Raw genomic sequence first — 288,358 nt, forward strand, 5'->3', positions numbered from 1 at the left:
CAGCAAGTGTCCCTCTCCCACATGGAATCTCTCTGACCTCCGCCTGTACATCCTCATTCTGACGCTCTGCTTTCCTTTTTGTCATTTAAGGTCTCATGGGATTACACTGGGCCCAAAACCATAATCCGGGATAATCTCCCTATTTTAAGGTTAACTGATAAATTACCTTAACTCCATATGAAAAGTCACTCAGCAGCATCTCAATTAGCATTTGATTGAATAACTGGAGGACAGGAGTCCTGGGGGTATCTTTAGAATTCTGCCAGCCACACCTTGTTGACCCTCAAAGTGTAAACATGAAAATGTTTCCTTGACCACAAGTTAAGAACGCTCATGTGTTTTCATTTTTTTTTTTAATAAATTTATTTATTTATTTATTTTTGGCTGCATTGGGTCTTCATTGCTGCGCGCAGGCTTTCTCTAGTTGCCGTGAGCGGGGGCTACTCTTCGTTGCGGTGCGCAGGCTTCTCATTGCGGTGGCTTCTCTTGTTGTGGCGCACGGGCTCTAGGCATGTGGGCTCAGTAGTTGTGGCTCGCAGGCTCTAGAGCACAGGCTCAGTAGTTGTGGCTCACAGACTTAGTTGCTCCACGGCACGTGGGATCTTCCTGGACCAGGGCTCGAACCCGTGTCTCCTACATTGGCAGGCGGATTCTTAACCACTGCGCCACCAGGGAACTCCCGTGTTTTCATTTTTTTACTCCACATATTTTCCAACTTACTAGCTATGGTATCTGTTAACAACAAATACATTGAAACTAGGAATTTAGTTATAATTCTAATAAAAAGATGCTTTTACCAGTGGGTGGATTACCTTCTATAATATCCCTTTATGATGTGTAAATATACCAATTGAATTGAATGATATGAAATATATGAATATGTGTATTAATATCTGGGATTTTTTACTATCAATAAAACTGTCTATAAAAATAATTTCAACATGATGATTAAATTTTGCTTCAGGTTTTACATACAGCACAGTGATGTTTACAGGGAAAGATCTTGGTGAGTTGATGGCACATAGCCTCTAGGTGTTGTATGCCTAGAGCATTCCAGAAAGACAGTGTCGATCTTTCTCCCCAGTTACCCTACTGCATCAGACTCTCAGTGTTCACGTTTCCTCTCCTCTGACATTTCCACTGCCGCAACCAAAGGCCATTTCCTCTTGGCCTGTCAACAGTGGAAATTGAAAACAGCTGCTCCCCAATCCTTTGGATAATAGGTTCTCTGTGTACACTGGGTTACCAGGTCTTTAAGGTCACCTCCAATACCTGAAGAGGTCACAGAGGTGGAGAGTTTTGAAGTTGAAAGTGGTCTTTGTAATCATCTAATCCAATTTCCACCCAAGGCCGGGGTCCCATCTGTAACTTCCATCCCCCATCCATCCTCTGGCCTCTGCACAAACACTTCCAGAACAGGAAATTCGTGATCCCTAAAGCAACATATTTCTCGTTTAGATGACTTGAATTGTTAGAAACATTATTCTTTTTTTTTTTTTATGGGTATACTATTTTATTATCATTTAAATTTCACCAAGAATGAACTCAAGTACATGCTAGCCACATGTTCAGATTTTTGAAATAAAGATAAAATGGAAAAACAGCTTTAAGGGTGCAATGTACTTAACACTGCGTAATATATTCAACAAGACAATCTAGGGGGTGGCATAACTATACAGTTAGGAACACTTAGGAGCACAAAAAATATGGGGATAAGCCCTGGAATTGGAGGGAAACCATTCGGGACTGAACAGAGGTCCTTGGTTGCTGACAGAATGTTCCCTTGACTTCAGACTTGAGACAAACCCAGGGAGTCTGTCAGAATACAAAAACCACTGATTTCAGAACGGTAATAGGATAGATTGGCCAGAGCCAATTCAGACTGCGGGGTCCAGTCTGAAGCGAGCAGGGTTGGCTGGTGGCTGGAAATGTTGTAGCTGAAGCCCAGCATCAGTAGACGAGCAGCCATCTTCTAAACATCGCTGATTTATACACAAGTTCCGAAGACGCTTTTCTCAAACAGGGTAGAAACGTCATTCTTATATTTAACTGGAATCTGACTGTCATTTCTACAGGACCTTATGAGAATGCATTCATGCATTTTCTTTTACACAGTAGTTCACCTATATGAAGAGGTCTCCTGTTCCCCTACACGGTTTATTTAAACTTTATCATTTCTTCATGTGAAACGGTTTACATTCATCTTATCCATTTTATTAATTTCTGTATGCTCTTTATTTTGTGAATGCCCCTCTTTTAAAAACTTATTCAAATAATGAAATAAGTGACCTACAGTTACAGTCAAAAATATGATTGACATTTAAAAAACAGAATACTCAGTAAAATAAGGAAGGCTCAAAAGAATATAGTATATTTCCATTCTTATAAATTAAAAATCTATCTTGTTTACAGTTGCATATATAGATATTATTATTATAAAGAAAAGCCAGTTAACAATTATTATAAAAGTCACTATAGTGCTTAATTCTTGAGACAGAATGAGGGGTGAATAGGGAAGGCCATGGGGTTGGGTTTAGGGAATGTTTTAGAGTATCAGCAGTATTTTTTTTGTTTGCTTGTTTGTTTTGGTTTTGACCATGTTGTGCAGCTTGTGGGATCTTAGGTCCCCAACCAGGGGTCAAACCTGTGCCCCCAGCAGTGGAATTGGGGAGTCCCTAACCACTGGACTGCCAGGGAATTCCCCTCAACAGTGCTCTATTTCCTGACTCTAGTGGTGATTTCATGATATTCACCTTACAGTTTCATTAATTGTGCATATACTTTTTTTTTTTTTTTAGATTCCATATATATGTGTTAGCACACGGTATTTGTTTTTCTCTTTCTGACTTACTTCACTCTGTATGACAGTCTCTAGGTCCATCCACCTCACTACAAATAACTCAGTTTCATTCCTTTTTATGGCTGAGTAATATTCCATTGTATATATGTGCCACATCTTCTTTATCCATTCATCTGTTGATGGACACTTAGGTTGCTTCCATGTCCTGGCTATTGTAAATAGAGCTGCAATGAACATTTTGGTACATGACTCTTTTTGACCTATGGTTTTCTCAGGGTACATGCCCAGTAGTGGGATTGCTGGGTTGTATGGTAGTTCTATTTTTAGTTTTTTAAGGAACCTCCATACTGTTCTCCATAGTGGCTGTATCAATTTACATTCCCACCAACAGTGCAAGAGGATTCCCTTTTCTCCACACCCTCTCCAGCATTTATTGTTTGTAGATTTTTTGATGATGGCCATTCTGACCGGTGTGAGATGATATATCATTGTAGTTTTGATTTGCATTTCTCTAATGACTAATGATGTTGAGCATTCTTTCATATGTTTGTTGGCAATCTGTATATCTTCTTTGGAGAACTGTCTATTTAGGTCTTCTGCCCATTTTTGGATTGGGTTGTTTGTTTTCTTGATATTGAGCTGCATGAGTTGCTTGTATGTTTTGGAGATTAATCCTTTGTCAGTTGCTTCATTTGCAAATATTTTCTCCCATTCTGAGGGTCAGAAGAACCTAAGGGCAAGACAGGAATAAAGATGCAGACCTACTAGAGAATGGACTTGAGGATATGGGGAGGGGGAAGGGTAAGCTGGGACAAAGTGAGAGAGTTGCATGGACATATATACACTACCAAACGTAAAACAGATAGCTAGTGGGAAGCAGCCGCATAGCACAGGGAGATCAGTTCTGTGCTTTGTGACCACCTAGAGGGGTGGGATAGGGAGGGTGGGAGGGAGGGAGATGCAAGAGGGAAGAGATATGGGGACATATGTATATGTATAACTGATTCACTTTGTTATAAAGCAGAAACTGACACACCATTGTAAAGCAATTATACTCTAATAAAGATGTTAAAAAAAGAAAAAATAATTGTGCATATACGTTGTATGCATTTTTCTGAATGTATATTTCACATTTGTGTCCAGTTATTAGCATTTTTCTCTAAAAATGTGGATGCATATATTTTGACTGAACAATTCACTTTCTAGAAAATTGTCCCAAGCAAATAATTAAGAAGATGCACAAAATCTAGCTCAATGTATGTTTAATGCAGTAATGATTATAATAGGCAAAAAAAAAAAAAAAAAAAAAGGCCCAGAGTAAATTAAATACCCAAAGTTAGATTGAGTTATTTATGACATATGTATGTATTGATAGAAAAACAGTTATGATTTTTTTTTTTGCTAAATATAAAGAAATAAGATACAAACCTGTATAATTACATTTTTAGAAAATCTGAAAAGGACTTCAATGAAATATTAAGATCATCTCTCAGAGGTTTAATATGGTTTATTTTTATTTTCTTCCTCTTTTCCATCTCTGCTTTTAGATTATTCTAAAATGATGTGTGCACAGTACAATTTTGTAATACAAGTATTATGAAAAATAAAAATATAATGGACCTCGTGGACATAACACTCTAAATGTGTTGTGGATCCTGGTGACTTACCTCCTACATAGATTCCATGTGCAGCCAGTTTTGCACAGTGTTTGTAGAAGCAGCTATAGGACACTGTGTGAGAAAAGAAATGGGAATAGTCAAGTGAAATGCAAGATCAGCTGAATTCAAACCACACCTTTTTTAATTTAGGTTTTTAAAATCAAAGTTATTTAACAGCATAAAGAGTCAAGTAGTCTCGTCAAAGCCTTGGTAGGAGAAAAGCAAGCGCCAGGCTCCTCTCTTCCCCTATTTTCCACTTCCCAGATGCAACAATTTCAAACCTTTCTGCTGATTCTTGTAGTACATGCCTCCCTGTTCTAAACAACAGGTGGATATGGCTTCATCTTGTAGCCTGAAGCATTATCTATTGATTTCCCACTACAGGAGGTAAAGATTGATCTCTTTTCACTATTACACACATGCACATTCCTGCCCTCCCAACTTCACAAGATCACAACTTAGCTTATAAATATTTAGTGTTTACATCATCATGACAAGAATGCAACACAGCTGAGTCACAAAGTATTTATCACTGAAAACCTTTTGTTTGCCTTGGCGTTAGTAATTGTCTCCGTTTATTTGCTTGGTTTTCAATGTTCTTATCTTCCTCCGTTGTACAAACCCCAGACTCATCCCCAGTTATATAAACCTCCTCTCAGTTCATTCAATACATTCTCTATTGATCAGGTTAACAATTTTTTTTTTTAAGAAATCTTTCCCAGAGCTCCTGACTGTCTCTCATCAGACCTGGCTCCTCACTCAGACCTCTTTTGTCATCCTGGGTATTCCTTTCACTTCCCTCTTGTGTTGACCTGTGTCCTGCATCCTGTGATGTCCTCCTTCTTGAAATGTTTCCTCCCATATTTTGGTGGAACACGTTCCTTTGTAGCTTCCTAAGCAGAGCTGCATGGAAAGTCATTTCTTTCGCTATTTCAAAAGTCCCAGAAGTCTTTGTGCTACCTTTTCACTTAATTGATGATTTCTGTAAGTACAGAACTCTAAGCTGGAATCATTTTCTCTCAGAATTTGGAAAACGTTGCTCCCTGTCTTCCAGTTTCCAGTGTTGCAAAGTCCGATACCAGTTAGATTCTTGAATTTTTACAGGTAGTCTTGAGTTCTTCAGTTTTGGAAATGTCTTGAATTCTTTCTTTAATAATTTTGTCACCTCCATTTTCATACTTCTTTCCTCCTGAGTCCTCTCTTATCCAGATGTTGAAACTTCTGGAAGAGCCTTAATTTTCTTATCTTTTCTATCCATTTTCCATACTTTGTCTTTTGCTCTGCTTTCTGAGAGCTTTGTTCAAATTTATCTCCCAATCATTCTACTGAGGTTTCCATTTCTGCTATTACATTTTTAATTTCCAAGAGCACTTATTTTGATCTGTGAATGCTTTTTTTTTTTTTTTTTTTTTGGTATTACCCTGTTCCTAGCTCATCAATGAAATAGCTTCCCTTATCTCTCTGATAATAGTTTCTTTTTTATTTTTATTATTACCTTCCTTTTGTATTGTCTCTGTTTCTTCCAAATTGCTTTTCTTTCTCCCCCCTTGTTTTGATCTCTTATTTTCTGTTATTCTTGGCTGGATACCAAAAAGCTGATTGGAAACTCTACAAAAGAGAAAAGGGCTTGTCAATTATGGGTGTCACTGTGAGGTCATCCGGCTGAGCCAATTAGCTGGAGAATCTCCAATGTTCCTACCTTTAGATCTTTTTTCCTGGAGTTATTTGGCTTGACAGAGAAGAATTTTCTAATCTCTGCCTGAAACCAAGCAGGACCCTGTGGGGCTCCTGGGCACGGAAGACTTGCCGTGTTCCCCATTTCTTGTATGTAGGGAATGGACTCCAGCCTCCGTGACCTTCCCTGAATCCCAAAGGGCAGATTTGAACCGCCTCTAATCAGGGAAGGGAGGGGATACAGAGACAAGGGAGGAGCAGCCAAAAACAATGGTGCAGCCTTAGGGCAGAGTCCTGGTTCCCCCTCAAGGGATACACATAACAATATCTTTGAGCGCTTTACAGAATTAAAATCCCCAACAGTGGAAGATGTCAGCATTCTTCATTCCAGAGAAGATCACCTGCGGCCAGATTAAAGGAGCGCAGGCTCTGCACACACCCTAATCTTAGCAGCAAACCTGCCCTTGAACCATTGCTATAAAACTCCTCACCAAATTCTCCTGCACTGGGAAGCACAGTTTTTGAGGGCAAGAGCTCGAGCTCGCTGTGTCCCTCTTTGCCTGGCAGAGCAATAAAGCTATTCTTTTCTACTTCACCCAAAACTCTGTCTCCGAGATTCAATTCGGCACCCGTGCACAGAGTCCCAGTTTTCAGCATCATGCCTAGAGCGAAGAGGCCAGCATCCTAGGTCTAGCGGGGGGAAGAAAGCTTGGTGGTAAGGGGGTCTCAGTGTCAATGTGTGCACACTGTCACATAATCCCCCTGTTTTCAATACAGAACACCAGCTTTCAGCTCTACCAGGAGTCCTCCAGTTCAGCCAGAGACTCACGAGTTTACCCACCCCAGATACTAACATCCAGTCTCTCCCAAAACAGGAGGGGAAACTGGGAGTGCCAATTTCTTAAAAACACTTCCGTGGAGTCTTTCAGTTTCTAGCTCCCCTCTCAGCCATCTTCCAGGGATACTTGGTGCTGTCAATCCTCAGCTTTGGGGATTTTGTCCAACATGAATCAGGTGCTTCCCAGCTTTCCCACAGCCAGCTGAGATTCAGCTTTCTTAAGTCTGCTAGACCAGTAACAATTCATCCATCTACTTTCTAGCTTCCAGTTATCTTCTCTCCCTTTTCTTTGCCCTTGACAGTATACGTGTATTTTTTTTTAATAATCCAATTTATTAGGGATTTGGCAAGGTGCATGGATAAACACGTGTGTCTCATTCACCATCTTAACTGGAAACTACCCATATGCTTTGTCATATGAACTTCTCTCATTACAAGTTTTTCCATATTTCATATGTTCCAATCTATTCCCTGAAAAAAAAAAAAAAGTAGGCATGTATACTTTCAAATTTTAGCCTTGTGTTTTTTTGCTCATTTTTCACCATTTAAAGGTAATTTGGAAACTCAATCATGTGGTAGAAATGACAATAACAATAAAGAGAGCTACTATTTTATGTGTATCCAGCACTCTACTAGATGAAAGTAATATGTATCCCTCATAAATGTGTGTTATCTGCACATCTGAGAGCTATGTTCTTTGTCTTCATTTAAGTCATGGGTTGGGAAACTACAGCCATGGCCCAAACCTGGCCTGCTGCCTGTTTTTGTAAATAGTTTCATGGGAGCTCATTTGTCTACATATTGTTTATGGCAGAGTTGAACAGTTGCAACAGAGAGCATATGATTTGTAAAGCCTAAAATACTTACTCTTTGGCCCTTTAAGATGAAGTTTGCCAACCCCTGCTTTAAGTTATTGATAAAACATATTAAATATGACAAGACTGGATCTAATCCCATTAAGTGAGGCACTAACCTCCCTGTCGGCTGACATTGATTAATTAACCAGGACAATTAGACAACAAGCAATAAGTCTACTTAACTGCATGGTTTTTAGATTATACATATCAATTATATAAGGTAAACACTTAAAATTTAATGCTGACCTTAAACTGAATGTATAGTCTCAAGAGATAAGAAATCCCCTTTCGCTTTGCATTTAAGCAGTGATAACATTCAAACACAAAAGAATCACTGTAGAAACATATTTGGGTACAGGTTTCCCTAACCCTGTGCATTGGATTCTAAGGAACGTGGAATTCTAAGGGATTCTCGGAACTCACAAAATGGGTTCTAAGGAATATTAGACTTGTGGAAGAAAAAAAGGATTAATGCTACAAGTTTGTAAAATATCGTTTACTAAGTTCTCCCTCTTGGAGATTACCAATATGTTAGCACATGAAAGATTTTGAAAATTCCTGCAGTAGAAAAATCTGAATACCTTTGTTTACGCAAATGTTACCCATTGGAAATTATCTCTTCCAATTCCGAGACTCTGTGATTCCATCTTATCTGCATTTATGTCATTAGAAACATTGTCAAATGCTTTGCTGACATCATGGGTACTAACTAAAATGATTAAAAATATTTTTCATGATTTTCAGAAACTCTAACTTTATGGTTCTCTGGGTATTATAGCAGTGTTTTTCATGGAAGCTAGTCTAAAAGAAGCAGATGGCAAACCAAGACAGAGTGTTGGTTAAAACCAAGGTGTTTGTCATTCAGCATCATTAGTCATCAGGATAATCCAAATTAAAGTCACAAAGAGATACCACTACACACCCACTAAAATGGCTAAAATTTAAAAGAGTGACTCTGTCAAGTGTTGACAAAGATGTGGAGCCATTAGGACAGTTGTACATTTCTGTTAGGACTACAGAGTGGTACAAACACTTTGCAAACAGTTTGGAAGTTCCTTAAAAAGTTTGACATATACTCACCATGACTCAGCAACTCAATTCCTAGGTATTTACCCAAAGAAATGAAAATGTATGTTCCCACAAAGATTTGTCCTTGAATGTTCAGCAGCTCATTATAATAACCAAAATTGTTCAATAATACCTAAATGCATAAACAAATTATGGTGTACTTACGCAACAGAATGCTATTTGGCAGTGAAAACAAAGAACAACGGATAAATGCAGCAACATGGATGAAGCTAAAGTAATTAGGCTCAGCAAGAGTAGTCAGACACAAAAGAGTGAATGCTGTATAACCTCATTTTATGAAATGAAATTCTAGAAAGGTGAAAGCAGTGTATAGGAACAGAAAGCAGATCAGTGCATTCCTAAGGTTTGCAGTACAGGTGGGGCAAGATGGAAATGTTCCTAGACCTAATAATGATGGAAATAACACAGTTGAATATACTTGTCAGAACTGTACACCTAGAATGGGTGTATTTTATTGTATGTAAATTATACCTCAGTAAAGCTGATTTCTTAAAAGTGTACATAACAGAAATAGAAAAAAATCCAGAAGTACATACTTAGGTGGTGGAATTATGGGTGATTTTTACTCCCTTTATTTTGCTCTTCTGTGTAATCTAGCATTTACACTATTATATATAATGTTAGTGATAAAAAAAGATTAAAATAAAAATGGTATCTATTCATTAAAAAAGGAAAAGCCATGTATGTGTTTTTCTCATCCCCCAGAGTAATTTTCTTATCTTCTCATGAGAGCAAGGACAGGCTTATTCATCTCTTAATCTCCTTAATCCACCTGTAGAAACTCTAGTTCAGGTGCCTGAGCACAGCAGCCCTTCATATCTGGTGAATTGAATTGAAGTGTTAGATTCACTTTAGATTCATCCATACGTACTGCCTGGCCTGCTGCTTCTTGAGAATCATTTAGAACTTTCTCCATCAATGCTCTCTTTCTTAACTATTGTCCTCCACCTAGTTTTATAGCTCTACAGAGTGTATCAATGAAAAGCTAGAGATGGGTGGGAATTAAAGCGGTAAAAAAAAAAAGATTTTACTCAAGAACTATTGCAATGGGGGAAAAGAAATCTCAGTATAAAACTAGGCTCAACTCCAAAGACAACAAGGAAAAGTGAGGATTTACAGCCAAGAAGCAGGGTGAGAATTACTAAGACAAAACATCAAGAGTGAGGGGGATTCTGGCTAAACTGAGATCACATATCATCTGGGGGACCTGGAGGATGAGGAATTTGATCACATACCGAGGGTAGCGATTCTCGCTAAACGGACTTAGCAGGATTCTTGCTCTTGGTCCCAAGATGACCCAGGGGAAGAAGGGCTCAGAGAAGCCTGATTCAGGTGCGGTCTTTGCCAGGTGTCTTTCCTCTTCCCACTCCAAATTTCAGGTGTCTGCCCTGTGTCGGCAGGCCCTCCTTCCCTGTAAGACCCAGGCAGGGAGCGGTCCCTGGAGGGGGTCCCTGGCTGCCATGACAACCCCCTCCCAGAGCAGGGCTGTTGCCCTTCCCTGGCCCTGAGCCCACTTCCTGCCGGTAACAGGGCTCCCCCCACCCCCAATGCGGGGAGGATCACTTGTGCGGTTCCCTCTTCCTGGTCCCTTCACTCCTTGAAATCTTCTTTTTTTCCCCTTTCATTCCTCAGGCAGGAAGAGCAGCGTGCGTTTACATCACAGCCCTGGGGCTTGTGCCTCCTCCAAGAGAAGATAAAGAAAGTATCTAGCCCGTCCTGTACAGCACAAGAGGCTCCCCTGGGCGGGGGTGACAGACCTGATAAATTGAATCAGGGGACAACGGGTGAATTCCCAGGCAGAGGAAGTAAACCTCTAACACACCAGGAAACCAGCCAGACAGGAGGCAGCAAGCTGGCAAAGGGTCCCGTGTGTCTTACCATCTTGCTCCGCAGTGCTTCCTCTAATGTTGGGTTTTTTTAATCATAGTCTTTTAACCACGATGTCAACAAATCATCTCAAAGAATCGCTGAAAAGGTGCCACTTTCAGAGAATGTAGTCAGGAGACTTGCACCCCTGCCCCGCTGTGCTTCAGCTCTCGGGATGTGCAGGGGGCCCCACGGAGGGCACAGAGTCCTGGCGGCACCCGAGCCACTGGTGCAGACAGGACTGACAGCTATGATGAGCCCTGGGCTGCGGAGACTCTGGTCCAGGGGCCTGAGACGTGACCAGACACGTGCTCAACTGGAGGGCGTGGTTATAAGGATTCCGTGTCTCCTCCAATGTAGTGTTCCGCCTTCCTGACTCTAAATGTTTACTTTTGTGTAGAAGGAAGACAAGGAAATACAGTCATCTCTGTAGGACTCATGGAGTTGCATATAGATCAGTTGCTAAATAATTTTCAGTTACTTTAGTTCTTATAGAAAACGATAAAAACTGATTCAATTCTAATGGGGAAATCTGTGGTGTTGGAAATGCCGCAGACCTAGCAAGGTCACTGTCATATTCAATATTTGATAAGAGCATCTGTGAAGGATGAAGGGGGGTCTTTGGTGGAGAAATAAACCCTTGAGCCCTGCACGGGGTAATCTCCCTGAATGAGTGTTCAGGGCTGAACAGAGGGTTAATGGGAGAGAGATACAAAATAATCCGAAGGTTTGAAAAATACAAACCTTTCCTCTTTCCCTTGTTATGTCCTATTTCACTTAAAGGGCAGGCTTTTTAACATTCCCTGTCTATTATCGGTATAACAGTCAAGAGTAGGAGTCGTTAAGTGAAACAGTTGCGAACTAGAACTCTTTGAGACCTGGGGTGAGTTCTTCCCTTTCAGTTCAGTGCTCTTTTGTCTGCACAGAAGGGACACACGGTCATTAAGTGGGATCAATGAGATTACCCGCCTAAATTCTTAATTAAGTATAAGATTGAAGGAGCTACTCATTCTTCTGAAAACTGCCATTTTGCCTGCAATCTATGGCTTTAGTAACTAAACAAAATATTGTCAAGTCATGATCTTCATTTACTCCAGAACAGGAAATTCATTTATTCTAAAAAGGAGAGAAATACAGACTCATATAAATTTTAAAATTCAAAAACAAATTTTTAATGCATTATTGTTGACCAAAATGTTTTCTTAGTATTTCTGTAAAGCAGGCTCACAATAAGGTTGTTCTCAAGATCGATTACAATGTCATTACATGAAAGTAAAATCAAAATCAAAATATATGTATTACCAACTTTTCTATTTTGGTCAAATCTATTTATGCGGGGTGGAGGTGGGGGTGGGTAAAATACAGTAAGGTGTTCTCCAGCAGTCTTCCCTGAGAAATAAAAATAAAATTGTGCTTTTGAAATACTATAATTTGTGTATTCCTGAAAAAAACTGAAGAATATTTGAATTTGTTCATCAAACTAATGAGACAAATAGGCTTGATAGGTTGACAACTTAAATGCATCATTTTCATTTTCATCAAGTTTATGTCTTCATTCTGAGTGTATAATAAGTAGTTATTGTGGGATTTATTGGCATCCGTTATTAGGAAGGGAAAGGTTAGATATGGTTAAAGAGCCTCAGGACTCTGGTGACAGTCTGTCTCAGGGCCTAACTTTTGGAAACAGCTGGCGACCCTGCTCACTGAGAATTTCTTGGTTCTGCTTTTGTACCAGTCAACCCAGTTGAGCACTTTTGCCAGCAGGAGCCTGGGTGAATTCCGGTGGTACTGAATTTCCCCTGGAACTCTAAGTGCTACATGGAGTAGACACAGAAGGGGGCACTGGCTCATGTGGGACCCACCTTGAGTTCACAGTACCTTCTAGTAGGTCAGAGATGCCTGCTCAGCAAGTACGTGCTTTGGTTCATGGATGCAATTTTTAACACAGGGGAGAAAGCAAACCACTGTCTACCCAGGTTTCCACCTATTTTGGAAATATGAAAACTTTCCAGGCTGGCCGTTTACTGGACTCCTTCCTCCAAACATCTTCTCAAAGTTTGGTCTGTAAAAGTGGAAACTAAGTTATGGCAGGGAGCTTAAATCTGCCCCTTTTTCCTCCTAACTTTCTAAGATTTCCTATTTTCCACCAAGATAGAAGAATTAGTGGAAAAACCCTTACTATAATGTTTTGCACCTCTTTGTATACAATCCAAACTCAAAAGTGGAAGAGAGTTGTTTGTGGAAACTTAAAAACAAAGGAAAACAAAATAAAACCCCACATTCTTAGATCTCCAGTTGATGAATCCCAGACCTTTGCAACTCTCTTGAATCTACCGTTTTTAAAAGTACTTAATTCTGGAAAAACTCATCAAAGAAAGGTTTCATTCCAGTTGAATTTAAGATAAAGGCTGGGGGAGGAGGAGGAAGGTACATAAATTTGAAACTTGATTCAAATTGTTCTCCAGATTCTCTGATTCTCTCCTTCCTTTTTCTTCCTTACTTGAAGTGAAACTTTTTTTGAGAGTCAAATCTTAGTTTATAAGGGCATGAGCTGAAACAGCCATTCAGGGTTTTCTCCTGCATTTCTCTTTCTCTCTCTTTTCCTTCTTCTTGCCCTTTGATTCCTCCTCTGCCCATCTCCATCCCAAGTCTAAATTACAGTAAGTCCCCTACATACAAACGAGTTCCGTCCCAAGAGTGCGTTTGTAAGTCCAATATGTTCCTAAGTCCAACAGTGTTAGCCTAGGTACCCAGCTAACACAATCGGCTATATCGTACTGTACTGTAATAGGTTTATAATATTTTTCACACAAATAATACATAAAGATACAAACACAAAAAATAAAGAAAACATTTTTAATCTTATAGTACAGTACCTTGGAAAGTACAGTAGCACAGTATAACAGCTGGCATCCAGGGGCTGGCATCGAGTGAACAGGCAGGAAGAGTTACTGACTGGAGGAGGGAGAGGAGGTGGGAGAAGGTAGAGCTGAAGGATCGTCAGCAATAGGAGATGGAGGGCAAGCTGCAATTTCACTCACGCCTGACGTCGATGGCACAGGTTCTGGTTCCTTTCTGGAACCAAATGCACGTTCGAATCTTTGAAAGTTGGCATCTTGAAGGTTCGTATGTAGGGGACTTACTGTATTTTGTTCCTACATTATTTAGTCATTATACATTTCCCTCAGTGTTTCGGAGTCTCTTTCTCACAAGTACCCTAAGGAGCTCACCATGCTTCCTCCAGACTCGGCCAGGAGACAAGGACATTGGATTCCTCCCCCTTCCTTTCTCATCCACCCCATGAACAGAGAGATCATGGCTCCAATTTTCTCTCCAGAAACCAAGGCTGCTTCTGAAGCTCATTCTGGTGCAAGGAGCTTTCAGTGAACGTCGAGAGAGACAAACTCAATCTTGTCCCCGAGCAGAACGGGTAGCTTCTGTGCAAGTTTATCTGCACATAGAATCATCCCCCTCTACACACACCCCCTTGGCCAAATCCCTACCCCCCTTGGACTCACGATTTAGGACTTGGAAAGTTCTGAGGGAGTATCATCTATCCTACATCCTCAGGAATGCATCTAGTAATAACTTCCTCACCCCAAGGAAGCAATTCAGGCACAGTGGAACTTGGAAAATTTTCAAGTCAGAGCTCTTATTCTCAGCAGACGTCTCCAAAATTGCGTTGAACCAAATTCATGAATTTTCACTTACAGAAGTGACAAATTCTTTTGTCTCAAATCAGGCCATTTAAAAAAATAATTTGGATTTCTTAATTAGATAGACTAGGTAATACAATAATTTGCTTGCTTACAAAGTTTGTCACTTTGCTTAATGATGCTAATAATTGCTATTCACTAGAAATATCAGTGAGTTAAACATACACTCCTCTTCTGTTTTCATTTCAATCATTTAGTGGAAAAGAAAAATAAGTTGAGATATCTTGAGTTACACTCAAATAACAGAAAAAAAAATATTTTCAAGGGATTTCTTTGTAGAAATGTTGATGTACTGGTTCTTAGCTAAGAAGAATCCACTTATGAAAATATTTTTAGTGGTCTATGACACAACATTAAATTCAGGAGAACACTCTTGGGTAAAAACTGAAGTATCAGATTGCAATGCCTAACTTCATTTATATGATTGTTATTGTGCTGACCTTCAAATCAATATTTCTACATAAAGAAAAAAGAAGTTTCCCTGGGTAATAATGCATTCTCTGGACTTAATCTTGATTTTCATATCTGAATGTCATTTCCAAACCTACCAAAAGTAGATAATGACAAAGTGAGTCATGAGACTTCCTCTTACAAACCAAGCATGTTGTGGTGAGGTTAAAGTTTTAAATTCCTCTCCAGAGTCACTTTTCACAAATCTCAAATTTGATGCATTTAAAGATGATGCAATTTTTTAAATGGATGCCAAAAACACAGCCTGATTAATATCTACCTAGTAATGTTTTTCAACCTGACGAGTCATTTATATAGTCTGGTGAAATTTTGGAATTCAAATATAGGGATATGTCCTAAATCCGATCTCATACGTGGATACTGTACACATACTCTGCAGATGTCAGCTTGAACTTACAAACCTTTCTCAGGAAACTTTGTGTAGCTCAGTGCAATTTTGGAGCTTCTGTGATTCCCTGATCTATAGCTAAAGTTCAGCTTGGGAAGGGTCGTTACAAATTTTTCCATTTCAGAACTGTCCCTAGGAAATGGGGAAATGACGAGTGACCTCCAAGTGGGCTGAATGACCTCCAAGATGGGCCTCGCCATATTCTGAATTCAGACACGGTTGTAGAGAGTTTCCTAAATAGCTTATTATAACTCCACCACCATGCAGATCCAATAGTGGTAGGTTAAATCAAAGAATAACAATAGGCACAAGCATGCACTTGTGAATATCTACTCTCATTTACAACCTGAGAAACAAAAAGTAACTTGCTTTTGTGGGTCATTATTGTTTGATGTCTGTTCTTCAACAGTATATTCAGTGATTCCTTAATACTTTAATAAAGTTACTGCACTTAAGGGCAAGATAGTATAGGCACATGTATATGCTATGTAAATGTGTAGAAACTTCTGGTTAATGAGTCTTAGAGTAGCACACTAATAAGCCCTGTTCTATTCAGTCATGTCTGCTTCAAGGACCTATACTGAAAAGCCTTATTCTTTAAAGTTAAAGACCTTGAGAACTTTGTGTTTAAAACCATATCAGGGACTACAAAAACAAAATAAATAAGCTGTAGGCTGGGACGAATCAGAATGGTGAGCATGGTGACACAGCCTCGCTTCAGTCTGGGGACAATGAAATTCTTTTCCTTCTCTGATAGGTCCCATCGTAATTTTCCCACTTCTATTAGAACTAGTCAACACCCTGTTCATTCACCCAACATGGTATGTGTACGATCTGCTCCTATATTGGTGAGTGGTGCTTCCAAATGCAGGTCTTTCTTGCCCAGCAAGAGTAATAAATTCAGTTTTCTCTTTTAGCTGTTTTGTATTCTTATTAACACTTACTCTACTAAATGCATTTGTCTGATCAGACTTTTATGTTCATGTATAATTGCAATGTAGACAAAAAACTTGATATCTGTTTGCTCTTAAACCTCTGAACCATTTCTCCAATATAAATAGAGGTAAATATTCACAGGATTGTCATTATGACTAAATGGATTAAAAACACAGAAATAGTTTGTAAATTAAAAAGTGTTTACAAATGTTGTTTATTATTATTATAGTATATAAATGCATTTACTGTATTTTTCCTTAGATTATATCATAAGAGAAAGAAAAATTAATACTTCAGTAGTAGACTTTGTGAAAACACTTATGGATTTAAAATACTTACTTCTTACTTTTGAAGCAGATGCTGAAATTCATTAACTTGACAAAAGGATGTAGAAAAAAATTCGTAACTTTTGGAAACTATCAACTTAAAAGCATTATTCACTATTGGCATTACCTGCCCACATCACACTAGATGTTGGTGTGAAGATACAAATATACATAAAAGACAGCTCCTAATCTCAAATAATATACAATTTGTTTAAGCAGATGAAAACTAATGTGTACAAAATAGAGAATAATGTAGTACTAAATGCCATGATCCAGACTAAAATTAATATGAGTTCAAATAAACAAGTATAAATGAAAATTTAGCATTCTTTGCCACTTTTTAAAACAGGAGAATCTCACTAAGGAAAAAAAAAGAAATCCATAAGACTAAAAGAAATAGGTCCTGAATCAGACTAAAGGTATTATGAGAAAAAGCGATTCTGAACCTCAGTTACATGCCATAGGAAATTATACTCTCATGGTTCATTTTATAATTACTTTTGTCTTTAAAAAACTTTAATGTAGTTAATAAAGTACTCTTGAGGAAGAAAATCTTACTGTTTTGATGAATAAAAGAGGTTAATCAAACAAGGAGAAAATATTAGGGGTTAACAGTATTATATAGCCAACTTCCAGTTGACTAGTTTCTATAACCTTGATTCTCAGACCTTAAGAATCATGTTAAAATGCAGATTACTGTCCTAGAATCCTAGACCTATTGAATCAGAATCTCTGGGAGGTAGGTCCCATATATCTGAATATTTAATAAAAACCCTGGAGATTCTGGTGCAGTTAGTCGAGGGAAAACTCATAGAGAAACACAGCTCTAAGAAGTGAAAAGAATTCATAGAGAATATGGCGTCTTATCACTTAAAGGAGTAAGCAGTTTAGTTTACAAGTTAGGAAAAATGTTTTATTTAATGGATATAATTAGAAAGATTTACCCAACTTTTAGAGAATATATATATATATTTCTTTTCCACATGGGGAATTTATAAATATTCACCATGTTCAGTATCATATGAGTTACAGGATATGTCTATGAGAAGAAAATATTAAATAATTAATTTATTATATAGCAGGGGGAATTAGAAAATACCTAGAACTGAACAAAAATACTATATATTGAAACTTGTAGGATATAACTTCAACAGTACTTAAGGAGAAATTTATAGCCATAAATTCTTTTCTTAGGCAAAGAGAAAGGTTGAAATTTAATGAGCTAATTGTCAAAGGTAAGACAGAGGAAAACAAGAAGAATTGATCCAAAGAAAATGAAAGTAATGAGATGATAAAAATAAGAGCAGAAATCAAAGACAGCAATTATATAATGAAGATCAGCATAGCCAAAAATTGGGGTTTTTTTTGAAAAGACTATAATAAAATAGACAAAGATGTCTGCTGAAAAATCGTTCAAGAGAAAAAGTGATGGTGCACACACACACACAGAAATATTTTAACAATGTAAAAAGGGGATACAACATCAAAGATTAAAAAGATAGTAAGAGGATAATATGGATGACTTTGAACCTATTTAATTTAAAACTTGGATAAAATAAATACATTGTGGAAAAGATCACTAAAAAAATTGGCTAAAGGAGAAATACACAACCTAAACAGCCCTGTAATATTTAAAGAAATTGAATAGGTATTTAACTATCTTCCCACAAAGAAAACATCAAACTTGGTTGTTTTCTTAACTATTTCAGTTTTCTACCAAATAGTCTAAACAAGAAAAAAAAAGGGTGTGCTCTGAAGCTCATTTGATAAGACTAAAATTACCTTGATGCTAAAATAAGAAGAGCAAATAAAAATTAAATTATCAGCCAATCCACTCATGTACATAGACACAGAAATATCCATCGGCCAGATGAATCCAAGCAATAGCCGTGAACATCTAATAGATCATATCAAAGTGCTATATTTCAGGAATGGAAGGTTGGTTTAATATTAGAAAATCTATTCAAATATTTCAGCTTATTAGTAGATTAAGAGAATAAGAACAGATAATATTTTCAATAGATTCAGAAAATTTTTGATAGAACTCAAAACCTATCTATGGTAAAAAATTTAAACTTTTAAATTAGAAATAGAAGAGAATATATACTAAAAATTTACAACAAATATTATAGGTCATGATCAAATATTAGCAATCAGGAACAAGACAGTGATGTCTTATGCCATCATTTCCAATAAACATCATTCTGGAGACACTAAAAATCAGATCTGCATACATTTTGCAAGAGACTTCCAAATGTCACTACTCCAATAGGTATAGTTCCAGCCAACAAGTGTCACCTCATGCAGAGCTGATACCTCACACACACCTGTCTTCTGTTGGAGATGTTATTAATTCCACAGCCTCCCAGACCATAACCGGAGTTTATAAGCATTTAATGGTGAGGATCAGTCCTAAATGATCTCTGTGTATTTAAGCTGAACCAAGCCCTTATAGAGTCAAGGACACTTGAGACACATCATGATTCTGCAACAGAATTTAGGAGGCTGCCTGCAGTCACTGATGGAGGTAGGGCTCTATGGAGCTTAGAGCCCAAGGAAGAGGCACGTTGCTTCACCGCTACCCGGCTATTTCTAAACTATCTCAGTCTGAAAAAGAGACCAGATGCCTCCCTTTCTGCCTAATGGGAAGAATATTCTTAAATACTGAAGAAGTGAGAAAACGGAATTCCCTGGCAGTCCAGTGGTTAGGACTCGACACTCTCACTGCTGAGGGCCCGGGTTTGATCCCTGGTTGGTGAACTAAGATCCCTCGAGCTGTACGGCGTGGTCAAAAAAAAAAAAAAAGTGAGAAAAAAAGAGAAATCAGCATAGAGATAAAAATCCCAAACTACACCACACCAAAGATGTCGCCCGGCCAGTTCCTGAGAAATGTGACATTCATTGATTTGAAGATGAACTTGGGGAGGATACTGACTTTCGTTCCCTCAGCATCACATATCGAGCCCTGCTATGAATTCAGAATGGCGGGGTGTACTGAGTCTGTCAGGGCAGTCCCTGGTCTTAAAGAACTTCCTCCAGCAGTTGAAAGAGACATGAACCAGATTGTTGCAATTTTACACCCACGCAGAAAAAGAAGTTTGTGCAGTGGCAGGTTGAGGGATCTGGAAACAGTCTTGGGTATTCAGGAACGGTTTCACCAAGCTGATGTCATGCTTGGTATACAAAGGGTAAGGAAGAATTCCCCGGGCAGGGAAGAGAGAAAAGAGAAGAGAGGAAAGGGACAATCATGGTGCAAAGATAAATATGTACAAAAGAGCCCGTGTACATAAGTACACGGAGGCCTAGTGGTTCAAAAGTGAGGTGGAATTTTAAGGATGTGTGACCAGAAAAGGGGATGGAAATGGGACAAGAAGAGTGGTTTGAAGCCAGGTGGTGAAGGTCCCAGGTAATCAGCAAGAGTCTAGACTGACCTCATAGTCACCAGAAGACACAAGAGAAAGATGAAGAGATTTGGGTTTGGTGAGGCCAGGACATGAGTCAATGAAAACAGGGAAGGGTCCACTGGTGGGAAATCATCTGGGAGCCTTCATATCAATCTGCCCGAGAACACAGGGAGGCCTGAAACAAGTCTTGGTTGTGAGTGGGATCCAGGGGAGAGATTTGAGAGATACTTCAGAGGCAGAATCAACTGGATTTTTCTCACTGGGCAAGAGGAGAAACGTGCCATCTGTTTAACCTGCACTTCTTAGCTTGATTAACAGTGTGCACTATACTATTAACTGAGCAGGAGAAAGAACAGAGTTGGAACAGGTTTGGAGAATTTGGGTTAAAGAAAAGGACTGAGTGGGGTGGTGGGGTAGTGAAAAATCAGGCCAGACAACTCTGTGACTACACTAAACAACATTCATTGAATTATACACTTTAAATTGGTGAATTGTATGGTGTGTGAATTACATCTCAATAAAGCTGTTAAAAAAAAAAACCTATTGAGGCCAGGGAGGAAGAATCCGCAGAAATGATAGAGCAGAGGTAACAGCATTTCAAGGGGTAGGAGGCAAATATCCTCCAGATGCTTCCTTACTTTTCTTGTTTTTTTTTTTTCTTTTAGAAAGACTTTTTTTAAAATTATTTATTTATTTATTTATTTTTGGCTGTGTTGGGTCTTCGTTTCTGTGCGAGGGCTTTCTCTAGTTGCGGCGAGTGGGGGCCACTCTTCATCGCGGTGCGCGGGCCTCTCACTATCGCGGCCTCTCTTGTTGCGGAGCACAGGCTCCAGACGCGCAGGCTCAGTAGTTGTGGCTCACGGGCCTAGTTGCTCCGCGGCATGTGGGATCCTCCCAGACCAGGGCTCGAACCCGTGTCCCCTGCATTGGCAGGCGGATTCTTAACCACTGCACCACCAGGGAAGCCCCACTTTTCCTGTTTTGTTATTCCTATTATTTCTTATTCTATTTCCCATCTCGAGTTTCCTATTTTTTAATTCCCACCAGAAAGGGCTTGAAACTCATTTTTTAATGGACCACAGATTCTGATGACTCTGAGTCAGTAATAAATCGCTCACATTTCTCATAAAGGGAACTTGTGACTGGAGAGAGATGGTCATTTGTGCTTGATTGAGCATATGCAGAATGTCACAGAATGTACTGCACTCTAATAAAGCGAGATGTTGCATTTGCTTTATTTTTGTAAATGATTGTGAACAACCATATCAAGGAATCTTCAGAGCTTGGCGCTCTCACTGCCAGGGACCCGTGTTCGATCCCTGGTCGAGGAACTAAGATCCCACAAGCCTCATGGCACGGCTGAAAAAAATAAAAATAAATAAATAAAAGCCTTTAAAATATATATATATATACACATAAAAGGAATAATAAAAATAAAAATAAAAATAAATAAAAATAAAAATTGTATATTTTTAGGCTGTAAAAAAAGATTTAAAAAACTAACTTATGATCTAGCAATAAATATATAATATATTTCATATATAAAATATTTTAATATTTAATATACATAAAAATAAATATTAAAAAAAAATTTTTAATTAAAAAATGTTTTTAAAGAAAAAAGAAGAAGCCAATCCAGAGTGATTCTATTAAAATGCAGGTCAGATCATCATCGTGTCTCTCTTCTGCTGGAAGCCTTCCCAAGCCTTCCCGTCTCATTCAGAAAAAAAGCCAAGGGTCTTCCCCTGGCCTATGAGGCCCCATGCCTCCTGGGCTGCCTCCCCACCCCACTTACCTTCCTGACCTGGTGTCCAGTTCTCTGCCCCCATGTCTCATGCTCCTGTGGCTCTGCCCTCGATGGACCTTGAACATGGCACTCCTGCCGTTTGGCCCTGACTCTTGCTGTACCCTCTGTCCAGGAAGCTCTTGGGCTGGAAACCACCTGGGCAGCTCCCTCACTTCCTTCAAGTCTTGATGGCCTTGCCCCCGGGCCTTTCTGTCCTCCTCCCCTGCTCTATGCCTCCCCATAGCACCTGCCCCCTCAAATGACCACATTACTGTTTATTTGGTTTCACGTCCCCTTCCCCACGCTTGAATGATGGCCCTACAGAGGCAGAGATGTTTGTTTCGTTCACTCGTGTGTCATCCGCACCCAGAAGAATGTCTGGCACATAATAAGCTGTCTGTAAATACTTTTAAATGAATGAAAGAACCTATTCCTTAAAGTTTGGTCAATACATATTTATCAGTAAGTATTATAGAAGTCAATACATTCTGGAGAACTAAAAAAGATTTTTCTTGTTAACATGTATTAAGACGTGCCACGTATTTCTAATTAAAATTTCACCTCTTTGAAGTGGTGAGAATCCATTATGAATCTTAAGTACTTCAAATGATATGCACTGTATAAAGGAAATAAGTATACACAAACATGTATCGATCCAGCCTGTGGTTCACTGCTATTAACAACTGAATGTATATCAAACATCTATGAGGAGGTAGCTCAAACAGTAGGTAATGCTGAAATTCTGTGTTTATTTCTACATAAAATAATATTTAAATATGAATAATCTTAGTGAAATTTCTTGAATTCTTTTGCATGTGTATATATGCTTTCTTTAAATATATATTATGTTTTTTTCCCATGTGTTGTATTTTTTGTATTGCTCCGTTGTTAACTCTGAGTGCAGAGAATACTTATCCATTTTCCTCTGTATTATTTTCAAAAGTTTTACCAAATAAATTAAAGCCAGCCCATAATATAGGTTGCTGGATGTTTGAAAGTACACAAAGACTGAGGAAGCACATTCTAAGAGTTTGATTTGCTCACAGTTATTTTGTCCAGGGCTAACTCTTCATAGAACTCTGCTCGGATTAAACAAATGATTAAATAAATAATTGAAAATCGTTAGCATCTATACTGTTTGAAAAAATAATCTCTCGAGATATAGCAGAAAACACACACACACACACGTGCACACATTTTCATGAGACATTCTATTTCAGAGTCTAAAGAACATTTGGTTCATTTGGGGACATATTTCATAACCTTAAGAACGTGGAGTGGCCAAAACCCAAGAGAATGAAATATCATGAAAAGTATATTCAGCGTTACTTGAAAAGAATTTTATTGCAAAATGGTAAAGATTTATGACTGAGTCATGAAGATTAACAGTACAGTTTTCTCACTTTCTTTAATAAATAAATCATATTAATAATAGCTTTAAAAAGCATCAGCCAGGTACAATGTATAATGTTTAAGTTACATAATAAATAGTGACTGGAAATATTACTAAACCAATTAAAACTTATATTCAAAATTCCCTAGTAAATTTACCTATAATTATTTTAGAGGTCTGTGAAGGTTTCCGTCTTGCTGACCTGAATTTAATTACCACTTGATGTATTTTATGCACATATGTTCAAAATTTTAAGAAGTTCTACATAGATTATTAATCACTATGTCATATTCTCCCCCTCCAGTTGAAAGGTATATGGAAACAAGGAGAACAAACAAAGAGTAAAAGTTTACTGTGCGTTCTTCCATGTCCTGAATTCGACAGAGTATAAATATTGTTCGTTTAGAAATCTGCTCTTCAAGGATCATCTTTCTGAGCATAAATAAAAGAGATTCCTAATGTTATAAAGACAAAGGGAGCCAGCCAGCAGCAGGGCAATGAACTAAATGTCCATTATGAAAAGCAGATTTTTCTGACAGAATATAATGGGAGAAATATTTCAGCACTTATCACAACTATTCTGACTTCAAATTTTATGACATTGTTTTTTTCTTTATGAGTTTTAAGACCATGGGTGGAATTTTAGCGTGATTCTCAGAGCCCTGTGGTTGGTGTGATGTCAGCAGGTTTTCAGAGGCGGTTTTCACTGTTCACTCTGCCTAGCTGAGCTCTAAGAACACCATCTGTAGGCTCCTTTGCCCATACATAAGTCCATTTGCTCCTTTTAGGGAGGTATATAGGACACTTACAGAAATACGGTGTAAAACATAGACAATGCCCCTCCAACAATTCTAAATTCAGGTAAGAATATTGTCTTACTGGGAGGTTCAATTTATGAAGCCAAGAACTTCTGGGGAGAAAGTATGTTAAGACCCCAAATATAAATATCCCAAGAGCAAGTTACCTCTTCCACGACTTTTCTCCCAGCCTCTTGGCCTCTATCTGACCGTAACTTGCCTCCCCAACTAGCTCTGTCATGGAAGGTCGCTAACTGGCAAAGAGCATCTAAGAAGCAAACATGGAGGGAACCCTCCGAGTCTAGTTTGGGGAAGGTTTCCACAAGCTTTCCGTTGCTGAGGTGTGTGTCCCGACTTCCAGAGTGTCCTCAAATATTATTCCTCTGTACTCTGCTCTCTGACCTTTTGGAAGCAGGGCTAAATCCACAGAGTTAATAGACTGACTATATACTGTCCCTTGGGAGATATTAGGCTGGCTCTTTCTCCAGAAATATCTCTCCTTTATTCCCTTAAGACAACTGACATTTCACCATCAAAGAAAACTTCACTTATTTGGGTTTCCATAAAAAGAAACACCACTTGAAGGCTAATAATGTTTCTAAGACTTGCAAATCCAATAGACAAAGGGAATCACTCATATGTTAAAAGACCAAGTCGTCAGGCTTCCCATTGAACAAGGAAGGGTCTGAGCACCACTTGGCTCACCTTTTCCCAAATTTCCATTAATATCCCAAGACAACATGCAAAAAAAACCATGAAAGCTTATATCTGCATTTTAAACTCAGAATGACAGAACATGATACGCCAAGATTCCAGGGCAAGCTTTTACTCACTAGTATTAGGGCTCAGCTGAGAAAAAGAATAGTGGGTCACCCTACACTCAAACCAGTACAGCATAGTTGGGAGAAGGAAAACATGCTGATTTCTGCTCACTATTCATTTTAAACATCCATCCCTCCTACCCACCAGAAACTGAAACTTCAGGTACAAAATACAGAGGGCATCCCAGAAAGCAAAGAAACTTTAAGGGGGAAAAAAAAAAGAACATTATAGGGAAGAGAAGAGAGAAGATTCCTCAAAGAAACGTATGCTAAGGGATCTTGTCCCTTGTGTACCTAGCCCGGACCAAAAAGAACTGCTTTCTAAGCAATAAGAAGGCAGCGGGTAAAAGAGAATAATACAAATCTCACCTCTCACCTCGGTTTAAAAGATGGTACTGAATAAATATTGGATCAGTCAAGACTCTTTCTGTTAGCAGTGACAGAAACCTGAATCATCGTAAGCCAGAGGGAAGTTTATTGGCTCAGTGTTTATCTACACTCCAGCAGTGGCAGAGGTGAAGCTGGCCTCAGGGGAGGCCTGATACCACATCTAATTACCTCCCTCTCCCTTCCTTCCTTCCATCCTTTCCTTCCTCCCTCCCTCTCTCCCTCCCTCCCTCCTTCCTTCCTTCCCTCCCTCCCTCTCTCCTTCCCTCCCTCCTTCCTTCCCTCTTTCCTTCCTTCCCTCCTTCCTTCTCTCCTTCCTTCCCTCCTTCCTTCCTTCCTCCTTCCTTCCTTCCTTCCCAGTCCCTCCCTCCCTCCCTCTCTTCCTGTCTCCTTTCCTCCCAACCCTCTTCTCTCTGCCCCTTTCTTCATCTTTCCTTTCTTCACCTCAGCTTTATTCTAAGTGCAGACAGGCAACTCCACGAAGTGGGAAAACAGGCTTCCAGCAGCCCTGGGCTCATCCCAAGGGCTCTAACAGCAGAAAGAAAAGGTATCTTCCCTGTTAGCTCCATTTTAATCTTGAAAGACACCGAGAGGCTTGGTTTGGGTTACAGGCCCATCTCCGTGACAGGAGAGACAGTAACATGACCAGCATGGCCAGGATCACATGTCCCCATCACCATGGCTAGACTGGGAGGAAAGAAGTCACCTGAAGGAAAGGGAAATGCTTTAGAAGAAAGGGTGAAAAATTCACATTATGTTTTTACTGCAAATGTCTGCAAAGCATTGGAATTTTTGCTAGGTCAGTGCTAACCTCCTCTCCAGGTATAGATTTTTTTTTTTTCCACAACTTTATTGTAGCATCATTGAAGCACATTAAACTTCACATATTAAAATGTACAATTTGATCAATTTTGACATATGTATACACCCTTGAAATCACCACCACAATCAAGACAATGAACACTTCTATCACCCACAAAAACTCCATCATGCTTCTTGCCAATTTATCCTTCTCTCACCCAGGCAGCAAAAGACCTGCTTGCTATTACGATAGATTAGCTGGCATGTTCTAGCATCGTGCATAAGCAGAATCATACAGTAAAGGCTCTGTTGTGGGCTGACTTCTTTTACTCAAGATAATGTGTTTGAGAATCATCAGCGTTGCTGTGTACATCAGTGGGCTGTTCTTTTTGTGGCTGAGTTGTATTCCATTATATGGGAGTCCAATAATTTGTCTATCCATTCAACTGTTGATAGACCTTTGGGCTGTTTTCAATTGGAGGCTATTACAAATAAAGTCATTATGTATACTTGTGTACAGGTCTTTGTGTGAACATATTTTTTTGTCTTTCTTGCATAATTACCTAAAAATTGAATGACTAGCTCATATAGGTGATGTATGTTTAACTTTTAAAGGAACTTCCAAATTGTTTGCAAAGTGGTTGTGCCTTCTCCCTTTCCCATCAGCAGGATGTGAGCATTCCCGTTGCTCTACATCCTTACCAGCACTTAGTATGATAGGTCTTTTAAATTTTAGCCATTCTATTTGATCTACAGTGGTATCTCATTTTTTATTTCAAGTTGCATTTAAACCTCGTGATTAATGAAGGTGAGCATCTTTTAATGTGTATACTGTCCATTTTTGAACTGTACACTCAAATCTTTTTAAATTGGGCTGTTTCCCTTCTCGTTATTAGCTGTAAGAGTTCTTTTTATGTTCTCCTTATAAGTTCTTTGTCTAATATATATGCTGTAAATATTTTCTCCTAGTCTACGGCTTGCTGAGGTATAATAACAAATAAATATTTGGTGCTTGTACCCTGTTCCTGGCACAGAGCTCCTAAAACCCTTGGGATTTGCTGAGTGATAGGAAAGTCTTTTATTATTCATAACAGGTCCCTTTCAACCACACCTGAGTTTTACTAATAAGGTGGCTTAAGGTGAGGCCAGTAAATAGCCTCAGAATGGGGTCCCCAGAAAGACCAAATAATTAGAGCATTGTTGGAACTTTAAGTCCCACTCACCTATCTTAGTGGAGGGAGTCACCTGGAAATTGAGCTCTACAGAAGCTCTTGAACATGGAGATTTGGGGAGCTTCTGAGGTGAACACATCTACGTGCTGGGAGGTGCCATGCCTCAACTGCATGAGGTGAGAAGCTTCTGAACCAGGATCCTTCCAGACCTTGCCTTATGTATCTCTTTATCTGGCTATTCATTTGTATCCTTCACAATAAACCAGTAAACATAAGTAAAGTGCTTTCCTGAGTTCTGTGAGCCATTCTACAAAATTATCAAACCTTAGGAAGGTGTCATGGGAACCTCCAACTTACAGCCAGGTGGTCAGAAGTGTGGGAGGCCTGGGACCTGAAGCTGCATCTGAGATGGGGGCTGGTCTCATGGGGCTGAGCCCTTCAGCTGTGGGGTCTGTGCTAATCCTGAGTAGGTAGCATCAGAACTGAATTGCATTGAATTGTTGAACAACCAGTAGGGTTGTTGGAGAATGAGTTGGCTATTGGTGTTGAAAAACACCCAAACTTGCCTTTTCATTTGCTTAATGGTGTCTTTCACATGATACAGTCCAATTTCTCAATTTTTCCTTTGTCTTTCATGCTTTTGGTGATCTATGTAACATATTTTTTGCCTAATCTAAGGTCTCAAAGATTTTCTCCCTATGTTTTCTTCTAGAAATTTTTATAGTTTTACATTTTATATTTAACTCTATGATCCATTTCAAGTTAATTTTTGTTTATGATGTGAAGAGTTGAGGTTCTTTTTTTTAATACAAATATCCAGTTAATCGACCACCATTTGTTAAAAAGTCTTACCTTTTCCACATTAAATTTCCTTGGCATCTTTGTCTAAAATTAATTGATATATATGTGTGGGTTTATTCACAGAAAATGGGAGCAATAAGTGCCCCAGCAAATCTCCTGCATTCCAGATACACTGTTTATATATTCTGTTCCACTAATCTGTAGTTAATCTTTTCACTAATTTCAAAATATTTCAATTTACTGTAAGGTAACACTTAAAATCAAATAGAGTAAGCCCTACTTGTGAGAGATTGATTACCTGTCTCAAAATTGTTTCATCTATCATAGGTCCATTGCATTTTAATATATATTTTAATATCAGCTCTTTAAATTTGTATAAGAAATAAATGGAATATATGTTGGGAGTGTATTAAATCTATAGATCAATTTGGGGAAACTTGCATTTTTACAATATTAAGTCTTCCAATCCATGAGCATTGTATATATCATTTCATTTATTTATCTAGGTCATCTTTAATTCCTCTATGCCATATTTTATAGCTTACAGTGTAAGGGGAGGGTGCTTCAACTTCTTTTGTTATGTTTATTCCTGTGTATCTGTATCAGTTACAGTTCAATCAGAGAAGCAGAGACATTATACATTTGTAACAGGAATTTGATCTAATGCAATTGTGGGAATCTCTAAAACTGTTGTCTTTGTGTTTAATGCTGAAACCTGAAGACACAGAGCAGGCAATCCTGAATGCAAGATAGTTGTAAAGTGAGGAACAGCAAAGACAAGCTGGAACCCATGAGTCCGAACTGGAACTTACGAGGATGAGCTGCTTGGAACCCACGAGGACATACTGGATCCCTGTCAGTTCTCACTGCCTTCGCCTTGATGAACTGCATGTCCTGCAGTAGAAGTGATACCCTCAGTCATGGAGATAAACACACACCTGCAGAAGCTGAAGGATGACTCATGGGAAAGTGGAGCATTTGCAGGCCCAGGCGTTGCCCCAGACCAGCGAGCTGAGCCGGCAGATAAACACCAGCATGATTGAGCTACAGAAGGTGTCTGCTCCAGCTTCTCAAGCAAATACACAAAATGGCTCCTTCTTTACTTCTGCATTCCAAATCTCACTTGAAAATATCTCTTGTAGGGACTTCCCTGGTGGCGCAATGGTTAAGAATCTGCCTGCCAATGCAGGGGACACAGGTTCGCGCCCTGGTTTAGAAGATCCCACATGCCGCGGAGCAACTAAGCCTGCGAGCCACAACTACTGAGCCTGCACGCCTAGAGCCCGTGCTCTGCAACAAGAAGCCACCACAATAAGAAGCCCACACACCGCAACAAATAGTAGCCCCCGCTCGCCGCAATTAGAGAAAGCCCGCGCACAGCAATGAAGACCCAACACGGCCAAAAATAAAAAATATAAATTAATTAATTAATTAAAAAAAGAAAAGAAAATCTCTCTTGTGGCCCTCCTGGACTGGAAATATTCAGGGAAGGGAATTCCTGGAAACGATGATCTTGGACGAGTTGACACATTACAAAACCACACCAGTCCACACCTTGTCAACTTGCCACTCATACACGTGTCTTTAAGCCATGCATAATTTCCAAGTGGAAATAATAGCAAAGTCACATTTCTCCAAAACATGAGGCATACAACAAAAACAGGGTAACCCTTTGCCCAAAAATGAATGCAAAAACCCTTCTTTGTCTTAGGTTGATGTTTATTCTTCTTCTAGATGAACTCCTCATTTGCTATCTTGTAACTTAAATACTTAAATACTGAGCCATAAATAAACCACTATTAACATATCTTATGCTAGAAGATTGGGAAAGGGGAAGAAAAAAACATTGGTATTAAAAAACATTCGTATTAAAAAAAAGAAAAATGCTCAACTATTACAATACTCAGTTCCCTAAATGGTACACAGTCATAGGTGGTAATTATAACTAAGTTCTTCTACCACCCATTCAAAATTCCCTTTGCCTTCAGGAAGTGCACAGCTGATGGTGGTTGGGCTCTCGTGGGTGACCCAAACCTTCATTCCTGAATGGTCTGGTCATTAGCAATCCTGCCTGGATTGGGTTTTTGTAGTTTCCATTGACTTGACTCTCAGGACAGAAGAGTACTGAGACATGCCCCCAGGGGACTGTGTGCATGCCAGGCGCACTGCTTCTCACCACCACTGCAGAGTAGAACCCAATGGTTCCTTATGGGCACAATCAATCATCCCAGCCAATAGAGTGACTACCTTCTTTGCCTGTTGGTTCAGTGGCTACAGCATCCCAAAGCGGCCAGGTGATAATCCCTACTTCCAGTTTCACGGAATTACTGTTGTTTTCCCTGATGGAAGCATTCCTCCCACTGGAATTTAGATCTCCAGATAAAGAGTCTAAATTGGAAGAAACAGGAAGTGCCTATTTTTCTCATGGATCACCAAGAGTTAGACATTTCCAATCCCTGATTCCCAGATGCCTGAATCCAGGGTATAAGAGAAACAACTGATTAGGGGTATTACTGTATCCTGGAGGAAGTTTCCCCAGCTCCCAAAGTGCTGCTGTATAAATGATGCTCTACGTGAGTCTCCAAGGTCAGTTTATCAGTTGCTTCAGGATGCTGGGGGACATGGTAACACCAGGGACCAGAGGTGCACTGCATTTGCTATGAAGTGAGTTTCTTATCAGAAGCAATGATATCTGAAATACCATGATGGTGGAAAAGGCATTCTGTAAGTCCACGGACGGTGGTTTTGACAGAAGCGTTGCGGACAGAGAAGGAAAATCCATATCCAGAGTAACTGACTATTGAAGTGAGAACAACGCACTGCCCCTTCCATGATGGAAGTAGTCCAAGTAATCAACCTGCCACCGGGTAACTGGCTGACCACTGCGGGGAACGTGCCATAGCTGGTGCTCCGGGTTAGTCTCCACTGCAGGCTGCACACTCAGAGTGGCTGTAGTCACACCGGTCTTGGTGAGTATAAGTCCATGTTGCTGAGCCCAGGCAGAACTTCCATCCCTGCCACTAGGGCCATTTTGTTCACGAGCCCACCGCGTGATGACACGAGGGGCTGGGGAATGAGGCTGACCGGTATCTACAGAATGGGTCGTCCTCTCTACCTGATTATTCAACTCCTCCTCTGCTGAGCTCACCCTTTAGTAAGCATTCACATGGAGCACAAATAGATTCACATTTATTTTCCCATCCTCAGGCCCATCCATTCTCCCCTTCCCCTTGTGGCTGGCACTTGCACCATGCTGAGAGCAAGAACCTCTCACCGTCATGCTGACCCAGGCTCATATCTCCAAGTCCACGTTACTGAAAGACCAAGCACATTCTATTTTAGAACTTCTAGTGTCCAACTTTTTAGAAATTGAGGAAAATGGAAAAGATGCCAGAAGACTGAAGAGGAAGAATTACTGACCAATCCTGCCCAGAAATTCTGGAAGCTATCGACTCATGCATCTCTTTACATAACCTCTAGAGCATGTCAGGCTGGGCAGTTTGGACTTTATGCTGAAAATAACAGGGAGTTATCGAAGAGATTTAAGCTTATGGAAAATGACGGATGTCATTAGAGTTGTGGTATTCATAGAAGTCTCTCTGATTGCAGTGTGGACCAGATTGGAAACGAGGAGGACACGTGTTTTTCCTGAATAAGCTTAAAAGAAATGGTGGTCATTATACCTCAAAAAAGTTGATAAGAAAAGAAGTAGTGGTCAGTTCTCACGCTAGCCTAGTCTAGGGGTGAGGGTAGGGGTATTATTGGAGTAGGAGAAACAGAGAAGTTGTAAAGATGAGATAACACTTACAGAGTCTTAGAAAAATGTGTAGATAACAAAGAGATGAGAAAAAGGGGAAATCAAATTCTAGGTAAAAAGTGAGCTGATGATAGGGATCTAGTTTAAGAATTATCAGGATATGTACAGAGTTGTTAATATGGCCCCGGACAAGATAATCTCGGGGAACATCAGCCCCTAGGGAAGAAGTAACTTTTTTCATCAAACCCTGAGAAATTCTAGTGCATGCAATGACACGCACATATCTATCTGAGTACTAACTGTCCTATTTCCTGTTGTGGCAATTAATTCATTTAACCTCTCTCACACCCAGGTTTGTCTTATGCACAATACTCTGAAGGTTGTTTGCAGAACTGTGAAAAATTTAACTCCATGCCCTTGTGCATTAATTGCTCACAAATGGTAGTTATTATTATCACAATTATTAATAATGACAACTTGAAGAAATGTGTAGTTATGTAAATTTGTGAATCCTTCCCCAAAACTGATCCATTAATTATGGATGTTATCCTGAAATAGGATTTTGAACTGATTCTGTCTTTGGGTTATTCTTGATTTGGTCCTATTCAAATTATTAGCAATAGCTTCAATGAAAAATAGAATACAAGTTTATTAAATTTACAAACGACATCAAGCTGGGAGAAAAAGTAGGTTTGATAGCAAACTAGAATTCAAGAAGGAAGCAAAAATGGTGGCAGGGCAGATCATTAGATGCAATTAGCAGAGTTTTTTTTAAAAAAAGAATAAACCTGTATCAATTTTCTTTTTATTCTTCAAACACGAAAACATGCTGAGTTAATTCTTGCATTACGGTCTTTGTGCTAGTTTTTTTCTTGCCAGAAATGTTCCACTCACTTGGCTGGCTCCACTGTGTCATTCAGATCGCAGCTCAAAGGATCACCTCTTTGGAGTGGCTTCCTTGACCGCATCTTAGACAGAATATCCTCTTCCTACCGGCAAGTTGTCCTATCATTTTGTATCATTGCTGTCATTTCATTTATCCAAGTCTAACAGGTTTTCATTTCATGAAGCTCATTTGGAATATGGCAGGTTCTTCCCTTTGTCTAATGCCTATTTCTCTGACAAGATTCTTCTTTGAGGCATTTACAAATCCAAGATCCTACACATCCGGGACTCTTCACATCTAGGCTCTGCCTAGAGTCAGAGTGGGCGCTGCTGGTCCCATAGTCAACTGCCTTCCATCGTCTCTTTAGGGAGCTGCAGTCTCCAAGCTAGAAAAAGAGCTACTGGTAACAATGGGGAGAACAAATAGGGAGGCCATTGTCTTCTCTCTGAATAGGGCCAACTCTTGTTTTCTGTTTGGGTTGGCAGGAAGCAAGGGAAGGAATTGCTGGATTCCAACATTTATTCTTGCTCGGAGCTTTGCTCCATTTTATCTGACCACATAGCTTCAGGCTAGTGATAGAAATTCTTAAAACTCCACTGATTTTTTTAAAAATACCTTATAGAAATTCTTAAAACTCCACTGATTTTTTTTTAAAAAATACCTTCTGGAAAATTGTCCCAGAACATTGTCTGATTTTTGCAATAAGATGACTGACATTTTGGTCTTTTCATTCTATTATCAGCATCTTTATTGCTATTTTAGAGAAAGGTTAACAGGGGCTTGGGGGCTACTATCTAAACAACACTCATTCATACTCCTTGGATATCTTTTATATGTTCTGTTGACTGCGTAAGAAGAGGTTATTTGTGGTTCTTTTAAACAGATGAGAATGACTTCATACCTATACCTATTAAGCTCCACCTTGTAGATTTGGTTTATTGTCCCAACCTGTTGCAATCTTTTAAAAATCTCTTTCTGTCAGTTTGTTCCCTTAATTAGATGCAACTTTGTGTTTCTTGAGATATAATAGGTTATGTTCATGGTTAGAAATTTATCAGTGTTATTTTAATTCCTTTCTTTGTACGTTTTTAGTACAATTTTAACTGAAACATAACTGACATGCAGATATTATTTACACATATTTAATTAAAATGTAACAATACAGATTTACATATCTATATATTTAATGAGTATGACTTAGTATACAAATCTTGAATGTAAACTTGCTGAATTATCACAAAATGAATCCCTACATAGCCACAATCCATTAAATAAACATCAAAGTACTATCAACTCTTAAGCCCCTCTTGTGCTGCTTCCAAATTACTAACACCACCCTGTTGCCCAGAAGTAACCTTTATCTTGACTTCTAAAACTATAAATTAGTTTTGCCTAATATGAAAAGATATTCCACATTGTTAATTATTAAAGAAATGCAAATCAAAACTACAGTGAGATACCACTTCACGTCGGTCAGAATGGCCATCATCAAGAAGTCTACAGACAATAAATGCTGGAGAGAGTGTGGAGAAAAGGGAACCCTCTTGCACTGTTGGTAGGAATGTAAATTGATACAGCCACTATGGAGAACAGTATGGAGGTTCCTTAAAAAACTAAAGATATAACTACCATATGACCCAGCAATCCCACTCCTGGGCGTATATCTGGAAAAGATGAAAACTGTAATTTGAAAAGATGCATGCACCCCTATGTTCATAGCAGCACTATTTACAGTAGCCAAGACATGGAAGGAACCTAAATGTCCATCAACAGATGAATGGATAAAGAAGATGTGTCATATATATATATATATATATATATATATATGTCATATATATGTGGAATGGATGACCACTCATCCATAAAAAAAGAATGAAATAATACCATTTGCAGCAACATGGATGGACCTAGAGATTATCATACTAAGTGAGGTAAGTCAGAAAGAGAAAGACAAATATCATATGATATCACTTATATATGGAATCTAAAAAAATAATACAAATGAACTTATTTATAAAACAGAAATAGACTCATAGACATAGAAAACAAACTTATGGTTACCAAAGGGGAAAGGGGGAAGGGATAAATTGATAATTTGGTACTAACAGATACACACTACTATATATAAAATAGGTAGACAACAAGGACCTACTGTATAGCACAGGCAACTATATTCAATACCTTGTAATAACCTATAATGGAAAAGAATCTGAAAAAGGAGATATGTATATAATATACATATATAATCACTTTGCTGTACACCTGAATCATTGCAAATCAACTATACTTCAATTTTTAAAAAATAAAGAAATAATAAATTAGTTTTGCCTAGTATTAAACATTTTATAAATGGAATCATATGGTACTGATTCTCTTGTATCTGGCTCCTTTTATTTAATGATGTGTTTGTGAGTTTCTCCCTTGTGGTTGCATAGATCAGTAGCTAAATTATTTTCGTGCTATGTAGTATACCATTGTATGTGTATACCACAATCAACTTATCCATTCTGTTGAAGTACGTTGGATTTTCCAGCGCTTGGCTCTTGTAAATACTACTACTATGAACATTTTTGTGCATGTCTTTTGGTTCATGTATGTACATATTTCTTTGGGGCATATATCTAAAAGCAGAATTGCTGGGTCTTAGCGTATGAGTATGATCAGCTTTGGTAGACACTAACACAGTGCTTGTACAAACTTACACACCTCTCAGCTATGTATAAAGAGTTGCAGTTTTTCCACAACTAGTCAGTTTTTTGGTTTTTTAATTTTACCCATTCTGATAGTTGTGTAATGATAATTTATTGTGGTTTTAATTTGCATTCCCCTGATTATTAATGAGGCTGAACACACTTTTCTTATATGTTTTCTGGCCATATGGACATCCTTGTTTGTGAATCCTGTTCAAATGTTTTGCCCATTTTTCTTTGTTGTCCGTGAGTTCTTTACATATTTTGTATATGAGCCTTGTGTCAGTCGTGTGTTACAAATGTCTTCTCCTACTTCGTGCTTTGCCTTTGGATGAACTGAACTTTATAATTTTAATGTAGTTCATTTCAATAATCTTTTATTTTATGTTTTAATTACTATAACTTTATAACAAGTCTTGGTATTTAGCAGTAAAATTCCTCCAACTTTGTTCTTTTTCAAGGTAGTCTTGAATAAAATTGTTGAAATGTTATTTAATTATTCTTTTGTGCATTTTTTAATCCGATAGGTTATAAGTTACTAAAAGGCAGATCATCATTTTTCCTAGAAAAATGATTTACAAATTGTGAAAGTTTCACACCTGTGTGATAAAAATCTCTATCTATCCCTCTGTTCTTTTCTGTAAACTAGATTAAAATCCTTGCTGACCCCAAAATGGAATCAACAGTGTTTCTGTTGTACTTTGGCTTATCCTCAATCATATCAAGTAACTGAGAGAGTTTTAATTCACTCAGTAGACACATAACCCGGTTTTGACATTACAGAATCGTATGTTCCTCTGCTTTCAATAGATGGTCTTAATTACCCTGAACTAATTGTTTTCTTAGTCTCCTAGGGGTACAAGACTCAAAAGAATTGTGAAGTATACTTTGTTTCTTAAATCTGCAAAGTTCTTCCTGATCTCAAAATGGAATATTTTCCGTTACTAATTGATGTCACTTTTTCATGCCTAGTCCTTTACAGAATTACGGAATTGCTCAATCTGCTGTCCACCCCACTACTCGAACTCTCATAAATTTTAAGGGTCGTCTCTATCCTCAGTCCACCTATGACCTATTTCTAATTCCCTGAAAAAATTATCTTTGCTATCTTTAAAATGTGATAATAAAAACTAGACAAAACAGAAAGTGAGGGAAAGGCTATTTCTCAGATTTCGAAATTAACATTTTTTTTCCAAATATACATTTCTAGTATCATACTGACTTTTGTAAAACAAACTGTCTCAAAATTGTCTCATATGCAACTTATGATTAGCTGAATGAGGCTAATGAGGCCGTGGTTTCCAGACGGGGTCTCATCACTGGAGTGTTTAAGCAGAAGCTCTGTGACCACCGCCCACAATGAAGTAGGTAGTTGGGGCTTGAGATTGGACTATACATCCCATAAGAGCTAAGGCTAAGATTATTTGACCCCTGAAACTGTTCCTATTAGTACTTCCTTAGCCTGCATTATATTGTATTTTCTTTTTTTTTTAATTTATTTATTGTATTTTTGGCTGCATTGGGTCTTCTTTGCTGTGCATGGGCTTCTCATCGCGGTGCCTTCTCTTGTTGCGGAGCATGGCCTCTAGGCGCGCGGGCTCAGTAGTTGTGGCTCGCGGGCTCTAGAGCGCAGGCTCAGTAGTTGTGGTGCACGGGCTTAGTTGCTCCGCGGCATGTGGGATCTTCCCGGACCAGGGCTCGAACCTGTGTCCCCTGCACTGGCAGGCGGATTCATAACCACTGCGCCACCAGGGAAGCCCTATATTGTATTTTCTATTGTCAGTATTTATCATTAAGGGTTACCATTTTTTTAAATTCTGTATCTATATCTAATTCAATACATTATACAGTCCATCTTCAAGTTCGATTCATTACACGTTCATTACACATTCCTCCGTCTTCATTACGGCCGCCACGTAGCAAGCTGCCTCCATCTGCTTCCCTAGACCCCTGAGAAACTTCCAGACTGGTCTCTCAGCTTCCATTCTTAACACCATCCACCTCCCCTCACCCGCCCCCCACCCCCAACCCCAGGGAATGTGTGACACCTCAGCTGGATTAGTCTTGCAGGAACACAGGCAAGTTATACAGCTTCCAAGGATTCTCCGCATGCAAAATGAAACGCACATTCCTTATCATGACCTTGCCTCTTCCCCAGCCTCACCTCCGATCCCTGCTTGCTCAATAAAAATCCAGCTATACTAGGCTTTCTTTTTCTCAAACACAGCTAGCTCCTTCCTACCGCAGGGCATTTGCAATAGTTATTCCTTCTGCCTGGAATGCACTTTCCCCTTATTTTTGCGTGGCTGGTTCCTTCTATTTCCTTAGCTGTCAGCTCAGATGCCATCTCCCCAGTGAGACCTTCCTGACCACCTGGTCTAACAACTCCACACCTCCATAGCCACTCGCTTTTTATCCTATTTAAACCAAACACACTCACCATCATCTGAACTTATCTTATTCATTTATTATTATTTGATGATTTTTGCTCTTCCACCATGAGCAAATGGTACAAGCACCTTGTCTACTTGCTTCCTGTTGTATTACCAGAGACAGAAACTGAGCAATATATGTTGGTTGAATAAACAAGTGAATTAATGAATAAATGAATGAGTGAACTCTTTTTATGATGTACCCATCCTTTCTGCATTTTCCTTTACTATCTTCCTCCTAATTCTGACTTGCTATTGTAAAAACAACATAATGTAATTTATGTTTATAGTTTGTAGAGTATGTAACTGCTAAGGTCTCATCTTGCTTGGTGAATTCTGTAAGTCTACTTATATACAATCAGACAACCATCATCTTCAGCTTATAAGTGTTCTAGATTCTTTAATCTTTGGTTGGTCAGGTTGTTGTAAATGATTGGAAGGCTTTGCCTGTCATTTGGAGAAGCAACAAAGATACTTCATACTATTGCTGCGGTCCAAGTAACCTTATATGTACCTGGAATTTCTCTTATATAAAATACTAGTCTTAGCTTCTCTTTTAAGAGTTTTGAAGCTTTTCTTATCACTGCAGAGAAAAAGTCCAAGTAAATTAAAAGGAACAGAAGCTGGAAATATGCAGGCATATTTGTGGCTGGAGTTATTCCACTACTTGTACATTACGTGGTTTACCTCAATGTGTGGAAAAATACAGTAAGTGCTTCATTGTATGGGGTGTAGTTACAGTATCATGTAACTTAGAGGGTTTATTCTTTCTTGGAAATATTTTATGATAAACACACAATATGCTGAAGTTTTCTCTGAATAATTAACGTCTACTTACTTAAAGAAACATAATTGTTATCTATAAAGGCTCTTTTTAAAAAGTATGTTTCTGCCTGCTCTACCTTTACTAAAAACCTTCACTAAAAACGTTCCAACCCCACAAATGTGGGAGAAAAAAACGTCTTTAGGTTTACTGAAGTCATTTATGCATGGGAATAGATGGAATAAGTAAGACCTGTCCATCAAGAAAGAAATAAAGGAAGAATTCTGAGTTATAACTATACCAGACTTGCTTACAACAGGAAATTTACAACTTTTCTATTCCAGATAACAACATTTCTCTACTATTGTTTGGGGAGGGTGTGTAAATTAATGTGTATAGTGTTTACAGAGTTTTATGCTCCACGTTTTGCATTCTTCAATATGAACTCTTTAAAAGTAAAATCATTAAAATCATCAAAATATTTGGCTTAGCTCCTGACAAGAAAAAGAAACACTTTTTTCTGTATTTAGTCTTGAAAATTAAGAGAGTCTTCAAGATCTACTACTTTATTTTTCATTGCAATCTTGAGAGTTATGGGGACAATGTTATTTTGCTATATCTGTAATATTCTGATTTAGACATTCTAATCTGAATATAAAATTAAGGTGATTTCAAAAGCATAAACCAAAACTCTTTCTTATTCCAAATGCTCACAGTTGTTTTTTTATGTACAATTTCAAAACATCTGTTTTATATTAAAATTTGTTGAATAGTAAATCATATAATTATAATTCACATTACTGTATATGTCAACTAATCCTGTCTTTATTTGTACATTAGAAAGTCTTATTTTACCAATTAGTCATGCCTATCAATAGAGGTCAAAAATACTCAACAACAATATTCTATATTAAATTAGAGATAAAGGAACAGTGACCCTCTTGTGACTATCTAGAATCTTTGGAAACACTGTTTAGAAGCAATAAATGGCTGGCGTGCTACTGGTCATTCACTGGTGACTCTTACTCTCTCTACTTCCAAACTATCTTCCTTTAATAAATCTTTAACAAATCTATCTACCATAGACTCTTCAGAGTAGATATCAATTTTTTTCTAATTTATGCCTTATTTAATTTATAATTGCAATTTCTCTATAAGAAAAACACTACCCTCCTCTTTTTAACCCTCTCATTACATAAAGTCCTATTAAAACTTCACTTCCTTAAAGAAACTTTTATAATTTTCCTCCATCTGATTTCTCTATAAAGCATCTGTTTGCACTTATTTGAAACTGATCCTGCATTATATTTATTAGACCTTTTTCGTCTGCTCAGTTTTTTTCATGGGTGTATTATGTTACTTAAAGAAACTGAAAATTATTTATGGGTAGAAATCCCATCTTATAATTTGCTATGACTCCTCGCAGCCCTTCTACACCATATGCACAATGGATGTTCTACAATATAGTGAGTGATCATTGTAAAACCTCTTGTTATGACAGAACACAATTATTGATGAGGTGCATCTCCGTAAATTATGTAATCGCTTTATTCTGGTGGGACAGGGCAGAAGATCGCAACCTGTATATACCAATCTATTCCTCATGCAATGGTTTATTAAAATGCCCTTTAAAATACAATAACCTGGGCTTCCCTGGTGGCGCAGTGGTTGAGAATCTGCCTGCCAATGCAGGGGACACGGGTTCGAGCCCTGGTCTGGGAAGATCCCACATGCCGCGGAGCAACTAGGCCCGTGAGCCACAATTACTGAGCCTGCGCATCTGGAGCCTGTGCTCCGCAACAAGAGAGGCCGCGATGGTGAGAGGCCCGCGCACCGCGATGAAGAGTGGTTCCCACTTGCCGCAACTGGAGAAAGCCCTCGCACAGAAACGAAGACCCAGCACAGCCATAAATAAATAAATAAATAAATAAAAGAACGTGAATTTCTTTAAAAAAAGAAAAATACAATAACCTCCAACATTTAAGTAGTTTTGTCCTTGTTTAAAAGATTCTCTCATTAAGAACAGCAAAGACTTTCTTAGTGAAATTATTAGTATGTGTACATATATAGAGATAGGCAGATAGATGGTAGTGTACACATAGAACATTGGAAGCTTATGAATAATACAGTTATTGCCTAATGTCACTGTAAGTCACAAAACACTTTGCAAAATGATTTATAGTACATTTATAGTTACAGCATTGGGTCTGTTGTGCCAGAGCGGAAATCAGAGTCTGTGGGGGGGAAAGACAGAAAAATTTACAAAATAACATTTTCTAGCACCAGAGTTGGTGTGTGCACTTCCTTCGTAGGGCGCTGTCTGGAGTGTGGCCTGTGGAGTTGGGCAGTGGAAGCTGTGTGGTTTTGTGTGGCAGCCCTGCAGAAACAAGAGGGTGTAGAGATGGATGCTGTAAAGTCTGGACTAAACCTGTTGGCTAAACCTAGTGTGGTGATTACTTCACAGTATATACATGTACCCTATCATTATGCTATACACCTTAAATTTATACAATATGTCAATTATACCTCAATGAAATTGGGGGGAAAGGACAGAAAATATTAGCACAGCCATATGCTCCTAGAGGGAGAAAGCAGAGTCAGGTGACAGGCAGGCATGCCCAGAGGATATCCCTGCCTCCAGGTTGCCAACATTCTGAAAAGCCCGTTCTCCTGCAGACCCTCCATCACCCCCATAACCCTGTCCAGATGAGTCTCGTATCTTGTTTGGTACGAGAACTCGCATCACAATTCTATTTTCTCAAATATAATATTTACGTTCAGAGAAAAAGAACACCTTATTCATAGGAGATTAACAAGAATAGTTTGCAATTCATGTTCTTAAACGTGTGAGCTTATGGATCTTTTCAGATCCAAGGAGGAGTTAGATCTTCCTGGAATGCCCTATTCTCATTGTCTCCTGGATTCTGATGGGTGTCGCCAGCTGGGAAAGGTGCCTGCTGGCTCTCGGTAGCTGCACTCAGACTTGGCCCTTCTCCAGGATGACAACACTTCCTGTGCTCAGGACTGTGCAAGAAAAGCTGCAGTGTCCACACTTTGTACCCGTTCCTGGGGACTGGACGCTGTTGACTATAAAGTGACATCATAATTATGCCACTCTTGGAGCATCTATTTACCGCAGTGAGTGTCTGATGGAATTCTGTCAGTTGCCTCTGCTTTTGCTAAGTAGCGTGAGACATTGCACCAGGGGGGTCAGCTCCATCCCCTGTTCTCATGTAGCTCACAGTCTGGAGAGGTTAAGGAGGAGACACTCGAATACCATCAGTTGAGTTGGACAACTTATTAGTGTGTAGTGAGATCTGAGTTCCGCTATGCAATCGAATCCAATGTAACTTAGAAAGACCTTCTAAGAACAGCATGAGTAAGATGTTCACTAAGAGTTTGCGAACCCAGCCAGTCCAAAATTCATAAGGAATTATTCTTCTTTATGATTATGAGAAAATTGTGCTGGTATTTAAATTTTCTACCTACCACTTTGCATAAAACTCTCAGCAAACAAATAATAGGAAGTACAGGCTGTCAGCGGAAGACAAGTGCAAATTGATAAAATGCCATAATTACACATGGACATCTTTGTAGCCGATGCTGATTGTGTGTGTTTCCATACTTCTATCAGAAGCACCAAAATGGCGACCTACGCTGATTTGTTTTCCCAAAAGATTTCAAAACAGACTCTGATTTAGTTCTCCAGCTGAGTTTGGACAGAGCTTTTCCGATTGGGTGGAATGGTGAGCTGGGGAGTAGACACCCCCTCCGTCAGCCCATTTTGTTGTCTCCCAACCGCCCTTCCTCCATTCCTCTACCTCATCCCTCTCCTGCGACAAACTGGCTGGCAATTTGCAAATGTTGATATTCCAAAAGGATATCTACTTAGAAGTCTTGGCTGCTGGTGGTGAAACTAGCAGAAAATTAAGGGTATGTGGAATTTGTGAGTAAATAAAACAAGTTGGAATCACTGAGTGGCTGCTCAAAAGATTGATTTTTACCAATTTCGGAAAGGAAGAATAGTCATAGAAGAGGTAACAAAGAATCCATCTGACTGGTTGTGTGATTACACAATGAACAGGGAAGCTATTGTACTAAGGGCAGGTAAGATGTGAATGATTAGATGCACAAGTGAAAACACTTACAATGAGAGATTCGGTGACAGATGAGTGAGGGAAGAATGAGTGGGTGGATTAGCTAAAATGCACATCCTTCCCCAAAGCATTCTGACATTTTGTTAAAATTTCCCGATAATTTGCAGGTGATTTCTACAAATGTCAGTTATAGCATTGCTCATCCTTACGATTAATACCAGGTGACTGAACAACAGAATGCCTACATGAAATTCTGAATATATCTTTATCAAACATTGAGAAACCAGAACATCCATTTTAAAAAGAGTTCGGGAAAAAGATACACATTGAACCCTAAGACTCAGAAGTCTGTACCTACTCACACGTGTTTTCAAGAGAAGAAACTGGTGATGAAGCATCATTACCATCTGTGGCTCAGAGACCTCATATTCCCTTACTTGTCCTTTTCTCCTTGTTCTCTCCTGCTTATTATCTATTTTGCTCGTTAGCTGCTCTACGATATAATGGTAGAAAGAGGAGAAAAATCCAAATTAGTTCATTTTTCTGGCTACTAATGAACCGGTTTAATATTTGATTAGGAAGAGGTTGGAATGAAATTAGAGATTCCAGCTATTTGTGTCACCTCTGATTTTTGATTCCAGGGAAAATGAGAATTGGTGAGCTCTGCACAAAGTAGATGGATGATATTTCTATGAAGTAGGTGAACATTCTAAGTTCACCTTGTCACACATAGTTTAACTATCCTTAGTACGTTATTTCACCCTGTCTATGAGACTACAGAGGGCACATAATAAACCTAATATTCCATGTACTATGCAAGCAAATTCTGACAATTTAATCCTTTTGAAATAGTTGAAAATCTTGAAGTAAGTGAAAGTTCCGAGCCAAATGAAAATAAGAGTTCATGTATTTATTTCATGGAAGCAGACACAGCATGTCAGTGCTGAAGCCTAGATCAGTTTTAGAGCTGGAAAGGACCTGAGCAGCTTCAAAACTTCTGCATCACTAACTTGTTATATGCAATATTTAGCAATCAAGAGTTCCCCAGGAAATTTGTATATGTGTTCAGTGTCAATAACAGAATAGGAAATTCAATTCAATTTAGTTAAACAGAGAGCATCTGCATGCCCTGTACGGTCTCAGCTCCTGGGGGCAATCCTTGTTATTCCTGGAAACTGATCAGTTCATCAGCTCCAAATCTCAGGGCCCAATGACACCACCTTCTCCTTTATCTGCTCTCTTATGGGAGAGTTTCCTGCTCCTGCTAAAATCTAGGTTGGCTCACCTTCTCTTGTTTGTCTTTTCAGCTTCTCCAGCATTTTTGTAAGTGGTTCCCTGTATTCACTTCCCTGTTTCCTGCTTAGATCCTGACTCATGCTCGGGGGATAATAATAACGTCAGTATTGACAAGTGTAGGTAAAGAGCAGTAGGGGCCCAGGAGACCACCATGTGGAGTCAAGTACAGTGTTTGTTTGTCTGTTTGGTTTAAATTTCCAATCCATGGCGGTCTGTTATTTACATATATACTATAGAATACGACAAATCATGTCCCAGCAGTGTCGGATTGCTAGAAAAGTGTCTAAACACAGGCTTCCACCTTCTAAACCCATCTTGTCCTAGAGCAGTATCAACAATTCACAGACCACTGCTGTGGTCCAGAGACAGCACTCTATGAGTAGCACCAGTCTGGTAAAGGGCTAGAAAAAGAAACTGTTCTGAAGATCAGACACCGAGGTGGGAGTTAGAGACGAAAATTCTGCAGTCACTGGCAAACTGGTGGTAGTTGGAGATACAGAATTGGGAAAAAACCCATAGGAAGTGTGCATGGATAAAAGTAGAAGCAGGCTGAGGGCAGAACATCAGCGAGCACCAGACGTGGCCAAAAGCAAGTAGACAGTCTGAGAAAAACAAGGAGTAAAGGTGGAAAACAGAGGGGCCAGCCGACAGAGAAGCATGGGCTTGGGGTTAGCCATTTGGGTCCACTGAGGTGGGTGCCTTGCCCTGAATGCTGCAAAGAGACATTTTGTTCAGTGTGCTCTGCTGATTAAGGCAAGCTGCAGTGTTTGTGCACCCCCAAATTCATTCATTGAAATCTTGTCCCCCCCCAAAGTGATGATATTCGTAGCTGAGGCCTTTGGAAGTGATTAGGTCATGAGGGTGGGACTCTCAGGAATGGGATTAGTGCCCTCATAAAGGAGACCCCAGAGAGCTCCCTGAGGGCATTTGAGGGCACAAGGAGAAGCTGGGCTCTCAACAGACACCAGATCTGCTGGTGTCTTTATCTTGGACTTCCTGGCCTCCAGAACTGTGAGAAAATAAATTTCTGTGGTTCATAAGTAACCCAGTCTATGGTATTTGTGTTACAGCAGCCCAAACAGACACAGGCACATAAATGCATGACATATTTTAGAAAAAATTCCATCCAAACAGTTAACATAAAGTTGGAATAATTTACTTGAAAACTCCAATCACAGAGAACACTACCTTCATTGATGAAATAGACAAACATGTGATGTGTCAGTGCCGTCTAACAGGGCTTTCTGGGATAATGTTTTTTATCTGCGCCTCCAATGTGTGGCTAGTGGCACTTGAAAAGGGGCTAGTGTGCCTGAGAAACTGAAGTCTTCATCCAATCTAATTTTAAGTTATTTACATTTAAATAGCTCACATGGTCAGGGACTGTCTTATTGGGTTGATGATTTATATGAGTCACAGGCAAGTTTGGTTTAGAGTAAAAGATACACAGGCTTTGGCACCATGTGGACCAGCCTTTAAATCCCCTAATTACTAACTCTATGACCTTGGATGTGTCACTCACCTCCCCTGGGCCTGAATTTCTTCTTTATAAAATGGGGTCAAAATATTTATGTTTAGGGCCATTGTGATGGCTGAAAATGAGGCAGGTATACAGCCTAGCACAGACCAAGTATTCAATAATGAGAGCTATTACTGGTATTAAATGATGTGAGTCTGTATTCATGAACATAACTCAACTGTTCTGACTCCTCTGGTCATTAGCATGAACAGGTAATAAACCGTGAAATATGCAATAAGAGATTCCCCGGGCGACTGTCTCTGGCGGAGTCACCTCTTCCCGAAGCAACTGGCCATGCTTTTCTACTTAGAGATTCTCTTATCTCCGCCTTGCTGTGAGCTGTCCTATTTCAGCGTGATTGCTTCTAGCAAATCCTCCTCCTCCTAAGGAGCATTCCTCTCTGTTTTTTCTATAACCTTGGAGGAACTAAAGGCTGTTCAGGGGAAAAGATAAATTGAGCTTGTTCAATCAACTTTAATTTTACATACAATCCTAAATCAGTGGAGCCTGACCAGAGGCTTTCTCAAGTCTCTTCCCGTGGAATTAAGAGCAGGTATTCGCAGACCTTGTTTACTTTCACCCTGGCTGATCATCACAATCTCTTAGGGGAATGTTTTAAAAAATACATGTCTGTCCCTCCTCCCCCCAACCTGGAGACCTGGAATTCCAGAGCACTCAGGTGATTCTGTTTCAGGGTTTGAAAGCCAGGGGTGTATGCCATGTTCCCGGGGTGGGTTCTGGACAGACAGATGAGGTTGTCGGAGCCCAGGTGAACAGGGAGATTGCTCTTATCACTCTTGGGTAAGGAAATGGCACAGACATTACTTGGATCTGGCACAGGGATGCGGGCAGACTCTGGATATTTGATAGACATTTCCACTGGAGAATCATAGCGAGTCATTTGGATGTGTCATTCAGAGCTGGGCTAGGATTCCAGAACTACTTTTTCTTTACTTTTCCTCCGAGGCTGCCCTGTCATGTTTCTGGAGATGGTTCACCTCCGTGTACTGTTCTTTTCTGGGACTCAGATCTGTTTATGATATATTATTATTCGGCTCATGGCCTTTTATACATGAAATTTCGCTAGTTGTCCACACAACTGGGTACATATCCATGTGAAGAAAGGCTGATGAAAACTCTGAATTGAGATCAGAGTTCCCATAAGAAAAAACTCTTGGAATCAAAGGCTCAAAGCAATGCCTTTGGGTGCATCCAGCCCACTCCCTTGCCATCAACACTCCTAGTGTTCACGGTGACCTGTGAGTAATGGTTAAGCAACACACTGATTAGTGTGTGAATGCTCATTAGGGTACTAGTCAAATATTTTTACATACTTTTAGAGACAAAAGTCTCTGTGAGACAAAAGAATTCCAAGCATAAGCCAATGGCCTACTTCTCCTCAACAGTAAAATTCCAGCACAACAAACCAATCTCACCAGTCCCCAAGAGTCTGTAGCTGACCCTACAATTGTGAGTCCAGAAAAGAAGAAGGGTCTTATATCAGCAAATATTCGGGATTATGAAAGCACCTTTTACTGGAATAATTGATAAAAACATTTACTGGGATGTTCTAGTTTCGATGTGTTTTTCTCTTCTCTCTCATTTTCTGACCACATCTTTTATTAATTTTTGGTTTGGGGAAGGACAATGTGAAAATATGAAATCTACCCTGGGCAACAGTAATTCCCTAAATGAGACCCTTAGTCCTGCCACAAGGTAGGGCTTCCTGGTAAGTGGACTTCTTGGTATCTACTTTATTATGAAGAAGCAATTTAAGTGACAAGGAAGCTACAACTCATTGGTTACATTCCTGATTTTCAGAGCATGGGTCATATGGGAGCTTCCACGGCTTTTTAAGTGAGTATTTTGAAAAGCAACCTAGCTCAAAATAGAATAAGCTAAAGAGACAATTTATTGGTGCATTTCCTCAGACGTCCAGGAGTTTTGACTGGTTTCGGAGATGGCTGCCTGGAGGGGCTTGTTAATATCATCAGGACTCTGCCTGTTTCCGTGGCGCAGGTGGCTTTCTTCTGGTTTGGCTTTCTTCTCTAATAGGCTACCTCCAGCTGCTGTAGGCTTACATGGCATGGTCTCTGAAGCTGCCATATGAGTTCAGAAAAAGGACCTCCCCGCCTTTGAACATGCGCCAGCCCCCTCCCCTTGGAGGGGGGCTATGAGATGCACTCTGGTTAGCAGACCTGGTTCATGAGCCCCTGAAATGGCAGGGGGGAGGGTGTCACACACAACAGCACGGAGCAATTCCCAGAAGGAACTTGTTGGGGCAAAGAAGTTATTATTATTATTTTTTAATAGACTACTTTGGAGTGAGAGAAGTTGGTTCATTTGCTATGGGAATGATGAAAAATAACTTCATTTTACTGTTACAGGACTTTTGGAGTTAATGGAGACCACAACATAATCTGTGATCACATGGAATGCATTAGTATGCCAAAGGAAAGTTCCATTGAAAACCCAGTATCATGTCACTTTCTTAAAACGGTTCTCTTGTAAATGGCCAAAAATTTATTATGGGAGCCTGAGTTTTATTTATTTGATAATTTCTGAACTAGAGTGAAATAAGAGTCATACAATTCAAATATAGATGATCTTTCTGAGAAAATGCGATGAATGCAATTGTATTTCAAATGTACTAAAGATACAAAACACATTTTTGCTACATATTTTAGAGAAGTAATCATGTTGTGAATTCGTGTCCCATTCAAAATCAACCGTTTTGATAAATACAGATTTTGCCTTTTAGAATTCCCAGTAGCAAACACTCAACTGGAATGGGTTTAATCTTCCTAAAACAGTAAACCCCTCAAAACCCCAATCAAGTTATTAAGCAAATCTAAAGAAAAAGCATTACCAAGCCATGCAATATGAAATGAATAAGGATGCACCCCAAAACGCTTACTTGATTTTGAAACATCAGCTGGCCCCTTCTCTAGGGCCAGTACCTTGTGGTCGGAGATTTTTTTTCTACATTCTCTACTGTCTTCTTCAAATCTTTTTTGGAGTCTTACAAGTGCCTTCAGAAGTTTAGTCTACAAATACTAAGGCGGTCCGTCTGAGTATATGGAAGTTAGTCAACAGAGGATGTTGTCAGGCACCGGGATCTGGATGGGCCGACTGTCGGGTCATCACTCTCACAAAACAGGCTCCGGGTCTGGGGTTTCCTGGCGGTGGAGGTCCGGCGGTTCTCCACCGGGGAGGGAGCGGGGATCGAGCGCGGGGGGTTTGGAGGCGGGGCGGGAGTGAGGGGAGGGGGCGGGGCCATGGGGGGGGCGGGGCCTGGGCGGGGCGCTCGGGGGCGTGCCCACTCGGCGGAGCCACGCGCTCGGGGCCGCGGCGACTCGCTCCAAGTTCCCTCCCTCGCGCCCTGGCGAAGCCTGCCCGAGCCCTCCCACTCGGCGCAGACCGAGCCGCCGCGGCCGCCGCCGCCAGCCGGGCTCTCCGCCGCCCCGCGCCCCAGGCCTCCTCGGCCGGCCCCGTCCGCGCTCCGCCCTCCCGCGGCCCCGGCGGCCCGGCCCCCGTCCCTCGCGGGCCCCGACTCCTTGTCTCCGCAGCCCCCGGAGCCCGGAGCCCGGCTCGCGCCGCACCGCCCGCGGCCGGGGAGAGCGGCCGAGGTAAGGCTGGGCCGGGGGCCGGGTCGGGGGGCCGCGCCGCGTCCCGATCGCGGACAATGCGGAAGCCGCGCGCGGCCGCGGAGCCGCCGGGTCCGTCTCTGCCGCTCCGGCCCGGCCTGGGGCTCGGTCTAGCCGGGCCCGGGGGCCGCATGGCCCGGACCGACGCCGGCCGGCGTTCCGGGCAGCGAGCTCGCCGCGCGCCCGGGGTCGGCGGGAGGCCGGGCGGAGGCCGGGGCGGGGGCCGGGCAGGCGGGGTGCGCGGGGCGGGGGGCGGCGAGGGACGGGGACCCCCTCGGCCAGGGCTCCTCGCAGGGCCTCTCGTCTTGGGGGCTGAGTGCTTTGGGAGCATCGGGCTCTCCCCGTCGCGGGCTGGGAATTCCTGCAAGAAATGCAGATTCGGAGGCTCCGAAAGTTTGTTTTTGGTGGCCCCCTCGAGCTCCATCCGTGGTCTCCGTTGTCTCGACTTTATTTGAAAGCGTACAGATTGAAATGGAATGAAGTGACCCCTGGCGCACTCGTGCCCCGTCACGCCGCGGAGCTCGGAACTCGGCCGCCCAGCGCTTGCAGGTTGGGGGAAGCCGCCGAGCCCGTTGCCCAACCCGGGGGCCCCGCTGGTGGTGAGAACCCGTGCGGCAGGGTGTAGACGGTGGTGACAGCTCTCCCTCCGTGCAGGGTGCAGGCCGCGCAGGGAAGCGGAGAGAACTTCGCTGTAAGCTTAAATCACTCTGGAGAGTGGAAAGCAAACGCCAGGTGCCCGGCTTTTTAACCCTTTCGAGTTGGTATTCAGATGTATTGAGCCACAAAAACAAGCAGGCTTTATTTCCCGCAGGAGATGCAAGCTAACTTTGCGCTTTTCCTCCCGGCCACGTCCTGTGCAAAATCTGGCTCACATCTGTGACAACACTGCATGGCTGGCGTGAGGACTACACACGGGTGTGATTCTGAGAAGGGGAATATGATAGTAGACTAAGCATTTTTGCAGTATAAATAGTAAATGACTGTAAATGACTTCCATTTTCTTCATTTCCCCTGTTGGCGGTGAAAATATTTATTTAGCCTTTTCCCCCCAATTTACACTTAGAGTCATTCCATGGAAAATACCTGTATTAACTTGTACTTGTTTTGTGACATCACCACCCCTGGTCGTTCCAATGAGCTATTTATTAAGCATAGTTTTTTTTAACATAAGGGTGAGTTAATGGTAAGCCAGACTTCTTCCTCGGGTTAACATTCCCTTGACTTACCCTATGGTACTTAATCTATGGTATTACTATAGATGGTATTTTGACAACCTGATAATCTGTAAAGACCTTAGAATAGTGCCCTACGGAACACGGTGCTACGTGCCAGCTGGTTTTAGTTTTAATTTGTATTATCGGTTCATGTGCTTTTTTCTCTTTGGAAAATGGTTGTTTTGGTTTTTTAAGTCCCAGATCTTTTAAATCATGGTCTGTTTTAAGTCTGCAGTTTAATTTTAGATCAGAATTGAGGTTGGGTTTTTGTTTTGCTTATGACGGACAAGCTGTTCTGTGTATTCTTATGTATGAAGTATAGCAGATTTGTGAGGACGAGAACACAGTCCTGCACCGGGTCGTATGCCGGTACGTTTCGCGAGACTTCATTATCCTGAAGGGCCTACCTGTCTAAGGAAAAGCCTAGACATTAGGAGAAACCTGGGCTCTGAACCCCTCCCCGAATCCCCTTGTTCTATAGGTTGAAAATCATACTTTCCATTCTGCGTTGCTGCTATAAACAGCGGTTAGGTAACTCCTACCATGTCAAAAGGTAATAAAAGATAAATATATGTACTGTATACACATGCATCAACCAGAACGTATAAATCTTACCCGTGCTTTAAAATCTGCAGAGCAGAGTTTATAGTGTAGCTAGCCAAGAAAAATTAAAACTACTTAATTGTCTGTTAGTAACCAAAAGATTATGTTTGTTGTCTAGATATTTGAAAAGATTGTCAGGAGTTTACCTTCATTCTGAGGTCGCCCCCGCTTTTAACTTTGAAGTGACATCTTTTTCATTCCTAAACAGTTAACTTAGCTAAGCTGAGGCTTGGCGTTAATTCTTGGGGGCCCTGCAGAGCCAGGGCTGCTGTGCGGACAGTTGGGCAGTAGATGGCGCTGTGGATGATGCTGGTGGACAGCCGTGTGTTCAAGGAAAACTGCAGGGATTCCTTTAGCAATTTCATTGCTTGCCCTCTCCCCAAAATATACTCTGTCTGCACTGACACTTCCTAACAATCTTCTTAGGAATAAACTTTTTAAAAAGTTTGTCCTTTGTCTTTTCAACTTTTAAAGAATATTGGCCAGATTTTTCTCTCTGCAAACCAGGGTATTACAGGTGTTAAGAGAAACATTGTCAAAATATTATTTAGTCGACTGTACCCTTTACTCTTATTTTCCCATAATAGAGTAAGATTGACTGTTCTGAGCGTTGGGGATCTCCAACAATCCTGGACTTTTTTTTTTTTTTTCAGTGTTTAACTTCTAGGAGAGAGAAACAAATGATAAGAAACCTACTTGCTTCTTGACTTTATTTAAGACAACAACTTCCTAGGGTGAATTCTCATTTATTCTGGTTTTTACCACCATTCTGCCTCCCAGTATGATGCAGTGAGAATTGCAATTCAGGCTGAAGGCTCTGGAGCTCTGCAAAGCCATGACTCATCACGAAAACATATATTCATTCTACTTAGTACAGCACCGAGGAGAGGAGGTACGCTCGGAACAAGGGTTTTGTGGATTGTGATGGGAGTTATCTCTGCGGCCAGCGCGGGGACCCGTCCAGTCCCAGACAGATGACGGTGCGTTCCCTTAACTCCTCCAGCGCGGGGTCCTTGCTCTTATCTCCTTGCTGCAGGTGAGGCAGGTGACTCGGCTGAGTCAGGGAGCTCAGAAGAAGCAAAGCTGATTTCATGTTGTAATGGTGATCTTGTTTGGTATTGAAAGCATTATAGAAACACACAAAAGTAATGCTTGAGAATTGTTCAGAGGAGAACACAAATTATGCCCAAAAATGTTCATCGAAGAAGCTAAATGTAGCATTGATTCTGAACTTTGTCAGGATAAGTTACGGGGTGATTTGCATGGAAGATTTTGGAGAATAGTAGTTAAGAAATTTAGTTTTTCATTGTTCGTGGATGTCATGGTCCAAATAATTAATTGCAGGTAATTAGTTACTGGCAAGGAAATGTACTGCAGAATACATTTTCATCCTGTTTTTAAACCGGGGTTTGTTTCCGGATGATCTTTTGTAATACAACATTAATGAACTTAGGTCATGCATATTCACTCCTATTCTGAAATGTTTGGTTCCCTCCTACTTGTGAGAAGGGCCTGCATGTGATTTTCACATTTTTAACTTTTTGTGGTTTGAGTCTCACAAGGAGAATCACATAAGAACACAGCATTTGAAGACATCAGTCTTGTTTTTTAAAAAATCTAAAAAAAATTTTTTTAAGGAAATGTTAGTAGGTGAAACAAATTGCTTCCTTTTTCCAGTATGATTAAACAATTCTAAAGTGGAACTGGCGCTAAAGATGGGATTTTTAAAATTGTAAACACTTCACGGAGAAGTTCAGCCCAAGGAAACCATACGTCATTCGGCAGACAGGTTTCTAGAAGAATTATAAGGATTCTGTGCTGTATTTTATACATCAGAGCAATATCAGTGGGTTTTGAAGTTGTCCAGTTCCGGATAAAGCTTTTCAAAATACAATTCGGAAGCATATGGGAAATTTTGGAGTAGTTATGTTGTAACGCAAAGCATTTTACCCCTCAGGGCCCCTTTAGAAGTTAGTTGCATCTTCTTGTCTTTTTCAGGAAGAATCACTGATATCCTTCAAAATGGTCATTCTTGACACCAAGTTTTTTGTCCCATTGACTGGACTGTGATGAAAAGGAAGTAATTATGTGAAATAATGTAATTTAGTAATTTCTTCTATTATGATTGTTATATATATATATATTTTTTAAAGATTTATTGATTGATTGATTGATTGCTATGTTGGGTCTTCGTTGCCGTGCGAGGGCTTTCTCTAGTTGTGGCAAGCCGGGGCCACTCTTCATCGCGGTACGCGGGCCTCTCACTGTCGCGGCCTCTCTTGTAGCGGAGCACAGGCTCCAGACGCGCAGGCTCAGTAGTTGTGGCTCATGGGCCTAGTTGCTCCACGGCATGTGGGATCTTCCCAGACCAGGGCTCGAACCCGTGTCCCCTGCATTAGCAGGCAGATTCTCAACCACTGCGCCACCAGGGAAGCCCTATATATTTTTTCTTAATTGTTATATATTTTTTCTTTATTTATTATTTTTTGGCTGCGTTGGGTCTTCGCTGCTGCGTGTGGGCTTTCTCTAGCTGCGGCGAGCCGGGGCTGCTGTTCGTTGCGGTGCACGGGCTTCTCATTGCGGTGGCCTCTCCCATTGCAGAGCACGGGCTCTAGGCCCGTGGGTCTCAGTAGTTGTGGCTCGCGTGCTCTAGAGCGCAGGCTCAGTAGTTGTGGCGCACGGGTTTAGTTGCTCCGCACCATGTGGGATCTTCCCAGACCAGGGCTCAAACCCGTCTCCCCTGCATTGGCAGGCGGACTCTTAACCGCTGCGTCACCAGGGAAGTCCCGATGATTGTTATGTTAAACAGATATTTATAGATTGATTGTGTGCCAGGTGCTGGGGATAAGCAGTGCCCAGGAAAGACAAGGTCTCTGCCTCTCTAAGGCATCCTAGTGTCAAGTGGGGCAAAATAGATGATAAAGTAAACAAGCAAATGAAAAGCTAACTTGAAGCAGTAATGATTGCAGTCAAGAGTGAGGGTGGTGTTCTCATCTGGGCTGGGTGGTCTGGGAGGGCCTCATGGAGGATGTTTGAGCTGAGACATATGTGAAAAAAAGAGGCAACCTCTGGAAGGCCTCTGGGCAGAGAGGACAGACAGCCTGTGCAAAGGCCCTGTGGCCTTTGTGAGGAACAGGAGACAGTGGCAGAAGAACCAGGTCAGCAGGGCCTTCCTTGTAGCCCACCTCTGGATTGGAAGCTGCAGTGGTAACCTGCATCCTGTGCAAGTGGTCTTACTGATTCTTACAAACCACATGAGAAGGTATTTGCAGATGCCGTTGTTTCCAGGTGCACTGCAGGCTGATGGTGTCAGAGATTAAGGAGACTGGGACAGCCCGGATTTGTCAGGTTCAAGGGGAGTCACAGACACCGTGAGCACATTCAGAATGGGTGGCAGATCCTTTGGGAGTTCTGAGCTTTGTTCATCTCTGTTACCCCATTGGGGGCGGGGCAGGGTGAGGGCTTGAGCACCGCTGTGGGGATTCCAGGCCAAACACTTAGTTGTCCCAGCAAATAGGTAAGTCAGTGCCCAAGGGGCTGGGAGGGGGCGCATTTCTAGTTGAGCCCGTCTGGGTGCAAAGATCGGCTCTGTAGGTTGAACAGGTTACCCAGGCTTCTGGAACCTCAGTATCCCGATCTATAAAATGGGGAAAACTGCAGGACCTACTTCATGGGCTCGTTGTGAGGTTTTAGGAGGAAGATGCTTGCACGGTGCCGGGTACTCCGTGGAGGTTGGTTGCGGTTGGGTGTTACTGTCTCGTGGATGTCATCCGTCCCTCCATCCGTCTTGTATATTCTTATCACACGGGTAACAGGGTGAAAGGCACTTTTTCAGAGACTCACCCTGACTGCTGAAGCTAAGGTTGCCCCTCCTCCAGCCGCTCCGTGTCCCCCAGTCCTATGTTATTTTATTCACAGCCCTCATTCCTAAGGGAAATTGTGTACTTTGTTTAGACGTTGTTATTAGTACATTTCTCCTGGTTGAGAGGGTCCCTGTCGTGTCGGCTGCTGTATCCGCAGGGCCTGGGACGGGGCTTAGTTACCAACCGACTGTGCAGGTGACACTGCTGACTCTGGGGTCCTTCCCACGGGAGCCAAAGGCACAGCAGAAAGGCCTGTCCTCAGGCAGGGTTCTTCTCTGGCTCTGTTTTTTGTGCTGAGATGATGGGCCTTCCAGCCCAGGTGTATAAACCCGGGGTCCAGTGGGCAGGCTCCAAGCCGGCCTTGAGAGAGCATTTTGGGGACGGGGGTCAGAGGAGAGGGAGAATTGGTATCTGGAAACGTGGGTTTCTCGGGGTAGTGGGGCATGCTTATGGCTTTACCCCGGCACTTCAGCGGGCGTCACCTGCTTCGTCTTCTATAAATGTCAGCGGGGGCTTGCCTAATACCTGAGATGCCAGCTTAAAGGCACCCACCTCCTTCTATAAACCACAAGAGGAGACGTGGTGGGGAAGTGCACCCGCTGCGAAAGGGACCATGCTTGTCACGCGGCTCTGCCTCTCCCCTCCCCCCGGAAGCGGGCACTGAAATCAGGGCCAGAGCCGGCAGCCTGGTGGACCTGCCTAGTCAGCGCTCTGGACTGTGGGTTATTACCCCCACCCCGTTTCCAAGTCATATCTTGTCACTAATGATGCTGTGTCCCATTATAATGACGTTTGTTGGTGCACTGATTTTGATTCTGTATTTTTGTATTTTTCAAAAGGAAATCATACCCATTTTAGAAATAAGAATATTTATATGTTCTTCTCCAGGCTTTAATCCTTCCCAGTACTGGCTTGTTGACTGTAATCTTTGGGTGAAGTTTAGTGAATGAAACATAAAGACGTATTTTCAGGTCGTTGTGCAGACACTCCTCCATCCTAGATGTGTGAGCCTATGTACTTGCACACGTGCAAACTATCATCTTCTGATCCCTGGCTACCAGGGGGCCACCGTTTCCACTAGGGGGTCAGAAACGGACAGGTGGAACGGGAAACTCAGTGGTGTCCGGAAATACCAGTGAATCCTGACAGCACTTCTGTGTTTTGACTACATCGTTAGAACAAGGTGAATTGGGAGTTTCCCTGTACACTTAACTTGAGTTGGGGATTTTTCAAATCCTTTTAATCTATCCCTGGCCGGTGCTCATTCAAATGATCACTGATTGGAATGTTGTGATTTTTAAGAATCAGATGTTTTTCTTCCCTGTAAATTTTGTTCTTGTTCAGTGACCATGAAGGAAGAAGAGAAATCATTGTTTAATTTAACAGAGATTTTTTTTCTAATCCTTGTTAGTGAATTTATATTTACCGTTCTTATAGGGGGAGAGTATTATAGAGTCATATAAATCTATATTCTGTGGGAAGTTGGAATATTCTGTTAGGTCGTGCTAGAGGAGATTTGTGGTTTATCTGTAGAGTCTGGAATTTGGTTTTAAGAGAACTTTCCATGTAAGTGATGGGAGCCCCACAAATGTCACATAGTTGGGGGGTGTGTGTGTGTGTGTGTATGTATATGAGAACTTCACTTCTCCAGCTCTAAGCCCTGTGTTCAGTGTGAGCTTCCCACGGTCCACGATTACCCAGTTAGAAGCTGCCCTGCCCTCGCTCCAGCACTGAAGGGTTCCAGCTCACGTGGCCTGATGTGCTTATCGGGTTTCTCCCACAGGTATTTTTCCTTTCAGAATCCACTGGCACAGGACCGAACCGCTTTGGTTCTTAATTCCCCATTGGTATTTCCACATGCTTTTTCCAGAGTAATTTCAGCATGAAGCATTCAGCTGTTGAAAAGCTCTGTCCTTTCTTTGGATCCTTCCCCAAAAGTGTTTAGGTGAGTTCAGTTAATGATAAAGAGACTGCATCCCAAAGCCTTTTAATTCAGCGCGCCAAGATGTTATCAAACATCCTCATACACTTTGTGTCGGAAATACCTAAGGATCTTCATTTTAATTTGGATTTTTCATTTTACCAGATAGTATTTATTATTCACATATACCTGGTGTCAGTCAGGGTTCTCCAGAGAAACAGAACCAATAGGATCTCGGTCTTGATCTCAAGGAAGTTTATTATAAGGAGTTGATTGGCTCGTGCGGTTTTGGAGGCTGAGAAGTCCCAAGATCTGTCATCTGCAGGCGGGAGACCCCAGAGAGACGAGGGCTCAGCTCTGGTGTGAGGGCGGGTGGAGACCCGGGTCTCAGCTCAGCCGGGCAGAGAGATCTCCCTCTCCCTCTCCCCCCTCTTGTTGGGTTCAGTTCCTCCACTGATGAGACGAGGCCGCCCACACCGGGGAGGGCCACCTGCTTTACTCAGTGCACCAATTTGAATGTTAATCGCATCCAGAAACATCCTCACAGACACATCCAGAACCACGTTTAACCAAATGCCTGGGCACCTCGAATCCCAGTCCAGTTGATGCGTAACATTGACCCCGACATGTGGTCAGTATAATCAAAGCATTTCAGGAACTAGATGGGCCGTTGCGAAAACATTTCGTAGAACTACTGTTTCCCAAGCCTGTTTCAGTGAACTGCCCCCCGGAGTGCCAAGGCCAGGGACCCGCCTCCGTGAAGGCTCTCCCAGCAGGACCTGCAACGTTGCACCTGTGCCTTGCCGGCCAGCACTTCCTGCGCTCATTCAGTTGATCGCTGTATCTTCTGATGTGTTCTTGGTTCCTGGTTCCTTTAGTGAGACAGTGAGTTCATCAGGGATGGAGGCACTGTGTGTATTTCTCCGCATGAGTGTCGCCTGCGCGAGGAAAACACGGTCGTGTCACTGACACCCCTTCTTCTCCCTACTCTGTGTGGTCCTGGTGTAGCCCACACCCATGGAGATGACCTTCACAGCCATGAGCACAGAGGCCTGAGTCTCCACCTTATGGTTGATCCCTGACACAATTGACGTTCAAGTTTAAAGCAGTTACCTTGTATAATCATGTCTGATTTCCAGTTTGTTTGTTTTGGGCTGCGGCTTGCGAGATCTCAGGTCCCCAGCCAGGGACTGAACCCAGGCCACAGCAGTGAAAGCCTGGAATCCTAACCACTACGCCACCGGGGAACTGTCTCCCTTTTTTTTTTTTTTTTTTCTGAATGAGAGATAGGTGCCTTTTGTTAAGAGAGTTCCCCTCACTCTAATTTGGTCTTAAGATTTCAGCCTGTTAGGGAAATGTCTCAAAACTTGGTGCTCTGTGATGAGCTCGATTGGTAGGATGGGGGTGGGAGGCTGGGGGGGAAGGAGGTCCGAGATGGGAGGGGACGTATGTACACGTAGAGCTGATTCACTTCGTTGTACAGCAGAAACTAACACCCCATTGTAAAGCAGCTGTACTCCAATTAAAAACAAAATTGAAAGAAGAAACTTGAAAACATACATTTTTCTGGTTTCAACAGAAGGTAGTTATTAGATTTGATGGTAGATACTATTTATTATTGCATAACCTAGTGAATATAGGAAGGAATTGAGTGCAGTATTGGTTTTTTATAGGATTATTCATACCTCTGATTTTTCCCTGCCTTAGCCTGTGTAATCAATGATAATGATAACGATATCATTATCAAGTCAGACCCTTATACAGTGTTTAGTACGTTCCATCACTCTTTTCAGCACTTTACCTGTATTCTTTGTATTTGCATGATGGCTCTGCCATCTTCTAGTTGAATAGTTGATGCATTTATGCTTATTTTTTTCAGTGACATTGAGCTTTAAGAGGCAAATAACTGATCAGTTGCCTATAACTAAAACTTTAATTTCTCCCAGAGGTCACTTTTAGATTGACTTGTTTAGAATGGTCTGGGCTTTCCTGAGGTTCCTTACCTGGCCGTGTTTGGATAATGAGTTGGTTTGAGACTGGAAGCAACCACAGGCAGCAGTTTGGTACAGGGCCTGGTGACCTTGACAACGGTGGGTGGCCTTGGCAGGTTCCAGTAGGCTGACTTTCAGGTCTTTATTAGACCCCAGAGGAGAGTTTTATCTAGAACCCTGATCTCCTTAGATAAAACTGGCTGAGGCCAAGGTACGTAGAGCTAAAATCTTCTCACCTGCCACGTTTCACCATTAGGACATGGACGCCATGCTTCATTGAGCTGTTTTCCAAAACCAGTGTTCAGATTCTGGTCAGCTGATGCAGGGACTAGGGGTGTCGCTAGTCACTGGCACCACTCCCATTTCAACACACGCATGCTTGAGTGCCTGCTGTTTGCCAGGGACCGCGCTGCTACCGGTTTGGGTGGGCGTCGCATCTTCACTCGTCCTGAAGCTCTGGGCGGCTCCGAGCCTACGGGCCACCTCCCTTAGAACTTCCATCTTCATCTCAGCCATCTCTTAGAACTTCATTTCTCCAGTTCTGACCCCAGGTTCCTGCCCGTCATGGAGAATTGACGTGACCTCAGGGTGCTTCCACCCGCGTCCATCCTCTGAAATGTCCTGTTGCTCTTGTTGAAATTGTCAGTGTTCCTTGCGAGTGGGGTCACGTGATTCACGGTGTTGCCCACTTGACGTGGGGAATGCAGCATCACTGAAACGAAGGTTCGTCTTTTTATTCTAGGAGAAAAATAAAGCTTCGTCCCTTTTTCTTTTTACCGTTACTTTTTGGCCCCTCTATCCCCTCTTTGAACAAAAAGTAATACTCAGAGAATATTATGTCAGAAAGTATTTTTTTCTTGCATTTTGAAAAGGAGCAGCAAAGCTCCTGTAAGAAACTTCCTTCTACCGATAAGAGCGTGAATTCCTCAAACCTAAAATAGCAAACCTAGTAGCAAGCAAGACAACTTTGGTCTGTGCTCGTAGATGTTAAATGCTTTGTGGTCTAATGAAGCGACAGCGTAGGAGCCGTGAAAAGCTTGCCTTTGGGAAGGGGTGACTTCTGCACCCGCCCCTGCATCTGCACTGATCTGAACTGACGGCGGAAGGCAGGCCGATGTTCTTCAGCCTGTGCTCCTGCCAGCTGATGCCTAGCTCACCATCACCCCGTCCTGAAATGAGGACCCTCGTCCCCTTTGACATCCTCTCTGGGTTTTCCCCTCCATCTGATTCTGAAATGTCTCTCCTGCCCGGCCCAGCTCTGCGTTCCTGGTGTACCTGCCCCGACCCTCGGTCAACTGTGACCGACCCCCAGGCCTCCATCCTCTCTTCTTTGCTGGCTGATACCCCCACCTTGGCCTTCTTCCCTTTCCTGTGTCTATTGCACTTTCTCCGGAATTAGCTGCATCGCCGGTCTGTCATGTTGCTCAGCCGCTCCAGGCCCCACCCAGGTGCCCAGGACAAAATCTTGTTAACCCACCGTCCAGGCTTCCCTGACTTGGCACCAGGGCCCCTCCAGCCCCTTCCCTGGGTGCCTCCCGTCCACTGCACCTGGTGTTTCCTCTCTCTCTGCTTTGTGAAGTCCTGGTCATCCTAAAAGGCTCTGTCATGCCTCCTCTCTAATTCTTTTCCTTGACTTCATGTGGTCTGAATAAAAAGAACAGAGGAAACAATCACGCCTTTTATGATGCTCAAGTAACGTGAATGCAAAGGCGTAAAAGTATATCTCTGCCTTGTCACTCGATAGAGGGACGGGTATCATATCCAAACCAGTAGCCTCTTGTGAGAATCTGCTTCACTCTTAGCGCACTCTGCTACCCTGAAAGTGGTTTGCATCTCAAGATTGAGGTGAAGGGCCTCTCAGGTGCGGAGGGAGTTTGCAGATGGGATCAAGGTAGCACTATTGATAATATCCTGAGAGATCGTGGAGAAGACAGGGGGTGCCAGAATTAAAATAAATGCCCTGAGTTTTCAGAAAACGCCACGAGATCCTAGCCCTGCACTGTCCAGTGTGCTGGCCGCTGGCTATGTGACTGGCCTGAATTGCTATATCCTCTAAGCGTGAAGTACCAGATATTGAAGATTTGCTTGAAAAAAGAGTGGAAAATAGCTCATGAATGATTTTTTACGTTGCATGTTGACATGATACTATTTTGGATGGATTGGGTAAAATATATTATCAAGTTTATGAGTAAAATACATCATCAAGATAATTTCACCTGTTTTTTTAATTTTTACTACAGCTACAAGAAAACTTAAAAGAACGTACACGGTTCACGTTTGCAGCTTGCATTCTGTTTCCCTGGGAGGGTGCTGTTTTAGACTCTACGATTCATTGCTTTTCCTTCACATCCTTGGCAACATCCTACAGCACAGTGTGGAACTGATGGCTGAGCGCTCGTAGGAAAGGAAGTAGTCAGAGCTAAAAGCAGGATAGTTTCCCGAAGAACAAATCATGCCAAGCCAACGTCATTTGTTTTTCATAAGGTTACGAGGCTAGAAGATCAGAACAGTTCTGTAGATTCATATTCGAAACACCTCCTGTGATGAGCTCGAGGACAACTTAGGGAACGTAGAGTTGTGGTTGATGGCGTGGCCGTGTCTGTGGCTGATTGAACGCAGTTCCCAGATTGTCGTATGTTGATGGTGGTGTCGGGAACAGGCTGGGGGATGCTCTCAGGCTTCCCAAAGAGCTTGTTTCATAAACGAAGGTCATTTATGAAGGTGTCAAGTTTGACCAGGTTTTGGTAGTCTGGGAAAGGTTACCCATGCCAGCTGTGGTCTGGAACTCACTCACGGAGCACGTGTGTTGAGGGCCCGTGTGCCCAGGCACCTCGTTGGTTGGGTGCTGGGCGTGAGGACTAATGATGTGTTGTCCCTGACCTCTAGAGTGACCTTCGAACTGTTGTTTCTGAAAGAACATTCTGGCTTTGCCCGCTAGGTGCCTGTTTGGCTGCATCCGTACAGAAGCGGGTGGTTCTGCATCTGGTCGGGTTTTTGAACTTTAGGTGAAAGTTATGGACCTTCTGAGCTCTTAACAATCTGAAGCTTGTGGGAGATTCTTTCTCATGTTTCTGCAGCCCATCCACTGCTCTGCTTCCCTCAGAGTTCATCTTCCATGTGTGTAGGAAGTAGCCGTAGGCAGAGTTTAGGTGACAAGGAGTCGTCTTAGACCCTCCTGGAATCGCCTTCCTGACGGGGAAGCCCTCTGGTCCATGCCGCTCTCCACTGTGGTTGGAGGATATTCCAGAAGCGGCCACATGACACCTTTGCCTGTATTTTGGTGGAGATGTTGTCAGTATGTCCCACATCGTTATCACTCAGTGTGCTCAACCATTTACGCACTTACAAATTTGTCAAAAACATGCAAGGCAAATCACTTGATGATAAACGGTAAACTTTAGGCAAAATTGAAGCTCGACTATAACAACTTAGTAGGAAATTATGGCTGGTTTCTTCTCTATCTTGTCCTGTTTCTATGCTTTAATTTTCTCTAAGTTGTGAAATTTTAATTCTCTGTTTGTGTCTGATTTTATTTTCTTTTTTCTTGAAAGTATCTCACATCTTTTTGTGAAAGAAAGCAAGGCTTAAAGTAAAACTAGATGCTTTCTTAATGGTTGTTTAAACTCATTACATTGGGAAGGTAGGAGTTTTATATTTGTATCAAAGCTTTCATATTACCTATTTAGATCAGCAGTGGGCAGCTTTCCAGTTTTTTATTTATGTATTTTTTTGTAGATGAGGAAAATATTTAGAGGTTACATTTTTTTTTTTCCATTCAGAATTACAGGACTTATTGATACCTTTGCGTGGAGGAAGGGAGGGGCAGGATTCTTACAACTTAATTATCTCTTGGGTAGAAAATCTCAAGGAGAAGTTTGGTTATGTTTCTGGGCCATGAACGGGGCCCTCTCTGGGCGTGTTTGGTGGTCGCAGTGCCCGGCAGGCAGGCCTCTGGGCTCCTGTGCTTGTGCAGGGATGCTCGGGGTCCCCTGGGGTTATCCGATACCTTTCTTAGAACAGCCTGCAGGGCTGGCGTTTCTACTGTCCCACCTAACTTGGTGCTGAGAGCTAAGGTGGGATCTTCAAGGTGCTGGCGAGGGGCAGAGCTGGTCTAGTGCCTGCACTCAGGGAGCCAGGGCTGTGGCCTTGACCGTGAGCGGAAAGAGAGGCCCTCACTGCCCTCCTGGCCTGGCCTTCCCTTTCCTGGGCTCGTGCATCTCACCACCCCCGACCTGGGCTGGCGGGGTGGAGTAAACATCCCCACCTTTGTCTTCCCCGGCTGGAGCTCCCTGCCCGGGGCTGCTCCCAGAGGCCCTGAGGTCCGCTCTACCCTGGGCTGTCCCTTCTGCCCACCCGCCCTCCCCAGGCCTAGAGGGGCTGTTGATGGGATGGGAGGGCTGGGGTCCAGAAGGGGCTGGGCAGTCAGCTCTCTGTCTCCCACGCCGAGGCCCAGATTATTTCCATCCTGACACGTGTCGGCTTCACCCATAACCTGCTGTTGCTGTTGCCATTTCTAGCACCATCTTTTTTTTACTTCTCATTCTGGGTTTATTCCATCTCGTTTAGAAGCTCTGAGTCGGCTCCACAGTAGATTTAACAGAGGCTATTCAGGGCGCTGTCTTAGGGGCACGTTGCTGGAAAACAAGGTCACGTCTCTCTTTAACACCAAGACAAACTGATAAATGCTTGTAAGAGGAGCGAAGTAGCGGCCTTCAGCTCTGGAGTGTTTGTTCCCGTGCTGGGAAGGAGGCCGGGACCTGTGTCTCCTGGGCACGGGGGTTTTCTGTGCACTGAGATCTGGGCCTCTTGTGTGCAGGCAGGGTCATGCTTTTGCCCTCTGTTCTCTCTGGCTTGGCAAAGGGCCAAGCAAAATGGGAACTCTTAGGGTGAACTTGGTGTCACAGTTCTTCCTCGAAAGGCCCTTCAAGATTACCTGCTCCAGTGGTCCCCACCATGGGCCCCTTAAGGACACCTGGGATTCTGTAGCATCCGAGTGGGAACTTGGGGGAGCGCCCAGGTTGCCTCTGGGGGTGCCAGTGATGGGCAGGTGGCTTTAGGAGCCCTTGATCTGGGCCAGTGATTCCCAGACTCCAGCACACCAGAGTTAACCTGGACGGTTAAACACGAATAGCTGGTCTGTTCCCAGAGTTTCTGATTCACTGGGTCCTGGAGGGCCTGAGAATTTGCATTTTTAACGGGTTCCCTGGTGATGTTGAACCTGATCTGGGGGAAGTCCTCATTCTTAAAGATGCCTGGTGCTTGATTTGAGAGCCCCCAGGCACCAGAAAACTTTGCAGGATCCTGGGCTGGAGGGAGGGTGATTGAGGGTGGATGTCTTATAGGCAAAATGTTGGGAAGACAGAAAGCTGTTATAAAAGCTCACCCTGAGGAGATGACCTGCGTGTCACAGGTTTTAACTTTCTCACCAAGAATCTGAAACAGAGTGGATAACTTTTAATGTAACACTTCTGCTTAATAAGCCAGGGATGTGTTATATGTTTCTATAGCCACTTTGCATTTGTCTTTAGTCCCTGTGCATTTTCATAGTTAAAGTATCAGTTCCTTTATGGTTTGCTTTGGGGGGGTACCATTTATTAAGCATTTTAAGACATTTGGAAGCAAAACTATGAGCTTCATATTCTATTTTAAAAGAAAAAAATTTTAATGGAAATCTGTTCTTGGAGCATATTCAGCTTTTATAAAATATTTTAAAGTGAAGTGAGTATAAGATATCTTTGTTAATTAACATCAAGACTTTGGACTGTGAAAATGTACTTTATTTCCTTAGATTTAAAAAAATGTTTTTATGAAATAACATCCTTGTCTTGGGAATTTTAATTTTTTTAGCTACGTTAGTGCTGTTCCTGCTTTCAGACAGCTTGGTTCTTTTTTAATTGTTTTAGAGTACATAAAATTTACATTCTTGGAACACTTTTTCTTATTTCAACAAAAATTAATGTAGGTACTATTAAATTGATTATATTTAATTGAATATAGTGAAGATAATTTCTAAATTTAGTCTTAGGTCCTTAAGTAAAATTGCCCTCAGTGAGCTGAAACTTTTTTTTTTTTTTTTTTTTTTTTTAGTTACAGGGATTTAAAGTGACATCTAGTGAAATGTATATTCTATAATTAAAATAAGTCCCATTTGGAAACAAATTTGACTCATAGAATGTTGAACTATTTCTTATTATATCATTCAATGCATTCTATTTTTATGGTTTAATTATATAGTTGACCCATTTAATCTGAGTACCTCACAAAACAGAAACTAGGGTATCTTTTAAACTATTTTAGAATCTGAGCAATCGGCTGTCTCTTTGGTGAGTGTGGCCAGAGGGAACCAGAACGTGTATTCTCTGTGTCCCTTTGATAATCTTTTTATCTATGAAATAGATACTTTTAGATAAATGATTACACTGGGCAAAAAGAACACTAGGAGTTGAAGTAAAATTTGTATTATCTACTGTTGCATAACGAGTGACCCCAAAACGTAGTGTCCCCAAATGATAAAGGTTTCCCATCTTCACATTTCTGTGGCATTCGGGTGTCTAGGGGGTTGCTGGGTCCACAGTCCCCTGGAGGTCGGACAGGGCCTGGAGGAGCTGCATCCGAGGTGGCCCAGCTGGGTGGCAGGTGGGTTGATGCTGCTCTAGGTGGGTCGGGAGAGCTGGGTTCACCCTCACCTGGGACCTTTCCTGGCACTCTCTGAACTGTTTTGGTTAGAGGTCAACTTCTTGGCCAGGGAAGCACCAGACAGGTGATCCTTCACAATGTCCCAGACTGGCTCACTGCCCAGCTCCACGTATTTGTCCTGAGGTGCCACCTTGTGCCAGGAAGTGCCAGGCACCACGTTCCGTGCCCCCAGTGAGACGATGCCCTGAGCAGATGCGCAGGTGTGGGAGGGATCCAACCCAGGGAGGCTTTCCTGAAGAGGGTCCCATCTGGGCCCAGTCAGATCTTCCTACCTCTTAGGGAAAGGTGGGTGGGTGTTCGGTAGGTGAAAGGATGGGCTGGCGGAAGGCCGCTGGTCGGGGAGAGATTCAGAGGGAAATTCTAGCCAGGTAGGTAGGACCAAGTCAAGGGATTAAGGCGTGAAATGGCAGAGCAAGCCTGAGGTGCTTCTGGTAGTCTAGATTTGCTGTGTGAGGTGAAATGCTTGAGCTGCAGAAAGAGTCGGGGAATGGAGAAACCTAGCGCGGCAGGTGCAGGGCTTGCACCTCATCCTGTAATTCCGCGCTTCCGAGCCACACAGTGTGGATGCGTGGTCACATTGTTCGTCGTGTGCATTGTCTCATCATTCCTTTGACTAAGGGCTGAGCACCTACAAGGTTTAAGGCTTTGCACCGCGCCCCTTCCTCCCGCGAGGTGGAGATGTCTCCACCTTGCAGAGGAGAGACTGGTGGAGGGAGGTGAATTGACTTGCTCCGGTTCATGTGGCTGGTGAGCACCGGCTGAGGGTGTATATGCTTCCATGTGACAATGTAAAGGTAGAGTTAAATGCAAACTGGTTTTTCATAAGAATCACCCGAGGCTCATATTTAAAACAAAGAGTTCGAGCCCCACCTTAGAGTTATTTATCTGTAGGGGAAAGGCCTCGGGGGTACTGAGAATTGGTGGAGTTGAGAGCCTAGTTTTGCTTTAGGCTGGGACTTTGTCTCAGTGTGGGTGGGAGAATTGGGGGAGAGGGGAGGTTATATATGGGTTGAGAGGCATGAAGACCAAAGGATTTATTGGGAAAATTCTGAGTGACATTACAGGAGTATTTTCTTCTAAAAGATTTCCAAAGTTTCTAAAAAATAAATTGTGAAAGAAGATACCCATAAGCTTCAGTATCTTGGAAAGCAACACACCATTTGATTTTTGATAATTGATTTGATTTGGTATTTGTCGTTTGGTTTGATTTGATATTTCATTTGAGTGAATAGCTGAAAGGTGCTAATGAGGTATTTGATAGTTATACTGGAACCAAAAGCTGAGAAATACCTGAACACAAGAGCCCAGACCAGTATTAATGTCCTGGGTTTCCTTAGAACTAGAGAAAACCATAAAGAGTAAATTCCTAAGAATTATTTTAAAAAGGTACTTTGGTGTTAAGGATTGCTCTATATTTCAAGTTTATTTAGAAAAGAACACTAGTTAATTATTATGTTTTTAAATGCTCAAACCAATATATTCAAATTTTTTATACCCTTATCAATTTTTTTGTCTACTTCTATCAGTCATTGTATGAAGAGCGCTAAAAATCTCCAGCTATCCAACTATGATTGTGGATTTGTCTATTTCTCTCCTTAGTTCTGTAAATTTTTGCTTTATTTAGTTTGAGGTTCTATATTAGGTGCATATACATTTAGAAATCTTAATGTCTTTGTGTTGAATTGACTCATCATTATGTAATGTGCCCTTCTTATCTCTGGGGAGACTTCTTGTCTTGGAGTCTACTTTTTCTGATCTTAATGTAGCCATACCAGTTTTTATGATTCGTGGTGCATGATATCTATCTATATCCATCTGTGTATCTCTAGATATATAGACACAGATACCTATGGATATACACACAATCATGTACCATGATATATTATATATCATGATATAGTCTATATCGTATTACTATATTTTATAAATATATATATATATATGTTGTATTCTTTTATTTTTGACTTACTGGTTTTTACACTTAAAGGATGTTTCTTATAAATTGCATATAGTTAGATGTTGCTTTTTTATCCAGTCTTGACAAACTCTCCCTTTTAATTGAGGATTTTCTCCATTTACATTTAATATAATTATTGATATGGCTGATTTTAAGTCTGCTCTCTCATTATTTGTATTGTTTGTCTGATGTGTTTTTTTCTTCTTTCCTGCCTCATTTTGGATTAATTAAGTATTTTTTAGTATTTTATTTTGCCTCCTTGGCTTTTTAGCCAAGGTTTGGTTTTATATTTTACTGGCTGCTCAAGGGGTATATATACATATATATAAAATCATTGTCTACACTGAATTGATATTATTACTTAACACTTAATCTAAGAATATTGCAACTATATATTTCCATTTACTTTCTTCCCATACTTTGTGCTGTTGTTATATATTTTATTTCTACATATGCTATAAACTCCACAATATATTATTATGCTTTGCTTTATAGCCAATTACCTTTTTTAAAAAAAGTTTTAAAAAGGATACCTTTTTACATTTATCCCCACATTTATCATTTCTGTGTTCTTCATTCCTTCCTGTATATGTGAGTTTTTCCATTTGGTACTATTTCCCTTCAACCTGAAGAACTTTTTCACTCATTTATTGTAATGTGGGTCTGCTAGTAACAAAGTGTTCAGCTTGCATTTAACAGGAAACTCCTTTAATTTGCCTTCATTTTGGGGGGGTAATTCTGCCACGTATAGGATTCTAGGATGGTAGCTTTTTTTTTTCCTCTTAGCATTTTAACTATGCTGTTCCATTCTGCTTCCCTTATCCCTGATGAGAAGTTGGCCATCATTATCTTTGTTCCTAGTGTGTCTTCCCCTGCCACCGCCGCTTTTTAAAAGTTTTTTCTTTCTATGTTGTATTTTCAGCAATTAGACTATGATGTACCTAGGTCTGGTTTTCCTTGTATCTACCTGGGATTCATTGAGCTTCTTGGGTTGGTGGGATGGTTTTATCAAATTTCGTACATTTTATTCACATTTCTTCAAATATTTTTAATACTATTGTTCTCTTTCCTCTTCTCTAATTACCATATTTTTTTATCACAATAAATGATACTAATTCCCAAGTCACTGATACTTAGTTCGTTTTTTCCTGTTCTTTTTCTCTGTTTAATTTGGAAAATGTAAGGTTCCTGACTTGTTCTTTTGCAATGTCCAATTAGCAAGTCTATCCAGTACATTTTTAATTTCAAATATTGTATTTTTAGTCCTAGATTTTTATTTAGTTCTATGTTAGAGTTTCTTTCGTATCCTAAAATAATCAATCTCTTTTCCCATTATATACTTATTTTCCTATAAATTCTTTAACATATTTATTATAGTTCTTTTAAAGTACTATTAATTTCATTAATGGGGTCATCTGAGATTCTGTTCTTATTAACTGTGTTAATTCTTAATTATCGGTCACAGTTTCCTATTTACTTATATGTTTTGTAATTTTAAAAATTGTATGCCCGGGGTTGTGAATAAAGGAATAGATTGAAGTATAATATTTTGTTTCACTTCTCGGAGAGTGCAAGGGTGGAGTGAGAAGTGGACATTCAGATCCCTCAGAATCGAGCTAAAGTCAGAGTTACTCTTCTAACTAGTTTGAGTTCACCTAATCTGCCTTTTTCATCTTTGTCAGTATTTCAGCTTGGAGAGGGTAGGACTACAGTTTTAGCTATTTTTGATTTGCCTTTGGTTTCAGAGATGGACGCATCATAAGAATGTATAGGCTGTGTGATTTCTCTCTGTTTTCTAAACTTTATACTGTTACTTTCTCAGATACTTTTGGGGGTTGGGGCAGACTTACTAGGAAAGGTGATTCGCTTTTCACTTGTTGTTCTTGCGGATTCCAGTCTCCTCTACCAGTTCCCACTGTTGTGTCAGGCTTGTCTGTCTCTCCCGTACCTGCCGAGTCTCTCTGAGGGTTCCTCCTCCCCAGTCCAGGCTGGCAGGGCACAGCCCTCAGATATGGAACCTCCATGGGCTTTCAGCTCGCCTGCAAAGGCCTTTTTTTCTTGTTGAAATTAGGATCATTAAGTCTCCTTTGTATTTATTCCTCTTTCCTAGACTCATAGAAAAGTATGTTTTCATTTTGTCCAGGTGAAATTTCTTGTTACCATGAGATCAAAGGCCTTTCATGTACTCTGTATCTTAACTGGAAATGGAAGTCACACATGCATTTTTTTTTTAACGTCTTTATTGGAGTATAATTGCTTTACAGTGGTGTGTTAGTTTCTGCTGTATAACAGAGTGAATCAGCTATACATATACATATATCCCCATATCTCCTCCCTCTTGCGTCTCCCTCCCATCCTCCCTATCCCGCCCCTCTAGGTGGTCACAAAGCACCTAGCTGATCTCCCTGTGCTATGCGGCTGCTTCCCACTAGCTATCTGTTTTACATTTGGTAGTGTATATATGTCCATGCTACTCTCTCACTTTGTCCCAGCTTACCCATCCCCCTCCCCGTGTCCTCAAGTCCATTCTCTATGTCTGTCTCTTTATTCCTGTCCTGCCTCTAGGTTCTTCAGAACCTTTTTTTTTTTTTCAGATTCCATATATATGTGTTAGCATGTGGTGTTTGTTTTTCTCTTTCTGACTTACTTCACTCTGTATGACAGACTCTAGGTCCATGCACCTCACTACAAATAACTCAATTTCATTTCCTTTTATGGCTGTAAATGCCTGAAAGTATGAAGTCCATCAGTGAGTTCCCTTGCCCTGTGGCCCTGGGTTGACCCATGGAAAGCAGTGGCAGAAGATCAGTACCCAACTGAATGTATTGAGTGACATTCTTCTAATTTTTCCTTTTCTTGAGAGTAAAATCTGTGATATCTGTGTTATTCTAGTGAGCCACCACTGGTTACTGATAACTGCCAACAGAACAGGATATCTGAAAGGGAATAAAAAATAAAATCAAGCATTGTTCTCTAGGACTTGCCCTGAGACAAACTCCTTTTCAGTTATGAAATTGCCTAGTCACATGTAGGTCAGAGAACAGGAAGAGTTAAAGATATGGGCATAAAGTGCATTCATAGCTGTCGTGGTCTCTTTGAGTGGCTCCCCAGACTGGGTGGCTTGCCCAGCAGACATTTACTTCTCACAGTTCTGGCAACCGGGAAGTCCAAGATCAAGGTGCAGGCAGATTCCGTGTATCATGAAGGCTGGCTTCCTCGTTCATAGACAACAATCTTGTTTCTGAGTCCTTTCTTGGCAGAAGGGGCAAGGAAGCTCTCTGGGGTCTCTTTTATAAGGGCACTAATCCCATTCCTGAGGGCTCCATCCTCACGACCTAATCACCTGCCAATACCATCACATTGGGGTTTAGGATTTCAGCATATTAGTTTGGGGGGAACACATTCAGTCCATTGCAATAACGGTCCTACTGCTAATGGTTTACAGGTGACGGGTTATTTACCATGTTTCAGGTTCCAAGTCACTGGTGTTAAATGTATTGTCATTTACTTCAGAACAAGTATACCTTTAACCACCAAGATATAAATACGACCTGGTTTAACCACTTTTTTGGATGATTAATCAATTTATTTTTTATGTTTTAGATTGTCCTATCAATCCCTTTTTGATCAACCCGTAATATTTCAATCTAACACGTACTTTATTGTGGACATTGATTTGAGAGTAGAACATGATGGACATAAAAGAATTCAAAGACTGTTTGTGAAACATACAATTTAGTTAGAAAAGTAAGGCTTACATGAAAGAGCCAAACAGCCAAAAAATGCTACAAACGATCATATACTAAATGCCCTATTTTATGGAGCAAGCCGTATTTCTTACCATGCCATTTAGTATTGCCATTAAGATAGCAGAACTGCCTTAAATGTAACGGGGCCATTAATTTGATGTTTACTCATAGCGTCCCTCTTTCCATGCCAGTCCTTCCTATTGACGTTCGTTTCTCAAAGCCCTAAAGATAGCCTATAGCAGACACTGAAGAGGAAAAGTTGGTCCTCGGTGAAACTTCACCCTGACTTATATTACAGACGTGCCGGTAGCCTGGCTCACGCCTCCCCTTGCTCACATGCTGGGGGGCAGTGCTGAAGGTTTGAGGGTTGCACCAGGGAGAAGGGGGCTGACGGCATTCTTCTGCAGGGCTGGCGACACTCGTCGTTCTGGAGGGGGCCTTTGCGGTCAGGCTCTTCCTGTCATAACCACAGTGGTGTATATCTAGCCCGTCCATTCTTAGGGCTTCACAGGTGAAGAGCACCTGGATCTATGTTTCTATCCTGAAGCTGTTTTCCTGTGACATGAAAAGTAAAGAGGTGCCTATTAGACACCCGCTACCCCATGGATGAACCCAGAGGATATGGTGCTGACGAGTGAGCCGGTCACAGAAGGACCACTGCTGTACCATCCCGCTTACAGGAAGTACTTAGAATAGTCCGATTCCTAGGGACAGAAAGTAGAGTGGTGGTTGCTAGGGGCTGGGGGAGAGGGGAATGGGAAGTTAATATTTAACCGGTACAGAATTTCCGTTTTTCGAGATGAAGGGTCCTGGAGATGGATGGTGGTGATGGTCACACAACAGTGTGAATGTACCTAATGCCACTGGACTATATCCTTAAAAATGGTTACGATGGTAAATTTTAGGTTATGTGTATTTTCCCAGATTAAAAAAGTGTAATACTATAAAACAGGATGCCTCAATAAAGCCCTGCTTAAGTGTTCACAAAAAAGCGCCCCATAGATTATATTACATTTTATTGATATTACGCTGAATTTTTGTAGGAGAGCAGAAGATACCAGTGTTGATGTTGGCACTGTTCTCCATTTGCTTGTTAATGAGATGAATAGCTTTGTTTTTAGAGAAAGCTAAAAGTAGAGAATCTTCGGCCTGAAATCATTGCCACCTGCTCTGGAAAGCACTTGAAGGGGACTCCAGTTACATTTGTCACCTAGACAGGAGAGCCCCAAACCTCAGGGTTGTGAAACAAGTTTGTTCTCTTGAGGACCAGAAAATAAAGTGGGAAAGCTGTGCCCATGTGCTCGATGAGCATTAGGAGTGCGTGTCTTTCAAACAGCTTAAGTGATACTTGGAGCCCCTGTAGTCCAACATTGACTATGCCGTGGAGACTAATTTTTTTTTTTTTTTTTTTTTAGGTTGCATTGGGTCTTCGTTGCTGCACGCGGGCTTTCTCTAGTTGTGGCGAGCAGGGGCAGCTCTTTATTGTGGTGCGTGGGCTTCTTATTGCGGTGGCTTCTTTTGTTGCAGAGCACAGGCTCTAGGCGCTCGGGCTTCAGTAGTTGCAGCAAGTGGGCTCAGTAGTTGTGGCTCGCAGGCCCTAGCGCGCAGGCTCAGTAGCTGTGGCGCACGGGCTTAGTTGCTCTGTGGCATGTGGGATCTTCCCAGACCAGGGCTCGAACCCCGGTCCCCTGCCTTGGCAGGTGGATTCTTAACCACTGTACCACCAAGGAGGTCCCGCAACTAATTTTTTAAGGAAAAAAAAAGAAGAGGAGACTTTAATCTCATCAACGCTCTCTCTTATTTGGTATTTAGAGATGCCCAGGAGGATGGAAAATTGCCAGTTTATAATCATAGCAGAAAAACAGAAATTTGTTGACAAAATTTCTTGGCATAATATTCTAGGGTTATTTAAATAATATTACATAATTTCTATTTTTGTTTTTCAAGGAACATAGTGACTTATTTAATAGATAGTCATTTAAAAAATATACTTTATAGAAGTAGAATTATCATATGACCCAGTAATTCCACTGCTGGGTATATACCCAAAAGAATCTAAAGCAGGATCTTGAAGAAATATTTGTATACCCACGTTCATAGCAGCATTATTCACAATAGCTAAAATATGGAGGCAACTCAAGTGTCCATCAAAGGATGAATGACTAATCAAAATGTGGTCGATACACATGATGCAATAATATTTAGCCTTAAAAAGGAAAGAAATTCTGACCCATGCTACAACATGGATGAACCTTGAAGACTTTATGCTAAGTGAAATAAGCCAGTCACAAAAAGACATACCATATGATTCCACTAATATGAAATACTTAGGCAAATTCATGGAGACAGAAATTAGAATGGTGGTTGCCAGGGGCTGGAGGAGGGGGAATGGGGAGTTATTGTTTAATGGGTCTAGAGTTTCAGTTCTGCAAGATAAAAAGTGTTCTGGAAATGGATGGTGGTGATAGTTGTACAGCATTGTGATGTATTTAATACCACTGAACTGTACACTTAAAAATGGTTAAGATGGTAAATTTTGTATTATATGTATTTAGCACAATAGAAAAATTGAAAAAAAAATTAAAGATCAGCCTCCAGATAAGATAAATGCTTTCTGCCTTAGGTTGTAATGAGTTCCTTATTCCATGTTTTTTTCTTGAAAGAAATATTTTTCATAATGTAGGTTGGTAAGGGATTTTGCACATAAAAATGTGAGTAGCTACAAAATACATGTTTTCTACAATGGTGTCTGCTGGGTAAAGAAGAATAGTAACTTTGTTTTTCTAGTTTTTTGAGCAACCTCCATACTGTTTTCCATAATGGCTGCACCAGTTTACATTCCCACCAGCAGTGCACAAGGGTTCTCTTTTTTCCACATCCTCACCAACATTTGTTATTTATGGTCTGTTTGATGATAGCCGCTCTGACAGGTGTGAGGTGATATCTCATTGTGGTTTTGCTTTGTTTTTCCCTGTTGATTAGTGATGTTGAGCACCTTTTCATGTACCTGTTGGCCATCTGTATGTCTTCTTTGGAAAAATGTTTATTCAGATCCTCTACCCAGTTTTTAATTGGGTTGCCTGTTATTTTGATATTGAGTTGTATGAGCTACTTATATATTTTGGATATTAACCCCTTATCAGACTATCATTTGCAAATATTATCTCCCATTCAGGAAGTTGTCTTTTTTGTTTTTTTGGTGGTTTCGTTTGCTGTGCAAAAGCTTTTAAATTTAATTAGGTCTCATTTGTTTATTTTTGCTTTTGCTTCCTTTGCCCAAGGAGACAGATCAAAAAATATTGCTACAACTCATGTCAGTGAGTGTTCTGCTTAGATTTTCTTCCAGGGGTTTTATGGTTTCTGGTCTTGCATTTAGGTCTTTAATCCAATTTGAGTTTATTTTTGTAAATGGTATGAGAAGTATCGTGATTTTGGAAGAACCGTGCTGACTAAAAAGAAAATCTCTCTTAATATATTTTGGATTTGGGAAATCTCTGGTGTTGTACAAGTTTGCAGATTTTTAAGGAAGGAAGCTCCTCTGTTCTTTCTTCCCGGAGTAGCATATTAGTCCCACAGAATATGGCAAGATCCCTCTTGTTTACATTCCGGTTCCTGCATCTAAATAACAGTCCCACCCAGCTGCTGCTGGTATTTAGTCTGGAACCACTATAAACTCTGTTTGCTTTGTTATTTTACTAATCTTTTCTAAATGAGATATTATTTCCAGCTACTGACTCAGAATCATTAAAACCCTGGAAAATGACAATATTCATAATTGGGTTGTACCCAGTTAATACCATGCTAAGTTTAAAAACATGTATTTGGGGCTTCCCTGGTGGTGCAGTGGTTAAGAATCCGCCTGCCAATGCAGGGGGCATGGGTTCGAGCCCTGGCCTGGGAGGATCCCACATGCCACGGAGCAACTAAGCCCGTGCTCCACAACTACTGAGCCTGCGCTCTAGAGCCCTCGAGCCACAACTACTGAGCCCGCGTGCCACAACTACTGAAGCCCGCGCGCCTAGAGCCTGTGGTCCGCAACAAAGAGAAGCCACTGCAATGAAAAGCCTGTGCACCGCAACGAAGAGTAGCCCCGCTCGCTGCAACTAGGGAAAGCCCGCGCGCAGCGGCGAAGACCCAACACAGCCAAAAATAAATAAAATAAAATAAAAAACCCAGTATGTACAATAGAATCCAAAATTTAAAAAAACCAAACATGTATTTGTATAATAAGCTGTGTGTCAGAGTCCCATTTTTGAAGAGTGTTAAAAATGAACATTTGAGGTGTGCAACACTCTTTTTTTAAAATGTATTATTTAGAACCAGGTGCATTTATCCTTGAAAATAAAAAAATCGTGACATTGACATAAGCGTTTTACAGGTTTTTCCATTATGACATTCTTCAGAAATTTCTGTCTTGGATATATGTGGGTTTGCTAAGTGTTATTGTGTCTAAAGAATCAATGAACAAAAGTGATGGGATACATCTGAGTGAATTTAATGAAACTTTTCAGTATACTTCTTTTTTTAAAAAAAAAAAAGCCTAGAGAGATAGAGGATCTGTTTCAACTCAGTCCAAATAAATGAATTATTGGAACACATAAAAGGCCTCTTTTCGAGGTGAATTCACAGCATGTGAAAAGCATGACAGTGAGGTGATTATGGTCTTTTTAGTCTGAACCTCAAGAAGATGTCTCTGGTTGTATAATCCTGCCTTTCTGGAAATAAAAGGTAAATTTCTAGAATGTTTCAAAATCAGTGATTCATAATCAAGTGACTCCTCTGTGCCTGGCGTTTTTACACATTTTTGCTGAAACACCTTACTCCAAAGTAGGTATTATTTCCATTTGTTGACGAAAAGTGGGCAGAAAGAGGTTGCTTAGCGATCAGCCCCCATTTAGTGAGGTGAGCGCCATGTACTGATTCCTTTGCCAACTCCTCTGTGATACACTGGCATTTAATCTTTGCAGTGACCCTTTGAGGTAAGGGCCATAGTTATCTCCATTTTCAGACCAGGAAATCTGGGCTTTGAGAGGTTTACTTACTCAAGGTCACATGGTTAGTGAAGGTGTGAAAGCAGGATTGAACCCAGCCAAATGAATACTCAAGAGAATCCGTCAGGTAATCACCTTGGTTCCAGTGCTGTATCCCAGCTAAGGCTGCCTGGATTCCGTAGAGAGGTGCCCACCTCCGTCTTCTGTAGCCTTGAGATGATGGAACATTTGCCCTGACTTATTCTATACCAGCGGAATAACCCACATCGCTACACCGCCGATGGGGGTAAGATCAGACAGGACATGCAGAGCTGGATTACCTTAGAATCCCTGACTCATTCAGAAATATCTACGAAGTGTCACATCCTGGGAGCCTCGGGTTTAAGTCTTAGGGATTGAGATAACCAGGCGGGGTTTATGGTTTATCAGGGAAGATACAGCCGTGACTAATCTTTCTACCTGGGGTGAACGTTTGCATGGAGATGGGTAAGGCACCATGGGCATGGAGAGGACAAAGTGGTAAAAGCATGGAGAGGTCGAGGAAATGCTTCTCGAAGGAGGGATGGTCTGAGCTGCCAAGGCTGAGTGGGGGTGATGGAGAGCTACTGAGGGAGTGGGCAGGGGTGGGAGGATGGCAGGGCGTGGTCATAATCCAGCATAAAAAGATCATTTTTGCTGCCACGTGGAAGGCTGACAATCTGGGCTTTGGGAGACGGGTTGTGAGGTGCTAATAAAAGGATCCAGGTGCCTCATTATGATGAAATGTGAGGACGAGAGTGTGGCTACATCTTCAGTTCAGCAGACTTGCTGCTGCCAGGTCTCCCTACCTTAGGATGCACTCTGTTCACATTTGAGGTTGTTCAAGGCTGGAATGCTTTTATCATGAACCACACTTGCCTCTGTAACTCCTGCCACTCAGAATGATGTCTCTTCTCCTGTAGGACGGTCTACCTTCCACTCCCCCCCGCCAGGCACTTCCTCAGTTAATTGAAATATTTCTAGGTCCCCTCCCTAACTGTCCAAGCCTCAGTTGTCAAGGTCTGGGAGTACTCAACACTCTTACCAGCCTGGATTGTGTCATAGGTACTGGGTAGTTCCAGGCTCAGGCATCGTCTTAGACATGTGGCGGGGTCCTGGGGTGGGTGGCAACATTACAGAAGATTCGGGCACCTAAGCTGGCCTTCGGAAGGGGGCTTGTGAGGAGTACATCCAGAGCACAATAGAACATTACCCACACCCCTACACCAGCTGACCAGTGTAGAGCAGAGTAGTACTTGTGTATATTTCCACTGAATTCAATACTTCTCTTAGTTCAGCCTGTAACTTCACTAGTATTTATGCTGTAGTTAAGAGCTGAAAAATACACTGGTAGGTCTTTTCCAGATTGATCAGTTCATAACTTCCGTGGAGTGCATTACTTACATTTTTTGGATGATGAACTTTGTAAGGTCAAGGGCTCTTTCCTACTTAATCCTGGTGCCTTTTTCCATCTAGCTTAGTGACTAATACATGGTAGCCCTTCAGGAAATAGTTGTTGAATGAATGCAATTTGGGTTTTTTTGACCTATATTTGACATTAGTATTAGGAAATTGTTCCATCATCACATGTTTGGAGTCATGATTCTTTTATATAACATTTTAGTCATTTTAAACCTCGGATTAGCTGTAACTGTGATAAACCTGTTTTATATCTTTGTTTACATCATAGCTAAGCATGTCCAGTGGACTAGGAGATAGACTTGTGGATGTTTAAGAAGTATTTCCCAATTAATGTATCAAAGAGTTTTAAAGAATAGTTTTAGAGTTGATTTATCATCTGGCCCACATTTATTTAAGTTTCCACACTTGTTTTTTTTCTACACATTTCTTGGTAGTTCTTCTATCTCTTATACCCTCCATGAATCATCAGTCGTTTTAGGAAAGTTATCCTTTTACATTGAGGAGGTTTATCTTAGACTAGTCGTTATAAAGCCACTTTCTGGGAATCTATTAAAAGACCACAACCAATAGGTTGTAGGAAGTTGTAGAACAAGGGGATAGTTTAGTTTTCCTATAAGCAGTATTATTGACTGTCGGTTTTTCCTTTTCTCTCTTGGTGGTGTCCAGTTACTCAGCCATCACCGATTGCTCTAATCCTGGTTAAGTATTTGAAGATGTTGAGTACCATCTGCTGAAGGAGTTTCAGAGCTTATTGATAAGGTTAATGATTTTCAAATTAAATGATGGTGGCACTGAATTTTGTTTTGTTTGTTTTTAATCAGTTTTGTTGAGGTCTATAATGCATATACGATTAAATTAACTAATTTTAATGAATAATTCAATGAATTTTCACAAATAAGCACAATCAGGTACTCACCACTACAGTCATGAAACAGAACCTTTCCATTCCCCAGTGTGGTCTGTTATGACTCTTTGCAGTCAGCCTTTACTGCCACCTTGACCCCTGGCAACAATTGATCTGCTTTCTAGTGCTATAGTTTGCCTTCTCTAAAATTACCTGTAAGTGGATTTATATATTTAGTCTTTTGCGTTTGGCTTCTTTCCCATAGTGTAATGTTTTTGAGATTCAGTTATTTGTTGTATCATCAGTAGTTCAGTAATATTTGTATTACTAAGTACAGTCCCTGTGCCATACACCACAATTTGTTTATCCATTCACCAGTCGATGGACATTTTAGTTCTTTCAAGTTTGGGGCATTATAAATAAGACTACTGTGAACATTCTTGTACAAGTCTTTGTGTGGAATTTGTGTCTTTACATTTCTCTTGGGTAAACACCTAGGAGTGGAATTGCTGGGTCGTATGGTAAGCGTATGTTTAACTTTACAAGAAACTGCCAAATTATTTTACAAAGTGCCTGCAACATTTTGAATTTTCCACCAGCTTTATAATGAGGCTCCCAGTTGCTCCAGATCCATGCCATCACCTGATGTTTTTGCCCTTTTAAATTTAGCCATTCTAGTGCGTATACAGTGGTACCTCATTAAGGTTTTATTTTGCATTTCCCTACTGACTAATTATGTTGATGAGCCCTTGTGCTTACTTGGCATTTGTTTGTTTTCTCTGTTGAAAGTGTTCATTCAGATTGTCTTTTTTTTTTTTTCATGATGTTGTTTTTGGGCACTGAGTTTTAATACCATTAATGAGTTAATACAAAAAATTATAAGGGAGGTATTTTGTTGCTGACATATTTTCAGGAAAGGAATCTTTTTAATGGCTATTTTGTTTCCTGCACCATTTTTCTTTCTTCTTTTGGGCTTGTAGAGGGAAATCTCTTGTCATCTGTTGGCCTATTTTAACTTTTCTTGCCTGCTTCGCTACGTGTACTTTTTACTGAATCTATCAACTCATAATCTCTGGGAAAACCACATGTGAAGGTACTAACTGCCTCTCTAAACATACTCTCACACGTGTGCTTCCATCGTGTGTAAGCCTTGACTCCCGTGCCCCTGTGAAGGCCCCTTAATTGACCCCAGTCGGCAGCCTGTAGTAGGCAAGGACATCCTTCCGTGCTTTTTGGGTCCCTTGCACCTACCACTGTACACTGTAAATTATTGGGGAGTCAACAAGTGACTGTTGGTGATGGTAAGCTGCTGATCTAGGTAAATTAAGGGCTCTTGAATGATTCCAGAGTTTTAGAGAATAAGAGTCTGTCTGAACTGATGGATCTAATAGTAAATTATCTTGAAATCCTTACTTTAGAAACTGCTAATGTAAACTGTAGAATACCTACATTTTGCTTGAGAGCTATCTATAAAATCCACTTGAAAAAATGTATTGTAGCAAAGCTATGATTATGATTTGGCTATGAATAAGATGGGGTAAATCTATTTGTAGAGTAGATGTTTCTAGGTTAGATATCCTATGAGAATCCCAAATTTGGTTTCAGATTTCTCATGGGCCTTAATGGTTTAATCTAGCTGTATCCATAGAGCCAAAGGCATAGTATGTTCTTGATCATTTTGAGCCGTGTCTTGTATTAATATAAAGTTGGGTTGGCTCATCAAGGGGGGTCCATTGCTGTGTAGGATAATGGATGTGTAGAAAGATAGATGAAATTATGAGCTCTTAAGAAGTTATATATGGAAATTATGATCTAATAGAGCACTGGATTGGCACCTAGCAGATCTGAGATCTAGGACCAGCTTCGCTGTGTGATTTTGGAGAGGTCACTTGACCACTCTGGGGTTTCATTTCATTTCAGCTCTGAAATGAGTCAACTGAAATAATATGTGCTATGAATTATTTCTATTAGGATGGTTTTGAGGTCACATGACAACTTCGAAGCTAATTCCAGCCCTGAAGTTCTTCATATATGGTGTTATCCCCCATCCCGATCATAATTGTGTAACTTCTCTGTCTCTGAATTGTTACAGTTAAAGTTCAGCACTTTGTTACTTTGTCTCTTCCAAAGTATGAGAAGGAAAAGGCAAAAATAATGATAAAGATGAAAAGGAATTTTTCATACAATTTTAGGACAAAACAAAAAATACTGTTTTCAAGATAGTAAAATACAAAACTTTTTCCTTTGTTATTATGGGTCACAATCAATTTAAATGGGGCCCAGAGATATTTTGGATTAAAATTTCTCTAATGTCCTTATAAATGTCTATGATGTTATTCATTTGAATTCCTGGAATCCCATATATTTCAGCAGGCAAATAAAATACAATCTTAAATTGCAGGCAGTAAACAATCAAAAGGAGCCATAGAACTTGGAGTTTATATTTCATTTTAATTTAGTACTAATTCTGGCTTTATGTTCTTGCTGAACATTGTTAGGTAATAAGAGAAAGTAGATTATTTTGACAGTTTTAAACGTGAGAGTGGGAATTATCAGTCTTAGTTGTTACTTAAACAGACATTTTCAGGCTTGCTTTTTATTTTTTTGAAGCTATTCAAAATCTAGGTCAAGATTTGCAGCCTTACTCATAAACTCCTGGCACATTGTTCATTACACATCACTCCAGAAAAGAGCTAATGATGGTTGGGAAGCTTGCGTCGACCTTAATGAAGTGGTTCTCAGGCGTCATCTGTTGAAGTCCCAAGTGCCTCCTTAAAAATTTTACTGTTGGTTACTCCTACATCCATGCAAAACATGAGTAAATCTCAACAAAACACATAACTATTACAGTCAGAGCAACTCCCATCCCTGTCTGCTGGCTCCCACTGTCAAGTAAAAAAAGATGTCGTTGTCTGGGCTCGTGGCATCCAACGAAAGCAGATGCTAGAGGAGAAGACGTTAAGTTTTCCATCATATTTTCTTGAGTTGCCAGATGTCCAGATAACAATCACTTCCATGATTCATCCAAGTATCTCCAAATAGAGTAAGAACACCTACGTGTCACTCAGACCTGGAGACACGGCTTTCCTCAAAAAAACCTCAGTTTCTTGCCCCCTTTGTAAAGTGGAGTCACATTGTTTCTGGACCTGAGTATGTGCCTGGTCAATGTTAATTATTTCCTTCCTAAAAATGAAATACTCAAAAAGTGGGGCAGTGTCGCCTCCCAGGGCTGTCCTTGATTCAGGAGAAAGAAAGTCGGGACAACAAGGCACGTGTTTGTGAGCTCGGGTAGGAACTGCATTTGGAGGACGTGATAAGAGAAAATGCTGACTTGTAATATTTTATTCCCTTGCAAACATGAACAAAGTTTCTGCAATACAAACAATATATTCTTTGCCACCCCAGTTGTGCAGTTGCTTGCGAGGAGGCTGCATCATTTCCTGCACGGTTTTGTGAATTGAAGGACGCCCTGCTGCACTGGGGATGTTGAGCTTGGAGCGAGGCGGAGCCTTGCCGGGGTCTCCGGGCTAGTGGCAGCCCACAGGCTCGTTTGGTTGTTTTCCATTAAATGCACAAACATAGCCTACCTTATAGTTGATTTTTGTCTTCTTTCTGAATCGATTTAAAGTTTACTAGAGCAGCTATATTGGAAAGAGGCTTTGGACCCAGTTTCTTCCCAGGTATGTTAGGAAATACCCTGTCCCTGTTACTCAGTGAAAATCGGTTTCTTTTTAATGATACTTGAGAAATTCATCACTTCTCTTCTCCAGAATAATAATAATAATCTGTGCTCTTTTATTTTAGCCATCTCCAACTGGACATCCAGGGCACCTCTCCTGTTCTTTCTGAGTCTTCAATTGGAAGTTAGCAAGACTCTACGGCCTGAAAGGGAAATCAAAGGTAATTGCATGTTAAAAAGTATATTATTACATTCGTGTATACATCTGATGATCATAAAGTAACGACAGCCCCTTATTTGTTGAGCGGAATTTGGGTGTCCCCCCCCCCTCATTTTCCCACTGTTTCTCTCCTGTTTGCCCCCTCCCTCCTTGCCTTCCTCCCCTGCCGCCCCTCCCTCCTCTCCTCCCTCCTCTCCCTCATTTGCTGTATTCGCTCAGCAAACGTTTGTGGGGTCTGCCCTGCGGGGTCACTGGCAGGAATGGGAGGGGCCGCCTCTGAAGAGGGCCGCCCCCGCCAGCTCTGTGCCTGCAGGCCTGGCCGAGAGGCTGGCCTGGCTTCCGCCTGCCCCCTTGCTGTCCCCAGAGCGCTCCCCCTGGGCCGTGAAATACGTGCACTTCTGCTGAAGTGCATGGCCTGTTCTACTCGATAACTGAGAGCCTGGGGAGGTCCGGCACCTGGTGGGCCATAGGAACTAAGTGACTGATGAGCGTTGGGTGGACATAGGGCATCGTCCAGACCAGGACTCTTTATCCCGGGACACCTTGCACGCTGCTTAGAAGCTCCAGGGACAGTGGAGCTGTGCCAGCTTTGAGGCAGGCATATTTTCCTTACAGTGAGTTTTTCCAGGGAAACTTGGGGGGACGGTCCCAGCCAGATTTATGAGTTGGCTTGTGGATGAGAGGGTCCAGCTCTGGCCAACCCACCCCTTGCCCCCTTCCTGCCTGCTGCTGGAGCTCTTCTCATAGGTGGGACACAGCCAGACTCCCTGGGGCTGGTGGCTTTGGTGACAGGAGGCTCTGGGTCCGCCTCTGGACTTGGCCATGTGTAATGTACGTGATGTTGGAAAGCTGTTCACTGTCTGTGCCTCGGTTTCTCCACCTGCCACATCAGGATGATAGCAGTGCCCACGTCGTGGGATCGTTGTGAGCACTGAAGGATGAGTTGCTGTGTAGAGTGGCACATGGGAAACATTTAATACATGTTAGTAGCTTTTGTTCTATCATCTTCTGCAGAACAGAGGTGATAATATCTATTTCTCGTGGTTACTATAAGCGTTAAATGAGGTGGTGCGTGTGAAATAGGCGGTGCTGGGCACACAGCACTCTCCGCCTGTGGCAGTCCTCAGTGATAAGGTAAAATAGCAACAACGTTGTCAGCAGATGTGATCAACACAGGGCAGACGTTGTGACCCCAAGTGTGGCGAACATCTAAGGGTAGAGGTCGGCCCAAACAGCTGTCCGTTCAGCTTGTCAACCAGGCGGTGCATGTATATCAAGTTATGTTATTAACTAAAATCTCATCCTTAGTTTATTAGACCATTGTCTACACTTTGGTCACAAAAGTCAATTCATAAATGTTTTGGTTGTGATTGGCCATTGGAGTGAGTAGTTAAGAGTTACATACTCCCATATTCCTTTTATTCTTAGCAATATTCTTATCTTTTAAATATAAAGGGCAGTGTTTTTGGGGTTTATGTGAAATTTTAAAAGTAACTTAAGAATGAAGATGAAAGATGTTGAATAGCATTAGAATCCATTAGCACCTGTCTGTGATCATGATACGTATGTGTAGTTGTTTAGGTTTCTCTCTTTAGATGATGCCTTTCTTCCATGACTCTTAAATGTGAAGAATACTAATGTTTTATCACCCATGCTATATGGTTGTTCCAAAACTATAAAAGGGGAAGCCAATGGAAATCTAATAACATTTGATTCTACTATATCTAAATTAAATGATGCTTGTAGGAAACACTTTGACATTCTTTTCCCTGTACTTTGAACCCAAAAAAATTTGAGCCATGGTGTATTAGAGAATTTCTTACCATTTGTTTTACACATTTGCTTTCTGTACACTTGAAACAAGTGATATTACTTGGCTTAAGAATATCTTTTAAAGAAAAGAGAACATAATTCAGGTGACGGTGAGTCACCTCAGAAAGCAAAGGTTTTTGAGCCCTTCTGGAGGTGGAGACCTGCCTTGTTATCTTCGCACCTGTGCCTGACATTGGGTTGCTCAGTGAAGCTGGGAGTGGCAAGGGGATCGATTGGAGCACAGAAACTCCTTTGTTAGAATGCTGAGAATATGATGACTTTTCAAATTTGCCTGAAGTGTTACTGTAATACAGTTTAAACTGTAAATAAAGACGTTTCCTTGAGGGGGGGAGGTGATATTTTGTGTGTTTTTGAATGCAGTGAAACTAGCACGTGTTCTGTCCTGAGCTTAGGATGCTGGTGGGCTGGAGTCTGTCTCTTCCTTCTTTCTGCCCTCCCTCCCCACCCCCCTCCTTCCCCATCTGCCCTCTCCCCTACCCCCGCCTCCTGCCTGCTTAGGAGAAAGACCTTGACTGAGGCCCCATCAGTCCCTGCTCTCTCAGCGGCTCCCCAGCAGTGGCCTGGGCTTCTTCCGGGGTCCGGATGAGAAGTCCAGCTTCCAGCAGTAAGGAGGCTGGAGCAGTAATGCCACCCCTGCCCTTTCTGCTGCTGACTTGTATTCTGATCGACGCCCCTCTCCATACGTGACACACCCGGGGAGGGCACAGTCTGCCTGTCCGTTCCGATCCGTGGTGAGGCATCTCTGATATTGACTCAGACCCACCTCTTTGAGGGTTTTGTCAGTGTTCTTTGCTCTATCTTTTCTCAGCTAACTTGGGAGGAAAACATGCTGCTCTATTAGCATCACTGCTTCGTGGCACTGAACAGTCTAACCATTGTGTTTAGCAGGAGAGACCCAGGTTCAGGCAGAAGTTTTATGTTCTCTTTGAAATCAAGACTTAGTCTTTTATCTGCAGTGCTCATTCCTGCGATAGAAATCTCACACTGTGACCTCTGATCTTACTTAATGCTATTCCAAGAGGACACATTAACCTCTTTGATTAGGTTGGTTTGTTTTTTCTTTTTTTTTCGAAATTTGCACAACTTAAAAAATTCGACTTGGTTACGTGGTTGCACATAGGTTATGATTTGTCCTGAGAATAAACAAGTAAAAGCAATACAGCTACTTCTCAAAATTTGTAGCAGTGCTTAATGAAAGTTTCTGCAAATCTCAGAGTAGTTGAGTTGCTGCTCTGAATGGCATAAATGAGTGGGTCCCTCCCCTGCAGACGCACAACCCCAAGAGGTGACATTTGGTTTAAACTCTCATTGAGTTTGCCTCCTTGTTTGCTTTTGGCATTGATCTGACCTGAGTACCATCAAGGAGCAAACCATTTAAGCAGGAGTATATTTCAATATGTAGTGATATACGCTTCTTCAAACCCTAAGACTTTGAATTTTTTTTCTCCAAGTACTGAGTGTCCTGTCTTTTTGAATTTCTGTAATATAAATTTAGATTTTCCTTGACTGGATTTCCCTGATTAATATCCAACCATACTTTTATTTATTTATTTTTACCTTGTTTTACTGTTGAGTTAAAGGAGAAAAACATCTGATGGTAAGTTTTGGTTTCTGAGGGTTTTTTGAGATCATTGAGCTAATTTTAATTGATAGACCTCTCATGTATTCACGGCATAAAGGTACAAGTATGTTAAAAAATTTTTTTCCAACTTGGTCTGTAATCCTAGGCTCTGATTAACCTTCTGCAAAGCCTGTTATCTACAGTAAATGTTTCTAATTGGTACATATGATACTTTGTAAAGAAACACAATACTTAGCACTTTTTCAGGTTTTTGTACACAAATGTGTAGTTTGGCTTTCCTTCTCTGAAGGAAAATTTGTTTATTTTATTGACCGAAAATGTTTCCAATTTAAGATGCACACTTCATTCATAAAGATGATGTTCCATTTTAAGGAGGAGTGCAGTTTATAGTCTTTCAAATGTTTTTAGTAACGTCTCTTTTCAACGAGTACTGTTCTTGGCTATGTGTTCTGACTTGTTTCCTAAGTTAATTAGAATTGGAAAGCAGACATTTCTCTTCTCTCTTTTTCACTGTCATTCAGGGCCACCAAGTGTCATTATCTTGATTTTCCTCCCCTGTGTCCACCCTGCAGTTTGCATTTTATCTCAAAGGATGCTCTTCTTTCTTTGGTCTCTGTCTGAGCAGATAGGCATCACCAAAACATGACACAGACAGGGACTGTCTGGGTTTGAGATGCAGGCTGTATGGGACCCAGTGAATTCTAGATTGTTCTGACCTAGTAACTCACCCAATTTTTGTTTCTTAATCTTCAAAAGGTCCTTTTAGGAGGGTGATTGTATTGAAAAAGTGTGTCATTCTTCTTTCTGTGATTGCTGATGGCACATAAATGTGTCATAGCTTTTTCTCACTTAAATTTTATTTTATTTTATTTTATTTATTTTATTTTTTTTAAAGGGAGATTGTTGGTTGATCCACAGTTCCAGATTGGGACTATGTCTGATGGAGGCTAAGGGAATATCTTTTTGTTTGTTTGTTTGTTTATTGACTTTTATTATTTATTTATTTATTTATGGCTGTGTTGGGTCTTTGTTTCTGTGCGAGGGCTTTCTCTAGTTGTGGCAAGCAGGGGCCACTCTTCATCGTGGTGCGCGGGCCTCTCATTATTGCGGCCTCTCTTGTTGCGGAGCACGGGCTCCAGACGCGCAGGCTCAGTAGTTGTGGCGCACAGGCTTAGTTTCTCCGCGGCATGTGGGATCCTACCAGACCAGGGCTTGAACCCGTGTCCCCTGCATTGGCAGGTGGATTCTCAACCACTGCGCCACCAGGGAAGCCCCTTAAATTTTATTTTATTTTTTAATTTTTTTTTTTTTTTCGGTCATACCGCACAGCTTGCAGGATCTTAGTTACCCAACCAGGCATCGAACCTGGGCCCCCTGCAGTGGAAGCATGGAGTCCCAACCACTGGACTGCCAGGGAAGTCCCTTCTCACTTAAATCTCAGGTATTGCTCACTCTGGATCAGGTGACACAGCTGCCATCACTCCCTCCATCAACCCTAGGACATCACTGATGTCTGTGCTGTTTACTCAAAGCTGTGTTGTATTTTCCATACGAAATCCTGCAGTGTTGAAGACGTTGCAGGTTTAACTTTAACTCCTTATTTTACAGGGGAGAAAATTGAGACCATTTGACAGTTGCCTTCATTTAATGTATTTATAAGAATGCAGCAAAGATATCTTTTTCTATTGTTATTAATATAGGTATTCTTCATGTAATTAAAATATTTACGGAAAGTAACTAGTGCATTAAATCATACTGCAAGTGATCAGCCTTCAATATGCACCCCAGTACGGGACAGCTGTGCTTCACCTGGGGGCTCTGGGAGCAGAGCTGACACCCAGGAGTTTCCTAAGTGGCTGTGTGGTTGCATCTGCTCCTTTAATAGTTCACTTAGCAGACGTGTCCTGGGCATCCACAGTACCGTGTGAGAAGGCAGGGCCCCTGCTCTTAAGAAGTGCACAGTTAATCTAATCTGCCAGGGTTGTTACCTGATCCCATATTTCTATAAATTTAACATTCGACAGAGCCACCAAGATTTTTGGATAGAAGTTCCCTGATGGAGCTGAAAAAAGCATACCAGCCCTGAATTAGTGCTGACGAAGTGGCATTTTCCCTGTGTCCTTCTGGGGTAATCCTGCAGGGTGTTGCCTGCAGGGCCTGGGATTAGGGTCCAGTTGAAACCGAGCAGGACCCTGCAGGGCCTTCCCAGGGACAGAACCCCCATGCCCCCCGCCTCTTATTTGTAAAAAAGCTTTAGCCTCCTAGGCCATCCCTGAGTTCCAAAGAACAAATTTAATCAGAAAGTTTAAAAAATGCAGAAACAAAGGAAAGCAGTCAAGCAAGACAAAATAATAATAGTTTAGCCATAAAACAAAGCCAGGGACCTTTAGTTCCTCCTCAAGGGCTTACAGATAATAAATATCCTGAGCCATATTTTTGAGTTGTTTTGCAGATACTAAAACTCCCACCAGGTGGTAGAAGTAACTGCATGCTGACCACCAACACCCAGACCCCAGACCAGCTGGAACCAGAAGGTTGAGTTTCCCAAAACACCTCCCTGTTACCTCACCACCAGCCATTCAGAGAATTGAGCATGAGCTGATCACACACCCTATGACTGTCTCCCTCACCCTGTCTTTGAAAACCCTTCCCTGAAAGCTATCAGGGATTTTAGGGCTTTTAAGCACTAGCTGCCCGTTCTCCTTGTTTGGCTCTACAGTAAATGCTGTACTTTCCTTCATCACACCCTGGTGTCAGTAGACTGGCTTTGCTGCTCCTTGGGCAAGTGGACCCACATTCAGTTTGGTGACACAGTTCACCTGGCTGTGTTAACAGTTAACGATCCCAGGACCCCTCCTCACTGGCCCGGCTTTAGGAAGGGAAGATGAGCCCTGGGAATAGGTGGGAGGATGACCCCTTGTGAGAGCCGCCTGCGAGTGGGGCGGGTTAAAAATGCAGAGGCTTTGGTCATTCTGAATTTGAGTGAATGTGATGTGTTCAACACCTGCTTTGCTGGTTGGCAGGGGCCGAGGGTGCCCGGGGAACCTTGGACAGTGTCCCCATGAGCACAGAAGCCTCTGTCACCAGCTCCTTGCTCCCTTTCGAACTTCCCGCCATCCCTGGAGAAAGCCTTGTCAATGTGGGGTCGCATTGAGTTTGCTTGGTCTTGCATTTTACTACCTGGAGCTCTTTTTGCACAATTTTTAAAATAGTAATTAAGTTATTTCTGTGTCGTGGACTGTGTGGAGCCAGGCCTGTCTGTTGGGCAGTGGGAAGCACACCAGGAATTTCAGAACTGGGCCCTGCTCTGCCCTCTAACCATGGTCCAAGCGGCCTGGGGAGAAGTCTGTCTCCTTCTCTGAAGGTCGCCTCTTCTTTGACTTGCCTCAGCTCTCCTTGGGTTGTCCCTTTACTTTTTTTTCTTTTCCTGCAAAACATTTACCTTTTCTTACTCTTGATTGGGGCACAAATTATTGTCCCCAGAGCGAATTCATCTGTGTTCTGTGACAATTTATTGACTGTCTAGCAAGCAGAAGCGGTTTGCTTTTCTCTTGAGCATTTCATTTTACCAACATCCAAAATGATACACTCAAAGAGAAACTGATGTACACACACTTAGAGGCCCAGACCAGGTGCTCCCGGGCCTTAGGTGCTCTAGGGTCTCCCTCAGATCAGGACCAGCGTTATGTAAACTCAGTTTTAATGAGGCTTTAAATGTCCACTTACGATTTTTCCTTTCTCTCCCATCCTATTTCAGCAACTTTGTTGGCATAGGATTTATTGCTAAAATGAATTTTAGTGACAAATGCACATGTTTTTGGTTTTGTTTTTTTAAAGAGGGGTTTAGAAATGGGTTTAGAAATGGGAAAATCTCAATTGCTAGGGCACCACACAATAACTTAACCATGTGAATAAACATTAAGTGGAAATGGTCATTTTAGCAAGAAATAGGACCACCCTTTAATTCTAAACCATGGTGCTGTTTCCCACTCTTCTCCTATTCTACCCTTTTACTCAAACTTAAAACGTCGTATCCTGATTATGTATTTCAGTGTTCCCCATCATTTAACTGGTGGTAACATTTCAACCAACAACCAAAGAACCCATGAAAGTGTTCTTTCATGATGCGGTGTCTCCCCGCCCCACATAGTGACTTGACATTGTTCTGTCACTTCTGCCTGTTTCGGGGGGAAGCCACAGTCAGAGGAAGTCCCAGTAGGTGAGCCGTGAGCGGGGGAGTCTTGCTGCCTGGTAGGGAAATTCACTCATTAGGATGGTCACCAACTGTCACAAACATGTGGCATTGGGGTTTTGGTGGAGGAAGGACTTCAGGTCGACAACACTTCCTGGTGTGACCCGACCGGTAAGTGTGCACACATCACCCCTCTCTCACTTTCAGCTACAGGACTCGACGAACCTGTAGGGACCTGACCACCAGCACTTAACAGTGCTGCTGTAAGTCAGGAAGCAGCACTAAGCATTGAACTTATTTCCTGGCACCCAGGTCTTTCTTGTATAGAATAAGCAGGGGTCTGGCTTCAGCCCTTGGCAGGATTTGGCCTCAGATAAGCTGTATAAACTCTCCAAGCCTTAGTTTCCTCATATTTATCTTGAAGAGAGATTGATTCGGATTTCTCTGCTTCCATAAGACATCATTTTTTATTTGACTGTTATAATAAAGCAGTTAAGTTAGAACAGGTAATGCTATTAGACTGAAAATAATGTTATTCCTTCTTTTTAGATACCATACTCTATGTTTGATCCAGGATATTACACTAATTACATTTATGATGGAGACATTTGAAAATCACAGATGTTCGTTGATTTAAAAATAGAACATATGCATTTTTATTAAGCTGTTGAGAAACAGGGTTTGGGTGCTTTTTCCTCATTTTCTAGCTCAATGCAACAGTGATGAGAACTCTGGGGGGAAGGCTAGTGTCACTCAGAGATGATGTCATGTGACCCATTTGGGTTTTGGCCCTTTTACACAGATTGTCTTACACAGCGTACCTTTTCCTGGCTTATTCAGACTTCTGGTTTATCTGGATTTTTTACTGTACAAATGTAAATTTTGTCCAGTGCAATCTCCCGATCTCATTTCTTGAGAGAGGGGGCTAGTTAGTTGATGTTAACACAGCCCCTGGAGAACAGTCTAAGAGGTGGGTGCTTTGGACGATTTTGGAACAGCTGGACAGTGTGTGCCTGGCCCGTGTGCAGGGCTCTGGGCAAGACTGCACTTTCCCCGTGCACTAGATGGAGGGGCCGGGGAAGAACTGCTTTCCTGCGCATGTTGTTTTCCATTATCTAAGAGCTGTAATCTGCATCAAAATCAGCGATCAAATCTCCCTGGACCCTTGTTTCAAATTTGAAATAGATAAAAAGCATCCGCCCGTTAACACACCCAGACCTTTTCTGATTTCTAGCTGTCCCACTTCACATTGTGGAAATAAACCTGGGTCCCTCGGGGCGCCAGGAAGGGACACTGTTTGCACTGAAATGAATGAGATGATTTTCCAAGGGGGGAGTGGAACGCACCGGGGATTGGCTGATATTTAAAAAACATGAATGAAAACATTAGGCACCTCACCCGGCCAAGACCCAAGAGCTTTTTGAGAATGATTCTCTTCTAGGATTTGAAATCTCGTCGACGGCTGATAATGTACACTGGACTTGTTTGTCCACTGGGTGTGCCCCTCCCCACGAGGAGAGGCGGCCAGTAAATGTCAGCCCAGGTGGCCCGTTAGGGATGACCTGTGTCATCATCAAAGCCATGAAGTGCATGGGAGTTTGCTTTTCAGACCTAAGTGTTACTTCAAGTCGTAGGTTTCACCTTTTCAAAAAGTTGGAATGTAAAACGTGTGGTCTCAGGGAAACTCTTTCTTGTAAATCAAGAGCTTTCGTTTTCATTCTGTAGTAAATCACTGACTAATTCTCAAACCCATGACAAGTTATTTAATCTCTTTCTGTTTTGATTTTCTTACCCAATAATACTAACACCAAATCTGAATAGTTAAATAGTGGTTACTATTGCCAGGCCCTGTTCTAGCTACTTTACATGTTTCGCCTCATTCAATCCTCATTCCAGCTCTGGGTTCAGTTCTGCTTTATCCCCATTTTATAGATGAAGAAACTGAGGCATAGAGAGGTGAAATAGTTTGTCCAGGTTACACAGCTAATAAGTAATGAAATAGGATTTGAACCCAATCAGACTGGCTCTAGAATTCCGTTCTCAAATGACGTGCCTCTCTGTCTCTCCAAAAAAAATTAATATACTGCTACCTGATTCCTTTGTGTTTGGTTTGATTGTGCGAATATACATGAACCCTTTCATCGGAGGTGTTTGAACCGATGAATATGACTACTTTTCGTCCGGTTCTGACATACGTTTGGGGGGCTTGCATAAAGCCCTGTCTGTGCTACTTGGGAATTGCTTTCTGCAGCAGTACGGGTACACACGGAGACATTTGGGTGGTCAGAGGCACCATGCGCATTTATCCAAGTGAATGGCGTGTGGTCCTAGGGCGCCACTCACATGGACCGCAGTGGTCGTGACATCTCCAAGGACGATTAGTATAACTCAGCCTGTACCACTGTCTGCTTTGTTTAGAAAACTTTCATGAGCATATAGAAAATGAATATACTGTACCTATGAAAAGAGTTCGTGCTTTATAAACTCACCTTAGTGCATCAAAGCTCCCTTTCGGTTAAAAATGTGTGAATGAAAAAAATAAATATTTTATGTAGCAAACTTCCATACACTAAAACTCCTATATGAAAGCAGCAGCTACTAGGAAAGTAAAACTGCTAGGACTGCAACAGAAGAATCAAAATAAATCCCTGTGCTAATTTCTAAAGTAGATGGAGTTGGCCAGGCCGTGGATATTACACTTACAAAATAATCAGCTTAGTAATTTTGCAAATTATAGACCTCACGCAATAGAATCACAAAATAAAAGCCAGTGTGAAATAATTTGGCCGTCGTTTAGCTGCAGGCCAACAAAACTCACTCACGCATTGGAATTTAGGGATTCACGGATACTCTTTAGGAAAGTGCCAGTTGTGGTTAAAATCTGGCAGCACTTGGAACTTCTCATAAAACAAGGACAAAAGACTGTGTGGATGAATTGAAACGAAGCCTGCAAGCTGCTTTGTGAATTAAATATGTTCAGCATTAAATAGGATGTATAGCACGTATACTCCTTAGTTCTAGGAAGTAATGAGTTAACTGGCTAAAATAAAAAGCTCTTTTTTTAAAAGCAGCTTTAATTCGTTAAAAGTCAAAGTTTAATAGTCTGTTAAAGAGTTGTTTTAAAAATTAGTCAAGTGACATTAATCGTCATCTGACAGTAAGTGGGTGAGTGCAGGTCTGTGCAGTGGGCCGTCTGTTGCCACGTTTATTGCAGGAGGAGACCCAGCACTGGGTCTCCCCCATGTGTGGCTCAGGGCACTAGAACTGCGTTCTCTCTCTCTCTCTCTTTTTTTTAATGTGTTCTTTTTCCATATGTTGGTGGTAATTTTTTTTTATTGAAGTATAGTTGATTTACAATGTTTGTGTTGGTTTCTGCTGTATACAAAGTGATTCAGTTATACATATATATACATTATTTTTTATATTCTTTTCCATTATGGTTTATCCCAGGATACTGAATATAGTTCCCTGTGCTCTACAGTAGGACCTTGTTGTTAATCCATGGAATTGTGTTCTCTTAGCCCCTCAGAGCGGCACTGGGTGTGTCACGTCATCACAGGTGCAGTGTGTCCCCATCTCTGACACTGTGATCACACTCTCCCTGGCTGCTGTGTTCCTATTCACTTAGGAAGTTGACAAGTAGAGCTAGGAGGTAATAAGTGCCGTGAGGGCGTCTTGTATGTTTGTTGACAGCTCTGTCCCCAGGGTCTGGAGCAGTGCCTGACCCCAGTGGGTGCTCCAGTGTATGAACTGACCTGCTTGCTGCCTTCCCCGGGTACCCTCTGTGCTCACGAGGCCTGGGTCTTGCATGTTTCCATGACCAGCTGTATTTCATGTGCTGCCTTTTAATGCAATTCCAGTTTCATCTATTCATTTATTCATCTATTCAGTGACCACCTGTGCAAACCATTGCAATGGTTGAGCACACAAACCAAGGAGTATTTTCATCTTATAAAACAAAAAGAGGGACTTCCCTAGTGGCACAGTGGTTAAGAATCTGCCTGCCAATGCAGGGGACATGGGTTCGAGCCCTGGTCTGGGAAGATCCCACATGCCACGGAGCAACTAAGCCCGTGCGCCACAACTACTGAGCCTGCGCTCGAGCCCGCGAGCCACAACTACTGAGCCCACGTGCCACAACTACTGAAGCCCATGCACCTAGAGCCCATGCTCCACAACAAGAGAAGCCACCGCAATGAGAAGCCCATGCACCGCAACGAAGAGTAGTCCCCACTCGCCGCAACTAGAGAAAGCCCTTGCACAGCAACAAAGACCCAACGCAGCCAAAAATAAAATAAAAAAAAAAAAAAAGAAATTGTATTAAGATTGTCATACCACAAGGCAGGCGTTTCTTTAAGGAGAATTTTTCTTTCAGCTAAGAGCACTTATTCACATCAGAAAAGTAAAATGTGATACCCCCCGGGCATAATGACCAAATTAGCATTATCACATTAACTATAGTTGAATTTTTATATTTTATGCAATTAAATTATCAGAACTAGTCTCTACTATATATTAATACACAATGTAGACTTTAAAATAAAATATTAGTAATTCAGTCTTCTAGATTCTCAGAAATCATTTGTTGTTTTGTGGCAATTCTGGAGTGCCCATTTCATAGATGAGGAAACTGAGGCACAGAGAGGTTGTAGGAGCCCAGACCTTAACTGTCAGATATAACCTGAAGCCTTGTCATTCCATACATTGTGTTCTTCCTGTTATGCTGTATATACCAAGAATCCTCACTAAGTGCAAGTTACCCTTTAAGGAATCTGAGATAAACGGAATGTCTGAGTACCACCTCTACATGTATAATTTCTTCCTTTCTGGTTCATCTTTGGGAACCCCTTAGGTCAGGGATTTGAAGGAAATGTGCGTGCACATCTTACCGTTTCTTAGTCTTCAGCTTGTATCACCTGCTCACATTCACTTTTGTAAAAGAGTGATTGATGCCCAGTCAGGCAGGCACTAGTTGTAAGTTTTAAACTCTCCATCTCCTTGCTTATGCTACACTGTGCTGGGTGTGTGCCGTGTGCCAGAGGACGGCTGTGGGTCACATTCCCTGGTTGATCATGGTGCAATTGAGTATACAACGCCAAGTGGCCTTACACGTGCCGGAGAGAATAGTACGTAGGGTCTTAGGTCTTACGGCTTGAACCAAGGAGCCTGTTTAGATTTCTAGAGCTGACGTTGGTGACAGCCATCATGTTAACACACTTTCAAAGCACAAGAAAGTTGGATGGACGTCATGAAGCGAAAATACTGGTGATGGCAGGGAGTGTTTTCAGACAATATACTGAAATAGTGTTCCCCGCATGAACCTAATGAGGTGGAAAATGGGAACTCAGTAGACTTCCCTGCTATGAGAGCTGAAGACGATACAAGAAGAATGAGCTCCTTTACGTTTTGGGGAAGCAGAGACCTGAACATTCTGCAGGATTCCAAGTGGTGACATCATTCTTATGCCTTAGTCCAGGCGTCCCGGCCGATCTGTAGGGAAGAGGTAAATATGAATGACCTGAGCTTTGGCGTCATGGTCTGGGTTTGGATAGGATGCTCGTAGTGAGGTTTGAGGACGAGGGAGTGTACTCATGGGCTGGAGCCTCATGTGCGTGGACCTGGAGGCTGCAGCTTTTTCTCTCATCACCTCGTGTTATGCCTGGAGGCTGCGGGGCCTGGGATGTGGTTCCGGACACGGAGGCTCAGTGGCTGGTGAGACGCATCGGAGACCTCATGGGATTGCAGATAATTATGTCCTCTTTTCCGTTCTCTCTCTTTGCTTTCGAAATGGACATTAATCAAGCAAGATACTTAGTAAGTATGTGAAGAGGTAATTTCCAATCAAACAGTAATAGAGGAAGTCTGTCTCTACAGTTTATACTTGTTTTGGTAAATGACTGCTCTCTTGTAAAACTTGAGAGACTATTTAATGTGCATAATGAATATTGAGATTTTAGTGTTTTTAAAAATAGATTCTTCAGGGAGGAAGTTAGTGTGCTTGGTGACCAATTTGAGAATTTTGAAAAGAAATTGTTTTAACGTCAAAGTAGGACTTAATTTAAACTTCAGCTTACCTCCCTTTCAACTTCTCCAGAACAGCTATTAGCATAAAAGCTTAATGGATTCACATTCCTTGGATTACATATGTGCTGTTGAAATTCAGTGTTGATTCTAAATACTTGCCTAATAATCCTTCAACCCAGCCTGAGGCTCTCGAGTGCTTGAGCACAGTTCATTATCACCGAGTCAGTCAGCAGTGGGTTGTTTAGCAAACAGTATTTTGCAGTGGTTTTTCTCTTAGTCCTTTTCAGAAGCACATGTAAGTTCTTTTCAGGAAAATTTTCTGTTCATAGTTTGAGGATAAAAGTAGAAGCATAAGTGTTCCTTTTGTGCAGGTTTGGTGGGGAATATTTCGGTGGCGCTAAATATTTTTTGTTTTAAAGGGGATATTGACGTAAGATTCAGTGTTAATTTCACTCTTCTCAGCCTCTGAGCCCTGACGCCCTTGCCCCCACATCATGGAGAAGAAGGGTTTCTTCTCCACGCCCTGTCCTGTCCGTGGTCATCCTCCTCCGTCCTTCCCCTGCGCCCTCCCTCGGCTCTGCCTCGTTTCTGTGCTCTCTCTAGGCTCTTGATCCGATTGATAAATCAGGAACACGTTTGGTTCATTCCTCACCTCAGGACCTTGTGACGTGCCGCTCGGTCCTCCCAGGTCAGTCTCTCGTCTCCTCCCTGCCCTCTCTGTCCATTCACTTCCTGTGACCTAAGTGTGTGCATCCCCCAGGGCTCAGGCTTGGCCAGTGGTTCACCCTACGCCCAGGAACATCACACCACACCTGTGCTTCCCCATTGATTATCCCAACCTTTATGCCACTTGCTAGACCCACGGCATCAATATTCCAGTCCAGACTCAAATTCACGACGTCACGAATGGCTCCCTGATCTTCCTGCGAAGCCAGCATCCTCTCCTGACTGTTCTTCTGGTACAACTGAGCTTCCATTAGCAAGGAACCATCTTCGGAAAACCTTGGAGCATCCGCTCATTAAGTATTTTTGTTTTTTCATGTTTGCCCTTTTCTTTCTACCTTTCCTCTTCCAAGGTAACTAACCCCCATCTTCTCTTACCACATAGTTTTGCCTCCGATCAGTCCCTGGGTCCCTTAGCTGTTCCCTTTTCAGTCTTCCCTGCATGTTGCCTGTAGGTGGATCTCAATGAAATAGTATCCCATGTCACCTTCATTTTTAGAAGCCTTGCGCTAACTGCCCTGGACCACGGGGGTAAAAGGTACGCATGTGGACACTGGGCGCTCAGCTGCAGCCATAGTCGAGTTCAGGTTTACCTCCCCAGCCATTCCCGCTCTCCTCCTTGGAACTCTTCTCAGCTGTACTGATCTACTTGCCATCTCGAAGGCTTTTTTCTCGAAGGCTTTCTGCAAAACCTGCTCTTTTCCTTTGCCTGAAATCCCTGCCCCTTTTCTTCACTCAGCCAAGTAATGGTGATACATGTCATTTATGAAGTACTGCGTGCCTGGCAAAATGCTCATGATCATAAAATATTGTTGTCACTTAATCCTCACAATGACCCTATCCTGCTGGCCCCATTCTGTTATTATTTCTAGATTGTTCTCCCGGCCCGGCACCTGCTTCGAAAGGTTCTGGTGAGAATTACATGTGACGCTCCTCACAAGCGCTTAGTGCAGTGCTGGGCCCGAGGTGCCCTTCACACAGACGGTCACCGTCCCTTTCATTATCCCCCTCGGGCAGACAGGACACCAAGATGCAATGTCTGTGGCGGGGCTGGGGGCGTGTCGTGTGTGACCATGGCTCCAGGCTCCCCTGTGCTGTGCCGGCATCTCCCCAAGCCTGGCTCTGAGCGCCTTCTTTGAGCAGCCTTTAGACTTTTGTTTTTAGTTGGGAATAAATGGTTACTCCTTAGTCACTAAGTTAAAGTAACTAAAATTTGGAATTCATAAACTGAAGAGGCCCCATCTCACCCCCCTGTGGGAGGTCGCACAACAGAGCAGCTGCGGGTCCTCGTGGCAGGTGGGTTGCCCGCCTTTTGGGACAGAGCAGGGATCATCTGTTGGAAGTATTCCCCTCCTGCTCCTCTTGTTGCTTCATGTATTATTGCTTTTTAATGTCCTGCGTGTTTATTAGCCAAATCTCTACAGCCGACGTATGAACTCCGTGACGGCTTGGGGTCGCGTACTGTCCGTTGCACTGTGTCCCGTCAGCATGTTCTTTCCATGCCTGTGATTTCTAAGCACGGTGTTTTGCATCCCTGACTTTGTCAAGCGCACAGCAGATGTTAAACATCTGACGACTGAGTCTAACAAAGTTCTTTTAGGAATAATTTTAAGGGGTGGAATTTGAAAACAGCTTGTGTGAAAAGTCATGGCTCGTCCTTTTAAAAATAAACGCCAAGTAAGACAAGCATTATCACGGGGAAATTTCTCACTTAAGAAAAACCTTGGTAGAGTGATGGGGATTAAGATTTTCATTTCCTCCCAGCAGAACTGGTATAATAGATACTGTGTGTGCGCATGCGTGTGTTTGTGTGTGCGCCTGTGTGTGCGTGCGTGTGTGCGCAGGCATGCGCATGTGTGTGCGTGTGTGTGTTCATAAATTATAACACCCAGTATTTGTTACTTTAATGACTCTACCCCTCCAAGAATACAATTATTGTCATTTTACATTGCTGGGTCAGGGTGAAATGTTTGGTTTGATTCAGGTCCCAAACTCTCATATACTCTGTTTCTGGGGAGTCAGTGTGGTTTTAATGCCACTTTCTATCAGAACTTTAGAGGTCAGCGAATAAAATGGTGTTCCCTTTCCAGGGGCGGGTAAAGTTTTGTTGTACTAAGACTGTTGTATTAGAAATGTGTAAACTTGGGCTTCCCTGGTGGTGCAGTGGTTGAGAATCTGCCTGCCAATGCAGGGGACACGGGTTCGAGCCCTGGTCTGGGAAGATCCCACATGCCGCGGAGCAACTGGGCCCGTGAGCCACAACTGCTGAGCCTGCGCGTCTGGAGCCTGTGCCCCGCAACGGGAGGGGCCGCGATAGTGAGAGGCCCGCGCACCACTATGAAGAGTGGCCCCCGCTTGCCGCAACTGGAGAAAGCCCTCGCACGAAACGAAGACCCAACACAGCAAAAAAAATAAATAAATAAATAAAGTAGCTATTAATTAAAAAAAAAAAAAAAACAGAGCTAGACAATAATTAAATAGGTCAAATCATTAAAAAAAAAAAAGAAATGTGTAAACTTAATTGTGACAGATTAAGAACTGGCAGCTGCCTTCCATATTTGAGTAGATGGTGGTGCACAGACGTATTTCATGAAAAGCTAGTTTTCCCTCATTAAAAATTGTAGTTGATCACAGTGCTTAGGCACACAGCAAATGTCAGAACGGCCCTTAATTCGGGCAGATGTTTCTGTTTAACTTGTAAGAGTCTTGGATGGATGGATGGATGGATGGATGGACGGACAGACGGACGGACGGATGGGTGGAGATACACACTTTCTTAATTGACTACTCAGCACTGTTGCACTGAACATTATATAATTCCCAGGCTACACTGCACCTTATGTAATCCCCATACCACTAATATTGTATTGATGGAAATTGCTTATTTCAATTCTTAATAGCCTTGTTTCTCTCTCTTAATAGACTCTGGGCAACTGGAAATCAGGGGCTGCCTTACTATCTCTGTTTCTTAGTGCCTAGCAGAGAGTCTAGCATGGAGTAGAAATGAAACTAATATCTATACATTAAAATAATTAGGATTGCTTATAAAAGCAAAATGAAATACAGAACATTTGTATTTTAGTGATTAATGGTTACTGTTAAGAAAAACAGTGGGCAAACATCCTCTAATATTTACTTTTTCTTGTAATAATATGTAGATGGCATGTTTTTCTTAGCCTTCCCTGGACTTAGCCAATAAGCGCTTACAAAGGATACTGTATATAGTAGGTAATCAATTATTCTTTTGATGAATAAAAGATGAACACCTTTCCTAATATATGTCATAGGAATCTGAATAAATTATAATGTTCATGCGGCCATTATTGATGTTAACATTAGTAAAATATCGTGGAAGGGATGATTCCTATTTTAACATTTCTGAGAAGTATTGCTTATACGTGATGATCTTTAGAGTAGGCACTGTCTGTCGTTACAGATTTGTATACTCTACTTGTTCCCAGGTTTCATGGTTTTGTAAGAAGGATAGAGATTTCCTTGGAGGTCTCTTATGCCTTTCTTTCTCTTTGTCTTTTTGGCTATACATTGCTACCCATGAGGACAGTCGACAGCCCTGGAGGTGCTTTTAGCATGTCGTTTCATGTGAGCAGAAGCTGCGCTTAGAGGAAAGCATGCTGGTTTTCTGCATGACATTTCCACAGACAACAGCTGTTTCTCAGCTCCTGTGAGTCCTGTGGTCACAAGTCCTTCCTGGTTGGACTTGGATCTGCTCAGGGCCTCACAGTCAAGATGTTGGCCAGGCCGTGGTCTAGATCGAGGCCCTGGGGAGGAATCAGTTTCTAAGCTCATTCAGGTTGTAGGCAAGACTGAGGCCGAGGCTGCCATCAGTTCCTAGAAGTTTCTAGAAACCACTCGCCATTCCTTGCCCCGGGCCCTGTCGTGACATCACAGCAGCATCGCCTTGGACGCCCTCAGCTTTTAGTCGCTTCGTTTTCTCTTCTGTGACCTGCCAGAGAAAACTCTGCTTTTTTTTTTTTTTTTTTTTTAATTTTATTTATTTATTTATTTTTGGCTGTGTTGGGTCTTTGTTTCTGTGCGAGGGCTTTCTCTAGTTGCGGCAAGCAGGGGCGACTCTTCATCGCGGTGCGCGGGCCTCTCACTATCGCGGCCTCTCTTGTTGCGGAGCACAGGCTCCAGATGAGCAGGCTCAGTAATTGTGGCTCACGGGCCCAGATGCTCCGCGGCATGTGGGATCTTCCCAGACCAGGGCTCGAACCCGTGTCCCCTGCATTAGCAGGCAGATTCTCAACCACTGCGCCACCACGGAAGCCCCGAAAACTCTGCTTTTAAATGATGCATGAGAGTGAAGGCTCCATCAGGACAGACCCCGTAGCTGAGGTTAATGTGACATGTAACATTTCTAATCACAGGAGTGAGATCCAATGTGTTTACTGTCCTGGGACTGTGCAGGCCTGTGCCCCAGGGGGCTGGGAATTCCTGGGGCCCCTGTTGGAATTCTGCCTCCACAGAAAGCTCAGTTAAGATGCTTGGGAGGACTTCCCTGGTGGCACAGTGGTTGAGAATCCGCCTGCCAATGCAGGGGACACGGGTTCGAGCCCTGGTCCGGGAAGATCCCGCATGCCGCGGAGCAACTAAGCCCATGCGCCACAACTACTGAAGCCCATGCACCTATAGCCCGTGCTCCGCAGCAAGAGAAGCCACCGCAGTGAGGAGCCCACGCACCGCAATGAAGAGTAGCCCCCGCTCGCCGCAACTAGAGAAAGCCCGTGTGCAGCAACGAAGACCCAACACAGCCAAAAAAATAAATAAATAAATTTATTTCTAAAAAATGAAACTACATTAAAAAAAAAAGGATGCTTGGGAAATGCCAAATTTACCTCCATAATACTTTCAATTTACCTTTATTGTGCTTCACTTTGAGATGCTGAAGACCATGTTTTATGGACTTTCTTCTTTCTTAACCTTACTGTGTTTCTAAGGGAAAGAGAAGCAGTCTGTCCTCCATGTAAAGAGATGTCTCTACAGTCAGTAGGGCTTAGGGTTTGATGTTTGTGATTTTCAATCATTGATCTGTGTCCTTTTAGCCAATCACTCCAAGGCCAGTGGTAGCCAGATGAAGATGGAGTCAAGTGGTCAGAGTCTTGCTGTTAACATAGAAACCAGACTGACCCAGGCTACAGGCCTAACCCAGGTTAGGAACTTGACAAGCGAGACCCCAGAGAGGGCTGTGAACTTGAGGAGCGAGGCCGTAGGGAACCACCCTGAGTTCATAACCAGAGGAGGGACTTCCCAGAATCACTGTTTTTGGCAGATTAACCTGGAAGCTGTACATATGGTTAGAGGAGAGAAGCCAGAAGCAGAAACCAGCCAGGAATGCAGAAATGAATGCTCATTTATCTTTGGCGAGGGAGATTTAGAAATTTATTGTGTTCATTGAATTACATTAGTAGTAGTAGTGCTAGTAAAATAAACAAGAGTGGGGAAAGTTAAACAAGATGAAAGAGACAATCAGCCTGCCTTTTACAACCTGTGATCACCTGAGTGGCATTCGGTTACTTTTAGTGGAGGCCACGTGTGCGTGGTTTTTAGTCTGGACGTCAGGTAAGTCATCAATTTGTTATAGAACTTGCAGTTGGGTTTATGAGTATTGTTTTATGTGCATACATTTTTTTATCGCCTAAAAAAACGTTGTTAACCACAGGCGCATGGGGTAAAACAGATACCCAGCGCGTATATTTCACAGTTATGTTCGCTGCCTCTGAAAACCATACTTCTCTCATTTCAGTCACTGACTTAGTCACATACTCGTGGTTTTCTTGGAGTCATTGTTCAAAGGGAGCTTGGCTTTTACTTCCTACTTTCTCCACTGTTTGACTGAAGATTACTTTTAAGATTAAAAAACAAACAGAAGTCATCTCAGAGCCTGGGAACCGGACATTAAACATATCTGTTTTCACGTATACTTAAAAATGGTGGTTTTGCAAATATTCAGTGTGGCATTCTCACTACATAGTTGGCTGATAAAACTATAAATAAAGTAAAACTATATAGCTTTGCGACCATGGAAAGGATAATGTTTAGCTTGATCTTTTGTGACTGAACAAAGTTCTGATGTAAGGCAACCAACTACAGTGGAAAGAGGTCGCAGAAATCTGTGCTTAGCAGTGGAATCGGAGATGTTGAGATGCTGACTTTTTTAGGCAAACCTAGGTAGTGAATCATTCATTCATTCAATAAATACTTGTGGATAAGTGCTGTGAGCCAGGCAGGATTCTTCTACAGGCTGGGGATATAGCAGTAAACAAAAACAGGCAAAACGTTCTGCCCTGGTGAGGCTTATATTTCAGTGAGATGAAGCAGAAATGTGGAAGTGTATAAGGTATTTGTTATTTCAAATGGTAAAAAGCACTATAGCGGAAAATAAAGTGGGGGGGGTATATATGCGTGTTGTGGGAGTGAGTGGCAGCGTTTTAGAGGCGTGGCTGGCAGAGTTCTGAGGTGCCCCCTGTGTTGGGTGGGTGGGGCTAATAGCGTCTGCTGAGGGTGAAGGATAGCACTGCTGTGATTACCAGGTTACCTCGCGTAGGACTCTGTCTCAGCAGACTGGAGTGGAGATTCTCCTGCTGGCCTTGGAGAAGGGAGCTGTGAGCTGCCTCTAGGAGAGGAGGGTGGCACCCACTGAGAGCCAGCAGGAAAACTGGGGCCTCAGTGCTCCAGCCTTTTAAGGGGCTGAATTCTGCTAACAACCATGGGGACTTGAAGGAGGCCCCTGAGCTTCTTAGAGGAAGGCTGTCCAGACCACACCGTGATGGCAGCCTTGTGAGACCCGAGCCTAGGTTGGAGCCAGCCAAGCCATGCCCGGGCCTTGACAGAGACTGCAATAGTAAGCAAGTGGGGTGCTTGTTACACAGCAACAGAAACTAATGCAGATGGCGGGCCAGGGAGGGCCTCACTAGGAGCAGAGAGACACATGGAGACCTTGAGGTGCTGTTGGACATACCAGTCTGGAGGTCGGGCGAGAAGATGGACGTGTGGGAGCCGGGAACACATACATGGGATGTAGAGCCATGTGGTCCCAAGAACAGTGATTGCAGAGAGGCAGGAAAAGGGGTTGAGACCTGGGCCTTGGTGCTCCAGGAAGATGTTTTCAGTTATTGTGTCTCAGTGACTTATGTCTTATTCTAAGCTTCTGTTCAATATTTGGCCTGACTTACAATATTTTTCTCTCCCTCTCTGGAACTTCAGCTCAGTTTAAAATTTTTTCTGTTTGGTTTCAATGTACAGTATTAGATACGAGACCCTGGCAGGTGGGGCAGTGAAGCTGGGTGTGAAAGTCCTCCTGCCACGTCCTGATAGGAAGATTCTAGCTTCAGCCAGGAGCAGTGTACACCCAGATCCCTTCCTCCTGAAGGCAAACGGATGTGTACGTCTCAAGTCTCCTTCAACCCCAGCCGACAAGAGCAAGCAGATCGTTTCTGTAACTTGCCCTGGTCCTCAGCTGCATGACTGAAGAATCAGTAGCGATCGCTGTGGTTTTCCAAAACGGGATTTGCAGAAGACCCATTGCTAGCTGGGTTTAGTTGCTGTATTTCTTTAGACACAACTGAACAAATAGATAAAGAAGAGGAGGGTGTACTCTGGGGATTTAGTAAATAGGAAAAGATGGAGACTGTGAAGATCAGAGCAGTTGAGAGGAGTCTGTGGACCATTTTGTAACCTGCATTTACCGAGATATTTGTAGCTGGAGGCCTGTCAGGGTTGACGGTGGGAGTGTCCCTCAAAAGCAAAAGACCTCTACATGTGGATACATCTGTTTGTATATAAATAATAGCTTTTGTTGATAGTTTTCTTTTTTTTTTTTTGGTAGTTTTCTTTTTCAGACTAGTTACATGTTTATTCATATATCTTAAAAATTAACAATTATTTCACAGCACCTTCTCAGTCCTTCTTTGCTTTTTTTGTTTGTTTGTTTGTTTGTTTTTCCTCTATTTTCTACACCATGTTATCAGATGGGCCATTGAATCTTGGACTGAATTGCTACCTTCTCAAAGTAGTACTTTTTTAAAAAGACTCCCACCGATGGTGATATACAATGTGAGATCATTATTCATACCCTTTCTTGTTACAGAAAGGACTCAGGCGGCAAACTTGGAGAGTTTGGGTTTTGAGTGGTTTGCCTTCCATAGTGAGGGTGCCAGCCCAGGGAGGCCCCTGTCACCCGGGAGACTGAGCATTTTAGCATGTGCACCGTGGTTTACCGTGTTAGGAGCCCAGCAGGGCCGCGCCTCTACCTGCCGGGAGCCTTTGCTGACCCCTGGTGGCAGGCGCACTGCTGAGGGTCTTGCGTTAGCCCACTTCATTTGAATAGGCTCTTTCTTCTCCCAGTTCTCTACTTCAGCTTTTTTGTCTCTCTTTTCCCACTGGGGGTTATGTTCCTTTTTGGCATTTAAATAGTCACCATTCCTGATCTAAAGATTACATTTTAGTTCATTGTCCTTAGGCCCGTGGACACAAGTTCTTTTGTGTCATCTGAGGACACGTCATGCTCTTCTCTCCTCCTCCGTGTTTTGTGTGTCTCTCAAAGCCTGGCATTTCCAGTGCCCTTTGGGAGCTGAGGGATTCAGTTGTGCTCTTAAGTGACAGAAGTGACTTTTTCTTTTTCAGGTGCCTTGGGCCTGCTGAGATCCAGCCCCAGTCAGATGAAGCCTTCCCTTGTGAGTAGAACCCTTTCTTTGCCATCTCGAATCATACCCAGGACACGCTGTTTCCAGCTGTGATCGGCATTAACACCCATTCATGTGCTGTGTGGACTTCCAAATCTTGTAAATTAGTAACATCCAGAAACGCAAGGAGCATTTGCCGCATCTAACATTATACAGCTGGATACAAGGGGTTGCTTTCTATAGTTCTTTTTTGCTCTGAAGTACCAGTTTCCAGTACACATTAGAGACCAGATTCCACACTATTTTAGTCTAGCCTTGATCAGAGGCTGGCAAAGATGGCCCATGGGCCAAATCCATCCAGCTGTCGGTGTTTGTAAATAAAGTTTTATTGGGACACAGTCATGCTTCTGCATTGAAGTGTTGACTGCGGCTGGTTTCAAGCTGTAGCGGGTGAGGTGAGGACTGTGTGGCCTGCAGAGCCTCAAATATTCACGCTCTGGACCTTACAAAAAAAAAATTGCCAAGCTCTGGTCTAAAATATGTAACTGTTTTTTAAACTGAAAATTTTCAGTCATAAAATAATTTTGGAATAATGGATATCTCTAGCTTTTTAAAGTTCTCAGGACAAGGCCGTCTGAAATATAGCCAGGGGTTTAAAACAAATGAAATTTAAGTGTTGTCATGTTTTTTAGTACCATTTCAATTTCTACAGGTTATCAAAACTTATTTAACTTAAGAAGCATAATGTGTGGAAATGTAAAATAAAAACATCAGGTCACACTACAAGAGAACACTGACATTTCTGTGTGAACCTAAGTATCAGATTACATATTCATTGGGCTTGATCACATTTAAAACTAAGATATTTGGGAAGGCAAAATTCACACGTCTCCCGAGGGCTCCCTTATAAAGTGCCCAAGATGATATGTTTATAGCTTACACTGAAGGCTGAGTTTGCTTTGACTAAAATCAAATGAGACCTTCTTTTGCATAGATTCCTGTGTGTACACGTCTGTGAAGGTTTCGGTGCTTTTCTGATAGGTTAATTAAATTTTCACACTGATGCGTAGTTTATTTGAACTGCTGTTGCATTTTCCAGCTTGCGGTTGTTAATGTGGGTTCCAGTACGATGAGGACAGACCCCTCTCTCCCAGTGGTCTTTTCATCCCCACCCCTGGTGCATTTGCAGGGTGTTGTCACTGAACCTGGACCCTGAGGGAATGTGCTTTCCAGGGCTGTCTGGTGCTCTGGGGGCCAAGGCGGAGCACAAGCCGGAGTGAAGAGGCCTGCGTTTCCAGTGGGAAGGGTCAGCCTTTCTTGTCCACTCAGGGCCACTAAATGAGGGCAACAGAAGGGTTGGGTTCAATGCTGCAAAATCTAATCAGCTCTTGATTTATAGCCACGTACACACCACGGCTGAGGGCCGAGTTCACCACCCTGAAAACACGCTCTGACGGTCGTGGGCTGCCCGGAGGGCTCTGCTCTCCTCTGTCGGCCCCTCGGTCATGGCTCTCCTCAGTGAGAGCACCGGCCAGCTCGCAGGTCCCCTGCCGTGGGCCCACCAGTGAGGCTGAGGAAAGGCCTGGCCTGCTGGTAGAGCACCTGAGAGGGGCTGGGGGTGCCCACGCACACACACGTACACACACATATGCACACACACACACACACACATATACACATATATACACACACACATGCACGCATGCTTACACACATACATATACACGTGTGCACACACATACATATATACATACACATATACATACATACACACATACACAATATACACACATGCATGCATGCTACACAGGCACACGTGCACACACGTACACATATACACATATATACACACATACACATACACACATACACAATATACATGCACATGCACACATGCTTACATATACATATACACACGTGCACATGTGCACACACATATATACACATGTATACATACATACACACATATACATATACACACATACACAATATGCATACACACATGCACGCATACTTACACACATATACATATACACACGTGCACATGTGCATATACACACATATACACATACATAATACACAATACACACATGCATACACACATACACATACACACATACACAATACAAACATACAATCACATAAACACATACATGCATACACACATACACATACATATGCACACACATATCCATACACACAGACACATAAATCCATACACATATACACACATACATATACACATACGCACGCACATGCAGGCATACATGTACACACGTGCACACATACATATACACACATGCACACACGTGGGGCACATTTAGGTAGCTCAGTGCACTGTTTGGGGCAAGGCTGCTCTTCTCTGTTCCCCGGACCTTGGGGGATTAGAGTGTAGGAGCAGAACTGGAGGCTCTGCCCTTGTAATTGTTCTTCTTTCTCGTCCTGCTGCGCATCACGCTTGAGGATCCAAATTCTTCAAAACTGTCTTAATCGAGATCCCCCCCTTCTGACCCCGGCTCCCTCGCCATCACTGGAGGGGTGAAGGCCTGGAAGCTCAGAAATATGAGTGCAGCTTCCTGGCGCAAAGGCAGGTGCTGGACTGACTGCCAGCCCACCCGCATCCCACCACCCGCCCGAGTAGCCTCCAGAAGGTTCCCGACCTCTCAGCCAGTTTCCTCCACTGAAAAGTGGTGACAGTGGTATCTGCTTCATGGAACCGTCGCAAGGATTAAATGATTAATGGGCTTTAGTTCAGGGCCAGGCTCGTAGGGAGTGTTCAAGGAAGGTAAGCTGTTCTGGGCCCTCAGAGGGGCTGCCAGGCTGTGTGACTTTGGGGGCGGCTTGCCCCATGGGGACAGGTATTTTATTCCTGATCTGCTTTAGAATTGTCTGCAAGGGGCTTTATGATTATTGTTTACATTCTCTGCAGACAGGGCACCTCCTCAGTAGCTGCAGGGGCCCAGCTCCCACCCCCACCTCCTTTTTTTGAAGCTATGAAATAGCTATTGGTACAACCATTTTTATTTAAGAAGAAATTGTCTTAAGGAAATTAAATAATTTAACCTAAATTCATATAACTCGTGAAAAAACAGGATATTCAAACTCAAGACTGTTATTAAAGCCTCCTTTGGCCTGAAGATGCTTAGTTGTGAGTTTCTTTTGTGAGTGATATACAAGTCAGTCTGGGGGAAAAAAAGGCCATTGTATAATTATATTCATATAAAATATATACTAATATCTTCTGGAAAACTGCTTTCTGACAAATATGAAACAAATAGAAGAAAAATTGGCCAAAGCTGACCTCCCTTACCAAAAATTGGTAAAAGCTGAAGAGGTAAAAATAACTTAAAAGAAAGGTGTTTTAAGTGGATGTTAACAGCGGTTCATGGTTTAAAATGAACTGAGGGCCTATGAATCAAAAAAAATATTCTAAGGTTCTGATAAAGTAATAATATAAAGGCGCAATACGACATTCAAATGAGTAAACTTAACTGTCGTTTCAAATCACGTAGAATTGAGTTACCCTTTTTTTCTCTGTGTATACACAACATACTACATATAAATAAGAGATTGAAAGGTTCAGAAGAATTTGAGATATAAATAATTTCATTAGGATGTCAAGTCAGTAATAAAACCTTCTTCGAAACTTTGTAGCAAGACTATATTGGTATTCCTGTTTTTTAATACAATATGGGTTTTGTTTTTTTTTTGAGGTAAAATTTACAGATCTTAGGTGTACGGTTTGGTAAGTTGTAACGAATACATGCACTTATGTAATCACCCTAATAAAGACATGGAGCACTTCTATGACCCCAGCAAATTCTCTCTTGCCACTTTCTAGTCAAATCCCCCTTTTCCACCCAGGGAAAAATTATTATTCTATCACCATAAATTAGTCTTATGTGTTTTTAAATTTATATGGGTAGAATCATCCAGTGAATACCCTTTGTACTGGTTCCTTTCATCCCATACCATATCTTCGAGATTCATCGTGTCTTTGAGATTCAGCCTCGTTATTGTATCAGTAGCTGAGTAATATTTATTTCATTATGTGCGTGTACTGCAATTTGTTTATTCTTCTGTTATTGGGCATTTGGATCGTTTCCAGTTGGGCATCTTGAATATAAGTTGCCATGAACATTGTTGAATGAGTCTTTTTATGGATATACGTTCTCCTCTACCTTGGATAATACCCCTTAGCGGAATTGCCAGATAATGGGGTCAATGTTTGATTAACTCAGACTTCCTTGTTGGCAGTGTGTGAGAGTCCATTTGTTCCATATTCTTGCTAATGTTTGCTATTGTCTCTTTATCTTTAGTGATTTAAGTGGCTATGGAATAGTGTATTATTGTGGGCTTAATTTGTATTTCCCTCACGACGAATGACGTTGACTGTCTTTACATATACTCACGGGTCTTTTGTGTATCTTCCTTTGCAAAGTGTTCGTTCAACTTTTTGCCTTTTCTTGAAGTTGGATTGTATGTCCTTTTGTTATTGATTAGTCACTCTTTATTTTTTCTGGCTAAAAGTTCTTTTTCATATCTATGTATAGGATATATTTTCTCTCATTTAGTGGTTTGTCTTTTCATTTTCTTCACAGTGTCTTGATGAGCAGAAGTTGAAAAATTTTTTAAAGACCATTTTGTCAGTTTTTTCTTTTACAGTTAGTGTTTTTGTGACTCTAGGAAATTTTTACCTACTCCAAGGTTGCAAAAATATTCTCCTTTGCTTTTTTTTCTAGAAGAATTATAGTTTTAGTTTTTAACTTTTAGGTCTCTGATCTATCTCAGGTTGATATTTTAGGTGTGAGGTAGGGATCAAAGTTTACTATTTTTTCCAAATGGGTATCCAATTTTTCATCATCATTTGTTGAAAGGGCTTTTCACTCTTCATTGAATTGTCTGGGTTCCTTTGTGAAAAGTCAGTTGTAAGTCTGTGGATCTGTTTCTGAGCTCTCTCTCCCTTCTGCCTCATTGATCTAACTTGTTTATCCTTATTAAACCACAGTGTTGGAATTTCAGTGTCTTCATGGAAGAGCTTCCCGTCCTCTTCTGGGAGGACAGTCCTTTCTTATCCATGGGAACTCAGGGGAACCACCGTCTGGGTTCCTCACTGTGGCACACATTTCCCCAAAATGCAGAACATCGCTAATGGATGACTCTGACAGGAATTTTGCAGGTGAACTGCGTTTTGCAGTTGGATGACTTCAGTTTGTTCAGATATGAAAAATTTGGTGTCATGCAGTCCATTTCACTGCAATTTAGGTCAGAGAGTCATGCTGAAAAGAAACATGTATGGAGGCATGAGTGAGCACAGACTACAGAACAGCCCCCAAACGAGTAAATCAAAAAGGACCATAGGTTAATTGAAATTCCAGTTAATTTCACACAACTAAGACTCACCAGTGCTTAAAATATCAGTGCTTTAAGATTGCTTTCTCTTGGTTGCCAACAGAGGGGTTTTTTTTGTTTCATCCTTCCAAAAAGTACACAGCGTCAGCATCTTTGGGGAAGACAGAAATTGTTATTTTTCAAACAAGAAAAAAATAATAGAAAAAATTCTGTATAAGTTCCATTGCTGAAAATGAGGACATTTTAAGGAAAGTTGTAATTACAAATCAAAAAAGACTTTTTTTTCACTCTCCTTCCTCCCCTGGCCTGTCCCAGGCTAGGGCTTGGGGCAGGAGGCCCTTGCTTCTTCTCTGCAGGACCCTGGCTCTCACCGAGACCATCTCCAGGGGTTGGAGTATTGATTCTCATCAGTGGGACCACCCATCACTACCGTTGGAGGAGCAATCAGATTTTCTATTTACTTCACCCAGGGAAGCCAGGATCCACTCTTCTATGTGGATGAGCTATGCCCATTGTAGACAAAATAAAATTAAATAAGAACCACCCACTTCTCCCCCATCCCCACTCTCAGGATAACCCGGTGAGGTACCATCTTTCTAAAGCCTGGTACTGACTTACATCACGTATTCAAATTATTTTTGTTCTTAAACAGCACTAAAAACAAATGGGAAGATTATGCTTACACCTTTGGAGGAAGATGATTAACACTTCAAAAGCTTCTTTACTCTATAAAAGGTGCAAAATACCATCAAGACGTCAGGTGGGCAGTTTCTGTCTCTGCCCTGCCGACTCCTGCAGTGCTTTCACACTAACCTGTCAGGTCCTTTATGCCATTTATTCCCATGGCAGAACATCTCTGGGACAGTCATTTAAAACCCTTCTATATAATTTAGTACAAAAAAACCCACTTGTGTAGGCTTGACTCAGACTTTATGATAAAAAACATTCATCATGTGCGCTTCCATGTAAGAGGAATTTAAACTCTCCTCTTCATTAGGAGACCTGCCTGCAGTGGAATTAAAATAGCTTCGCCCTGAATGGGAACACTGACTTGGCAAAGATCAGGAGCAGTCATTCAAGAGGAATGTAATCGAATACTTGAAATTTAAATTAGCTTGTAATCTGACTTTGAAAATAAAGTAAAAGAGAAGCCCAAGAAAGTTTCCTTTAAGGTGAATTAATGTCCTTCAAATCACTTCCAGTTTCAAAGCTTATAATAATGTACACACGATAAAAGTAATATGCAGTGAAGCTTATCTTTTCTATGTGCTTGTTCTCCCTGATAACACTGATACTGGCCTTAGGAAAGGTGCCCTACATAGAGGGAACCCACATCTGCAGAAATAACTTGCAAACATCACCAGAGATTTACAAACTGTTTCAGTGCCGTTTAGAGGGACAACTTTTTTCTTTATTGTGTCCATAAAGCATACATTGTTAACCCAAGAAAGGACCTTAAATAAGTGACACAGATTTTCTTCTTTATTTAGAAACTATTCAGATGTTCATATTTTCAAAGGATTCTTTCTCTTCAGTAAGTTCTTCCTCATTCTTGAAGGACACTGTATTTTTTCTGTTCAAATCACTGAGTGGTAAACTTTCCAGGAGAATAACATTTGTTAAATGAAAAAACTTACCTGATTATTGTCCCTGCCTTGAATAGGATTACATAATGAAAAACTGTCTCTTTGCTGTAAAAGAAAACGTAGAAAAGGATCTCTACATATGAAAATAGAAACAGGAGAAATCTAGGGAATCCAGATTCAGAAAACCATTATGAAAAAGTTAACATTCAAAAAAGAAACTGGGGGCGGGGGGCGATTATTTTCAGTAAGAAAAAAAAAATTCTTGGCTTTTGGCTTTACAGGTAATTACACACTTAGCAGTATAGATAGAACAGAGCTCAGTTTGCTTCAAGGCAAATTTCTGTTAAATAAATCCCATTTGCACATTATTTTCTATTGTAGAGCTTTAAAAATTGGTCCCTAGATATAATAAAATTACCTTTAAAATATACACATGTAAATGGAAATATCTTTCTAACAAAACCTTGGAACCATTATCTGTTAATGAGCGCTATGGTTCACAAGACTTTTCAAACTGTGAAAGCAAAAACAGAGTCAGTATAGGCACACACACTGAAAGGTGATTGCTTTGCTTTACCTTATTTTAAACTTGATTCCTACTAGAGTAGGTAACAATCCACAAGCTTCCGAAACTTGCCAAGGTGACAGTCAGTCTTCAGTGACGCTCATGTATCTAACTTTATATCCAAAGAAATTATTTTCCTTTTTTTCTCCATCACTTCTTTCCAGGCGCTTGAACCTGGACCTATCTTTTAAGTGCATAAGAGCGCCTTTAGATAAAAGGAGAGAATTACCCAAATAACTCAGGGAAGGAATGTCTGAGCTGTACAGTACTTAGCAGTGAGGACTTGCTCTAGTGTCAGCAGAGGCCCTAATGCCTAACAGTCATCAGCAGATTGACTGACAATCAGGCTGAACTTTCGGTTCCCACCCTGATGGTTTGAGTTCTGGCTGGGATCGATTAGTACATCAACATCGTGTTTGCTGAGACTGCTGCTTACTAGCTGGTTAGAAAAGCTGAGCTGCATCCTGTAGACTAGCTGGAGGCCAGAGCCGATGACCAGGGAAGGCAGCAGAGCCTCCAAGCCTGAGACTTTAGAGGGGCCACTCGTTAAAAACTTGCCACCCTTAGTTTTTTCTTTTCCTTGGGTGGGAGTGGGAAAAGTATCAAGTTTTAATTAAAAATTTATGTTCAGCATGAGTAGCACAGTAGAAAAATTAAACAATTTGGACAAGTTGACCATGCAAAGATAAAAACTATTCATATTGTGACATTTGCCCCTAGACTTTTTCTCCATATATAGTCAGAGATACGTGCATGTATACACAGAGAGAGAATTTTTAACAAAAATAGAATCATAATATACATCGATTTGACTCTCTCTTAATATTCAGTTATATTTCCATTTAATATTATTCTATAGTATCACTTCTGAATAGCTGCATACTGTTCCATTCATTTTATTTATATGCCATCATTTATGTAGTAGCTATTGTTGAATAAGATTTTTGTTTCTTTTTTTTGTTTCTTTTCTTTTGACTCTATAAAGGATACTGTGATAAATCCCTTACTTGTATTTTTTTTGCACATGTCCTTAATCATGTCTAATTTAGCACATGATCCCAACTATTTCCTGGGGATGATTTTCCCTAAGTGAGTGGCCAGGGGAAAGGTATACATATTTGTAAAATTTTCAAGAAGTTTTTCCAAATTGTCACAGAAAAGAAGTCATGCTTATATAAGTCTCAGAATTTCTAGATGTTACTAGCAAACTCTTAACAGTATAGCATTTCCCATCTGGGTTGTGCTCAGGGCATGCATGATAGTTATTTATTTTTATTATCTAGTTCTTTTTCTACCGAGGGTCAGTTTTTCTAATTTCATTAAAACCATTTGGCCTGGATGTTCTAATTTTGCCATCAGCCAAGTGGAGAGAACTTAGATAACATTTACAAAATGCTGAGTACTCCCTAAATGCTTTCTATATATATTAACTCATTTAATTACACGTCATCATCATACTCATGTTACAGATGAGAAAATGCAAGCATGAGGAAGTTAAGTAATCTACCCAAGGTTACCAGCTGGAAAGTGGCTAGATTGGGATAAAAAATAATGGGATAGAAGGTGAGAAATATATGATGATATTGTTCTAGCAACGTAATTCTCTCAAAGAGTATCCTTCAGACCGTAACCTCCAAAGTTCTGATATGACATTTTTCAAGACAGCTATTCTTTGTCCTCTACTGACTTTAAAAGTTTCATAAGGACCCCAGATGAATTTCATACCAAATTATTTTCTACAGTTACATATTTGTTTGGATAAGAGCCTAATCTTTCAAAATTAGTAATGTTAAAACATATTTATGAACATTCATGCCATGCATACTTGAAGTTCTTCCATGAAGTTTTTACTTAAAATAGCAGCATGCGTTACCCATGCAAGATTATATGCCTTGATTTTGGACCATACGTGTAGAGTTGCATTCCAGAACTGGTACTGATGCTTTACAGACGTTACCCATGCAAGATTATATGCCCTGATATTGGACAATACATGTAGTAGAGTTACATTCCAGAACTGGTACTGATGCTTTGCAGAACTATTTATAGCTATAGGAAACTGCATTTAACTGAAATGTGTAGGCATTCCACTTTAGAAGACAGAGCTGAAATTTAGGACATTAATCCACTTATTATAATTTAAGGTTTTGTAGGAATTATCCGATGGTCAATAGAGAGAGTCTAATCCTGGTCCTTTTGGTAGTACAGAGATTACCCATGAGGTAAACACTTTCACGTCCTAGAAGATGCCTGGCAGCATTCAGAAGATATGGTACGGTTTGAGAACAGAAGAGAAGCTAATAAGCTCAGGAGAACTTCTGCCACCTAATTCATAGCTCTTATTAGATAATGATATCTAAATATTATTATTATATCTAATTATTAGATTATAATAATTATTATATATCAGATTACTTAATAATATTTAATAATGTTTAATTCTATACCCATGAGTTATAATAATTCATTTTTTGTGTGTTGGAACAAACATGGTTTTAGTGAAAAGAGGAGCAAAATAGGAAGGAATTGAGTCTGGAGTCCTGAGCAAACCTGTAACTGCCCTGGGCTGGTTTTCTCATCTCTAAAATGAGAAAAACTGTAAGAACACCTCCCTGACAGCATTTAGGAGAGACTCAAAGCAAAAGTGAATGTGAAATTTCCTTGTCAGTTTGAAAACTTGGTTCAGTTCATTGGTGGTGGTGTTTTTTTTTTTTTAAGTACATATTTTTTTTTAATTAATTAATTTATTTATTTATTTTTGACTGTGTTGGGTCTTCGCTTCTGTGTGAGGGCCTTCTCTAGTTGTGGCAAGTGGGGGCCATTCTTCGTCGTGGTGCGCGGGCCTCTCTTGTTGCAGAGCACAAGCTCCAGACGCGCAGGCTCAGTAGTTGTGGCTCACGGGCCCAGTCGCTCTGCGGCATGTGGGATCTTCCCAGACCAGGGCTCGAACCCGTGTCCCCTGCATTGGCAGGCAGATTCTCAACCACTGCGCCACCAGGGAAGCCCCACATTGGTGTTGTTTTATTTGGCTCCTTCCCTGGTTTGGAGGGTCCATGTCCTCATCCTAGCACAGTACCTGACAAATGTTAGGAGCTAAATAAATACCAGTTAAGCGTCATTATGACGAGATGGAGGAAGGGCCTAGATACCAAGGAACCCCGTTTGAGAACCCAGTAAGTTCCAGGCCCCAGCGGAGGAGGAAGAGTGACTTCTCAACTCCGGGTGTTGCCCGGTGACTGGCAGCCTTCTCGGTGCTTTCCTTGTGAGTTCATGTCTCGTCATCACAGAAACCTTGGGGAGGACGTTCTGCTGGTCGGTTTACCTGCTGGATGAGGACAGCGGGACACCCGTGAGGCCCGGTGACTTGACCGCGGTCACGGTGCCCGTGAGTGGTGGAGCTAGATGCCCCTCATCTGGCTCCGAGCGTGTCTACCTGCAGGGGTGCCTGCCTCCGGACCCGCCTTCTCAGCGCCTTGAGGCCAAGGCCTTTCTACTTAGCTTCATGTTTCAGCGCCCTGCATGAAACAGCACCAATGTTTGCCGAATAAATTCAGGAAACCCTTTCTGTTTTACATAATCTTTTTTTTCTTTTTGGCCAAGAGCCTTTACACACCACACTGAATAACATTCATATCAAGATGGCCCCATTTTCTGTGAAAAGTCTGAGGTGAAGATATGAAAGAGTCATTTTTTATAGTTTGTGGAGAAAAATCCGTATGCTTATATGTCCATATATAGCGGATAACGTCAGTAAGTTGACCGAAAACAAAGATGCGGTCTCTGCTCTTCCCACTGTGAGGGTCCAGGACCGTCCCCAGTTGGGTTTCGACCCGACTTCCAACCTTCTGTCTCGCTGTGTGTCCCCAGGCCCGCGTCTCTGAGGTCCCAGCTTTGTCACTGGCCAAGCGGGGTGGTGAACACAGTGGAACGGTAAGGACAGAATTCCACGTTTGAAGACAAAGCCTGCCAGGAAGGCCTGAGACAGCATTTCAGTGTTGTCCTACTGTGTGGCTCCTTTGCTGAAGCCCATCCCCCTCCAGCAGGCTCCCAGGTGTTTACTGTCTCCCTCACTGGTGAGCTCTGTTCGGGGGGAGGGGCCACATCCCAACCCATGGTCACATCATAGGTGCTCAATATGCATTTCTTGAATTAATGAAGCAGTGTCCCCTTAGTATTTTAGGTTCTCAACCCTCTCTTCTTTATTCTAAACTTCCATTTCTTAAGAGCTTCAAGTGAGGATGTTAAGGATTAATCTTACTGGTTATTTAAAATCATTCCCGGTACTTCACCAGTACTAGGAAATGTGAATCCTTAGAAGAAAAAAAAAGAGGGGATTCCTGGCGGTCCAGTGGTTAGAAGACTCCGAGCTTCCACTGCAGGGGGCACGGGTTCAGTCCCTGGTCCGGGGAACTAAGGTCCCACAAGCCAAGTGATGCTGAAAAAAAAAAAAGGAAAAAGAAAGAAAAAAAAAAAGGTGACAGAGTGGGGGCCAGGCTTGAGAAGAGGCTACAAGATGTGCACCTGGATCACACACCAAGCCCCACAGAGCCCGGCAAGAGGATGGTCCGAATACAGTCACCTCCCTCAGCGGGGGGCTCCCCAGAGGCCCCGGAAGGGACTCACTCCACAGGGTCCCATGCGAGGCCCCGTTCAGGCAGTAGGGACACGTCCTGGTCAACGGAGCAGGTCGCTGAGTACCTGAAAGGGGAGGGATCTGAGGGCTGCCCTGCCGGGGAGGCAGCCTGACTCAGCCTTGCCCAGCCCGGCCACGGTGCAAGGGCATCGAGATCCCCTTATGCCACATGCTGCTAAAGAAAGAGAAAGAAAACAGAGAAGGAAAGCGGACGGATGTGCGGGTGTTATGAACAGAGAAGGAAGGGGCACCCGACGCCGACGCCCCGGTACTTTCTCACCTGCTGTCCTGCCCGGACAGCCAGAGGACCCTGCCGCAGCCTGGGCCCTCCCGTCTCGCCCTTGGAGGGGGGTCCGTGGCGGCCCGGAGCCCCTCGCGTGGGCTGGGGAGCCGCGTGTTGGCATCTCTGCCCGGTCCCACGGGCAGCGACTTCCCGCTGGTGGCCTGAACGATCACCGTGGAAATGCCACAGTCACCGGCCCACCCTGCTTCACGTGGGCTGGGGTCTCTGGCTCCCCCGGGACCCCCCTGGATGCTGGTCCCTCCTTCCTGCCTCGGCGGAGCTGGGGGAGGAGAGCTGGCCGGGGCGGAGGCGCCCCAGCCCTGGGGGCCCAGCGCGCCGTCGGGTCTCCGAGCAGAGACAGATCTCTGGGTCCCTTCCGGCAAGACGCAGCTTGACCAACAACCAAAACTGAGCCGGTTCTGGCGGGAGTATTCTGACCAGTCTACAGTTATCTTGGAGCCGTGGGCTTAGAACCGTTCTGCGTATGTGAACCCTGATTTCTTTCCCAAGGGAAGAAGACTGTCACCACGCTCTACATGGCCCTTCTTTTTTATTATTATTATTATTTTTTTTTTTAGTTATTTCTGAGATATACATTTTAAAGTAATAACTAGAATTATGACTTATAACATTATACCAGAACATATAAGATTTTTAGAAATTTCATGTAATGTCTGAAACATTTATATTAACATATTTCCATACAAATAACCCAAAGAAAGTTTAGTGTTAGTTGTTTTTTTTTGTTTGTTTTTTTATACTGCAGGTTCTTATTAGTCATCAACTTTATACACATCAGTGTTTACATGTCAATCCCAATCGCCCAATTCAGCACACCACCACCCCCACTCCACCGCGGCTTTCCCCCCTTGGTGTCCATACGTTTGTTCTCTACATCGGTGTCTCAACTTCTGTACATGGCCCTTCTTGATACACAGGCTTTCCTCTCCTCGTCCTCCACGGTTAGAGAATCAAAACAGAACTTGCAGAACCCCACTCAGTGGGGTGGACGTTTCTGGGTGACTGTCACCTGCTCCTCCCCCCGCGCAGCCAGTGTGAAACGTACATGTTTTCACGCCTCGTGCAGAGAAGGGTAAGTGAGGGTGGGACTTGGAAGATAACTAGAAAGAAGGGGGCCTGGAGGATACATCCTTCCTGTTGAGGATACATTCAACGCGCAGCTTTCCAGAGGCTCGGACCAAACCCTTTCCTCGCCCCGAGTCTGCTGTTTGCAGCTGTGCCTCTACCTTCCGTCCGGGCCCCCTGGCTCCAGCCGCCTCTCCGGGACTTAATAGCTCTCTTGGTCACACCCACCCTCCAGCCAAAAGCATCCTTCAGCTGCAGACCAGACTCTCACCCCAACTTGTATCCTTTCGCAGCACTTCGCCCCCCATCATAATTACCCCTGGGTTGATGCCTCACTTACTGTTTATGCCTCATTAGAATGGAAGCTCCACTGAGAATCCGGGGCCCCTGCCAACTCCCTGCAGGGTCCCCAATGTCCAGCACGGTCCTTACACAGAGTAGGTGCCCCAAACTCTTCATTGAGTTTTGATTTTTCAGAATCAAGGCAGAGTTGACTGAAGTTCAAAGACAAAAGCTCTCATTCCAGAGGTTAAAAAAAAAAAAAAATCTAGGCTCCCCTGGCAGAGGGGCAATAGAACGATCAGAAATTAACTGTTACTCACTTTCAAACTAACATAGGGGCTCTCAGCTTGAGACCTAAGAAAGGATCAGTTGCTTCTTTCTCTTACAAAGTGCCTGTTTAAATGTCTTATACAAAACAGGCACAAGACAAATTAATCAAACAGCTTTTTAAAAGTGCCCCCTTTTTGAGCCAGCAGTCTGTTACATGAAGAGGAAGTGCTTCTAGCGTTTCCCAGACGAATGCCTGCGAGTGGTACCAGGCTGTATCCCGGCAGCCTCCAGGGAGCGGTGCCTTAGGCCAAATCACTGAAGCCAATTCCTCTTGAAGTTTTAGCTCCTGATAATGGTGATGGCGGTTTCATAATCCACATGGACACTGCTTCAAGGTAGCACATGTGAGGGTCATTTTAGGAAATCTGCCTCTATCATATTTTCTCACAGTTGGTGTCTGTGTCTACATTTCTACACACTTTTTCACTCTTGGATGTATAGACCATGAGTTTCTGTGCTTTCCCCTGACGTTTATGGGCCATGCTGTTCCTTTCCTTAGTTTATTTCCCATCCAGTTTGTGGTACCCAAAGATGGAAGGATGAAGGATGCCGCTTAGTCAGTATTTTTTTCCACAGCTACTAATTAACCCCTGGGAGTATTTGGTTCCTCAGAGCAAATCATAATGCCTGTTGAGCATGTCAGCTTTTTGTAAAGGTTTTCAAAGAAAAACCAAAGCACAGCATAACTACAGAAATGAGAAGTTTGCATGTTATCATTGGATTAGAACTTGACTGGTAGAACATATACCGATTTGGGGAAATTACAGAAAAGAAGTTTAACAGATTTGATTAATATCATTGGAGGACTGTTAATTTTGTAGAACATATTGAAGAAATGACTTGAAGGGAAAACAAATAAATAAATGGATACGGGGACAAAAGTTGCATTTGACTAGCTGAACTCTCTCCTCTCCCCTTTTCACATAAATGCCTCATTTTAAATTTAATCAACCTCCTCATTACAGACTTGCCCCAATTTATATTCCATCGAAAACACTTTCTCAAATGTATAATGGCATTTAATCTATATTGCAAATCATTAACGAAATGCAATTTTAAACCCCAATTTCCTGAAAATTCCTCTTAAGATTGGTTCATATAGAATAAACTGAAATTAGTGACTAACGCATATCCAGAAAGAAGTAGGTGAAATACTGTTTGTTACTACAGTGAATACCAATAATGGTTCTGCATGATTAATCAAGTCTGCTCTTGGCTTGTCACCATTAATTACTTCTAAATGGCATTTCTGACAAAGCTGTACACTGGAGAAGTTTAGATACTTCTTTTTTGAGTAGTCTGACACCAGAAAAGAAGGGAGACACTATGGTATTGTGAAAAGATTGCTGCTATTAATAATAGCTTAATTTAGAATTCACTCTGTGCCAGGCCCTGCGCTGAGAGCTGAGTACTCATTGCTTCTGGCAGTGATGCTGCAAGGTGCCTCCCACTCTTGCCTCTGAGACTCAGAGACATCCAGCCTCTTGCCCCAAGTCACCCAGGAGGGAGTAGCTGATCCAGGCAGCCTGGCTATTGGAATGCATGGTTTTCTCCTGTGCCTCTTGCAAGATTCAGCTTCTAGAACTATTGTTGCCATTAAATTGTGCCGTGGGCAGATTTCCTTCATTTTCCCTTTACAATGACTTCTGATATTCCTTTTCCATCTCTTGTACCCCTGAATTATTATTCATCACTGTAGTCAAGGTGATGGTTTTTGACACCTTGATTAGTACATTTCCACGATGGGTGGAAATTAGTACATTTCCACCATGGGCATTTCAAACTATATTGAGAGACTAATTAGCACTTTAGGACAAATAAGTGGCAAATTGCTAATCAGGGTGAATAAAGTGAAGTCTCAGATTTTATAGCACCACCATTAATACCTTCCTACTATTGACTTTATTATTTATTCTTCAGTGCTGGAATCTGTGAAGTTTTTTTTTTTTAATTTATTTTATAGAAGTATAGTTGATTTACAATGTTGTATTAATTTCTACTGTACACCAAAGTGATTCAGTTATACATATATATATATATATATATATATACATTATTTTTCATATTCTTTGGAATCTGTTAAGTTTAAGGAAACTGGCTATACCATACATTGATTTAACCGCTCTTTGTTTCTCTAGATTGGAAGAAAAACAAGAATGCACTTTAAAAACCACTTCTGGTTTATAAGGTGACACATTAATCCTCAAAATGACAGGAAATCAAGATGATTCTGTCTGCGGGGTTTCATTTATTAAAATTTAATTTGCTCCTGTGCTTTGCTCCAATCGCTGTGTGCTAGCAAACTAGCTATAATTAGATTAGCAGCCTGCTAAACGCTGGTGACAGCCTGAGCCTCAGAGAGCATGTGCCGGACTCCGCCCGAGCCGCTCCTCATTGGCTGCTAGCCTAGCTGCTCGCCGGTTTGATAGGTTTCCACAGTACTCTTTATGCTGCATTGGAGACACGGATACAGAGATACTCTGCTGCGTTCTGGCCACGGTGGAGGTGCTTAGCTGGTAACGTTACAGGAGGAATCAGGCACTGAGGAGAAGGCGATCGTCTTTGTTGAGAGAGCGAGGCAGTCACCGACTGCCGGCTGCCAGAGGAGATCAAGGAAGAAGTTTCAGTTCATGGTAATTACTTGGAGTCTTTATCTCGCCTGAAAAACACGGCCATGCATGAAATGAAGTGTGTTCATCATGTCATCTGTTTAATTTGATCTTGCTTTTGTTAATATCACACGCTCTCCGGCGTTCCATGTAAAATATGTCCTCCCGGAGAAGGCTGGGCTGGTAAACAGCTACCGTCTTCATGTAGGAATCTTGTTTTTACCTGGATTCAAGAGTGCATGTGCTGGGGAGCGCTTCTTATTGGTTCTCTGCTGTTTAGGAAAGCCCGATGTTGCATCCATTTAGGTGTCTTTGGAGGTGCGTTTCAGTGCCCTGTCGACTTTGTTTGCATGGGGTCCGGACTCTCCTGAATAATGAGCCACGGAGGAGAGTTCGGAGAAATACACTTTAATTAGGACAGAGCAGCGGGTCTCCTGGTGTCAACGCAGGGTCTCAGCAGAAGTAATGCCCATTGTTTCTTCAAAGATGTGTGCAGCCTTCATTTTGGATGGTTCTCTTTGTTTCCCCTTCTGTAGTTTTCATGAAGCCTTTTTCATATAGAGGATGGTAGCATATCCCGTTCTGCCAGAAACACTTCTCGGTGTGTATTCGGCCTGTGCTGAACAGAATTTTTGACTCGGGCTTTGTTTAACAAGGATGTTGTTTCGGGAGTTGAAATCACAGAAGGTGGGGTTCTCACCACTTTGACTTATGTTTGACAACATTTTAAAATTTCTATTCATGGTCGCCTGGATGATTTTCCAAATCAAACAATAAATAATCTTGAATTCTGTGATAAAGATGATACATTCAGAAGGAAAAATATTTAAACGGCCAAGGCTGAGCTTAAAGAAATGCAAACAAATGCAATGCGAGTGTCTGCTTCTCAGCATACCTTCTCCGCAGAGTTCTGTTTTATTCGGGAAGAGCCCCTTGCCACCATTTAGCCCTCAGACTTAAATATTGACGTCCTCACCGTGTGAGACGGTGGAGACCACAGAAACTTGTGTGTTAAGTCACCAGTCACACGGCTGGATGGCTGCCACCATGCGTCTGGGATCCTTGGAGAGCTCTGCTGGTATCTGAAGGCTGTCAGGAATTACCTCACTGCTCCTGAAAAGCCAGACGTTGCCGTGTCAGAATTTGGTTAAAGCAGCTGCTTTGATTTGAAGCTATAATCTGGTTCAAGGGGTTCGTCGTGTTCTTTGGTCGAGGAAAACTTCAGAATCCTGTGTTTCCCACCCCATCCGTACCCTCAGCCGCTGCGAATTCCCTCCCTCGTCCATTCCTGGGGTGTACTGTTTCTCCCAAATAACAGTTTGAAGAAAAGAACAAGGAATATTCTGAAAGTTTGTCGTTTATTGTGATAGGGTGTCGCCTGTAATAAGAAAGTCGAGTGCGGTTCATCGTCAGCCGGCCTCTGGGTTTTGAGATGCCGTGTCTGGTGAAATGGGCACTGGAGGGGGTCACCCTGCGGGGGGCACTGACTTCCTCTTTGGACGCCCCCGATGACGCAAACCACGCCCCAGTCACATTTCACGAGGTTGCGTGGTGGGGGGCGGAGGGGGCGGCTCAGTTCCGGGCTTTGCTCTTCCTCACCTGCCCAGAGCCCTCCTGCCTCTTCATTCTTTGCCTGAGGTGCTCCCTGTGCAGACGTGGAAAATAACCTCCTATCCACAGACGGGCTCAGACGCTCACTTGGGGAAGAATAAACTGATGCAATCCCGTCGTTGTCTGTCCCTCTGCCTTTTCTTAATCTCGTGAAACGCTTCCTAAGTTACCCTGGTCTTAGAGCATTCTAAGAAGTCGGCTGCCTTAAAAGTAAATTATTGTCCAAACGCAAGCTGTGTGACTCTCCGCTGCAAGCACCGTTGTTAGGCTGTGCGTCACGGGAAGCCGTGGGAAGTGGTTCTGGCTGATGCCGATTCTCAGGGTTGGGTCTTAAAAGACTTTCTGTGTCTAGAAGGAACTTCTCAAAAAGGTGAATATAAATATAACCGTCTGCGAATATTGTGTAGTAGTTTACTGTGATATCCCGGAGGGCCTTTTAACATACACTAAAGGGGCATTTTTCTAATAGCACTAAGTAAAATGTTATTCATGTTTTTGCAAAGTAACAAAATCTGCACTTTTATCTTCAGATGAATCACATCTTAACATTTTTTTTTAACTACACGAAGGGGAATCTTTAGGTATTTCTGAGATAAGAAAGTAAAAATAAATGTCTTGGGCACTTTAAAATTTTGTTCTCTCTCATCCTTATAATTCCATAACTCTCTATTGATGAATGACATTTCTGACCCATCAAAAATAGGTTTATTAGCATGAACTAGAGTATAAGGCATATAATATTTTAAAATTAAAACATTGTCTGCTATAAGAGATACTTTCTCACTTTCTCTTCTAGGGGCTTATAATCACAGCAGGAAAAATGATAATCAGTTTAAAAATGAAAAGTCCCTCCATGTAGAATATGATGTGCCACAAAGCAACTGGGCTGAACAGGGCCTGAAAGTTACAGTAAAAAGGAAGGAGTGGGGGGCAGTCCAGGCCATGGGGTGAAGAGTTGCCAGGTGGTGCCTGCAGGCGGCTCTCTGGCTGGTCCCCTGGCATCTGTGGCATCAAAAGCACTGAGGGAGGTCTGTCATTCACAATTGATAAATATTTCAGGGTCGAACCTCCAGAACCTGCCTGGGTTGGAAAAATGTTTGAGGAGCCATTAGGCCTCATCTAAGTGTGTCTAGTTTTTCTTTCATTATTTATTCTATAATTACGGGCACCTACCACGTGCTAGGTTCTGTGCTAAGCCTTAAAAAAGGAAAGAAGGCGCAGCCCTATCAGCAGGAAGTGGCAGATTGTGGAGGGGAGGCCGTGAGATAAATGATAATGGGGTGCAGGGAGCAGGGGGAGGCACCCAGCCTGGGGATCCTGAGGAGGAGTGACCAGGGGTGGGGTGTGAAGACTTCAGGACGAGGGCAGTAGTGCTGGATCCAGAACTTTTTTGCACCACATACACCGCTCTTAGTGTCAAGCAGGAGTCAGGGTGGGCCACCGACCTGGTTCCTCTTTCATATAGACTTTCAGTCTCCCTGTATGCCTTATGTGTGATCTGTAATATTAAGTGTCATAAATAGGAACTGTCGTGTCTTTTCTTCCTCCTCCTAACCCTCCTCAGAATGCACACTAGATTGCTGCCTGGAAGTGTTTTTATTGCAATAGATTTATATCACGTGGGATTCGAGAAAATTTTTTAAGTGCACCCAGTAATTTAAAGATGCATCTCAAAGGCATCACAAAACGCCTTCCTTACTGTTGTACCGTTAAGTAATTTAGGGATTGCTTTTGGAACTGCTTGCATTGTCAGGAGTTATCATTTGCGATGGGACGCCGGTTGACTGCTTTATTTATTTATTTATTTATTTTAAGGATTAACCACCAAAGTTAACAGTTACTAAACCAACTTCTTTTTTTTTTTTTTTAAGTATTTGTTTATTTATTTATTTATGGCTGTGTTGGGTCTTCGTTCCTATGCGAGGGCTTTCTCTAGTTGCGGCAAGCGGGGGCCACTCTTCATCTCGGTGCGCGGGCCTCTCACTATCGCAGCCTCTCTTGTTGCGGAGCACAGGCTCCAGACGCACAGGCTCAGTAGTTGTGGCTCACGGGCCTAGTTGCTCCGCGGCATGTGGGATCTTCCCAGACCAGGGCTCGAACCCGTGTCCCCTGCACTGGCAGGCGGACTCTCAACCACTGCGCCACCAGGGAAGCCCTGCTTTATTTATTTAATTAGGTCTTTTATTTATTTCAGTCATTTAATTTGTATGTGCTCATTAAAGACAAGCTTGTAAATTCTGGGCTTGGAATATAACACTTGCATTTGACCTTCCTATGATTAAGGCATTCTGCTCTCCTTATACATTTGATGGAATTTAGACAGATTTTCAATCTTGCCAGATTTGGAGGGGAAGTCCCCCTTAAGGGTCTCACACACTTGCATTAGCTCTTGCCACCAGGAAAATGTCTACATGGAACCAGGCCCTGCATTTCCGATACTTTGGGGCCTGTAGTCAGAACACCGTCCAGATGCTCTAGTGTTCTGCCCTGTCAGGCTTGCACACCGACTTTTGCACAGCCCGTCAGAAGAGCAGCCCCTGTCTTTCCCTCTGTCCTTACCCCGCCCTCCTCGCTGAGCTGCAGGTATTCTCCGTCAGAGCTGATTGCAGAGCCGGCAGCCAACGCTGCTGGCTTCCCGTCCCTGGCTGTTCCTTCCCAGCTGCCTTCTCTGCCCCCCTTTTAAATAGATGTTCTCCAAGGTTCTGCCCTCCGTTAGCCCCCCTGTTACCTGCACCCCATCGGTTGGTTCATCCATCGCCACAGACTCAGCCGCCCCCCTGTGTGTCCGCAGGGCCCCGCTCCAGCCACACTGGCCTCCTTGCTCCCCCGGCTCGGGGCCCCGGCCGCCCCCCTGCTCCGAGGGTGCTTCCCCCAGTAGACCCAAGGCTTGTTCCCTCAGTGCCTTCGGGATTATGCTCAAGTATCCCCAACTGCCATTCCAGTGGGACAGTCTAAGACAGTAGCTGTTGTATTTAGTCTCCCCTCTCTGGAGGTCAGAGACTTGGTCTTAACCCCCAGAGCCTAGAACAGAACTTGGTCCGTAGAAAGTGCTCAGTCAGTCCTGGAGAGTGAATGAATGAATGAATGAATGAATGGCTACTGGCGTGGCAGGCTGCAGTGCCATGAAGGGCGCCCCTGTGGCAGTCAGGAGCTCTGGTCTGTGCTGAGCCCTCGCCCTGAGTGGGCTCTGTGTCGTGGACTGAAGTGGGGTTTGTCCCAGGTGGGCTCTAAGGCCCCTTGAGACTCTGACAGCCTGTCACTCCCTGCACACACGCGGACCTCCGTGTGCAGAACAGCAGTTCTGAGGATGAGATGACGCCCTGTCAACCTTCGTTTGTGTGACTTCCCACAACTTGGTGTTGATATTCTTCTATCTTTATACTTGCTATCTGCGGCTAAATGTCTCCTTCAAAAACTAGTCAAGGTGAACAAAACACTTAGCTTCTAACTGAAACGTGTATGTAAAAACTAACACAGTTTGGTTTACCTCTGTGTTCGTTATCTGTTTTTTTAAATTTATTGACCAATTTTTAAAAGAATTTTCATTTTCTGTTGTTGTATATCTTTAATACCTGCCTATTTTTGTCAAATAAAAAAGCAATAGCGATCTTTTCTTTTCTCTGTTTTTAGATATTTCGTGCAGCAGAGAGTACTTTAAGAGAGGAAGGATTCCCTGTGACTTCTGCCTGCAATCCATAAGATACTCAGTCCTCTTTCAAGTAAGTGTATTGCTTTGCTTTGATCCATTCTGAGCAGAAGATATTGATTGTCTCTGAAAACCTATGTCATATTACACTAAGACAAAGAGGCTGAGGTTTCAGATATTTTTCTCTCTGGCAAAAAAAGAGGAGTCCCACCTTTGAGGTCCTGCAGGACCAAAATAACAGTGACGATGATTTCCTTCCCCAGGGGTTTCCGTGATATGTTGTCTGCATGTCTCCCAGCAGTTCTACTCTTTTAAGGGCTGTGTAATATTTACTATTAATCTCCCTGGTATCTAGAAGTGCATGGATTCGAAAACAGTTCTAAAAAATGAACGTTTTTACACTCCAGTGCGAAGTACACTGCCTGTACTTGGGGAGTGAGGTGGTGTTTTCTGGCAGCCCTAATGCGGTAGGGCCAACAGCAAATGCCTGGGAATTTGGGGCACAGAGATGTTTGCAGGATGGCCTCCCTAGGGAGGTCCCGTCAGGAGGGCAGAACCTAGATGTCAGCCAGGGGACAGACCGAGAGGGTGGGGCAGGTGTTGGAGAACAGTCAGCAGATGTGAGAATGTGTGTGTCCATAAAGGACATTGCTGGGTGCTTTGTCCCACGTCCACGCCACCGGATTCCTTCCTGATGGCGAGCCTGGAGACATCCTTTAGCCAGACCCATCTTCCCATGAAGGAGCTGAGGAAGCGGATGAGCAGTGGTCAAGGTCCAGATGGCTCCTCCCCTTTGACAGAGGGGCTGAGAGCTCAGTGTCACCAAATGAGGAAGTTGAGAATGTTTAGGAAATTGACAGACAGCTCTCCAGTTAACTCACGTGTGCAAGGACCTGACACGTGGTAAAGAGCAGCCCTTGTGAGGTCACCAAGTCTTAGCCTCGGCGCCCATGTTCCCGAGTGACCACATGCTTTGGTTTGATTGACAGCTCTCCTCGAGCCTCTCTTCCAGCATCCATAGGTAACGTACCATTACCTAGATAGCACGCCATGCATTTTATAGCTGTTTATCATTCCGTCATGCAGAACTTTGTTGGGTAGATGGTGTTGGTCTCCTGGAATCTTAGCATCTAACTTAGGCTGACAAACAAGAATCAGCCTCTGCCAGGTGGAATTCTGCAATCTGTGGAAAGAGGGATTAAAGAAAAAGCCAACAGCACATATCAGTGAGACACACTGAAATCCATCAATCTTATCACCATGTTCCCTTATCACAGATATAAGAAGTTCTGATACGAAAGCCTTGGGCTCCTCTTGGCTGGAGGGAACTCAGCATCTCCCATCCCCAGCCCCCAGCTCAGATGGGTTTAATGGGGGTCGTCTCCAACAGGGCCTGTCTTCCCCACTCTGCTCGTTCTAGGAGCCCACCCATCTCGATTTGCCCACAAGTGAGAGGTTTTCTGGAACATGGGACTTTCAAGTGCTAAAAGCAGGACAAGTCCCCAGCAGTCAGGGGCCTCTTGTTCCCCCTCAGGATTCCCTGCGCCCCTCCTCCCACCCAGCTGGCTCCCGACAGCAGGTGAATTGGCAGCCCTAGTGGCCAGGAAAGAACTGCAAGGTTGAATAGACATGAGTGTAACCTCAGCTCTGCTGCGTACTAATAACCCTCCCATTGGACTTCACCTCTAAGCCTCAGTTTCCCACGTGCCAAGTAAGAATATGAACACGCTCCTAGGGATTTGGGGAAGGTCACATGACACAGCCACAGGCAGTGCCGGGGAGAGGGTAGGCCTGGAGAAGCGGGGGCGGGGGGGGTGCCCTCCTTCCTCCTTCCCGGACCAGATAGTGAGTTGCCTTCACAGGCATAATCGTCTTGAGCTTTGTCAATATTATTATTTGGCCAGGCCCTGCATCAGGAAGATTAGACAGGATTCAGCCCTGTCAATCATTAACGCAGTGTCTCCTGGGTTATGTAGACTCTAAATCTGGGCTCCTATGTCTGATTCTCAAGTAATGCCAGGTCTCTGTGTGCTGGTTACTTTAAATTGTTTTTATACCAGTTTCCCCTAAAGAAGATAGAAACAAACAAAAAAGCGCTCTAAAGATTGTTGTGAAAAACATAGTTTTTGTCTTATTATCCACATGTTTCCAATTGTTTTAGGCTATTTTCACATTTAAAGTTATTTAAAACTTGTTCGTTTCTGAGTTTATAAATGACAGAAAAGTCGCCTTACAAAGAATAGGTATTATTATTGTCATTAACATTTTTCACCACTCCTCAATACGTGTATTTAAGGTTATTATGTTTTAAAAGTATAAGATGGGTCTTTTTAAAAAAGTGGTCCCTTCTTTTAGGAAACTCAAAAAGCAAATGCAGGCATACAATGACCTTGTAATGTGCTTTGAATCAAACTTTTGAGTTTTTTCAACCTAGAACCTCAGTCCTCCTAGTAATGTACATGTAAGTCACCTTTCAAGGGGACACACAACTACCAACCTCTGTGCATTATTCAGGTGATTGCAGTTTCAGGAAGTAAGTTACAATGTTTCCCTTGTTTTTAGTTGCTCATTATCTTAATCAAACTGAAATAATTGATAAAGTCAGTTTCTCCTGGAAAGTTGCCTTTTTCAAAACTTCTCTGGGATGGAGTTTTGTTCTTTTATAGTGTGAGTGCTGGGGGCTTGAGATTGCTGGGAGCAAAAGCAGACTTGCAGTTTTGTTTGTGTGTTAAATGGTCCTGACCAAGAATACCTGCCAGCTTGCCACAAACACCTTTTCTCCCTCTCAGTGTTTCCTGAAGCTGGTCTTCCACAGTGAGGGATCTGTTTCCCCTCCATGACTCATATACCTTTCACGCCAGCATCTCTGACTTCTGCCTTTTCCCACATCACTTCTTTGCCAAGCGAGTGACTCAGAGCTCAGGTTGCACCAGAACCATCCGGTGGCTCCTCGAAGCCGGCTCGGCTGACCTTGAGCAGGTCTCCTGGGGCTGGGGAGAGCAGGCCGCTGCCGAGACCCCCTGACCGGGCTCGCTGCCTTTTAAAAAAGAAGAGGGAGAGGAGGGGGCATCCTTGGGGAAAAGCAGCTGGGATTTCAGTTGTTTTATTCCCCTTGTTCACAAAGAGCCTATAGGCTTCTGGAAGGAAAGATATAAGGATATTTCCCTCTCTAAAATAAATACCCCTCCCCACGGGACTTCCCTGGTGGTCCAGTGATTAAGACTTCGCCTTCCAATGCAAGGGGTGCAGGTTTGATCCCTGGTTGGGGAGCTAAGATCCCACAAGGCTCGGGGCCAAAAAAAAGCAAAAGAAAAAACAGAAGCAATATTGTAACAAACTCAATAAAGACTTTAAAAATGGTCCACATCAGAAAATCTTCAAAAAAAAATTAAAAAAATAAAATAACATAAATACCCCTGTATGCAGATTCTATTTGTGAGGATTTAACACACATTTATTATGAAGTTCAAGAAGCCACTGTTGATTACAATTTAAATTACTAAATTACCGTTTAAGTTATTTGGCATATTTAAAATGCTGTTTTTTGAAATCAAATGAAAGACAAATTCTGTAGGTTGCTGTGTGTGCATAGTTTGTTGTTGTTCACTATTAATGGCTGTTACGCTTTAAGTCAGTTCACTGTCAGTGGAGGCATTGCTTTTCTACAAAGACCAGCAGAAAAGTGAAGGCCGTCATCTGTGGAAGGCCTGCTCTGGGACCCCAATGCTGGAAGCGTCACGTGCCTGCAGAGAAGGTGTAGAGTCTTCATGGTGTAGACAGGGGTACAAGAATCAAAGAGGTTAACCTCATATAAAGGGCAACCATGTGACCAGACACACACTGGGTGTAGAACCCGGGTCCACTTCTTCTATCAGACCCCAGACCTTTCACACCCGTTGGTTTCTTTATAGTGATGGGGTCATAAATGGAACAGGAAAGTCAGTTGAGGGCCCCATAAGAGCGTGCCCGTTAGAGAGAGAGGAGGACACCTGCTGAGGCATTAGACCTTCACATTCATTCTCCAGCCTGCTGAGTATCTGCTGCATCCCTGCGGATTGGGAAAGCGTTTATGCGTTCTGAATACTCAGCGAAGTTCAGAAACACGGAGTGTCCTCTCCACGCTGGTCCACGCACGATAGCCCAGTGCTGTGGTCTCAGTGTGTGTGTCCCCCCTCAAATTCAAACGTTGAACTCCTGGTAGCCAATGGGGAGGTAATTAGGAGATGGGGCCTCTGGTAGGTGCTGAAGTCCTGAGGGTGGCGCCCTCATGAATGGGAGGGATTAGTGCCCTTTACAGAAGAGGCTCCGGGGAGATGCCTTACCCCTTCCGCCACGTGAGGATGGGGCAGGGAGTCTGCAGCCCAGAGGGGAGCCTTCACCAGAACACGACCGTGCCGGCACCGTGATCTTGGACGTCCAGCCTCCAAAACTGTGGAAAATAAACATCTGTTGTTCATAAGCCGCCTAGTCTGTGGCGTTCTGTTATAGCCACCTGAACACAACAAAGACCCCTAGGATAAACGTATGTTAAATATTCAGTTCTGTTATTTTGTTACGTACCTGGGTTCATAGATACAACAGAAACCTGAGAATCCTCCTAATCTGCGTTTCTTCTTTGGGGAATTTCCCCCCGTTTAGCTGAGGAGGAGAAGCCACTTTCTCTGCCCCTGGTCTTTGGGTGGTGTTTGGACATGCTTCACGGAGCACTGGTCCATCGGTGACCAGAAATACTGATCTCTTGCCGCTACTTGAGTCTAGTGGGTCTGATTCTCTGTAGGACACACTTAAAGCTGAGCTCAGCGTCATCCTTGGTCAAAGAGAGGCAGCTTTGACCAGGACGGCCAGCGGAAGGACGTTCCTCTGGAAGGACGCCCCGTGGCGTGACTCCTGGTGCTCTACCCCACGTGCCTGTATAGGCGCCAAGCTTTGCGGACCCTCCATGTGCCCCGTGCCTCGGCACTGTCATCTCGTTGTCACCAGACAGCTCCATTCCTGACTTCGCCCTCTGTTCACGAGCCTGCCTTAGCCTTTGCTCTCAGACCAGTCCGCTTGGTAAGCAGGAAAGTCTTTTGCAGGCACTGTTTTCATCTTGTTACTCCCCTGCTCCAAAATCCTGTTTCCTCCCAGTTACCTATGGATCAGGTTTAAATTCCAGAGCCTGGCAGTTAAAGTCACCTCTCAAGTGGGGTCCCCACCCTCATCAAGTCAGTATCAGTATCCAGGGGCTTCCCTGGCGGTCCAGTGGTTAGGACTCCGAGCTTCCACTGCAGGGGGCACGGGTTCCATCCCTGGTTGGGGAACTAAGATCCCACATGCCGTGCAGCATGCGCCCCCCCCCACCAAAATTAAACCCCCAAACAAACCAAAAAAAACCCAAAAAACACAAATATCCATTTCTCTCCTCCTGTTTTTCACATACCTGTCTCATCAGAGTGTATGAGCTTTTCCTTGCCTGGAATTCCTTATGAATTCCTGTCTCCCAGAGGCTGGGAGTTCCTTTGAGGCCCATTTCAAAAGTTACTTTTTCCTTTTAAAACAAAAGTCTAGGGGAACTAAGATCCCGCAAGCTATAATGTGTGGCCCCCCCAAAAAAAAAAAAAAGTCTTTTGAGCAAAATCCAAGAATTTTTACCTGTCATTCCTTCAAATTTTTTCACAATTCAATACATACTAGGTACATGTATAAGTAGTCTTGAAATTATTTTTTGCTTTAAGCGTGTATGTGATTCTCAAGTTACATGGTAAGTTGATGTAAAATTTTTCCCTTCGTGCAAAGACTGCTCGGGCTCTCAGTTGTCTGAGAGAATGAATAAACAAGCGGCACCAGGCAAGCCACCCCAGGCGTCCACACGGCGCACCGGGAGAAGGTGGGCTGGAGTTGAAATCCGAGAGGAAACTGCGGAGCGTTTTGCCGCATTAGCGGAGTTCTGAGGACTGATTGACTTCCTGGAGAGGGATGAAGCTATTTATCAACCTGGGAAGCCCTCCACAAAAATAACAATTTTATTCAACAACCCAGACTGGAAAGCTGTTGTCAGTTCTTAAATGTCCATAATCGAGTGACATCTGAATAGACACGTACTAACACGATCAAGAGGAAAGTAACAGCATCTCCTCCGGAAGGTGAAACAGACCCACTGACAGCAAGAAGCACAAGTAGAAACTCGGTCAAAATCCCCCTCAGGTGGGGGGCTCAGTTCAGATTTCCTCTCCTGTGCGGAGACTCTTCTTATCCCTAAACCTGCGTTTATTCAGAATTTACAGATTCCTGTACTCTTGGTCCCTTGGGGCTGTGCGTGCAGTCAGGTCCTCTTTTCATTCTCTGAGGACATGAAGGGCGCTCATTAGTCTGGTTTGTGTTACGGGAAGTCGCTGTGCCTGTTTCTAGTAGATTTTAAGCGATGTGAGGGTAGGAATTATGTTTTAACTCTGTGTCTTTAGAATCCAGCACAGAATCTAACGTGATAGAGGCCTGAGAACAGTCTGTGGGCTTGAACGGGACTGAAGGACGTCCTGTACGCGAAAAGGACAGTTGTGGGTTTCACGTCCGCTGTCATATAAGTGTGACAGCAGCGTCTGCGGTTACAGGACATGGCCACGCGGGGGTTCAGAGGGCCAGCAGCCCAGGACCTGTCTCCATTGTGGAGCGTGCTGCATTGTGCTCTCGTGGAGCTGTTTATTCCTCGCCGCGTTCCTTGAGCGCCACCGGTTTGCACACGCAACATTGGTGTCCATCAGCTGTGTACTGGGCTCACTTCACAGCTGGACGTTCAGCTCCTCTGAGTGGCCTCCAGGAGGGCCAGCCAGAGTCAGGTGCCTCATTCGGAGCCTTGGAGAGCACCTCTCTCTTACTCTTAACACCCTTTGGTGACTAAGCATTCAAATAAGAGATGCTCAGTACAATTAAGAAAAACTATATAAGCCTGTGGCTTTAAATCTCCCATCAAGAACCAGGAAATTAAGAAGACATTTTATGCCAGATCTGCAGCATTTTAGGGTTTCTCATTGCGCTTTATTAGTGACACTTGACATTATGTGTGTTTGCAGTGTATCTCATTAATCTTAAATACAACGACTATGTTTCAAAGCACTTTTTGATAATTAGACATTCGCATCCAATCGATCTCTTATTTTTAAGACTATTGAAACCCGGTTTTGAAGTGCTATGTGAAGTGTTCTTAAATTTTAAACTAATACGTAGCCACTTTATTGGCACTTAGCCTCATACATAAGTAGGACGGCTGTGTGCTTCTGAGGCTATGTCGTAGAGTGCTACTTCTGTTTTCAACTTGTGCACTATTGCCGTGATGTGTGAAATACGTTACAAACCGCCTCCTTTAGTTCCCATTCTCCTCCCAGGTCAGTACCAGAGGGTGATGCCCTACAGTGCATTTCGGGGCTTGTGCATTTGCCAGTGAAGACACTGGCGTGGTAACGGACGGAAGGCTCCAGAGGGTAAGAATGCACGTGATGTGGCACAAGTAGGAGGTTGTGGAGCCGGGGCTTTGCCTGGCATTTACTGGGCACTTCTCAGGGGCCAGGTGCGGTGCTAAGTCCTTTATGTGCATCACCTCCAGGAGTTCTCACACTGGGTAGCTGTTGAACAAAGCAGGTAATCACGGGGTGAGATTCGAGCCCTTGTCTGTCCGGCTGCAGATCCATCCTTACCCACCTTGCCAAAGTGTGTCGAGTGTGGTGGTTTGGTGTGCGCGGTGTTTCTCAGACTTTGGAGGAAAATGTTTTGTCTTTTTGTCTTTTGGTTTCTTTTTCCTATTTAGAAACTGTATTCCTTGGGCAGATTAGATTTACTGAAGGTTTCTCGGAACCACAGGAATTGCTGCAGGTGCCAACCAAAGGTTCCCCTTCCAGCGGGTTTATCACATGGCGGCCCCGGAGAGACCAGTGCTGTCCGTCACCTCTGTCCTCATCTGGGGGCCGTGATGGTTCTCCTCGTCACCGGGGACTCAGGTCACGGGCTTCGCTCCCAGCCCTCTGATCTGAGGCTACCCATCAGCAGTAGCGATTAGCTTTTTGATTACACACTTACACATTTCACAAAGTGCCTTCACTTCAACAGCCTTGAGGGGTGGGGGAACTGCAATCTCAGCTTGGCAGATGAGGCAGCAGGTGCCTGGGAGACAGTGACTTTTCAGAGTTGTGTGGTTCACACAGGAAGAACCAGGATACAAGCCCTTCTGTCTCCTGCTACATCCCGGCTCTGAAAGGAGACCTCTGCTGGGGCCGGCACCTCATGGGCCAATCTGTAGAACGAATGACTTCACCTTCATCGATAATTTTCCAGCTCTGTCCCCTCAAGTACTAGGGACTTCAAGGCTGAGGGGCGTTGAGATTTGAGGCTCTGCTCCAGCCCAGGCCCTCTGCGTCTGCCTGTTTTACACATTGATGTCCCAATGAGCTCGACTTAAGGCAAAGCTTCTGCAGCTGAAACATGCTCCAAAGACAGCTGAACCCCAAGGTTCTTACCACACTCGGGCCCAGTGCCAGTTTTTTTTTTTTTTAAATCAATGAAATTAATATAAACATGAGTAAATTGTCAATGGGAAAATATTATTTGGCTTACAAAATTTGTTTGCAGCTTTCCAAAAATGTATCTGTTGGGTGAAGCCAAGAGACGCCCCTCAAAGGAAAACTCCCTCCTGCGAAGCTCAGTACGGGGCACCTCGTTCAAACCCAAGTCCCTCCTTCCCTGGAGTTTCGCTGCCCTCCTTGCCCTCTTGGATCTGCTCTGCACACTCCAAAGAGCACCAGCCAGGTTTAAAGCATCAGGCTGCTCCCTGCCCACTGGCTCCCATCACTTTCAAGGTCAAGTTCAGGCCCCCTCACTTGGATACAAGATTCCCTGAGACGGTCTGTCCACCTCTCCTGCTCTGTCTCCCTCCCTCACGGGGTTTCCCCCAGGATGGGGAAGGGACCCACGGCCCCTGTGAATGCCAGGCTCTCTCTGCCCTTGGCCTTGGGCTTGTGCCGTCCCTGCTCCTGACAGCCTCAGGAGACTGCTCCAGGCATCCTTTCTTCCGGGATGGCTTACTGTCTTCCTTGAGCCTGTGACTTAGCCTCGCCCGCCCCTTGCAGGTGGTTTCATAGCCCCCTCGTGTGCCTTCGTTCTGCACTGAAACAGACCCTTTCCATTCAAATGGAGTCTCTTCTCTCTGGTCTGTGATCTCAACGACAACACAGATTGCAGTCATTTTTGTATCCCTCATGGTCAGAGTAGCACCTGGCTCCTAGGAACAGCCCAGGAGATTAAAATGAGATTAAATGAAAAAGTAAATTTTATTATGGTATCTGTTTCAAGCAATGCACAGAATGTAAAATATGTTAATTGCTTTATACCTGGTATAGTCTGCTAGGATTACAGATAATGTCATAATTAATTGTAAACAATAATCACAACTTTCAGTTTTTCCATTAAAACTCATTTTCCTACATGCATACATATATTCAGTGAGTCTGTATGAAACACTGAATTTCCTCACCTCCCCAGTCACTCCATAGCTGTCTTCATTATTTTACTGACTTGCTGAATTCCCAGTATCTTCAGGGCCCAAATGATGTTTTCAAGTCATATGTCTAGTTTAGAACTCCTACAATAAAATGACATTTCCAGACAGAATGCTCCATCCTTCACAGTTAAGTGCTGAATTCAATGAAATATTCCTCTTTCTTTCCATAATGTGTTGTGTTCTCTTCGTTCTTGGAAGAGATTTGAGGAGGGATTGTGTATGTTTCTTTTTATGGGATACTATGAATATGGACACTTGGTTTCATAAACCAATTTCTATTTCTCCCATTTCCCAAACTTTAGAAACATTTATGATTCTCGGTTGATTGCGTGCCCTAGAATTTGTGTGGAAGTTTTGAAAACACTGAACACCAGTGCAGAGTTAGGCCCTCATCCTCGGAGTGAGAGGACGGGGTGGTGCAAGAGGGGAAGTGATATTTTGTCCAAAAACCATCAAGGACAGACTTTTCGGCCTTCACGCTTGCTTTTCTATCAGAGGGCTCACAAGGTGAAACCCAGGCACATCCACTTGCTACCTTGTAAATTTGATCCCTTGTAAATCTGCGACATTTTCCCTTGTTACAACAGTTTTATCTTCTCATGGGCATAAATACTGTCTTTGACAGGAGCAGAGCCTGGTGCCATGAATATTACTTTAGCAGCGGTGAAAACTCTGCAATAAAGCTTTGAGGTTTTAGGATGACAATCAAATGGTCCAACAAGGGGCAGGGACAAGCTGAAATAAAACCTTCACAGACGAGTGGTTTTATTTCACAGCAACTCCGTGGTCTCGATGCTGCCCATCATAGGCCGCCTCTCTTCATTGGCCCCGTGAAGCTGTGAACTTCACTGGGCAAGGATCATAAAGTATTTTGTCACTTGAAGGCCATCAGTGGCTAAGCTGTAATTTCTTCAGTTCTGAGAACGTGAGCGATCTCTCTCAACCTTATCCTTTGCGTTGGGGAATCTATTTAGTTGTTTAATGCTTAGATTTGACTGCTACTTCCCTCAGCTGTGGTGCTCAAAACACGGTGCCTTAAACTCACAGTAATTTAGTTCTGTGATTTGATTTACTTGTGGGTGCCTTAGTTTTATGGTTTTTGCTTTCCACGAAAAAGACATAATGGAATCTGAACTCAAAGCCATGACCTCCTACTACTCAAAGTACATTTCTTTCCCTGGTCATTTTTTTTTTTGTTATCAACACCCGTGGTTTCACTTTGGTGTGATAAATAAATTACGACCCAAATAAGGACCAAAATAATGATGACAATTTGAAAAGACACTCACTTGGAGCAACACCGTAAACATTCTAACATTGTAATGATAAGACAGAGAGTTTGAGAAGTAGATGTAATATGGGGGCATTGATGATAAATTTTACTTCTAAGCTAAAGTTATTAATTTTCAAAGTTCGTATGGCCCTTCTTTATTTTCAGATCGGGAGATCATCGTTTAGGGAAAAAAAAAAGCATTTCATAGAAGTAAAATACCATTGAAACTAATTTTTACTTTAAAAATGTATTTTTGTCATTATGGCATCTTTTAGAAAATTTTGTTCTTTGTTGCACCTGAAGTATGATTCTGTCCTTCTCCCCAGATGTGTCACCCGTTCGCAAGATTCAGTTCCAGTTAACTAGTTTTGTTAAAAATAAAGGCTAAGGTCTGTGCACACTCTGAAAGAATGTCAGTCAGTGTTTTCCTCTCATCCTTTATAAAGATTGACTTGAGTTTTTCTCCACATGGCCTCGCAGAGGACACTGCCTGATTTTTAATATTAACAGTACTAATAACTTGAACAGTAATAGTTACAGCAGCTGACATTTATTGGATGCATGCTATGCACTCTGCCCCCTTTTAAGCATTTACCTGGATTTTCTCATTTGATCCTCTCAACGTGGTCCAGATCCTTGTACCTGGAGGAAACTGAGGCACACAAGTCCCGTCCCCATGGGACTGCTCTCCACTTGGGTCCATGACTGCAGGTCTGGCCAGGCCCTTGTCCCCCTAATAAAGGCTGCCCTTTGGTGGACCACAGGTCTCTGTAGAGGGTCAGAGCAATGCCCCTCTAGAGGTGAACTCTGTAAGACAAAAGAGAAGGGCCTTTTCACACTCACCTCTCCAGCCAGCATTGCCGGTGAAGCAAAGCAGAATGGGAGCATTTCCTTCCGGCAGCACCCCTGGTGGAGACGCCCTCGTTCAGGGATTGGTGACCGTCAGCGTCCGGTCACGAGCATTGCTGCACCTGTTTGCAGCTGGGGTGTAAGCCTGCCCTCGTCCATGCTTTCTGCTCGCTCCTTCTCGTGACCCCTTGGCCATTGGTCACGACTCAGTTGTCCGGCTGGTGTTCGTGAGCCCCTGCTAGACAGCGACCACCATGCACTCCATCTACTTGAAGGCTGTTGTGAAGGTCCCGCGTTTCAGCTCAGCCCGTCTTGTCTCTGGGGACACAGCATCAGGACTGGATAAGCGGGGTGCTGTAACTCACAGCAGGAAGCAGAGGGAAATCTGTGGGTGACTTTGTCACCCCCGGGGCCCCCATCAGAGCACACATCCCGGGTCGTCCACACACTGGAGAAGAGGAAAAATTGAAGCCTAGGCAGCTTCTGAGCATGAATGCCGTGTGCACGCTCATAAAAATAGAAATTCTACCAAAAATCACCATGGATGATGACCTTGAAAAGCGAAAATGCAGATCTCTCTTCTCCCCTTGTGGTCGTTGTGTTTTAGGGAATGCGTGAAATGATCTCTCCCTGGTGAAGCAGTCTGTTACCATGGAAACGCACTTACTAGTCTCTAAGCCCTTCCGGGTAGTTCCAGGAACATTAACTCTCTACTAGTATTTTAAAAAAAAAGAAAGTATCTAAGATTAATATCTGGCTTTTGAATAGTTATAATGATTGAAAGGAAAGCATTCATTTCAAATTACTAATAAACTCTTCTCATCTGAGAAGTATTACATTTGATGTTATTAATAATCATACTTCACATAAGCAGAGTAACGCCTGCTAGGACACGGCATGTTCTCTTGCTGCTAATTGAGCCTTCCTTTTCCATGTCATCGCTTTGGGCTTGGCTTTAGATTGATCTGGGGAGCATAATTTTATTTAATCATACTTTGCTGTTTATGTACTATTTCTGTCTTTTTAATCTCAACTTCCTTACGGAGACGTGCCCACCGTCCCTACCCAGACAGGATGAATAATTGTTCAGTGTTCCTCCTGGACAGTAGATTTTGTGTGCAGTGTCTATATTCCTGCTAATTTCTTAGTTTAAACTGGGAGTAACATCTAAAGGAATGTACGGAAATATTCAAGGTTATATAGTAGTTAACTGTGATATACTTAAGTATTTAAATGTAGTTTTTAAAATGAATACTTAATAAGTTTAAAAATTAAGCACGAGTAATTTTCAGTGTTTAAATATATTTTTGAAACTCTGAGAAAAGTATGTATTTTTTATAACATTTCTTAATGTGTGTTTTTTTTCCTATCATGTAGTATATGGTGTTACATGGAGGTGGGCCTAATGAAGGCTGTATGTTTTACATGCTTATTTTCATTTAAACACTTTTTGTTGATTTCTGTCCGCCCCTCCACTCTCTTTCCTGTTACCTAATTTCTAAGCATTCAGAATACCGCCCTTTTGTTCAGTGTCCTAGTTGTGTTTCGTGAATTTGTCCAGGCTTTCTGCATCCGCAAGTGCTCTGGCAATGCTGTCTGGCTAAACTTCTCCCTGCCGCGATCTCTGTTCTTTGTCCCTTCTTTCCCTCTTGTATCTTAGATTCTAGGAAAATCTTTTGGGATTCAGGGAGTATAAACTGTCTTCTCCCGGTCAGTGTACCACCCATCACATACACATTCACAGACTGCAAATACTGAAATGGCACTTATTACACTTAATCTGGCTCTTCCTCCGTAACGTTGAAAATAGTCATTAGTTCAATTTGGGGGGCTTGTCGTTGAGTCCCATAAGATTATTATTCCCTTTGAAGGGGGGTAGACTCCTTCACAGAGGGCAGCCTGCAGGTGTTATGTGTTGATTCTGTTCTCAGCTGAGTACATCTCACATACTGTATTCGTTTCCTAGGGCTGCCTTAATGTGGTGCCACAAGCTGAGTGGCTCAAAGAGCAGAAATGTATCGCTTCACAGTTGAGGAGGCTAGAGGTCTAGGTCAAGGTGCCACCGTTCATTCCTTGTTCCATGCCTCTCGCCTGGCTGCTATGGTCTGCTGCAATTCTTGGTGTTCCTTGGCTTGGGGAAGCATCACCCTGATCTCTGCCTTCATCCTCACATGGTGCTCTCCCTGTGTGTGTGTCTCTGTCCAAATTTCCCCTTTATATAAGGACACCAGTCATATTGGATTAGGAGCCCTCCCACCTCTGTATCATCTTAACTTAACCAATTGCATCTGCACAACCCTGTTTCCAAGTAAGGTCACGTGCTGAGGTCCTGGGGTTGAGGACTTCAATATAGGAATTTTAGAGGGACACAATTCCACCCACAACACCGATCGTTACAATAAAACTTGTTTTATATCCCAAGTCTGTTCAGCAATTTTACAACAATCAGACCTTGTGTTTGGATCACAATACAAATCAAACACAGTCGGTGTGGATGCCTTTATTAGTAAGCGGAGTCCGGAGCATTCATGCCTTGGCCAGCTCCACTGAGTACTCTGCTTGTTCATGACCTTGGAGGGTCCATTTATTCTTAATCATACCAGCTTAACCTCGTTTAAAGAGTAAATTAATTGTCTCTAAACTTGCGCCAGCAATTGTTACTCCCCAATGGCAATGAAATCTCTAAACATCTTTCTAACCTTTTCATCAAATGATAATTTCATTTTAATCCCAAAATAGCCTTGACTATAATGAGTATTTAGTTAGAATTAACCACAGGATATCATTAATTAAGAGCTGTATTGATTTCCAATCTAGGTAAACTGACTTCCTCCAAAATCTAATATTTTTCATGTTTCAAGAGTTAATTTCTCGATGGTGCATTACTGCACCGTAATTTAATCGTGGTGTATTTACATCACCAGCCAGCAAGACGGCCAGGTTCTAAATGGCGAATGGCATCTGGCCGCTCACCATCATTTGTACCTCTTGGTACCTGTTTCCTTGTTCCTGCAGGTCTGTGCCCACCAGCCAGGAGGCAGTAGTAACTGTCTTAGTTTGAGTCCCAGGCCACGTGCTTTGTTTATTCCCCAGGGGAGACACTAAAGCCAAAAGCTGGAGCTATAGCGTTTGCTTACTTGTATTTATTCTGTTTAAATGGTGCTCAGGCCCTGTATCTAAAACTTGAAAGGAAAGGAAATCTTCTGTATTAACGCTGCTTGTAGTTATTTTCTAGACCAGCCCATCTTACTTTTCCTTTCTTTCAACAATGCTGACTTATTCACCAACACTTTTCAAGAACATGTTTACATTAAAGCATAGTGAGGATGTTAGCAGAAGCAGATTGCAGATAACTTTGCCACTGCTTCAGTGGAATTCAGAGTGAGGCACCCTGCCTCAGTGACAGAAAGAGGACCTCTGATAGACAGAACTTGGAAAAGCTGACACAGAGCAGCAAAAGGATATTCGCACAAATCAATTCACTTTTGTTTTAGAGCAAAAAAAATAGGAAATGATCTATCTACAGTGTACCAATTTCTTATTGTGTAATTTGATTGTAATGCTAGAGGTTTACCATTGTTTACATAATTTGATCTTCAACAAAATTATATATTCCTCGTGTCTGACTTTTGCTTCAGATTATATCTAAATTAACGAATTAACAATTTTTTTAAAATGTAGCCAACTACTTTAAACCTAGAATACATGATTTCAGTATGGAAAGGTATTTGTTTGGGCAAAGATGACTATAAAGCTAGTTACGTTCGTTGCCTAAATGAGTTGATTTCCACCAAGGTCCTGGCAATACAGGTGCCTTGCAGCTCCCTCCTCTGCCTCCACCCTCAGCTTCTGTTTTCCCTTCCTGCTGCTGTGCCTTAGTCGGTACCCCCAGTACGGGCTCTGCTTTTGTCTATTCTCATTCCACGTGTGTTTTCAGTGGGGCATCTCAACTTCCCCAAGTCCCCACCTCGCCCTCCTTACCTCCACGAAGTCCACTGCCTTCCCACACGCACTGCTCCTTATATATTGGTCATTCCATGAACCAGGATGGACATTGATCACTCAGGCTAGAAACTTCAAAACTATTAAAGAGCTTCAAGAAGAGAGTAACATGATCAGACTTGTGCTTTAGAAAAGTCAGTCATCCTGGGAGAAAACATTATTGTCATATTAGTGGCACGTATTAGGCAGTGGGTACTAGCAGTTCTGTACAGAAAAAGAAGTCCGTCTTTTCTTTGCCTTTTCCGCGAGATGAGAGCTTCCTCCAATGGGTAACCATCCACGTTGCAGCCGAGAGCTGTAACCAACAGTAGAACTAGGTGCTCTGCTATGGGGGCGAGGAGGGGCTTGTTTCAAAGACTTTGGCCATTTTCATAAAATCGCTTTGGGCTGCATGTTACCTAAGGTTGGAGAACAAGTTCTGGAGCTGGATACACCTGGGTTTCATCATAGCTGTACTACCTGATGGGTGGTTATTTTTTAGAATGTTTCATGTTTCCTAGATTCAGACGTCTTTTTCAACTCGGAATGTTCATGCAAACCTTAGGAACTTGATTGCTGCCCCCAGCTTAAACAAATAGGAGATACTCTGTTGTAGCCCGTGGAGTTGGAAGAAAACTGTCTGGTGCATTTGAATTCTGCCCCATCATTTCTCTTTGCTTTATGGGGTTCCAATCTGCGTCCATTTCCGTTACACGTTTTAGCTGAATAAAACCAGTTGCTTAAAGCCACTGTCCAAATTTCAGTTACTGCAGTATATTAGCTTTAGTTGCATGAAGTGCAAACCTCATAGCTAGTTCTTCAGCCCATAAATCACTAAGTAAACAGCAGGTGTGCATCTTGACCAATGACCGGTCACATCACCTTATTCAGAATCTGACAGTGATGGGTCACTGCACAGTTACTAGTCAGTTCACCCAGAGACAGGGAAGCATGGAGTTGTGTTTCCTCCTTGTCCCAAGGTGATAACTTGTGACATTTTATAAACATGGATACTTAAAAAGGGAACTTCCATCAGCCAAGATGGAAATGCAGCAGAGCAGAGAAAGTGATGGTGCTGGAAGTGAGATTCCCATCAGACGTCTGTAGAGGCCGTGCTGACTGCGGGGAGGTCGACACTGCTGTCATCCCAGAGGCTCTGGAGATGCAGACCGAAGCCGAGTGAAGAGAAGCGAGGAAAGTGATTGTGACAACGAGAACAAAGACATCCCAGAGCAAATGACACCATTAAAAACTTCACTTCACAGGAATTCTCAGAGATATTCCGACTTTGAAAGCACGAAGTACTAAATGTTGGAAGCTGATCCAAACTTAGAAGAGTGACGGTTCTTGGGAGCATAGAGAAGATGCTCGCGCCGTTCGTAGGCTGTGGGATGAAATGAGGAAGGCAAACATGGAGCATTCAAACTGCTCTTTATCTCTTACGAAGAAACAACAAATCCTCAATGTGTTTATGTTGCCAAATCAAATGTTTTAAGTTACAGTGTTCCTTTCCCTATGCATTTATAACCAACAGTAAAAGAGTCTTAAAGTTTTGACAAAAAAATTGGTAAAGCACATAGAGCCATCATTTTTTGCTATTGATTGTTGAGTACACATTGCCCGGTTTCAGTGTATTTGGGTCTTTCGACAGTCCTAACCTTTTAAAGCGAGGGACCATCTGTAGTGAAAAATAGTCAAACAAATCCTGTTGCTATTTGGAATGTCTGTCACTGAAAAATTTTTTCACACATCCATTTTAATATTGTCAACTATTTTTGCAAGTATTTGCAAGTATTTTCCTAGCCTTTTAAAGGCAATTCATATCGTCATAGATGCCTTAGTGATTATAGAACTTCTCTGACTTTCTATTATTTGTTACTTTTAATTATCAAAGAGTCCAGAAGTTAATATTGAGAGACTTGTATTTTCGTGGTGCTTTTAGTGAAATATTTTTGTACTATAAAAGTTTTTGTTTGTTTGTTTTCATTGTAAAAGGAGGCCCCACTGGTATGCTCCGTAGGCAGACTGCCAAGTCGCTGGATTACACATAGCGAGTCATACTGACAGTTCCAGAATGATCGCTAGATTTACCGTTCATATCTGCCGTCTCTTTCGGGGTGAGAGATGCTGTCTTGTTTGCTCGTTAAATCAACAAGCTGTCTGTGGGGCTTCGTTGTGTGTTTTGTGGTATGCAGGCAGAATGTTTCGACTTTAAAAACGCCTAAAATAATTAAAACTGTCTTGTATCATTCAACCTTGTAAAGAATACCTAGAATTTAAAGCCTCCAAATTGTTTACTTTGGGGAGATGTTAGTATAATGAATAATAATAAGAGCCTCTGGGTTGTTTGAATGCATCAGATCCTGTGCTATGGTCTGTACAAGAGAAAGGGGCCTTGATTACAGTTTTGGAGAAGGTCCCCAGTGCCACCAGCATGCCCAAGACGTTGTGCTGGTCCCTGTGGGGCTGTATGCCGACAGCGTGCTGGGTCACAGACGGTCATGAAAAGCCTTGGGTGGGGAAGGTTTGTGCATTTAAAGATTGCAGCACTATTTACAATAACCAGGACATGGAAGCAGCCTAAGTGTCCATCGACAGATGAATGGATAAAGGAGATGTGGCACATATATACAATGGAATATTACTCAGCCATAAAAAGAAACGAAATTGAGTTATTTGTAGTGAGGTGGATGGACCTAGAGTCTGTCATACAGGGTGAAGTAAGTCAGAAAGAGAAAAATAAATACCGTATACTAACACATATATATGGAATCTAAAAAAAAAAAAGGTTCTGATGAACTTAGGGGCAGGACAGGAATAAAGACACAGACGTAGAGAATGGACTTGAGGACACGGGGAGGGGGAGGGGGAACCTGGGACGAAGTGAGAGAGTGACATGGACATATATACACTACCAAATGTAAAATAGCTAGTGGGAAGCAGCCACATTGCACAGGGAGATCAGCTCGGTGCTTTGTGACCACCTAGAGGGGTGGGATAGGGAGGATGGGAGGGAGACGCAAGAGGGAGGAAATATGGGGATATATGTATACGTATAGCTGATTCACTTTGTTATACAGCAGAAACTAACACAACAGTGTAAAGCAATTATACTCCAGTAAAGATGTTAAAAAAAAAAAAGATTGGTTTAATTGTGTTCAGGGAGCAAAGCTGATTTAACCACAGCTCAGAGTAAATCTGCGGGTGGGAAAACTGACTTCTGTGCTGCCTTTTCCAACTTGTTGCTAAAGTAACCTCCTCAGTGGCCGTGTGTGGCAAAGGAACTCATTGATTTCATTCTTTTAGGGGTCTGCCCTTCTCATACACCCGAACGTTCATATAGTGTTTTGTGTGATTTATTTTATCGTATTCATCAGCTCTATAGAGAAAAAAACAAAAATTTTTACTCCAAAACACTTTCACCTGAACCTGAGGTGAAGATTCCCACGAGCAGCATGAAGCTGCCGGTGTCAGTGAAGAGAGGCGTCAGAAACGGTGATTTTGAAGATCCTTCACTAATTCTCAGACTGTGGACGTTTATTTATTTTTTTACTAACGTCCATAAACAAGGGCAATTTCTTTCTTTTTGTTTTTAAATAAATTTATTTATTTATTTATTTTTGGCTGCGTTGGGTCTTCGTTGCTGCACGCGGGCTTTCTCTGGCTGCAGCGAGCGGGGGCTACTCTTCATTGCGGTGCGCGGGCTTCTCATTGCGGTGGCTTCTCTTGTTGCGGAGCACGGGCTCTAGGAGCACGGGCTTCAGTAGTTGCGGCGCGTGGGCTCAGTAGTTGTGGCTCGCGGGCTCTAGAGCACAGGCTCAGTAGTTGTGGCGCACGGGCTTAGTTGCTCCGCGGCATGTGGGATCTTCCCGGACCAGGGCTCGAACCCATGTCCCCTGCATTGGCAGGCGGATTCTTAACCACTGCGCCACCGGGGAAGTGCAAGGGCAATTTCAGGAATAGGGAAATGGGGGCTATTCGAACCTGAACCAGCACTGACGCGGGGAGACCTTCAGAGTGGGTGCAGGACCCCAGAAGGCAGCCCTGATGCCACCTCCGGGCAGGCCTTATCTTCAGGCTCGATCTGAAAAATTCCAGGAAGCCTCTCCTCTGGCTTGAGTCCCGTGTGAGGCTTTCCGGCACACTCAGGAGAACGGGCGACTTGGAATCGGCTGCTGGTCCTCGTCGGCCTCCTGGATTGCAGCGTCCCCTCCTGGGGACATTGCTGCCCCAGGAAGCCCCACAGATCCCCGGAGCCCGGGTACCCAGGAGGCCTCCAGCTCCAGCCCTGGCCCCGCCTCACCCCCCCACCCCAACAGCAGCGACTCCCACCCTCCCTAGTTTGGCTTTTGGTGGGTCATGACTTCTGCCAGGGGCACCTGCCCCTTTTCCTGCTTTGTCACTCTGTGAACCCCAGTGAAAATGCTGAGGAATTCTTCCTCCCCCTTCCCAGGAACTTCATTACTTCCTCACCGGGGTCCAGCCGGAAGTCATTTAGTCTTCCCACCCTGATACCTCCTGTTTCTTGGGTGCCTGTTATGCCCCAAGGCACCTGATACGCAGGACCTCAACCACCCCGTGACCCTATTCAGCTCTGACAGACGCTCCTAGACGTGGGAACAACCCCCCCCTTCTGGACGCTGCCGGTAGAGTGGCATTCGGATCGCAGCGCTGTCCTCTTTTATAGCACGCTGCACGTGGCAGGACTGTAGTCTGCCTGCTTCATTTTTATCTTCCCCCCTAGACTGTAAAGTCCTCTGTCTCATCTGTTTACTGTCACTTCCGCCTCCACCCTAAACCTCCAGCCCCGTGATTGGCCCAAAGCCCTCGTTCTATGAATAAAGTTTATCAAAGGACCAGATGAGGGATTGAATGGAAGTCTGAGTCAGTTCCCAAGGAGCCACACGGTCGGAACAGAGTCAGCAAGAAAGACTAAAATCCACGTTAACAAAAGTAACCTAATACGTGCAGGAATAATTTTCTGCTATTCAAGTTTGGCCCTGGTGAGAGTCTTGTAAACAGAAATGTTACAGACCCCAGGGGTAAATTTACTTACCGCTCTCCAACAAAGTCACGGTAGCTGTTTCTGTTAAGGGCGCTAAAAAATGCTGATTTCGTTTTCCGCAGTACGAAGCCTGGGTAGGGCCCCTTTTCTCGTTACTGGCCAGGGGGTACATGAGGGCAGTTTGGGGAGGACGGCTTGTCGGTGTCTTGAGCGGCTTTTATACTCCTCCAGTGCCACGGTTGAAGGACAGACAGGAAAACGAGGTCAGCGATCCTGGACAGTGGCAAGGTGCCCAGACACTGACGGGGAAGGAATTGAACTTGCTGTTTTCTTAATGTCCATTGTTTACATTTGGACTGTTTAGAAGTATTTATTCAAGAAACTCTTCCACGCAGGTGACTATATTATCATACCTACTTGTTTGGAGGAGGAAATGTACTTACCAGCCTAATTTGCTCCAAACCAGAAAGTAGTACTAAATGCTATGATTAGAAAAAAGAAATTTATCTTTATTTATTTATGAACTGTACTTATGACATTATTATGCACTTTAATTTGTAGAGGACAAAAAAGGAAAGGAACTGGTTAAGACAATTAAAATGTAAATTTCTCCTATGGAGAATCAGTGAAGAAATAAATAATAAATAAATGATCACAGCTGGAAATGTTACCCTGATTTATGTATAATGAAAATGTAATTCAGTTTTAAGTAAAGATAACAGTATTGCAAGTATATTTTACCTGGCAGCATTATTTTTCTCATAATTTCTTTCTTTAGCATAAATCAGAGCCCCTGGACCAAGGATTCTTTTTATTCTGGAAAAATTATATCAAAACTTGATGTGGCCTGTGTCATTGGCCAAGTATTAAACATCCATTTTTATTTCAAATGCAGACCAACAGAGGGAAGAAAATCAGATTAAAACAAGTGCATTTTTTTTGTTTTTGTGAAAATTTCCACAGAAAGTCAGTTATATATTAAGCATTTGCACGTGTCCCTTGAACAGTGCTGTAAATTGTGCCAAACACTTTAAGGAATGACACAGAAGGGGAAACACTGGTGGTTACTGTTCCCCAAATCAAAGGTTCCTCTTTAAATAGCTCTGAAAGATGCTATGGGAAAATAGATTCCAAATTATAATAGGCCAAATAGAAAATCTCTTCTAAATGTTATTTTGGAACTTAACTTTTCTGAAGATAGCTTTATTTCTAATTCTCTAAAGTGGATTTGATTGGATATTGTTACTTGATTATAGCAATTTGTAAATTTTAGGTTAGGAAAAATGTTGGACTTTTGAATTACGTGAATTTATTAATCTTTATAAAAATAATTTTATGTTTGTTTGCAATTCTCTGCATCTCTTTTGCAAACAGAAAGCAACATTCTAAATACACACATTGATTTTGTGCCAGACCCAACCCCCATCTACCTGTAAATTTAAAAAATAATTCTGTGCTCAGAAAATGGCCCTCTCAATATAATGCCATGAAAATACACTCTTCACTCCTAAACTGTCCCTCCAGTGCCTAATTGACTTATATTTAATGCAGATTTTAAAAATTTGAACTTAAGTAGATTAGAGGAAGGAATTGTGAAGGGGTTGGGAGACTTCTGGACACAAGAGTAATGACAAGACAGTTCATAACTAATGGCCTGGTTCCGTGAGAAGTACCAGAAATCTGGAAAAGCGGACACCTACAGACAGCGTTTACATGTACCGTAGTCATGTGCTGGCCGTGAATGATCAATAAACAGGTGCAGAAGTGTATAAACTACTTCTAAAAGATCCCATCACAAATGCTTCTTTAAGCAAACTGTTTAGACCCTTAAGTAAACATGTGGTGAGTCAGCAGAAGGGCTTCCCTTTTCTGTGTCCTCACAGGTGTGCACAGGCCCCTCACTCCCTGACTCCAGGAGCTACTGGAGGGCCTAACACCGCATCCTCTCAGCCATTCACTGAGGCCAGGTTTGTCCCTGACCTTGTGCTCTGCACTTTCTGTGTCTTATCTAAGAAACAAATTCACCCGTGGATATCCGGATAGCCATAGCTCGGATTACACTTACAGCAAAAGGCCGTGGGTAAAAAAAATATAACTCTGTTTTGGGTTGTTTTTAGTACAGTTTACAATTATAACAATATTAAAGTTTTTTTTTTAAACATCTTTATTGGAGCATAATTGCTTTACAATGGTGTGTTAGTTCCTGCTTTATAACAAAGTGAATCAGTTATACATATACATATGTTCCCATATCTCTTCCCTCTTGCATCTCCCTCCCTCTCACCCTCCCTATCCCACCCCTCTAGGTGGTCACAAAGCACAGAGCTGATCTCCCTGTGCTATGCGGTTGCCTCCCACTAGCTATCTGTTTTACGTTTGGTAGTGTATATATGTCCATGCCACTCTCTCACCCTGTCACATCTCACCCCTCCCCCTCCCCATATCCTCAAGTCCATTCTCTAGTAGGTCTGTGTCTTTATTCCCGTCTTGCCACTAGGTTCTTCATGACCTTTTTGTAGTGAGGTGGATGGAGTTAGAGTCTGTCATACAGAGTGAAGTAAGTCAGAAAGAGAAAAACAAATACAGTATGCTAACACATATATATGGAATCTAAGGAAACAATATTAAAGTTTAAAATTAGTATCTTCCCATCAGTAGCTTACTTAGTCATTTTTACAAGTAAGTTCTAATTCACTTTTGCTTGAAAAATGATGACTGTCACCTTGTGTAAGCTAGACTTCCAAAGTCTGAGTGCCCCAGTCTGTGCTTGAACATTTGTTTGTATCGCTCATAAGAACCCCCACGCATCCTGCAGCTACACCTCACTGCTGGGACTGCCTGATCCAGCCTGGTTCTAGATGAGTGCTGATTCCCATCAAGCCTGGAAACAATTTCTAGCAATGTGTTCCCAGGAACATCCCGAGAGGAAATATCATCTGGCTTTATGGCTTTAAGGGATCTTTTAAAGTTTCCTGCAAAAGAAGAAAACAAACCTCTGACTGAGAGTGATTCGTTGGTAAAGCAGGGTCCTGTGGGTACAGATCTTTGACGGCGTTTCATGGGTATCTATATCCACAATTGCTCTGGACTCAGGTCTTGGCTAAAACTCAGCAAGCAAAGGAAGAAGGTAAATGTCAGAGGAGAGTATAAGTGACTTCTCCAGCATTTTTTAAAAGGCTCACACTCACTCATAGCCTCTTTGTTTTGGTATTCTGTGTTTTAAAGTAACTCACATCCTGCCCTGCCTTGAAAGTCATCCACGAACTTAATAAGTTTGCTCTAGCCTGCCCTCTGGGTCTTTAATGAGCAAGTCCTGTCCCTTAAGAAGGGAAGGACTCACTACTAGCTCCAAGGCTAATATTTGTACAGGGAGACGCCGTTTTCCCAGATTACTGCCGTGATGTGAGATGGACTCAGAAGTCCTGACAGATTCTGTGACTGGTCGCCTTTCCATGACAAGGGATAGTGTTAGCCCAGGAGCATTCTCCCAGAAGCCATAGTTGCTGTCCCTCAAGTGAAGTAGATTTATATTTAATAATTAATTATTCTGGTAACGAGACAAGAATAAATTACACATTTCCAGGAACTCTCAGGACTTTCTTTGAAAGCTGTAGTTAAGCGTGACCCTCAGAAAGAGACACTGACACTCTCCGCAGGCATGGCCGTCCCCGACCCCGGGGCCTCCCTCATCACAGCCAACCTCACGCTGGCCTCGTGGTTTCCGTTCTTGAAAATGAGACTTCACGCCGATCTCTCTTGAACCTCAGGAGTGGGATGCAAGCCTTCTCCTCCCAGACTCACACAACAAAGAGGGTTTCTTAGTTACCTGCATGGGTCGGGGAGGTGTTAGACGCATTTGCTGGCCCTGGGGTGAGAGACAAACCCACAGGTGAAGTAACCAGCCTTCAGTAAGGGTTGATTATCCATGTGAGTCAGGCACTGTTCTAAACGTTTTGCACGTGTTAATTTATTTCATCCCGATTTCATGTTCCTAGGAGACGGGTCACATCTCTTTTTACAGATGAGGCGATTGAGACGCAGGGAGTTGAAGTATCTTGCGGAAGGACATTCAGCTGGTCAGGTAGAGGCCGTACCTAAACCCAGCAGGTGCCTCTCCAGACTCTGTGCTGTGCTGTCCTCGGGCTTCAGGCAGCATGAGAGACGGTCTCAACTGGCATCAGACCTCAGAGAGGCTGAGCGCTGTTGTTGTTGTTTTAATTTGTAGCTGCATCACTGTAGATTCTGGGGAACTTGACCTTCCTCAGAACCTGTGACTCACCTTGACGAACACTGTTTTCTGAACTATTCCATTGCTCACCTACTCGTGCCCATCCCCACACCCTATCCCAGCCGGTTTCTTAAAGTGACTTTCCTAGCTCGTTTTCCATTTTCTTTAGGACTACAGAAGGGAATTCCCCTGTATGTCCTCGTGATGTTCTGCATGTAATGTTAGCGGAAGCAAAACAACACAGTGATTATGAACTGGGATTTGGAAGTGAGACGGGCCTGGGCTGGAATCCTAGTTTGGCCATTTGGCTGCACTTGGAACTTGGGCAGGTTCACCGGGTATCTGTAGACGTGTGTGTCCCAGGCACTGCTCTGGGCTCTGGAGATGCAGAGAATAGACAAAGTCTGCTCCAGTGGAACTGAATACTAGTGTAGGAGACAGACAGTGAACAAAGCAAGTCCCCTACATACGAACCTTCAAGTTGCAAACTTTCGAAGATGCAAACGTGCGTTCTCAGGTCCAATCACGTAAGTTAGTACACGTGTCTGGCGTTCATTGCCACGTGCGTGCATCCTGTACAAGTGGTTGTGCTTTTGTGTACTTTACTGTGCGGTACTGTGTAGAGCACAGTAGTACAGTATCTTTATTTCAAGCCCAGGATGTCTGGAAGCAAGCGTAAAAGCAGCGGTGATGTAGCTGGTCCTGTACTGTACTTTTCAAGGTACTGTACTGTAAGATTAAAAATGTTTCCTTTATTTTTTGTATTTGTTTTTTATGTATGATCTGTGTGAAAAGTATTATAAACCTATTACAGTAGAGTACTATATAGCCAATGGTGTTAGCTGGGTACCTAGGCTAACATTGTTGGACTTAAAAAAAGCGCTCTCAGAACGGAACTCGTTCGTACGTAGGGGGACTTAACTGTACAATAATCCTGTCAGCTTCTCCTTTAATATATATCCAGAAATTGACCAGTTCTCCCCACCCCACTACCGTCACCGAGCTCCAAACCCCTGGGATCATGGTGAGAGCCGGTTTGCTGGTCCCTGCTTCCATCCTGGCCCCTGCAGACTCTTCTCAGCAGAGCATCGGAGGGCCCCCTCCAACTCCTTAGTCCAAGCCCTCACTCCAGTGGCGCCGGCTGTGTGCGGGGAGGGTAGTGGTCCTGCAGCAGCCCCTGGCGCCCGCCTCCTTCCTCTCATGCCAGCCACGCGGGGGCCCCCGCACTCGTCTTCCCCCTGCGTCTCTGTGATCCCTCCCTCTCCTCCCTCACAGCTTTGCCGAGATGTCCCCTTTCCAGGGAGGCCCTACTGTCTGACATGTAGAACCTTGCCGGAATGCAGGAGGAGCTGACTTAGCCATTGAACATACAAACATGCCCGCCCTAAAGTTCAGACCAGATGTGTGTGCCTTCACACTTCTGGTCGTCCTGTGACCTGGCCGTAGAATAATAAATCAGCCCATTTCAAAGGTCTTGGGAGGCCTCTTCCTCGCAGACTCTGAGATTTGGATGTGTCATGACAGTTAACCCAGAGATTATGAAAGAGTGAACATTCAACCTCTTAGGAAAAGATATGGAAGAGACAAGCAAATGACCTTATTCTTGTCCAGAACAGAATTTATTCCATTTCAGGCTTGTGATTCTGGATTCCAGAGGCTGGAGGATATAACGAACTGGAAAGCATCCGGAATAGTTTGTTAACTCAAAACCATTTCGAGCTTCTCCTTAATGCGATGCACACGGCATTTGGGGGCTGCCTCTAGGAGTCTAAGCCTAGCAGCTCCCTCAAGACCTAAAAAAAAGCAAGTGAGAAGTCCAGAAAGCACATGTCTCATGACCCCATGGGATGGCTTAAAGCAAAGAGCCTCTTTTGTAACAAGTTTATTTTATAGCTTTTTTGTGCAGCTCTGTCCAAAATCCCTTAAGCAGGAAAAATAAAATAAAACAGAATCGATAGTAGGTAAACCAATTAGGGAATCTAAGTGAAGTCACTTCTCTGAGTCTAACAAAGCAGGAAGCAAGCCGACTCCATGAGAAGAGTCGATAGGGTTCTGCGCTGGGCTTTCCTAGTGGCAGCTGGACGCAGAGTCAGGAACAAAGAGCCGCTTGTTCAAGTCCGCTCCCCAGCGGGACAGCCCGTGGACCAACATTCAGGAAAAGAGCTGGGGAAACTTAGAGAGAGGAAAGGTGCAGAGGTCTCAGTCTTACATGTAAGCACAGAGAGACAGAGCTATTGCCAAAAGGTGGGGGGGAGCAAGTTTGGGGGTGTCCTTAACCTCTGGGGACCTTGGTTTCTTCATCAGGCAGATGTGATCATGGCCCTGCACGGTCGCATTGGTGTTCCAGCTCCACTTCTTTCTAGCTGAGGGGCAGCGAGCATTTTCTTGGGCAAATTCTTGAGCGTCTTAACATCTTGGGGCCTCGGTTTCTTCATTTGTAAAATGAAGGCTCATAATACCTCCTGCCTAATAGAACTGTTGGGGGGAGTTGGTGTGTGAATATTTGTAAAGCCCCTTCCAGCTGACCTGGTGCACAGTGATACCAGCCAGGGGTGATTTCTCAGATCATTGCTGCATGTAGTAGGTACCTAATGAGTACTTACATCAATAAACACCGTCTGTCTTTATAACCAGAAGGCATCTTTGCAATTTCCTTATTTAATCTGCATTAAATTTAATAGAGACTCAGGTTTCCTCTTTCATTAGAAAACACAGAGAGATTAAGTACAGGACAGCATTTTTAAAAAATAAGTCAAAAAGTATCTGCCTTTATAAATACTTATGCAATATTGGGAAATCTCTTGTCCTCCAAAATGCGAGTATCAGAAAGATTCTAGAGTGAGATCCTTAGATATGAAAATGATATCTCCTGCGTGCACAGATGTCGTTAAGTTTTTTAAATGTTTCCCAATTATCATCAATCTCTTTACTGATAATAATGCCATTTCCCTAATCCCGAGGGACTTAATTGGACATATTCCTTTTCTCTTTCCTCCTCTCTGCACCGACCTTGTTCTGTGACATCATTTCCACGCCTTTGATGAATGAGCTCATTCTGTCATGGAAATGCCTATCCCACTAGTGGGGGCCATGCAGGTTGATAAAACCAAGAAGCAAGCATTGGTCTCTGGAGACTCATGATCAGGGAAACCAGCCTCACGTTCCAGGGTGTTCAGATTTCAAGCGCTCTTCCCATCCTGAAACTGGCCGTCTTGTTTTGCAGGACCAGATGGGACACCAGGGCTCTGTATCAGAAGGTCTGGGAGGTTTAGTAGGTGGCTGGCTGGGATGAAAAACTTCATCGCAAATGATTACTTCTAAACAGGGGGTCCTCAGGGAGGCATGTATGGCCATGGTACAAGGAGCCGAGAAGCTTCCAGAGAGGCTGCACTAAGGAGATTTTGACTCAACACACTCTTACTTCCAGCTGCAAATCAGCAAGCTCTGCAGCAGCTTCAGTTGTGAACATCTTCCAGGCCACTTAGGTTAAAAACTCCAAAGATTCCCTCTTGAACTTTAAAAGCGTGGTTTGAAAAGTACCTCTTTTTTACAGCTTAGACATGCAGATGTTAATTTGGTGTGCAACCCGGCAAAAACTGTTTCCCTTTGCTATTCTAAAACAAGTAACAATAATAATAATGATAACATTTAAAAAACCACTCAACCATATTTGTGCTTCTAGCCTTACAATCTCGTCTTTCAATTCTCATTTTAACATTGCCTACAGACATAAGTTACTTTAAACATTCAGAGTGAATGTTATTCATGATTTTTCTGAACAAGTGGGATAATGGTATCCTCCAAAAACTCAAGAGATGTGCCCATCCACATGCCTCTGTCTCAACAGCAGGACTCAACCCAGGATGGAGGAATAAAGATCCAGCAGCCTCACTGAAGAAAATTAATGTTTCTCTTAACTTGAGTTTGAGGGGGAAACGTGGTATGTCAGTTTCTCATTGGGATAGAAGATCTAACACAGCAACTGACTTGCTTCTCACTGGTAAGGGTTTGAAAAATTGGTTGAAATAGATTCTTTACTTTTCATGTGGGTCCTTGTAGCCTTCTTGTGGCAGTGGCCATAGAACGTATTCAGAGAACTCCAAAGGCCCTGGTCCCTCCTGATGGCCCGTTAGCAGACACTGCAGGCTGTGCTGCTTCTCCGGCTGCCCTTGGGCAGGAGTGTGGCCGTGGCTCTGGTGTGTGTTTACCATTCTCCGCATCCTGCTAAGTGCTTTGCACTTGTTACCTCGTTTTCAACCCGCAGGCATCCGGTAAGGTGGCTTGTGTGTGCCGTTCTTTTACTGTCAAGAAAGCCGAGGCTCTGGTATAGGTAAGTAACCTGCTTCAGGGACATGCAGCCAGTGAGCGATGGAGCCCAGGGTCAAGCCAAGTTCATGCTTACGTCCGGTCAGCATTTGTACTGTCACCGAACAAGTGAGCAAAACACCCTGCTTCCCACACTTGCGTCTCTGACTCCAAGGGCACCTTCTGCCAGGGCACGTGGTTTCTGGTAGGACGAGGACTGGGAAAAGGCACGTGGCCTGAGCGCGTTTAAAGAAGATAGCCAAACTGCCTGCGCCCGTAAATATTTTATCATTATGCAGGGTGCCCTGAACGTAACGCGCTGCCTTCCTCCTGACATGGCTTTGGGAAATCTTCATTACGCCTCCCTTTTTCTGGGTGCTTCCCTTTTGATCTTCCTGACCTAGGTCTCCTGGTCTGAATTACCCTGTTAACTGTTTAACAGGATGGTTAAACAGTTTAGTGAAGAGTGATGGGGGATGTAGGAATAAGAAAATAACCCAGCGATACTCAGTATCTAGCAGGAGGAATCCCAGGCGGGGCACCTCGGGAAGGACGCCTGGTATTTCAACAGGTAACTTCTTTGTCTGTAGTTTATTTTTGAATCAGAACACGTGCTTACAGACGGCAGAATCCCACCCCAGAAGTGGCTGCCCCTTTGCTGTAGCCCAGGTTCAGTGGTCGAGAACTCAAAGGGGGATTACCAGCCCATCTTGTTGACGTTTTGGACTTACCTACCCAAGAGCAGAGTGGTAAAGAATCCAGCATTTTCAGTGCACGCCTCTGGGATCCATGCAGTTCCTGAGGTGGGGAAACAGAAGGGATGTGACTCGGGGGAGTTCTGTAAAACACAGGAGGGCAGGCTGGACTCAGTCAGCCAAGGTCATCGTCCATCGGACACGTGCCTCGTCCATCCGGGCAGCAACACGTGAGCGGAGCCTGAGGACTGGTGTTCGGAGCATCCCCCGGGAGAAGCGCCAGGTTAGGGGTGGTCAGGGGAAGCTGCTTTGGGGGCGTGTGAGAACCACGTGTCTCCCCCTTCTTCCCATTTGACCATTCAGTCATTTGACTATTAACGACGCCCCCTGGAGATACTGAGGGGAATAACAGAGGCTGCGCTGTCCTCATGGGGCTTGCGTCCTGATGCAGGAGACAGGTGATAAAGGAATAAGAGTTCAGTCCGTGACAGGTTTGTGCAGAAAAATAAGCATTGTGAGAGGATGGGGAGAGATGGGAGACCAAGTGCCGCAACTGCTGGAGGGAAGAGGTGACATCAGAGCAGGGACGGGAATGAGGTGAGCCAGTGGGTCCTGGACTCCTTTGTCCCTGTGCGCACACCGCGGATGCAGCTTAAATTGTCTCACTGACAGAGACACATACTAAAGCCGTTGGTTTATCCTAACGTGGGTCTGAGAAGTGTGGTAAAGAGCATCACACCAAGAGAAAACGATTTGAATTGTATTCAGTGTTAGGGTCCCAGATCCCAAACATCTATCTGAGAATGCTCTATATATAAAGTTTCGAAAATTTTCATCTGTACTGTACACAGGTGCACGGTTTCAAGCTCATTTTTTATTGTTTTATCACTTGAATTGCCCAGGGACTAGCCAGACAGCAGAAATTATATAGCGTGTAGAGTCTTTATAATTAGTTTATGTTAACTCAGTGAGGAACGATGTGACATAGCCACACGCTCCGCTATGTACACAATTTATGTGCTGCAACCGAATTTTTCTTTTCGAAAACTGTCCTGTTTTGTAGAGTTCCTAATGGCCTCTTTCTGTCTTTTACCTTACTTTCTAATCTACCTAGAGTCAGTCTGTATTCCAAATGTTCCAACATTTCTGCCGTATGCCTCTGAATAATATTTCACGAATACTCACACATCTTCTGGAGCGTTTTCTCCCAGGGCCATTCCAAGCCCAGTTGCTCTGAGCTGCTCAACAGCTGCTGTAACTTCTCGTCGACAGAACCCGAGAACCGACCTTGGCTGCTTCTTGGCACCCGGGGTAGGGGGGAAGGAATCCCCCCTCTTTTCTTGGGTTGCTGTATCTTTTCCTTCCAGGTTTATACCCCCATCTGACAAAGCACATGCTCTGTAAGCCTCAGTGCCTGGGAGGTCTATTTTTGAATTCTTACATGTCTGAAAAGCGTCTTTACTCTGTTCTTATGCTTGAAGAAGGATGACCTGGGCATAAAATTTTAGGTTAAAAAGTATTTTCCCTCCCTTGTGAAGACTTGGTGGCATTGTTTTCTAGAATCTAGTGCTGCCCTTAAGAAGTCCAGGGCATTCGGGCACCTTATGTATCCTGCTTTGTGAGATGTCTTTATCCTAATGATCTGAAAGTTCACAGCGACATGAGTCTTACTGTGGACTTTTTTTGTTTGCTTCTTTACTCTTTGGACTGCTATTTCTGGCTCTGGATGCCTGGACCCTTTCATCTGACTAACTTTTTAGTGTTATTTCTTAAATAATTTCTCCCCTTCCATATTCTGTGATCTCTTTGCCTAGGGTTTTTAATTATTTGAATATTGGACCTTCTGGATGGATCCTTGCATCTTTGTCATCTTTTGTTTCCTATTTTCTAACCTCTGTTCTTTTGCTCTACTTTCTGAGAGATTTCCTTGATTTTCCTTCAAATCCTCCTATGGAAGAAATCTTTATTTCAATTAAATATTTGATTTCCAACTCTTATTTTTGCCTCTTTTAAAATTTTTTTTTTAAGAACATCAGGTTTTTATTTTAGGGCTTCTGTAGCCTCACTTATTTCTCTAGATGATATCCTAGACTTTTTGAAGTTTTCTTCAAATGTCCTTTGAATTTCTCATTTTCCTCCCAGTTTCTTTTTTTGTTTCTGTTTGATGACTTGAGTCTCTAGCTTTCATGTTAGATGCCTGACTGCCCGTTAACACTTAAAAGAGAGTTTCCGAGCAACGAGCATTGGGTGGGGAGCTCAGTGTGTGAAGGTGAGGGTTGTTGATGGCGGGACGCACTGGATGGGACCACACGCTGAGCCAGCTTTCTCCAGATTGGAACCCCTAAACCTCAGTAGGTGCCCCGTCCCCGCGTCCCAACACACACCCCTACCCAAGGCTGATCAGTTTTTTCAGAGAGAAAAAAGTGCTTTCCTTCCTGGAAAGCACCCTCTGTCCCACCGCTGGCACTGGGAGGGTGCAGGGGAGGAGGCGAGCTTCAGGCCCCTGCACCGGCACCTTCATTATAACTCAGTCCTGCTATTGCAGGAAGGGGGACCCTTTCCAGGGCCCGAGAGTGGGCTCTTGTCTAACACTCGGAAATGAATTGTCCCAGGAGACACAAGTGTTGACAAAGCAAGAGACTTTATTGGGAAGGGGCGCCCGGGCGGAGAGCAGGAGGGTGAGGGACCCCAGGAGAACTGCTCTGCCACGTGGCTCGCAGTCTCGGGTTTTATGGTGATGGGATTAGTTTCCGGGTTGTCTCTGGCCAATCACTCTGACTCAGGGTCCTTCCTGGTGGCCCGTGCATCACTCAGCCAAGGTGGATTCCAGCGAGGAGGATTCTGGGAGGTTGGTAGGACATATGGGCTGGCGTCTCCTCTCTCCTTTTGGCCTTTCCCGAATTCTTCCGGCTGGTGGTAGCTTGTTTAGTTCCGTGTTCCTTACCAGGACCTCCTGTTGTGAGATAAGTCATGCAAGTGGCTACTATTGAGCCTGGCCGGGGTGGGCGGTTTCAGTCAGTGGTTCCCCTAACACTGCCTTAGGCTGCTTTCTGCCCACCTGGGAGTCCTGGGGGCCACGCAGAGGTCACGGTGGGATCTCGAGCCAGGCAGTACTGTGCTTAGAGTTTCATAAGCTCCATATTTTCTCCTGGGTTTCTAACCCTCCGCTCTGGGTCTGTCCTGCTCCGAGGTCTTGTCACTTTGTGGTGGTGGGAGTGATGCCAGAAAAATCACTCGCTTTTCCCTGGAATCTTCCACCAGACACTTAGAGTATAACTTCCAAGGCCCATTAGGTTAATTACTAGTCATCCTTCTGCTTTGTGTCTCTTGCTCTTTTTGCCTTTTTTAAATTTTATTCTCATTGTAGCAGGGTCTGGGAATGAAAGGAGATAAAATAAAGGCAGTCACACTACTGTTTTGAACCAAAAGTAACGTTTGGGATTTTTTTCACTTTATGTATATTTCACATTATTCAAATTATAGCCATCTGTTGTGTGAGCTAATAATAGTCCCCCTAGGATGCTTCCATCTTTAGAAACCATTGTGCAGAAAAAGCTAAATCCTGTAACCCATCAACATGATATGGTAAAGATTTTATACAGTTAGTAATTATAAATTATTTGATTATTCACATGACTTCTGCTTTATAAAGATTAATTGAGAGAGTATTTTTCAGTTGTGCCAGACTTGGTTTTGTTGCTGTCCTGATTATAGATTCTGAGATACAGTTTCCTCGTGTACAGACACCCTTTGGAAGACAGACTAAAAGCGGATTTCTAAGTTAATTAATAGTGTTTGTGACAGGGATTCAACTTTGTTCTATTTCTGTGGAAAATGTGTTATTCTGACTCCTTACAAATGAGGAGGATTTGCTAGCCATATAGGGAAAGGGTTTTTAATTTTATATCCTCTTTTACATCTCTGTTAATCTGCTTTACCTTATCTCTGGTATCTATTTCAGTATTTTATTTTGGGGAGGGGGTGGAGTGATCCCTGATTAATTAATAAAAGTGTCAACCTAGAGAAATTGAAAATGGAAGCATTCAGCCCTTAAAAAAAAAAAAAAAGACTGGGTTCCCAAGTGACATCTTCTTAGCCACAGGTCTAATAATTAGATTTAAGCTTATTCTACAGATTAGAGGCCATATATACTGGCAGAACCTTCAGAACTGGATTACTCAGTCACCCTGCAGTACGATGAATTGGACCCGAGGGGTCTTTTAAGTCCCTTCTGACTATGAAATCTGTGAAATCCTCTGCTTCCTTGATAGCGAGGCGTAGTGGACTTGTAATAGATCCGTTCTTGGGTTGCTCTGTCTACCAGAAAAATTTATCCTCAAAGCCAAACAGATCTAACAGGGTAGCTTTAAACAGAGATTGGGATTCCATATTACACTGCACAAGTCACTTTTTTCCTTAGACCTTTTTATTAACTTTGCTTACACTCTTTAAATCCCAGAAAAGCGTAATAGCCCATATCCTAGTGACCTGTGTCAAGGGAGGTAGAAAACAAGAGGGATGCATACTGAACTGACCTGGGGCGTTTTTGAGACCTACCAAATGATAAGAAACCTGTTTGCTTATTTATTCATTTAGCATCACTAATTCTAGAACAGGTTTCCACATTTAAATAGAACTTAAATTTACAAAACAAGTGTTTTTAAAACTTTGCCAATCACCTTATACACATCTCTATTAGCACGGTCATTTAAAATATAGAATTAATGAAGAAGATTTAGGAAAGGTCGAGTATATTTCTGAATCTTATTCTTCTTAGTAGACTATAGAGAAACTGAGGAATTTTAAAAGAAAAATGATTTATTCCTTTTAAGTTTGACTAACCAGTCAGTTCTGCCCCAAATCCTGTTCTTTGATGCTGACTTTAAAAAAATATATAGTTGACATGCAATATTATGTTAGTTTCAGGTGTGCTAGGTAGTGATTGGACATCTACGTACATTACAAGATGATCCCGAAGATAAGTCTAGTAACCATCTGTCCCCATACAAAGTTACCACAATATTATTGACTATATTTCTCATGCTGTATATTACATCCCCATGGCTTATTTATTGTGTAACTGGAAGCTTGTACGTCTTAATCTCTTATCAAAACAAGTTGAAAGCACTTCAGTTTGGAGTAGGAAACCATTGAAATCTGGAATTGTTCTGTTTGAATGATGGAATCCTTATGTGAAAATATTTTTGAGAAACTATTTCAGAAAGCACCATGAATATATTAATTTTCTTTGGTTTCTGGTCTCATCTGCTCATACCCCTTCCCCTTGGTATCACCTGGGCAAGAGTAAGTTCATATGATAGTGCCTTACTGTCTTCAGTACTGTTTAAATGACATATTCCAACCCAGGCCATATTCGGAACCATAATAAGGGAAAAACACTTTTTTTCAAAGCAAAGTTTCATTTTAGAATTTTGGAGCAATATAGGAAACAGTCCCGGTCTTTTTGATTTTGAGGCCAAAGTTTGAGCCTTAGGTTGTTTTCTCGATAGTAAGAGATGACAAATGTTAAAGCCTATTTCTCCCTATAAAATGTCTTATAACCTGCCAATCATTGTTCATTTCTATTGTAATTTAACCTCCTGGGTTATTTTTGAAGTCCTGATTGTTCATTTATTTCAGGGGCAGATTGTGTGTTCCAACTCCCCCGCTACAACCAGGCTTTTTTTTTTTTTTTTCCTTTTTTTTATTTTGAAAATTTAGACTCACAGGAAGTTACAAAGAGAGCAGAGAGGTCCCATGTACCATCACCCAGCTTCCCCCTCCTCGCATTATGTCTTATGTAATTAGAGTGCAGTGTTGAACCCAGGAAATCGACATTGGTACAGTGTGTGTATAGTTGTGTCCTTTTATCACATGTGTAGGCTCATGGAACCATCACCACAGTCAAGATTCTAACCAAAGCACAAAGCTCTCCCTTTCCATACCCCTTTACACCCAGACACCCCCGCTCCCATCCCTAACCCCCGACAACCGTTTATCTGTTCCCCACTCTAGAATTTTGTAATTTGAGAATGTTCTATAGCTGGAATCATGCAGTGTGTGACTTTCTGATATTGGCTTTGTTCACTCAGCATGAGTGCCATTGAGATACATCCAACTGTTCCTTTTCCTTTCCGAGCAGCGCTCTGTGCTCGGATGACCAGCCGTTATTAACATTCACCTATTAAGGGGCATTGTGGCCCTTTATAGTTTCTAGTTTCTGATTATTACAGATAAAGCTGCAGTGGACATGTGTGTGCAGGGTTTTGTGTGGTTGTAGTTTTCGTCTTCTCTGGAATCGATGCCCAGGAGTGCAGTTGCTGGGCTGTGCCGTGTTCTATGGCTGCCGTCGACGTCCATGGTGGACCAGTGTCTCTGCCTCTTCCCAGCATCTAACCAGTGGGGTCACTTTTTCATCTTAGTTCCTCCAGCAAGTGTGTGGTGATAGCTCATTGTCGTCCCAGGGGCTAGTACTGGGGAGCATCTATTTGTGTGTTTGTTTGCCCTTCGAATGCCCTCTTTGTTGAGACCTTTTGTTGAAACCTTCATATCTTTTGTCCATTTTCTAATTGGATTATTTGGTTTTTTAAAGTTGAATTTTGAGAGTTATTTATATATTCTAGTTGTAAGTTCATTGTCAGATATGTGTTTTGCAGCTATTTTCTCCCAGTCTGTAGCTTGTCTTTTTATCCTTGTAACAGGGTCATTCACAGAACAAAAGTTTTTTTGAAAATTTTGATAAGTCAAATCTTTTTCTTTTATGGATCAAGATTTTAATATCGTATCTGAGAACCCTTCATCAAGCCCCAGATCCCAAAGATTTTCTCCTGTGTTATCTCCTAAAAAATTTATAGTTTTGTGTTTTACAAGTAAATCTCTGATCCTTTCTGAGTTAGTTTTTGCATGAGGGATGAGGGTTAGGTCAAGGTTCATATTTGTGCTCGTGGATGTCCAATCGCTCCAGCACCATTTGTTGGAAAGACTGTTCTTCCTCCATTGAATTGCTTTTGCACTTTTGTCAAAATAAGTTGACTGTACCTCTGGGTCCATATTTGGGTTCTCTATTCTGTTCTGTCGATCTGTGTGTCTGTCTCAATATATACCACAATCTTGATTACTATAGCTGTATAGTAAATCAAGAAACTGAGTACTAGAGTGATTCCTCCCACTTTTTTCTTCTTTTTCAATATCCTTTTAGCTATTACAGTTCCTTTGCCTTTCCTTGGAATTTTCGAATAATCATGTGCGTGTTTGCCTATAGCTACTGGAAAGTTCTGCTTGGTGCTCACTTTTCTTCCACTCTCTCTTATTGTTCAGCCCAGTTTGCTCCTACCTGCTTCTTTGTTGTCGATTTTGTCTGACATGATCGTCTATTTAGAAAATATCAAGGTGTCTACAAAACAAACAAAAAAACCCTAGAACTAAAAAAGTGATTTGGCAAGATCACAGGATACAAGATCAACATGCGAAAGTCAGTTGTATTTCTATATAGTAGTGATGAGCACATGGAAGCCAAAATTAAAAATACAGAACTATTGGGCTTCCCTGGTGGCGCAGTGGTTGAGAATCTGCCTGCCAGTGCAGGGGACACGGGTTCAAGCCCTGGTCTGGGAAGATCCCACATGCCGCGGAGCAACTGGGCCCGTGAGCCACAACTACTGAGCCTGCGCGTCTGGAGCCTGTGCTCCGCAACAAGAGAGGCCGCGATAGTGAGAGGCCCGCGCACCACGATGAAGAGTGGCCCCCGCTTGCCGCAACTGGAGAAAGCCCTTGCACAGAAACGAAGACCCAACACAGCCAAAAATAAATAATAAGAAAAAATAATAATAATGCAGAACTATTTACAATGGCTCAAAAAAATGAAATACCTCAGTGTAAACCTAACAAAACCCATATAGGACTCATGTGCTGAAAACTCTAGAACTCTGATGAAAGAAATCAGAGAAGGTCTAAATCAATGGAGAGACATAACATGTTAAAGAACTGGGAGGCTCAATCCAGTAAAGATGTCAGTTCCTCCCCCATCGCTAAACGGATTTAGTGCAATGCCTCGCAAAATCCCAGAAAGATCTTTCATAGATACAGATTCTGTTTCGATGCATTTCTTTTTTACAAGAACATCTGGAACTTCTATGTGACTTGAAAACAATAAATTGACCAGGGAAATGGTTTTCCAGTGATACCTGTGGGTACTTTCAGTGCTTTCGATCACGTTTACTGTAAAAATTCAGTGCCTGCCTTCTGTGGCCAGGCCGCACGCTGAGGGCCTTCCGTTCTCTGAGTCCCGTCATCTCGTCTCCCCACCCTGTGGGGAAGGTTCTGTTAGGATCCTCTCTGTACAGACAGGAAAATGGAACTACCTAGAGGGAATTTACTTGCCCGAGGCCACAGAGCTAGAGGATTCAGAAGCAAGATTCAAACGTAGACCCACTTGGGTCCAAAATCTGCTCTGCGCTCGGTGTTCCTGTCCCTGTAGGGGTCTCAGGCCAAGTGCCCTCTTAGATAACCCTGCTTTTTGAGACTCTCTGTAGTCCTTACATCACTTTACTGCCTAGTTCCCTGCCAGGCTCTGTCATGAGTATCCCTAGTCTACACTCCGGTTCCAGCTACAGAGCTGCACCCAAGGACTGTTCCAAATTACCCAGCTAGAAGGGAACATTTGATACTTTGCAGAATAACTTTTTTTCTTGAAATTTTTATTTAAAAGAGACTTTCCCGTCTGGCAGAGAAGGATGACTATAGAAGTACTGTTGCTCGCCTTGCAAGTGGGAGAAATGGATTTTGGAATGACCCATCACTTTTCTTAGGTGTCAGGGGAAGTAGGTCACTTTAGAGTGTTTATCATAATATTTGAAAAAAGCTGGCATTGAAAAATGAGAAGTTGAATATTGAGTAGTTCTCCAAGCAAAGACTAGAAATGGACTGCTGAAATATTTTCTGAGATAGACCATAGCTTTTTTATATAGTTTCTTTTTTCCAGTGTCTCCCTAAGATAAGTTTTATTTTAATAGTCAATTGTAGCTTGATAAAAGGAGCAATTTAGTCTTTATGGTATATATATATATTGGCTTCATTTATTGCAATGTCTTTCTAGATATAAACACAGGAAAGCTTTAACCTCCTTGAGTTCTAGAAACAGCGATTGGAGTGATCTAGAGGTCCTTAGTAAGTAAAATAGATGAACATGAACGTTTAAAAGCCTCCATCTACCTTTAAGGCTGTTAAACAAATGAGAAAAGTCCAATCCCCTCTCTGTAGAAATCAATAAAGAATAAACAATGTCGCAGAAGCGTCGGATCTCCTCTAAGCTAATGGAGGAGAAACTACACGAATCCAGACGTTCGACTGGAGACTTCGGCATCGCATCCGAAGTGGTTTCTGGCAACATCTCCCAGTTCGGAGCCCGTGGCTTCCTTTTGCACACATACCAGGTCCTGACTGCAGAATTTCATAAGTCGGTTACTAAACTGCCGTCGCCGGCTAAATGTTTTCTGAAGAATTTGGGGTGACGTGATCTCAAACACAGGCTAACATGTTACACGCCAGTATAACTGCCGTTAGCACGTTACTACAGGGACCATCCAGCCCTTGGTAAAAGGAGAGGCTGCCTCTGACCTCCAGGTACCAGCGCCCCCATCCTCAGCCCTGGTCATCACCCCTCAGCCCCGTAAATGGCTCCCAACAGCGATTCCCTCCATCAGGCTGTAAACTCATGGGCAGTTTCAGAGTCTGTGCGCTGGTTAAAGAACTCTGCACATTCTATATACAGAAACAGGCTGCATAAGAAGTATGAGAATTTCAAGGCCATAAAGGATATAAGAGATCATCCGTGTTGCAGGTCCGGGACGACTAGAGCAGAGCGGAAGGAAAGGTCCACCACGTTCCGAGCACAGTTGGGTCCTGCTGTCTCTTCATCCACCCCACCTCGCTCATACCTTCCTCTTCTTTACTCTCTTGTTTCTTGGGAGATTTAATCCACTTCACTTTCTTAATATATTCCATTTAATTCTTCGTTCAGTGATCAATACCTTACATACGGTTTATCTTCAAACTTTCCTTCTGTCTGCATGTTTCCTCTGTCCTCGTGTTCCTGTCTTCTTGCTTTGAACACAGTAAATTAAATTATCATCAGCGAGAAAAAGTTTCCAAGAATCACAGAACTTATTATTCATCTGCCACCCCCTCATCCACTGCAGGAATCCCCTCTAAAGTTTCTTGGGCTGACGGTAAGGCTTCGTCTGCACAGGCCCATTCTGGGATGAAAAGCTCACTCCTTACAAAGGAGTTATTACCAGTTTGGGACAGTTTTAATTGTTTAAAAATCAAAAGGTCACGGACTGACCTTCTGATGGCGTTGTCTCTAGCTCATTACAAAGAACAGTGGCTAACATGTATTATCCCCAACACACCAGGAAGGGCTCCTGCCGTCATCCTCGTGGTGCAGGTGAGGAACCCGAAGGTTGGAGAGACCCGAGGTCACACGGGAGTAAAGAGTGGAGCTGGGGGTGCGGAGCTCGTATTCTGACCCCAGACCCTGGAGGAGGGGCCCCGCCAGCCCCTGCTCCGCCAGGACGCTGTCCTCCAGGGTCACACCTGCTCTCTGGGCCCCTTTCTCCGTGCTGTTTCCTTACCCCGCCAGGTCCGCTGTCTTGTTTCCCAGATGCCTTTCCCCGTCTCGCCATCGGAATGGTCGTGGGTTACTGTCCTCTCGTTTCCACCCGGGTCCTCCCCCGCCCGTGCTCCCTGGAACCTCCCCGCCCTGACACTGCATTGTGCAGACTGCAGCTGGCACATTGTGAATGTTGTGACGGCCACACTGCGTCCGTCTCAGGCACATCAGCCTCTCCTGGCCCACGGCAGGCACTGAGTGGTCTTTGTCGAAGGACTGCATTCCCTTCCCTGGCTATTATATACTCTACGACTTCTTAGTTGGTTTTCCCTGGGGTCTCTGATGCCCCGTGGTTAAACCTTAAATTTGCAAAAGCAGTCCATTCTTCCTCTCTCTGCTTGGAGATGGAATTATAATTCATCCGATGCTTTGCTTTTGGCAGGAGGAGAAGCAAATGGGGACTTGCCGCTTCCCAGCACTGTTAAGTGTTGCTTCTGTGGCGGCTCAGCATCTGCACTAGAAGGTAACTGCTGACTCACTGGGTCTGTATCCCCACGCCTTTCTTCTCGCCCGTCGGCCCCGGCAGGTGCTCTGTGCCCCGAGCCCAGCTCGGGCTCCCGGGAGGGTCCGTACAGGTACTGCCCTCACCCCCAGGAGCGCCGGCCCCTGCCACTGCTGTAGCGCCGTCATCACCTCCAGAGGTCTCCTCCGATGCCCCGGGCCAGGTATGAAAAGTCCCGTAGAGCCTCCTGACGCCTGTAAGCCAGAACTTACCCCTGTGCTAAGGCTTCTGCTTCTCATTTTTATTTCCCTGTTTTCAGTGCCTCCGTATGAAATTTCTCTCCTGCATCCTGTGCGTTGGTCTTTCTCTTTCTGCTGTACCGCTCCTGTCAACATACAAATGTGCTGTCGTTTCTACCATCTTAAAAAAAAACTCCCTCTCTTGATTCTGCCGACACCTCCAGCCCTCACCTCCTCTCCAAGCTCCTGGGACACACCAGCAGCCCTTGTCCCCCACTATTGGAATCAGCAGTAGTTTCCACCTTGCTGAAATGCTGTTTCTCCCCTTCTGTTTAGCACCTGGACGTATCATGCTGCATATTGCATTTATTTATGCCATATTTGTGAGCTCCAGGTAGCGTTCATTGTGTTCACTGCCTGGCATGAGTAGATGCTCGGGAAACATTATTTTCTGAAGGCACAGATACATAACTGGTGCTTTGTGCGTTCTAGATCTTCTGTCTGTATAAACATGCCCCCTTGGGGGTCTGTCCCTTGAGGGTGGGAGGGTCACAGGAAGTGGTCTTTGTCGTATTGGGTGGGTCTCCGTGGCCTGGAGGATTCAGGCCCAATCCTCCAGGCAAGTGCAGGGAAGTCTGCTTTGTATCGAATCAGGTGATGACTAGATTGTTATTTTTCTGTTGTTCAGAAGATATTCTAATTTCCTTAGCAAGATATTAGGATAATTATTTTCTCCCACAGAGGGAGCAGTGAAATTTTGAGAGCTCCTTAGAGAATCTTACCAAAGGGCTTTTATTGTCACTGCCACAAATTGGATTTAGCGGGCCTATTCTTTATGTTTTAGGAATGCCGTCTCCCTGCAGAGTTTCCAGAGCATATTCCTGCCTCTTAACTCCCTCTCACTGCTTTCTCCTCTGGCACCGCAAGTACTGCGAACTCCAGCTTCTCTGGCAGTGGGCACACAGATTCTGCCACCACAGCAGGAAAGAGGCTTTGTTCTGGAAGCAGCCTAAGGCCTGGCATCCTCCGGGCTAGGGGTGGGGAGGAGGGCGCCAGCTAATGTTCTTTCCTCCCTTCCTTTCAGGCTCACATCCAAATCCAGCCCCTCTTCACCCCTGGCAGCCTGGGACGTTTCCATGACTGTTGAGGGCTGTACCTGGGACGTTTCCATGACTGTTGAGGGCTGTACCTGGGACGTTTCCATGACTGTAGAGGGCTGTACCCGGGACGTTTCCATGACTGTAGAGGGCTGTACCTGGGACGTTTCCATGACTGTTGAGGGCTGTACCTGGGACGTTTCCATGACTGTAGAGGGCTGTACCTGGGACGTTTCCATCCCTGTTGAGGGCTGCTCCTGGGACGTTTCCATGACTGTTGAGGGCTGTACCTGGGACGTTTCCATGACTGTAGAGGGCTGTACCTGGGACGTTTCCATGACTGTTGAGGGCTGTACCTGGGACGTTTCCATGCCTGTTGAGGGCTGTACCTGGGACGTTTCCATGACTTTTGAGGGCTGTACCAGGGCACCGGTTTAGAAAACAGAAGGACCTGGGGTTGCTCCTTCAACTGACCAGCTTCAGGCAACTCACTTAAACCTTCCGAGCCTCAGTTTTCCCATCTGCTAAGTGGGACAGGTGATACTTGTTGATTCTAAGGTGTCCATCCCATCTGGCCGGAGGTGTTGCAGAAGGAAGAGTCCCCATAAATGGCTGCCGCTGCGTTTCTCTCCTGAGCGTTAAGTGATGCGCGCAGAATCAAAAGCTTCAGATACCAGGAAGCTGTAAACATCAACAACTACCTTTCGCCCCAAGCAAAATAATCCTCCTTCTTGTTAAAAAATAATAGAAAATTTCATTTCTCACTAAACAAATGTAAACAATGATAGAGACTGAGGAAAAAAAAAAAACTATTTCTAAAAGCCAACTCCTTTTTTTCACTTTGGATGAGTCATTTTTTTTTTTAGTAAACAGGAATGAGAAACAGTTAATCAAGATAGAGGCAGATAGTTTCATTTTAAAAGAACAGCATGAAGGAATAGGGTAAAAAAGCGTATTGTGTTGGAATGAATATGGAAGGCAGAGTTTTCAGATCTCATGAAAGATTTGCTTTGTCCATCCAGCAGTGTCTGTAGCTTTTAAAGTATTTATCAAGATTACTTTTAATATAGGTTTTTTTATTATCATCACCCTTAGAGAGACTCTTCAGTGAGCTGGCTTTGTTTGTTTGTTTGTTTTGGCAGCAGGAGTAGGAAGGTGGGGAAGTAAGCAAAGCCTTTGTGATAGTTTTAGCTTCTTATTCTTTTGCATTGGGGCAAACACACATCCTGTGCTGGACACACGTCAGACAAGGGTCCCTACAAGAGATTCTGAACTCTGCTGTCCCGCAGGGTCCGGTGCTACGCTGGGCTGACCAGGTGTCCATGGCTGGGGGAAGGGCAGTGCCAGCGAGGAGGGATGGGACACAGAATGAGAGGTCAGAAAAGACTTTGCAGTGTGTTTGGGGACACTTGGAAGGCTCTGGCCCAGGCCAGGCGGAGGAGGGCTGGGGGATGCCAGGGCAGGGAGGCGCCGGCATCAGCGAGCGTGCCCGGGGGGAGGGGGCCCTGGGGGCAGGTGACGATGGACAGGCAGGGGAGGGCCTGTGGCCTCAGAGCATAGCAGGTGGGCCACCTGCCCGCTGCTTTCACTCCGGCCAGCTTGGAGCAGAGCTGGAACGGGCCTGGGCAAGGTGCAGTGACCGTATCAGCCACTCCTGAGCCCCTTGTCGCTTGGACCCCAGAATGACATTTCCAGTGTAGACTGTGGTGAAGCCTTACCTCATGCCGTTCTAGGCTTGAAAATGGTTTATGTGAGACGTGTTAAGTGCTAAAGATTAAAATATGCACTGCAAAAATAGGTGTCTACAGACTTGCCTGTCTTACTTTGAATTGTCCCAGAATTCAGTCTGAATTCTTAAAAGTGAAAAAATACTGTTTGTCTTTTCTGAGTACACTTGAGGCAAGGAACTAGTTGTTTTAACAACTGCTGAACTTTTCCAGCACTAAGATTGATTCCAGAGATGGAAAATAATTCTAGGTGTTGCTTGGCAAATAACATCAACAGTATTCATTCTTTTTTTTTTTAAAGCAGAACCTACTGGTTCTGCTTTAAAATTCTACCTTGTATTGATTTCCCTTTGGACCGTATTTGTGTTGTAAGCACAGTTCAGGGCTAATGTGTTCGTTAAGCTGTGAATAAACAGTTTCTGTGCGTTTGTGGGCCGGTGCCCCAAGCTCTCCAATCAAAAGGAGGCACTTGGAGTGTTGTCTCAAATTTATAAACAGTGCATCCTGAGGTTCGCTTCCTGGGTTTTTTATCTGAGGGCATCATTGAGCTTTTATAATATAAAATAATGTGCTAGGTAGTCTACTGAGGGTTTTGCATTTTACATTTTAGTTCAGCTGGGTGCCCATTTTAGTGAGTGCCTACTGTGTACACGGCTGGGGGCTTTAGTAGAAATGGCAGTAAAAAGTGAGTTCTCCCTACTCTCCAAATGCTCTGTGTTGTAGACAGAATGAAACACAGTCTCTGTTGCTTGTTGTTCTTTTTTTTTTTTTTTTTTTTTTTATGGCTGTGTTGGGTCTTCATTTCTGTGCGAGGGCTTTCTCTAGTTGTGGCAAGCGGGGGCCACTCTTCATCGCGGTGCGCGGGCCTCTCACTATCGTGGCCTCTCTTGTGGAGCACAGGCTCCAGACGCGCAGGCTCAGTAATTGTGGCTCACGGGCCCAGCCGCTTCGTGGCATGTGGGATCTTCCCAGACCAGGGCTCGAACCCGTGTCCCCTGAATTGGCAGGCAGATTCTCAACCACTGCGCCACCAGGGAAGCCCCTGCTTGTTGTTCTTTTTAATCTCTCATGATTTTCATCAGAGTTCAGCTAACTTTGATGGATCTGCAGTCACTGGTGTCAAGAAAGAAAATTAAATTAATGGAACTCAGTTGATAAACATTTCACCTTCTCTGCTTGTGCATTTAAGCTGTAAGCAAGTAACATGATTATTTGACGTTAAGAAAAAGTTTAAGCGATTTCTCGTCCTCCTCTTCCTGCTAGGGGAAGCCGGTACTCAGCAGTGAATGGCCAAGAGAGTAGATCTTAGAGCTTAGGGACTAAACTACAATTAGTGTGGCTTCCTAATGTAAATGCACTTACATTATTTAAATGTAAACCATTTAGAACTACATCACACCCACCTGTTAAGAGCTGGAATGAGGGTGTGACGCGGAGAGGTGGACCAAGGGGTAGGTATGCAGATCAGGTAGTGGAGCCCTCAGCCACCTGGTAGCCGAGTATCTTAGACAACTTTGTTGGCGTCTTTGGACATGACTTTCCTCATCTGTAAAGTGGGGATAATAACACTTGCTTTAGAGATGTTGGTGGGATTGAATCGTAAAAACTTTAAACCGCATTAGTACAGTTCTCTGTGCATTAGAACATCATATGTGCTTAACAGGAAATGGTCATTATGAACAGGTTAATTTTTAAACATAATTTAAGTAGCAGTTTTCCTAATACACTCCCAGTGAACTTGGTCCACTCCCCCAAAAATGCTGCTTTATTTTTCCTTCTTTCAAGTTGATATGTGTCAACGTTTTAACACATATTTATTTCAGAGTATTTACACACATATGTATTTACACATGTATTCACACACATATTTACTACAGACTTATTTCACTAGAAATTAAAAATATTTTCACAAATAAAGGTTCTGTCTATATTGCCACCCTGCTACGCTTGCCGTAGAGGATGTACAAGTTTACACAGCCAAAGAAAAATGCGAATTGCGGGTGCCTACACCCCATGTCAGTGGGACAACCAGTTGCCGGGTCCCCAGATCCACGCAGCCCCAGATTCTGGTCGGGGTACCACTCGCAAGTACTTACCCTCTTGCTGGTACAGGGGGATCAGACCCCTCGTAAGGGAGTAATTGTGAGGATGGATGAGATGGGGCGTGTGAGCCCTGCACGGTGTCTCCATGAGCTGCTACTGAAGTTCATAATCCTCGAGTTTGCTGAGATGTCATTGCTGCTGCTAGAAGGTGCTCCTGGTCACCCTAACTGGGGAGCCAGCTAACTCTTATTAGTCTCACGTTAACGAGCAGCTCTCCCGAAGCCTGGGACCTGAAGGGGGCTAGCCTGTGCGAAGGGCCGGGGCTCTCACTGAGAGTTTGGCTGTGCCTCGCACGTTCTCACAGCCGAGCACAGAGCCGAGTGAAGCCCCCTCCAGGATGGGACAAAGAGGCCGAAAATGGGACCACTTTATGTTCGTTTGGACAAGGCAAGCAGTCCTATTGGAATTCTGTCATTAGGAATTCTAGTCACCCTGCTTTTAATTACTTGTCGTTATTTCCATCAAGCAAGCCATCGTATTTCCGAACGATTTTTGGTGCTGGCTTCTGAGATCTCGGGTGCAGGGCAGGGCTCCCCGACATCGACACAAGCTGGTGGCCCTGTTATAGCAAAACTTTCTCTGCCTTTGGCCACGGAAGACTGTTGAACCAGAAATGTGATTTTATTTTTTCTGACTCTCGATTTCATTTTACCTGTAATTGTCTTAAATAAGAGAAGGGCATTTTAAAAGAAACCCATGACATTTCTTTTTAGAGTGGACTTACTTACAAATGAAAATGAAGCCTGTGAACGAGTTTTCTAAATGACCTTGGAGAATGACATCAAAGTCAAGACTCCATCCCAGATTGAGATTTGACCGGCTCTTTTTCTCCTAACGACCTTAGGTTTGATTTCATTTTTAATAATGGCTTTATTATTTTCTCTAGGCTGTTTCACTCGCACAACTGTTTGCTTTGAAATTTGAAACCACACATTTTTGTTGTCGCTCAAATCAAAATGGGGTCACGCGAGTGACCTTGTAGATAGAAACTGCCTGGTCAACCCACCTTGACAGAAATCGCACACACGTTCTCACCTGAGACCCGTGGAATCATTTTAAGACAAAAGATCATTCAGTGACCGTAAAGCTTGAAACCTGATGAGGGGGGATGAAATGTAATAACAGCTCACGTCGCCTGAACAGACGCAATGCTCCACACCGGCCCCTCGACGCGCTCCCTCGCGGAATTCTCAACGGCAGCCCCAGCACACGTACCGTCCGGAGGAAACTGAGGCACACCGAGCTCGGGGAACGTGCCCAGGGTCGCAGAGCTGTGAGTGGCCGGGCTCTGGAGTAAACGCGGTTGACCTTGAATCCTGGACCTGGCTCTGGACTGAGGGGCTCTGCGTCAGCAGGCGGACAGACAGAAACCCCGAAGGATGCCACCTGGACCGGTTCTACTGTCTGGCCTGGATTCGTTAGGGGATGAACAGGAAGCGAGTGTCCTCTTTTCTCAGGCCCTAAGAATGCACCCTGAATTCTCCTCTCCGCCTCTGGGATGAAATCTCAGACACGACCCGTAGCCTCTTCGTTTCATCTTAAATAATTCAAAGTCCTCAGGTCAGTTTCAGGCATGAACGACTGAAGACCTCCAGCCTCTCCCCCTGTTTCAGCTGGGCTCCCCCTCTCCCGGCTCAGGCCTGTGTTGGCTTCGAAACCTCGGTGGAGGAGGGGGCTGAATAAACCTTGTGCGTTTTCCCAGCTCCTTTCCGGCTCCGTATTAGGCATCACTTCTAACCTGGGGGCAGGTCCATGGGGGTCTGTGGACGTGCGGGGGGACGATGACGGGGGTCCCCTTCTCGGCTCTGACACCGTCATCCCCTGGGCCTGGGGGAGTCCAGAGCTCGTTCTCCTTGGGGCTTTTGGGGTCCCTGGGGGCAGCCGCACGTCTCCCACCGCTGGGGGTGTTCACGGCCTTCCCCCAGTGCGGGGCTCTTGGCTTTCTCGGGGTGGGCGACTCTTTGGGCGCAGTTCCTTTTAAGATAACCCTAGACCACCTTTCCCCAAGTTCACGTGTGGCCTAGGAAGCCCTTGTACTCGTGGAAACGCAGCTTCCTCTGGCCCGCGTCCTGGGGTGGAGGGTCCAGCACAGACTCTTTCTTTAGACCTGTCAGACTCCAGCTACAAGCCAGTCTCCATCAGCTCCAGGAGACCTGGGTCAGGCTCTCTGGAGGTGGGCAGGGGTCCTGAATCCAACCTCAGTCTGTCTGGGGTGAGGGTAGGCGCACGCCAAGGTCCAAACCACAGCTCTGAGCAAAGAGCTGAGTCAGCCCCGATACCGGCTCCTTAGGTGACATTGTCTCCCACTCCTTCTTTGCCCCCTGACATCACGGGGAAGCGCTGTGGGTAACAAGTTGTACCCCCTCCGTGCTTCCCTGCAGATTTGCTCAGTTCACAGTGCCACCTGGAGGCTGCTGCCGTAATACAGCACACGACTGTCTAATTTCCACGCGTTTATCAAAGCGCCTGTGCAAGTGTGTGCTGCTCACCCGTGTGTCGGGCGCACCCTAGGAGAGCCCCGGGGGGGCATTGCTCCTTGGTCCATATCCATGAAGGCCTAGAAGGTAAAGCTGGCCTCTTGGCATCTCTTCACTATTCCAACGTGCATTTCTCTCCTCCGGCTGCACAGAATGGATGTGTCAAAAGAAACAAGGCTTAAAGGACCTGCTGAAAAGTGGACAGATGGTTTACCCAACAGGTGGAAAATGAAAACAAAATCATGAAAACCCAGGGCAAGGATTTTTTTATTATGTAACATTTGAAGACCTACTCTAGCTAACTGAAAGAGTAAGCTAAAAAAATGACTAGGGGAAAAAAAAAAATGACTAGGATACCAGAATCAAAAGTTTAAATGTTAGGACAAGTCCATGGTTTCCAAGAATATACAAAGTGAGAGTGTTGTTGGCAAGAAGATTATTTCATTTACAGCTTGGAGCTGATCGCTGATGGCAACACTGAGGTCAGAAAAGAGAAGAGCCAGCCATCAGGATTATAGATGTTGAGGGATTTCACCAGGCAATAAGCAAGGAGGCACGTCATTCAGTAAATGAAAAAAACAACAGGTCCTGAAAGGGCGGTGGTTTTGACTTAACGCTTCCAGATGTTTGGGCCTCTCATTTCTTAGTTTCCGTTCAATTTATCGTGTGCAAATTTAGTCTTTTTTGGATACATGCTTTTGTTACTCCCCCGTTTACCTTTTCACTTTTGTTCTTCTCCTTTTGCACTCTTTACAAGTTATTTTCACAGCATAAAAGGAGTTTATAAAGTGAATGACGTTAGGAAGGGAAGGAAAAGGGAAAATGGTGAAAAACATGGCATATTAATTAAAATGGATAAGTTAATGTCTTCCAAATGCAGTGCCATTACTTCCTTTAACCTACAGAACTAAGCATTTAACTTAGGAATACATCTTGCTTCTAAATATAATTTTCACGATGGCCACAACATTGTTAACTATTTGCGATGCGTATTAAGGAGATGACAAGTTTCCTCCTGAAACCCTGCTGGTTACAATCGTCTCGGGCAGAGGGAGGACAGATGTGTGAACGTGCACAGCTGGTTCGGAGGGGCTGCCGTGGTTCTGTTTGGCTCAAGCCTGGGGTGCAGAGGAGGAAGCGAGGGAAGATTAGACTAGAGTGTGTGCTTCCTGCCCACACACCACGTGTCAGCAGTCAAGCAGGAAGCCCGGAATCATCCTCAACGGCTCCCTCACCCTCCACAACCAGACCGACACCAAGTTCGGCCCAGTGCAGGTCTTAAACATCTCTTGAAATTGTCCACACTTGTCTCCATCCCCAAAGACCCCCTCCTCATTAGGGTGACGTGAATGAGAAGTGCCTCTGTGCCCTTATTTAACCTTCTCAAGTGCCCTGAATAGGTAGGTGGTATCATTATCCCCATTTTAGAGATGGGAAACCTGAGGCCCAGGATGGAGAAGTGACCTGCCCAAGGCTACTCAGCCCTTACGGGGCAGAGCCAGGATTCGGGCCCACGGGCCGTGGCCAGGGGGCCACCGCTCAGAGCCCACTGCCTCTCCCTGCCCTGGGCAGCTCTGCCCAGTCTCTCTGCAGCTGTTCCTGCTCCCCCTCTCGTCCTGGTCCCTCCCCACAGCCAGGGGAGTTCTTAGAACTACAGACCTGACCCTGTCACTGGTGCATGATCACCCTCTAGGGCTCCGCCATTGCTCTGCATGAAATCCAAAGTCCATCTGCCCCATCCTCACCCCAGTAGGTCTGTCCCCGTCCCCCCGCCACCAGCACTCTGCACCGGCTGTCGGGTGTGTTTCAGGTTTCTTGAATGAACCACGAACTCAGTGGAGAGCTTCCCTGAGGACGGATGCCCCACGACCGTGCCTTTACTCCAGTTCTTCCCTCCTGCTCTGTCATCTGACTCCCGAGAAGTGGTTGGTGGGGAAGTGCATTGCGACAGTCCTGCCACACTGATCAACATTATTTAATTAATATTCACTGTATGTATTTTGAATATTTTTTTTCTAAATTGCCATGACTTTCCTGTTTCTTTACATCTTACACATAATTGCTCAGTCACTAGGTACTAATCAATTGATTCAACCCAGCCGACAACTCAGTAAGCTGAATTAGATTCAGCACTCTTAGATTTTGAGTGCTTTTCTCTTACATGTGTAAAGAATTCAAAAGTTAACGGTGTCATGTGAGACTGCATTCTTACTTCAATTGTAAGGAGGTTTCTCTGCTCTTAAATGGGAAAAAACAAGAATACTGTTATGAAGGTGGACCCAGTCAAGTTGGAATCTTACGGCTAAAGTCAGTAAGCACAGATGCTGTTCCCAAAAAATTCAGAAAGCAACATGGGACAAGTTTACCCAGATTGTAAATGTTTTGTGATCTGAAACTAGAAGAATCGGTTCTTCCAGAGCTCTTATTAACCTCAAAGGTAAATTGCTTCTTTTGCTCTTTGCCTCCAAGAGTGTTTGAGCAGGGCTTCCCTGGTGATGCAGTGGTTAAGAATCCGCCTGCCAATGCAGGGGACACGGGTTCGAGCCCTGGTCCGGGAAGATCCCACATGCCGCGGAGCAACTAAGCCCGTGCACGACAGCTACTGAGGCTGTGCTTTAGAGCCCACGAGCCACAACTACTGAGCCCACGAGCCCGTGAGCCACAACTACTGAGCCCGTGTGCCACAACTACTGAACCTGTGAGCCACAACTACTGAAGCCCGCGCACCTAGAGCCCATGCTCCGCAACAAGAGACGCCACCGCAATGAGAAGCCTACGCGCCGCAACGAAGAGTAGCCCCCGCTCGCCGCAACTAGAGAAAGCCCGCGCACGGCAACGAAGACCCAACACAGCCAAAAAAAAAAAGAATGTTTGAGCGGAAAGCATTTTCAAGCTCACCGAATTCAACACATTCATTTTCATAGATGAGATCCAGACGCCGAGATGTTCAGTGACTCAGAGTGGAATTAGTCAGACTTCCTCCTTAAAGCAGTATTCCACCTTTTTTCTGCCATAACACGAGAAATGACCAGTTTTCACATATCTGAGAAACTTCTACAGGTGAATCTGGGATTATGTTCATTCCCAGGGTGCTTGCTGTAACTGCAGGACTCTCTTCCTCCCTGGAACGTAAAGATCAATTACGCGTTAATTGTCTGTTTCTCTTTACCAGAAGCACATGGCCCACGGTGTCTTCTGTGATTGAATCTTAAAATCAAGAGACACCACACAGAAATCTGGGTTTGCTGTGTCAACTGTGAAAGCCATTCCCCACGGCAGCCCCGTAGCTGGAGGCCCCTTCACACAGGCCACAGTCACCGTGATCCGACTGACCTCGGAGGCACCGAGGCTCACGTTGCCTGGGTTACAGGAAATTGGCTTTCAGCCTTTTTCACATAAACTGTGTGTACGGCGGCTCACTTTCTATCCCTTACTGCCCCCAGGGTTGTAAATGCTCTGAGACCGGCGTGCTGGGTCTCCCCAGTGTCACCCGTCAGCCCAGGTCCTGGTCTCTACCTAGCTGCCCCCATGGGCAGCTGGCAGATGTGAAGTTAGACAGATCCAGGCCACTTTGGTTTTGGAAGTTCCAGTTCTCTGGGATTGCTGTTTCCATGTCCCCAAAGCCCCAGACTTCTACTCATGTAAGAGACAAGAAAGCCTGGCTCACGTTCTCCGTGCCAGCATCTAGCGCCGACTCTGACGCTCACTGGTACAGGAGTGAGATTCTTTCCATGTCCTCTTGCCACTCAAAGGCTGGACCAGCTTCCCGGGCGTCACCTGGCGTCTGGTGAGAAATGCAGAGTCTGGGGTGTCCAGCAGACCCCCGGATGCACAGGCACATTCAAGTTTGAGAGGCATCACTAGGGCCAGCAGGAGTCACCGTGTCTTTGCCCCTGTGTCCTCTGCCCCTGGCTGGCTCTGTGCCCCATCAGCCCTCCCCATGCAGGTAACATGACCCCTCCGGCCCCGGTCCTCCATCGGGAAGGAGCTGCTGGGGGAGCTCTGCCCACGATGACCCCCGCCCGGGCTGCTGGTGAGTTCACGTTGCCCTGACTCAGAGGGCCGCTCTGTCCCTTGGTTCTGCCACATTTTTTTCTCCAATCCATGTTATGCTTTCACGAAATTTTAAAATGGATATTCAGTGGGGTAGAATGTAGGTAAAATGGTCTGTGAATGGACAGTTCCCTCAGGCTTGTGTTCTCTCTCCTTAGCCCTCCATCAGGGATCAAGCAGGGCCGGATAATTACTTTTGTTGATGAAACCTCACGTGGCTGAGGTCGAATTTTTCTGAAACGAGATGAAGAGGCATAGAGGCCCCTTCAGGCCTGCTTCCAGCAGTGGCCGGGCCTGTCCTGATGTCAGGGGCCTGGGCAAGGCTGCCATCAGTGGAGGACCATGAACACAGGCCATGGTTATCATATTTGTGACGTCACGATGGAGTTCCAGGTTTCCAGGTGTCTTGAATGTACCTGGTCTGCATCACACCAAAGTCTACACTCCAGAACTCTGGGTGGGTCTGTACAGCTCCGTCCCAGCCAACACTGTTTGAACATCAAAAAGTAACAGAGCAGAAGTTAAGGATTATGTCACAATTAAGAGAAGGAGCAGCCTTTGCCACCTTCATTATTTTTGAAGTAGTGCGTTGGCTAAAACAGGTAGGAAACATCACCTGCACCGTATTATTATCCTGTAGCACCCCACCAGTTCCTACAGCTTTTTCCGTGGCTTTCAAGCCTTCTGATAAGATGCTCTCCTCCCCACCTCCAGGAGTTTCAATTAGAACGTTTCAGCTGTGACCACGGTCATTTCTAAACATCACCAGCGTGTTGACAGTTATTAGGGAAATTGGGAATGACAAAGGCAAGGCAGACGGAAGAGGGGTAGAAACAGAAAGGAAATGGAGTGTGAATTAGTTACAGATAATCAGTGTTTTTCTAACATGAACTCTCACGCCGGTTTTGTGTCTAGTAACTGCCTCCCCGGCTGGATGGCGTGCAGAATGGGAGTGCTTGGAGGAGCCGTCCTCTGGCTTCTCTGGGCGCCTCGGTTCACCCATTCTCAGGCCTGCTTTTCCATGAAGACAGAAAGCAGGGCGGGAGGAGGACGAGCTTCCTGGGAAATGCTTCCTAGAAAGTAGCCTGGGAGTCCTCGGTCCCGAGAGTTGCAGAGAGATGACTTTCATTTAGTTCGGAACGGCACCAAAGTCCCCCTGGACAGACAGCTCGGCACACTGGAAAGTCGGTCGGTAGCGGTGGCCGTTTGGGGGTTCCGGTCCGAATACGATGGAATTCGAAAAGAACACGGTCGTGCGGGCCAGCGTGAGCGGTACCGCCAGTGACCGTCATGTGATCACTACAACTCATCACGTGAAGAACCTTCTCCTAAGAACAGTGAATGCCGGAAGCATAGAAGAGTTCACAGGCCAGTATTCCCATGGGCCTTTTTTGAAACTGGAAATAACTCACTTGTCCTTAGCTCCTCAGAGCCACGTGCTTTTAGAGGGAGAAGGACTCGTGGGAATCTCGTCCAAGCACTCATGTCACAGATGAGGAGCCAAGGCCCCAGGGGAAGGGGCAGAGGCTCTACCTCCTGTCACCCGCTGGGCGATCTTCCCCCTTGCTGGAGGTTTGCCCTGGTCCTTAGGCACAAAGGTCACAGGCACAGCTTTCCGTGGTGTCCTTCACTCTGCCCCTGAACCTTCTGGCACTGTCCCCTCCGTGGACACATTTTGGAAGCTTAAGAGGTAACCAGTGAAGATGTTATACGCGCTCGGGAGAAACAAGGCCTGTCCTGGGGGCTGTCAGGTGCCCTGGGGGTGATCCAGCGGGGTTGCCTCAGGGCCCCGGCTCCGCTGCCTGCTCTGGCTGCAGCCCCCTCCTGGAGGACCAGGCTCGTCCTCCGGGTGAGATGTACGCAGGGTCGTGGATGCGCAGACCCGAGATCTGCAGAGGAATCCGCACTCCTCCTCTGGTATTTCATTCAGAATATGTCCAAAGAAACAGTCTTCCTTCCTCTTCATGAGAGGAGGTGATTTTTTAAACTAAATTGAAGTATCATCATAGAACCGCACAATTAAAGGAAATCATTAAGGAGGAGTTGCCTTGGGGCTTCTTACATCTTGCATAGGAAAATATTTTTATTAGAACGAATCCTTCTGCAGATTACCAAAATGGTCTCTAACAAAACATGACGATGGGTGTACTTAGAGATTAAGAGTTTTAAAAGATGTTAAGGAAAAATATCAGCCCCTCGCCCCAAGCTTATTTTAAGACACTTCATTTTCTTCCCGTGAGAGCAGATCATTTTACAGTAATACCGCTTTATTTTGTAAATGAGTTATTTGACAAGTTAGTTGACTACATTATTCTCTTAATACTCCTAATTACAACCAAAGATGCTGAAAAGGTCTTTCACCAGTGCTTTGGAAGGCTGAGGCGTCCATCAGTGCTCTGTGCCAGCAGTGACAGGCAGAGGTGGCTGGTGCTGAGAGGGCCGCAGAGATAAATGCTTCACGGTATTACGCTCTAAGTAGAAAGACTCCCTCAAGATTTATACTGGGAGTGTTGATGAGTGTTTCGTTATCGTGGGCTTGGGTGGGGGCGTGAGGGAGTCAAGTTGCTCAGAAAGCCATAAATAAGCCCCATGAATGCTTACCTATTATACAAGTTTTCCATAAAGTAACATATTTAGGTTTGATTGACACCTTAAGATTGTGTTCTTAGTTCTCTAGGGGATCTGGGAAAATACATACCACAAAGAAACTTGATTTCTGCTCATTGTGTGAAAAATTTGTGGAGCATTTATAATCAGAGTGTCTATATGGTTGATCTAGAAGTATTTCTAGGTTTTTTGTTTGGTTTTTGTTTGTTTTAGTTAAAAAATAAGCTTGTGTTTAATGGGTTGAACTTCATACACATTCCATGCGCAGGAGAATGTGTTTTCAAATATATTGGTTGGCAAAAGTAAGATAAACATGTTGACTTTTTAAAAAATATTTTCGTGTTTACTGCCGTTTCTTGCCCAACTTTTCAGTCTTTGAAGAGTTGGGTGCTTGTTGAAGCGTTAGGAGAGGTTGACAGAAGTCTGAAGGTTTGCTTCGTTGCAAAAGAGGCATATTAGACGTCACCGATGCTGTAGCCTAAAGCAGCAAAGGGATTCTCAGGAACCCAGTGGCATTTCATGAACTGGGAACGACCCGCATTTCTGCACTCGTCTAGCGTTTCCGGGGTTTGGGTATAAGTGATGCCAGCCGGGCGTGATCGGGAGGAGGGTCTCCCCGCTGGGAAGGCGGCGGGAGGAGTTGGCGCGTGGGAACCCTCTGCCGCTCCTTCTCCGAGCGCGGGGCGCGGGGCGCGGGCCTCGTGCGGCCGCCGGGATCGCCTCCCTCCCGGGCGGGCGGGCGGCGGGGGTGCCCTGGGGCGGGGGCGCGCGGCTCCGCCGTTGCTGCAGCCGTGATGTCACTCGCCCATCCTAACCCGCGGTTGGTTGCTGTGTGTTTCAGCTCTGCCTGCAGTCGAACACAAAGACCTGGAGGAGACTCCCACATCCTTCGGGGAGGAGAAAGGAGGCGGCGAAGCAGCTGAAAGGAACTTGGGGCTTGGGGCCTCTCCGCACCGGGCGGCCGGCGAGGCGGCCAGGGAACTAAAGCCGCGGGGCGGTGAACGAGCCGGGAGATGAGGCGCTGCCGCCGCTGCTGCCGCCGCCGCCGCCGCTGACACTCGGTTCCGGACCGTCTGCTGCCCTTTGTGCCGCCCGCACATGTGTCTGCCCGGCGCATCCGGAGGCGCGCAGACGAGCATCCACCACGGCCGCCGGGGAGAGAGCGCCCGCCATGCCCACGGAGAGCCTACAGACAGGTAGCATGGTGAAGCCGGTCAGCCCCGCCGGCACCTTCACGTCGGCCGTGCCCCTGCGCATCCTCAACAAGGGGCCCGACTACTTTCGCCGGCAGGCGGAGCCCAACCCCAAGCGACTCAGCGCCGTGGAGCGGCTGGAGGCCGACAAGGCCAAGTACGTCAAGAGCCAGGAGGTCATCAACGCCAAGCAGGAGCCCGTGAAGCCGGCCGTGCTGGCCAAGCCCCCCGTGTGCCCGGGCGCCAAGCGCGCGCTCGGCAGCCCCACGCTCAAGGGCTTCGGCGGCGGCGCCAAGAGCGAGGGCGGCGCGCCGCGCGAGACCCTGAAGCTCGAGATCCTCAAGAACATCCTCAACAGCTCGGAGGGCTCGAGCGCGGGCTCGGGCCACAAGCACGGCGCGCGGAACTGGCCGGCGCCGCGCGCCGACGCGCCCGAGCTGCACCGGCACTCGTTCGCAGAGTCGCTGCGCGTGCGCGCCACGCCCGGGCGCGGCAGCCCGCAGGAGGGCGGCTCGCACGTGGGCCGGCGGCCGCTCGAGCCCGCCGCCGACGCCTTCCTGCACGTGTCGCACAGCTCCTCGGACATCCGCAAGGTGACGGGCGCCAAGCCCCTGAAGGCCATCCCCTGCAGCAGCTCCGCGCCGCCGCTGCCCCCCAAGCCCAAAGTCGCTGCCCCGGTCGCGGTCAGGTCCCCCGAGGCCGAGGCGGCCGAGCCGGCCTGCGGGGTGGGCCGGAGACCCTCGCTCCAGCGGTCCAAGTCGGACCTGAGCGACAGGTACTTCCGGGTGGACGCCGACGTGGAGCGCTTCTTCAACTACTGCGGACTGGACCCCGAGGAGCTGGAAACCCTGGGCATGGAGAACTTCGCCCGCGCCAACTCCGACATCATCTCCCTCAACTTCCGCAGCGCCAGCATGATCAGCTCAGACTGTGAACAGTCCCAGGACAGCAACAGTGACCTTAGAAACGATGACAGTGCCAATGACCGGGTGCCCTATGGCATCTCCGCGATCGAGAGAAACGCTCGCATCATCAAGTGGTTGTATAGCATCAAACAAGCCAGAGAGTCGCAGAAGGTGTCCCACGTGTAAGAGGAAGCGCGCGCAGCGGAGGGAGGGGGGTCTCTGTCCGTGCCTCGGCAGTTATGGAGGTTGTGAGGTCTCCTTGCAGTGTTGTGAGCTTCTCCACTCTCTTTGTGTTGCTTGTTGTGCAATGTCTTTCAAGTTGCATGCCCCCCAACGTGGGGACTGACCTGGCGTCCTCGGCCACCGTCGCTGCAGAGCCTGGCCGATCGCTCGTCATCCGCCAGAAGTTCCGGGCCAGATTCACACTAGGGCTTCGATCTTCAGCAAAACTGTTTACAAGGAAAACGGTATACAACTTCTTCAATATTTATGTGGTTCCTGTGTTTTTATATCCCGCGCTATGGTGTCTTAATTAAAAGTTTTATCCACTGGCTTTTAAGTTGGGAGTAGCATCTTTTTGAAATTAAAAAAAAAAAAAGCCAATCTGCCTACACTGGAGACCGAAACGGTGGGAAAATGAATGGGGTCTGCTTACCAAACAGATAGTGACTGACCCAAGAGAGAACCGGGCTGGGCTTTCTGAGGAAGAAAGTGGGGACCCCGGTGTTAATCATGTAGGTATTGACATCCGCTCGCCACGTACTCAAGTTAGGGTTGGGGCGACGGTGCTACGTACGTTTTGTGTCCGATTCGGTGTGTAAATGTTGGTGGTTCTGTGTAATGCTGACCCCAAGGAAAGACAATCAGATACAATGAAGGTGATTAAATCCGGAGGTTGGGTGTTGGCGGGCTTTGTTGATATTGTTCTGATTTAGGTTGATTCAGAAATTTCCACTGTTAATCTTTTGACAGAATGGCCACCCTAGAGCTGATACTGAATGTCTTTTTTTTTTTTTTAAGTTGGTTTTTTGGTCAAGAACTAATCCCATGCGGATTCTCTTCCCTCCCTTTGCTGTTGTTGTTGATAAAGGGAGAGGGGAGTGGGGCTTGGGCAGGTGGGAGCTATCTGAAGACATGAACACAAACGGAAATACCAGCCACATCGGTATAGAGCCTCCCGTTCACAAGTCAATACCTTTGGTAGCTGAACCAGACCTGAGCAGCTTGACTGTGCCCTCGCGCATGTGTTAATCTGTCAGGCTGTGGACCTTTGTTACGGCTCTAGGAAACTGGAAACACAACTCTAGGTAGCTTTAACAGCCTGTGGTCCCTAGCACTGCATATCAGCTTGTTCCTTTTCCCCCATAATCTGTCCTCCAGGTGGTCTAGTTAGGTGTCCATCAGCTGCTGTAGCGGAGAGGTCCACCTGCAGCTTCCTTGCTCTTGTAGACACGCTCTGGAGCTCCCAGCAGCACTGCCTTAGGCTTCATCAGCTAATAGGACACTTGCTATGGTGTAAATGCTGTAAGACTTTGTACATACTTCAATTGTTATGAAATCTTTAAGAAGAAAAAAAGGAAAAGTTACTCTAATAAATAGCTCTGGTGCAGGCACTCATGGTGGTGGTTTCTTTGTCCTTTCCTTTGCTCCCTCCATGGAATTTTCACCTTGGACCGTGAGCCAGAAGCAGATTTTTGATGGTCTTGAAGGAGCAGCACTTCATTAAGTTATTTTCACCATGACAATTATTCTGAACAGCCGTGTTCTTCATTGTAGTGAGAGCAGTGTGCTTTTTGCTAAAATAGTTTCATCGAGGTTCCTAAAATATGCTGCTGCTGCTTAACTTAGTTCACACTTTCAGCATTTTTATCTTTTCGTAAATATCAGAATTTTTCACGTCTTCCACCAAACTCTTCAGTTGTAAATATTTGTGAGTTCTGATGGTAGAGACATACTTTTGAAATTTATAGCCTTGTTCTTATTTGTACAAGTCCAATGTCATTAACATTACATGTGCTCAGACACTGGTCCACTCATTCATTCATTCATCCATTCCTCTTTCAAAAGGGCGTTCGTTGACTGATTCCCTTTTCAGGCCTCACCGTTGGCCCGGGACTGCTGTGGTCAACAACACGGTGTCTGCCTCAAGGAACTTAGATTTTCACTTTTACTTTAAGAGAAGAATCATTCCTCTCAATGGACGTGTCTTACCTCCTGTTATTAGGACATTGAGTATTCAACAGGTATTTAATGAATCAAGTTATTTGAAGATTAACATTTCTTTTAAAGTTCCATATAACATGTAAAAGTAAAAGAAAGGATTATTTTTAAAGTTTCAGAAACAAACGATATGATTCCCAACTCTTACCGTTCACAAACGTTTTCCTTATGAAAATCAAATTTGGTTCCTTGACTCTCCACTGGTTTTGAATTTTTCTGGTTCTCTGCTTAACTTCTAGTTCAACTAGAGCTCTACTTTCCATAAGAAAGACTTTGAAATACTGCTATGAGTGGTGATGATAGTACAATGCATTCAAGATAATAGGATGAAAGTTTTATATTTTTATATACACACACATGTTTTCTCCCCTCACCATTTGGATAGAAATGTGGCCATTTAAAATATTCTTGGCTTAGCATTTATATATCCATCTCTTTCTGGGGCTATTGAAATACTAAAGATAGATGTTATTTTCCTAAGGTAACTGGTTTTGGGGGGAGATGAGTACTTGGCGAATTTAATATCCCTGCCTATGCTGATTTTGTTTGAATCTCCCAACACTTCAAAACCACCTTTAATCTGTGTTCCAACAGAGCTGTAAATCACCCCACTATAGTTCAGTCTAATCTTCTGGGGCCTCTTTATACCATGGACAAATGTGAGGCTTTGGGTTCCTATGGAAGATGGGAGTTCATTATTTTCTTTTTGTTCTTGAAATTAGAGTTTCTATATAGGACAATTTCAAATGCTTAATATTAAATCCTGAGAGTAAGACATTTTCTACTTGTGAAGTCCTCTTTGCAAAAGGCTCACTTTTGTAGCTCATGGGATTAAGTATCTATCTTGAGTGTGTGTGTGTGTGAGACGATGATGGTACTGTTGGTGTGAATATACGGCTGTAATATAGTTCAGCCCACTTTTATTACCCCACACAATGCAGGGTGACACAGGATTGCACTACATGGCTTTGGAGACTGGTCGTTTCTTTTTTCAAACCACCATGTCTTAAGACAGTCCTCCCATATCCATCCCCTCTGCCATTGCCATAGTTCAGGCTCTCATCTTCTCTTAACTGGACTGTTGTTCCTAGAACTCTGTAACTGGAACTCCCCCTCCCTACAACCAGCCTCTTCCCATCCCATTTCATGCCAGGGATATCATAATCAACTCTGATGATGTCACTCCTCTATGCAAAAACATGCTCCAGCTTGAATACATTGCTAATAGGATAAATCCTAACTTTTTGACAGAGAAAGTCGGGCATTTCCCTCTCAGACCTCATCTTCTGTGTCCCCTTCAGCCACCCAGCCTAGGCCTCCAGGCTCCAACCAAAGAGAAGTTTCCACTGGGGACTTTTTACCACTGCATCAGTGATCTATGGCTGCGTAACAAATTTCCCCAGTACTCGGCAACTTAAGGCAATAAATATTTATAATCTTGGTTTCTGTGGATCAGGAATCCTGGAATGGCTTAGCCAGTTGGTTCTGGCTCAGGGTGTCTGGTTAGACTGCAGACAAGATGTCAGCCAGGGCTGCATCATCTGAAGGCTTGACCAAGGCTAGAAGATCTGCTTCCAAGACGGCTCATGTGGTGTTGGCAAGAGTCCTTACAACATGGCAGCTGGCTTCCCCCAGAGGGAGTGACCCGAGAAAGCAGGGAGGAAGCCACAGTGCCTTTGGTGATCTGGCATCCTAAGTCACACACCTGCACCGTGCTCAGTTCATCAGGAGAGTGTCGCTAAATGCAGCCACACTCATGGAGAGAAGAATGAGGCGCCACCTTTTAAAGGAAGGAAGATCAAAGAATTTGTGGACTTGTTTTAATATCGCCATTACTGCTGAGTTGCCGTAGCTTTTCATTCTGTGAGGAATGCTTTCTTCTCCCTCCTTGGCCTCACAGACTTGACTATCAACCACTGCGATATTTTTGAGTTTCAACATTGCCTTTTCCAGTTAGATGATCATTTTTGTCATGACCACCATGGACCCAGACTTTGCTAGACTGCATGGGTGCCTTTGTGTGAATTTTGAGACAGTATACTTTCCTCAAAACATTTTATCTTCTGCCCCAGGGAGGAAGCGGGGAACCGGTCCTAATAAATGCACAAATCTCTGATGGTTACAATGTGAACTATGGCCCGAGAGTCGGGCACAGAAGCCCAAGGTGTATAGTAGATGCTTAATAAGTGTTGATATTTTTAAGTTATCACATTTAAGTCCTATACTAGTTACACTATAAATGTTATCACAGTGAACCCAAGGTGATAATTACTGACCCATTTTAGAGATGAAGAACCTCAGTTCCATAGAGATTAAGCCCCTTAACTAAGATCCCAGGGGAAGTGGCAGAAGGGAACTTGAACTCAATTCTGTGGTTCCTGCTCTGCACTCCCTACAGCCCAACTCAAGCCAAGCACAGGCGGACTGAGTGTGTTGTACTAAAAACCAAAGCGTCCTTAAATTCATCTGGATAATTTTATCTGCTGCCTGTGTATACAAGCATGTCTCAAACAGTCAGATTTTCAGCAATTTCACTCTTACCCAAATGGTAACCAATAAAATTTTAACAAAGACTTCAGCCCACTGAGTTCAAAGAGACAAGTCTATAGAATCGCATTCTTTCATTCTTGAGCGAGCCATTTTGAAGCCCCGTCCTGTCTTTTTTGATCAAGGACTTAGAGAAGGGCAAACTGGAGGGAAAGGTCTGGCCACGATTCAGCAATCAGGAAACACGTTTTGACGATTCGGTGAATCAGCGTCGCTCCCCTGTCCCAGCCTTGGAGATGTACACAGTGTGTACTGACCAGAAGATGCACTGGGGAAGGAATAAATGGGTGAAGAGTGCTCCAGAGGAATGGAAGAGATTCTTCACTGAGAAAAGACGACCCACCTCACCACGATTTTTTTTGATATAAATGTATTTATTTATTTATGGCTGCGTTTGGGTCTTCACTGCTGCGTGCGGGCTTTCTCTAGTTGTGGAGAATGGGGGCTACTCTTTGTTGTGGTGCACGGGCTTCTCACTGTGGTGGCTTCTCTTGTTGTGGAGCACAGGCTCTAGGTGCACGGGCTTCAGTAGTTGTGGCACACGGGCTTCAGTAGTTGTGGCTCGTGGGCTCAGTAGTTGTGGTGCACGGGCTTTGTTGCTCCATGGCATGTGGGATCTTCCCGGACCAGGGCTCGAACCCGTGTCCCTTGCATTGGCAAGCGGGTTCTTAACCACTGTCCCACCACGGAAGCCCTCACCGTGATTTGTGAAATGTCCACCCTCCTTGTCCACTTAGCCCTAGAGGATGGCAGAGAGTTCTGCCGTCTTCCACTCTGCTGTCCATGAGCTGCCCCGCCGGGGGCCAGAGGCTCGGCGGCTACACATTTGGCGCTAGACAAGTCAGGTGCACAGAGGGTTTCTCGGGTGTTCAGCTCACGCCCTTGCTTTGGCAGAAACCCAGCAGAAGGAAAGTCCAGAGGGTAAGGGACCTCCACAGCCCTTTGGAGCCCCCTTCCTTCAATAACTGAGAACCATCTGCCTAAAAGTTTGCCTGCACTCCCTCATCTGTGAAATGCGAGGGAACCCGCTGATGTGTGCGTTCTCTTCGGGGCTTTGCGACAGCACTGGGGGCTGTTTGGGGAGCGTCAGGATGAAGTGCGGGGAGTGAAAATTCAGAGGAGACTAGGCTGCAAGCAGGACAGCACGCGAGGCCTGACGGGGGCCAAACATGCCACTGACGGGCATTTCAGGCACCAGCTGCCCCAGCGAGTTTTAGCTGGGGAAGGAAATGAAGTCTATAAAAGGATTCTTCTCTGAATGGAAGGAATCTCCTGAAAACTTTCAGGTTGTCAGAAGCTGGCAGAATTCAATGTGGCCAGGTACACACCGTGGACAAAGCTCCAAGGATGATGATAATAATGATACAGTCTTTCACTAGCTGGGCATTTCATTCATTGCACATTCATGAAACAGCTATCAGGATGTCTTCGACGCAATGCTAAGCCCGTTGTCACATCATCTTACGTTACTCTCACAAGAACTTTGGAAATAAATTAGAATCCGTTTTGCTGATGAGAGATCTGAGGATTAACCAGCTTCTCGAAGGCACACATCCAGTAAGTGGCAAAAGTGAAATGAAAACCCAGGTTAATAAAGCACGTCCTAAGACTCGTTCCACAATGAATGTTTAGCATCTAGGGGGGCAGGAGCCATTTTTGCTCCTTTGCAGTAAGTCACCTTGCAGAATATTTCTCAGAAGCTTAAAATACCATTGCATATCCTGGTTTGTGATTTTCCATACAGGGAGTGACCCAAAACTCTTCATCATATTTGATCACATCAGGACTGAAGCTTCTGGGTTCTTCTGAGAGACGTTAGTGATCCACGGTCTCTCTCCAACTCAGTTCGCAGAGGAAGAAACAGATGCAGAGAAGTAAGGCGGTGGGTCTCAGGCAGGGCTGAAGAGCAGTTAGGTGGCAGATGGGGGTAGAGCAGAGGAGCCTGGTGCCCTGGCACCTCCACCAAGTACCAGGCTTAAGGAAGAGCAGGACTGAGTACCACTAACAATTCCATCATGCCACGTGATTAGCATAAACTCTGTTCTTCCTACGCTGTGTTCCTTGTCTCAAACACTATCAGATATTTAAAGAAATTTCAATTAGGAGGCTTTCTGTTAACATACATTAACTATTTATTAATCCTAGCAGATATAAAATACTATTAAAAGATTAAGAAATTTCTCGAGGGACGTTATGGGCAATTTTTGGAAATAATTACCACTATTTTAATATTAGTGTAGTGCCTCACCCTCCATTGATGCCCTGTGTTCCTCAAGAGCTTAGGAACCATCGGACTTCCGTGGTGGCGTAGTGGTTAAGACTCCGCCTGCCAATGCAGGGGACACGGGTTCGAGCCCTGGTCCGGGAAGACCCCACATGCCGCGGAGCAAGTAAGCCCGTGCGCCGCAACTACTTGAGCCTGCGCTCTAGAGCCTGCAAGCCACAACTACTGAAGCCTGCACACCTAGAGCCCGTGCTCCGCAACAAGAGAAGCCACTACAATGAGAAGCCCGCGCACCGCAACGAAGACCCCACGCAGCCAAAAATAAATAAATTAAATAAAGTTAATTAATTTTTTTAAAAAAGAGCTTAGGAACCATCTTTCCAGGCCTGATGCCTCTGCCTCCTGTATCCCTTGGGGCAGATGTTGCCACCGTTTCCAATATCCATATACCTCTCCTCTGGGCTCACAAGAAGGTTGCACTGTCACACCCCACAGCGTTAGGTGTGGCCAATGAACCATGAATGGAAGTGACACACGTTATAGCTGGGAGAGCCAGTCCCAGCTTTGCCATCTTCTCTTCCCCCAAACATGGCAGCCAACAAAATTCCCGAGAGCAGAGCTGCCATCAGGACCCTGAATGAAGGCAATGTGGAACAGAGCCCTCTGCCCCCAACCCAGGGGATGAACTTTGACCTTGTTAGCCACTGAGAGTTTGAGGATTGTTTTTTGTTTTTCTTTTGTTTTTCGTTTTTTGTTTTCTGCAGCACAACCTAGCCCATCCTGACTGCTGCCTCAGGGAAAGACCAATACAGACATGGAAGCAAATACATAAAAGACCACCATGGTAATCTGGCAGGGCGAAGAATCAAATGGCCAGGCTTAACACATTTGAATTCCTTGAGGTTCTCAGTACAAAGCAAATTCCTGAGCTCCGCACCAGGTCTAGGAATCTGCTTTTTTTTTTTTACAAGTACCCTCCAAAAGATTCTTAGGCGTTAAAATTCTGGAGTCTCTACTTTCACAAATAATCAACTTTCAGTGTTACTAACTAGAAAACTGGTGAAAATGTTACAGTTGCCAGATATTTGAAAATACCTTTGTTACATTTTAGAATCATAGTTACAAGCGCTAGCCTTTAGGAGTCTAATTTTCAGAAATGAAAAATACATTCAAGACTACCTGCCATAAACAGGACTAATTACTATAGTTCAAAACTCTACTGATTGGGATGGGCCGGGGAAGGGGAACAAAAATCTAAGTCTGCAGACATGATTTTCATCTTGACTCCCTCCTTTGTCCCAAAGGTCAAGGAGTACCATACACACCTTTTCTTTGCCAAAATACAAGAGCTTACCCTTTACGTGAAAATACGTAGTCAACATGGCGCTGCTGGGTCGTAACCATTGAAGGCCTCCTGGCCGACTGTCTCCAAGGCGTAGAAACACCTCCCACTTTTCAATGTGTGTGTGCTGACCTCTCAGCCATGGGTTCACCATCCTGTTCTCTGACAGCTCTGCTTACTGGGGTAGAGAAAAAAAAAAAAGCAAGCCACGCATGAGTGCAACTTCTCCCTCCACTGAGTCAAACTGAGGTGGCTCGTAATTGAGAACATACGGAATTTCAACCGCGGAAGGAAAGTCCGACAACGCCTGGCTTCACAGCTTTCGCCTTCATACGTGTAAATAAGTTTGAAGCTTTCGAGGATTTCTAGGCATCCTTAATCTTGTCCAGTTTTTTCTTCTCTTTTATAATAGATGGAGAAGAGCAGCCAGGTGAGTTCTTTATGTGCATCACGAGCTCACCTTCTGGCAGACAGGCTTCCAAATGCTTCAGTCACATCCCTTTCCTCTATTGAGTTCTGGACCGTTTTAAGGACTTGAACTACTGAGCATTTTATTTTGGTGGAAAAAGGTGAAACATTCATTTAGTAACTTCATGGGCATGTGGTTATTTCACTAAAGGTTCTTCCTATTTTCTCCCAATGAACTGACAGCTGCACACGGTTTAGGAATGCAGGGCTCAAGTCTGTGGCGGCAGGAAAATCACTCCACTCGGTCTGGGCAAAGGCTTGATGTGTTCTGTCCACGTTTCAAATTTCCCAGAGCATCCCAGTGTACAAGCATCTGATATAAAACCGACCTTCTCCCCTAAAGACGCTCTGAGTTTATAGATTTGCGTCCATCTGCTAAGAATTCTTTGCTTGAAAGAATTTGAGAATTGAGATTTGGATGGCATTTCAGGTTCCCGAGGTTTTGTTTTCACCCCCAGATTCACCACCTGATGCCTTTTAAATACAGTTTAATAGTTGAAATGGATTTTTGTACTACTTTCTGCACTTAAATGATTATGTGTTCATGTGCATGCACACGCTGGATTTCTTAAAGAATTTATTCCAGACAAGTGTGTGGAGGGTCACATTACATCACAGTTATTTTTTTAAATTAGAATCCTAGTGATTTGGGGAGGTCTGTTCAGAGGGATTTGAAATTCTATGCAGCCCAGCAGATAGTAAGGCTGATTTCAAGCTGAAAAGGAAATATTCAGCATCTTCTCTTCTTTAGCACTGATTTGCTCTTAACCCTTTTTCCTGGTGACTGAGCTGCTTTTTCACACATTCAGTTTTAGGGGAAAAGAAAAAAATGGAGCGCAAACGTCTTGCTTAGTGAGAAGACAAACCTACAGCTAATGCGGTGGATGTAGTTCTGCTGGATTTTCCTCTTTCTGTCCCTGCACACGTGCCCGCCAGTAGGTTACCTCCCTGTGGGCAGGCGCTTTTTTCCCCACTACTGGGTCACCGCTGTCTGGTTAACTGTCTGGTGTGTATTGGGTGCAGGTGCTTGATGCTTGCTGGAGGAACGTGTGGCAGGGAGAAGCCAGGATCACCTTAGGAGTGTCATCGAGAGGAGAGACCAGAAAGGCTCAGCAGGTGGCTCCATCAGCTGTGCCCTTTCCCTTCACTGGGCTCCCCAATCACACGTGCCATTTGTTCTTCCCTGCGGCCTCCTCCATCTCATTCCCCTGCCCTGAGTCGCTGGTCTGCTCTAGGCTCAAGGCCTGGCGCTACAGCAGCGAGCCCACCAGACAGAACGCCCACCCACAAAGAGTTCTGGTCCCCTTGGAAAGTAAGTTAAATAAGTCAGTTACATAGAATGTTAGACAATGACCCATGCTTAGGAGAAAGGAATAAAACAGGGATGAGTGACAGGAAGTGGCCTTACTCAGGGTGACAGTTGTGCAAAGACTGAAGGAAGTGAGGGAGGAAACTTGCAGAGATCTGGGGAAAGCAATCCAGGCTGCGCGCAGCAAATACACGGTGGGAAGCTGGCCCACAGGGCTGAAGCGGAATGAAGGGGGATCAGGTAGGGCCCGTTAGCTGTTTAGTGGTAAGTGTCTAAGAAAGAAAAATGTTCTAGAGATCAAATGCCACTTAGGGAAAAGTCCAGGTTAAGCAAACTTAAGCTGGTTCTCTGGGATCTTTATCGAGCCATTAATCGCCAAAAGGCAGTTTTAGTGCAAACCGTTTCCTAAGTGAATGTGAGTCCAGAACCACTTTTGGGGAAACTCAGTTCTGTAGAGACCACAGAAGCAAGCTGAGGGACAGAAGGGTGGATGGGTGGCTGGGCGGGCTGACTTGAGGGCCCCCAGCTGTGTCCCCAGCGTTCCCTAACCAGCCTGAGACGTTCAACCATCAGAGAAAGAGGGGGAGGGCTAGAGGGAGCTGCTGTGTCAGGCGACAGAAAGAGCATCATAAAAATATTACATTTTCCTTACACATAGGAATAGAACTAAGTCCCACTATTCCTTACTACCAATTGGCACTGTTGGTCAGTCCTATTTTTTTTTAATAAATTTATTTATTTATCTTTTTATTTTTGGCTGCATTGGGTCTTCGTTGCTGTGCACGGGCTTCATTAGTTGTGGCATATGGGCTTCAGTAGTTGTGGTGCGTGGGCTCAGTAGTTGTGGCTCGTGGGCTCTAGAGCACAGGCTCAGTAGTTGTGGCGCACGGGCTTAGTTGCTCCGTGGCATGTGGGATCTTCCCAAACCAGGGCTCGAACCCATGTCCCCTGCATTGGCAGGCAGAGTCTTAACCACTGCACCACCAGGGAAGTCCCTGGCCAGTCCTATTTTTATTTTCTTTATTAATAGCATTTGTGTAACAGAAAAGTAAATAATACAGAATAATATAATTTCAAATAGACACCTTTATGCATATCTTTATAATAAAGCAACAACACATATGTGTATAATTGTATATATACATATATAGTGAGCATACACTATATATACATATATAACATACATTTCCTTAAATATACTCGTGTATATATATATACATGAGTACATACTATACCTGTATATGTATGTAACATACGTACATATACTATACATAAACGTATTATACATATATAACATATATAACCTATGCTAAATGTACATATATAATATACACAGATGTACTATAAATATATTTATAAATATATGTATATATAGTATATACATATACCACGTATATGTGTATGTACGTGCATGTGTGTGTATCTCTGCATGTGTGTATGTGTGTACGTACACGTGTTGTGTACATGTACCTCCACGTGCATGTGTGTTTGTATATGTATATGTACAAGCCCGTCCCCCTGCTTGAGCTCAGAGCTCAGCGGTGAGCTGGGGGAGGCATTCGCCACCAGCCCACCTGGAGAACAAAAACAGGAACCATCAAAACCATGGAGACCAGCGATCAGCAGGGCGAAATCTCCTAGAGCCAGAAAGGCAGTGACCTAGGCTGAGCCGACCACAGGGGCTGGGGCACTTCTGAGAGCTCAAGCCTCCCAGCTCCTGCCCGCGGAGACACCTCCACCCTCCGACCCGCTCCCGGGCAGGGCCAAGCCCCTCCCCGACTCCCAGCAGAAGGCAGCGGAGGGGCGGGAGGAGCCCACTCCCAGTGCCTTCCCTTCCGGCCATGACCCTTCATCAACCCACTCACATTGGCTGAGCCTCAGTCTCCTCATCTGTGAAGTGGACACACTGTTGCCTCCTTCTCAGTAGGTGCGAGGGTTAAATTTGCGTGCACAGGGGTCGGTGCCTCCCCGCCTCCTTCCTGCTGTGTTCTTTCCTTCCAGGAAGGACAGACCAAATGTACTGTCACCGCAAAGGGGGTGAACTTCAGGACAGGATTAGCCACGGGAAAATGGCTTTCATTCACTGCAGGCCTGAGTCTGGAACCCGGAAAGGAGTCAAACAGGTGAGCAGAGGAGAGGGCGGGGCATCTGCGTCTGGAGCTCTGCCCACCCCCCCCCCACACACACTTGCTTTCCCAGCAGGAAGCGGCCTTGCTTCCGCACTCACTTATGACAGTTATTCATTGCACAGAACATTTGGCAGTAAATCATGGGTGGCCTTGTGGCATGTCTTCTGTAGTGTTTCAATTTGTTGTTAGAAATTGTTGTTTAAATCTTACCTTAGTCTATTTAACTTTTCCCACTGGGAAGGCGATGGGAAAACCCACCCATGGAAATTTGCACACTGCGGCTTCATCTGGGAAAACCCACTTTGCATACGCGCTGCCCTGGCATTAACTCAAACGCAAATTGACTTCCTAAGACTTTCCGGTGTGGGCTTATCTATAAAAGTAACTGTAGTTCTAAAAATAATTGTGGTTCCAATGGGGGAGGGGGGAGGCATACACACGTGCAGTTAATTAAAGACCTAGATAGACGCTCCAGGCTCTGAATTGAACGCTGCCATTCCTTTCATTGTGCATCATTGTGAATGCCTGCAGACCAATATCATTTAATTGCTTTAAATTCTGTTTTCCATTGTGCTGCATTGGTACCGTAATAGGCACTTCAGCTGGGGGGGTAGGGAGGGCGGGAAACCAAGGAGAGAGAGAGAGAGAAGTTTCCCTTAGCGCTGTATACAGTTGTGAGCCGGACTTATTGCAATGAAGCTTTCTGTAGAACTCATTTGGTATCACAACTCTGCAGCACGCCGTACCTTACCTAGTAGACAAGCATTTATACCTACTCACCGTGGTTCGGAGCTCAGCTGCGCAGCACGGTGTTACGGCCCTCAACGTGAAGTAGAAGGAGGCAGCTGGCTGGAAAACAGACCAAGAGTGGCAACTGAGTGAAAACCACCTCATTTACAGAGCTCACCTGAGATCCTTCTCCTACCGCCGGCCCAGGAGGGCAGAGGGGCTGCAAGATCACCAAACGAGATTGAATGATGTTCTAGATACTGTTGGAAATTGAACACTGGAAGGCTTAGAAGTGTTACATCCAAAGGATTCTGTGTGAATGCTTTTCTAGGGGTGTGTGTGTGTGTGTGTGTGTGTGTTCATACTTTCATCAGAGAAGTTGTGCTCTGTAATTTAGGGATTGGAAAGTGTGACTAGAGGGTGCAAGCCTCTGCACTGTGGGCCTTGTTTGCTGCTTCTTGCTCTATCTGAGCTGATATTTTAGGCACGCTGATCTCATTTCCACCCTGAGACCTTGCAGATAAGACGGACGTCCCTGCAGATAAGACAAGCTGCCTGGGGAGCTGCAGACACCCTCCCCGGGACGGTTCCCTACACACTGGCCAGTCAGAGACCAGCAAAGACAATGGCCTTTTCTCTCCAAAGAGCACACGGTGTCGAGCAGAGCCCGTTAAGCCTCCAGCGTCACTGACCTCTGTGTGAGGCGGCATCTCTTCAATGACGGCAGTCTGTGAGTTCGGAAGAGGGGGGAACATCCTGAGGGTACTGACAACGGGACGCTGTGCTCCCCGCAGGACAGAGGGGAGAGTCTGTCCCAAGCTCGGGGGCAGAAGGAGCGAGCAGAGACCCCACACCCACCCAAGAAATCTAGAGACAGAAAAAGGGAAGGGCAGCGAGCGAGCCAAGGCTGCTTCCAGGGCTGAAGGTCCAAGCGCGTCAGGTAACGATCTTGGCCTTGACCTTGTTGCTGTTGTTCTGATTCGTAAGTGCTCAGAGCAGGTTAACCTCTAACAAGTATTCTTCTCTCTCGAAATGAATACCTAGGTATTTTGTCCCGCAGAGGTGTTGCTGATTATGTCTGATGCTCCAGCAGGACAGCACCGAGTGCGTCCCCACAGAGCAGGGGCCGCTGGCCTGCAGGGACCACACGGCTCCCCGGTACCTGCCTCGGAGCACGGCCACGGATCCAGGACACACACACGGCCCCGGTGTCCTGTCCTCAGTTCCACTCACTCAGAGGGAACTAGAAACGGTCCGTGTGAGCCACGCTCCTGGCCCACGTGCCTCACAAGCCGCACCTGGGGACACGGTGGTTTTGTGGGTGCAGCAGTACACGTGCCCCTAACTTCCTTCAGATGCCGAGGCTACCCCCGCACCTCCCACCCCATCCACTCTCGGTAGAGGGTTCGTATGTGACTCGGGGTCCCAACTCCTGGGCCACCTGACCCAGCCCGAGGTCCCCCAGTGAGAAGTGGGGGGAGGAACCCCTGGGGGGAGGTTGCTGTCCAGCCACACCCAGCAGACTTTCAGTTCCGTGGGCAAAAAATAAAGAAAATCGCCCCCGCCTTTTTGCATCAGTTTGAGTGGGGTTTTCTGTGGCTTTCCAAGAAGTTCTGACTACCGGCCTCTGCATGGTGTCTTTTGAGAGAGGGTGTTCGTTTAAGGACAGTGAATGCTTGCTCAGAGCAGGACGCAGCTTCTTAGACGCCTGCTCTCCTTGGACTTTGTCCACATGAAGACCGCTTAGAGCATCAGAGCAGAACCGTCCACACGAAGACCTCTTGGAGCATCAGAGGAGAACCATCCACACGAAGGCCTCTCGGAGCATCAGAGCAGGACCGTCCACGCGAAGGCCGCTCGGAGCATCAGAGCAGGACCGTCCACGCGAAGACCGCTCGGAGCATCAGAGCAGGACCGTCCACGCGAAGACCGCTCGGAGCATCAGAGCAGGACCGTCCACGCGAAGACCGCTCGGAGCATCAGAGCAGGACCGTCCACGCGAAGACCGCTCGGAGCATCAGAGCAGGACCGTCCACGCGAAGACCGCTCGGAGCATCAGAGCAGGACCGTCCACGCGAAGACCGCTCGGAGCATCAGAGCAGGACCGTCCACGCGAAGACCGCTCGGAGCATCAGAGCAGGACCGTCCACGTGAAGGCTTCTTAGAGCGTCAGAGCAGAACCGTCCCCGTGAAGACTTCTTAGAGCATCAGAGCAGAACCGTCCCCGTGAAGACTTCTTAGAGCATCAGAGCAGAACCGTCCACACGAAGACCGCTTGGAGCATCAGAGCAGAACCGTCCACGTGAAGGCTTCTTAGAGCATCAGAGCAGAACCGTCCACACGAAGACCGCTTGGAGCATCAGAGCAGAACCGTCCACGTGAAGGCTTCTTAGAGCATCAGAGCAGAACCGTCCACGTGAAGGCTTCTTAGAGCATCAGAGCAGAACCGTCCACATGAAGACCGCTTGGAGCATCAGAGCAGAACCGTCCACGTGAAGACTTCTTAGAGCGTCAGAGCAGAACCATCCAGAGGGAAGGGATCAGCGGCTATTAAGATGGTCTGGGCCGAAGGGCGCCACTCGGCACCCCCAAGTCAGGGGGTCCCCTCCCCAGGAGGTGATCTGCCCTCTGACATGATGTGCCCTTTCAAACATAAACTTGTTTGTTCTGATCATGCAAGTGATACATAGTTATAGAAAAACTGGAAAAAACCGGTAGGATAAAAAGAAACAAAGTAGTAACATTTCTCCCTAATTCTCACTGTACATGAAGGTAAAGAGGTTGCTAATTCTGGTCTCGCCCTGCAATGCCCTTTAAACACACAGAAGGGGCTGTGTCTTTTTCGCTCTTATAATTCCAAGATCTAGTGCTGTGCCTGCCTCATAGTAAGGATAGTAATCAATTAAAATAGTGAGTAAGGAATGAAGTGGTGGAGCACAAGGCAGTACTTGCAGACCGTCCACGCCGCCACAAAACATCATACATGCAAGGCACCCAGGGATAAAGGGGGCTACGTGCTGCTGGACACAGAAAGCTAGGCTTCCTTGGAGGCCCGAGCCCTGCTTGGCCATCTCTCTCAGGTACATCTCAGGATACAGCTGGGGGAAGCTCAGGTGTAGTTCTGCACTGCGCTTGGCTTTGGAGTCAGACTTGCGTTCAGTCTTGGCTCAGAGACTTGCTAGGCTTTTGAGCTTCAATAAATGTCCGATGCAGTGATCTCATCCACTGGGTTCCGTTCTCCCAAGACGCCCAAGATGGGGTCTTCTTTCCACCCAAAGGATCGAAGTTCAGCTGCACAGTGGCTTTCCTTGGCCCTCCTTCCGAGACAGGGAGTGTCCTCCTTGGTGTACGAGCTTGAACCTGGGCCCACAGATCTGAAATTGGACACATTTCCTTTTGGCTGGATCATCCTCATGTTTATAAATTGGATTCATTTTGGGAAACAACAAGAGGAAAATAATAGGAGTGATCAAACTTTATTTTTTATTTTAGAATAAGATATAGAATAAATGATACATGGATCGTTCTTAGGAGGTTTTTCAAAATGTATCTCAGAATCATTCCAAAAACAGAGCTCCAGAGTATTTTTAGAAATGACACCTCTGTGAGAATGCATAGAGCACCTCCCACGGTGACTACTCGGAAGTTAAGCCTCACTTAGATGTATGAGCTCCAGCCAGTTTACTGTAAAGCATCTGTCCTCACTGTAACACCATACAACCGCAATCACTCCACAAATACCCAGTCACCTTAGTTTGGGAACATGTAAAATATTGTTTATCTGGAGTCGAGTCCCTCTCACTGTCACAGAGATTCATTGTCTAAGAACCTTGGGGGCACGTACCCAATAACTATGGGGTTTGTCTTGCCCCGACCCAAAAACAGCCTGGTGACCCCACTCAGCCCCAGGTGTGGAAGGCACTACAAGGAACGATGTTTAGGCTTTTATGAAAAGCCCAACTAGAATCATTAGCAATGAGGGGTAAGGTTATTCTTCAACTTCTATATTCATCAGGGGTTTTTTTAACATCTTTATTGGAGTATAATTGCTTTACAATGAGGTGTTAGTTTCTGCTGTGTAACAAAGTGAATCAGTTATACATATACATATATCTCCATATCTCCTCCCTCTTGCGTCTCCCTCCCACCCTCGCTATCCCACCCCTCTAGGTAGTCAGAAAGCACCGAGCTGATCTCCCTGTGCTATGTGGCTGCTTCCCACTAGCTATCTATTTTACATTTGGTAGTGTGTATATATCAATGCTACTCTCTCACTTCGTCCCAGCTTACCCTTCCTCCTCCCCATGTCCTCAAGTCCATTCTCCACGTCTGCATCTTTATTCCTTTCCTGCCCCTAGGTTCATCAGAACCTTTTTTTATTTTTTTGAGATTCCATATATATGTGTTAGCATACAGTATTTGTTTTTCTCTTTCTGACTTACTTCGCTCTGTATGACAGACTCTTGGTCCATCCACCTCACTACAAATAACTCAATTTCATTTCTTTTTATGGCCGAGTAATATTCCATTGTATATATGTGCCACATCTTCTTTATCAATTCATCTGTCATATTCATCAGTTTTTTATGCTAAGTTCAAGCTCAGCTCTTAAAATTCTTTTTTGGAAATTAAACAGAGTTCAACAACCATGTTAGTTTTCTTTCTACATGATGTAAAATTATATCAAATAGCTATTTTAATGAATACTACATTGAAATAAAATACATTACGTGATGCTATATTATATATTCATGGCATTCGGTATTAGACCATACTATATTATATTAATTGTTGGCAAGTTATGCCATATTAATAACAATCATCAAAATATACCCTGTCTCTAATGATTAAAAAAACACAAAATAAAAGCGGGAACCAGCCTTTAGTACACTCATCTTATTAGTTAGGTGTAGGCACTGAATTCTCGAAGAAACATTGAGAGAGAAGAGTATGATTCCCCCTCTGCCCGGCTGGGGAAACTGAGACAGGCCACCGGGCAGGATTTTGATTTTGCATGTTCAATCTAGAGTGTTATCTCAGGGCCTTAATTCCCGGAGTAAAATCCATGGGATGTTGAGGTCTAACCCAAGACTTGAAGGGAGGTGTGGTTTTGTTTTTTTCTCCCTCTAAGACACAAGCACATCTCTCTGACGGGGCCTGTCTGGGACGGGAGGCGGAAGGTCAAGCACTGTTTCCCTCCACAGAGGCCAGGCTAACCAACGGGTCCTCTCATGGTGACAGGAATTTAGGCACAGTGTCCTTTGGTCCCATGTGAGCCCCGCTGGAGGTAGGTGGCTGGGACGGTGCTGGAGGGAAAGCACCCCAGGGTAAGCAGGGCTCCCTCAAAGCTGCCTGTCTCAGTCTCTGCCCCTGAGGGCCCCTCGGCCTAGAATGTGCTTTTCATCTCCCCAACCCCTCACTAGCAAATGCCTGCTCCCTCTTCACGTCTCAGATGAAACGCCACTTACGGCGATTACACAGCCTTCCCTGACACCCCTCAGGACCCCACAGCACTTTTTGCAGATTTGTCTACTTTTGATCATTTGCGCATGCATTGATCGTCTTATCTTTGGCATTAGACAGGAAGCTCCATGGGGAGGGGGCGGTGACGCCTTATTGTCTGTTGTACCCCCAGTGCTTAACCGCAGTTCCCAGGACGTAGCTAAGAGTTAATAACAAACATTTATTGAAAGAATAAACAAACTATGTAAATTCCTTGAAGCAAAGTCTTTGTCTTAGTCACTGTTATACTGTCAGAGTTCAATTCAGGCAATGAATGAATGCAGAAGCAAGGATGGATTAGGATTTTACCATTTTACCACCATCACAGCAATAACTGATTCAGGCAAGAGTCATCAGTGGATGCTAAAACTGATGGATGTATGCTTGGTGAGGAACAAGGATATTTACATAGCCTCCAAGAAGCTCCCCACAAACTCCTAGCTCATTATAAAGGGACAAATAGTAACCTTATAGTGGAGAGCCTGGTGGATACCACCTTAACCAATGGATCCAAGTTAACATCACTGATGTTGGGACAAACCAACCGCACTTGATACCTGATAAGATGCTCCAAAAGGACAGAGCATCATCTAGGTAGAGCCTGTGTGGAACAGGAATTGGAATATGGAAGGAGCAGAAAGATTTTTAATTGGTTCTCATGACAAGCCCAGTGACACAGGAACCTTGTGATTATAGGAAAGGCTCGTTCCTATAGTATAAACGAGGAGGTAGATTCAGTGCAATTTGATGACTTGGCAACAATCAAGGCTAGAAAGTCTCAGAGTCGGACCTCTCAGCAGGACGTCCAGCTCCAGCCTAAGTCTTCCCTCCACTTCCTGCTGCCTCTCTCAGGCCTCAGACATACAAGGAAGGTTAATGAGTGGCTCCAACAAGGGGAAGGAGGCCTAGTGGTGAGTGCATGGAGAGGGAGGCTGCAGACTCGAGCTCCTTCCTCTCCTGCCTCGGCCACCAGCCACTGGTGGGAATGGACGGGGGGCACCTCTGCACCCCTAGTTCCCTTTCTGGAAAAGGCAGTTCCTGCCTCATCTCTGATTCTAGGAAGTAGATCCTTCTATCCAAACTTTTGTTTCATAGACTTCGCAGCCACTCATTTGTAGTGTGATTTGGAAACTTGCTACGAATGTTGTAAGAGAAGCAGTTTCCTTCAGAGTCAGATGTTTTGACAAAATGACTACATTATCTTAGATTTGAGACAGGAAAAAAGAAAGGAACCTACTTCCTTTCTTTTGCCCACTAGGCAAACCCTTCCAAGTATGATAAAAAAAATGAAGCAAATCTCCCAGTGTCCCCCGACAACAGGTCAAAATCATTCATTCATTCATTGAATCATTTACTAGTTGAACCATACTTTCCAAAGCCACATCTCTAACAAAAAAATCTTCATGATATAAAAATCTTCTAGCACTTAGAAACCTAAGTCTTGATTTGCTGAACTAAACAACAAAATGACACTGCCCCCATCCTGAACAGGAAAGAGTTCTTGCTTAAATGTCTTCATCATGGGACATTTAGTGAACATCTATTGTGCACAAGGCATTCTGCTCTGGGATATCAAGGAAGGTTTAAAGTAGGACATGAATGGGCGTGGGGATAAAGGACTGGTAGACTTTGTGCATGTGCATTTGGAAGGTAGGGGCCCTGCAAGCACGTACCAGGGGTGGGCAGGATGGGGCTTATACGAAGGACCGCTGGTCGTTCAGTTCAGTTACCTGCCCCGGTGTATGAATATCAGTGTGGGGAAGGTAGATAAGGGTTAAGGAAGTTGAACTCTGCTTTGTAGCCATTTAGGATTCCTTAAGAATGATCATTTTTTTTTAACAGAAGCTCCATGCTTCAGGAGTTGTTTTGTTTGTTTGTTTAAAAGATGCTGGAATGTCTGGAATGTCCCCTGTAGTGTACAGGCCACGGGAGGGAGCTGGAGCTCAGACCCAGCAGCAGAAATGAAACCTCTGATTGAAATGGGTGCTTGAAGCACAGTGAGTTGGAAGGGTCTCAGGGCTTCTTTTCCATTTCAATTTCTTATTCTCTTTTAAAATACTATACAGTGAAACATGAACAAGCCTTCTCAGCCACCAGACAAGGCTGGTTTCCCTCTTGGGAGACCTTGTCACCCCGCTCCGTACACACCCCTGCTTCTTCTCCAAAATCCTCCCCACACCCCCATCCACTTGTACCCTTACTATCCCTGTCTTCCACAGTGACGAGGCCCCAGAAAGGGGGCACAGGATGGGAAGATGGAGAGTGGGGGGGTCCCCTTGAGCTCTCGAATCCGGGTGGGTCAGGGAGCATCCCGCATCCACAGGCGGAGAACGGGGTGTTCAGGGCGAGATCGGGGCCTTAGAGGATAAAGGCACATCCAGTCTGATGGGGAATAAGAGAGGCTCCCCTCCCCCTGGGGGGCAGGGGGGAGGAGAGGGAGGGAGGTGACCCTGTTACGCACCCCTCCACTAGCCGCTGGAGGCTGGGGGGACCCAAGCTGCGGTGCTGCCCCTCCCTGGTAGGTAAGAGCAGCTCCAGAGCCGGGCAGGATGGGAGGTTTTACGAAACTCTCTGCTGGGTCTTGGACACCTGTTCCAGGCCTGGAGCTCCCCATTCCTGCCTGGGTTGGTTAGAAAGAGCTGAGGCTAAAGTCACAGCTGAGACGATCCACTCAGGCTGTGCAGGAGCTACTTGAGAACCCAGAAGCAGACAGAAGCCAAAACAGCCCATCAATACCTGATGCGCAGGCAGAAGCTCTTGCCTGGGTTCTCGGCGAATTCTATCAACAGTCCTGGGAGCCTCTGAGGAAGTACTCGCAGATTCCGGGCTCAGGCCAGGCTCTTTTCCTGGTGGTCATGGTCCCTTGCTGGAAACGTGTCCAGGCTTGAAGCATTCTCAGAAGCTCCCCCGCTGCACATCGGAGATCTCTTTGGAGTTGGCCCCACACTAGAGTCACGTACCCGAATACGTACCAGCTTCTGTTGTGTTTCTAGAGGAAAACCGGGCTATGGAGAAGAGCAAGGACAAATTATCTGAGAGAAAACCACTGACGAGATAAATGATGGTTTTGCCCCTTGGCTCTAAGTACCCGGACGGCTGTCAGAGGGTGCGTCTGCTGACCTGCATACTTTACCTGGCAAGGACGTCAGGAGGTCACTCGCAAAACGTCCAGCGGCCCTCTTCAGAGGGGGACGGGGAGCGGTCTGGGAACCGGTGCTGGCCTACAGGATGCTTGTTACTAGTTCACAAAGAGATATGTTCGGAAATAATGAGTCCACGTTCAGAAACATTTCTGGCGACTTGACGTGGCTGCAATACCCAAGCATCTGATCCGGAGCTCTGTCTCACTGGGCAGATAAAACACTGGTCTGCGACAGACTGGAAATGAAAGCAACAACAATGAACACAGACAAAAAGCCAAAGGGATCCTTCACTGCAGCTCGTTTTAACAGCGGTGCTGTGGGGAGCACAGTGCGGAGGGGACGGAATTTCAGTGGTTTGTCATCGACTTGCTTTGAGTGCCAGCTGTGTGGCAGCAGCCGGGGAAGGAGGGCTCAGTACTGTCCTTGAAGAGTTCTCAGCGCAGTCGGGAAAGCAGACGGGTCAACCGATGCCTGCAACCCAACTGGACAGACACTAGGACAGAGCTTACTCTTGGGGTTTACCGCCCAGCACCTCCAAAGCAACGGTGCTTTTCTCGGCCATTTGGGATGCCTGGTGTCGAGGATGACAGCGACCATTTATTGAGCACTTACACGGTGGCAGACTCTAAATTTAAAACTTTACATGCATTATTATTATTATTATTATTATTATTATTATTATTATTATTATTATTATTTGCCACGCCGCGAGGCTTGCGGGATCTTAGTTCCCCAATCAGGGATTGAACCCGGGCCCTGGGCACTGAAAGCAAGGATTCCCAACTAGTGGACCGCCAGGGAACTCCCTATATGCATTATTTATTTAATCCCCACAAGAACCCTCTGGGTTGGGTACCTGATTTTCACTTTCAATTTATAGATGTGGAAATTGGGGCTCAGAGAGGATAAAAAAATCTTGTTCAAGATCATAGATTTAATAAATGGAGCAACCAGAGTTCACAGACTGCCGGACTTCAGAGCTCAAATTCTTAACCCCAACTCCACTGCCTTTAATTGATCCCGTTGTCTTTGCCTGTGTAGTGGGTGGGCAGCGGGGGAGAAAGACCCTGAACTTCTGGAAGGCACTGCCTCTTTAGCAGCTTACAGTGGTTGGCACAGAGGAGACCACTGTTTAGCAGATATTCATCCCCTCCCTCCCCAACCAGACTCCAGGGAAGATGTGTACCTCCATCCCCACACCACTGATGGTGAGCGTGGCCCTGTGACTAGTTTGGCTAACAGAATGTGCCGGCGTGCCAGCTCTGATCTCAAGAGCAGCACATGTTTCGTCCTGCCGCCCTTGTGCTTCTGCCAATCTTGGATATCCAGTGACCTAAGGAAGATGGAAAGTAAATCGAGCGGACCCAGATCCGTTTCACAGTTGAGAACCAAGCTCAGCACAGCCAGCCTGCGTCAGCCTACACCCACCTAACAGGCAGATGAGTGAATAAGGAATAAAAGCTTATTGTTGTCTGTCATGAGGCTTTATAATTGTGACTGGTCATTTTGCAGCAATACCTGATGATCAGAATGTTCAAGAAATATTTGTTGAATAATGAAGCTGGTGCCTTGGGGGCATAGAAAAAGGTACTGAGGGCTTCCCTGGTGGCGCAGTGGTTGAGAATCTGCCTGCCAATGCAGGGGACACGGGTTCGAGCCCTGGTCTGGGAAGATCCCACATGCCGTGGAGCAGCTAGGTCCGTGAGCCACAATTACTGAGCCTGCGCGTCTGGAGCCTGTGCTCCGCAACAAGAGAGGCCGCGATAGTGAGAGGCCCGCGCACTGTGATGAAGAGTGGCCCCCGCTTGCCACAACTGGAGAAAGCCCTCGCACAGAAACGAAGACCCAACACAGCCATAAATAAAAATAAATAAATTAATTAAAAAAAAAAAAAAAAAAAAAAGGTACTGACTCAGTGGAAGGGGAAAGAAAGGAATCCTCCCAGGGGAGCACTTCCTTGAGTTAGTTATTTATGCAAGTTTATCCCAGAATGGATCAATCCCCAGTGCTTTATCCAGCGCCCAGCACCAAGTGGGGGATTAACATCAACTAGATGAATGAAATCCAAAAAGGTAGATTCATATAAAGTGATGTATATGAGCTAGAAAAGACTTTTTAATCTAAAGGATTAAAGTTATTACTACTAAAATTTACAACTTAAAAGCATAGTGTCCTTAAATTTTATCACAGTTCAGTGTCTCAAATCTGAGATGGTCACAGCTGTCCCTTCATCCTGTACATCCATTGATGTCACATGAAGCCAATGGTGAAAGTACAGTCCTTCCTTTCTCTCTCAAAATAGGGATGTTGACTCAGTACCTGCATCTCTCCTTTGCAGTCAGGGCTCAGAGGAGAAGTGATGAAATGCCATGAGGTAGATAATGTACCTAGGATTGTCAGTGTGAAAGAAAGCCAGCAGTGCCAGCAAACTTCACAAAAAAAGGCTGCTCTCAAAAAATCCTGGCTGGATTTTTTGCAGATGCAAAAGGTTTAAATAAACATCCAAACTTTCTCATGCTTATCAAGACCGAACCTCTGAACCTGCCACATACAAAAAGATCTAAAGCAAGAGACTAAGAAAGACTCAGACAGCTCATGAATAAAAATTATACTTAACTGAAAATGCCCCCTTGCTCCTGGTGGTTCCCACAGAAGGACGATAGACAGTATTTTGAACAGATCAGTCAAAACCGTCAGCATACGTAGGTTACACCTAAAACAAAGTAAGTAGCATGTGATGTCCCCTTAACAGACACAAACCTGATGACAAAGATGCAGATTTGCCTGGTGTAGCCCATCTAGAAGTATCAATGATTTTTTTCTAAAGAATGTATTTCTATTTGATTTCCATGAATATTTGATGTATCCATAGTCCCACGTTTTCATTTGTCTGCTGCATAAGCAGATGGCTAATAGTATAATACCTTGGAACTTATTAAAACATCTGAATCCCAGGCCATTTGGTTCATTTTGAATACCAAACTGAGTATTTGAATGTTTTAAGGTGTGTAATTCTTTCCACCTTGATTAGATGTTTAAATTCTGTACCTAGATAAACTAATGAAATCACAATCATGGAAAAGTTAAGAAATAAGGCATGATAGGTCCTTTTAAGAAAAAAATCATTTATTCCTTAGGATGGAGGAGGTAAAAAAATCTTATGCCAACTCCTTCTTCCTTGATTATTTATATGGCACACACTATAAAGGAATGTTATCTTCTTCCATGTTACTCAAAATACCTTATTGTATTGTGTATTGAAACTAGTCGGCCCATTGGTTCCCAAAATCACTGGACGTGTCCATGTTGGTTGTACTTCCATTTTTCAGTGATATTCTCTTCCCTTCTACCTCCGAAGCAATCCATTTCTTCCGAGTGGCTTCCCAAATTATTTGATAAAGATATTGGCAATTAGTTCCTCTGGTGACTTTTCGGGTGGGGCTGAAAGAATAAGTCCACATCTCTGCGGACGTGGGATGTAAAGCAGGCAGGCCAAGCACGAGCTGTGCTGCTCTCTGCTCCCTCCAAGCTGGCCCCGATGCTTCTCCCATTGCCTGAGGATGTGGCTCCCGCCGCCGGGGGGCCCATGTCCGTGCAGCTTCAGGCCCTCCCTTCTGTGTGGGCCCACCTCTCAGCCCTTCATCCTGCTGTGGAATCCCTGAAGTTAAAAATACCGCCACACAAGAATGATCCAGAGCCTCCCAGACACGCTGTCTCGTTCTCTGTCCACCCAGAGCCAAACTTCTCAGATTTGCCCACATTCTCTGCTTTTGCCTTCTCCTGTCCCTTTCACGCCTGCATCCACCTTCAGGTCACTGAATCTGCCCTGTCAGCGTCGCCCGTGGCCCCCAAGTTGCGGGGTGAAAGGGGCGTTTCTCAGCCCGCCCTCCTCTTTCTCGGTTTGCAGCAGCCATTGGCACGTTCCTGCCGCTCCTCCTTCTCCGATGCCTTCCACCTACTTGCACTTCAAGGCATCACACTTTCCTGCTTTTCGTGCTGCTTTGTCGGCCACTCTTTCCCAGTTTCCTTTGCCAAAACTTTAAAAATGGTGGGGCGCCTCAGCGCTGACTTTGGAGCGCATTTCTCTCCTCTGCTGTATCTGCTGTATCTCCTCATTCGGCCTCGTCGATGTGCTGAAGGTTTACAGGTTTATGTCCTCAGTTCTAGCATCTCACCTGAGTTACAGGCCTATGACACTCACTCTCTGCTTGTTATTTCTACCTGCATTATCTAAAACCAAAAACGGCTTACACAACAGCAACTAAAGCACTGAATTACCGATTTAACTTCCCCATCTGTCTCCCCGCCCCCAGTCTTCCACATCTTAGTAACTGGCATCGCTTATCCCCTTGCAGTGCAAATCATTTCACTAGCCCCACTTCAGATCGCTAAGTCAGTCTGACTGGCGTTATCGTCAAGATGTATCCCCAATCTTTACTTCTTTTCACCCCCAAGGCTACCATCCTTGTCTAAGACATTGTTGTCTGTCACCACGAATATTGCATCAGACCAGTGGTTCTCAAAGTGTGGTTCCTGGACCAGCAGCATCTGGGAAATTGCTAGAAATACAAATTCTGAAATATTGAATCAAAAACTCTGGGGTGGGTCCCAGAAATCTGTTTTAACAGGCCCTCCTGGTGATCAAGACTAATGCGCCTTTCTGCTTAATGTTCGTCTTAGATTATACTCTTGCAATAAAACTTCCAATGGCTACACTTCTACTTTTTTTTTTTTTAATAGAAAGAGTTTGGTTTTTATAAATTTATTTATTTATTTATTTATTTTTGGCCGTGTTGGGTCTTCGTTTCTGTGCGAGGGCTTTCTCTAGTTGCGGCAAGCGGGGGCCACTCTTCATCGCGGTGCGCGGGCCTCTCACTATCGCGGCCTCTCTTGTTGCGGAGCACAGGCTCCAGACGCGCAGGCTCAGTAGTTGTGGCTCACGGGCCCAGTTGCTCCGCGGCATGTGGGATCTTCCCAGACCAGGGCTCAAACCTGTGTCCCCTGCATTGGCAGGCGGACTCTCAACCACTGCGCCACCAGGGAAGCCCAACACTTCTACTTTTTATTTATTTTTTTTAACCATAGTCCATAAAGTTCTACCTGGTCCCTTTCTGTATCTCTGATCATATCTCATAGAGCATCCTGCACCCACCCCCCAATGCCCCGTTCTCATTGGCCTTCTCTGTTCCGTAATTACACCAAACTCGTGTCCACCTCTGTGCCTCATGATGCTTGTTCATCGTTCCTGCAAGTCTCTTCCCCAGCTCCTCCCAATCTGCCTCTTCCTTATCATTCAGCTTTCAGCTGAAATGTAAACTCTACAAAGAATCTTCTCTAACCTTCATATCTGTACCCCAAATCACTTTCTAGTACATAAAACGTTGATTTTGTTACTACTTACAATTATTTATTGGTTCGCCTGATTATCGTTTTTCTCTCCAATAGAATTTAAGCTCCAGGAAAACGGTGACCTCACTCATTTCTCTATCACCAATGCCTAGAACAGTGCCTGACACACAGTATCTGCTGAATGAATGAAGATCTGTGTTCTAGTGCTAACCCCACCTCAAACTTGTTGTGTGACTTTGAGTTAGTAACTTTTCTGGTCCTGAATATCTTGCCCTGTATAAATATGGCATACTTAATTTTCTGAATTTCTATCCTTCTCTACAATTTATTAAAATCTTTAAATGTAAACCCTCTTTCTGCCTCATGTTTTAACAAACAAAGATGTTTCAAAAAATTATTTTATATACTGTAAAGGAATATCAGAAAAGATGCTTTACGAAGATGGAAAGGAAGATGAGAGAAAAAGGACTAAGGAAGCAAGAGAGACAAAGAGAAGGAAAAAACAAGAGGAGTAGGAAGAAGAGAAAGAAGAACCACCTGTGGTCCCACAAACTAGAAATAATCACTGTTAGAATTTTTGTGTTTTCCAGCCAGTCTTTCTACTATGGGTATTTCCCTTCCCCATCCTTAAAAATGGAATTACATTGTACCTTTTTATAAATTCCCAGTTTCACTTAATGTTTTATAGTCATCTTTCCATATGTATTAGTTAGGGGTCTTATTTGCAAGCAACAAAAGTTGGTTGACTCTGGCTAAAATTAGCTAGAATTAGAAAAAGAATTCTGAAAAGGATATTGAGTAGGTTACAGACTCACCCAAAGGGCTGGAGAATCAGGCCTGGAGCTCATTGGCCAAAAGTAGCACCGAAAATGATACCACAGAATTGGAAAGTATGGATGTAGCTATTGCCACTCATGCAGTCTATCACCAGAATGAATTTTTTTTGCATCACCAACTTCCAATTCAATACATGATGGCAAAGGCCTACTATGCACACATCCCTTCACTACAAGACAGTCAAGAAAACAAGTATCTGGCATTTTCAGCTTCTATAGTTGAAGCCAAATTGAGTTCCATAAGATAAGAAATTCCCCCAATATAATTCCTCACAGATGCTATGTGGCTTAAAATAAAAGACAAATTTTCACTACAGCTCACTCTTAAGACACACGCACACACACAAAATGCAACTATAATGCAATTAACCCTCTGAAAATATGCTCACCACTTCCCCAAAAGTGATCAATCCAAATTCTCATTAATTACTGCAGTCATCATGATTCAGAATGTCAAAATTATGTTCATTCTTCCTTTAGTTCTGTCGTAATCCTGTCTTTTTATTCTGTAGCCTATGGACTAAATGGTACAATGACAATAAACAATAACAAAAATACACACATACACACACACACAATGGATAAAAGGAGAAGACAGAAGAATAGTAGTTAATAAATATATGCATGAAAATACCAGGAATAAAATGCAATTACATGCTCAAGTTCTTGTTTCTAAACTAATCCCTAGGCTTCATAACCCTATTTTCTTACCTGTTTGTCCAGTGAATGAAGAGTCTGAAATAGCCGGTTAACAATCTCAGCATGACCAGCTATGTAATTTGCAGAGCCCAGTGCAAAATGAAATGTGAGACCCTTGTTAAAAATGTGTTAAGAATTTCAATGGGACCTCCCTGGAGGTCCACTGGTTAAGAGCTTGCCTTCCAATGCAGGGGATGCAGGTTCGATCCCTGGTTGGGAGCTAAGATCCCACATGCCTCGCGGCCAGAAAACCAAAACATAAAAACAGAAACAATGTTGTATCAAATTCAATAAAGACTTTAAAAATGGTCCACATCAAAAAGAACTTTAAAAAAATGTATTAAGACTTTCAAGATGGCAATAGCAGAGCAGTGAACCAGACATGGGGCCCTTCTAAGCGAGGGGCCCTGCGTGACTGTAGTGGCCACCTGCCCATGATCCAGCCCCAAGTCTCAGTTTTGAATTCAATGGAACAAGCATTGTGTCCTATGGTAGACTGTATTTTATTGCTGCATCAGTATGTCTTCCATTCCACATGCTCATCTTCCAATGTGCCATTAACACTCCCCCACTGAGATGGGAGGTCTATGTTTCTTTGCCTTGAACGTCCCTCCCTCCTTCCCTTCCTCCCTCCCTACCTCCTTCCCTTCCTCCCTCTCTCCCTCCCTCCCTTCCTCCTTCCCTTCCTCCCTCCCTCCCTCCCTCCTTCCCTTCCTCCCTCCTCCCATGTACTCTGGTAACTCTGAAGCTGCCATGCTGGAAAGATCACATGAAGATGTGATGGGCAGTGAGATGCCCAAGGAGCCCCAGCTGTTCCAGCCCCCAGATGTTCTAGTATTCCCACCCCAGGCACCAGACTTGTGAAGGAAGACGTTCTGGAGATGAGCCACCATCCCCCTTATGGTAAAGGACAAGATGTTGCATCTTGCACCCGTATCGCTTGGATCTGTAGGCCACATACCCCTTACTTGGGACTGCTGCTCACACCCTTTATCAGATGACTTGAAGGGGGCCTATTTTGAGTGGGGCCCAAAGCAAGGGAGACCTCTGCTGTAGGTTTAGGTTCTGACACTCAGGCTCTGTGGCCCAGCAGACCCAGCAGCGCTGGAGGAGCCTGTGTGTGGCAGCACCCGGGTAAAGTGTTGCAGCCTAGAGCCCTAGAGGTCTGGAGTGAGGCCCGCCCTCTGCAGCAGGAACTGTTTGACTAGCTACTCCCACGTGCTGCTGGGCCCTAGTAGAGACTGAGCACTTGACAATGGGCTATCAAGTAACAGAGTGACCAGCCCGCCCATCATAGGCTGAGATTTGTGACAAGGTAGAGCCTGGGAGCAATCCATTGTGCCACGGAAATGGTACAATAGGGGATCATGCCAGAGTAGGGAGAGGGCCCAAGAAAGATGAGTAAGAGTGCCACCTCTCTTAGCTCGTACCCGTGGCTTCAAAGGATGTTGATGAAGGAGGGAGAGCCTGGGGCTTCTCCGGGGTTGGCTCCATATATCTTTGTGTGAGCTGAAAAGGGGTTCCTGCAGCCCTGGGGCCAACTGTGACCAATGGCCTCACCTGTATCAAGACAGTTCATCTACTTTCAAGGAGTGACCTTGTATGCAGACTTTCTCGAAGATAAGGGTATAGACTAATCTCTCAAACATTCTATGTTTCATAGGAAAATGACATCATTCTGTAATTATAGTACTAATCTTAAGTTAACCCTGCCTTTACTTGTTATAGCCAGATTATTTAGCTAGAATTAATGAATAAAATTTGCAATTTAGCTAGTAAACAATTACAAGACTTCTTAGGCCAATGTTAAATGAACTGTCAAAATACCTTTCATGCACATACAGATATATATAAACAATAAAAAGATATATAATTTTTAAAAATTCTTTGTAGTTTACTGCATATCTCAGGATAATATTTTATATTCATAGTATTATACAATAACCCATCATATCTATCTATCTATATCAACTTGTTTTTTGATATGCTTTAGCTCTGCTAAATAATAACCTTTGTATTATATTAGTGTTTGTCATAAATTAGAGGTGTCCTGACTTCAGATACTCATGAAGTTTTATTGCCAGTCCATTTGCTTGTATTCAGTAACAGAAGGAACAGAATAGAGTTGCAAATGGATTCTTTGGTTCTAGCAGCTGTTCTAAACGTATCTAATTTGAATTTTCCATTTACACAGCTGGTTTTATTTGCTCTGAGGTATTACTGCAAAAAGGATCAAAGCAGCATATGTGTTACACTAAGCTTAAGGCTCATTTAAACATTTTATCTTCCAAATCCTGAACTACAATTGGCCCTTTCAAATTCAGATTTATACTTACTACTAAAATTATTAAAATTCCTGTTTTTAGAAAAGCAGTTACAGAAAAAAAAAAATATTGGGAATAAAATCTATCTCTCAAAGCCTACTAAATAATTATAAATGGAACTAAAATTATTAATATTTCTTAAATAACTCTAAAAGATACGAGTGAAGTACACAAGTACAGCAATGCTATATTTGCTAGTATTCCATTTGATTAAAATATTATTGATATTTGTTCCTACTTCTCTATTATCTAGACTCCTGATTCCAAAACTTCAGGCACAAAAGGCCTCTTGAATTTGTCCCATATTCTAATATTAGGAGTCTTACCTATGAATATTAACTTTATGTTTTGGTGATGACTTTCTTTATGGTATCTATTATAAAGTGATGGAACCATAAAAAATACATAAAACACATCATGTGGAGTATTTTATATTAAGCTTAAGACTAAAAGCTACTGCAAAGGAGGATTTTCTGAGGTAATAAATCATCGTTTTGAAAATCACATTTTTTTAATCTAGTTTCATTTTAGAAAGATGAAATGCAGTGTTTGTATCAATAGAAACACTGGGTTTCCACCCCCTCCCCAAAGGCACAGTTAGATTACCTAAGGAAACAGAAAACGGGTCTTCAGCAAAGCTTAGAGGTGAACACTGTGATTTGCATCAACATTAAGTGCAGGCCACAATAATCACTCCCTTAATTTAGTGATTCATAACACCCTTGGGAAATGGGGTGGGGAAAGTTAAGGAGGAAGATGATTGGCAGGACCGAGAATATTAAGACAGAAGAGCGTGGGAGACATTCAGGGAAGGGCATGCACTTCTGTAGGCAGGACCCTTGCACAGGAGCCCAGATGGTCAGACATGATGGGCAGAGCATCAGCCAAGCCATGGAGGCTCCTGGATGCAGAGAAAGAAGGACTTTTCTTCTTAGGCAATAGAGGGGGCTATTGAAAGAATATTTTTAAATAAGTCTTAGGCACAGTGACTTGTTTAGAGAGATTACTCTAACGCATGGTTACTCATTCATTTATTCAACAAATGTTGTTGAGTTCCTACAATGTACCGGGTATACCCTAAATACTGGCAACACAGCAACTTTCATATGGTCCTTTCCTTCCAGATTTGTTAGTCTAGTGAGACTGCATAGGATGAATTGGAGAAGCAAGATGATGAGGGCAGTTAGGAAACACTTTGGGCAGTTCGGGAGAGAAAACCTAAGCTGAGTTAGTAGTGGTAGGAACAGGGATCGAGCCATTGGTCCGGGTTTGATATGTAAATCTATGGAAAGCTGATAGAAGTTGATAAATCACTATGTGTTGAAAAGAAGGGGAAATTTTTTAAAAGGACCTCAGTAATTTGACTGGTAAATTAGAGATACCATCAACACAAACAGCATCCTGCAAAGGTAGGATTTTGGAGAACAATTTGGGTTAAGATTAAGGTAAACTGAGTTTGAGGTCTTTTGAGACATACAAGAGGGTCAGGGGTCAGAACAAGGAATCATGGCTGGGTTAGGGAAAGAGTGACCAGGTAGATAACTTACCATCCCAACCAGGACCCTGCTGACAGTGTGCTGGATGTGATTAATACTTAGCCCAGGACACTAAACATACACTGGAGCTAATTCAGGCAAACCACGACGGGTGGTGACCCTGAGTTCTAAACATCCACACCATCTTCACAGTTGGCTTTGTAAGACGGTATAAAACTATTAAGGGGGCATGTGGAAAAAGAGGAACAGCAGACCCACCCAATGAAAAATTTCATAAAATTGTGGCTCCAGAGACACCATGTTAGGTTACATCCTGGGAAGTTTCCCAAAGATGTTGAAGAGGCTTTGGCAAACCTAGAGTTAAGTGCTCCATTTAATAATTAGAAATTTATTTTATATTTGCCCTTTTGTCACCAAAAAAAGGAGGAGGAGAAAGGATAGGTAAGTTACAGCGGCTCATGAAGTCTCTGTTTTGAACGTGACGTCCCGGGTTGGAAGGGGAAGCAGCCCTGGTCTGGACAGCTAGGACAGCGTCGGGGGTGTGGCATGGATGGGGCGGGGCAAATGGAACAGTACAGGGACTGGACACGTTTGTCACATGGTAGGTACAACCTGCGGGGGAGGGCCGGTGATACCGAAATACCAAGGACCGAGGATCAAGCGTTTGTTCACGGGCATCGTGTCCTTCCTCACTGGATCTCATTTGCTGAAGATGTGTGTTAAAGGCGCCATAAGAACAGTGAAGGGGTTGCTGAGTGAAACAGTGTGTCTAGAAAGTACTAATCTAGACACAGCAATGGACATTAACCGAAGACCCTTTACATTTTCATCCTTTAAAAATGAAACCTTATTTTCGTAAGAAAAATATTACTTAGTTCTGAAAGTCATGATATGCTGGAGCAGCTCACTCTAGGGCACAAGAACCGACCGTTAAATTTTTAGGAAATTTTCAAACTGGTTGTTAGACATAGCCAGCATTAAAAGTCACGTGATTTGTATTATTACATAATATTACATTGTTATATTCTATAAAAAGGTACAAACACTTAAAACTCAACGTTTTCTAATTATTTAATGTCATTTTACTCTGCTCTATCCTCTTGAGGTTCTTTACTTTTACTTGCATCTAGATGGTAGAAATACTATTTAATGGCGGCCACTGTATATCTCTCCCCAGCTCCACCATCTGTGAGGTCATGTCGGTAGCTTGAAATCAGCCATGGTGGGTTTATTTACACCAAGAACATAGCTAAACACTGCAAATCACTCCAAGCCTCCAACCCTCAACCACAAGAACTGCTTGTTAAATATTCATATATTCTATCCCATCATCTGTAGATTTTGTGATAAGAATTAATTAAGGGGATTGCACTTATGTTTATCATTTATCATAGGAATTGTTAATTGCAAATTATAGTCAATAGGCTGTTAAATGTTTCTACGGGACTCCTTTTCAGAAGTAAACTCTCTGGAGGGAGAGCATCATATTAGCACTTGCTGCACCAAGCAACTCTTTTAGGAGCTGCCTGACCATTTAGTTAGCTGAAAGCATTTTATAAACCAATATTTCTCTGGGAAAAAAAATTCACTCTAGTAATCATACATTCAGACCAAAAAAACCCCACACAGAACCTTAGCTTGGACACTAGTCTGTATTAGAAAATATAGATTTTATTCTATATTTCTGGATTATAGGCAATAAATCTCAATTTTCTGGTAGCTGGCTTGTTCCTAAGCTCATGGTACACTCACAGACTGACTTGGCTCTTTTGACTTACGTGTATTATTTTCACACTTGTGTTTACTGCCTTATCACTTTGGTGATTCTTTTTCTTGATAAAAATATAACAGAGAAAGCTTACTTTTAAAACCCAAATTAATTTGTTTCTAACCACAGTAGTTTTGCTGTAACATATTTATGTGCCAGAGCAAATGAACTTATTATTTAATTTTTCTAATCAATGGATGTAGACCAGATTTAAACAGCGGGGGCACCAATATTGTCCTCAGGAGAACAAAGCCAAGGCTATCTGTGTTCCCTGTCCCAGAATCTCAAGGAGTTGCTAGTCAGCTGATTTGGGTTATAACTTTACAGTAGCTCTTTTTGTTTGTTGCTTTTTTGTGCTGGTGTAGATTTCATGGAGACCTCTTTATCAGACTGGATAACGTAACAACAACTGGAAAGTTTGATTTCATTTTCTTTTCCTTCTACTTGTTGTGAGAGACTTCTAGGAGCCTTGCATGCATAAGAGGTGCATTTTAATTAATAAACCATATAATGGGTTTTACTGTATCAAATTCGGAAGATCAAGAAGAAAAGCGATTTATACATGGCACCTATGATGTAGTATTATTTAAGACATAGATGCAATTTAATACAATATGTTAAATTTAGCCATTATCTGTAGGCTCCATCCTCCCCCAGATTTATGGAACCAAATAGGAAGACATGATTTTAATGACTCTTCCAAAATATCATGTTAACTGTGTGGGCGCTTTCAAGGAGCTATGCCTAGGAAGAGTATGAGATTCTAGAAGATCTTACTATATACCACTTAATTTAAGCCCTCACTACAGCTAATGGCTGCAGCACCCACAGTGCACAGGACAAAGTCTGGAGTTCCTCTTTCCTTTTACAAGGCTTCCAGAAAGGATGAAAAGTGGGAGGATAAAGCAAGGGTCTTAGGCAGAAACAGTAAAAACAGGAGAACAATTTGGACACAGGGAACAGCTGAATCTTTATCTTTTCTTCCACACATTTTTTTCAGCATTAGAGCTAAAAAGCATCTGGCTATACTTTAAGCAACAAAGTCATTATCTAACTAATCTCATAGTTACAAATATGTAACTTAAAAAGAAGTGCAAGCCCAGACTGCAGACATTTTTTTTCTAGGTAATGTATTCTCTAAGGATATTTCAGTAATAAACAAATCTTATGGGTGTATACGCTCTTTAATAGATAATAGATAGATAGATAGATAGATAGATAGATAGATAGATAGATAGATAGATAACAGAGACAGACGATCAGATACATTTATACGAATATACATAACTGGCCCCATTTCTCTCCCTTCACCCTTTGCCCATTCCCTATGGGATCCAGGAGCACGGGATCTGTCAACCTCTTCTTTCTGTGCCCACATGAATAAGTGTCCGATGTGCAATGAAGTATCTAAGCTACCATTGCTCCTCTCCATTTTTAAATTTCAGCCCCGTACTCACCACAAACCATATGACCACTTACCCAGGATGAAGAAAGTTTCCAGTTGAAGAACTCATAGATGCCCTAATAGGAGCACAGGCCAGCTTGGGAACCAATTTATGGTTTCTGTCTTTATCCAGTAACTCCCTCAGGAGTGTCACTGCTTTACTCATTGTTTTGATAAAAGCCTCCTAGAAGGAGAATCTTAAGTACAGGTGCATATGGAGGCACTTGGCAATGCCCCCCACAGAGAGAGCTGTCATCAGTAAATCCGGCTCCTTCTCTTGTAACGTCCATTTTATGTTGCTAAGGAAGAAACAGTACTGAAACATTTGTCATGTAGAATATGTTTTTCAACTTGGAAAGCAACAGAATGTATCTCTGAGGAAAACTAATCTGAGGCTAGCTCTGCAAATTAAAGGCGAGGTTTCTGAGTCTGGAAATTTGATTTAAGGAATCATTCTTGCACAAATAGATTCATATTTGCATTTTCAGGTAAATATAAGCAGTATATCACTTATTTCACATGTAACCTTACAGCTAAAAATGGCGGGGGGGGGGGTCGATTGGATGATGACAGGGGAAAATTATAAGAAGATAACTCTTGAAATAAAATGATATGATAAAAGTTGTAACCTGGAATTTTTTTTCTTTCTGATTTAGACAATGAGGAAAGAAAATTACAAATACTTTCAGTAATGAACTTGAGTTCCATGCAACTGACAGTAGAAGTGAGATTGGCATATATTTTGATTGACGTTAGCAGTCTATTCCTGTTTATTTAACTCTGAGTTACCATTATTTTGATATTAAGTTAATAGAGAGAGAAAAGACATACTATCATCTTGTCAAGCTATGAAGAGAAATAGATCTGACTTCCTACTGGGAAATGATAAACATATCTTCTTTCCTGTTGGGATAAAATCAGAACTGCAGTTCATTTTCTATTGGCCTTATACTGGCTGCCTCTGTATCACTGTTAATGTAGAAGTGGTGAGATGGTTTGTGTGTCAGAATCATGACGGTGAAAAATATCTGTGCAGGAGAAGAATGCAAAGGGGAGCCTAGGGTATAGCAATATGAGATAATCAAATGCATATGTTGGTTTTTTTTTTTTAAACATCTTTATTGGAGTATAACTGCTTTACATGTGGTATGTTAGTTGGATATGTTGGTTTTTTAACTGTATTTTTAAAGTAAAATCTTGAATGTGCATAATTAGTATATGTTTTTCTTCAGATGGCTGGTTTTTTTCTCATCTGAATATATCATTTTTTCTTTGTTATAGCTCAGTAAGTATTTATTAAAAGGTTTATATTATTGAAACTGTCGGTTGACTTTTGTTTGTTATGCAATTATATGTTTATCAGAAGCAGAAGATGAAAACTATTTAGAATGTCTGGTCTATACAGGGCAAAGGATGACCACGGAGGCCTCTTATGAAGGGAACTCTACCTCAGTGAATTACAACGTGATGGGAGTTAGAAGTTCCATGGAGCTTTTCACTCCCCCAATGGATGTTTGAGAGAAAACATGCATTCCTGCAAAAGGAACACACTGTCAGCACGTGCCATCCCCACTAGACCTGGGATAAGTCAGGAAATTACATCTCTCCTATGGTGGTCACACATCCTGAATGACCACATTCTCCCCACTGTGTTATGAGGTACAAGTCAGTTCATCTAACCTTCAACAATAGTTCTTTCCTCTTTCCTAACATAAGCCCTGGTCAAGTCCTCTGGTATCTACAAACATAATCAGGAAAAGAATCTCTACCTCATCTTAGGGGGCTCAATGGGGAAACCAAAATAAAAGTAAAATGTAGAGATTTAATGGCCCTTTAATAGAACATCATTAAGTCATTATTAAAACTGCATTTCAGTGTTTCAGAGTGGAATCATTTCTTCACTTGTTGATCTTTAAGTTTTCAGAAGTTCGTTCCTCTCCTTACGATGATTACAAGGACATGAAATTAGATACAAAAAATTGTATTTCTTCATTCAAAAAAGTGGTTGCTATAAGCCTACTATGTGTTAAGCACTATTCTAGGCCCAGGATGCTGTGCTGATTAGACAAAGACACTAACCTCATAGCGTTTATGTTCTAGGGGAGAATCCAGACAATAAAAAATAAATGTGTAATGCCATGGCCACAGCGATAAAAGCTCTGAAGAAAAACAAAGCAGAGTTGGGGGAGTGGAGGATGGTCTGAGAGAAGAGAGACAGGTGGTCAGGGAATATGTCTCTGAGGAGGTGCCATTTAACACAGAATGTATGCTGGTGATGCTAAGGTGACAAGCCACATCGAGAAGCTCTCTGGAGGGGTATCCCAAGCCAAGGGAACAGCAAGTGTGAAAGCCTTGAGGAAGCAAGAACCTTGATGTAAAGGAATAGTAAAAATGCTGATGGAGCGAGTGAGGCTGACTTTAAGATGAGGCCAGAGAGACAAAGGTCAGATCACGAAGGGCATCCTGGATGATGTGAAGGACTTTGGATTCTTCTCAGCATGATGGGCAGCCACTGGAAAATTTACAGCATAGAAATGACACAGCAGATTTACATTTAAAATAAAATCCCTCTGATTGCTATGGGAAGAACTGGATGTGGGGGGAGGGCGAGGCAGAGTGGGGGACAAGGGGCAAGATGAGGGGCAAAGAAGACCAGGCAGGAGATGATGGTGGAGACTCAGACCAGAAGGCGGAGGCAGAAGTGGCAAGAAGATGTCAGACTCGGATCTATTTCAAAGGAGGAGCTGATGAGATTTGCTGATGGACTGGATGTTAGGGGAGAGATGAATAGTAGGGGTGAGGATATTTGTAGGATTATAAGTGGAAGAATGGAGTTATTATTTATGGAACAGGTAAGACTGGGGAAGGAGCGTGTTGGGGAGGAGCTTCCTATGCCCTTGGGAAGTTTGAGATGCGTATCAGAGACGTTGACATAGAGTTCAGAGAAGTGTTCTGGGCTGGAGATATGCATTTTGCAAGCACTTGAATACTGATGGTATGTAAATCCATGGGACGGGGCGAGACTCTCCAGGAAATGAGCTTAGATGAAGAAGACATTTGAGGGCTGAGCACTGAACTCTGAGATGTTCCGCAGTTTAGCAACGGAGGAGAGGAGGAGTTGGCAGTGAAGATGAGGAGGCACAGGGAGGTGGGAAGAACACCAGGAGGTCACAGTGCCCTGAAAGCCAAAAGAAGAAAGACTTTCAGGGGGACAAGAGGCATCCCTACATCATATGCTCCCCAGAGGCTGAGTACAATGACCTTGGGACCTTGACAATTATGTTTTCAGTCTGGAGGCACGGGTGGAGCTGGAGTGGAAGGAACTGAAGAGAGGATTGAAGACGAGGAGGTGAGGGTCTGTAGAGACCATGCTTTCTAGGTGGAAGGCTGCGAGGCTACAGAGGATTAGGGCTGAGTCTGAAGGTGATGAGGATCCTCAGAAGAACATTTCTATCTTTATGGGAAATCAGTATGTTTGTTGATAGTTATGATCTAGGTCAGAAAAATAAACGGTGAACTAGGAAAGAGAGGGGATAATCACAGGATGGATGTCATTGTGTAGGTGAGATCCAACCCATACGCTGAGTGGTTGGCCTCAGATAGGAGTACACAGAGTTCAAGCACTGTTAAGAGATGGGTACACAGACAATGGGCAGAGATGTCAGTAGGCTGGTAGATTTGATGGAGGACAGACAGGCTAGTTCTTTTCCTAATAGTTATTACTTTTTAAGTGAACTAAGAAGTAACATTATCATTTAAGAATAAGAAGAGAAAAGGGGTAATTGGAGTTTTGAGGAAAGAGAAGGTGTGAAATAGTAATCTCCGGGTGGATGAATTAGCTGACTAGGTAGTTAAAGCTGATTTTCAGGGCAGTGTTGAAGGCTTACTTGAAAATGTTGGCCATAAATGTCAACTGAGCTCATTTGGCTTCGGCATGGGCTTTTGTTCAGCCCATTCTGCTGCTCACAGGCGGGTAAGGAGCGGATGAGAAGTGGAGTTCTTCCAAGTGAATGTGATGGAGAGAGGGTCTTGGGCATAGATTAGAAAACTCTTCCTGTAAATGGTCAGACAGTAAATATAGATATTTTAGGCTTGCTCTGTGGCCATACAGTGTCTGTCACAACTACTCAGCTCACCACTTTCGTGCAAAAGCAGCCAGAGACAATACCTAAATTAAAGGGGGTGGCTGCATTCCAATTCCACTGTTTATAAAGCCTGTCCACCGGTTGATTTGGCCTGAGGGCTCAGTTTACTGACCCATCGTCTAGGGCATTGAGAGCATATCCAGGAGATCTATTATAGTGATGAACCGTGGACTTGAAGCTGGTGATGGATGAGGTGGACGTACGAGGGTGTGATGGATTGTAAATGGCTTGCAGGGCCCATGGGGCCAATGAACTACTGGAATGGGTGTGCTGACGAAAATGAACTGGAAAGAGAGAAATTAGTGCTTAGCGTGTTCGCTACTTGACATCTAGTCATTAGAGGTGATGCCCTCTTAGATAAGAGCCCTATGAGGACAGGAACCTGGGAGCCTTGGAGCTTTGCGGGCATCCTTCAAATGTTCCAGGGCTGAGCCTTGGTGAGGGGAAGGAACACTGTACCAAGAGCAAGGAAACCACTCTCAAATCGGGGCACCTAGAGTTTTTGTAGGTTTCCTTTATAGATTGCCATGAGCGGCAAGACGGGCCTGACATGCCAGGACTCAGATCTCCCCCAAACCCTGAGAGGGATGGCACGACCAAATAGAAGTCACTTTGCAAGAGTCTGTGTGCCCTAAATTCTCACTTTAATTCATTTGTTGATTACTTCCAGCATATCTGATACCACATCTATTCCAGATCATCATTTGTTAATATTCTATGGGGGTGGGGGGGGGTGGGACAGGGTTATTATTATTCTTGCAATATCACCTTAGTTGATAACTTTCACCCAGCAACATTCTTGCTATATGTTTCTCAAATAATGCAGCATTTTTGTTGTAAGTCTTCTCATTAGGAACATTTAACAGTCATTACAGATATAAAATATTATTATTGATAGTCAGATTCCCAAATTAACTCATCTGTTTATTCATTCATCTTATATGTTAGTCAGATAAAATATTTAAGGCATAGTCTCCGCCCTCAAGATACTGAGACTGGAATTGGAGTGGATAATGTAAATAAATAATTGCAAGACACTGAATTAATTGCTACTGCAGAGCAAAAAGAGTAATCATTTGTAATGCGTCACACGTTTCTTTTTTACTGCTTTCTACATGCCAGGCAGGTAAAAATAAATAAGATACTTTCTTTTCTGTTAGGGTGCTTAGAGGCTAGGTGTGGATATATAGACAGGTAACTGCAAGACAACACTTACTGCTACAATAAAAGGTATGAATAAGCTACAGTGATAACACAAAGGAGGGAAAGATCACTTTGCATGGAAGGTGAAGAAAGCTTTCACAAAAGAGAAAACTCCTGAACTGGGTCTTGTAAGATGATTAGGATATCGTCAAGAGCAAAGGAGCATTCTAGGGCAACTGGCAAACGTGTAGAGTTTGAGTTTGGCTGGAGAACTGGGACAAGAAAGGTGAGTAACAGGCCATGAGGTTGGAAAGTTAGGAGACCCAGAGAAGAGGATGCCAGAAGGAGGAATTCAGACCTTAACAGGCAGGCTTTGGGAGACCCAGAAGAGTTTAAGCAGGAAGATAAACATCAAATTTGCATCTCAGAGAGATGGTAGAGAATGGATTAAAGGAAGGTGAGAAGGGAGGCGAAATTTTTCTAGTTTATTTTTCTTTACTTAAAAAAAGTTTTGTTTTGGTTATGACCAAATAAATTGATATCATAACCACTAATGGGCCGAGTTATGAAACACAAAACCCAGAGTTGGATGCTTCACCAGGTGCTTCATCATTTTCACCTGTGCTGGTTAAGGTCCCCTCCTCCGCATTCAGTGTTTGGAGCCATCACTGCACAGACCAGGTCACGTGGCAGATATCCATATATGGGTCTTTCTCTGATACCGAACTGGGAATTCCTTGAGGAACAAGACTTGTTTAGCTGAGTGTATATCTGCCTAAGGTCTCATTGTACAAGCTCAACAACGATTACTGAACTGAGCAAAACACTTACTGTTTTATAATCAGTAGATGTCGCATAATTGGAGTTGGCGGGCAGCGGGGTGGGGGGAAGATATGTCTACTAGCAATCTTCTTGGTGACCTGAGGCCTCACCAAACAATGGAAACAGGGCAACATGCTCAAACTTCTACAACATAGCTTAGCTAATATTGCTAACTTAAATAATCTAAAAGAAAAAAGAAAGGGACATCTACTGGGTTTAATGTGATTCTATCTTCCTCAAAGTAGATTTTTTTTAACGTGCTTATAATTTACTTCCTAAGATGGTTCCTCAACGTACAATACACGAACGTGACATAAAAGCAATTTTGGAGGCAATATTAGAAAACCCTGAAGTTAGGTTCTAACTCAAAAGGATTGTCAAAAGCAAAGGGAAAAGATGATCTTGTACACAGGTAATCAGCTTTTTATGACTCTATTGGTCTCTGATGCTTCAGGCATTGTTATCTCTGTAGTTTTATCACATCACCTGCTCCATTGTACCAACAGAATAGCTGTTTTAGTAGACTTTATTTCTCATTTTTCCCCTAAACATTGCCTAACACAACTTGATAGTCATGACACTATTTCAGTAGTGTACTAGCCACTGGATAAGACACAACTTCAAAAATGAATTCCCCGTTATATTCTTTCTAGTATAATTTAAAATATAATGATGCCCTTCAGCACTATGGAATAGATGAAACACAGCTCTGCCTAGAAGTCCTAGGATGCAGGTGGGATCTTGAAAGTTGTGTTATTTTAAAAGAATGCTGACAAATAAATCATTTACAGGTCGCAAAAGAAAATGATCCTTGGGTTCCCTGCAGGAATGGGAGGGGCAATATGCCTAAACGTTACTGGTTTGAGATCTCTGGTTATGGTATCAAGAATGAGTTTGTCTTTTCCAGGCTTAGAGTACAAGACATTTATAACCTAATGCTAGAACTCTTGCATTTATGGCAGTTATATACAAAGGTGCATTCTCAGAGATTTGTTTTTCTTCCTCTGGGCAAGGAAGACCCCAACTATATAACTCTTTTCTTTTCACAGTGACAAGAGTAACAGTTAGTACTTATATAATAGACCCACATGCTTTAAAAGATATCACATTTCTATGAATTATGTCTTGTGGCATTAATATTTATAGCTTATATATCACTGACGATGAACAGGTTGTTCTGACTTTCCAAGGGGGAGTGGGGAGAGAGACAAACGAGGTATTCTTTAGTGAGGAATCTCACCATGTGTTCACGTTAGTTGGTAGTCTCTTTATTATTGAATTTTTTCATGTAAAAGTTAATAAGTAATCAGGAATTTCCAAGCCTACAGAATGTACTGAATCAGTCTGAAATGATCAGTTAGCCACTGGTCAAAATATGACACTGGTTAACTGCCAGAAAGCCTAAAGGGCCTTTCATCAAGGAATTCTATAGATGACACAACCACTTTACTCTGCCCCAGGCACCACCATAAGTCTCATTTTCATTCTTCACGTCAGGACCTTTGCACTCCATGACACATCCATGCATGTGAAGTTTCATAAGATTTAGGTAAAGAAAAGCAAGAATAATTTGGGCTAAATAAGAAGTGAATTGAAATGAATCACCAAGGGAGACTGTCAAATCACTTTCATTCTGTGGTATCTGAGCTGTTTTGGATGTGACCCTAGAAAGTACACGTGATGTTTATTTTGTGTGTTAACTTGGAGGGTGTTTGGGGTGAGATTATTTAAATCAGTGAACTTTGAGTAAGCAGATTGTGATCTATAATGTGAATGAATCTTGTCCAATCTACTGAAGGCCTGAATAGAACAAAAAGACCAGCCTTCCCACGTAAGGGGGAATTCCCCAGTAGACTGCCTTCAGATTTCATCAGCACCATCGACTCTCCTTGGTCTCCAGGGGACCCTTAGACTGGAACTTCATCAGTTATCCTGAGTCTCAAGCCTGAAGGCCCACCCTGCAGATTCTGACTTGCCAGTCTCCATAACCATGTGATCCAACACCTTATAACTAATCTCTTTTTATATATACACATCCTATTGGTTCTGTTTCTCTTGAGAACCCTAATAAGTACGATAGTCATCAACAGACCAATGGTTTATCAGTAGACTTATGGAACTCGGAACCAGCATTGATTGGTCTGTAAGACCACACTAAAGATGACTGCTCTGGTAGGTATGCTTTGTCATCTCTCTTTGGCTTATTTGCCACTCTTTGAATTTCTTCACAACCCAGGTACACAACCCAGGTACACAACCTAGGTACACAACTTCATGGCTACAATTTCCTGGACCAGATAACTGACTAGGGAGGTTGGAGGGCGGCTAATCCATAGGTTAGCCTGAGCCAAACAGGCACTTAGGGATTTGAACTCAGAGACATTGAGACAGTCAGGGTACACATTGCTGATTAAAACAAGTACTTATAAGAGGGTCTCCTGCCAGCTTCTAAACCCACGGGAGGCTAGCCGAAGAAGGCATGGGGAGTGGAGAGGAAGGAGAGCAGAGCCCCTGCGGTGAGCTAAAGTGGGAAGGGCCTTCATTGGGAAGAGGAGGATCACACACTCACGTGCTAATAACTAGGGAGGCTAAGAAATACACAGGGCACTGAGGACCCAGAGAGACCCCCACCTCCGCCAATGCCCTGTGGATTTAGCTTCTGGCTCCAGCTACACCAATATCTGACCCTGGAAAAGTCACTTGACCTTCTCTAGGCTTTAGTTTTCTCATCTATAAAATAAAAGGCTGAGCATTAATGTGTGGAGTTCTAGAGAATCCAGTGGTTTTTAAGTTTGTCCTATGAAATAGGGACTGTTTAATGGTGGTTTCTCCCTTAATGTTATTAGGCTCTGAATCCTATCAGTTTCTGATGCAACCATGGGGTTGTGTTCCTTAAGGAAATCATTTTCAAACCATTTTTTTTCTTTCGCCAGGGAGAACTTTGTTAAAAAGAAGTCTTCCAGGGAGTTCTAAGCAACTGAAACAGATAAAAGTTGAGCAGATCTGATCAGAGTGACTGAGTCTTGAAGCTTCACCCCCGTGGCCTTTCCTACCCTCCCCCGTCCCCACATATTCTATATCCCAAGCTCTGCAGACTCCAGTTTGAAAGCCTTTGCCCTTGAGAAAGAACCAAGATGAATTAGGAAGAGGGAGAATGAAATAAAGTTATGAACTGCAGGAGCAGCTGGAGACCAGCCGGATTTCAGAGATACACAATCTGGAAGTATTTCCTGCCTTGGCTTGGTAAATTCCAGCAAACAGCACAGGCAGGAACCTTGAAGGGCAGGGGCTGGGGAGAGACAGCTGCAAAACCAGGGCCAGAAAAAAAAAAAAAAAAAAAACCAGGGCCAGAGGTAAACGGGTACCATGGGGAAAAATAACAGGAGGGGGCAAAAGTGTGCGACGTGGGGTTACTATGTCCCTGGCTTAGACGACGTAGGAAAAAATATAAGAGAAAAGGAAGGGGAACACCTCCCAAATATGGTTAAGAGGTTTAAAAGAAGGATACTTTTAAATTTACCTAAAAAGAGGAAACAAGAAAGACTAAGAAGGAGATTTTCTCATACATTTTCTCGAAAAGACCAGATTTAGTGTTATTTCAGTCACAATCAGAGAAGATGAGGACACCAACAGAAACGGCAGAATAAAGATCTCCAAAAATTCTCTCCTCCATAAAAGCAATGAGAACGCCAGCACAACTTGTCAGACTCAACTTTTTCTGAACTCTGGAAATTAGCCAAAGCTTGTAGCAATCTGAGGAGCATTTATTCACGTAAAGGAGCTAAAAGTCAGTGAGAATAGTGAGCTTTGTGGCGTTCTCACTTGCCCTGTCCTCCTTTTCCCCTCTGTAGTTCTGTGGAAGCCTTGAAAATGAACAGCCAGAAATCACGGTGGAAACCAGCAACCTGGCAGCCTCTGGAGGCAGCGTGGGGCTGGTGGAGCTCCTTTAAGACCTATTCGCAGAGAATCACCATTGTTTAACCTATGTGGTATTTCCCTGTACTATTCCACTTGCGGGGTTACCTTTATTTGACCTGACTTAGAGCTCAACATGTACATGAGGCTTTCCCCCCATGGACATTTGTTGAAAACAGTCAGAAGCAACTGAACATCATGGCTGCTTGAAGCAGTAAATAACAGTTGAAGGAAACAAAATCCTGAACAAAATGATTAACAAGAAAAGCTGGAGCATACGATGTCCATAGGGAGCTTCAAAAGGCTGAAACATATTCCTGGGAATCTAGAAGGCCACATATATCTTTAGGACCAAATGCATGCCCAGAGCTCTGTGCATGCTCATAAAAGACCAGAGAAAACCCTAAGCTCTCACCTTGGTTAACCTTGAGCTTTTGCAAAAGCAAGATATGAAAGCCAGGGCAGAGTTGCAAAGTGCCTTGATGACTGTTGAAGGCATGACCCAACACAAACAGAACCCCTCAGCAAAGACTGGAAGAATTACTGATTCCAGGTTCTAAAGGAAATTCCTGTTTAATCATTAGCTGACCGATATGCTAGCCAAGCAGAGATGACAGTGGACAGCCAAAGAATATAGGCTTTACAGAATTAGTTCAGAAGTCACTAAACAAACAAACAACAACAAACAACCAAAACAACAAATTTTGGGAAAGTGGGGAGAATCTAATTTCCAGAGTCGCCACATTGTATTATTTTAAATGTCCAGTTTAAACAAAAAATATGAGACTGGCAAAGAAATAGGAAAGTTTGGCCCACGCACAGGAAGAAAAATCAATCAATAGAAACTGCCCATGAGGAAGCCCAGACATTGGACATAAACAAAGTCTTTAAATCAACTATTTAAAATATGTTCAAAGAACTAAAGGAAACAATGCCTAAAGAAATAAAGGAAAATATGAGAACAAAGTTTCAGTAAATAGAGAATATTGATAAAGAGACAGAAATGATAAAAAAGAATCAACTAGAAGCTCTGTAGTTGAAAAGTACAACTGAAATGAGAAATTCACTAGAAGATTTCAATAGCAGATTTCAGCAGGCAGAAGAAAGAAACATCAAACTTGAAGATATGTCAATTTAGATTATCCAGTCTGAGGACTGGAAAGGAAAAAGATTGAAGAAAAATAAAAAGAGCCTCACAGACCTATGAGAAACCGCCAAGCACCCCAACATATGCCTAATGTCAGTTCCAGAGGAAAAGGGTAGAAAGAAAGGGGCAGAAAGAATACTTGAAGAAAGAATGGCAAAAAACTTCCCAAATGTGATGAAAAACATAAATATACACATCCAACAATCTCAAAAACCTTCAAGAATGATAAGTGCAAAGAGATTCCCACTAAGACACATTATAATCAAACATTGACTCAACATCCCACTTTCAATACTGGATAGAACAATCACACAGAAGATCAATAAGGAAACAGAAGACTTGAACTATACATCAGCTAGAACTTACAGACATCTATAGAACACTCCACCCGACAGCAGAATACACATTCTCCTTTAGTGCACATGAAACATTCTCCAGGACAGCACGTATAATACGCTATGAACAAGTCTCCGTTAAGTTTTATTTTATTTTATTTTTTTACATCTTTATTGGAGTATAATTGCTTTACAATGTTGGGTTAGTTTCTGCTGTATAACAAAGTGAATCCGCTATATGCATACATATATCACCATATCTCCTCCCTCTTGCGTCTCCTTCCCACCCTCGCTATCCCACCCCTCTAGGTGGTCACAAAGCACCTAGCTGATCTCCCTTTGTTACGTAGCTGCTTCCCACTAGCTATCTATTTTACATTTGGTAGTGTATATATGTCAATGCTACTCTCTCACTTCGTCCTAGCTTATCCTTCCCCATCCCCGTGTCCTCAAGTCCATTCTCTACATCTGCATCTTTATTCCTGTCCTGCCCCTAAGTTCATCAGAACCTTTTTTTTTTTTAGATTCCATACATATGTGCTAGCATATGGTATTTGTTTTTCTCTTTCTGACTTACTTCACTCTGTATGACAGACTCTAGGTCCATCCACCTCACTACAAATAACTCAATTTCGTTTCTTTTTATGGCTGAGTAATATTCCATTGTATATATGTGCCACATCTTCTTTATCCATTCATCTGTCGATGGACACTTAGGTTGCTTCCATGTCCTGGCTATTGTAAATAGAGCTGCAATGAACATTGTGGTACATGACTCTTTTTGAATTATGGTTTTCTCAGGGTATATGCCCAGTAGCAGGATTGCTAGGTCGTATGGTAGTTCTATTTTTAGTTTTTTAAGGAACCTCCACACTGTTCTCCATAGTGGCTGTATCAATTTACATTCCCACCAACAGTGCAAGAGGGTTCCCTTTTCTCCACACCCTTTCCAGAATTTATTGATTGTAGATTTTTTTGATGATGGCCATTCTGACCGGTGTGAGGTGATACCTCATTGTAGTTTTGATTTGCATTTCTCTAATGATTAGTGACGTTGAGAATCCTTTCATGTGTTTGTTGGCCATCTGTATATGTTCTTTGGAGAAATGTCTATTTAGATCTTCTGTCCAGTTTTGGATTGGGTTGTTTGTTTTTTTGATATTGAGCTGCATGAGCTGCCTGTATATTTTGGAGATTAATCCTTTGTCAGTTGCTGCATTTGCAAATATTTTCTCCCATTCTGAGGGTTATCTTATGTCTTGTTTATGGTTCCCTTTGCTGTGCAAAAGCTTTTAAGTTTCATTAGGTCCCATTTGTTTATTTTTGTTTTTATTTCCATTTCTCTAGGAGGTGGGTCAAAAAAGATCTTGCTGTGATTTATGTCATAGAGTGTTCTTCCTATGTTTTGCTCTAAGAGTTTTATAGTGTCTGGCCTTACATTTAGGTCTTTAATCCACTTTGAGTTTATTTTTGTGTATGGTGTTAGGGAGTGTTTTTTTTGTTTTGTTTTGTTTTTAATAGAACCAACTTTGCATCCTCCTGCTTTATTTGAGATAGGTTTTTTTTTTTAATTTTTTTTAAATTTATTTATTTATTTATTTATTTTTGGCTGTGTTGGGTCTTCGTTTCTGTGCGAGGGCTTTCTCCAGTTGTGGCAAGCGGGGGCCACTCTTCATCGTGGTGCACGGGCCTCTCACTATCGTGGCCTCTCTTGTTGTGGAGCACAGGCTCCAGACGCGCAGGCTCAGCAACTGTGGCTCACGGGCCCAGCCGCTCCACGGCATGTGGGATCCTCCCAGACCAGGGCTCGAACCCGTGTCCCCTGCACTAGCAGGCAGACTCCCAACCACTGCGCCACCAGGGAAGCCCTAGGGAGTGTTTTAATTTCATTCTTTTACGTGTAGCTGTCCAGTTTTCCCAGCACCACTTATTGAAGAGGCTGTCTTTGCTCCATTGTATGTTCTTGCCTCCTTTATCAAAGAAAAGGTGACCATATGTGCGTGGGATTATCTCTGGGTTTCTATCCTGTTCCATTGATCTATATTTCTGTTTTTGTGCCAGTACCATACTGTCTTGATTACTGTAGCTTTGTAGTATAGTATGAAGTCTGGGAGCCTAATTCCTCCAGCTCCATTTTTCTTTCTCAAGATTACTTTGGCTATTTGGGGTCTTTTGTGTTTCCACACAAATTGTGAAATTTTTTATTCTAGTTCTGTGGAAAATGCCATTGGTAGTTTGATAGGGATTGCATTGAATCTGCAGATTGCTTTGGGTAGTATAGTCATTTTCACAATGTTGATTCTTCCAATCAAAGAACATGGTATATCTCTCCATCTGTTTGTATCATATTTAATTTCTTTCATCAGTGTCTTATAGTGTTCTGCATACAGGTCTTTTGTCTCCTTAGGTAGGTTTATTTCTAGGTATTTTATTCTTTTTGTTGCAATGGTAAATGGGAGTGTTTCCATAATTTCTCTTTCAGATTTTTCATCATTAGTATATAGGAATGCAAGAGATTTCTGTGCATTAATTTTGTATCCTGTTACTTTACCAAATTCATTGATGAGCTCTAGTAGTTTTCTGGTAGCATCTTTAGGATTCTCTATGTAGAGTATCATGTCACCTGCAAACAGTGACAGTTCTACTTCTTTTCCAATTTGGATTCCTTTCATTTCTTTTTCTTCTCTTATTTCTGTGGCTAATGCTTCCAAAACTATGTTGAACAATAGTGGTGAGAGTGGGCAACCTTGCCTTGTTCCTGATCTTAGTGGAAATGCTTTCAGTTTTTCACCATTGAGAATGATGTTGGCTGTGGGTTTGTCATATATGGCCTTTATTATGTTGAGGTAAGTTCCCTCTATGCCTACTTTCTGGAGGGTTTTTATCATAAACGGTGTTGAATTTTGTCAAAAGCTTTTTCTGCATCTATTGAGATGATCATATGTTTTTTCTCCTTCAGTTTGTTAATATGGCGTGTCACATTGATTGATTTGCATATATTGAAGAATCCTTGCATTCCTGGGATAAACCCCACTTGATCATGGTGTATGATCCTTTTAATGTGCTGTTGGATTCTGTTTGCTAGTATTTTGCTGAGGATTTTTGCATCTATGTTCATCACTGATATTGGCCTGTAGTTTTCTTTTTTTGTGGCATCTTTGTCTGGTCTTGGTATCAGGATGATGGTGGCCTTGTAGAATGAGTTTAGGAGTGTTCCTCCCTCTGCTATATTTTGGAAGAGTTGGAGATGGATAGGTGTTAGCTCTTCTCTAAATGTTTGATAGAATTCGCCTGTGAAGCCATCTGGTCCTGGGCTTTTGTTTGTTGGAAGATTTTTAATCACAGTCTCAATTTCAGTGCTTGTGATTGGTCTGTTTATATTTTCTATTTCTTCCTGGTTCTGTCTCAGAAGGTTGTGCTTTTCTAAGAATTTGTCCATTTCTTCCAGGTTGTCCATTTTATTGGCATATAGTTGCTTGTGGTAATCTTTCATGATCCTTTGTATTTCTGCAGTGTCAGTTGTTACTTCTCCTTTTTCATTTCTAATTCTGTTGATTTGAGTCTTTTCCCTTTCTTTTTTGATGAGTCTGGCTAATGTTTTATCAATTTTGTTTATCTTCTCAAAGAAACATCTTTTAGTTTTATTGATCTTTGCTATTGTTTCCTTCATTTCTTTTCATTTATTTCTGATCTGATTTTTATGATTTCTTTCCTTCTGCTAACTTTGGGGCTTTTTTGTTCTTCTTTCTCTAATTGCTTTAGGTGTAAGGTTAGGTTGTTTATTTGAGATGTTTCTTGTTTCTTGAGGTAGGATTGTATTGCTATAAACTTCCCTCTTAGACCTGCTTTTGCTGCATCCCATAGGTTTTGGGTTGTTGAGTTTTCATTGTCTTTTGTTTCTAGGTATTTTTTGATTTCCTCTTTGATTTCTTCAGTGATGTCTTGGTTAATTAATAGTGTATTGTTTAGCCTCTATGTGTTTGTATTTTTTACAGTTTTTTTCCTGTAATTGATATCTAGTCTCATAGTGTTGTGGTCAGAATAGATACTTGATATAATTTCAATTTTCTTAAATTTACCAAGGCTTGATTTGTGAACCAAGATACAATCTATCCTGAAGAGTGTTCCATGAGCACTTGAGAAGAAAGTGTATTCTGTTGTTTTTGGATGGAATGTCCTATAAATATCTATTAAGTCCATGTTGTTTAATATATCATTTAAAGCTTGTGTTTCCTTATTTATTTTCATTTTGGATGATCTGTCCATTGGTGAAAGTGGGGTGTTAAAGTCCCCTACTATGATTGTGTTACTGTCGATTTCCCCTTTTATGGCTGTTAGCATTTGCCTTATGTATTGAGGTGCTCCTATGTTGGGTGCATAAATATTTACAATTGTACATCCTCTTCTTGGATTGATCCCTTGATCATTATGTAGTGTCCTTCTTTGTCTCTTGTAATAGTCTTTATTTTAAAGTCTATTTTGTCTGATATGAAAATTGCTACTCTGGCTTTCTTTTGATTTCCATTTGCATGGAATATCTATTTCCATCCCCTCACTTTCAGTCTGTATGTGTCCCTAGGTCTGAAGTGGGTCTCTTGTAGACAGAATATATACAGGTCTTGTTTTTGTATCCATTCAGCCAGTCTACGTCTTTTGCTTGGAGCATTTAATCCATTTACATTTAAGGTAATTATCTATATGTATGTTCCTATTTCCATTTTCTTAAATGTTTTGGGTTTGTTATTGTAGGTCTTTTCCTTCTCTCATGTTTCCTGCCTAGAGAAGTTCCTTTAGCATTTTTGTAAAGCTGGTTTGGTGGTGCTGAATTCTCTTAGCTTTTGCTTGTCTGTAAAGCTTTTAACTTCTCCATCGAATCTGAATGAGATCCTTGCTGGGTAGAGTAATCTTTGTTGTAGGTTTTTCCCTTTCATCAATTTAAATATGTCCTGCCACTCCTTTCTGGCTTGCAGCGTTTCTCCTGAAAGATCAGCTGTTAACCTTATGGGGATTCCCTTGTATGTTATTTGTTGTTTTTTCCTTGTTGCTTTTAATATTTTTTCTTTGTATTTAATTTTTGACAGTTTGATTAATATGTGTCTCCTTGGATTTATGCTGTATGTGACTCTCTGCACTTCCTGGACTTGATTGACTATTTCCTTTCCCATATTAGGGAAGTTTTCAACTATAATCTCTTCAAATATTTTCTCAGATGCTTTCTTTTCCTCTTCTTCTTCTGGGACCCCTATAATTTGAATGTTGATGCGTTTAATGTTGTCCCAGAGGTCTCTGAGACTGCCCTCAATTCTTCATTGTTTTTTCTTTATTCTGCTCTGCAGTAGTTATTTCCACTATTTTGTCTTCTAGGTCACTTATCCATTTTTCTGCCTCAGTTATTCTGCTATTGATTTCTTCTAGAGAATTTTTAATTTCATTTATTGTGTTGTTCATCATTGTTTGTTTGCTCATTAGTTCTTCTAGGACCTTGTTAAACATTGCTTGTATTTTCTCCATTCTATTTCCAAGATTTTGGATATCTTTACTGTCATTACTCTGAATTCTTTTTCAGGTAGACTATTTACTCTTCATTTGTTTGGTCTGGTGCATTTTTTACCTTGCTCCTTCATTTGCTGCGTATTTCTCTGTCTTCCCATGTTGCTTAACTTACTGTGTTTGGGGTCTCCTTTTTGCAGGGTGCAGGTTCATAGTTCCCATTGTTTTTGGTGTCTGCTCTCAGTGGATAAGGTTGGTTCAGTGGCCAATGTAGGCTTCCTGGTGGAGGGGACTGGTGCCTGTGTTCTGGTGGATGAGGCTGGATCTTGTCTTTCTGGTGGGCAGGACTGAGTCCGGTGGTGTGATTTGGGGTGTCAGTGAACTTAGTATGATTTTAAACAGCCTCTCTGCTAACAGGTGGTGTTGTGTTCCTCTCTTGCTAGTTGTTTGTCATGGGGTGTCCAGCACTGCAGCTTGCTGGCCGTTGGGTGGCGCTGTGTCTTAGCTTTGAGACAGAGATCTCTGGGAGAGCTCTCGCCAATTGATATTACGTGGGGCCGGGAGGTCTCTGTTGGTCCAATGTCCTGAACTCGGCTCTCGCATCTCAGAGGCTCAGGCCTGACACCAGGCCGGAAGACCAAGACCCTGTCAGCCACACGGCTTTTGCTAGATATTGTCCTCCTGGAGGCTGAAGGTGCATAATTTACATCAGATTAGTGGTTTATTACCGAGGATATTAAAGCACAGGAATCAACAGCCAGATGAAGAGATTCATAGGGTGAGGTCAAGAACCCTCAGTAAATTTTAAAAGATTGAAATCATACAAAGTATTTTCTCTGACCAGAGTGGAATGGAGCTAAAAATCAATAGTATAATGAAAACTGGAATTCACAAATATGTGGATAATAAACAACTCACTTTTAAACAACCAAAGGGTCAAAGAAGAAATTGTAAGAGAAATTAGAAAATACTTGGAGATCGATGAAAACAAAAACATAACATACCAAAAGTTATGATATGAAGAGAAAGCAGGGCACATAGGGACATTTATAGCAGTGAACTTTAAAACACATTCAAAAAAGAAGATCTCAGGAATTCCCTGGTGGTCCATGGTTAGGAGTCCGCAATTCCACTGCAGCGGGCCTGGGTTTGATCCCTGGTCAGGGAACTAAGATCCTGCATGCTGCGCAGTGTGGCCAAAAGAAAAAAAAGATCTCAAATCAATAATCTAACTTTGCATCTGAAGGAAATAGTAAGAGAAGAGCAAAGGAAATCCAAAGCTATGATGGAAGGAAGTAACAAAGACTATAGTGGAGGTCAACAAAATAGAGAATAGAAGAAAATAGAATCAATGAAACTGAAAGTTGGTTCTTTGAAAAGATCAACAAAATTGACAAAATTTTAGCTGAACTGCCTAAGCAAAAAAAAGAGAAAACTCAAACTACAAAAATCAGAAATCAAAAAGGGAAACATCACTGTTGACCTTACAGAAATAAAGGACTCTAAGGGAATACTATGAACAATTGTATACCAACAAATTAGATACCCTACATGAAACGGGAAAATTTCTAGAAAGATACAAACTATAAAAACGGATTCAATTAAAAACTAAAAAGTATGAATTGACCTATAACAAGTAAAGAGATTGAATTAGTAATCAAAATTTTCCCACCAAAAAAAAAAGCCTAGGACCAGATGGCTTCATTGGTAAATTCTACAACACATTTAAAGACGAATTAACATAATTTTTCACACATTCATCCCCAAAATAGAAAAGCAAGGAATGCTGAGGGGGAAACTCATTCTGAGACCAATATTATCCTGACAGCAAAAGAAGACAAAGACTTTGCAAGAAAAGAAAATTGCAGGCCAATATCTCTTATGAATATAAACACAAAAATCCTCATAAAAAAGACTAACAAATTGAACAGCAATATATAAAAAGGATAATACACCATACCAATTGAGATTTATCCCAGGAATACAGGTTGAGTTAATCAATCAAGGTGATACATCACATTATCAGGTTAAAGGACAAAAACTACAGAATCACCTCAATGGTTGTAGTAAAAGCATTTGACAAATCCAACACCCTTCATGAGAAAAACATTTAACTAGAATTGAAGAAAACTTCTTCAACCCGATAATGGACATCTGTGAAAACCCACAGCTAACACACTTATTGGTGAGTGACTGAATGCTTTCCCCTAAGATCAGGAACAAGGCAAAGATGTCTACTCTCACCATTTCTTTTCAACGTTGTGCTGGAGGTTCTAGTCAGGGAAATTAGGCGAGAAAATAAATGAATAAGTAATAAATAAATAAATAAAAGGCTTCCAGGTTGTAAAGGAAGAAGCAAAACTATATTTCCAGATGACTTGATTTTGTATTTAGAAAATTCTCATGAATTCACAAAAAATCTATTAGAGCTACTAAAGGAGTTTAGCAAGTTTGCAGGATACAAAATTAATAGCAAAAATCAATTATATTTCTATATACTAGCAATGAGCAATCTGAAAATATAGTTAAGAAAACAATTCCATTTATAAAAGCATCAAGAAAAATAAGGTATTTAGAAATTAATTTAACAAAAAATAAAACACTTCTGTATTTTAGAAAACTATAAAACATCATTGAAAGAAATTTTAAAAGTTCTTAATAAATGGAAAGATATCCCATGTTCACAGACTGAAAGAGTTAATATTGTTAAGGTGACAATATTTCCCAAATTGATCTATAGATTCAATGTAATGCCTAACAAAATCTCGGCTGGATAGGAGTGGAATGCTGGGTCATATGGTAGTTCTATTTTTAGTTTTTTGAGAAACCTCTATACTGTTTTCTACAGTGGCTGCATGAATTTACATTCCCAACAGTGTATGAGGGTTCCCTTTTCTCCACATCCTTGCTAGTATTTGTTTGTGTTCTTTTTGATGATAGCCATTCTGACAGGTGGTTTTGATTTGCATTTCCCTGATGTTTAGTGATGTTGAGCATCTTTTCATATGTCTGTTAGCCATCTGTATTTCCTCTTCAGAAAAATGTCTATTCAGTTCTTCTGCCCATTTTTTAATTGGGTGGTTTGATATATGCACCCCAATATTCATAGCAGAATTATTTACAATTGCCAAGATATGGAAGCAACCTAAGTGTCCATGAACAGATGAATGGATAAAGAAGAAGTAATATATATATGCAATGGAATACTACTCAGCCATAAAAAAGAATGAAATTTTGCCATTTGCAGCAATGTGTATGGACTTGGAGGGCATTATGCTAAGTGAAATAAGTCAGAGAGAGAAAGACAAATACTGTATGATATCACTTATATGTAGAATCTTAAAAAATATTACAAATTAGTGAATATAACAAAAAAGAAGCAGACTCACAGATATAGAGAACACATTAGTTGTTACCAGTGGGGAGAAGGAAGGGGGGAGGGGCAAGATAGGAGTAGGGGATTAAAACGTACAAACTATTAGGTATAAAATAAGCTACAAGCATATATTGCACAACATGGGGAATATAGCCAATATTTTACAATAACTATAAATGGAGGGTAACCTTTAGAAATTGCAAATCATTATATTGTATACCTGTAACATATAATATTGTACAGCATCTACACTTCAATAAAAAAGAAATGCTAATGTGAAAAGCATGCTTGAATGATAAAATATATACATTGAAAAATATAAAATATTGTGCCACTGAAATATCATTTTATTATTTTTCAAAACTGGGATAAGAAATATATATAATATTTAAATGAAACAATATTATGGCTTTATTTTCAAATCATGAATTAAAATGATTTTATGATTGTCACTTACAATTTAGGAAATTTTATTCTATGATTTCTAGAATGAAGGTTTCATAGACTTACAAATACAGAAAGAATTCAACTATTTAAGGCAAATAAAAACCAATTTTTTGGGGCTTCCCTGGTGGCACAGTGGTTAAGAATCTGCCTGCCAATGTAGGGGACACGGGTTCGAGCCCTGGTCTGGGAAGATCCCACATGCCGCGGAGCAACTAAGCCCGTGAGCCACAACTACTGAGCCTGCGCGTCTGGAGCCTGTGCTCCGCAATGGGAGAGGCCGTGACAGTGAGAGGCCCGCGCACCGCGATGAAGAGTGGGCCCCGCTCACCGCAACTGGAGAAAGCCCTCGCACAGAAACGAAGACCCAACACAGCCAAAAATAAATTAATTAATTAATTTTTAAAAAAATCAATTTTTAGTATTAAAAAAAAATCTCAGTTGGATTTTTTGCAGAAATTGGCAATTTGCTCCTAAAATTCATGATAGGAGATGTAAGAGGCCCAGAATAGCCAAAACAATCAGGACAAAGAACAAAGATGAAGAACTCACACTTCCCCTATTACTGCAAAGCTAAGGTAATCAACACAGTGTGGTACTAGGATAAGGTACTGATATAGATATGTGGAATAAAATTGAGAGTCAAGAATTACACTCACATATTTATGATGAATTTATTCTTATTTTTTAAATTAAGCATGTGGTACTTTATTTTATATAAATTTATTTATCTTTTTATTTATTTTTGGCTGCGTTGGGTCTTTGCTGCTGTGCAGGCTTTCTCTAGTTGCGGCGAGCAGGGGCTACTGTTCGTCGTGGTGTGCGGGCTTCTCATTGTGGTGGCTTCTCTTGTTGCAGAGCACAGGCTGTAGGCACACAGGCTTCAGTAGTTGTGGCACACAGGCTCAGTAGTTGTGGCTCGTGAGCTCTAGAGTGCAGGCTCAGTAGTTGTGGAGCACGGGCTTAGCTGCTCCACGGCATGTGGGATCTTCCCCAATGAGGGCTCGAACCCATGTCCCCTGCATTGGCAGGTGGATTCTTAACCACTGCGCCACCAGGGAAGTCCGATGATGAATTTATCCTTAACAAAGGTGCCAAAACGATTCAATGTGGGAATTTTTGCTGGTGTAATTGTATATCCACATGCAAAAGTATGATATTGGAGCCCTACCTCATACCAATACAAAAATTAATTCAAAATGGATCAAAGACCTAAATGTAAGAGCCAAAACTATAGTCTCTTAGAAGAAAACTGTTGCCAATCTTTGTGACCTTAGATTAGGCAATGGTGTCATAGATATGACACCAAAAGCACAAGCAACCAAGGAAAAAATAAATTGGACTTCATCAAAATTTTAAAAATTTGTGCTTCAAAGAACACAACAAAGAAAGTAAAAAGAAAACCTATATAATGGGAGAAAATGTTTGCACGTCATATGTCTAATAAGGGACTTATAGCTACAACTTATAAAGAATTTCTATAATTCAATAATAAAAAGACAACCAATTTAAAAATGGGCAAAGGATCTAAATAGACATTTCTCCAAAAATTTACAGATGGCACTCAGCAAATGAAAAGATGTCCAACATCATTAATCACTAGGGAAATGTAAATCAAAACAATAAACAAAACACTTCATACCCAAGGAGCTGGCTCAGTGTTGCAGACCTGGCCAGGTGTATGTAGATTTATCAGAAACTGTTTCTAGAATGAGGCAGATGGAACAGGTACATTGCGATAAGAGGTAAGAGAAAAAAAAATGGCATTTGGGATGATTGTGATGGAGCACAGAGAAAGGGAAAAATTACTTTTTAAAAAAGGAGGATCTATGAAATAAAAGAGAAAATGGGAATATAAGACAGAATACGCAGAGTATAGGAGGACCAGATACCATATGATTAAATATGTAAAAGAACTAAATCAAAGTAATAAATAGTTAAATAAAATTTGTTCTAGACTCCTATTTTGACAAGTATTTCTTCATAACCTGGAAGGGCCAGTCAAATATAATTTTTGTGTCCCTTGGAATTCTGCAATGAGATTTGTGCCTATGAGAGAGCCCAGGAGGTCTGCAGCCCTTAGCTCTTCCCTTCCCACTCTGACCTCATCCCACATACAAGGGGAGCCTCCTGCACTTGACTGTGGATATCTCAGTCCAGACTGCCCACAGCCCCTGCAAACTGTGGCCACGTGGTAGATTAGCTCTACCTTGGGGAGCAGGGTCCCAGTGTGGAGATCTGTGGAGTCCCAGGAAGTGGCTTTGGGCAAGGATTTCCGGGGTCCTAGGTGCCTGAATATGGTTGTCTAAGTTCTAGAAGGGGGCGCAGATTGGAGTCTGCACGTTCCCTGCTCCCCCTGGATCCCTCACCCCATGGTGAGGGGCACTTCCAGAGGAGCCAAAGAAAGGCTCCCTAAAGCATGGAGTCCAGGACAGGAACTCCTCTGGTCTGGGTCAAAGAATGGTGTCAACACGAGGGTTCTGTCCCAGAGATAAAACTCTGCTACTGATGGTTGGTGGAGGCATGAAAAATGAGTGAGATAAACAGAAAAATGGTAAAGATAGTAGGACTTAGTTTGCCGCAAGATAACTTGGGAGTCAACGCAATTCTCTTTTAGAAAAGAGAAAGAATAGTATAAAGCTGGAAATGGGGGGAGGGGGTTAAATTCAGGAGAGGAAACTTGGACAGTTTATTCCAGAAAATTTAATGCATCACACTCAGGAGTATGGATGTAATACAGCCAAGGTTAGAGCTGATATGCAAAGAAGCAAAATACAGAAGAAAGAGATTTAGCAAATGGAATTCTAATATGTTTTGCTGGTTTTTAGTGTAGCTTAAGCACTCACAAAAATTCGATTTGGTCAGTAGGAGAGGAGTCTTGCCAAGGAGGAGGGAACGTTGGCGATGGGGCAGTATGGCAGGCAGGGTATACAGGGGGAGTGCTGGGGTGGTCAGAGGGAAACTGTCCTCCTTTCATCCTACAAGAAAGAGTCGTGAAGCTGGGTGCGCCCAGGGGCTGGGGAAGTAGGTCCTGTTACAATTTGTCATAGAACAGCCCTGACTATTACTTTATTTTTTTAAATATTTATTTATTTATTTATTTATTTGGTTGCACCGAGTCTTAGTTGCGGAAGGAGGGCTCCTTAGTTGTGGCATGCGAACTCTTAGTTGCGGCATGCATGTGGGATCTAGTTTTCTGATCGGGGATCGAATCCAGGCCCCCTGCATTGGGAGTGCAGTCTTACCCACTGCACCACCAGGGAAGTCCCTGACTATTACTTTAAATAGCATCAAAAACAAACTGGTATTTTGCTCTTAGGTTCATCCCTCCTCTTCCCACAGGGGCATACAAGGAAAATTCTATTTAAATATATTTCTATCATCCCAAATCCTGAAGACTCTAAAGTACTGTTTCTCATAAACAATACTAAACTATAAAATGCCTAACCATTTACAGTTAAAATTTTCCTCAGTAGACATAGCATGGGAATCTATCTTACTTCGAAAATGATTTTTGCAGTGAATGGAAAACTTCTCTCATAAGAAGCCATTTCCTAGTCATCTTCATTAATAAAATATGATAAATTACTGTTTTATTTTTAATTGTTACATATGCTGTTCATTATCTTAAACCTTAAGCTCTGTTGAATTTAAGGCAAGTATACATTTGCTCTGGGGATAATGATTTAATTGATGATATTTAGAGTACAGAAAAAAGAAAGTATAAAATTTGTACACAAAAGCAGAGACTAGAAAATTTCCTCTCTTTATTGCACCTGGATATTCTACATGACAGAAAAAATTAAACAGGGATTTAGAGACTCTTTCTTATATTGTAGAGTGGAGAGCTTTTATGATTTTACTTTAATTACCTTCAGATTTTTATTTGTTGTCTAAATTAATCAATGAAAGTTCTTTTGTCTTCCATTTATTATTATCATATCTCTTGAGCAAACTTATTTTCTTTGTGTCAGATCACAGACAGACCAAGGAAAAGGAATCTTCAGAAATAAAATATTGCAATTATATTTTCTAAATTATCTAGAACACTGATATTCATTAGGTACCCAATGTAACAGTCAATACAGGTCCGTATTTAAATGACGACGATGACTAAACTTCAGGTTAATTCATGCTCCTTACTTTTTCGGATTTTCCCAAATATTTGTCTCCATCATCTACTTTGCATATCCGTGGATATGTATTTGGTTAGCACTTTTTGGTAGAAACAAAGAAGCCTGTAACACTGCAGATGAATTAGCATCAGATTTTAGCAGATGGGTTGCCACTAAATTTTAGGAGGTTTCCAACTGTTTTCACTTTACCACCAGGTTTACAAGTAACCACAGCTAATATACTCGGAGCATTTTTACATTTACCACATGTTGTTCCAAGCTCAAGAAAATTTATTAACACACTTAATCTTTACAACAACCCTATGAGGTAGACACTCTTATGATCCCCACTTAACAGATGAGGAAACTGAGGCAAAGAGAGGTTACAAACTAAGCAAGTGAGTGCCAGAATGCGGATTTGGGCCTCAGCAGTTTGGATCCATTCCCCCCCCCCCCCCCCCGCTTCTACCTACATTCTCTCTAAATACCATCATTGCTTTAGTATTAATTAAGAAAATACTGTTTAGAAGTATGACGAAGGTAATTTTGAGGTTATCATCCACCTTTTTTTAAAGTCCATCTTTTTGATAGCCTCATAGGCATTACCTCTATGAGGAGTAATAATCCAGTCTTTAAATAAAGGTAAGATATGTAACTATGAGCTGATAATCCTGATAGTCTCAAAAATAATTTTTCTTTTATTTTGCTTTCAAACTTAAAGAAACAAATTTATTAACTCTAATATTTGGAAAGAAATTAAGAAAGTGTTATAACTAGTACACTCGTATGGCATCATTTTAATATATACACACTTTGAAGTAAGGGCTTGTAATTTAATTGTTCTAATTTATTTACTGCAGTACATTATATTGTTGCAAAAGTTATAAAATCTCTTTATATCATAATGCTAAGAGCATATACCTGGGAAAACTTCCTTTCTCTAACTGCATCCTCAGCACCAAAGGAGGAGAGAAGAGAGAAAAGTAAACAGAGAAGAAGGAGCCACTGCCTCGGTCCCAAGAGGGCTCTCTGATCCCTAGGCGAGGGCGTAGCTAAAGCTATTCTGGGGAATATTTAAAATGGTACCTTCTGGTGGAACCTCTTAGACTGGGATGATCACAGGGAGCAGATCTGTGCAAGTCTGAACGTTTTGAGCTACACGTGTGAGCTGAGAAGCACAACAGTTATGTTTACCCCCTTCCCCTCGTTCTTGTGAGCACCAGAGCCTAAGGCTGCTCCTGGTTTCCATAGACTGTGTCTCTTAAACTCCGCGTCCCTCCCAGGCAGGTACTTCGCCCCACGTTGTAAATATTCATTGTAACACCGTGTTGTCATGCTTCGTGGTTGTCAACCTTCTCCTATAAAAGGTTGTACATTGTTGCATGGGTTCTGTGCCCTAGTAAATTTCAGTGATGAATTTTGCTTTGTTGCTTGACTACACACACACGCACACGCACGCACGCACGCACGCACGTGCGCGCGTCAGGTAAAGACGGAAGCCACTTTGAAGGACTCAAATATTTGGAAACCACTCTCTTAGTGAGAGGCATGTTTTCTCAGGTGGAACTCAAAGGCATTCTGCCAAATTCCAGGACAAGAAAGCTACTCTAATGGTATTTGGTATCCTTCAGATTATTTGAGAAGGAAAACAGATAGCAGTGCTCCTTAAACACAAATGAAGAGTAACGATTGTGATTATAATGTGCTGCATATAGGAACATATTGTGTCTCTGTCGTCCCCCTGGGAAGTAATTAAGGGGAAACCAAAGGATCAACGAAAACTCCAAGTTGGTCCTCCTGTACCAGTGGAACGATTCTCTCAACGTCCTCAGTGATAATAGAGGAATATAGGGAAAAGGGGAGTTATACCAGGAGAGTATCTGCAATGAAGAGATTTAATTTATTGATTTATTACATACCACTTTTCCTACTTAGAAAATAGTTGATTACTACGCATGGACTTAGAAAGTCACCTAGCAATTTGGTCCTTTGTACCAGACCATGCTGGTGAGTCTCTGGTCTGGATTGGTTTGCAATAAGACAGATTCAGTTGCCTCATCCACATTACTTGTTAGTAAAGAGCAAATAATCCATTACGGAACTTGGGGGATTCATTATTATTAGAAGTCTTGGATTCATCCTCTGTGGTTGAATTTGGAACAAGATTAAATTATCTGATCAACGATAATAAACAACATGCAAAAATATGCATTCTGAGAATAAAGAAGCTCAAATTCCTCGCACAATAAAAGCAATGACGGGGGACTTCCCTGGTGTCGCAGTGGTTAAGAATCCGCCTGCCAATGCAGGGGACACGGGTTTGAGCCCTGGTCCAGGAAGACCACACATGCCGCGGAGCAACTAAGCCCGTGCACCACAGCTACTGAGCCTGCGCCCTAGAGCCCGTGAGCCACAACTACTGAGCCCACGTGCCACAACTTCTGAAGCCCGCACGCCTAGAGCCCGTGCTCCGCAACAAGAGAAGCCACCACAATGAGAAGCCTGTGCGCTGCAATGAAGAGTAGCCCCTGCTCGCCGCAACTAGAGAAAGCCTGCACGCAGCAACGAAGACTCAACACAGCCAAAAATAAATAAATAAATAAATAAATAAATTTTTATAAAAGCAATGACAGAAGAGAGATACACAACTGGCCTGGAATCTGGAGAGTAATGCTTTTTTGCCGTGCCCTATCCTGGGCGTGTATTTTTCTCTAAGAATCAGGTTAAAGATGCTTCTGAAGATAGAATGTCCAACTCAGAAATAAGCGAACGTGTCTCACTGATCTTTATTGCCTGTCTCCCCGGTGATATCAGCAAGGGTTCAGGATTATGGTTTTTTGAACTGAGCAGGGTGTCTGATCTAAAAAATTTGCTGAGGTTTTTGAAGATGCCTTAAAATGGTGGTTCGGATTCAGTCTTGAGGAGTAAAAACTCAGTTGACCACAATAAAACACCATCAGGGAGAGGGCTGAAAAGCATAGAAGTCCCCTGATTATCATGAAATTAATTTTAATAATGCATTTTGTTTAACCTAATATATCCAAAATATTATCATGTCAACATTAATAAATGCCAATTCATAAAATTATTGAGATATTACATATAGATTTTTCATACTAAGTCTTTGAATCCAGTGTGTACAGCACATTTGAACTTGGACCAGCCACGTTTCCCAGTTCAAGCGCTCAGCCGCCACTGGTGGCTATTGGTCACATAGCTTCCACATCAGACAGCACAGGTTTAGCATAAAAGTCCTGTTTTTGGAATCAGATCAATTTTTATTCAGAATATGACTGTATACTTACTAGCTATGTGGCCTTAGGCCAGAGACTTAACTTTTCTCTCTCTCTCTTTTTTTTTTTCTGTAAAACGGGGAGAATAACATCTAACTCCCTGAGTTTTGTGACAATTAAAATAAATGCTGTATGTAAAACTGTCCACAGTGCTTGTCCTGTGGTCATTCCAATAAATGGCTGCTAATATTTGGAGCGCAGCAGAGTAGATTACTGTAGTACAGCTATTGTTTTTAACTCAGTTAGAAACAATTATCTGAATGCTGGAGTATCTGCTATATTCCAGATAAAGTGAAGGCATTCCCAGACCTATGCCAGGGTGTGCCATCCTGCTCTATGGCAATTTGAAGCATATCACTTCTGTGTAGGTTTTGGAACGTGTATATATTTTTGAGATTGGACTTTTCTGAACCTTATATTGGGAACTGGCAGTGGGAAAACTTTTGGCATTCAAGTATGTGATCTCCATAATAAGAAAGAGCAAATGAGCCTCTCCAAGACCAACTATTTACCTTATTGTTAAGTCCCTGAGGACCTAAGGCCAGTGCTCAGCCAAGGGAGATGAATGAATTCCCAGAGGACCTGATATCATTTAGTCAATTACACCATCTACAGAATACTCTCATTTAATGTTTTGCAAGAAGTCACTGCCCTTGCTTGATTCCCAAAGAATAGTTAATGGTAACTAGCGTCTCAGAGAGTACTAGTACTAGTGGTCCCAAGACTCGTAATTAATAGTTTGATCATGATGTCAATGATAAAGATGCTTATTGAATCCTCTGGTATCCACTGAACTATTACTGACCCAGCCATCTCTGACCCTAAGGAATTTACCATCTGCATCCCAAAAGTGAATAGTTTGGTGTTTTTTGTTTTTTTATTTACACTGTGGAATCATGTTTATCAAGATCTCTGCACCCTGACTAATCAGTAATTTTTGATCAACTTTTTTATCAAAAAGAGACAACCAAAGAAAGTCACAGCAGCCCATCTTCACGGCTGAGCTGGCTATCTGTGCAAGAGAATGGTGGTCACAAAGTGGTCAGTGAAACGTTTATACACACCCTCCCGGAAAGCTTATAATAAATCACATATGGCAAGATCTTTCCTCAAAGTATGTGCTTCTGTGGTGGAGGGGGAGCATGGGGCCAGACCCCATGATGATGAAAGCAATCGTTTTTATTTTCCCAGAACTCAAACCTCCACAGTACTCTGAATAGACTTGCAATGACTAGAGGATCCTCTTTGATTCTCACTACTCAGCAGCAATAGCAACACATTCTGAGCATGTAACGTAGCTCAGCTGAGTTGAACAGCTGAGTCAATGCTTTTCATAAAAAAGCCACTCACAGCCAAAACCAAGGGAATCAATATCGTGACCCATATTAGCTACGCAGCTGAGGATTTTAAGGCTCATTTAAATAAGACTGGGCACAAAAGTGCAAAGCCTCCCTTGATGGGACTAGGGGGCGATTCACATTTACTTGGGAAGTGAAATAAGTGCTATTTGTCATCCTCACACGGAAGGTTGTGAAACATGCTAGGCTACGCATATATATGGAACCTAAGGAAAAAAAAAAAAAGGTCATGAAGAACCTAGTGGCAAGACGGGAATAAAGACACAGACCTACTAGAGAATGGACTTGAGGATATGGGGAGGGGGAAGGGTAAGATGTGACAAAGTGAGAGAGTGGCATGGACATATATACACTACCAAATATAAAATAGATAGCTAGTGGGAAGCAGCCTCATAGCACAGGGAGATCAGCTCGGTGGTCTGTGACCACCTAGAGGGGTGGGATAGGGAGGGTGGGAGGGAGGGAGATGCAAGAGGGAAGAGATATGGGAACATATGTATATGTATAGCTGATTCACTTTGTTATAAAGCAGAAACTGACACACCATTGTAAAGCAATTATACTCCAATAAAGATGTTAAAAAATAAAAAAAAAAAAGACTGGTCTGACATAAAGTAATTAGGTTACCAACCAGAAAGGAGAAAGAAATCACTTCTGTCTGTCTGGGCTGGAGAGAAGAAACCTCCTTCGCTGCTTTGTACCATCTGTGGAAACACACCAAGCACAGACAGCAAAGGCCATAAGCCCACAACCTTGTCTGGAGGAACAGCATTTCATCATTTTTCAAACTGCAGGGCTAGGTGTTTTCTGATCTTACAAATCAGTGTAGCCAGGCTGCCGCACAAACCTAGTTCTTGTTTATCAAGAGACCTGAACCCAAGCATTGTAAATTCCAGCTGCTTGCAATACATTCAAAACAGCCAGAAACCCCATGAGGTTTCGTTTACAGGCCCCTGTGAAGATAATATTTAAACATAAATGGGCAGTCCTGACTTTTCTCTCATCACTGCCTCCCTGATGGACCTATAGGGGAATCTGGTTTGGGGAATGAAGAGACCTTCTTGGAGAAGCTTTGTGATGATCTGTGGGCAGACGCGACACATTGAGATACCCCTGCATAATGGAATAAATTGCAAGGAAAAAGCTTAAAGGCACAACTTCTATTTCTGGTTCTACATGCTGTTTGCACAAGGACAAGATGCAGATGATAAGTGGTTTGTCAAACTATTAAGAGGAATTACTAATTAGGATGATTGTAAAATATTTATGATTATAAAATAGCTATAGAAAGTTCTAGAAGTTCAAGATAATACTACAAAATATGCTTTTACTATAAAATATAAAAGTCTCTCTAAAATATACACTTTCATGTTCCACATAATTTATTTTATATCCATCTTAAGAGTGTAGGCACCATCTCAGACAAAAATTGGGGAAACAAGCTTAAAATATGTGGCTTTAAAAAATACACAAAATGTGACTGTAAGAAGCTGCTACTCTACAGGATACACAGGCTTGTCAAGGGAAGGTTCAAATACCTCTGCCTCTACCAAATCCCTGTCCCTTGTGAGGCGTATGGAATAAAGGGTCAGAGCCAAACTCCCCGTGGCTTAGATGATGTCTTTGTAGAATTGGATAAACATTCTGGAGGGGTCCTTGGAGAGCTTAACATGTAGGCACAACTCTTCAGAAAGCATCAGGATGCTCTCAGGACCTTAGAAGGTAGGGAAGAGGTGTCTTCCAGCTGATATTTTGCCATGGTTCTGGGCACTCAGGCCCTTAGTGCCAGAACATTCTGGAAAGGCTTGGTCCACTTCTGATGTTTCATGTCCCAAGGGATCTATCTGTTGGGAACATTTGAAGAGAGTGTGGTTTTGCTATTGATGCCAAGGAAAAAATGTTCTAGGGTGAAATTGCTTGCCGTGTGGGTAAATGGGATTTATTTTTGGAGATATTCAGAGCTGTGTCAATAATAAGCACGTGGGGAATTGAAAACGAAACGTTCTGTGCTGTTTGGAATTCATTTGGGCCACGGCCAAAGGAGGATCTTTCAGTTTTCAGGTGAGATACAGTTCTTAGGTTATGATTAATGGCCCATGAACATTTTTGCAAAAGCAAGTACTCTTGACGTGTTCTGGAGAAAATCCAATTACAGAAATTTTGTCTCTTCCATTTCCCTCTGGAGGTAAACGTGGGTATGGTATTCTTTGCCGTTTCTTTCTCTGTGCTCTTGGATAATCTTGAAGACCTTGGAAACTCTCATTTTATTTCTATTTGCTTTATAACAAAGTGAATCAGTTATACATATACATATGTTCCCATATCTCTTCCCTCTTGCATCTCCCTCCCTCCCACCCTCCCTCTTTCTATTTCCTATATAGACTGTGTCTAGTTAAGCCTTTTCAGGGGAAAGAGAACTAAATAAATAATTAAAATCAAAGAACATCTTACTAATATTATAGCTAATCTCCACTTCTTTCCATTTACCAACTGGATTCTGTTTGATTTTCTTCAATCAAAAGATCTATATTGTAATAGCTTCCTTCCACATTATCCCAAGGACAAATGTAAGAAAGGGCTTCTTTTTCGTAGAAGTTGTATTAAATAAACAAGCCACCACCTAAATCCCTTCTAATGCCTCATGTAACCTCTGAAGACTTAGTAAATGGCTAATTCCTACCTTCAGTTTGATTTCAGAAAACCTGCAAGATCACTGTGTAAAACCATTTAACTTGCATCATGGCGAGTGGAGTGCAATAAATCTGGACTTTCTGGTATTGCATCGAGGTAGTTTATGGCACCACGTGTACCGTCTTGCAGAACCTCCCTCCACAGTGTCCATGGAAACCAAGTCCTATTTACTATGCTGTCCTGAACAACAGAACACTGCAGTGAAATATGGAATTGAGAATTGCCTTCTCTCTACAAATTGTCACATACAAGAAATTTACAAGTGCATTTTATCTTCACTTGGACAAAGAAGGAGTGGCAGCAGGCTACACAACCCACCATCAGCCACAACAGGGGCAACAGCCTGGGAGAATTTATGAGCCCACATTGTTTTAAGCTTGTATTGTCATTTATTCTTACACTCTCCCTATGGAGCAGGAATGATTATCACCCCTATTTTATAGCTGAGGAAACGGAGGCATTGAGAGGTTAAGTGACTTGCCCAAGGTCATACCATAAGTAAATGGCGGAGTCAGGATTTGAATCCAAAAAATATATAAAAATATCAAATGAAACATAGCATCTAATAGATTATTGCTTAATTCAGGTTTGGTTTTTATTAATATCTGTTACTGGGAAATTACACTTAAAAATGATCAGCTTCCTATTGCAGGCATTCTTTAAGCAAGGATCCGTGGATCCCTGGCAGAATCATAGACGAACTTCAGTTTCATGTAAAAGTAGGTGAGTGTGTACATTTGTCCATGGCTGAGGTCAAAAGCATTTATTAAATCTTCAAAAGGATCTGCAACAACACCCCTCCCCCTAGTAATAAGCCTTTACTAGGACCCAATGGCCCACTCCATGTACCTTCCCTAAATTCTGCAGCAGGACTAGCCCTTAGTGTTCGGCAAGGCAAGGCTTAGTAAGGTACTCGTTTTCATAGTTTAGTAATTGACCTGAACAGTTGGCTGAGATGTCAGTGAGCCACACAACTGTGCCGTGACCATGCTAGGGCATCACTTGCATCGGCCACTGCCATACTTACCCAAGGAAACCACGCGAGGTTTTTCAATTGTACCAACCCAACCCTTCAATCCAGTCTCATTGGCCTTGCAGTCAGTAAAAGTTCCTAACATGGTAAGAAGTCTGGTTATCAATGTTGTGCACTTTTATTCTTTGCTTTGTCTGCATGGTTATTTCCACATGGAAGTGTGAAGGGCGTAATGTTCAGGTGCCATCTGAAATCAAGCTCCTCCCCAGAGACATTTAAAAGCATTTGGATATGCTAAACGCCACTGGTGGAGTCGCCGGCTGCCAGTTAGCTCATCCGGAGGCAGAGGCTGAGATGGAGACAGGCAAGCAGGATGTTTACTGGGGATCATCACCTGGAGGTGGGAGGGCGGGGAAGCAGAATGGAGAAGGAGGAGGCGCCATTAGAGCTGAGCAAACTCGGAGGAGCCGGCAGCTGGAGGCTGTCTGCTCATAACAGGGCGACAAGTCCTCCCTCCAGAAGTAATCCGGGTGGTGCCCCTTCATGTCCTCTGCAGTACACGCACCATTAGATCTACTGCTTCGTACCAGCTTGAGAAGCAGCTCCTGCAGGGTTTTGGAGAAAGAGGAAGGGCAGCTGCATGAACTGCAGCCCCTGCCGGGACCGCTGGCCTCAGGGCTGCAACTGAACCTCATCCTCTTCCCTCTTCCGCCCTCCATTCTAGACTCCATCACCTTCAACTAGAACTTCTGCTACTCTCGGTGGCTTACCTGATGGCATGACCGAGACTCTCATCCCTGAGAGGCCTCAGCCCCTGGGTACCACGCACTTCTCAGGCCAGGGCTGTGCACTCGTCCATTTACCATCAAAGCTGAGCAACAGTACAAAAGGGCACCCAAGGGGACCACCTGATGCAAATGTGTCTCTCTACGTTCTGCCGTGTAACGGCAGCCCTCCCTCCTCCTGATGACCGAGGATAGTGACGCATCTTCTTGCCTGTTGGCCCCTTGGTACAAGGGGTCTGAAGTGTCCAGGAGGCAGTAGCAGCTTACAGTTCAATGGGACACAGGCTGTATCCTCCAGTAGAAATAATCCAATTTTAAGAACCAAGCTCTCTAAATTCCTATAACCTGGAGCTGTGGGAACAGGAAGCACAGATTTCCTGAGCGGCTCACTGGAAGTGATGCTAAGCAGGGCCAGCTCCCCTCCGCCTGCTTCCCGGGCCCGTGCATTCTTCTTGCTGGTGACACAGACTGCATTAAGGTCTTTGATGCAAAGTGCATTCTGCGCCCCCATCTCATAGGTGATCACATGGAGCTGGCACTGCGGCTGTGCTTTCCCGGCCCCATCCTGCCGGCGGCTTCTGGACACTCCGCATGAGACAGCTCGGTGATTCCAGGCCGGCTCTAGCTCACGGGGAGACGACACTCTGTAACCACTGTGCTTATAATTCCCACTTCCCTCCACTTCTCAGACGGCTGAAAACTGCGCCTACCAGATGCCCTACGTAGGCTCTAGCAGACCACCCCAATTCACCTGACAATCTCTAACTCTCAAAGTCTTGGCTCTTCCAAAACCAAAGACTGAGAGAAGAACAAGAACAAACAAACAAAAACTCTATCCCTGATTATTTCTTCTTCTTCTAGTAAATGTTATTTTTAAAAAGTACAAAGGTTGTCACTCTGAGGTGAGCTGAAGAAAAATGCTGTATTTAGAAAGATTCTTACCAAGAGTTCTTGTTGAAGAAGAGGACTATTTCTTTTTCTGATGACAAATGTAGGCTTCCCCAAGTGATGTGGAAGAAGACATTTCTACTACCCTATCAGCCCTTCAGATTTCTTCTAATACATGGTGGCAGGTTTTATAGTGCCTCGCATTGGACCCAGAACTTCATTCATGTTTTTAAATCTGTATTTACAAATACCCGTCAGACCTCAGCGTGAAGCCAAGTGGGCATCAGAGAGCAGCGAGGTGATGACTAGAGGTCTGGGAATGAGGCACCTACAAATGTGTGGAGAGAACCATGAATTTGCGATTTCAATTGTAAGCTGATTTTGTTTCCTCCATGACCCCATATAATTTTAATCTTCTCTTTCCCAACTGATACAAATAACTGATATTGATGCTTTTAACCAAGGGGGAAACAAAATGTATAAGACCGCCTTTTTTTCTTCAACAACAAGATCCTTACTAGCTTGAAAGGATAGTAAAGTAATCTGAAGGTCTCATGCCAGGTAACAAATGAACATGGCAATTTAGTAGCTCATTGTTGAGACACTGTTAGGATTGAAATGTTTCTTATCTTAGTTTTGTTTTTTTTTTTTAAAGAATTTCACTTATTTATTTATTTATTTATTTTTGGCTGTGTTGGGTCTTCGTTTCTGTGCGAGGGCTTTCTCCAGCTGCGGCAAGCGGGGGCCACTCTTCATCGCGGTGCGCGGGCCTCTCACCATCGCGGCCTCTCCTGTTGGGGAGCACAGGCTCCAGACGCGCAGGCTCAGGAATTGTGGCTCACGGGCCCAGTTGCTCCACGGCATGTGGGATCTTCCCAGACCAGGGCTCGAACCCGTGTCCCCTGCATTGGCAGGCAGATTCTCAACCACTGCACCACCAGGGAAGCCCCTTATCTTAGTTTTTTACGGTTGTGTGATTGTGATAATGGAAAATAGACAGTAAAAACAGCTCCTTGGCCAGCTCCCTTTTCAGGCAAGAAAGAGGTTGAATCAAAGGGATGTACGACCTGGAAAGCAAGTCTGGGCACTAACAACAGACAGTGGTCGTAGTGCTTATCCCAGCCCCACATTCTAACGACACTAATTAGACTCTGGAGACTATATTTCAACCAAAGACATAACAATTCCAATTTAAGCTGTTCTTACTCTGCCTAGTTTCAAGAACTATGTGATGTACTTTATGGTACTGCTGAATACGAATCTCCATAGAAAATGTCATAGCGGAAGGCTGATTAAATCTGCAACCTCTGAAAGTTTTAGAAAATGATCTTCACATGTGAGCTCAAGGGTATACGGGTCAACTGTACATCTTCCTGTAGCTAATATTTATATTTTAAGTAAACTTACAAAAAAGTATAATAAATAATTGGGCAGTTCAATATTTATAGAGTAATTTACTTGGGGTGTCCCTAAAGGGAGAAAAATGAACATTTCTTTTGTGCATCAATAATTAAATAAGCCAAAGCAATTAGTTACACAGAAAATTAACCATAAATTTACCTAAGGGTCTTCTTTAGACAGAATGAATATATTGGCTACTCTCTTTCAACAGTATTCAAAATACCAATATACTATTATCCAAGTATACAAATAAAAGCTAGTTAGTTGGTTATGCAAAATCCACTGACTCCTTTAAAAAGTATCTAACATGTTCTTACTTACTGAAAATATTCAACTACACTTTCACTTTTCCTATAGAACAATTTTAAATGTACATGGGGACTATCTCAAAAGAATCATTAACTATAAAGACCAAAGCTTCAGGACTTCCCTGGCAGTCCAGTGGTTAAGACTTCACCTTCCAATGCAGGGGGTGCGGGTTCAATCCCTGGTTGGGGAGCTAAGATCCCACATGTCTCGTGGCCAAAAAATCAAAACATAAAACAGAAGCAGTGTTGTAACAAATTTGATAAAGACTTTAAAAAAACTCGTTCACATAAAAACGAAAAAACCTTAAAAAAATAAAAAAGACCAAAGCTTCCATTTTCTTTAGGATCATTATTCCTCTGGAAATGTTATCAGACTAAATAAACCAGTACTAAAAAAAATGACTTGGTTAGGAAAAGCAAAGCAATGGAATCTATATTCCTATCTCAAGAATTTTTGTCTGCTAAACATTTAAGATAATCAGCTCCAATTTCATTTAGACAGTCAGTTCTGATTTTATAAAGGGTTCTCAAATTTGCATTTAGAGTAATGATTTAAGTAAGATTATTACTTGCATCCCTGAAATTGATTGATATTGGATATTACATGAATAAGAGTGAGGAACTTGATAAACATCTATAAACAATAGCATCAAGAATAGCAACATTTGTAGATTTAAAAAATACTAATGAAAAATACAAGCAACAATAAACACATGTATGAGAAAATATAGACTCAGAAATAGAAAGGCCACCTTGAACCTTCAGTAACTCTGCGTTAGCTGTTAAAACTCTTTCCAAGTCAAAGGGAGTCTAGACATGCCTGTTCCCTAACCCTGCTCTGTGGCACACTAAGTCAAGCCACTCAATCTCCCCTCCTCAATTCCCTCATCTTGAGGATGGGGGTAACAGCACTTACCTCTGATAGTTTTTGTAAGGATATCCTAAGTAAAGGGCTTGGCCCAGAGTGAGTGCTCAATAAATTGTAGGTATTATGATCAGAGACTAAAGTAGAAAGCTAAATTGAAAAGACAATGTCCTTTTAAGCCTTGAACTAATGTGTTTTAAATTTACAAACGACAAGAAGTAAACATGGCAAACGGGACTGCTTACTATTATTTGTAACTTTGGAGTGTATGTCTCCAAATTTGTTCAAAAAGCTAATAATATCACAACCTAAATGGGTAAAAAGGACATATTTTAGCAGTCAATCTGTTAAGAGTAGTGAGACATCTTAGAGTTTACCTATTTCTGTTCCAAGTCTATATCCAGCTGAAGAACTCAAGACCCAAAGAAGTGGAGTGATTTGCCCAGAGAACTCATGGTGGAGCCAAGATGAGGAGCTTATATCTAGATTTTCAGCTCAACACTAGCACCCTCTAGCCCACCTTCCCTTTCATATTCACCTAAATCAGCCAACACAAAAATCTCCTCTGTTGTCTTCGACCGCTAGTAAATTACAGCCTATTGCAGGTTTCATTACTGATTACCATGATAACTCTCCATCCTTTTCTCACAACTACTCTTTTCACTCCCATCGCGGTTGAAAATGAAGTACAATACCAATGTTGCACTCTTTTTTTCTGGGCACTCAGCTGGGGTACTTTTCCAGCTGCCCTGGGACAATGGACTCTTACCCAATGGAATATGATGTGTTCCACTTCCAAGCCTAGCGCATAAAATCCTCCTACCCCCAATTCTTATTTTTTTCTGTTCACTGACTAAATGGAGACAATGCAGAGGACCTAGAAGTGGGTGGAGCCTTAGATAGAAGGCGCCTGGGTCCTGAGTGACCACATGGAGCACAGCATGTCACACCTCCCTTCCTCCCATCCCCTACTGAGTGGCACTGGATTGTGACATGAGTACGAAATAAAAGTTCTTGGTTAAGTCTTCGAGATTTGGGGTTGTTTGTATAGTAGTTAGCCAACCCTTACTAATAGTTATACTCCAAATATTTTCACAATAGCATATCTGTTTGCTCATTTCCCCAAGAACAAGATGGGAGAGTCTTCTAGAATCAAAACTTCTTTCAGTTACCTTTTGAAATAGAAAAAAGAGTTGTACAAAGACTAAAATAAATAGACATGATTACCATAAATTTGTCAATATCTATTAAAATTTTACCCTAATAATTTCTTACTATTTGACCTAATGATTTCAATTTGTGGGCTCCACATATAGAAACAAATATTTCAGTACTTACGGACACATGTACAAAGAATTTTTTTCAGTATTGTTTCCAGTGGTTTAAAAAAAAAGCCACCCCCCATCAAAAAAAAAAAAAACTCACACAGCCTTAATCTCTATTAGTAGGAGAGTGATTGAATATACTATGACACACCTCTGTCCTTAAAAAAATGTTCCTCAGCTATTCAAAAGAATGAATTAGATCTATAATTATTGACTAGAAATAATATCCATATTGTTTCTGCTAAGTCAAAAAACAAACATTGATTTAATGTGTATCATGTCATCTAATTCTGTAAAATCAAAGACAGAAACAAAATTCTTACATTTGGGCATCTGCAGAAAGAAATGGAGTAAAGATGGTGTGAAATAAAATTCATATTTTATGGCAAGACAAGAAAAATTTTAACATAAGAATTTTTCTCTGCCCTCTGGCCTCTTCTCTCCCTCCGACTATGCGTTACGTATCTGCATTATACATCAACCTAACCTCCTCCATCGGCAGAAATAACCTGCTCAACTGCAACATTCTCCTAGCATCAACAAGACAACTCCTTAAAACATAACATTCCTGTGCCTGCTTCGACAGCACATATACTAAAATTGGAACGATACAGAGAAGATTAGCATGGCCCCTGTGCAAGGATGACACACAAATTCACGAAGAGTTCCATATTTTTAGCAGCACTATTCACAATAGCCAAGATATGGAAACAACCTAAGTGTCAATCAACAGATGAATGGATAAAGAAGATGGGGTACATATATACAATGGAATATTAGCCACAAAATATAACGAAATAAGGCCATTTGCAGCAACATGGATGCAACTAGAGATTATCATACTAAATGAAGTCAGAAAGAAAAAGACAAATACCATATGCTATCACTTATATGTGGAATCTAAAATATGGTAGGGACTTCCTTGGTGGCGCAGTAGTTAAGAATCCACCTGCCCATGCAGGGGACATGGGTTCGAGCCCTGGTCTGGGACGATCCCACATGCCACGGAGCAACTAAGCCCATGCGCCACAACTACTGAGCCTGCGCTCTAGAGCCCACGAGCCACAATTACTGAGGCCACGTGCCACAACTACTGAAGCCCGCGCGCCTAGAGCCCGTGCTCCGCAACAAGAGAAGCCACTGCAATGAGAAGCCCATGCACCGCAACGAAGAGTAGCAGCCAAAAAAAATAAATTTATTTTTAAAAATGAATAAATAAAATATGGCACAAATGAACCTACCTACAAAACAGAAACAGACTCACAGACATAGGGAACAGACTTGTGGTTGCCAAGGGGGAGGGAGATGGGGGAGGGAAGGACTGGGCGTGTGGAATTAGTAGATGTAAACTATTATACATAGAATGGATGAACAACAAGGTCCTACTGTATAGTACAGGGAGCTATATTCAGTATCCTGTGATAAACCATAATGGAAAAGAATATACAGAAAAGAATGTCTATATGTGTATAACTGAGTCCCTTTGCTGCACAGCAGAGATTGGCACAATATTGTAAATCAACTATACTTCAATTTTTAAAAAATAAAAGAAAATAAAGAAAAGCAAATTTGACAAAAACATTAGTGATACTTAAGTCAAGGGAAAAAATGACTCTCCTTCTTGATCGTGTAAGGGGCCACAATGACGCTTAGAGCTGGATTGCGTAAACTGTCAATAATACGTCATTTACTGTACAGCCCTCTGTCTCAAAAAACGGTGCCTTGACTTCTAATGGGCAGAACAGTTCTTAGAGCTTTCTCAGATGCTTTTCCCGGCTTATAATCCTCATATTTGGCTCAAATAAAATTTTCCTTTTCTTTCTTAGATTGACTGATTAATTTTTCGTCGACAATGGTGTGGAAAGAGACAGACCGATCTATTGTCACAGGTTAACTTAGAAGAGCTGGGAGATAACACTGGCATTTTCTTTACACACTCCAGTGTTGTTTTACTTTCAAAAGTTATGCTTTCTGATTTTGTAAACACTGCTAAGATGGAGACGCCCTTCAGCATGCTGGCTAAGAGCACGGTGTTTGGAGCCCCCCTGTCTGGACCCTCCAGGTACCACCTATGGAACTTTGGACAAGGCAGTCCCCACCTTTGATCCCAAATTCCTCAATGGAGGGATAATAAAACAGAGCTCCTGGAGCTGTCCTGGGCTCTACATCATGGGATGCACATGTAAAGCAGTTAGAGAAGAGTTTGGCACTTAGTAAAATGTCTGTGAGTGGTGATTCATAGAATGGGAAACTCTCAAGGGCCCATCTGCACTGTTACCCTCAGTGATAAGCACTGTGATAAAGGAAAACTGGGCCTCCCGCTGTAGGCGACCAGGTAACTCATTGTTTAGCTTTTTGTCAAGCCAGTTTGGTTGCCCTGCTTTTTCTACCAAGGGAAGAGAATGAATGTGTGAAGTGAGACGACATCAGCCCACTAGGCAATGACAGGTAAACCTCTGGAGGCGGCTTCACATCTGAGTCTTACTTCTGGTCTGAGTACCACTGAGAAGCAGGAACCTGAAACACTTGAGTTTATCAAAAACCAAATCTTAAGCACTACAGGTGTGTCTGTTTTCATCTCTGACTCTGACTCTCTCAATCTCACACACACACACGCACACGCGCACACACACACGCACACACGCACTCGATCAGGTCTCTACGTTTGTGGGTCATGTTCTGCACCTGTCTTTCCCCTCATCGACTTCTCTATAGACGAAGCCTGAGTATGGGCACCATTACCTCCCACTCAGGCCCCTCTCACCGGGGCTATGCCTTCCTGATGGACAAAGAGTTGCCTTTGGTAACCTTGAAAACACTAAGTCCCGACTCCTGGAATAAAGCTCATCTTGGGGCTCCTCGAGGCCGGGGGTTCCCAGAATAGCCCCAGTGACGAGTGAAACAGACTGGAGCTTCTGGTTCCTCCTCTAACAGGACACAACAGGTCCAGGACGTGCCTGCCCAGGTGGCAAGTGGCACTGTCCCCTTACTCATGGAGGGCGATGGAATTCCATCAGGTCGAATCTTGCTGCTGCCCGCTCAGCCTCCCTAAGGCGGGCCAGCCCCGGCCTGGACACAGGCCTCTCCTCTCCGGCTGTTTCCCCCATATCCTCCCTCCCTCCCTCCAAGTCTTCAGCCTCACTCTCACTGTTCTCACAGGGAATCACACTCATTCTTCACTGAAAACACACCTTTATTATTTGTTTCTGCGCTCTGGGAGACAAGCCTGCATTGGGTACACTTCGTGCCCTTTAGGAGCTTATGATCTACCTCTTACCAACTTGCTTTCTTTGTAACAGGTCATAATGTCCCAGAACATTAAATCATTTACATTCAATCCAGGTCTATTTATTCTAATATCTAATAACCAAAGGTACACTGGAAAAGAAAGAGTTGCTTGTAAACCCTCAAAATGTGAGCAAATGTGCAAAATGTAAGCAGATAGTACAGTTTGCATTCTTTTGTGTCCGTGGCTTGGAATGAACCCTTTAGTCCCACAAACCCAACAAATACAGAAGAAAATGTGTATCGAGTTGGGGAAAAAACAGTGTCTTCTGATAGAACATAGTGACGTCAAATGATTTGAGTTTTACTCTAGTCGCCAGGGGCCCATGTAGGTATTTTAGAAAACAGGCCCCAGAAAGGATGCTTGGATAGCAAAGCTGTTCAGCAGCATTAAAGCTGAAGTGGTTCCCTCTGGTCTGGAGGCTCCGCAGCTGTCCTGTCATCTGCCTGGTATCCCCACACTGCTTCAGTCCCTCTCTGACCACGTGCACTTAGCACGGTCACCAAAGGAAGTGTCCACTAACAGTGTCGTCTGCACCTTTGTTTTAGTGTTATTTTCATCCTTCTACCTTCAGGAGACTCAGGCAAGACTCTGTTCCTCTCATAATATTCATTCAGATGCCTCTGTACTGTTTCGCTCTGACTTTGGCCTTTGTAAAACTGAAATGGAAGCTGGTTTCTGTCGACAAAGAGACTTTTACTAACTTTATATCCGGCGGAGAGGATCAGCCTGATTTCAGAGGATGCAGTGATATGATGTGGAAAGCCCCCAGCAGAGGAAAACCATCCTTGAACCCTGAGACAGGAATCCAAGTTTCTGATCAAGAGGTTGGAAAGATCACCTGGGTCCCTGATGAGGCCATTTTTCAATTTACTAAGAACCAACCGGCCTGTGTCCGCAACAGAAACAAAGGGAAAAATCAAGGCCACAATCTGGATGACTCAATTAGCATTTTAAGGAACTCTGACAATTAAATAAAGGAAATAAAAAGAAAGCTCCTGGCCCACCTCCCAGAGACATTCTGAAGACACGTGAAATACTGAAAGTGAAGGCTTTATATCAAGTGGGAGGCACAAAGGTCTTTCTCAAAGTGAAAGCCCAATTTGTAATCTTATTTGTAATCATCATGTTGTTCACATGATAATTATACCTTAGTTCTGTTGACCTTTTCAATGACGGTTCTTAATTTATCTGTTCACTATGCATTTATTTTGCCTGTGCTTTCATGCTACTTGTAATATTCCATACAGCGTGTTCATATACTAATTTACTGAACAGATATTTGATTGGTGTTATTACACCCCAGGCATCCCACTAGAGAAACCCAATTCCCTGCCCTCAGAAAGTTTACATCCTACTGCGGTGCTAGACAATGAATAAGGAAAATGCAAGCGAATCGGATAGGGGTAAGTGCCAAGGAGAAATACAGAGCAAGGCAAGTGCCTCGGACGCGTTGGGAGGGCAGCTGGGGTTTTAGACAGAACAGTTAGCAATGTGACATTTGAGTGGAGACCTCAAACAAAGAAGGAACAAGCCCTGAAGCTCGCAGGGGAGGAAGCTTCCAGAAGGAGGAACAGCAAATACAGGAGGAGCATGCGTGGACCAGCGGGGAAGAGGGTGGGGATGCGGTGGGCAGGCGCAGAGAGAGATGGGCAGAGTAACAGATGGGAGAAGTCGGGAGGGCACCTGGGGCCTGGAGTACTCTGAGCAAGGGCACAACCTACTTAGTATCCAGTAGCCCCAAGCAGCAGAAGAGTCCAATAGGCAACGACCAGGCCCTGAGAAACATCAATAGGAAAAGCATTACCTATGGTAATACGTGTGGGTATTTTTCTATGTGTTTCATTATTTACTTCTGATTGTCAGGTAAGTCAGTATTGCTATTCCAATCTGGGGATTAGGCATCAATAAATAGTCTTTGGGATTTCAGGACCGGTAAATTTTTTTTTTAATGTTTAGAGATTTTGTTTGTTTGTTTTTGTTTTTGTTTGTTTCCTAGAACCAAGTAAGTAAGAAAAGGACATAGGTGCAACTTAGAGGTCAGTTTTTCAAGTGGAATGAATTTGGCTTTATGAAAACTCTTTTCTTTCAAGGTCTTGAGGAAACTATCTTAGAACAGTGATGCTTGCAAACCCACGATTAGGAAATGCAGGGCTACAACAGATTTAACTGTGAGAGCCAACATATGGATTGACAAGCAGACGTGTGGGGTGAATTTCACTGCTCCAGCTGTAAGCAGAGGGTAGAACCTCCCGTGTCCCCCTCTCAGAAACACAGGGAAGACGCACGCGTGGTAATGGCTGGAAGGCCTTAAATCACCGGGATAGAGAAAGGTCCTGTTTTAATCGTGAGGCTAGTCACTCAGATTTAATGCCACCACATTCACCTTTTATAGAGAGAGACACAGTCATCTTTGAAAAGTTCTTTATGAATAATCCTAGCATATCATTGGCCACTTTTTCGTACCCCTCTCCCTGTTCCATCACCTTTAAAACTTTTTAACCTATTTAACCTTTTCATAATGAGTTCCCCTAACCTGACTGTACTCTAAAGCCCCCGATGCAGAGTTTAGCATTTGAAAATACGGAGTTGAGGTGCACTCCAGGAACTTTCAATTTTTAATGTGCTTTTGGAAGCTTCAGAGGGTTGATGGGGACTGAATTATATTTAAAGCTATGTGAGGGAAAAATCCCTTTTCCTCACAGAGCTGAGTTTTCTAAAGAATTTCTAATGCTAAGCACTTCAGCATCAAGATTCTTAGCAATACGTACATAAAATTAATTTCATTACAGCTTTTTCCATTTCTCATTTTTGCTGTAGGAAAACGCAAATTCTGCCATAAGCAGTTTTCTTTCAGCTCATTTTGTACACGATGAGCCAGATTCTCTCACATGGTATCAGCGGGCCGGACCAGGCTGAACAAAGAGATGAAAAGTTGAAAGGTGGGATATTGTTTATCTGAGATATGAAATGGGCTGAAGCATTAAGTGACACTCCATCACATAAGGGAAAACGGTGTCATACTGAGGCTTTTCCTTAGCTGTGACATTTCTTTAGATTTTTTTTTTTTTTTGGCATAAAAAATTGGGGCTTTTGTGAAAAAGTAGAAACTTCATCTCACAAAGAAAATCTCATTATGAAGACGAAGATTAGAGGTCTTTACTCAAAGCTGCACACAGGGTCTTTAACAAGTCTGCTTTAAGTTCGCTGTTTAAAATTTCCATCCAAATTTAAGAGGAAAATGTACAAGCAGTGATAAAGGTCAAGGTGCTCTGAAGGCAAACTGACAGAGGGCCGTTGAAAATTGCCTTCTCTGAACTCCTGGCAGAGTCTGCAATGGGCCAGCTACAGCAAAAGAGGACTTTTCTTGAGAAAGAATCATAGAGACTGATAGAGACTCCTTTGGTAATCTGTGAACGCGAGAATAAAATCTAGTAAAATGTCAGTTTTCTTAATTCAAATTCCAGTGAACCAGAGACCAAAGGCACGAGATGGAAAAGAGGCAAAGAAAAAAGGGGACATGCTTAAGAACAATTTTTCAGTTTATACGGTAGGCTGTTTCCCTAAAGAAAAGAGGAGAATGTGATTGTGAGCTGGTCTGTGTCCCCACCAAATGATACTGAAAAGAGCCGCTTATAATTGACTGTGTAGTATGTTTTTCTCTTTTTAATTTTATTCAATAGGTGCAACCTGGAACTAAAGATTAGGTTTAAGCAAATAGACAGGAAGCCACTTTGGTTTCAGCTCTGACATGAAATGAGCTTAGGAGTTCGTCACTCCTGCTGTTACTATAAAGACAAACAGAAAAGGAATGACTTTGCTTGGACGCATCCGAGAACTGAGATTTCAGAGCAAGCCCCACCCTGAAATCTGGAGAAACAGAGAATCCAGAGAGTCACGCTTGCCTGGAGCAGAAGCTTCCGGGGTCACGAGCTGGTGAGGGGCAGCTAAACGGCAACTCTGACGAGTTACTGGAGGTACAGTATGGGTGAGTGCGAGACGGAACCACTTTGCGGGCTTAACTCAGGAATCTCACCAGGGTCTCCTGGTGCAGACCCAGCAACAGTGCAGAGGAAGGAGAGGAGTCACCACTGTGAAATGTCAAAAGGCTCCTTGATAACAAAGCATCCTCTCCAGGGAAAGGACATCACCAGGGCCTTGTCTTATTGGAAGCTGAAACGGAATCACCCAACCCCGGCCCCCTTCTGGTCTTCCTGTCTCACCTGAGGGGAAATCTTTTTCTTTTTGTAATTTTAGAAACACTTGTGAAGGTATTAGCCCACAGACACAAGCTCACTGAAAACCTAAAATTTAATCATACGATTATAGAGCTTTGCCCCTCCTCCACGTTACCACCACACTATAGAGCTCCTGTGTGATAAAGCGCATTACTGGAAGGTGCACATGTCTGAGGAAGAGGACTTAGGGAAGCCCAAAGACAACAGGGAGACAAAGACAAGAACAATAGAGTAATTTAAAGCCCCTGGACCCCTACAGCTACAACCAACATTAAACATAGCCCAAATCCTGGCTAGATTAACATAAAACCTCACATTAAAGTGCCATTTACCTCAGCTTCTATGACCTGATACAGCACAGCTAGTTTTCAACAACAAAAAATTGCAAGACATGCTAAAGTTCCAGAAGGAACACAGTCTGCAGGCAAAAAGCAAACATAAAAACCAGACTCAGATATGACATGAAGTTTGGAATTATCATATAAGGAATTTAAAATAACCATGATCAAGATGATGAGGGCTCTAGTGAAAGAAGTAGGCAACAAGATAAGATAGTTATGTAAGCAGAAAAAAATGGAACTTTAAGAATCAAAAGGAAATACTACAGGTCAAAAACACTGTAATTAATGAAAATTGCCTTAGATGGGCTCATTGGTGACTGGACACCACCAAAGAAAGAATCAGTGAGCTTAAAGATAGGTCAATAGAAATTTCCTAAACTGAAATGAAAATAGAAAAAAAGAATGACAAAAAAGGACATCTAATTACTGTAGGACAGTTTTTAAAAAGTATAACTCACATGCACTGGAAATATCAGAACTAGTAGAAAGAGGAAATGGAGCAAAGGAAATATTTTAACTAATAAATGGCCAAGAATTTTACAAAATTAATGATAGACAACAAATCAAAACTTCAGCAAGCTCAGAGAACACCCAGAAAGATAAATACCAGAAAGCTACACCTAGGCATATCATAGTCACACTGCAGAAAATCAAAGACAAAGAAAAAAACCTGAAAGAAGCTAGGGTAAATGGAACACTTTACCTATAGAGAAGCAAGGATGGGGATGACAGCAGTCTTCTCATCAGAATCAATAATCACTTTAAATACGAATGGTCTAAATACACCAGTTAAAAGACAGAGGATGTCAGAGTGGATTAAAAAACAAGACCCCAGGGGACACTCATGTGGGAACTATATATCTACATAACTATACATTTTTAAGTAACTTTTAAGTACCTATATATAAGTAATATCTTGTAAGTAATTTTTATCCTCTTTATTTTAAACAGTGCAGAAATCTTATTGCTAGTGTGTCTCCATTTAAACTGTCTCTGACATCCTTTTTGAACCATCTTAAGATTAGGTACAGATCTAAATTTCATCTTTTATATTTATTAGCTGTTGTCTTTTGAAAGAGAAATTAGATCAATTTATTCTATCCTGTTATCTTTCATAACAACATAGCTCAAGAATTTCACTGAGCTCAAAAAAAAAAAAAGTAATGTGAAAGTAAAATTCTTATTGAATTGGATAAACATAGATACTAATACATGTATTTATGCACTTGTAATTCTCCACTTTCCCTAGAGGGATTTTGAAAATCTCTTTTATGTTTGCTCTTCTATTGCTTCATCATTTTGTGTCTTTTTTTTTTTTTTGCCTGCCTGTCACTCTGACCAAGATAATTTCAAATTTAATCATTCTCACAGTAATGTATTTCAAAATGACTTACATGCAAAAAGTAAAAAAAACTGCACTGATGTGCAAATGTTAAATCCCTTAAGTTCCGAGACTTGGACTATGTCTCAAGAAATCGCCTTTGCTAATCTGCAAAGTGTTTGCATAAAAGGGTCACTGTGTCATTCTATCATGCTTCTCCTCTCTTCTCAAATTGCTATCCACCAACCTGAAATTGTCTGGCTGTGATCAAGCAGACAAGAGTCAACTTCATGTTTTTTAAGCAAAAGTACTTTAATGACCTCAAAACATAGTACATGAAACAGTCCCTTGGGGCTCAGAGTCCCTCGCGAAGCATTTCTTTTATTTTCTCTAGTTCCAGGAAGTTACTCTGTCTCTCGGGCTCCAGTTCCTTGGCTGTGTAAAGCAGTCTATGATTCAAGGAACAGTGAACAGAATTTAATATCCTGTATTGATCAGTCCTTCAAAACTACAAGTCCATTTCATTTTTTCTTATTTCTTAATTGAAAGACAATTCAGAGAAAAAAAATGTTGGAAAGGGCTTGGCTTGCTGCTGGGTGAGCTGCACCTTTGCTTTCATGGCATTGCAAGAGAATCCCAAGGACCTGCCAATTTGCTATAGAAAAATAAATCCCATTCCTATTCAATTTGTACAAAAATCAAAGCCATTAATTTTCTTAATTGTTTTTTTACTTTCATGGGAATAAGTTATCCAGATTTTCTTTCACTGAAGTTAATATTTCAAGGTTTTCCCTTTCTTCTTCCCCAATGTTTTCCATGGACCCACCCCCCTCTGCATTGGTATCTTTGGGAGTTAAGCACAAAGCAATAGAGACATACTGGACATATTGATCACTAAGTAAAATGGTTTCTCCAGCAACCATAACTCAATGAAAGCCCAGAGAACTGCCTTTCTTTTGCACATGAATTCTTTTCTAATTACTTCAGACATCACAGATGGCAGAAACAGATACAAAAGTACCTGCTCAAACATTGTTGCTGCAAAAATAAAGCTGATTCAGCGAGAGATACCCTGCTGTGTTCTGTGGTTAGCTAATGTATTCCTAATTTTAGTATACAATTTCTCCATAATTATGAAATAAATTCATTCCTTTGTGCATTACAGTGTGTGAAGGTATTAGTTTTACTACTGCCATAATAAATCATCACAAACTTAGTGGCTTAAAATAACAAACATTTATTATCTTACAGTTCTGCAGGTTAGAAATCTGACACATGTCTTACTGGACTAGAATAAGGTGTCAGCAGGACTGCATACTGCCCTGGAAGCTCTAAGGGAAAATCTATTGTCTTTCCCTTTTCGGTTTCTAGAAGACACCTGCATTCCTTGGCTCAGTACCCCCTCATCCCTTTTTTAAGCAACATCACATCTCCCCAGTCCTTCCTCCACCATCACTTCACAGCCAGTAGAGATTCTTGCTTTGAAAGACTCTTCTGATTTTATTGGGGCTGCCTTGATAATCCATAATGATCTCCCCATCTCAAGGCCATACTCTTACCCACATCTGCAAAGTCCCTTAGGCCATGTAAGGTAACATATTCATTCACCTGTTTCAGCGATTAGGCCACGTAGGTCTTTAAAGGACCACTATACTGCCTGCCGCAATGAGTCTATTGTCTGGCACATTGACAAAAAAAGAAGACGCTTCTCAAAATATTGATATGCAATAGAGCATGCACTTTGAACTGCTTCTTTTACGTATTGGTGATTATTTCACATTGATTTAAAGCAGAGGTCAGCAAACCTTTTCGGTAAGGAGCAAATCCTATATATATTCGGCTTTGCTAACCATTCAGTCTCTGTTACAACTACTCGATTCTGCTATCGTAGTGTGAAAGCAACCACTGACAATACATAAACGAATGAGCTTGGCTGCATTCCAATAAAAATCCCTAAACAAAAACAGGCAGTGGGCCAGATTTGGCCTGTGGGCTACAGTTTGCTGATTTGTAAACTAGAGCTATGAAATCTCTAATCCTGTAAGTAAAATCTGACACACATTTTCAAAACTGAGATCTCTTTTTCTGGATATAGAATATAATAAAACTAAAACTCTTCACTTGGCCTCTTTAGCAATATAACGAAGAATATAAGCATTCTTCATTATCATAAAACCTTGGTTGAGTACCAGTGATAGGGAATAAGACCACAAAAAGCTAGAAGACCAAGAGTCAACCGTCGTTGGGCTTATAATTGGATGGGTGACATATTCATTAAAAGGTAATAGCATCATTTTTGATCTATATGTTTAGTTGAATACATTATCTAACCTCCAAAAATACCATCTTTAAAAGCTATATAATGGGAGTTCCACTTCTGGTGAGTTCCAGTTCTGGTAATGGCAAAGTATTTTTTATTGGAACTAACCCTCCTGCAGACAACAATGATAAACTCTGGACAAAGTATTTTAAAAAATAAACTATATGTAGGCAGTGGGGACTGACCAAAAGCACACAGGACCTGGAGGGGAGTCTGTCCTTGAAAGAACATAATTTTGCTGGATAAAAATTTGTGCTCATATGACTTTTTGCTGAAGGGCACACCCCCATCTGTGTGTCAAGAGGCAGAAGAACTAAAACAGAAACCTGGTCTCACTGGTTTAAGAAGTCAAGGTATGGAGTTGGGAGATGCTGGAGAGCACAGGGAATAAGGAAGAAATTCCAGAAGTTAGGGAGCCACAGAAGAGGAATCCTCAGAACTGCATATGATCTCTGTCCGAACCTTGGCTGAACCCTGAACTTTGTAGGCAATGGAGCAACACCAAGATTCCCTGTGAAAAGCAACAGCTGGAAGTGGGAAGAACTGAGCATTTTCAGCTGCTATCAATTCCAGGGGAGATAGAGATTAGGGTTTGAGTCCAAGAATACTGATAAAGTTAAGTTACTGCTAGAAAAAAAATCTACAGTTATAAGAGAAGGACCAAAATATCCAGAATCTCTATCTTTACAAATGAATGAATCATTGAAAATGTGCAGTGCACTATAAACATGGCAAGAAATAGGAAAATGTGAACAATTGCTAAAAGAAAGGTAGCATATAGTAACAGACTTCAAGATAACACAGATGTTGTAATTAGTAGGCACGGGTTTTAGAGTTGGTATAATAAATATATCAATGACTTAAAGGAGTACATGATCATTATAAATGAACACAAGGAGAAAATCTTCAGAGTAATGGAAACTATAAAAAGAGAACCAAATGGAAACTTTAGAAGAGAAAAAGTAAGACATAGAATTAAAAATATTTATTGTATACACTTATCAACTTATCAGAGCTAGCCAAAGAAAATGTTAGTGAACTTGAAGATAAATCAAATGTGAAAAAAGGAGAAAGAGTGTGAAAGGAGCGTGAACGAGCCTAGCTGTACAACAGCAAATGATTAGCATATGTACAATTGGAGTACCAGAAGGAGAGGACGGAGAAAGTGGGGCAAAACACATTTGAAGAAATAATGACCAACAGATTTTCAACTGTACTGAAAACAGCAAGGCATAGATCTCAAGAAGCTCTGAAAACCCCAAGCATTTTTTTTTATATATATATATTTTTTAAATTATTTATTTATTTATTCCTGGCTGTGTTGGGTCTTCGCCTCTGTGCGTGGGCTTCCTCAAGTTGCGGCAAGTGGGGGCCACTCTTCATCGCGGCGTGCGGGCCTCTCACCGCCGCGGTCCCTCCCGTTGAGGAGCACAAGCTCCAGACGCGCGGGCTCAGCAGCTGTGGCTCACGGGCCCAGTTGCTCCGCGGCATGTGGGATCCTCCCAGACCAGGGCTCGAACCCGTGTCCCCTGCATTGGCAGGCAGATTCTCAACCACTGCGCCACCAGGGAAGCCCCCAAGCATTTTTAAAAAAGAGAAAGAGAGAAGGAAGGAAAGAGAATAAGGGAGGAAGTAAATATGAAACACATCAGTTAAAATACTGAACACTGAAGAGTAAATAGAAAATCTAGAAAGCAGTCAGAGAAAAATGTCCTGTTATATATAAGTAAGTAATAACATAAATAATGGTGGACTTTTTATCAGAAACAATAATGGCCAGAATACTACTGAAGCAGAGCAAGACCCTATGGTCCTTCCCCACCATGTCCTCCGCCTGACTTTTGTCTGTGGAAAAACTTTAGCCGAAGAATAAGTTTAATCAGAGAAGTGAGAAAATGCAGAAACAAAGGAAAACAGTCCAACAAGACTAAATAATAATAGTTTAGTCAGTAAGCAAAGTCAAGGACCTTTAGTTCCTTCTCAAGGGCTATAGATAATATTCTGAGCCGTATCCTGTGAGCTGTCTTATAGGTATTGAAACCCCCACCAGGTGTAAAAAGTTAACTACATGATGAGCAGACTGTAGCCATGACATAAGCTGCCACAGTTCTAAGAATTGGCCTTAAGGAAATGGGAGCAAACCGACCCTGGAACTGAAGACTAACTGTACTTAAAATAAATCAAGATGACGCTGGTCAGACCACTGAGGATCAATTTCAAGATGACTGTCAGAGCCGACTGTGCTGTTTCTGCATGTAGCGCCCTCCCTCCATCTATAAAATCTCTTGCCCCCTGGTTGTCAGTGGAGGGAGTCGGCCTTTGGACAGAAATCTGCCCTCCCCCCAACCCCCATTGCTGGCATCCAAAATAAAGCAAACTTTCCTTTCCACCAACCTGGCCTCTTTATTGGCTTTTGAATGGTGAGCAGCCAGACCCCACTTTCAGTTACACTATGTCAGGCAAAAATACAAAAAGTGACATTGGAAGAAAATCATTTTTAGATAAAAGGAAGTTAAGAGAAATTTCCACCAGCAAACCTGCACTATAAGAAATACTAACAGAAATTCTCTTCTTGGAAGGTAAATGACACCAGATGAAAACTAGGATCTACAGGAAGAAATAGAGTGTTTGAAATGGGTACATATATAAAACTCTTGCTCTTTTTGTGCATGTATGTGTGTATCTCTCCGGTTATTTTTTGCTTTTCTTAACATATTCAAAAGTCATGTGAATGTTTAAAGCAAAAATAAAAGTACTAATACTGTATTGTGGAATTTATAGCATACTTGAGGTAAGACACACAACAACAATAGCACTTAGGATGGGGCAATAAATTGTGCTAAACTGCTGCATGGTTCTTACATTTTACATGAAGGGCTACACTATTAGCACTAAGTACATTGTGATAAATGAAGTGTCTATACTGTAATCCCTAGGGCAAACACACACACACACACACACACACACACACACACACACACACACACACACGCTGCAAAGGGGCATAGCTACAAAGTCAACAGAGGACTTACACTGAAACACTAAAAAGTATTCGGTAAATCCAAGAAGGCAGAAAAGGTGAAATAAGTGAACATAAAGCTGATGGGACAAAGAGAAATGAATAACAAAATTTATGGACTTAAATCAAAGCATATCAATAATCATTAAATATAAATGAATTAAGCACTCCCAATAAGAAGCAGAAAGTATCAGCCTGAATTTAAAAAGCCATCTATGAGAGCAACACCTGAAATATAAAGGCATGAGTAGGCTGGAAGTAAAAGGATGGAAAGTGATACACCATGCAGAGTGACCTGAGTGGCTGTATTACTACCTGGAGAAAAATGACATCATCACAAGGATTATTACCACAGATTAAGAGAGGCAGCTCATTGTGATAAAAGCTTAATTCACCAGAAAGACATAATGATTATCAAGTCTGTGCAATAGTTGAAGAGCTTAAAAATATACAAAGCAACCTTGACAGAATTCAATGGAACAACGAACAAATCCATACTCACAGATTAGATGAGTCAATACTGTTAAAATACCACTTCTCTCAAAATTGATCTATAGAGTCAATGCAATTACAGTTAAAGTCCCAGCAGGATATTTTTTGTAAATAATCACAAGTTAACTCCAAAATTTATATGGAAATGCTCAGGACCTAAAATAGCCAAATAATCTTAAAAAAAAAAAATTCGGAAGACTTTCACAACCAGATTTCAAGAGTTACTACAAAGCTATGTTAATCAGGATAGTATGGCAGTGATATACGATTGATAAATAGCCTAATAGAATCGACCCATTCTTAGATGATCAATTGATTTTTTAGCCAAGGGACCAAATTAATATAGTGGGAAAAGGAAAGTCTTTTTCAACAAATTATGATGGAAAAACTGGCTGAAAGTAATTTAATTTGGGTCATAGAGCTAAAAGTAAACCTAAAACTCCAAAGGAACATCTAGAAGAAAACATGGAGAAATATCTCCAAACACTTGCGATAGGAGAAAATTCCTTAGGATTCAGAAAGCATTCTCCATGTAAGGAAATATTGGTAAAATGTATTTCATCAAAATTAAAAATTCTGCTCATCAAAAGACACTGTCAGAATAAGACTAGACTGGTCACACCAGAAAAAAACATTACATTATATATTATAATATTTATAATACGTCCAGAATATTTAAAGAATTCTTACCACTCTATAATGAAAAGACAAACAACTCCAAAAAAATAAGGGGGAAAAATAAACTTGAAACAACAACAAACGTATGGACACCAAGGGGGGAAAGCAGGCTGGGGGGTTATGAATTGGGAGATTGGGTTGACATATATACATTAATATGTATAAAATAGGTAACTAACAAGAACCTCCTGTATAGCACAGGGAACTCCACTTCACTGTACAGTAGAAACTAACACAACATTGTAAAACAACTCTACCCCAATAAAAAAACAAATAATAATAAATTAATTAATTAATTGTAAAGAAAGACACTTTAAAATGGAGTGTATTTTAAAAAGGCCAATAAGCACATGAAAAAGTGTTCCACACTGTTAGCCAAGGAGAAATGCAAATTATTACCACTAACACCCACTATGATGGCTAAAATTTTAAAAACAAAAACAAAACCCTTGAGTTCAACTCCAAACGTAGGTAAGATGTGGAGTGACTGGAAATCAAATACCTTGCCGGTGGCATAGTCCAGACAGACCTCCTCTTACTGTGCTTCTCTTCATTGTGCATCACAGGTACCGTATTTTTTACCAATTGAATGTTTGTGGCAGCCCTGCATCAAGCGTTTGCTCACTTCGTGTCTCTGTGTCACATTTTGGTAATGCGCGCAATATTTCAAATTTTTTCACTGTTAACATGTTTGTTATGGCGACCTGTGATCTTTGATGTTACTATCGTAATTGTTTTGGGGCATCACAAACCGCACCCGTATTAGACAGCGAACTTAATTGATAAATGTGGTATGTGTTCTGACTCCCCTACAGACCAGCTGTTCCCTGTCTCTCTCCCTCTCCCCAGGCCTCCCTGTTCCCTGCGACACAACAGTACTGAAATTAGGCCAATCAATAAACCTACAGTGGCCTCTAGGCATTTAAGTGAAAGGAAGAGTCGCACATCTCTCGCTTTAAAGTCAAAGCTAGAAATGATTAAGCACAGTGTGGAAGGCTGGAAAGTCAAGACAGGCCAAAAGCTAGGCCTGCTGTGCCAGTTAGCCAAGTTGTGGATGCAAAGTTCCTGAAGGAAATTAAAAGTGCTCCTCCAGGGAACACACAAATGATAAGAAAGCAAAACAGCCTTATTCTTGATATGGAGAAAGTCTCAGGGGTCTGGTTAGAAGGTCAAACCAGCCACAACATTCCCTTAAGCCAAAGCCTAATCCAGAGCAAGGCCCTCTTCAATACTATGAAGGCTGAGAGAGGTAAGGAAGCTGCAGAAGAGAAGTTGGAAGCCAGCAGAGGTTGGTTCATGAGGTTTAAGGAAAGAAGCCGTCTTCATAACATCAAAGTGCAAAGTGAAGCAGCAAGTGCTGATGTAGAAGCTGCAGCAAGTTATCCAGAAGATCTGGCTAAGATATTCATGATGGTGGCTACACTAAACAACAGATTTTCAATGTAGAAGAAACAGCCCTATATTGGAAGAAGATGTCATCTAGGCCTTTCATAGCTAGAGGGGAGAAGTCAGTGTCTGGCTTCAAAGCTTCAAAGGACAGGCTCTCTTGTTAGAGGCCAGTGCAGCTGGTGACTTTAAGCAGAAGCCAAGGCTCATTTACTATCCTGAAAATCCTAGGGTCCTTAAGAATTATGCTAAATCTATTCTGTCTGAGCTCTATAAATGGAACAACAAAGCCTGGATGACAGCATATCTGTTTATAATATGGTTTACTAAATATTTCAAGCCCACTGTTGAGACCTACCACTCAGAAAAAAAGATTCCTTTCAAGATATTACTGCTCATGGACAGTGCACTTGGTCACCCAAGAGCTCTGCTGGAGATGCACAATGAGATTAAAGTTGCTTTCATGCCTGCTAACACAACATCTATTCCACTGTCCATGGATCAAGGAGTAATTCTGACTTTCACATCTTAAGATTTAAGAGATATATTTTGTAAGGCTGTAGCTGCCATACAGAGTGATTCCTCTGATGGATCTGGACAAAGTCAATTGAAAACATTCTGGAAGGGATTCACCATTCTAGATGCCATTAAGACATTCATGATTTGTGGGAAGAGATCAAAATATCAATATCAACAGAAGTTTGGAAGAAGTTGATTCCAAACCTCATGGATGACTTTGAGGGGTTCAAGACTTCAGTGGAGGAAGGACTGCAGATGTGGTGGAAATAGCAAGAGAACTAGAATTAGAAGTGGAGCCCAAAGCGGTGACTGAATTACTATAATCTCAGAATAAAAGTTTAACAAATGAGGAGTTCAGTTAATGAATGATGAGCAAAGAAAGTGGTTTCTTGAAATGGAATCTACGCCTGGTGAAGATGCTGTGAAGATTGGTGAAATACAACCAGGGATTTAGAACTTTACATACACTTAGTTGATAAAGCAGTGGCGGAGTTTGAGGGGGTTGAGTCCAATTGTGAAAGAAGGTCTACTGTGGGTAAAATGCTATCAAACAGCATTGCAGGCTACAGAGAAATCATTCGTGAAAGGAAGAGTCAATCAATGTAGCAAACTTCACTGTTGTCTTATTTTAAGAAACTGCCATGGCCACCCCAACTTCAGCACCCACCATCCTGATCCGTCAGCAGCCATCAACATCGAGGCAAGACCCTCCACCAGCAAAAAGATTAGGTCTTGCTGAAGGCTCAGATGATGTTCAGCATTTTTTAGCAACCAAGTATTTTTAAATTAAGGTATGTACATTTTTTAGACATAATGCTATTGCACACTCAATAGACTACAGTATTGTATAAACCTAACTTTTATATGTGCTAGGAAACCAAAAAAGTCATGTGACTCGCTTTACTTTGATATTCGCTTTATTGTGGTTGTCTGGGATGAAACCCACAATATCTCTGAAAAATTCCTGTGACCCCTTTTGGAGAAAGGTTTGGCAGCCTATTATGAAGTTAAACGTTTACCTACCCTATCAACTAGAAATTTCACTCCCAGATGTGGCTCAGTTTACAGAATGTTCTAGAACAGACAAAACTCATTTGTGTCTAAAAAATATCAGAAAAACTGTTGCCTCTGCGGGGGGGAGGGGGGTGAATTCACCTGGAAGCAACATGACAGAACTTTCTAGGGTGATGGAAATGTTCCATTTCGGGATAAAGTATTAGGCAGGTGTATGTATTAATTAAATGCATCAAATTGTGCACTTAAGACTTGTGTATATCATTATCTATAAATTTTATGTTAAAGAAAACTCTGCAAGCGAAAATTAAACTCTAGTTAGTAAGTTTGCTTTCCACACTAGTATTGTTAGCAATTTGGAAACTACTTTGTGTTTATTATAGGAATGAACAAACGAGCGGCTACATATAATGGCGGGAGTCAAGTTCCCCCTGCTGAAGAAGAGAGTTACAAGTGCAGGAAGGTAAGGACTAGAATTTATCCTCTGGTGTTTTATTGTTCTCATGGAATTGGATGTATCAGTATTAACTTGTACTCCTAACTTCTTGTAAAACTTTATCGGGACTTCCCTGGTGGTCCAGTGGGTAGGGCTCTGCCCTCCCGATGCAGGGGGCCCAGGTTCGGTCCCTGGATGGGGAACTAGATCCAACATGCCACAACTAGGAGTTCGAATGCCACAGCTAAGAGTCCACATGCTGCAACTAAGGGTCCCGCATGCCGCAACGAGGACACCGCGTGCCACAGCTAAGACCCAGCACAGCCAAAATAAATAAATAAATAAATATAGAAAAAGAACTTTGTCTCTTTCTTTTTCCTCTTGCTTCATCTCTGTCTCTGCCTTCTCCTCCTCCTACTTCTTCTTTCCCCTCTCTCTCTCTCTCTCTCTCTCTGAATATGTAGACACACACACCCACACACACACGCATATTTCCTAGCTCTATTTGCTCAGGAAATCTATAAATAATTATAATATGAAGGCAATGAGCACATCTGACACCTAGATCTTGGTTTCTAAGTACCCTTGCCCACTTCAAGAAGCCAGCCTTCTTCAAGAAAAATCTGATTCCAGGATTGGCAGAGAAAAAACAAGCTGAAACTGGAAGATCTTTTGTCAGAAAATAAGTGTGATGGTCAGTTTTATGTATCGACTTGGCTAGACTCTAGCCCCAGTTACTCAATCAAATGATAGTCTAAGTGCCATGGAAAGGGCATTTTGTAGATGTGATTAACTTTAAGTAAAGGAGATTATCCAGGATAATTTCCATGGACATGATCCAATCAGTTAAAAGGATTTAAGAGCCAAACTGAGGTTTCCCTGAAAAGAAAGAAATTTTCCTATGGACTGATGTTTTAGCTCCTGCACAAGAGTTTCTATTTTTCCAGAGTGTCTTATAGATTTCAGATTTGCCTAGGCAGCCCTACAGCAGTGTTGTCAATTCTCAGCAATAAATTATCTGTCTATCTATCTACCTATCTATCTATCTATCTATCTATCTATCATCTACCTGTCTTCTACTGAGTCTGTTTCTCTGGTGGAACCCTAATTGATACGGTAACAGAGTACAAAATGATGGCAACATATCAAAAAGACATAGCAGCTGGCTTGAAGAGGCTTCTACTTACCCAGATGGGAATTCAGGGCATCAAAACAAATAATGGGTTAAAACTCACTGAAGAAAGTAAAAATCTATGTGTCTATACTAACATAATAAATACATAAATAGGTAAATAAATAAATACAAGAAAGTGTGAAGTTAAGAATGATTGTCCTTGTAGTAGAATGCCAACTAACAAATGTAAAAGAAATAGTGTAGGTAGAAAATCCTCGATGGATGCTGAAACTGCTGACTACAACATCAACGGATGTAAAAGTTGGTGAGGAACAGGATATTTACAGTCTAGTCTCCAAGTAGCTCCCCAGGGATTATTAATTATAGAGAAATATAGTAACTTTACAGTGGACCACATCATCTAAATTAAAGGATCAAAGTCAACACCATCAATATTGGGACAAACCAAGTGCCTCTTGATATAACGCACTCAGAGGGACATAGCATCACTTCTGTGGTACACCTGACAATATACATAACTAGAATCTAAGCAAGGAGAAATAGCCAAACCCCAAATGAAGGAGATTCTGTAAAATCATGCCTGTTTTCCTTTAAAATGGCAATGTCCAAAAAGATTTTTAAAAGGTTGATGGATTGTTTGGGGATAAAAGAGTAAATTAGCATGACAACAAAGAATTTGTAATCCTGGATTACATCCTACAAGAGAAAATAAAATTAGCTATAAAGGACATTATTGGGATAACTGACAGTTTTGTCTGTGGATCAGATAATAGTAGTGTATCAACGTTAAATTTCCCAATTTTTCAAAATTGGACTGTGGTTCTATAGGATAATATCCTTGCTCTTGGGAAATATAATCAATACTTTGAAATATTTAGAAGCAAAAAGACTCAATGTCTTCACATTAGCAAAGGCTCAGAAAAATATGCAGATGTAAATAAATACACAGTGAGAGAATGATAAATCAAATGGGACAAAACGTAAACAATTGGTGAATTTGGGTAACAGGATAAGGGAGTTCCTAACACTATTCTTGCAACCTGTCTGAAAGTTTGAAATTATCATAAAATCTAAAAGTTACAAAAAGAAAACAAAACATATGTAAAGGAAAGCTGTAGTTCCAAGATCGCATTTGTAGTAATAACCACATGGGTATAAAGAAAATAAAAAGGCTTTAGGTATTATTTCCACTGAAAAGCAATCAACAAATTAGACTAAAGATCAACAGCTAAGACAAAGCTGCTTTTTACATTCTGCCTTGTCATTCCAGGTTAACTAGAACATGAAACTGGAATTTTGTTTCCTGATCTTGTAAAAATTCGTTACTTATCTTTTCCCATGTTTCTGCTTTGCTTTCCAGCCTCTCATGTCTGTAATTCTCCAAATCACAGGTTCCAACTGGACCATTTTCCGCCAATGATTTCAGAGTTAAAGAATTATCTCTTTGCATAAACCCCGACAGAAAGAAATCAAATATTTATCATAGCTAAATAGCAGAATGTTCCTCATGGGAAAATGCTTTCTCAGCTGGGTCCCCTGTTTTCCTGGGTGTCTTTAGATATTGTAGCCTAAATAATATTAGAAGTAATTCTCATCTCAAATTAGTAAATAAATGATAGCAGGCTTATTTATTTTATTTGCAATAAATGATTGCAGGCTTATATTATATTGCAATGTTGTTGAATTGGAGAGAAAGGAGATGGACTTAAATTTACAGTGTGGCTTGAACTTTTCCCATTTGTAGAGACCTTTATTGTGGAAATAAATGGGTTGTATGTGGTTTTTGTTTCCTTCTCCCCCCAGCCTTGGGTTCTCCAATCTCCAATAATTTTTTTTCCAAAGCTGCAATTACTGAGATTACAAATAATGTGAAGCATCACAGCTGGTCCTGGCATGTCTCCAACACATAATCACCTGTCATGTGTACTAATTCCTGCTATGATTAAGCCCCTTTATTCGCAGGAGGGTCTGACAGCTCTATTGTTTAAAATGTCACCGATTAATAGAACAGGCATCAGCTTGCCTGTACTCTGACTAGTTTCCTTGCATATTTTCTATGTCAGCTTCAGTTAAGCTGTTGTTCTGTGTATCTGATAAGTGATCACTTTTCCTGGAGCCTGGCACTGTCAATAAAAGACTAAAGATATGTGAGACCACAACTTAGTTCGATATAAATGTGGATTCAAACAAAGTCTTCTAGAAAACATTAGAAAGCGAGACTCATGGGCTCCAGACTGAAGGAGTAGACACAGAACGGTCTTGGTTTCTTTTAAGATAAAATGCCAGGGCTTAAATATAACAATAATAACATTTTCCTTTGTTTTGAGAAAATAAGCTTATGGCCAAATCTGTGGAAAATTTGCCATTTAAAATAGATGTTCAATGTATTTCTCCATATATATGTTCAATATGTTTTCAACATATTACTGACAATGAAGAGAATGTTTTCAAAATCTTTTTATTCCTTCTCTAAAACCCAACCCTAAGTAGTAATTGGATGTGGCAAATCTTATGAAACAGATAACAGAGATACAAGGCTCGCTTCAACTAAAAGAAAAATCCAAATACATTCTATAGGTGACCGTGAAAAATGGAAAATTACAAGTGCTTATTCGGTTGTTTGAACTGAAAATTGTGTGTGATCCTGAAAAGCTCCATTGAGAAAAATTGGCACAGTCCTAAAGTGGCCTAAATAGTGGTGCCAGGAAGAATAAGGAGGCTTTGTGTTAATGCCTAAGTGCCATCTCCCGACTATATCTTATTCCAATTCATGCATGCTTTGCTAATATCTTTCACCTGCTACCATTTGCATTTGTGGTTGCAACTAGATTCCTCCAGTCCTTAATCAAATATTAGCCTCATTCTGTTTCTGTAGCCCAGCAATCACGTCTACACTAGTTTCCATTGTCTGATGTTTGCCTAAAATTGGATCAAAGACCACAGCAAGTAACTCTGATTGTGCAGAGACCCATCTGAGAAGAATGCCTTTCCCAGATCCATCTGATTCACCAGCTGCAAAGATATTTCACCAGCTGCAAAGATAGATGATAGATAGGTAGGTAGGTAGGTAGATAGATAGATAGATAGACAGCAGATAGATAAATGATAGATAGAGGATAGACAGCAGATAGATAAATGATAGATAGATCGATAGATAGATAGATAGATAGATAGATAGACAGCAGATAGATAAATGATAGATAGATAAATAGATAGATAGATAGATAGATAGATAGAAGACAGATGATAGATAGATAGATAGATGACAGATAGATAATAGAATCAGAACTCCCAGCTCCAACATTTCCAGCCTCCAACCCATCTGCAGAGCCCTTCTGATCCTTGCCTCAAGACCTTCACTTGTTTGTTGTGTTTTATCACCAAGTCTTAACCCTTCCCTTACATGTAGTGAAGACTTTATCCCTAATGGATCAAAGAACTTGAAAGGCAGTCAAAAGTTATCAACCCAGTCAACAGCAAGTAAAAATATGCACATTAAAAAAATACTGATTTGGTGTCCTTGAGTCAACATCCTACTGACCTAGAGGAAGAAAAAGTTTGAGTAGAGAGCCTCTGGCAATCTTCCAAGATACTCTGAAAAGGACTAACATTCTGGGGACAAGATTTCAAGAGTGGAGGATTCTAAACACGGTTTCAGAATCCCACCCTTCCATCAGCACACTATAAAGCTGTTTGACATGGTGTGCTTTCATCCCCAAAAGTGCATAGATGAATGGATACGTAGAGAGCTAGGCTTTGTCCTGGACAAATTTTTCCCTTCCTCTCCTCCTCCTGAATGAAATCCCAGCATGCTGCCAAAGGACAACTCCTGTGAGGACAGATACGTTTCACCACTTGTAGAAATTAGGCAAATATGTAGACAGCAGAACAAATTGGTACTTAGACCCTGCCATGTTTCTAAAAATAACAACAGTAACAATTACCCCGGAAACTGCTTGTTAAGATGTCTAAAACTCTTTCAAAAATAATAGTTGGGAATGCTAGTGAGTCATCAATTATTTTTTTAAAGCCACCTGTTAACTCCCATAAAACCTTCTCTGTTGACATAACTTGTTGCAGTTATTCAGTCTGTTACAGATGTAACATAATTTTTACATAATTTTTTGGGAAAAGCATATTAATTTTATTTTGTAAACTGTATAATATTTTAAATGGGCTTGGAGAGCTATTGGGAAAAAAAAGCCCATGCTGAGTCCATTTGAAAGGAGGAGCAAGAAAGTAATATTCCACATAAAAATTTCCCATTTTATTTTCTCAGTATTCTTAGTATTTTGCTCTTTAGAATTTCTTAAAGCTAGTTACACCTATATAAAATAGCATGACCTTATAAGGATGTATGTATTGCATATAGTCACTTATTAGAATCTCATAATTAAGTACACTCATTTAGATATATTCCAAGTCACATAGATATATTCCCCACACATAGAAACTAAATATGCTATGTATACAGATTGGGAAAATGTGATACAGGTTGAAGCAGTATAAAACTCTTTAAGAGCACGGGCTCTGGAGTTAGCTATATTTCATTCCTACCTCTTTCAGGAGTCTTGGGAAAATTGCTTATACATTCTAAGACTCAGTTTCCCCAAATGCAAAATGGGAGATAGTAACAGTCCTATCCTCAAAGATTTAAGGCATATAATAAAAGCACTTTGCACCGGGCAAACTGATCAAGACTGGAAAGGTCCCATATCAGCCAGTTCTTGCTGCAACAATGCCATGTAACAACTTTAAAATCTGAGAGACTTACAAAAAACAAAGGCTTATTTGTCACTCAGGTTACACTTCCAGAGCTGGGTGACTGCCGCTCTGTGAGCCTGAGGCTATGTTGCAGGCAACAGGTGGATGATGGGTCAGCTCTACACGTCTGCTTACGCTGGGAGCCAGGCTCAAGAAGTGGCCCCTATTTGACGCCTGACGTTCACATGGCGGAGGGCAGAGACTCAAGAGTAGTGGTGAAATACGACCCCTGTCACTTCTCACATTACATCTGGCCCATGTGGTTCACATGGCCAAGCACAAAGTCAGTGGGGCAGGGATAGATATCCTCACCAGGAGCAAGACAAGTCACATGGCAAAGGATATATATGGTTAATTATTTTATTCAAGGGGAGCAGTGAAGATTTGTGACAATAATACAATTTACTATGTATACCCAGTGACAAAAACAGCTTAATGTAACATGTTTGGCAAAAAAGCGGAATTTGCTAAAAGAGACTATATGGGGGCATGCCATATAATCAAAGAAAAGGATGAACAACTCAGTTACGGACGGGGTAGACACACATCAGGTCTTCAAGAAGAGTGGGAAACAGAGTCTTGATAACAGCTAGACCCCTGTATCTCTCTGACACCAGTGGGTGTTGGCTTCACTTTTTTCCCCCAAAGAACATTAAATTCCAACACATGGCAGAAAACATGGCTGTCTCTGGCTCACAAGTCCCAGATTCTTTCTCTAACTGGGAGAGACACCCTCTCTTTACCACTTATGATTACAGAAGTCCTGGAGAAGAATATGGAGTGAATCAGATTTTGTTTTGGCCCAACCTGAATCAGATGCCCCATCCATTTAGCCCAAGCTGGGGTCCTTTTCCACGGAAACACATGATGGAGGAGGATGGTATGGGGACAAAACAAGTGTTTGCCATACCAGGACATAGTACATGGATGTATTTATGAGTTAAAAATTATTTGTAGAACAGGTATTATTTTGCTTTATACATTTAAATTTATTTTTTATGCAGAGCAATTTTCAGTGAGACAAGTTTAAACTCCCATACACAATCCTGAATGGCGTTTGGAGCCCAGTGTACCTAGTTGAGAAGCAGCCTGTTTCGGCTGTAAAATGGGTGTGAATGCAGTACCACGTCATATGGTTTTTATGAGGGTGAAATGAGTTAATAGATACAATGTACTAGAACAGTGCTTCACCCATAGCAAATGTTCAGTCAGTGTTAACTGGCCTAAACTGATGGATAGTGAAATCTGTGTGCACATAACTATATATAAAAAATACATACATACATAATTATAGGTATGTAAACATACATACACATACATATATATGTACATATATACATACACACATACATACATATATACAAACATTACATACAGGGAAAGAATTGTCCTCGTGCAAAGGAGAAGGCCATTATGAGATTATTTTGTGCTTGTATTACTGCAGTATTTCCTGGGCCACATTTCATCTTAATGGCCTAGCAGCAAAGAGGACTTGGAAGGTGCATACAGATGGTTTTTCTGCTGTGGGTCCAGATGGCTTCTCTGCAGTCTTAGCATGGCCAGATTCTGGGTTCACCTTGAGGCGTGTACAGAAACATATTTCTCTTGGTGGTACAATGACCTGAGAATATGATTCTGCAAAACCACTCTCTGATTTCGCCAGGTGCATGGCAGGGGGTGGGGTGGGCACCACAAGAAGGGCGCTGGAGTACAGTCATAATTGTTATCTGTTTTACAGCTGCATATGTTATAACCCTACAAGATAAAATTATGATTTCTTTACACAGTTCAATTGTTTGCAAAGAAATTGGAAGGAAAGGGGGCAAAAAATAGTCTTTTGCATCACCCAGATATTCATCATTTCCAATGCTCTTCCTTTTTTTCCCCTGAGGATCCAAGTTTCCATCTGCTGTCACTTTCCTTCAGCCTGAAGAACATCCTTTAGCATTTATTGTACTGCAGGTCTTCTGGTGACAAATTATTTTAATTTTCTTTTATCTGAAAATGTATTTTTTGCTCTCATTTTTGAAAAATACTGTGTGTGAGGAATACAGAATAAGGTGACACCTGAAGCCTTCACTTTAAGGACTTTCTAAACTTCTTAATGGGGTAGAGTGCTTAATTAAAATGATATTGTGCTTTGCATATGTTTTTTTCCCTATATGATAAGTGTTTTCTCCTTTCTCCTCCCCTCCTTTGAGTGGAAATGTTATCCTCATACTTTGATAGACATTATCAAATATCTCTACTGTGAAGTCTTCCTTGATTATCTGAAGAAGAGTTTGCTGTTCTGCTCACAATGCTAGCCAGAGTAGTGCTATTTTCTTAGTCTTCATATTTATATAATATATATTAAATCTCAAGAAGAAAAAGAACAAACCACAAGCTCAGGTGGTAAGGATGTCCTAAGTGAGAGCAAGTCTTATCTGAACATTTCTTTTTACTTTCGATTCCATTTACCCTCCACTTAGAATTTCAGCATGCAACTACGTTTTTGTTCATTGATCCAATTATGTGACCTCCTTAACTAATGAATTTTTCATGTGATTTCCCATTGCTGTCACCATGAGGTCTTTGCAGATCTATCTTTCCTATATTTACATATATGGTCTTGTCTCTTCCCTTCTTTTAGAGAGTTAGTACTGAATTTGCATTTGGTCCTTCACCCATGACAATCTGAATAAACAGAATCTCCAACAGAATTGGAAACTCTTCGAGACAGTTCCAGAACACTTTCCCATTATCCTTGAAACAACGTCTGGCTCTGATCCCAGGAGCAAGGCTATGCAAAGAGGTTTGAGTGAATATACCGTTGTTCTGGGAAGTCGCCTTCATTCTTAAATGACACTTTCAAAGGATATAGAATTCTGGGTTGACAGTTGTTTTTCTTTCAGCATTTTCAAAAGGTTATTCCATTCTTCTCTGTCCTTCATGGTTTCTGATGAGAAGGTGACTATTAATCATCATTGTTCCTCTATATACAATGTGTCAGTGTTCAAGATTTATTCTTTATCCTTTCCTTTTAACAATTTAACATGATGTAACTTAGCCTTGGATTTGCTGTGTTCACTGTGGTTTTGTTTGTATGGCATCTTGTATCTAAACATTTCTAACTTTCATCAAATTTGGAAAATATTCAGCTATTATTTCTTCAAATATTTTTTTCTGCTCTGTTCTTTCTCCTCTCCTTCTGATATTCTTATTATATGTTTGATTATTTTATCCAATCTAACAAGACATCATCCATTTTCCAAAATCTTTCTTCTGTTTTTCACCTTGGACAATTTCTATTGCTTTATCTTTGAGTTCACTCACTCTTTCCTCTGTCATGTCTATTTGACTATTAAGTTTTTCCAGTGAATATTTTTATCATAATTCTAATTTTCAGTTCTATGACTTCCATTTGTTCTCATTTTGTTGTTTTTATTTCTCTGATGAGATTTCCCATTTCTCTGCTGAGGTTCTCATTCCGTGAAAACATGTTCTGTTTTACTTCATTGGCTATTGCTATAATAGCTGCTTTAATGTCCTTATCTGTTAGTTCCAACATCTGGTTCATCTCCTGGTCAGATACAATTCATTTTCTTTTCTCTTGAGAATGTGTTCCATTTTCTTGGATCTTTGTATTGGATAAGTTTGACTATATCTTAGACATTATGAATGTTAACAGATCCTGGATACTGTTGTTTTCTCTGATAGTGTTGTTTTCTTTGTTTTAGCAGATAATTTTCTTGGCTGGTCTTGAAGTGCAAATTGTTTCCTGGGCGGAAGTTCAGTCTCAGCTTGGATCTCTTGTCTTTAGCTGAGCTGCTCTGAGTCTGTTCCCATGCACACATATTTCTGGGGTCCATCAGAGATGTTGTGGACAGAGATTGGGGATCCGTTCTCTGCCTCTTTTCCTTCCAGGACTACCCCTACTCTCTCCAGCGTTCAGTTTCCTGGCTTCACTATAGTTTCTCATGCCAGAAAAACTGAGTTTTCTATATGTGCCCCTGCCACCGCTATGCGAGCCAAGCAGACTACACTTAAGCCCCAGACCAAAAGCCATGGAGATGGAAACTTACTTCTATAGATCCACGTCTCTTCTCCTGCAAGCACACGTGCACTAGCCAGCAGGGTCTGTCTGCTTTTGTTCACTATCTAGAACCTCAGGCTGTTACTTCCAGCTTTCACGGTTGTTTTCTGCCAAGAGAGGGAATCCTGCAGGGAGGGTCTTAGTCTGTCAGACCCATTAAGGGGAAGTTTCTGCCTAAGTTTATTTTTAAAATAATTTTGCACCCAGATGAAAAGCTTCAATTATAAGTATTTTTTAAAAAACACTTTTAAACCTAAATGTACTAGAAGGAAGGAGTTAAGGAAGCTATCTTGTTCACTTGCTGAAAGAAATCACTAAAGATGCCCAGTCAATCAATAAATGTCTGGGAGGTGAGGCCTCTCTAATCCTCAAGGTGGAAGCAGAGTGGAACAATTTTTCA

General features: G+C 42.8%; 1 protein-coding gene and 3 long non-coding RNA genes across 11 annotated transcripts; 2 read left to right on the forward strand and 2 right to left on the reverse strand.

The window, feature by feature from the left end:
• Positions 1-361: 361 nt before the first annotated feature.
• Positions 362-25,412, reverse strand: LOC309646604. The gene is made up of 2 exons (XR_014255459.1): positions 4,468-25,412; positions 362-3,530 (listed from the first exon to the last, which is right to left on the reverse strand). It is a non-coding gene; the product is annotated as an uncharacterized lncRNA (long non-coding RNA).
• Positions 25,413-47,125: 21,713 nt separating this feature from the next.
• LOC309646620 lies at positions 47,126-48,345 on the forward strand. The gene is made up of 3 exons (XR_014255477.1): positions 47,126-47,150; positions 47,243-47,278; positions 47,809-48,345. It is a non-coding gene; the product is annotated as an uncharacterized lncRNA (long non-coding RNA).
• Positions 48,346-48,741: 396 nt separating this feature from the next.
• FAM110B (family with sequence similarity 110 member B) lies at positions 48,742-185,145 on the forward strand. Of its 7 annotated transcripts, none has more exons than XM_082433049.1 (6): positions 48,758-49,050; positions 82,142-82,237; positions 105,234-105,283; positions 121,488-121,982; positions 127,200-127,288; positions 183,330-185,145. In XM_082433049.1, exon 6 carries the CDS (start codon positions 183,660-183,662, stop codon positions 184,770-184,772), a length of 1,113 nt encoding a protein of 370 aa, XP_082289175.1. In that variant the 5' UTR covers positions 48,758-49,050; positions 82,142-82,237; positions 105,234-105,283; positions 121,488-121,982; positions 127,200-127,288; positions 183,330-183,659; the 3' UTR covers positions 184,773-185,145. The 7 variants fall into 7 exon arrangements, 6 of the variants coding, with proteins under 6 accessions (XP_082289175.1, XP_082289176.1, XP_082289173.1 ...); XM_082433050.1 differs by lacking the exon at positions 121,488-121,982 and adding an exon at positions 168,126-168,206; XR_014255431.1 differs by lacking the exons at positions 121,488-121,982; positions 183,330-185,145 and adding an exon at positions 148,742-149,895 and having other exon boundaries at positions 48,742-49,050.
• Positions 185,146-191,865: 6,720 nt separating this feature from the next.
• Positions 191,866-207,787, reverse strand: LOC309646612. Of its 2 annotated transcripts, XR_014255467.1 has the most exons (4): positions 206,190-207,787; positions 205,793-206,061; positions 197,606-197,674; positions 191,866-193,097 (listed from the first exon to the last, which is right to left on the reverse strand). It is a non-coding gene; the product is annotated as an uncharacterized lncRNA (long non-coding RNA). The 2 variants fall into 2 exon arrangements; XR_014255468.1 differs by having other exon boundaries at positions 205,793-207,787.
• Positions 207,788-288,358: the final 80,571 nt, after the last annotated feature.

Source organism: Balaenoptera physalus (assembly GCF_965194825.1).
Source record: "Balaenoptera physalus genome assembly, chromosome: 17".
Classification (NCBI taxonomy): domain Eukaryota; kingdom Metazoa; phylum Chordata; class Mammalia; order Artiodactyla; family Balaenopteridae; genus Balaenoptera; species Balaenoptera physalus.

Bases quoted from the DNA above. Each gene is read 5' to 3' on its own strand.
- FAM110B (XM_082433049.1), top strand. From the start codon at position 183,660: ATGCCCACGGAGAGCCTACAGACAGGTAGCATGGTGAAGCCGGTCAGC.